This window comes from Triturus cristatus, chromosome 3_2 (genome assembly GCF_964204655.1).
Source record: "Triturus cristatus chromosome 3_2, aTriCri1.1, whole genome shotgun sequence".
Taxonomy (NCBI): domain Eukaryota; kingdom Metazoa; phylum Chordata; class Amphibia; order Caudata; family Salamandridae; genus Triturus; species Triturus cristatus.
This window is the reverse complement of record NC_140584.1, coordinates 205,712,885-206,001,242: the sequence shown is the minus strand read 5'-3', so window position 1 is coordinate 206,001,242 and position 288,358 is coordinate 205,712,885. Positions and strand designations below refer to the sequence as shown.

The 288,358-nt window shown below is 46.6% G+C and overlaps 2 protein-coding genes across 3 annotated transcripts in view; one reads left to right on the top strand and one right to left on the bottom strand.

The window, feature by feature from the left end:
• The window catches only part of LCT (lactase), a 241,660-nt gene extending 221,586 nt beyond the window's left edge, over window positions 1–20,074 (top strand). Inside the window, exon 17 of the mRNA XM_085647530.1 lies at window positions 18,659–20,074. Coding sequence (XP_085503656.1) covers window positions 18,659–18,852 — 194 coding nt within the window. The 3' untranslated portion in view covers window positions 18,853–20,074. The remainder of the gene's footprint in view (window positions 1–18,658) is intronic.
• A 41,125-nt stretch (window positions 20,075–61,199) lies between these two features.
• On the bottom strand, window positions 61,200–286,716 carry UBXN4 (UBX domain protein 4). 2 transcript variants are annotated; one of them, XM_085647528.1, is made up of 14 exons: window positions 286,520–286,716; window positions 249,579–249,681; window positions 248,976–249,004; window positions 220,280–220,398; window positions 219,742–219,886; window positions 214,695–214,791; window positions 214,076–214,130; window positions 213,916–213,951; window positions 213,397–213,561; window positions 176,782–176,909; window positions 140,328–140,430; window positions 125,438–125,569; window positions 88,882–89,090; window positions 61,200–61,879 (listed from the first exon to the last, which is right to left on the bottom strand). In XM_085647528.1, the coding sequence occupies exons 1-14, from the start codon at window positions 286,599–286,601 to the stop codon at window positions 61,744–61,746; spliced, it is 1,539 nt and encodes a 512-aa protein (XP_085503654.1). In that variant the 5' UTR covers window positions 286,602–286,716; the 3' UTR covers window positions 61,200–61,743. The 2 variants fall into 2 exon arrangements, with proteins under 2 accessions (XP_085503654.1, XP_085503655.1); XM_085647529.1 differs by lacking the exon at window positions 213,916–213,951 and having other exon boundaries at window positions 286,520–286,708.
• Window positions 286,717–288,358: the final 1,642 nt, after the last annotated feature.

The window sequence follows — 288,358 nt, the reverse complement described above, 5'->3', positions numbered from 1 at the left end:
CCCCCCTCCCCCAAGTTTTTTCGTTCCACTTAAAGCCCTGCCCCCGGGCCTCAGGTCCCTGCCCTTGCAGCTCAGTACGTTTCATATATTAACAAGCTGCAATTTTACTGTGAAACACCGCGCTCTCCTGGACAGAAACACGTCTGCAAACTGATGCTGTAAAACACGGTTAACTGTACAAGCCTGTTAGCATTCTAGAAAACCACGTACCAAAAAATAAAACCATGCATGAAAGGCCTCCATGTGAGTCCTAAAATACCCACACAGCAGACAGAACGAAGGACAAACAACATCGGCTGTGAGTGTCACCGAATCAGAATGAAATATCACTCAAACATCAGGCCCTCATTTGCAGAGGCAGCACCTGCTAGAGTAAAGCCACCTTAATCCGTCCAGGCTGCAGGAGTGAGCTTAATTTGTAGAGGCAGCACCTGCAAGGGCCTACAAGAACCAACTTAAACCTGCCAGGCTGCAGGAGTGAGTGTCACCCCTCCTGGCTCGCAGGCATATATCCCTCACCCTTCGGGGTTACCAAGAGCTCATACTAACCCATGCAGCACATCCGGCTCACCACGTGTGCGTTCAGTCGCCCATCCCGGCAGTAGAGGAGCCACATGGCCCCTGCCGTCTCTCCAAGAGGTGCCTGTGAGGTCACACTGACCCATGCGTGCACCGCCATGGCCTCATCGTCCTGGGGCTTCCAGCAGGGCCCCTGCTCACGCGGCGTTCAGCATCTCGGTCGGGCTCCAGTCAGTGTCTGACAGGGCAGCTTCACTCTCTTCCTATTTATTTATTTATTTATTTATTATTTTATGCGTTATTATATAGCGCAGACTTTACCCGAAGGTGTCAGAGCGCTTCACAATAGGAACAGTAATGATACATGAGGCGAAAATTACAAGTGAGCATGTTACAAAAGCAAACGTTACGTTACATGAGGTAATAGTGACAATTGTGCAAGTATCGAGAACAAACAGAGTACAAGAGGTAGCAAACGATACGTTACAAAAGGAAAAAGTGACGTGTGCAGGTTACAAAAGCATACAAAGTGCAAGTAGAGGTAAAATCCTGCAATAAATGGCAGACACTCAAAACACTAAAACAAACGTTACGTTACATGAGGCAATGGTGGCAATTGTGCATGTATCAAAAGCAAACAAAATACAAGAGGTAGCAAACAATACGTTACAAAAGGAAAGGCGACGTGTGCATGTTACAAAAGAGTACAAAGTACAAGCAGAGGTATAATACTGCACTAAACGGCAGACACTCAAAACACAAAAACACACTGGGAAGGCACTTCTATAGGCATGGAAGAACTTCCTTCAGATAATAGAGAGCGTGAATTAAATTTGGAAGTGTCTTTGAAGGAGGAGAGCTTTGAGGTCAGTTTTGAAGGCCTGGGAAGAGGTGGTGGTCCGGAGCTGAGGCGGAAGTGAGTTCCAGATTCTCACCGCGTTGCCTGAAAAGGAGTGGGCCATCGATCTTTCCTTCTTGAAAGTGGGAGGTTCAAGCAATACATTTTCTGCAATACGTGATGGTCTGGAGCCTCCAGAAAGTTTCAGTTTATTCGCCAGGTAGCGAGGGGAGGAGGAGTGCAAGGCTTTGTGGGTGATACAGGCAGTCTTGTAGATAGATCTTGCCTCGATGGGAAGCCAACAGAGGGTGGATAAAATAGGTGTGATGTGGTCGCTTCTTTTGTCCCCATATATGAAACGAGCTGCTGAATGGGAAACAGACTTAAGAGGAGACAGGTGGGATTTGGGGAGGCCAGTAAGAAGAGAATTGCAGTAGTCCAATCTGGAGAGAACCAGCGATTGGACCGTTGGTATCGAGCAGACTTTGCAATGGAATCGATGTGGGAGAGTAGATTGAGTTTTTTGTCGAGTATGACACCAAGGGATTTTGCGCTGTCGACAATGATGGGTTTATTGTTAAGTAGATTTATCTGGTCCATCCATGATTGAACCGGGGAGGAGAAAGTGAGGAGGAGAGGAGGAGGAATTCAGTTTTGGAGGGATTCAGAATCAGCTGATGAGTTAACATCCAGTTTTGAATGGAGTCGAGAGTAGAGCTTAGGATGGAGAGATCGTGAGTGGAGGTCACCTTAAGGTTAGATTTGAGTGTCATCAGCATAGAGATGATAGTGGATCCCGGATTTACTAAGGAGATTTCCCAATGTTTCTAAATAGAGATTGAACAATGTGGGTGCAAGTATAGAGCATTGAGGAACACCTTGACCGACCGCCAAAGGAGATGAAAGACTCTTCGCTATTTTGATCATTTGGGATCTATCAGAGAGGAAGGAGGCAAACCATTTAAGCACAGTGCCCTCCATGCCCATTCTCTGTTGAAGAGTGTTAAGGAGAGTGTTGTGATTGACAGTGTCAAAGGCTGCAGAAAGGTCAAGGAGAATTAGAAGACAAGACTCTCCCAAATCGAGTATCCGCAGCGCGTCATCAATCACTTGCAGCAGGGCTGTTTCAGTGCTGCAGTTTTGAATGAAGCCGGACTGGAAATTGTCAAGAAGATCATTGTCCTTGATATGACGAGAGAGTTTTTTCGCTACACATCTTTCTGTGATTTTCGTAAGAAAAGGTAGGTTGGTGATGGGGCGGTAGTTGTTGAGGTCGTTCGCATCAGCGGTGGGTTTTTTAAGCAGAGGGGTGACCTGCCCAGTTTTGAAGGAAACAGGAAGGGAGCCTTGCCAGAGGGAGAGGTTGACCAGAGTGGTCAAATAGGAAAGAGAAAGGGTATAGAAGTCAAAGGCAATGGCACTAGGGATGGGGTCAGGAGAATGGTTGGAGGGCTTTGTTTCGAGGATGCATTTGAGGTGGGCATCTTCAGAGATGGGGTCAAAGTTCTGCCAAATGGTTAAGGATTTGTGCTCCTCTGTAGGGGTAGGATGGATGACCTGATCTACAAGTGATTTCACTTTTTCGTCAAAGAATATAGCGAAATCCGCTGCTTTCTTAGTAGAACCCTCCAACTTGGAGGTTGGGGGAGAGCAGTTTGGGTTCTTGATGAGGTCGAATAGTTTTTTGGGTCTATTTTTGGCTGAGTCGAGGAGGGATCTGAAGTGCGACGCTTTTCCAAGGAAGATGTGCTTGTGGTACTTGGATCTTGCTGAACGAAGCGTGGCCAAATTATCGGTGGAGGGCGCTTGTCTCCATTGTTTCTCAAGGACTCTTAGGTACCTCCTTTCTTCATAGAGGGATTTGTTGAACCAAGGTGCTGAGGGAGTAGGCCTTTTCTTTTTGCTGTGGAGAGGAGCGACATTATTGATTTCGGCTGCAAGGACTGTGAGGCATTGGGAGGTGAGTTCGTTAACATCTAGGTTCGGGTCTAGCCTTGGAAGTGATAGCAAAGCAGAATCACAGAGGGTACCGAGGTCAATATTTTTAGTGTCCCGGAACCAGGAAGTAGCCCTCTTAGGTTGGCCAAGAAGTATAGAGTGTGATAGGTGAAGAGAGAATGGGATGAGGAGGTGGTCAGACCAGTCTACATGAACAGGGGTAGCGATAGTCAGCAAGCCTGCTTTAGAAATAACAAGGTCCAGGATTGAGCCCTTATAGTGTGTGATGCTTCTGTGCAGTGTAAGATAAGATCGTTTGCAGAGAGGAAGGTTGCCAGCAAATTCGCAGAGGTGTCTTGAGGCAAGCCCCAGTGGACATACAAGTCACCCACGAACATCTGGTTGTCACTTTGCGAGTATTGGTCGCTGATGAAGTCAGTGAGTTCCTCCATAAACGAAGGGCTGCTACCAGGCGGGTGGTAAGTAGCATGGAATCTGAGAGGTGAGCGGTGGTGCAATTGAAGCTCAAGAGATAGGCATTCAAAAGTGCGGAAGGAGCTGTTAGGAAAAGCCTTAAGTTGAAGGGAGTTTCTAAAGATGACTGCAACACCTCCCCCAACTTTGTCAATTCTGTCATTTCTCAATATAGAATAGCCTGTGGGTAATAGGAGATCAAACATAGAGTGAGAGGTATCGTTGAACCAGGTCTCTGTGAGGAAGAGCATGTCAATATTGTGCAGGATGATGGTATCGGAGATTTCAAGTTTGTGTTTTATTGCTGATCTGCAGTTGTGGAGCATACAGCACAGCTCTGTCGAGACTGTTTTGGTGACGGGGCACTTGGGCTATGAGGGGTGATGGGGATATTGTACTTATACGATGGTGCTCTGGAGGGTTTAGGTGGATGATTGGTTCTGACAGAGGAGATAGTCGGAATAGTGTAGATAGTAGGGTTACTTGGAGAAGAAAGTGGAAGAAGGGTGGCGTTCGAGGGCTTGTGTGAGTTTGCGATGTTTGCAGACGACAGGTTATGCTTGGCTATTATGGGGTGTGGGGGCGAGGTGCATCCCGTGGGAAGGTGAGTGCTTTCCAAAGGAATTGATGTGTATGGAAAAGTGGAAATCTTGGAGCTTAAAACTGAAATGGTAGCCTCAAGTTGGGAGATGGAGGTGATAAGAGAGCCTAGCTTATTTTCCAGAGAGAGTAAGGCAGAGCACGGCATGTTGGGTGGCTCGATGGAACGGAGGGGGTGCACTTGGCGGTGGAAGGCAGGGAGAGGTGGGGGAACGGGAGGGGAGTAGGGGTACAGGGTTCAGAGGTGGGGAAAGGTGGTGGATGAGAGCAGGCGTTGGTGCACCAGAGGTGGAAGGAGAGTTGTCTTTGTTGGCGTTGCAAGAAGGATAGGAATTAAGGGGAGATAGGAGAGGAGCGAGGCGGTGGGGCGGAAGGAGAGGGGACGAATGTGTGGAGTCATAGGGATGAAGGAGGTTTGGGAGGAAAAGAGGGGAGGGGGTTGGGGAGGTCCTGTCAGCTAGGTGAGGTGGCTGTGAGGGAGCGGGCATCTGGCAGAGTGAGGGGGGGTTGGGAGATGGGGAAGTTGAAGAAAGGAAGTGGTTCTGCTAGGCCCGAGGGAGGGAAAGGGTTACCAAGGGGGGAAAGGGGGTAGCAGAGCATTGCTGGAGGAGTGGGGGGAAGGAAAGAGATGCAATGGGTTTGTGAAGAAATCAGGGTACATAGCGAGGGGAGGAGGGGTAGAAAAGCGGAGCGGAGGAGGGAATAAGGGGAACGAAAGGAAAGTTAACTAGGGGAGAAGGCTGGAGGAGAGGCGAATTAAAAAGGGGGGTGGCAGGTAGGGATAGGGGGGAGGAGTACCGGGACGGTGCAGATTGGACGAGGAGCGTGTTAGCTAGAGGTAAGGCTAAAGTGATGAGGGGGGGCATACTGTGAGGGGGGAAGAATGGGTGGGGAAGGCACAGGGGAGGGGGAGCGAAGAGGGTCGACCTGTGCCTTCCGAGGGTGCAGCCTATTGGAGAGTGGGGGGGTCAGGGGAGGAGACAGGGAGTAATTGGTGGAGCTGGATGAAGAGTCAAGGGATGAGCCGGTCGCAGGGGAGGGGAGTAGGGAAGGGAAGAGGTGGTCAAAGAGAGAGAGACGGCGCTGTGGTGGGCACTGCATGCCCCTCTTGTGGTCCTCAGGCGGGAGCTGTCACACCGCAGGGTCTGGTTCGAGTAGAAGTGGAAGGAGTGAGAGCTCATAACTCAGGAGTCTGAAAGCAACTGGTACTATGATGAGTTCTGGTGAGAGACGTGCATGAAGTGACTGGCACCGCAGAGCTCAGACGAGAGAGAGGTATGGAGTGAGGGGCAACACAGAGCTCAGACGAGAGAGAGAGGAGTGGAGTGAGTGGCACCGCAGAGTTCTGGCGAGAGACGTGCATGAAGTGAGCGGCAACAGAGAGCTCTGATAAGGGGCCGGACTGAAGTGAGTGGCCATGATAACAATATTCCCTATTTGATATTCACGACCTAGATTTGTCAACAACATGAACTGTTTTACTAGGATGGGAATATGGTGCCAACAATTTACTTGTAATTCATTACAATAGGTTGATTATTAAACTGAACTATGCTGCCTGGGCGGAGAGTTTAACATGAGATATATAGGTTTGGCCACTGGAAATATGCGATGCTATGGCTGCTCTGATTCCAGATAATTACACATATACTTACGATTGCCTCAAATTCCAACGTCTGTTTGAGTTTACTGATTTCAATAGCAAATGCTGATTTAATCTCATGACTCAAAAGGTACTTCTATTTTGCCCAGACCCTAATTATGTGTGCTAAAATAACAAAATATTGAAATATTACTGGCACACAGTGTGCCTTGTAACACTGCATACTTTGTCTTTTGTTGCCGTTTAATTCCAGTAGCCATGTGCATAGGTGCCCGACAAGCGCTTACAGTTTATAACAGGCAGATTAGATGAGGTCCTTTACTGCGGATGGAAACTGCCACTTTCAGATTATTTACCTATCTCGGCAGTTTAGTCACTGAACTATTGTGCCGGAATTCAAATCTTTCATCTTCAGGTTAAATGCGTAGGCCAATGCAGCAGGTACATTAACCCAGTGTGCTGTCTTACTGGCTGCCGTTTTAATACCGTCATGGAATAAGTTCCCTCTGTAATGGAAGTCTATTCCTCAACACTCGAACAGCATCCACAACCTATGCAGACAGCCTGGAATCTTATATGAGAAGCAGACCAGATAGAACCTTCAAAACACAAGATTACTTTTTACACTAGGAGTTCTGGACATTTCATTTTTATTGCCTTGGAAACGTTTCCACTTCCAGGAAACCAAAGATGCCGAGCTAAAATCAAAAAATTTTGACTACAGTTTTGGGAATATGTCCGCGTCAGTTTTTTTTCCCGTATAATTGTTTTACTTTCTTCTTTCTCTGCTATTTGGTGCGCAGCAGGCGGGCAACTAGGGACAAATTTCGGGGGGGGGGGCTGAAAAAGATTTCGGGTGGTGGGGCTAATTCTTCCAGAGGCAGAGTGGCTCTAAGAAGGGGTGAAAATACAAAATAGCCTCATTAACACGTAGTGGTCTTTTAAAGACCTGTGAAGTACTCGGATGCAGCTGCAATAAGACGGTCGCCAGCCCGTGAAGCTGTCTCAGCCCAGGCTGACACGCACGACGGGTTGGGTGTTGTGCGCCTGGTGCGCAGTGTGATGGGTTGAAGATTCCTATTGCCGCTGTCAAGCGTGAGGTGACCGCCCATGCCCCTTTGCTTTTGTCAGGCTGTTTAATCTGCCTGCTGGGCTTGTGGGACTGACACTCTGCAGCCTCATCAAAAGGCGATTAATAAAACTCCCAAAACAAGTTACCTGGCCAATGCAGTCTACCAAAGGGCCGAATCAAAGAATACTTTGCAGGCTCACTACAGACTTTAGTTTGATAAAATCTTAATGTAGGAATGCATGAATGCATGAACTTAAAGGGAACAAGGGTAGGCGTGTTAGTTACGGAATTGAGTTCTGTACACGTTATTATTTACGCAACCCGTGTACGTTGAAGAGCCGTAAGTTCGAAATGGGTTACAAAGGCGTGGAAGTGACTTTTGAGTATGTTTAGAAGCGCAGCATAGGAGGTGAGAAGCCGGGGTCTGTTGCCAGCGGGCAATGCTAATTTGCTGAAAGGCGCAGGCTTTTGCCCTCCTTCACTACTCTCTCGGCCCTCATTTGTTAACCTGACCTGGTGACCCTGGGCTCATGCCGGCAGCTAACAGCTTTGTTCCTTTGTGGCACTCCCGCTTTAGCTGTGAACATCGTAAACTAAAGCACAGGTGCCGCAATTGCTTAAAATGTAAAGAAGGAGAAAAAAAATGTGTTTCTATTTTTTTACTTTTTAAGCAATCACGGCACTCGCGCTTTAGCTTACGATGTTTATAGCTAAAGCACGGGTGCCGCGATTGTAACAAAAGTGCTTGTGCTGGACTCTGCCTTGCGGGAGCGAACAACGACCAATTAGCACGCGCGCTGCTGCACGCTCCTGCAAGGTGGATGCCAGCACAAGCACGAGTGTGCTTGAAAAGGAGCAGACCGATGGCTAAAGGCCCTCTTAGAGCAACGCATGCGAGCTGCCTAGGCGAGACCTAAATAGAGCAATTTTCCTTCTGAATCACAATCTTGTGATACTATCTGTACTTTACAAAAAAAGGATTAAAATGCCATTCTTTTTACTAAAGGTAGGAGAATAGAAAACTGAACAAACTGATGAACAGATGAACTTAGCAGATTTTAACCTTTTGTCTTCTGGGGTCCCCTGTTGAATCGCTACTGAAAGTGAGGAGCTGACCTAAGCAATTTATATGCTTTGAACCTCAAATCAATGGACAAAAATATAGAATACATCAACAAATAAATAATGTATATTTCGATTTAGTTAACAAGCAAAAATATACAGAATTTGAAATGTATGTTTCAATGGGAATTTTGAAGCTATCGAATTTTTTTGTTTATTTGTAAAGATAACGAAATATTCTGCAGTCCAGCATATCACTGTGTATTTATCTTTCTTTTTTTTGCTTCTAATGTATTCTTTGTTTTTTCTGTGCATGCCAGTGCTGCGATTGGTGCCACTAATCACCCACACTAGATTCTGGTTGCTGTACTTGTGCTGCTCCCTAAAATCAAGCTAAAGATGCCAACTTCATTTTTTGCCCCCAATTTCAAATTCCTTCACGTCTACTTAGTATTTTACATTTCTTAAATTTTAGATATTGCTTTTTATGTATACCTATTTACTAATCTGCTAATATTATTTAATTTCTAAACAATGGAGGACCCCGTGAGTAGACATTGTGGACCCCCAGGGGACTGCAGCCCCCAGGTTAAAACCACCAGTTTAACTTAATAGGTAAGTTTGTTTCCTGAAGAAGAGTTATCTGACAACTTAATCTAGATGAGTGGACAATGCTCTTTTATGCTTAATAGGATTATTATAGCCTTGACATTCCAGGTGATTATTCCAATCATAACTATTAAAATAAGTCAACAATGCTAGTTCAATGGGAAAGGACCATACACAAATAGAACATCTAAACAAAAGACAGAAAGAATAGGAAGTTAAGAAAAGTAAAAATGAAAGAATAAAAATACCTTAAACAATACACAGTGAACCATAAATAGGTGAAGTCTGAAACACATACCTAGGAGGAAAACTTTGAAGTAGGGAATGTTGTTCATCATGAATAGCAGAAAACACAGACATCAACTGATCAAGACTAAGGCAACAACAACCACAATGATAAAAACACACAACACCTTAAAAAGGAATGTAACTGAAAATAAAACTTAACACTGAAAGATATTCCGCTCTTTTTACTGAAGATGAAGCGATTACTTCTTTCTCACCACCATTCATGATGTTTGTGGAGGATGAGGCAACTGATGATTATAGTATTGTGTAGAGGTCAGGAGAAAATGATTCCATGGTAAGCTTGAGGTTATTATAAAGATACAACTTCTCTTTTGTCACAGAAGGGTGCTTACTTGTGATTGGACTTGCCTTTTCTAAGTCTTCATATTAAGCATAGATGGGCCTTGGCATACAACCACAGTGATACTCTGACAAAGAATACGCTTCATGAGAAATCCTAAAGTGTGCAATCGAAGGTCAATGATCAATTAAGCAATACTTAATTTAGAAGATTTACTTCCTATAACCATTTGATACACAAAAAGAAGAGGCACCACGTTCCAAAGAGAATCCAGAGAAACTGGAAAACAGTCAATGGTATGATAGATAATTGTTCTTTTGAAAAACACAACATTGAAAGCATCTGATATTAAAAAAAGAAAAACAATGTTGTTGAATGTAATAGAGGGCTCAAGCACCTATACGATGTACTGTAAAATAGACTGAGGGCAACATTCATAAAGTTTTTATATTGCTCTTGCGCCACGAAAGGCAACGCAGGGCGATGTCAAACCTAGAATTAGATTTACCAAGTTACTCAGGCCCACCTAGTTTGGCCCTGTGTGACTTGGTAAATATCGAGTAACGCGAGGCAATGCACGTGACTGCCTTGCATTACTCTGCCCTGTGAAGGTGTTCCATGGGTGGAGTGTGGGTGTTCCCATACACCCATCCATGGATTTTGGCACATTCCCAGATTTACCAAGACTGGTAAATATGGGAATGCATCAAAAAGCTACGCTTTCCCAGGGCCAACATCACGAGGAGAAATATTTTTTATTTCTCTTTGTTGTTTCCTCTTACTAAGAGTGCTGCATTATGCAGCACATTAAGAAAGAGCACAAAGCCTCAGAGGATTGTTTCTGTGCAGGAAGGTGCACCTTCCTGCACAAAAACAATCCTGCATACAATGCAGGCACCCTTGCACCATGAAGCAAGAGTGCCTGCGTTGGTGCAAGGTAGTACAGCGAAAGGAGAGGACAGAAATGCGCCAATAATGTTAAATATGGCACATTCCTGCCGTCTTCCTTCAATGCAGTGTAGTGCAGTAAGGTGTCTTACTGCATTTTGTTGTGTGAAAGTACAATAAATCTGGCCACTAGTACTGAAGGAACCAGTGGCGGCTCCTCCACTAAGGCGGAGGAGCGTTGCCCACTGCTTTTAAGCAGTGTAAATAAAGGAAAAATAAAATGATAATAACTCAATATTATCATTTTAATTTTGCCTGCTCCAGCAGTGCGGCAGCTTGGCGGGGCAGGGTGGGTGGGCTGCTCTGAGCAGGGGAGGAGTAGTGGGCACTCTGTAAGGTCCGCATGAATGCTTGGCCAGCCCTATCGCGCTGGCCAAACATTCATGCACACTTTGCATGTTCTCCACCCAGGATGAAGAACATGCCCAGGTCCCCAGTCCACGGCCCTCAGACCAATAACAATGCTGCATTGCAGTTATGTGATTGGTTCAGGGGAGCCTGGGTGCTTCCTGTTCCGGCAGAAGGAGGGATGAGGAAGCGAGAAGCGGCAAAGAGGTAAGTGGCATTTACTTTTTATTTCCCGTTTTAGCCCCCCCCCCACCAGACCCCCCCAGCCTGCCACTCCCAATCTGTGCCTGCCACCGCTGGAAGGAACTTCATGCAAATAAATTAGGAAGGGTCAAGAGGACAAAAAATGTCCACTGCAACTGTCACTCTCTCTCTCTGGAGTATGTTGTTTGAACAAATTCTTCTCCACAGCATTGTAAAAGAAGATTTGACAAACCCTCCAAACCTTCCAATGGCTCTTACCCCTGCACATCCTCTAAACCTTTCATCGTTTTAAGGCCAACTTCTGATCAGTCCTTAGAAACAAGGCAAATTATGAAGTGCACTATATAAATGAATGTATTACATTGGGTGTGAAAGTATTGTATCATTTTTGTATATTGTATGTAAATTGTGGTGGTCAAGCATAGCATGTTTGTGAAATGTACTTCAAGGAGGTCCAAAACATTTCCAGACCAATGGGTTAACAAGGTAATTTTTAATACAGTTTTTCTTTTACAGCGGGGGGGGAGGGGGGGCAAGCAGGGCCTTTACAGTAAAACAAAGTAGAATTACAAATAAGCAGTTGCAAAGGCAATAGGTTGTAAGTGTGCAACCCACTGCCTCTTCCAATGCTTTTTCCCATCTAACTATCTTGGGAAGTAACTTATTAAAACATTACCAAATGCATTAAAGGATGGCCGCCACAGATACATGCACATCCACAGTGGCCATCTTTGAGTGCATTGTTTTATTTTAACAACTCCTGTTCTGTGATGGCCCCATGCATACATATGCTTCTGCGGTGGGCATCTTTTAGTCGAAAGTATTAAAAAAATAAAAGAGGCCTTCTGTGCATGAGTATGTATGCACACTTATCAGAGGACATCTTGGAATGGTTAAAAATATTTAAGCTGGCTACCTTCAAAGAGCAGAGTGCAGAGAGAAAACTGAGCAAAGGGCTGAATGGCAAGAGAAGGCTGCATGGGAAAGGGGGCTTAAAGAGAGGGTTTGCTGGAGGAGAGAAAGCAGGTGTAGAAAAAATGAGAAACAATCGTCTCTCCAACACACTTCAAAGAAAGGACTGTTGTTTCCCGAGTGTGAAAAGCAAGACGTCAGAAGCAGTTAGGTAAGATCAACAACTAAGACATGCAATCAGCAGCGTGGAGGGAGTTCCGTGGGGTGGAAAGGCAGGGGAGGGGCAGGGTGCGGGGTACTAAACACCGGAACATGGATAATTGGAGGTAAGTAAACAATTAAATAAATAAAACAAACTTCGTAGAGCGCCCTGCATCACAAAATGCGGTGCAGCGCGCGCTACAAAATTTGTTTTATTTATTTATTTTTTTACTTACCTCCAATTATCCATGTTCCGTGGTTTAGTACCCCCACCCTGCCCCTCCCCCACCCCGCCTTTCCGCCCCAAGGAACTCCCTCCACGGACCGCTGCTGCATGCAATAATGAGCAAATGGTTGACTCAAAGCCCATTCTAAGTATATGTAATATATTTTAAACAATAAGGAGCAGATTTACAATAAACTAACGCAGCGCGGTGCAGCAAGTCATTTTGCTATGCTGCGTTCGTTTGGAATCACAGCGATGCAACATATTTACAACAATATGTTGCATCTTTTGTGCTTCCCCCTGCGCTGGCGCACATATGCTGCCAGGCACCGACGCAGGCACCCTTACTCCATGGTGCAAGAATGCCTGCGTCCTGGGGAGATTGATTATGTGCAGGAAGGGTTCCCTTCCTGCACATAAACAATCAGAAATGGCATTTTACAACTTTCATGTGTGCTGCATTAGCACACATGGAACTTGTAAAATGTATTTAGTTAAAAGATTGTTTATGTGAAGGAAGAGACACCTTCCTGCACATAAACAATTTGTCCGCATGATATTTTGGACTCTATATTTTGTGCAAACACCTCTAGAGCATGACCCTAACACTTAGGGAGACTCACTGTGACAACCAAAAAGTGATGCTTGGAAATACTTGAGCCACGACTTCTTTACCAATAGTAATTCCTTAGGTTCTTCAGCTTGTCTGGGCTACTAGGGAAGCTGTCCTACCACATGCAGATTAGTCATAACCTCATCTGTAAGAGGCAACACAACCTGAACTACTAGGCCACACCTGCCCTGCATGGATGTACAAACAACCCAGGATTTCATTCATATAGGCTTCAATAACGAGGTGCGGGACAAGTCCTTAAGTGCCGCCGTCTATGGACCGACGTCAGAGTATACACCTTCCCCTTATGAAACTCAATGAGTCAGCTGAAACTGGAGGGTTTAAAAAGCAATGTAAACAACACAACCCCAAAAGATATCTTTCGACAAATTCATAGTTGCAGCACAAACATCTTTGGAGTGTCTAAGCTGTATTAATTTCAGATGAGCAAAAGGCTGGCTGAAAAACCACATATATTTTTGGAAATATCCTAAAATGGATTGAATAGTTGAGGACCTTCTGAATTAGTTGTTAACCCTACCCTTATGTGATGTTGAAGACCTTTAAGCAAAGTTTGTAGGAGAATTGTATTAATTAATTTTTGGCTGCGTATGCCAATGTTGCTTGAGGTGTTTTTTATGTAATTCTCTAAAAGAAAAAGTACCCCCAAGAAATATAATTTCAGGTTCGGGAAAGGGGTAACAACAACAGTAAATAGAAACACTTCCCGCTTAACATATCTACATTTATCAGTGGAATTAATCCAATGTCGAGATACCTAGAATTTTTTGGGACATTTTTATTTCATTTTGTATGATTTGTTTTATAGCAGTGTTTTTCATTCTCATATATTTCCTTTTTACATACAGTTTTTATTTCTATAAATACAGTGCTTAAAATTCAGGCGTTAGTTTCACATACAACACTGCAAAGAATATAAGATCAAAACGACATAGTACTTCACGATACGATTTTATAATCACTCCTCTCGCCGATCACTACTACTCACTCATACACCACTCCCATTACGCTCCCAGACACTGCATATATACAAGTTCTTTGCACTCCCAGAACATAAATCTTTAACAGGCCACCATGGAGACCATTCTTTTTTAGACTTCCATTGATGCGTCTTGAACTGGGTATTTCCAAAAGGTTGGTCAATGCATTTTTCGGTAGAGTACGATTCTTTGAACTACCTTAATCAGTACCTATTGTTCTTTAATTTCTTAATTTGTAGTTCAATCCAACAGTGGGGGATCTAGTCATACATGTCTTATATCTTATAGAATGCGGCCACATTCCTATATTTCCAATTCATTTATTATGTAGAGCTTCACAGTTGGGACACGCAATAAATCCTGCATATGGCCCATCTTCCAAATCATATATAACTTTTATCCATGCAGTTAGCTGAAACACAGGCTGCAGATGCACCTTTCTTGGAGCTTATCAAATGATAACCTTAAAGATGCCTGATTTCCACGTCTTAGCGCTGCATCCTACAAATCTGCAAGCAGCGACAGACATCATCAAAGTCGGAGAGATATGCAATGGTTTCTAGTTCATCAGCTATTGTGGCCTTACGAAATCAAAAAAAGATTTAAAGTTGTACTTTCTAATCTTTTGTCCAAAATGCATGGCATGGTCTTTTGGATTAATCACACACACTAGCCCTAGTTGTTAACTAGGGATGGGAACTAGAGGCACAGGGCCTCGGGACCAGCCAGCCTCCAATACGACATGTAAACACAAATGGGGCTGTCCCTAGTTGGGATTCCTACAGGATTGCTAGAGATGCGTATTCAGTGGGGGTATCTCATAAAAAGTGAAGGACTGGCCTCACACACCACCTGGTGTCATGCTTCATCATAGGCCATCTTCGCCCTCTAAAAACTTTGTTTGATAGAGGGCGGGCATACACCTGGAGACAGGGATGCACTTCTAAACTAAGTGGTGGCCCGTGAGTTTGTGAAAAGTGATCTAAAAACCATTACAGTTGTCGATAAACTATTTTAATTACAGGAACAACTGCATTGTATAAAAAGAAATGGGCGGTGATTTGGGAACCGCCCATGCAGTTGTTCCTCTAATTACAATAGTTTATCGACAACTGTAATGGTTTTTAGATCACTTTTCACAAACTCACAGGCCACCACTTAGTTTAGAAATGCATCCCTGTCTCCAGGTGTATGCCCACCCGCTATCAAACGAAGTTTTTAGAGGGCGAGGACGGCCTCTGATGAAGCAGGACACCAGGTGGTGTGTGAGGCCAGTCCTTCACTTTTTGTGAGACTGGATACGCATCTCCAGAAATCCTGTAGGAATCCCAACTAGGGACAGCCCCATTTGTGTTTACATGGGCTTTTGGATTCCCAGTAATCTCTTTAGCAGGTGCCTCACAAGCTCAAATAAACGTAGGGTACATAGTTCAGCTTGATGAGGAAATAGGCCTTGAAAGAATTAACAAGGTTCTGATTCGAGGAAAGCAGTATTTAGTATGAGACAGTGGTTTCTGGTGGACACTACAGCACTTATTGCAGGGGGCTGGGGCACAGTTGTCCCTCGGGCCCGACTCTCAAACTTTACAAGTAAACAGAAATGGTAAATATGTTTTTTATGGTAGATTTACAAACTGCAGCCTGTCGAGCACAAGGTGAAGGATTAACCGTTCAGCTTTCATAGGAAACTTCATCTACTGTGACTGAAATAGTATTGCATTTGATTGTAATAAGTGCCCTAAAGTCAACCACAAATAAACACTTCAGTCACAATATATGGCATGATTATTTTGAATTAACAGCCCACAACAGTGGTGGAAGTGGGTAGCAGGTCACCTCAGAGATGCAATGGTAAATAGGTTCCATATAGAGTGTCAGGCTGCCTTTTGGCTGCTTCACTTGATCCCTGCACACCTATGCTGATAGGCTCAACTAGGTTTGAAAGATGATGCTATATTACTGTGTAGCCCTACTACTAGTAGGCATTTTGACACAGAATGATTTTGAGCTTTAGCCTAAAGAGGAGTGGATCCTGTTCCAGTCTCATCTATAGTGATAAGGAATGCCTCAGAGTATCTGTCCCTGGCTCCAGTCAAACAGCAACTTTCCTAGTGCTCAAGCAGATCTTGTATGATATGATTCAGCAGTGGGAAAGATTGTGTCCCCTCCTAAGTACTAATGTATTACAGACCTTTGCATGAGTATATCCTATAAAAAATACAATTGTCTTCATGATGTGTTTTTTTTTTTTTTAAATTCATGGTCAGGTTGTATTTACATTTCTGGGTGTTTTGCCCTTCAATTCACAATCTGCTGGAATTCTTTGTACAATGTTAAGTATTTATTCCTGGAAACCCAAGTCTTGGAGTATTGCAGTATTATCCGGTCTTCTCATGGAAAACATCAACATTCACCAGTATATAATGATACACAACTTTACGTGAAAGTCTCCTTTACTCCAGACATTCAGTGCCACAAACACTGCCTGCACCTAACCCAGGCCTAGATATCAAGCGCTGCCTAAAGCGCAACCCAACAAAGACAGAATTCCTGTTATTTGTCAAGAACAACAAGGAAGAGGTAGCACAAACCTGGCTTGATGGCTACAAACCCAAATTTCCACCGAATGCCAAGTCACTTGGTTTCCTCCTGGACAGCAACCTCACCCTCAAGGAACATATTGCAAAAAACACAAAGATGGCCTGGTACCAGCTCTCTTACCTAGGGAAGCTGAAACGGATTCTTCCAGAAAGTGACTTCAGAATTGCTCTCATACTCTTTCATCCGGATGTTGATAAGCCCTGCTCCATGCCTTCCCAGACAAATACATCATATATGCTGCACCCTGTGTCAACCAGGGCCTGGTAAAATATGCTGACATCATCCCCATCCTGTTGGAACGCCATTGGCTCTGCTTGCAGCCTGTGCCATCTTCAAAACCAGATGCATCATTTACAAAGCCATCACAATCAACAACCTCACACATCTTGCAGACAAGCTCACACTTTCAGGTGGCTCTTAGCACATGTGCAGCCAGGAAACTATCCTACTGGAGATTATAAGAAGTATAAAAAAAAGAAAAGAAAAAAACAAAATAGTAAGCATTTTCCATTTATGCACCCAAGATCTAGGACAACATTCCTGTTACCATAAGGACAGCCCCAGCAAAACTACAATTTAGAAAATAGTTGAAGACCACCTCTTTAATGCAGACTATACAACAATACACTTCTGCTTCCTCCATCATTTCTCAACTGTATGCTTTTCTTTGACCCTGTACAGCACGCCACTGGCTTATGGCTAGGTGTGCATTATACAAGTACCAGATACATCCATACATATTTGATAAGCCCTTTGGATGAAATGAGAACCCTTTGTTTTACTGGAAGCCAGTCAAGACACAGCTCTTTCTCAGAGCTATGTTTTGAACGCTCTCTAGCCTCCACATTAAGGGGCATATTGAGTAACATTTAACATAAAGCAGCGCAGCAAATGAAGTTGCTGCGCTGCATTGCATGAACAAGAGAGAGCAGAACTGCAACAGGTTTTCAAAGATAAGGCACAGTTCTGGTCTCTCCTGGCGTGCTTGTGGCTGCCTGGTGCCAATGCAGGCACCCTTGCATGTTGCCAGGGTGCCTGGGTTGTGATCAGGATAATTTTTGTGCAGAAAGGGATATGGCAAGGATTTCACATGACCTGGAACAAATGGCAGAAACTTGTGGAACACCTACAAAGCTCCCCCAAGCCCATCAAATGGAGACAATTGTCCAATGAGGTTCTGGCTGAATAAAGGGAATGTCCTGGGAAGGAGATTAGCAGATCATAGGATGAGAAGACAGTACTTAGCAGTATTTGATTTAAAACTGTTCAGCATCCTTGAGTAAGTTTAGGTGCATGCAGTGCTGGTTTTTGGAGCTTGGTAATGTTAGATATCATGTCCTAAAGTATGTAGACAAGTGCAGTGATAGGGAGCCAGGGCAAGAGTTTAAATGTTTCAGGTAATTGGTTGAGTTTCTGTCAACCCGCAGAGACAGGCTGTAAAGTGGAGCAATGCCTTCTAGGGTGCAGAGAAACAGTCAGTAACGGATGGAGTTACCAAAGTACAAGTGAAGGGAGGCCTTCTTGATGAAGGAGTCCTACCCTACAAAGTGCAACTTGCGCTGTTGAACTTTGTGAGCTTCCGCGGTGCTGTGGAAATCCTTCACAGGGGCAGTGAGTGCCCACCAGCATGAAACAGGAGTGGGATCCAAGATGTATATAAGCTGGGAGTGGACCAGGTCCACCATTTTCCATCGGCATGTCCATGATGTTTGGTTTTGCTTTGTGGCAACATCCTTCCATCCCAGGGACCCCGGACAATTGTAAGGGTCATGACGGTCATTTTATGTCTGTTTTTTTTGTATTTTTAGGCATCCTGAGTCACTTTAATGTCTTTTAATATGCTGACATTTGCACTTTCTCTTTTTGATTTTTTCATTTTAGACTGCTCTGCACCCCCCGTGTAAATCAGATCTTAGGCTCCGACTGATCTAATTAAAAGTATTTTGAAATAAGGTTTGAAGGACTCTTTTGCTAGTTTGTTTTTAGTATATTGTACATAAATATACAGTGCACTTTATGGTAAATTACATTATGCAGGAGACCTCTTCTGTAACTACACTAGAAATAAGGAGTTGAAAATAACGTCATGTTTGCCAATGCTTCTTCGACGGGAAAGAACTTGTAAATGAAACCAAAAGGGGTGTGAGGCGGCCACACTGCAGCCAGCATTCAGCCTTGCTTACACCATAGAATAAGTCGCCTTGCTTTGTGGAAACATCACCGTGAGATCAGCCTTCTGAATTTAAGACAATTGTTCTAGTTCCGTTTTAGTGAAATGCTTTTGCTTTGTTTTTCCGTAGGTACTACACCTGTGGCGCCTACATCGCTCCCTACTGCAGAACCCTCCGCCGCAGTCCACTTTCTGGGGCTCAGCGTTTCTACTTCAGACGCCGCCATTGCACTAAACGTGCTGTTTTCTCTGTCCATCATTGCTGTAGTAGTTGTGGCTACGCTTTCATATTTTTACAGCAAGGCTTCTAAAAAGAATAAATAAAGACATGCTGCAGTGATTTCCAGTGCTTAATTTGTGCTGGTAGTTGCACAAAAACAGCAGCTTATTACCTCAATTTACATTTACCATGACTAATATCTACCTCCCAAGCCATTCTTATAGTTTTGGGGGGGGGGGGGGGGATAGAATAGTCTGAATTGTCACATTTTTAAGAGTGTGATGGTTAGTAGCAGTATTTGTACTGTCATTGACAGCTTGCAGGGCAATGGGTGGTGCAAGCTGCATTGGCCTCCGACTAGAGCCCCGGCACTTATCCTTTTACAAATTAAGCACTGGTGATTTCAGAAAATTAGTGTCGCTGTACTTCAATTAAACGGAAAACAGAAAACCTGTCAAATCTCGTTCATGTAACACGTTTTATCCATTAACATTTTTAATTCGCCTTATTTGACAAAAAAGTTTTTTGTATTTGAGCAAAACAGCACTTACTGTTTCAAATTAAAAGAGAAGCTTCTCCTAGATTTACACTAAGAAATGTGTAAATGTCTCCCTTGAAGGCAGTTTGGAGGTGTGTGGATACTGGTCTAGACAACTAGAGGTATTAAAATGTTAGATTTAAACAGAACCAACACCACGCTCAAGTTCTTTCTCAAAGTTTAGCAAAATAATAAATGTGTGTACCTGCTGCATATTGAAGCTTAAGTTGGTTCACTTCCCTCCTTTGAGGACCATATTCATTTTCCAACAGAATAATCAGTCCATTGAAATAGCCAACAAGGACACGGGAAGGAGAGATCAACTCACTGAGTACCTGCTTTCGCCATATGGAACCTCTAGTCCTGAGAACTTCGCTTTAATAAGGCACTAAAATATGTCTGTTTACCAGTCGAGTCCCTTTCTAAGTTGTGATGAGGACAATTTCCATTTTCCTACCTATCTACTGCAAGAAACCTTTTTAGGCGAACATATATGCGTTGTAAGTGATCATATATGAAAATCACAAAACATAAACAAATTGGTATTTTCTATATATAATTGCAGTTCTTAGGTAATGTTTCATTCGTACAGCGAATTATCTTTAAAAGTTTAAAAAAAAAGTTTCACTTGATTTGCTGTGTGCCTACCAATGTATCTCTAAAAAACAGAAGGTCTTATTTCGAAGTTACTGAGGTAATAGTTTTAGTTGGAGTATTACTCATTAAAAAGTAATTATGATCATAAGGAAGCATGCCTAATAAAGTGATTAATATTATTGACATATCCATACAATATTGACGGATTATTTGATATATTGTTTGCTTAGAATATGTTTATATATGGATCAGTTGTTGTAATACACCAACATCCTTCTAAAAATTATAAAAGGAAAATGATTTCCCCTCCTTTAGGGGGCAATTTTTTTAACAGATATTTATTTATAGGCGCCAGACGTATGTTCATATTTACACGTGTTGGAACCCTCAAATTTGTAGCTTATTGGTCAGTGACAGTGTCATCCAGAAGTCCTTTCCAAAGACATTGCAATTTACTCCATCCCCAGCAACTCCTATATGTGATGCAAAAGGTTATGAAGCTGCAGACTTTATCCTTCCACCACAGAACTGTAATTGCTCGACTTGTGGCACAGAAAGACACTAATATATGTACACCTTCATGGATTGTAAGAGAAAGGTCCGTGGACTCAGTAGACCCATAAAAGTATAAATAGGATGTGATTCTGGGGATAGAACTCTGAAAGATGGAATCTGTAGTGTTCAAAACCTCAGTAGAGTATCTCTGTAGCTGAGGGAAGCGGCATGGTAAATGCTGTCCCCTCTTGTTACCCTCCAGCAATCTCTCAGTCATCTTCTGTCGCTCGCATACAATGTGGCTCTCGTGTAGCACCAGTAGAGCTAGTTCAGCCATTGCCTCCCATCCCTCTGTGCTCCTAACTGAGTTACATACCCAGATGTAGATGTTGCAACATGTATCCTCTTAAGGGAGCTGAATGTTTTGATGTCTTTCCCTTCAGTCAGATCCCCCAATCTAATACAACCATGGGCAGTCCATTCCTTATGGGAGCACTCTTAAAGTCGGCATGAAACAAGGTGCCTCTGAGGGCGAGACTGTCACAGTGAATACATGCCCCAGCTCGGTGGTTTCTCTCTTGCCAAGGAACCTTCCAGAGAGATTTCTCAATAATACTTTGGTCTGTGGAACACTATTGTGTCTTTGTCTCCGACCTTTTCCATTCAACCAGAAATCAGAGCTGCAACATTTGGTGATAATTGGCAATGGTGGCGATTCGTAATCCATAGGAGCTAATAACCTTGCCATTTTTTAGGTCTCGCCTGACCCAGCGCATGCGCTGGTCTGGCGAGACTTATTGAGAGGGCTCCAAAAAGTGTTACCAGGCCAGCCTAGAGCTACAGTGCATGTGCGCGGGCGCGCGCGCCGCGCTTTACCGAGATTACTTTCACTTTCACGGCCGCACGGCCGCTTTGATGTTTGATCGTGATCGCGATCACTTTCACTTTTGCATAGCCAATAGGTCTCGCTTTTGGGACCTTATAAGTATTTAGTTATGCAACTGTTGCATGGCTAAACACTTATAAGGTCCCAAAGGCGAGACCTATTGGCTATGCCAATGCTTGTGTTTTTCTGCCAGCCGTATAAAATTTTGTCTCACTGCTGAAATAGTAGAGTGGGCATTGCCAATGGTGAAGATTGAAAGATAAACAGTACCTTGGGCACTAATCCTATTTTTAGGTGTCGCCTAGGCATGCTGTATTCAGGTGTGGACTTTAAGCTCTCCCGATTTTCCGCCCATCTTTTAAATTGGCTCCTGTTACTGTCCTTTGTAAATGGTGGCTTTTGATTCGTCAGTATGCTTAGTAGTCCCTCCTGAGTGCCTTCTCTTCTCCTGTTGTTACCTCCCATGAGGACTGCTCCTGTTACACGTGGTGTTACTCTAGGCAGTAGATTTACTAAGATTTTGTGCCGTGTTTGCATCACAAAATGAGGCAAGTTGGCGCAAAATCTTTTTTTTCCAATTTACTTTCCAGCACTGAACTTGTTTAGCACTGGAAATAACAGAAAAGCAATGCTAAGCAGCGCATAGTGCTGTTTTGCATTACTGTGCGCCATGGGGGCGTACCAAGAGTGGTGCATGGGCGTTCCCATGCAACCACCCAAGGTTTCTCACGCTAAACCCAGTTTACTAAATAAAGTAGATTGGGTTCAGAGTGAGCAAACTGCACCCTTTTCAAGTAGGCACAAGGTAGGAGAAATGCTTTCATTCCTCCATCCTTTTCCGACTTTACATGTGTGCTGCACTTAACAGCACATACAAAGTGAGAAAGTGGTTAAAGTGAGTCTGCGCATAGTATTTTGTACTGGAAGGATTCCTTCCAGTACAAAACTTATGCTAGACTCCCAAAACACCCTTACACCATGGCGCAAAGGTGTCTCCGGGGCGCACGGCAGCCGATTTCAGCACCAGCGCTAGTGAGAGAGGAGAAGAGTGCCTTATTTTTGTAAATAGGGCTTTCTCCTCCTCTCTCCTTTTCACGTAGTGCAGAGCAGAATTTGTGGCTGCTGCAGTGCACTACGTGAAAAAATAGTAAATCTGCCCCTTCATGTTTTAATTACAGCCTGTGAGCACTATTTTCTTAAATCACTTACACTTTTTTTTGTTTAACTAGCACTGCACACTTCAGCTGCAATAATGGCAACCACGCCTTTCTTTACCTATTTGCAGCTCGCTGAACTCTATTTTGCCACTGCACACATTATATATATATTTTTTTTTAAAGCAGCAGGCCGCACTTCTTCTTAGACAATGACGCGCGGGTGCAGCAATTGCTTCAAAAATGTGAAAAAATGTGGCCACACTTTTTGTTCTATTTCTTTACTTTTGTTACAATTGTGACACGCCCTGCTTTAACTTTAAACATCTTAAGCGCGGGTGACAACTAAATACATACTTTTTTTTAACACGGCCACACAGCTTCTTTTTTTCTATTTCTTTACTCTTGTTACAATCACGATACATCCAGCTTTAGCTTTATACATCTTAAGGTAAAATGCAGGTGCTGCGATTGCTTCAAAAGTAAATAAATAGACAAACAAGCATTTGTAATGCAATAGGCCTCACATTACTGAAAATGTGAGCTATTGGCGTTGCATTATTAGCAACGTCAACAGCTCAAACATTCAGTAATGCGAGACCTATTTCATGGCAAATGCTTGTTTGAACAACAGTTCCTCCCAACCATCACCAGCCTTTTTTGTGCCAGGTTTGTAATTCCCTTTTCATTTCCCAGAGCAGTGAGCTATGGAACCGCTTTAAAAGTCCCCAAATTGTATTTACATGTCCACTTTCATTTAGATAGTCAGACAATGCTCCCATTTACTGAACGTGAATTTTACAAGAGGCATTAGAAATATGCAGGCACCATGTAACGTATACATCAGCCACAGTCATGTGTGCATAACCTTTAAGTCATCATTCCAGATTGGGTCCAAAACGAGAATGGATCTTATGGATTTACTAGGTGAATCTCTGAAATCATAAGGGAAGAAGTACATGTCCTCATTTGGAACCGGAAGTTGAAATCATTGCAACACCCTTTCTGTTAAAGAATGGAAGTTCGCATTATCACCCAATGGCAAATCAACAGGCAGAGAAGTGGACGAATGAGAAACTAGTGCCACACAGTTATCCCGTTCAGCAACTATTGGATGCAGGATATCATTATTTTATGTCTCTGTTCTCACGCATGTTGTAGCCTTCATGCAAGGGAAGAGTGGCTGGCCTGGGCACCATAGGTTGACAAGGTTGGGGCTCTTCAAAAGGTTGTTGTGCTAGCAATTGTGGTTGTGATACATGTTGTTGTCTTGGCAAAGGTTGTGGCGGCAACTGAGGTTGCAGTGGTAGCTGTACCATAGATGGACCATTCGGCGGGTCTGAGAACCTTGCATGATAATCCATCCTCATTTGCTGAAGGTCTTTGACCAAAGATTCAGGAACCACTACCACGGTTGTCTTGTGATACTTCCTTTATTGTATGCAAACTAAAGGCAATTGCTGAGAAAGTCATAATGCCATCTTCCTTCATCAAAAAAGGTCCTTCTTTGGGTGGTAGGAAGTGTGATAGTCTCTCCTGTCATTCTTTTCATCTGTATCTGCCAATAGGAGAAGAGCCTTCTGTTCATCAATGTTCTGGTATTTTACTTTTAAATGTGATAAGCTGAATGTGGTACCTTTGGGACCATCATTCTCTGATTCTTCTGAGGGTAGAAGCTAGGGCAGAGGCTGCAGCATCACTTAGTGACGTGTGTACCGGCAGTAGCATTGGTAGAATGTCCCAGTCTAAAATAAAGGAAACTGCAGGTAAATTGGAAGTTTGCTTTGTTGATGGTGTTTTCACCGTCAATGGTTTCATCCTCATGTTTTCTTCGAAGGTGCTCTGAATGAGGGTGTCCTTGTTGGTAGTGTTTTTATCACCAATGGCGTTGTCAGGAATAAAAGATAAGATGGTAAAAAGAATAATTTAAGCTTCCCTGATGATGAAGTGATATTGTAGGGCTCGGAGTTGCTAGTTCAGATGTTTAAGGCATTGAATGTTGCCTGGACTTCTTGAGCACGACTAGAAGGTCAGTAGATGGACTGCTGCATTTAGCAGTCTTTCTTCAATTTGCTTAGGTGGTTCCTTAAATGTTAACAGTGCCTCATCACCAGAAACAGTTTTGGATGCAATAGCATGCTCTCACTTTTGAGCTTTTTTGGCACTTGTTGAGCATTACCCAACTCATACCCTGAGGACTGGGCATCTGTTGCTTTGGTCTTTGCCTTTATAGGTTAGGAATAGGCGCTAAATGCATCTTTATGAGGATCCTCCATATGGAGGCTTAATTTCCCACAGGAACCACATGGGGTGTGTGTATATATATTACTTACTGGCGGTCGCTCCCACCCTGCCATATCAAACACCGCTTTGCTTCATGGAAGAGAGAGCAGGAAACCTCTCGCTTCCATGAAGCAAAGCAGATTGCCTTTGGACAAAGGGAGCTGCATGTCAGCAGCTCCCCTTGTCCAAAAGCAATGCTGGCTCCCGCAAGAGGCGGGGAGCCGGCTGGGCCCGCGGGGGCATTGGGGCTCCCCCTGTGGTCCCAAACGTGAGGCCAGGCCCCGATGGATGGGGTCCCCGTGGCCCCCCTCCCTTTATTAAAAAAAAAAAAAAAATGACTGGCTGGGCCCCCGCCACTTTAAAAACAAAAAAAATAAAGGTCTAGCCCCGGGCCCGTAATTGGCCTCAGGAGGGGGGCGCACGGCGCCCTTCCTTTTCATAAAAAATGAAAAGAAAAAATATCTCAGGCCCCGGGGTTGGGGTTCCAGGGGCCCAAAAAGGTTAAGGGAAGGGGGGCCACAAAGCCACTCCAACGAAAAAACAACAAACATAAAGAAACCAGCAACTCGCCGAAGGCCCCGCCCCCTCCCTGCACCACTCTGCAAAGGTGCCTCCTGGCACGTTCTGGGTTGTGGGATTAAGTCCCCATCCATCCTAAGGGTCCTTAGGGGCCAACTAGCCCACCAGGTACCGTCAGTAAGCCCCACACAGTGGGATTGCTGAGAGGTGGTCCGAGGCCACGCGTCTCTTTTTGCACCACTCTGCAAACATGCCTCTTGGAGCACTGCTGGTGGGGCGATGAGGTCTCCTTGAGTCCTGAGGACTTCAAGACTAAAGTGGGCTTCATCCCCCAAGCAGTGCGCCAGGAGCTGAGTTTGCAAAGTGGTGTAAAAAAGGGGCGTGGCCTCTGACCACTCTCTGCAATCCAGCTGTGTGGGGCTTGCTGGATGTAACAGGAGGGCTAGTTGGCCCCCAGGGACCCTCAGGAGGCAAGGAGACTTCCTACCCCAACAGAGAACGCACCAGGAGGCGCGTTTGCAGAGTGGTGCAGAAAGGGGGCTTGGCCTGTATCCACCTCTCAGCAATCCCACTATCTGGGGCTTACTGGAGGTATCAGGTAGGCTAGTTGGCCCCTAAGGACCCCCAGCAGCGAAGGGGACTTCATTCCCCATCCAAGAGTGCGCAGGGGAGCGCGTTTGCAGACTGATGGGCAAAGGAGGCGTAGCCTGCTTTGAGAACTTACCAATGCTGCTGTGTGGGACTTACGAGGTAATAGGAGGGGTAGTTGCCCCCCAACATTGTCCTTGGGGGCCAACTACCCCTCCTGTTACCTCCAGTAAGTCCCACACAGTAGTATTGGTAAGACGTCTTCAGAGGCCACAACGCCCTTTCTCCACCGCTCTGCAAACTCACCTCCTGGCGCACTACAGGTTGGGGGATGAAGTCCACTTTGCTCCTGAGGGACTTTGGGGACCAAGAAGCCCTCCTGGTACCGCCTGTAAATCCTACGCAGCAGAATTCCCGAGTGCTGGCCAGAGGCCCAGCCCCCTTTCTGCTTCACTCAGCTACCATGACTACTACGTTATAGTTAGAAATTGGCATTTAAAAAACCTTAGAAATTCCTTGAAAACCATAGGTTTCAGGGGCATTATAGTTAGTAATTAGCATTAAAAACACCTTTGAAATTTACTGAAAAAAACATAGGTTTCAGGGACATTCTAGTTAGTTGGACATTTCACTCGTACAAAACCAGAGAAAAACAGCCATTATAGTTAGTTGAGCTAACTATAACTCGTGCCCCCGCAATGCATTGCTGATGACATCACATATTACATTACTCATGACATGGTCAGTGACATCACTGATGACATCACTGATGAATTTGACATGGAATAGCCACACACCTGAGCCAGCTGACTGGGTTGAGAAGGCTGCCTCAAAGGGAAAAGAAGAAAAGATGATAAAGAAAAAGACATCTGAAGAAATTTGAACAGAGATCACAGGGACTTCACAAATGAAATGCAGAATAAATAGTATGGTGCCCTCCGGGAAAAGTAGTGTTGACTGTGCTTTTTCCTCATTGGCTGATGTTTGAGTCTTTTTCAAAGAGGTAAACGAGCTGCTAAGGTGACAATATTTATGGCCTATTAGGCTATGTTTAACATTGGCACTGCTATTTTAAGTTACGGTGTACCTCTTAGCTTCACAGGGAATGATTCATGCTTGTGAATCTGAGAACGTTGTACTGCTGGAGATAAAAGCTCTCTGATCTGTTGCATTTTATCTTTTGGTGCAAATTTCTCTTATTTATTTAAAGTTTTGTATAGTGCGAACATGACCCAAGTGGGTATCGGAGCGCTTTACATACGGTTGAGGAAGACATAGAAAAACAGCTAGGGGAGAAAGATTGAGAAAGTGGGAAAATATACAAGAGCAAGATGACCTTAAGGTGGGCATAGGAAGCAGGCTGCGTAAGACTGACAAGTAGGACAATATATAAGAAGAGCAAACAAGATAAAATGGCAGGCGACAATGGGTCACAACAAATGATATGTATTCCGTAACAAGACAATATGGCCACGACAATGGGTCGCAACATATGCAATGAATTCAGTAAGCTAGAGGCAAGAGGAGAAAGGCATCCTCTCTCACCTGTAAACCCAATAGGTACAAAGCTTCTGGCTCCTGGTATAGTTCTGAATGCAGGATTAGAAAGAAAAACCTTATAACCGCTGTTAAATAGCAAGTACAAATTGCTAGATCAGATTATAGAAAGGCTGTGGCTAAAGCTAAGTGTGCCTGGGAGGAAACTCACTGGTCGGCCTTGAAAGCTGCTAGCTTAGCTAGAGACGGGACTGCATTTTGGAATCTCTGTAGAAATTCAAAAGGTTCCGACCCCGATATAATTTTAAATCACATTACAAACCAGGAATGGTTTGTCCATTTCTCAAAACTCTATTCTGGTGAGGATATTCAAAGCTCTCGGGCCTTTTCTTACACCGCTTTGGCCGATCTTACTTCTGAGAGATATGACCCTTTTTTGGAGGAGGAGGTCACGATTGCTATTAACAAAATAGTCCCAGCCAAGGCCCCTGGCCCGATGGCCTTCCTGGTGATCTGTTCCGATCAGACCCCAAACACTGGGCAGGATATTTTACCATCCTGCTCAATGCATTTAAGGGATCGCCTATTCCTGAGTCATGGAAAGGCGCTGAGGTGATCCCAATATTCAAAAAGGGTTCTAGGGAGGACCCTGCCAACTACCGACCAATAAGTCTTATTGACGTTAGCCAGAAGGTGGTTGGCAGGGTCCTGCTGAAGCGTATCCTATTGTGGGCCAATGAGAATAACATCTTGTCCCACTATCAGGCAGGATTCAGACCAAACACGAGCACGATCGACCAGGTCTTTAGGCTGCTTCTACTATACTGGAAGGTGGTCCTGATCGGCAGGGGCAGTCTTCATTTGGCTTTTATAGATCTGAAGACTGCCTTTGACCTGGTCCCTCGTGATCGCCTTTGGTTGGTCTTGAAGGACATGGGTGCACCTCCCCCTGTCCTCGACCTTTTGGTCCGTCTCCACGAGGGCAACTATGCACAGGTGAGGTGGGGAACCCAGGCCCAGAAAACAGCAAAGATCCCAGTTAACAGAGGAGTTCGCCAGGGATGTGTATTGGCACCCACCCTCTTCTCCTTATTTGTGAATGGGGTGGTGAAGTATTTGCAAGATATTCCAGCTGATGCCCCTGCCCTGGCGGGCGAAAGAGTCCCCACCCTCCTTTTTGCAGACGACACCCTATTAATATCCAAAACACCAGTAGGGTTACAAAAGCTCCTGGATAGATTCCACTTGTTCTGCAAACTGAGAGGATTGACCATTAACACCCTAAAGACCAAGCTTCTCTCTTTTAAATCGCGTAGATCACCTAACGTTGCCATCACGTTCGATTGAGCCCCTTTGGAGCACGTAAAATTATTTGATTATCTCGGTATCAGAATTTCCGACAGTTTAAGCTGGAGACCCCATATTGATAAGATGCTGCTAAACCATAAACGGGCCACGGGGGCTATTGAAAAAGAACATCGCTCCTCGCAGAGCAAGCCAATCGCTCCCGCGCTAGTGATCTACCAGGCCAAAGCAGTTGGTTCGGCACTGTATGGAGCCAAACTTTGGGGCTATGATAATCTCGATGAAATTTCCAGGTCCGATAATAAATGTTTGAGAGAACTGGTTTCACTTCCAAGGGGTACTCCACTAAAACCCCTATTAAGCGACCTGGGTAGGTGCTCGATTAAGGACATGGCAAGGCTACGCCCTCTGCTATTTTGGGCTCACCTTTGGCGCACTTCGGAGCTAGCAAAATATGCCGAGGGCCTAAGAGAAGTAATGAACTCTCTGGGCTCACATAGAGTAAGTTGGCTCTGCAACATCAAGAAGTCTCTTAATCTGCTAGGTTTTAGAGAAGCTTGGGAGCACGGGGCACCCCTGAGTAAGGTAGACCTTAAAAGAGCCTATTGGGCATGGATCGACCGTCAGGAGCTTAGTAACACCAACATGGGTAGATTAACCAAAGCTTTTTACACTCACAAACAAGCTGTTAGTTTCGAGTCCTACCTAGACTTTGTACTGAAACCAAGGGATAGGTCATTGTATCTTCAATTTAGACTTGAGACACTTCCAACCCGAGAGTTTACTAGCCTCCCCACCAGACCCCGGATACTTGCCCGAGTTGCAGGGGGAAGGTGGAAAGCACGGCACACATTATGTTTGAATGCCCAGCATACAAAAATCCAAGAAGTAGATGGCTAGGCCCCGTTTGCCGAATGCTGGGCACATCAAACTACCGTGTGGCACTAAGAATATTACGATCTGATACTAGCCTAGTGCTGGTCTGTGGTGTGGCTAAATTTCTGGGGTGGTCATGGAACATAAGAAGTAAACTCCTCCGTCTCATTACATGATCCTGTTCAATTTTTTTTTAACCTTGATTTTACTGTACAAAAGCTTTTGGGATATCTTTAGTTCTTTTTTTAAAATGATTTATAATGATCATATTTTAAATCTATTACTAATGGAAGTCCCTAACACTGCAACTTATTTTAGGCTGGTGTAAAGCAATCAGATGGTTAGTCCACCCCCAGATATTAATACTTGTTTTATATGCTTCTTTTTCGATAAATTGTACCTTTTATGTTTGTTTGTCAATGCTTTTATGATACAATTTTTATCGAAATAAAGCTTTTTTGACTTGACTTGACTTGACTTGAGAAAGGTATCTAGTTCGGTGCATTGTTCAATAATAGAGTTTTAACTTCCCTTTTGAAGGCAAGAGTAGGGGGAATCAGTCTTGTTTCCACTAGAAGGGAGTTCCAGATTCTCGGGTGATGCCAGAAAATGTACGATTGAAGGATTTATACTTATTACATTTCGTTGGCTTGAGCAGCAGTGTGCCAGTGCTCCAAGTGGACCTGGAGCCGCCAGATAGTTCTTGCTTGCTTGTCAGGTAGAGTGGGGTGTTGAAGTGTGGTGCTCTATGGGTCATACAAGCAATCTTTAGTTGGATCCTTGCCTCAAAAGGGAGCCAATTGAGCGATTTCAGGTCCAGCGAGATGTGGTTGGTCTTCTTAGAAACCGTGATGAGTCTAGTAGCAGCATTTAGAGATGCTGTGATGGGGGATAAACTGAGTTTAGGCAGTCCGCATAAAGTAGCGCTGCAGTATTCGAATCTATAGATGACACGTGCTTGGACCGCCGATTTAAAGTCATCTTGGGTAAGGTAGGGTTTGAGTTTTCTTAGGATACAAAGTTGGAAGTTTGCTCCTTTGGTCGATAATCTGATGTGATCTTGCAGATTTAGGTTTTTGTCTAGCACAACGCCCAGTAATTTAGTGGAGTCGATGATGTGTGGTGAGCAATTGATGACTGTGAGATTACAGAGATATTTCACAACAGTGGGGGTTTGCCTTCTGCACTAAACAATAGATGTGGCTTCTATGCAATGGGGGCGGAGGTGGGGGTTTCCTTCATTATAAAGAATGTACATATCCTGAAGTGCTTAGGACGACACTAATCACTAAGGCCCAGATTTACGAGCAAGTCACCCAATGCAGCCAGACATCTTGTTGCGCTGTGTAGCATTGCATGGCAGAGAGAGGGCATGAATGCGCCAGATCTACTAAAATATGGTGCATACCTTCTCTCTCCCTGCACTGGCGCATCGAAACAATCTAGCGCCAACGCAGATACCCTTGCAGCATTGTGCAAGGGTGCCTGCATTACAGGCAGGATTGTTATTGTGCAGGAAGGGACACTTTCCTGCACAAAAACAATCCTCTGAGGGTTTTTGCTCTTTCTATGTGTGCTGCAGAGTTGTCGAGTTTGTAAAGAATCCCTTCAAATAGAAGTGTACACTTGAGATATTACAGTGATTAAATCCACTTTTTCTGCAGGGCTACTGTGCCTAAACTCTGTTTAATCGCCAAGAGCAGCTTTGTTTTTTTTGTTCCATAGAATAATCTTAGAAGCTCTCTCTTAATTCTCAATCAACTGCATGTCAAGATAGATGGCAGGAGAAGCACTGTTTCTTTTCCATTGGTTTCAAAACCTTCAGGCTTACAGTTCTAGCTGGCGTGCCTTATACAATGGAGGGCTGAAGTGGCCTATAGGGCAATCGGGCATTGCCCGATGGGCTGGTGTGACAGGTCAATGTGTGGGCTGGGTTTTTTGGGCTTTTGGTGGGATTGTTTTATGGTCTACTGGGCCAGAATTTACTGCTGATTTCCCCGACATCAAAACAATAGGCCTACACCAAGCACACATGCATGCAGTTTACCAACATATCTTGCAAAACACTTCTACAGTGTGTCTTCACAGGTTCAAATCTTGAGCTATGAGAAACACATTAAGCAGGGGAAGTACATTATAAGGTTACTATATGCCAGCCCCGATTTAGAGCCATGTACCAACTATGATGTCATTTTTAACTAGTAGGAATAGAAACACTTTGGAGGAAAACGGGATAACTTTCACATTCCAAAGGAGTGAATTAATGTACTAAAAAGATATTGCAACCCTAAAAATTATTATCTTGACTTTTCAGATTTGAAACCCTTTAGCAGGTTTACATTTTGATCTGCATGCCATGAGCAGACACTCTGACATCAACCTCTGATGGCAAGTGAAAGGAGCTCAATTGTTCCCACTCTTTCTCCAGGCATGAAGATAAAAGCTCTGGACATTGGGTGCAGGACCTGCCCCTCCAACTGGAAGAGGTCTTCTCTAAGAGGCAGTTGAAGCAGGAGGCACAGAGAGAGTCGCAGCTGGTCTGCATACCATGCCCTCCTTGGATCTCCCAGGGTAACCCGAATGGTTTGGGCTCAGTCCTGGCATCTTCAATACTAGAAGAACTAAGGCTATTGGGTGGAATAGCATAGTGAAGCGTAGAATTCCACATCAACCGAAACACATTTTCCAAGGCTCATTGCAATAGAAACTGTAGAGCACAGAACTGTGGGCAATTCATGTTCTCGTAAGTGACGAAGAGGTCCACTTGTGGGGTACCCTACTGGGCAAAGGTCTACCATTTATGGATGGAGATGGAACTGGAACTCATGGTCAGCAATAGGACTATGTCAGCCCTGATGTTCAGCGAGCCTGCTAAATGGCTGGCAACCAGCCAGATCCAATTCATGTATTTATCCCAGAGTCACAAAGCTACTCAATAGAGATGAGACCACACACCTCCCTGCTTAGTCCCATACCACATCACAGTGGTGTCTGTGAAGATCTGTACCTATAGACTGAGAAGGGAGGGCATGAATGCCTTCAGAGCCAGATGAATTGCCTGAAGCTTGAGCACATCAATGTGCTGAACCTGCTTTCTGGAGACTAAAAGCACCTGATGAACAAGTTACTTACCTTCGGTAACACTTTTTCTGGTGGATACAGTAGCTGCCTGTGGATACCTCCCCTTGTGAATATCCCCTGCGCCAGCAACATTCAGAAACTTTTGTAGCACTCCACGGCGATAAGGTCGAAGACGACGTCACAGAGGCACGGCTCCACTCGCGACTCCGCTGACGTCACTGGATCCATAAGAAGATCTCGTCGGCGTGATGATGTAAGTTCCGCCCTTTTTTCCGTGCCTTCGAGGCACACAGATGAACTGACAGCAATATATATAAAGTATACACAGTACATAATATACAAAGCAACACACACAGTGTGGAGATAACATAGGCAGGCAAAATAAATAACACACTGCCTTTAACAGTAACAAATACATTTTGAAACACCATCATTAGAATTGTAGGTATACAAGGGTGGACAACGGGGAGGCGGGTGGGTCAGTGAGGAATCCACAGGCAGATACTGTATCCACCAGAAAAAGCATTACCGAAGGTAAGTAACTTGTCCACCCTTCTATACCAGAAAGTCCTTAAGGACGGAACAAGCATAGTGTCCGTCCCTCCTCACCTCGGAATCCAAGCAATAATGCTTCGCGAAAGTGTGGAGGGATGCCCAAGTTGCCGCCCTACAAATGTCCTCCACAGGAACACCTCTAGACAAGGCAGAAGTAGAAGACTTCGCCCTAGTAGAATGAGCCCTTATACCCTCTGGAGGTTCCTTACCGGCCAAAGAGTAACATATCTTGATGCACAAGATAATCCATCTGGAAAGGGTGCGCTTGTGCACTGCTCTGCCTTTCCTGCAGCCAACAAAGCCCACGAAGAGCTGGTCGTCCACTCGAAAGTCTTTAGTCCTATCGAGGTAGAAGCTCACCGCCCTCTTAGGGTCCAAGCGGTGAAGCCGCTCTTCCTCCTTGCAAGGGTGAGGGGGAGGATAGAAGGTAGGAAGGGTAATGGATTGCCCCAGATGGAAAGGAGTTATCACCTTTGGCAGAAAAGCAGCCCTGGTCCTGAGTACCATTCTTTCAGGATGAATGGTCAAGAACGGGGGTTTTGAACTCAGAGCTTGAAACTCACTTACCCTCCTTGCTGAGGTAAAAGCAATGAGAAAGACGGTTTTGAAAGACAACAGTCTCAAGGGACACTTGTGCAAGGGCTCAAAGGGAGAACCCATCAAGTAAGTTAAGACAAGATTTAAGTCCCATTGAGGCACAATAAAAGGAGTAGGTGGAAACTTATTGGTAAGGCCCTTAAGAAATCGTACAACAATAGGTGATTTAAACAATGACCGCTGACACGGCAAGCAAAGGAAAGCCGACAAAGCCGATAGATATCCCTTCACAGTGGCTACAGCAAAGCCTTGCTGAGCAAGAGAAAGAGCAAACTGAAGGATGTTGGATAAACGAGCCCTCAAAGGGTCAATAGATTTCTCTCCGCACCAAAGTACACATTTCGACCACCTATAAGAATAGATAGATTTGGTGGAATGAAGTCTGGCAGACAAAATTACATCTACCACATCAGGCGGGAGAGAAAAATAATTCAGGTTGCCCCATTCAATCTCCAGGCATGAAGGTGTAAGCTCTGGAGGTGGGGGTGTAGAACCTGCCCCTGCGACTGCGAGAGGAGGTCTGCCCTGAGAGGGAGACGGAATGGAGGGCAAGAGGACAGGTGGAGAAGATCTGTATACCACACCCTTCTTGGCCAATCCGGGACGATCAATATGACTTGGGCCCGGTCTTGGCGAATCTTCCTCAGAAAACGAGGAATCAAGGGTATGGGAGGAAACGCGTAAAGGAGATGAGAGTCCCATCTCAACTGAAACGCATCCCCCAAAGATCCCTGCCTCGGATACTGGAGACTACAGAATGACGGACAGTGAGCGTTCTCGTGGGTGGCAAACAGGTCCACTCGAGAAGTTCCCCATGTCCGAAAGACGTGACGAACCACCTCCGGATGGAGCCTCCACTCGTGGTCGGCGGAGAACTGAGACTGCACGCACCTTCAGAACCCCGGCCAGATGATTTGCCATCAGACAAATCCGATAATACTGAACCCAGGACCAGAGACGCAGAGCCTCTCTGCAGAGACAATGCGACACCACTCCTCCCTTCTTGTTGACATACCACATCGCGGTAGTGTTGTCCGCCAGGACCTGAACCGACTGACCGCGTAGGGAAGGAAGGAAGGCCTTGAGCGTCAAACGTATCGCCCGCAATTCCAGAAGGTTGATGTGAAGCAACCTCTCCTCTGGAGACCAAAGACCCTTGATCTCCAGATCCCCCAGATGCGCACCCCACCCTAAAGTGGATGCATCCGTTATCACTGTGGCCACCAATGGAGGTAGATGGAAGGGCTTTCCTTGAGGCAGATTGCCCTCCACGCTCCACCAAGACAGATCCGCCGCAGTTTCTCTGGAGATCCTCACAGACTCCCTGAGATCTCCTTTGTGCTGATACCACTGCCTGTGGAGACACCACTGGAGCGCCCTCATGCGCCAGCGTGCATGGTTGACCAACAGAATACAGGAAGCAAACAGACCGAGCATACGAAGGACCTTCAGGATTGGAACGACCGCGCCATTGAAAAACAAGGGAATCATTTCCTGAATGTCGAGAATCCTTTGTGGAGGTAGGAATACTCGACACACAGTAGTGTCCAGTACCGCCCCTATGAACAGGTTGCGCTGAGAGGGCACCAGGTGAGATTTGGGCACGTTTATCGAGAAACCCAATTTGTACAACAACTGAGTTGTATCCTGCAGATGATAAAGCACCTTCTCTGGCGACTCCGCTTTGATCAGCCAGTCGTCCAGATAGGGGAAAACTGGAATCCCCGACTGTTGGAAACGGGTAGTGTGGTGCAGAGCGGGTGGGCCAAACTCTGGAGGAAATGTGCAAAGCATCCACGCAGTACACACAGGCGACACACAAGGCACACTACAAAAAGAGACGCTACACCAGTTTGTGTAAGAATAACTTTTGTATTGTCAAAACACAAGGTATCATTAGCAATCTCTATTCTGCGCCAACCGGCGCCAAGGCAATGTGTACAGGGGGGGGGTAATTATATACATGGCAGGGCCAATCGGGCCACTGCCGGAACCATTGCGACATTCAGATAGAATAGATGTACGAGAGGAATAACGATACAGTCCTTCGGCCTCAATCCTGCAATAAAATACATCAGGGCATAACATTAGGCGATAGTCCGGAACACCTGTAATAAAACAACATGACATCACCATCTGCATCACCAATAGGAGTGACCCCTGAGCCCGAGACAGAAATCAGAGTAGGCAGGACACCAACAATAAACGTGTAACCGCCAGCAGTCGCTGACGAGGCCATGCACTGAGCGTAAATCAGCATTACCAGTGGGCAAAAACAACATTAGCAGTACACTTTAGGTAAACGCACCTAGGCATGGAGGCATCAACATTGACCTATAACCGCATTAACATGGGGCAGAAACCCATTACACTCGGCATACGAACATGGGCATAGGTCACATGGGGCATGGACACCTATGCATGAATCATGAGGCTCCTCCCTAGGCATACATGCCCACCATCAGCCTGGCAACCCTGTGGGGAAAACATTAGGTAACCTTATGGGCATAAGGCATTACCAGATGCATCGTATCACGTTACCACTGCCCACTGTCCAGTGGGGCTGTGGGGTATAGCTAGTCCAGGTCGGCCACTGTCCAGTGGAGAGCCCCTCCTCTGGGGCGTACAAATCAGGAATGCCCCTTCGTTGCAGCTGCCGCTTCAGCGATGCAACTGTGTCAGGCCCAAGAAAGAACTGTCCCCCACCAAGTAGGGCCCCACGGGGCCCTTTGTGCAGGTACCGGGGGCCGCCGTCGACTGTGTACCCCCGACACACCCTCCAAGTGCGCCCCACACGGTCCCCAAGACGTGCCACTGCCCCTTCCTACGCGGGGCAGCGGGGAAGCCCACACGACCACTTTGGTCCTTTTAGAAGGATCGCCGGGGAGGGCACCGATAATGTGCCCCGTTGCCCCCTCCACGCCACTGGTTCCCCCAATGCCCCACTCACCGGCTCTTGGGGCTACAGGCGTCTCGGCGGCCTCCCGGCAGCAGGCTTTCGCTCTCTCCGGCTGCAGGCGCAGCCACACGCAGTCGGGGTGGGCTCCCGCCAGGCCCAGGCTTTCCTCTTCTCCAGCTACGCTCTCGTCCTCCCTCTGCCTCCCCGGGGGGGGGGGGGGGGGGGAACATGCGGGGCTCTCCCCAGGCACCCGGGAGCCCCGCCAACGGCAGCACGTCTCCTGGGTTCACCCGGGCCCCCTCCTGGGACCCGGGACTTCAGTGAAGAGCCCGCGAGGCTCCGGACGGCTGACTCGGCCGGCCCCGCCCACTGTCAGGCGCCGGTCTTCCGGTTCCAGCGGCGTTCCTCCTCGACCGCGGGGGCACCAACCGGTGGGGTGGGCTCCCGCTCCGGTCTCTTCCGGCTTCACCCGGGCCCCCTCCTGGGACCCAGGACTTCTAGTCCTCGGCTGGGGGTGGCGGGGTAGGCTCCCGTCCTCCTTCCAGACTTGCTCCGGCAGCCGATCCTGGCGCAGCTTCCCGGGGGCGCAGCCAATGACGCGGCCGGCGCCCCGGTTGCTGAGTAACGCTTGCTCACGCGTTCCAGGCCTCAGACGGCCCGCGCTGAAGGCGCGGCGGCCCTCCCTTGTCCTCGGGGGCTGCGGCGGCGCGCTGGGCACAGCGCTTCCTTTCTCCTCCAGCGCCTAGCGCGCGGCGATCCGGGCTAGCGGCGGGGAGTACCCGCAGCTCCTCTGCCCCACAATGAGGGGTGGGCTTCCTCAGACGGTACAGCACACACGCGGGGTGGGCTCCCACTCGGATTTAGATCTCCAAGGTGCCAGAACCAAGGGGTGGGCTCCCGATGGCGTTGATCTACCAACAATATTGCTACAGCACAGGGGAGTGGAAAGGCAGCGCCCTCCAGCAGAACACAGTCAATTCAAATATAGCGCTCACCGAATATAGCACTCTCCTTCCACAGGCAGCTTGAATATAGCACTCTCTCTCTGCAGGCAGCTTGAACCTAGCGCTCTCTTTCCGCCGGGACTGCAGTCAGGGTCCCACAGGGCGCTTGCTGGTTCCTGCGCCCTTCGTTGAGGGTTTCTTGAGGGGGGGGGGGGGGGGGGTTGAGTTGGTGGCTGAAGGCGGACTAATTAGTCTCTGTAGGTCGTCCCTGGGTTCTCCTCCCACCGGGCCAGATCAGTGGGTTAGTTCAGGATCCCTCACTCAACTTAAAAGGCAGCACCTAAGCCCTGTCACTTCCAGCGGCATAGGTCCCTGACTAGGCCCTACCGCCTACTACTCCTGTGTAGGTTCATCCAGGTTAGCCTTGCCCCAACCATAGTTTCCCCTCGCCCTGTGGACAGTAGGGGGGGTGTAGGTAAGCTCAGGGCCCAGCACACAGGCCCATGTGGCGGTAACCCCTGGCAGCAGGTCCCCTCTCTCTCAGGTCCACCCTCTGACTGAGCACATGGCAGCCCAGCTCCGCCCTTTATACGCCCCTCACCCCACCTACCAGACAGTGCCAGAAGCTTCTAGAAGAGTCTGGGGAAACAGGTTCTAACTGGCCTAGGGGGAGGGGTAGAGCACCCTGGGTGCCAGGCTTCCCTCCAAAAGCTGGGGTTGCTGGGAAATAACGACTAGACTGTTAACCCAGCTCAGTCAGACGGCACAACCACACAGCCATGGCATCCATTTTAAAAGTTACATGTTTTAAAATGGGGAAACTCAGTCTGCATACACCTTCGCACAGCATTCAATATTTGCATTTACATAACATGTGGTTCCCCCATAAAAGCGAAAAATTCAGGGAAAAGGGCCAAGTCCAACACCGACCTTCTGAGATGGGCTGCCACCACTGCCATCACCTTGGTGAAGACTCGAGGTGCAGTAGTAAGACCAGACGGAAGGACCGCAAACTGATAATGTTGCGACCCTACCGTAAACCGGTGATACTTCCTGTGTGACTTTAGGATGGGGATGTGGAAATACGCATCCTGCAAGTTGATAGACACCATCCAATCCGCCTGTTGCAGCGCTTTAAGAACCTGCGCAAGGGTGAGCATCTTGAACTTCTCGTGCTTCAGAAAAAGATCCAAGATCCTGAGGTCCATGTTTGGACGCAGCCTGTCATCCTTCTTTGGAATCAGGAAATACCGGGAGTAGCATCCCTGACCCCTTTCCTGCTCTGGAACCACCTCTATCGCACCTTTTTTTTTAGCAACGTTAGGACCTCCTCCTGGAGGAGAAGAAGATGGTCCTCCGAGCAAGCACCTTGGGAAGGAGGGTAATTTGGAGGGAATTCCCGAAAGGGAAGGGCGTACTCATTTTCTACAAGATCTAGAACCCAAAGGTCCGTAGTAACCAATTCCCAATCTTGTAGAAAATGGGTAAGCCGGCCCCCCACAGGACCAGCATGATCCAGAATGGTGGATCTAGGGCTGCTTTGCAGTGGTGGAGGGACGGAGGAAGAGGAAGAGGAGGAGGAGAGCTGCCGACCTCGAGCACGACCTCTGATTCTGCCCCTGTAGCTCTTATACAGGGTGTGCTGCTGCTGTTGTTGCTGCTGTTGGGGCTGCCTGTAAGTACGAAAGGACGATCTTCCAAAGCCCCTGTACCTCCTAAACGAACCCCTAGGCTGAGTCTGCAGACCCAGAGATTTGGCCGTGGCTTTGCTTTCTTTAAACATTTCCAGTGCAGCATCAGCCTTTTTACCAAAAAGCCCAGAACCGTCAAAAGGCAAGTCCAGAAGAGTTGCCTGCACATCTGGGTTTTCCCCTGAAGACTTCAGCCAGGCACTCCTCCTTGTGGCAACCAAAGAGCCCATGATTCTAGCGACAGAGTCTGCAGTATACAGGCCGCTCTGGATTACTTGACGTGCAGCCGTGTGAGTGTCCGATAGCACCTCATTAAAGTTCTGTCTATCCCCCTCTGACAATTTAGGGGCCAGTTGTTTCGCTGAATCCATTAGAGCATGGATATATCGGCCCAAAAGACAGGTGGCATTTGTCGATTTTAAAGCCATACTGGCAGAAGAGAAGACTTTCTTGGCTGACTGGTCTAGTTTTTTAGCATCCTGGTCACTAGGGACTTGGGGAAAGGCACCTGAAGATCTTTAAGAACAAGCAGCCTGAACCACCAGCCTCTCCGGAGAAGGATGGGAAGTCAGAAAGTCTGGGTCCCCTGGAGACGCCCTATATCTTCTTGCAACAACCTTAGAGACCGCAGGAGCAGAGAAGGGCTTACGCCATACTTCCATGACCGGTTCAATAATGGCGTCATTAAATGGAAGCAAGTGTTCCGATACAGAGGAAGGAGAATGTAAAACCTCTGTGAGGATGTTCGGCTTAAACTCAGCATATGGTAACTGCAGATGCAAAAGCTCTGCCGCTTTTTTAATAACAGAGTGATAGGGAGCGACATCTTTTGAAGGAGTATCAGCCAGAAGAGTAATCTCCCACTCAGGTGACAAGTCCAGGCCACTAGCCTCTTTCAACTCCTCAAACAGATCATCAGACTCCAGGAGCTCACCTTCTTCCATCTCCTCCATCTGATACCTTTGTTCTTCTAGTACCCTTTGAGCTTCCCTCCTTGATCTGATTGTCACAAAAGGAGTCGGCGGTGCCGTAACCGAATCCGATGGCGCCGGAGCCGGCGTCGAACCCGGATCCAGAGGAGCAGCCGGAGTCGAACGAGGTCGAGCCGGAGCCGGTGAAGATGGAAGCGGCGTCGATGTCTTGGGCTCAGGTAAATGCAAAGACGGCGTCGCCGGGAAAAATGGCATAAAGAGAGCTTGAGGGTAAGCTTGAGGAACTCCCAAGTTGAAAGCCATTGGACCCATGGGACCCGAAGGCGCTCCAGAGGGGTACAAAGTTCTAGTAAAGACCCCATACATCGCATTTAAATAATGCGTCGGATCTTGACCCGGGCCTGGAAAGGAAGGTTATGGCTCAGGCTGAGGCATAACCGGACTCGGGCCAATCGGCGCCGACAGTGGAACCAGCGGAGTCGAAGACTCGTCCGGAGCCAGAACTTCCTCAACTGGAACCGGAGATGGAGCCGGCGTCGGAGATGGAGCCGGAGCCAGAGAATGCTCCAGTGAAGCTGCAGGCGAGGTCAGGCCAACAGGAGAAGCAGGAACAGAGACAGGAGAAGGAGACACAAAGTAGTTACGACGTCGAGAAGGTGAGGTCGATCTCTGAGCCGCAGCCCTGTCCGAACGATGTCGAGAACCATACCTCTTCTTTTTCTTATGCTTCTTGGATTTTGAAGCATGCCCCGACGTCGACTTCGACGCCGATCTCGACCTTGATCTTCTTCGACCTCTCTTCTCCTTTTTCATTCTGGCAATGAATAACTTGGCCTCCCTTTCCTTCAGAGCCTTTGTGCTCATCTTGCAGCAGCAAGAACATCCCTCGACATCATAATCCGATGAAAGGCACCAGACACAGTCCTCGTGCGGATCCGTAATCGACATGTACTTACCGCACTCCCTGCAAGGCTTAAACCCGGACTTCTTAGTCGACATTTTCCAACTGCAAACAAGAAGAAAGAGAAATACCAGCAGGAAAACAAAGTAACCAGCTAAAGCTACAGAGAGAGTCCCCGAAAACAGTTAGCGTCGACGGCGCGGAAAAAAGGGAACGGACGACATCACGCAGACGAGGTCTTCTTATGGATCCAGTGACGTCAGCGGAGTCTTCGACCTCATCGGTGTGGAGTGCTACAAAAGTTTCTGAATGTTGCTGGCTCAGGGGATAGTCACAAGGTGAGGAATCCACTGGCAGATGTATCCATCAGAACTCCAGTTTCTCCAGATGCGCATCCCACCCCATTGAGAACAAGTCAGATACCACTGTGACCACTGATGGTGGTGGGCAAAATAACTTTCTGTGTGTCAGGTTCTCCTCTACCCACCACAAGAATAAGTCTGTTGCAGTGGCGACTCTGATGATGTTCTGTAAAATCCCTTATGCTGGAACTACTGAAGATGAAAGCACCACTAGAAAGTCCTTATGTGCCAGCAAGCGTTTGTGACCAGTTCAGTAGGATGCAAGAAGCCAGCAGACCTAGCAGGCGAAAAAGAAAATCGGAACTAGACCTTGAGCTCCTACTCAAAACATCATAAATTCTGAATCTTCTGGAACCTGTAAGGAGTAGGAAAAACTCTCAAAATATCAGTGGTTGGCCTAACGGCTAGGGCGGTCAACCGCGAATCTAGGGAACTGGGTTTGAGTCTCGGCAATGACCCTGAACATCCTGTGATTCTGGGCAAATCACTTAATCTCCCCTTGCCTAACGAAAATAAATGGGAGTCCTCATGTAACATAACTGGTGATATGTAAAGTGCTCTGATACCCGATTCGGGGAAAGTTTGCGCTATATAAAACTCTGCAAAAATGTTCTAAAAAACCCACCTGTGAATGAGAGGCACTGAAATGACTAGTGAGACTTGGGCTGAGTTATGGAAAATCCTAGATTGAACAGTAGGGGTGCTGTGGCCTTTAGATGGACCAACATTAGAAGCAGCAACACACCACGAGCAGCCAATCAGCGAGGTACAGGATTACGGTCATTCTGAACCCTCGCAGATATGCCTCAACCACTGCCATCACTTTCCTGAAAACTCGAGGAGCCAAGATCAGCCCTTATGGGAGAACCATGACCTAGTAATGGTAACACCTACCAGAAATTACAGGAAGCTCTTGTGCAACCAAGAGCGGACCTTGCAGGCAAGAGCAGTGGGTAGGGAGGGCGAGGTGGGGATTTGACAGATGATGATGAGGTAAAATAAAAGGTGAGCGCAAAGTAAGTGGTTTTCTTTTTTGTTTTTTTAATTCCATCATTTATTTACTACAACCTTGTTGCATTCGTCGACTCCAGCCGCACCCCGTCCCACCGCTCATACCTGCACTGGCCCTTCCTTCATGCAACTGCAGGACTGGAATGTGAAAATATGTGTCCTGCAAGTCAAAGCAAGTCTTGCACTTTCAGCCCCAAATGTACCCAGGCCAAGGACTTCATCTTGAACTTTTCCTAGCTAAGGTAAAAGTTCAAGAGCCTCCGGTCTAAGATTGAGTACAGACTGACCTCCTTATTTGGAACCAGGCAGTACAGTTAGTATCACCTCCGCCCAATTTCCTGCTCTGCTCCTTATGCAGCAGGACCACCATCTCCTGCTGCAGGATCCAAAAGTAATCGCACAATTGATGGAACTTAAGGAAGGAGAGGCTGGTTCTGGGGAGGTGCCTGTTGGAAAGGTAGAGTATACCCCCTTTCTATGGCCTTTCTGTAGGCCTAGAAGGCCATTATGTCAGACCCACTGGTCTGACATAATGGCCTTCTAGGCTTACAGAAAGGAAGACATCCTACCTGTGTTCCCTTTAGTGGAAACTCAAGCAACTTTCCAGGTGATGCTGGGATTGAGGAAGTAGAGGCATGCCTTTTCCTGTGCTCTACCCTTGTACTTCTGCAGAAATTATTCAGCTGCTGGGAGGGCTGAAGCTGGCAAAAGGAAAAAACTTTGAGAAGCCTCGACATTTCTTGAACTGGCTGTAATCTTTAGCTGGAGATTCTAGTCACAATGATCTGGAAGAAGCTCTTCCTACCTTCAACCTCTAAACAAACAGGATCTGTCAATGCCAGAGCCTTAGTGCCTCGCAGCAGATAACTTGAGACCCTACACCTCCCTGCTTGTTGATATACCACATCACTGTTTTATTGTTGGTCAAGATCTGGACCGATTGACTGCAAAGGGATGGAAGGAAGACTTCGAGCACCAGCTGAATATACCTGAGTTTGAGTAGATTGATGTGCAATTTCTGCTCCTCTGGTTACCAGAGTTCTCTGATCTCTAGCTCCCCCAGATGCGCTCCTCACACAAAGGCGGATTTGTAAATCACGATCGTGGTCACTGCCAGAGAGGGGTCTGCTGCCTGCCTGTCCAATTGCAGTCGAATAGCCAGAACTGAAGATCGTTTGCAGTCTCCCCTGATACCTGGATGAGTCCAAAAGGATCCCTTTGTGTCAACTCCACTAAGACTTCAGATGCCACTGCTGAGCCCCATGTGCCACCTGACATAGTCCACAAGCAGGATACCATGAGGCCAAGAAGCCTTAAAGTCTCTCTCACCAAGACCCAGGTCAAAGATTGAAATAATAGGATTGTAGTCAGAATGCCCTTCCCTTGTTGAGGCAAAGGGAAGGCTCAGAAGAGCACCAGAGCAGGGTATCCAGGGTGGCCCAGAAGGGGAGCCATTGTGAAGGAATCAGGCATGACTTCGGCACGTTGATGGAAAAACCCAACATTGACAACAAGTCAGCTGTGGTTTGGAGATGGTTTGCAACTGCTTGAGGTGAGCCCGCGTTCAAGAGCCAGTCGTCGAAATATGGGACGACAGGTATTCCCAACATTCACCTATGGCCTGTGACCACCATCACCTTTGTGAACACCCGAGGTGTACTGGTAATGCCAAAGGTAAGCACAGAGAACTGAAAGTGCCCTTGGTCTACCTGAAACAACAGATAACATCTGTAGGACTGCGATGTGGAAATATGTGTCCTGCAAGTTCAATGTCACCATCCAGTCTCCATGACCCAGACCAGATAGAACCTGGGCCTGCGTGAGCATCTTGAATATGTCCTTTTGGAGGAAGAAGTTCAGAGGGCAAAGATCAAGGATGGGCAGAAGGCCTCTATCCATTTTACGCACCAGGAAATAACAATTAGCAGCCAGTTCTGATCTCTGATCTCTGATGATGGCGCCCTCTCTATGGCTCCCTTGATCAAAAGAGCTTGGACTTCTGAGAATGGACAAGTAGTTCTCCGGCAGGTGTTGTGGTGTGAGTTGCATTTGCTGGGGATGTGACAGGAAGGGTAGGGAATCCATTTTTTCCAAAATTTGGAACACCTATTGGTCGGAGGTGATGCTCCGCCACCCGGGGAGGTGCAAGGTGATGCAACCTCTCACAAGGCAATTGTGCACTGTCCTGAGCAACTTAAAGCAGTTTTGCTGCAGTTGCTGGGGGAGGAGTTGGGGTCTGGGTAGATTGTTACACCTGGGGGCCTGGATGCTGGCATGCTGATCCCCTGCCTCTACCTCAAAACTAAAACTTACCTGATCCCGGTCACGCACCGCCTCTGCTCCTGGGCCGGTCCTGAACAGGAACAGGCATGCTCCCTCCTCTCCTGTGGCCAATCACAACGCTGCAATGGCAGCATTGTGATTTGTGCGGAGTCCCGGTCAGCGCCCAGCCAGACAGCTGTTGGTAGGCCATTTTCTCTATGTAGGCTGCATGCAGTCAGGGTACTCAGAGTGGTGCAAGCCACTCCACCCACCCGCCCGGCCCCAACCAGGCATATCCTCCCACCCGCCCCCAACCAGGCAAAACTCTGCCTTCTGCTTTTTCGCAGCACGAGAGGCAGAAAATAAAATGGAATTTAAAATACCATTTTATTTTCTGCCTCTCGCACTGCGTGAAAGCAGTGGGGCGGCGCTCCTACGTCCCTAATGGAGGAGCCGCCTCTGTCACCAAGACCTGAGCATATGAAGTGTTTTGCTATTAGTCTTGTTTGAGGTGTTCGAGGGCGGGCTGAATTCTGTCTCACTACGCATGCAAGTACTTCCCCACAAGGCAACAGGAATTGACTGCTCTGAAGGCGATACTGGCAGGCAACATGTGCTTAGCAAACATTTCCATGCACTTTGACTGCCTGTCACCTGTGGGGTGGTCAGGAACGCGTTTGTGGTTAAGTCTAAATGATGCATGTGCGCCATTACATAGGCCTGTCTAATTGATTGTGGTATTTCTGGATAGGGAGGGGCTCTTAAAGTGTTACCCTCATAGTGGTGAAAGGCTACTGCCTTTACCAGGAGTTAAGTAGCACAAGGGCGATGGTTGCAGCATACCATGTAGTGATCAGTAGGCGTGAACAGGCTATTTAACCTGCTTTACTGAAGGGAGACCTACAGGCTCATTCATTTAAAGTTCTGCTGCCGCGTGCTTAACTCACCTTTGGCCTTCATCAGGTTTGGTGTGGAGTGCTGGGAAGTGCATGTGTGTTACACATGTGCTGGGGGTATGTGTGCCTGTGTGTGGTACAATACAGGGATAATGCAATGCTCTGCAGTGCATGTATATTATATGTATGTATGCCTGTGAAAGGTACAATACATGAAGAATGCAGTGCTCTGCACTGTGAGTATGCTATATGCATGTGCTGGTTGTATGTGTGCCTGTGGAAGGGCACAATACATGGAAGGCCCCGGAGACTGGAGGAACATTAGGTGAGGAGGTAGAGGAATCATCCCGGACAGATTTGTGTATTGCTGCATTACTGTAAGCTGGGTGGGACACAACGGAGGAAGGGGGAGCCAGGCTCTTCCGTACAGTTGAAAGGGAGCTTTTTGATTCAGAGAGAGGTCACTGGGAAGGGCCTGGGCATATCTCAGGAAGGAGATGGGGCTGATAAGAGAATCATAAAATGTAGGGCTGAGTCCTTGAGGCAACCTTTTGATACACGCATCACTGTGGCTGGCATTGGGAAATGAACTTCTAGTCAATGCTATGGCCTGAGTTGGGGGGGGGGGGGGGCTATCAAATTTGGAGTCGCTCCTGCTTTGGCAAACTACGTTGTTCAGGAAGAGCAGGGCACAGGAGAGGGCACTTCAAAAGGTAGAAGACCCCAACATAAACGTCAAAGACCCAGACGCTAAATCACATTTGGTGTCTGGAAATGGACTCTAAGAAGGGGATCTGGTGGCCCCAAAAATTGCTTGTCAAGTCCAGCTGTGCAAGGAGAAGAAGCTCTGCAAGACTTCTGCCTGTGACTAGGACTGGGGGCCTGACTGCTTGACATGCGCTGCCACAGATAGTCAAGGGGTACTTGGCCCACTTGCTATGGATCCATAGTAGGCCGGGCCCCAGAAACTCAAGAGTAAAAGCTCTCAACCACCACAGTTAGGCCAGTGAAAAGGGTAGGCTGGCTGTTGGAGCAGCTCCGATGGTTGGTTTTGGAGGTTGGCAAGGCTCTTTGACGATTCACAGAATTTTCAATACTGCTGTGAAGTGCTGGCAGGTGAGGAAGAACAGTCCCAGAGGTCAGTTCATAACTCTGCTATGAAGCACAATAGCACAGATTCTGCATTCTCACTAAACAGCCTGACCCCATCAAGGAGTATATCCTTTAGAGAAGCTTGGATGTGACACAGAAACCCAGTGGCACGCATCCAAGCATGAAGTCAAACAAAAAGCTACAGTACAAACCTGGCTCAATGCCATGAACCTTGATGGCTTCAAACTTCAACTTTCACCACATGCCAAGACATTTAGATTTACTCTGGACACCAACCGCACCCTCAAGGGAACACATTGCCAAATAACACAAAGACCATATGGTACCAGCTCTCTCTTTTAAAGAAGGTCAAGCTGCTTCTTCCAGAGAGCGACTTTAAAACTGCTATTAAAGTCCTCATGCTTTACATCTAGATGTGGTAATGCCCTACTCCGTGGCCTACCACACCCCACACTGGCACTTCTTAGGGGCATCCTACATCCTTTTCCAGGGCCTGACAAAATATGAGATCATCACTATCCTGATGTAACTCCATTAGTTCTCCTTGACAGCCTGCACCATCTTCAAAACCAGCTGCCTCATTTACATGGCATCACGACCAGCATCCCTGCTCATCTCGCAAAGAAGCTTTCTAATCATGGTGGTTATCAGCCCACCTGCAGCCAGGACACCATCAGACTGCAAACTAAGAAGAGTAAAAAAGAAAAAACAGGACAGCAGGCCTTTTCAGTCTATGCACTGAGGATCTGGAATAACAAACCAGTATCCATCAAGACCATCCCAACACTGATCGAATTTAGGAGAGTTGAAGACTCACCGCTTTAAATACCACTGCATCACATTGCATTAACTGTCCACACCCCAGATTCCTCTCCTACTACTTGTTGGCGTTACACTTGTCTTTGACAATGTACAGTGCTTCGCTGCCTTAACACCATTTACATACATGCATAGTTATAAGAGTGTGCCAATAGCCAAGGCAACACAGTCTGTAATGCCCAGGCTGGATCTCAAAATGTGTCTCACTGCTTCCTGGCCATCCAAAATATTCTGGGCAAAGGAATGACAGAAATCCTCCAATAGGGCGGGCACAATCTCACTCGCCATATCCCAGAAGTCACAGGTTTAGCAACCCAGGAGGCTAGAGTACCAGGCTAGCTAAAAGAATACTTTTTTGCCCAAAGTCACTTTTCTTGAATTCCCCTGTCTGATGGTGAAGTGGAAATGCAATAGGTATAGCATTACTGAGCGCGGCAATACAAAAACACTGGAGAAAGGGGCTGGAGGAGCCCTCTGTGGCACTAACCTGCCAGTACGTGGCAATGGCGGCGGGCACGATTAAGGCGGTGACATGCCTACAGGCTAGACTGCTGCAGGAGGGGTTGGAGCCGCTTGCGGCATTGAAGGAGCGGTGGGAGGAAAGCATAGGCAAACCCATTCCGGACACGATCTGGAGCCACATCATGCGGAGGACATGGAAGGGTAGCGGGAATGCCCGCTTTCAGCAGGTGCACTTCTTCATCGTTCACAGGGCGTATTTGACCCCGGGAAAGATTAGCCGGCACTTTAAGGTGCAGGAGGCCGCTTGCCTGCGCTGCCTCACACTGGGAGCTGAACTAGAGCATATGCTGTGGGGGTGCCCGAAGCTCGGGTCGTACTGGACTGAGGTGGGAGAGATCTTGAATACTGCGACGGACAGGGAGGTCGAGTTTGATATGGGGGCGTGCCTGCTGCTCTGGTTCCCTCACACAGCAAAGACAAAAGTGACGAGTAAATTTATTGACTTGGGGCTTATGTTGGCTCAGAGAGAGATTACGTGGCACTGGAAGTCCCGGGAGGGCCCATCAATCGGGCGGTGGATCTCCGAGTTATTAAAATGGTCTAGATGTGAGAGTGAAGTCAGACGGCGCCAAGCGATTAAGGCGGACAATGAAAAGGGGTTAGAGTGGGTAAGGGCATGGGAGCAGATCGAGCAGGCCCTGCAGGATTGCCGGCTCGAGCGGGCGGAACGGGAGCGTGAGGAGAACGGAGTTCCTTGAGGCTGAGGACAATAGATGTACCCCTGATGGATGGCACGACTTAGAGTTAGGGACCACTGGAGGGGCCCGCAACAGCAGCAGTTGGGGGGTGGGATGGGAGGGGGGGGGGAGTTCCTGAGGTGGGAGGGTAATGCTATATTGAGTTGGATGAGGAATGTAGCTGTTGGGACAGAAAAGCAGAGGCTCCCATGGGGCATGATCCAGGCACCGCTGTGAGGCGATAGTTGTGTTACATTGCTTAACTGTCTATATATGCCGCCCGGCCCCCGGGATGTGGGCTGAATGGCTGTGTGCATTGCTAAACCGAAGAATATGACCGGAGATTGTAGGGGGTGCCGGTTGCCCCGATGGTTATGTTGCTGAAAATGTTGCAATAAAAAACATGTTTTAAAAAAAAAAAAAAAAAATAGGTATAGCATTACTGGTAGAGGCTCAAAAAATAACGCTCTTGGGAGCTTGATGCTATGTGAAAAAAAAGTCGCATCACCAGAAGCAGACATATGTCACTGAACAATTTGGAGATTTACTGGTGCGAAGATCAAGGTCTGGAACAGGCCATGTCGGACCGTTGAATGAAAGCAAGACTCCAAACATTAAGAGGCAGAAGGCAGAACAGACTAAGGGAGAATAGGATGAGGCAAAATGGGGTCAGTCGTCACCAGGGAAAGGACCCAACGGTGGAAGATTAGCTGGAACCAGAGCGGCAGACAGGCAAGAAGTTGTGTTTGGTGTTCTTATTGTTGCACTTGGACTTGCCCTTTGAGTTAATCCTGGGCTGGCCTGAGAACATCAACAGGGACCAGCACCAGGAATGACCTTGGAGTTTGCAACAGGAACAGCAACAGTGTTTGGCATCCCGCACCCTCAGGGCCATTAGGTCTATCAGTACTCTTGTCACAGGACCTGGAATTGTGTTTCGTGCTGAGACAAGAGGTAGATGTCACTCGAGTCTGCTTACCACAAGTATAGCACACATAGAACAATGTTCCACTAGGAATCATTCAATTTTGAATTGCTATAAGGCGGAAAGATAAACACTTCACACAGGAATAAACACAAATGATGATTAATGCTCTGCATTCAGGGATACAAATAAGATGAAAGTGTAATCAATGTACTCAATAACAAATGCAGGTGCTCCAAGTGACGACAGTGCAAGTGCAATTAGGCGAGCCATACAATAACAAACATATTTACACTGACAGTATATTTACACAATGTACAAAGGGTCCCCACCCTTAGGACATAGATTTAATTCCAAAAACCAATTGATACAAGTGTGTGAGTTCCAATAGTGCGCCATTCAATTGTATCGGTGGACCCCTTTTAGTCGATGTTTCAACCCCTTAAAACAAATTACACTGGGCTTCATCAGGTTAACAAAGATGTAGCAACCTGAGCAAAAGAATCTGACAAATCTTCATGCACGTCATGTATTTAGAACAGTGGTAAATCTGTATTAAATCAAGGCAATAAGTCCAGGCTCACTACACTGTGCCTGAATGCAGCTCCAGACAACACGGGACCACAAGTATAGCATGGTTTAAAACACGTCGAGCTAGGGGAAAGACTTTCCTGTATGTTTTTAGAGCCTGTAAAAACTCAGTAAAAATAACCAAAATCCCTGATAAAAGGCATGAGGGGAGTCCGTGTGCAGAGGTGGTAGCTCTATTTGGACCCATTGGCGCTGTCTACAGGCAAGCAGAAGTAGTCACAGAAAGATTTCTGGTGCAATCTGGCAGCATGGGAGATTCATAATGCAAGTCATCTGCAGTTAGAAGTTTCCATCAGAGTAACTATTCACTGTCTTTTGCAAAAGCTTCATAAACCTCCACTTCCTTAGTGACACCACTTTAAGGATAGGAAATATGAATTTGCTTCAACAGAATGGATTTGTTGTTTTTCACTTCTAGTTTCAAACTAATGACCAGCAACAGTCTTCCCAGATAGGGATTTTTCGCTCACAAATAGTTGATTGACATTTTCCCATTTGTGCAAAAAATAAAAACCAGCTGCACTTGTGCATAAATGTTGAGGATAAATGGGTGCGTTTTTTACCCGGCCTGCAACCTGTTATGTGCATGCACAGTGGGCAACTAGTATGTTCACATGTATGATAACTGGGGTGGGCTCACAAGAGCAGAGGCTGGTGCGCAACACCCAAGGGGCTTAAAGGGCTTCAACCCGCTCCCAACTCACACCCCCCCTTCAAGTTGTGTGTCTTAGCCCAGGCTGCTGATGCTTCCAGCACACAGACAGTTCTTTAGCTGATGTGTGCTGGGCTGCACTGGAGATGGGGCCTCACTAACAACCTCATTCAAAGCATTTTCCCAGCTAGCAAGAGTTTGATGTGCAATAAAGAAATATGGGAATTGTGATTCTGAGTGCAATGGAAGTAGGGCCAGACCCCTGGCTAAAAAAAGAACCTTTCACCTTCAGGTATATGTATGTATGTGAATGCACATCTATTCACTCAAAAAAACAAAGGTTACAGGGACGTTATAGTTAGGTTCAGCTTTTACACACACAAAACCAAATAATTTCAGCACTTATACCTTCTCGAGAAACTATAACTCGTGCCTTATGGTAACTATAACTTTAAGCCCCCCGCCATGCACAATTGTCTCATAAATAATTTTATTGCAAATACTGCACTGATATTTTCAACAATGTCACAGAAGATGCCAGGACTGATGTAATATGTGGGGTAATTACCAGTGCACGCAGATGGCGTGAGCTATAGTTATTTTAGGGCAGGAGTTATAGTTTCTTGAGATAAGTAGAACTATACCTGCTGAATTTGTATGGTTTTGTGCATGTAAAATCTGAACCTAACTATACCGTCCCTGTAACCTTTGATTTTTTAGTGAATTTGTAAGTTTAAAAAAAATTGTATTTTCTAACTATAACGACCCTGTAACCTTTGTTTTCTTTCAGTGAATTTCTAGTTTTTTTGTTTAACGTGGAGTACTATTTAATTACCTTATATTAATCCAACCCCAGTAGCGCACGGTCTTTGGCTGTGCACGGCGTGGGGTTGGCCGCAGCCAATCTCCCACATGCAGGCAACCTGGAGGGGGGGCATGTAGCCCTCCTCCCTGGGCTGATTACGGACCCGGGGACTCCATCTCCCCATATAGTAAATGGGAAGAGGTGTACGCAGCAAACGTCTTCGGTCTGATTTTGGCCAGAGGACCCTGTTTCAAGGGCCCAGACATATTTTAAATGGAGGGGTGCGGGGGGGGACACGCAGCCACTCTACCCGTCCCAATTTTGGCACAGGGAACGCCATCTACCGAGACCCAGCCATCAACAATGAGTTGGAGTGGAACATGTGGCCCACCATCCCCAGGACAATTTGGCTCAGGGGAACCAATTCCCTGGGGCTCTGTAACTTTTTTAATTGGTAGGGGAGCTCGCTGTACCCCTTGTGGGGCCAATTTCAGCCCTGGGGACCCCATCCCCTGGGACCTGGCCAATTAACCATGGGGGGGGGGGTGAGGAAGGGCTAGTCCACCCCCTACCAGGCCAATTACAGCCCTGGGGACCCCATCCCCTGGGGCCCAGCCAATTACTGCGAGGTGCCAGCCAAAGGAACCATGTTTTAGGAAAAGAGCACATGCTTTTTGCACTGGTTAGCACAATGTGCCCAGAGTCATAAAGCCAACAAAAACAAGTTCAGCAAAAAAGAGCAGGAGGAAGGGAAAAGTTTTGGGGATGCAGAAAGGACCAGGTCCTATGAATCGCATCACATAAAACTTTTGAAAGTGGCACTATATTCAACAACATTTAATGGTTTGGTTGAGATGATGAATACGTTTTAAAGGTTTCAATCAGAGTTGGCCATGACCGTTCCTGTAGAGGAGCTTTTAAAACTAAAATGATGGTCATATTTGATTACTATACACAACACAACACAACAGGCATCTCCACATTTTGCTTTTTGCGGAAAGGAGACCCTAGGTCAAAGTTTTGTCCAGACTGGTGTGAGAGTTTGAACTCGAAGGGTGATTGTTGTCAGTGTACAGACAATTAAAAAGTTCACTAAAGAGTTGGTTTGCAACAGTCTCTTAAAAAAATAAATTTTGACAGCTAACACATGGTTATGGATCAGAATTTTGGAGTGGAGGATTGGGTAATGATCAAAAGCCCAGTCAAAGTGAAAAGTGAATCAGTCTTTTCTTCTCTACTACATGTCATTAAAGTCTTGAAAGGTCCTCTTCTGTTACATAGGAAGGGATGGTGGAGCAGAAGACATTTAGTCAAAATAGTCTCAGAACAAGCTAGAAGAATTATGGAATGCAAGGAAAGATTTGTTGACAATTCACTTCATTCTTCCTCTTAGTTTCCAGAAAGTCTAAATGACAAAGAGGTGAATGTTTCAGACGCCGTCTTCTCAAACTCACCCAATAATGATTCTAGGAGTCTTAGTAGTTCAAGTTGGCATGATGAAGAGTCATCCTTGTCAGTACCTAGTCCATCTGTGACTGTTTACATAATGCTACAGATGGATTACAGTCTGACTGGACAGGGGTTCAAAGAGTGCAAATACCTTTATTTGAACAAATGAACCATGCAGTTAAAATGCAAAATGTTAAGGCATTTTGTCATGTTACGATACTATTCAAATAAACAAGGATTTTTCTCTTCATTAATACTAGTGTTGGTATTGCATCTACTCTGTTCTTTAGTTTTTTTTAAGTGGGATAATGAGATAGTGTATTTACTTTAGACCTTTATTTGTGTAATGTTTAGCTAATGGCCTATTCATACTTACCTAACTATGGAATTGTTTGTGCTTGACCATGTTCCATATTCTGGCATCTCGCTCTGAGAGTTCCTCAGCGGACTGCTAGGCAGTTGCAGTTGGGAGTCGGAGGAAGAGAAACTGCTGGACGTGGGATCCTTGTATTTACTAATAAACTACATGTTTTAGTATCCAAAGTCTCCTGATTGATCTGTCTTAACACAGATCCATTGATGCACACAATGTGCGGGCCCCTAAAAATCATGCTAGTTACTAGCCCAATTTTTCATGCACTCTTTGGGGCAATTGACCTTCTTTACGAACCCCACTGGATCTTCTTATTATCATAATATATATAACATGGGTGGCTCTTGTTATTAGTATAACTGAAAAATACACTCTGCGGGTGTCGCTTATGGTCATTATCTGGCCCATTAATGCAGGCTTGCTGCCGGCCCACTGTTGCTTCTTTCTAAACCCATTGATGTATGTACTGTGCATGGCCGCCTGTGATAGTTACTAACCCAATCGAAGCATGTCCTCCATGGCGCAACTGCCACATAAGTCCATTGATGGATGAACTTAATCGAGCCAGTGATTCTAATTACTGGGACCACTGATGTACATACTATGTCGACCCACTGATGCTTTATAGTAGACTCATTTAAAGATGTAGTGTTTGGGAACACCGACACAATTTAACAAGCATTTACAATGTAATGGTCTCGGCAATATTATAGGTAGAGCTATTGGTATTGCTCATTATTTTTTTTATCATTATTGTATCTCTAAATAAATGGCATTGTCATTTCTATTGGCATTAGCTTTTTTTTGTTGCATATGTGATACCTATTGCATTAGCAGAGAGAGAGTGAGGTAGTGAGATAGAGAGATTGAGGTATTGAAATAGAGAGTGAGGTAGTGAGAGAGTGAGGTAGATAGAGAGTGAGGTAGTGAGATAGAGAGTGAGGTAGTGAGATAGAGAGAGTGAGGTAGTGAAAGAGTGAGGTAGTGAGGGAGAGGGATGTTGTGAGGTAGTGATATATAAACATAGAGTGATGTTGTGATGTAGTGAGAGAGAGAGGTAGTGAAAGAGAGAGTGAAAGTGAGTTAGTGAGATAGAAAGAGTGAGGTAGTGAGATAGAGAGTGATTGAGGTAGTGTGTGAGAGAGAGTGAAGTTGTGAGGTTGTGAGCTAGAGAGTGAGGTAGTGATGTTTTGAGAGAGAGAAGTTGTGAGATAGTGAGGTAGTGAGATAGAGTGGAGTAGTGAGGTAGAGAGAGTTATGTAGTGAGAGAGTGAGGAAGTGAAACAGTGATGTAGTGAGGGAGAGGGATGTTGTGAGGTAGTGAGATGTAAGCAGAGTGGTGTTGTGATGTAGTGAGATAGAGAGAGGTAGTGAAAGAGACAGTGAAAGTGAGTTAGTGAGATAGAAAGAGTGAGGTAGAGAGATAGAGAGTGAGCGATGTAGTGAGTTAGAGTGAAGTTGTGATATAGAGTGAGGTAGTGAGAGAGTGAGGTAGTGATCTTTTTAGAGAGAAGTAGTGAGATAGTGATATAGAGGGGAGTAGTGATGTATAGAGAGTTATGTAGTGAGAGAGTGAGGTAGATAGAGAGTGAGGTAGTGAAAGAGTGAGTTAGAGGTATTTTCTGACGTAGTGAGATAGAAACAGTGAGTGATGTTGTGAGATAGAGAAAGATTGAGGTAGTGAAAGAGAGAGTGAGGTAGTGAGGGATGTTGTGAGGTATTAAGATAGAAACAGAGTGATGTAGTGAAGTAGTGAGATAGAGTGAGGTAGTGAAAGAGTGAGTGTAAGTGACTTAGTGTATTTGAGAGAGAGAGAGTGAGGTAGTGAGATAGAGAGAGAGAATTAGTGAGTTAGAAAGAGAGTGAAGTTGTGAGGTAGTGAGAGAGTGATGTAGTGAAGTTTTGAGTCTGTTGTGATATAGTGAGGTAGTGAGAGTGAGATAGAAATAGATAGTGATGTAGTGATAGAGAGTGAGGTAGTGAGATAGAGAGAGAGTGAAGTTTTTAAGTAGTGTGTTAGAGTGAGAGATAGTTACTGTGGTAACTATGGAACTGTGGAAAACAACACTGCGACAAAAAGATGTACTTACTACAAGACAGGCCCACTAGAGAATATAGCTGTGAGTTTGAGGTCAAAGAGAGTGTGCCTGCCTCCGCTGTGAGAAGAGTAGGTGATGGCGTAGTGGCGCTGGAGATCACCTGTTGCCGAGTTTGAGGCATGCATGCCTCCATAGGAAGCCATTCCCCTAGCCCCTTTGTTTTTGTGTGGGATGGGCCAGTGCTTGTTGTCCTGTCTTTGTCCTCAACCCGAAGCGAACCTGGGAGCCAGGCTGCTTCAGCTTGTGCCCTCACCCCAGCGGCCACTTTCCGAAAGGATAGTAAGTCAACTGGAGAAATGGAGCGCACAGGACTAACAGGGAAACAAGAGAGCACACCGCGCTGAGAGGGGAGCAAGAGAGCACACAGAGCTGAGAGGGGAGCAAGAGAGCACACCGGGCTGAGAGGGGAGCAAGAGAGCACACCGGGCTGAGAGGGGAGCAAGAGAGCACACAGAGCTGAGAGGGGAGCAAGAGAGCACACATGACTGACAGGGAAACAAGAGAGCACACCGCGCTGAGAGGGGAGCAAGAGAGCACACAGAGCTGAGAGGGGAGCAAGAGAGCACACCGGGCTGAGAGGGGAGCAAGAGAGCACACCGGGCTGAGAGGGGAGCAAGAGAGCACACATGACTGACAGGGAAACAAGAGAGCACACCGCGCTGAGAGGGGAGCAAGAGAGCACACATGACTGACAGGGAAACAAGAGAGCACACCGCGCTGAGAGGGTAGCAAGAGAGCACACATGACTGACAGGGAAACAAGAGAGCACACCGCGCTGAGAGGGGAGCAAGAGAGCACACAGAGCTGAGAGGGGAGCAAGAGAGCACACCGGGCTGAGAGGGGAGCAAGAGAGCACACGGGGCTGAGAGGGGAGCAAGAGAGCACACATGACTGACAGGGAAACAAGAGAGCACACCGGGCTGAGAGGGGAGCAGGAGAGCACACGGGTCTGAGAGGGGAGCAAGAGAGCACATGGGGCTGAGAGGGCAGCAAGAGAGCGTACAGTACTGACAGGGTACGCAAGAGATCGCACATGTCAGAGGGGTGCAAGACTGCACATAGGTCTGAGAGGGAAGGAAGAGAGCACAGAGGACTGACAGAGAAGCAAGAGAGTGCACAGGTCTGAGAGGGGTGCAAAGGAGCGCACAGGTCTGAGAGGGGAGCAAGAGAGTGCACGGGTCGGACAGGGGAGCAAGAGCGCCTTGGACTGGCAGTGGAGCAAGAGATCGCAGGGTTGGATGGGGAGCATTGGAGAGCGCACAGGTCTGTCAGGGGACCAAGAGAGCACACCGGACTGACATGAGCAAGAGAGCACACGGGGCTGGCAGTGGAGCAAGAGAGCACACGGGTCGGACAGGGGAGCAAGAGAGCACACGGGTCGGACAGGGGAGCAAGAGAGCACACGGGTCGGACAGAGGAGCACGAGAGCACACGGGTCAGACAGAGGAGTACAAGAGCACACGGGTCAGACAGAGGAGCACGAGAGCACACAAGGCTGGCAGTGGAGCAAGAGAGATGTAATGAGAAAAGGGTCTCCCTGTTTGAATTAAGGCCCTAGAGGAGGGAGAAAACACAAAAATATCTAGTACGAACCTCTAAACCGGCCTGTATGCTTCTTCAATAGATCTCTAAAGATTCTGCATTTCCCAATCAAAAATGTCAAAGATACATTCTATTTCATATTATCACACTATTTTTATAGATGCCAATCCACTAAAGTTTTATAAACAAAAAATGTTTTTTATTCATTTTTTTCAGTCCAGGTACTCCTCTTTCTATTATTGCTAAGGCAAATGCTATTCATTTATTTTAGATAGGTGCATCCTATCACGGCATAACGCTGAGTTCGCCGTAAAGCCGTGGAGCATCCGTAGCCAGCAGTCTGAACCTACTCATAAACTCCAAAATTATTTCTGAAAAGGAAACTAAACACGAGATTCACAGCAGTCGCTCTTTTGAAAATTATCGGAAGCTGTCCATATAAATTTCTGAGTGTGAACATACGCTCATATTCCGACCTACCAAGAAAAATCTATCAGTTGTTTTCATGACACAGATGATTTTCGTGGCTGGAGACTTACATATTACCTGATGAATTTATAGACACCCAGACATATTTTATATCTATCTCATTCGTTAATACTTGGCAGTTGGTCCTGAAGAAGGTGGTTTCCCACTGAAACGCGCGTTGACCGCGAGATTGCTAACATCAGAGACATTGAAAGTTAACATCCTTTCAATTTTGTCAACTGGAGAAATCTGACAAATTTAAAGTTTTAGCTTCCCTTTTACCTTTAAACTATCCTCTTCATTTCTTTTTGTTTGAATGCAAGTATGAATGAATAGCAAATGCTTTTTTATACCGTAGATGTCTAGGATGTCTTTTTTCACTTATATTCAATTTGTAATAATGTCTGTATCTCAAATCACAAGTGTAAAACCTGACAAATGTTATTTCTTGCTTTAAATTATGTGTAAATCTTAAACACAAAAAGGAAAAAAATGAATAAAAAAAATTTTTTGTTTATAAAACTTTAGTGGATTGGCATCTATAAAAATAGTGTGATAATATGAAATAGAATGTATCTTTGACATTTTTGATTGGGAAATGCAGAATCTTTAGAGATCTATTGAAGAAGCATACAGGCCGGTTTAGAGGTTCGTACTAGATATTTTAGTGGAGCAAGAGAGCGCACAGGGCTGTCAGGGGAGCAAGAGAGCACACGGGACTGACATGAACAAGAGAGCACACAGGGCTGACAGGTGAGCAAGAGAGCACACGGGGCTGACAGGTGAGCAAGGGAGCACATAGGTTTGACAGGGGAGAAAGACAGCGCACAGAACTGAAGTAAATAGAAGACACACAGGACTGTCTGGGGATCACAGAAGCACACGGGACGTGCAGGTGAACAATGGAGCACACAGGACTGGCAGAAGAACAAGGGAGCACGCATAGCTGGCAGGGGGAACAAGGAAGCACTTAAGACTGGCGGGGGGGAATGGAAGCACGGAGAACTGGCACGGGTCAAGGGAGCACGCGGAACATGAATGGAAATCTTGCAAGCGAGAACGGGCAGTGGAGCAAAATAGCACGTGTTGCACGTGAACGCCGGTTCTGTGGCACCTCCTGTCGCATCTAAAAGGGGTGTCCCACTGTACCTCGTCTCCCAACTCAGTGACGTGGGCGGAAATGATTTGTAGTGTCTGCCTTGCTTCCCAAGTACACCACTGAAACGCAGCGGCGGTATCAAGTGCAAAATAGAGTGCCATATAAACAAGGGGTTGCTGCCTCTGCCTCACATTTGAAAACAGTGATTTAACCGGTAATAACCTAAACAGCACTCTGGCAGTCCGATCGGACACACATACAGAGGAAAAAGCAAGCCGCCCCTTGCACCAAGAAGTCGGATAGAAAGAACACACTGCAACATGTAAGACTTGGAGAAGGAACATTAAAAACCCAAAGAATGCAGCCCAGTCACCCTCCCTCTGGGCCTAGAGTTAGGAACAGCGGATAAGAGCCAAGGCTAAGCTAAGATGGTGCGTGGCTGGCAAGTAAATGAGACGAGAAGTTTCACCCCCTCCCACGCCGCTGAGAACTCGAGTGCGGAGCAGCCGAGAACTCCCAAAGTGCGCCTACGAGTCCCAGCGCTTTACTCGAGTGTAAACTTTCGACTGACCTGCCCGCCGCCGGCTCCTCTGGAGGCACGGAGTAGAGACACCCCATGGCCTGCAAGTATAGACCCGAGTATGTGAGTGTCCCGGGCCTGGACTCGCTGCTCCGCAGAACAGCTTTCTGTAACTTTAGCTGTACGGAAACGTGCCCCAGGCCTTTCCATTCTTCGGCGCTCACTGCTCGGCGCACAACTCATTAGCTTCCTTCCTTTTGTGAGGGGAAGAGGCGTCTGCGAGCCAAGACCCTGGACCAAGTCATAAGAGCAGCTGCAGTGGCAATGGGGACGGAGGCTCGGTCCTGCGGGGCTCCCACGTTCTCACACCGACCGAAGCACTGGCGGAAAGACGGGCGTGCACAGAGGCACGTGCGCACGTACACGGAGATTAACAGAAAGTCAAGCTTGTACAGTCAGATACACTCAGAGACAGACACCAGCACAACAACACGGCGCCGAACGGATAGATCGTCACAGGCAGACGACAGTAAAAAAATGGCGGGTCGAAGCTTCGAAACTTTTTCGGATTCGGGGGCGTGTTCCTGCTGTTCTAAAAGGGAGTGGCTAAAAAGTGGAAAGAACAGCAAGGAACACGCCCCTGAATCTGAAAAAGACGGAGCCTATTTGGAGGGACGGCTCTCTCCTCCAATGGCTGGCCTCCGTTTAGGAAGCCAGCCAATGGAGGAGAAGCAAAAAGAGAGGCGGGCTAAATAGCCACTCTAGAAAACATTAAATCTTCCGACTTCCGGTTCTGCCTTCGGCAGACCGGTAGTCCTCGACCTAAAAAGGCAATTGATTATGCACTGAATGGGCCCACTAAAGCCCGTTCCCTTTTATGCAAGCACTATGTTAGACCACTGTTGCTTGTCACTTAAGCCATTAACGTAAGTACTGTCTGAGACCACAAAAGCACTAACCGTGCAATGTTGCTTAAAGCCCTGATTGCAGTGTGTAAAATCATTTGCTTTATAGGTCTGGCTGACACTAGACTCCTTTTAAGGTCAAGCTACAGGCAGCTTTAGCTGTCTGACAGAGAATGACAACAGTTGGCAGGGAGATGCAATAGATCAGCCGCCCTTTGCCATCAGTTGTTTCTAAGCATCATTCACATTTTCAGAAGCCCACATTAAAGCCATTGGTTGATTTAACTTCATTACTCGTAGAGCATTTCCTCTTTAGAGGCCCACATTAAGAGTATAGATTTGCCTTCCACAACAACGCGTTGGTGGTGAAGTGCCAATGTGCTATAACGGAGGACTATCTGAAGGCAGCACAGAAGCCATGGGACTTCTTGGCAGCTTCCTTGATAGGTGCAACTTAAGAGCCCTACATAAGGCTGGGTAGTGAAGCATCTATTATTGCAAGGTTATTACTGCATGCGACAGTCCCAGCAAAATTTCTGAAGCATTTATAAGGCCATATGAGAAGATTTGTATGGGTATACATTTAAGTGAGAGTATAAACTAAAACGATATTGTCATTTTGTGCTACTGGTTTGCGAGCAAAGTAAATCATATTTTTACATTTTCACTGTCTGTGCCACTTGAAGAGCTACAAAAATATATCCTAACATTCAACTTATCTGCAAGTATGTGACCCTAGATCGCTACCTATGATGGAAAAAAAATATTTTCCACATTCTAGAATTAAATATTTCAGAACAGTCCAACACTCGATCTTATAACAAAGGGCATGTTTAGTCTCAAGTCTTTGGAAACATAACATTGCAATAAGAAGAGTTACTCCATCATGGTCATATCCAACGTAAACAGCTGCATAACAGAAAATGGGATGTTGCTCCCTTATTAATATTACACTAGTGTGAACGTTTGTTGAATTGCCCTGGAAATAGGATAAAACAATGCCAGCAAATCAAACACCCACTGTTTGCTGAAAAAATGTTTTATTCGGAGATTCAATTTAAGACCATTGGAGGCAAATCTACAAGTTCTCCACAGCTGCTGCAAATGCAATAAAAAGAAAAAGATTAAATATAAATTAGTTTCTCCAATTTTCTGAGCACTTTGCTTCTGGCCATGATTAAAAAACGCAATCACTGGTTGGCCTGAACACAACGTCATGTCATGTGTATTTCTTACATTCGTAAAGCAGAACGTTTAAATAGTTTAAAAAAATTGTAATACAGTGGCCACAGGGCTAGTAAGTCTGAATAAACTATATCGCCTTGCTGTGGCATAGGCCCTCAGTTCATACCATTAGAATCTACTGCAGCAGTATGTCATCATACAGCAAGCTGAAGTAGTCCAAATTAATATACAGTGTTATCTTTTGGAGACAGACACTTTTATTCCATGCACAAAGGCAGGAATAAATGACATTACAGAGCAGTGAGTAAAACAGCCCCATATGTCCTGCAAACGTTTAACGAAATGAAATAAAATAATTATTGCTCTTCTATTATGAGAGAAACTACATTTGCTGAGTTGAGTTTCCATTCCAAGTGTTGTTTTCATCGTCATCATCCTGAGTCTTTAACCTATATACTTTGCCTTCTTTTTTGAACTCTTCACCACGCTTGTCCAGCACTCTTTTTCTGACTGATTCTCTACAACAAAATGAACACAATAAAAATGTAAATAAAAAGTATACTTCATTCTTATCTTATGCAGGAAAATGTTTCTTTCTCTTAATTCAGAGGATTTCGTAAAGTGAACTGTCACAGTCATTGTGAAACAAAAGACTGTAGGATGTTCGTTTTTTCTAACACAATATTTAAATAGCTTGTAAATGAAAAGTACAGACATTTCAAAACATCAGGAAATAAGAAATCATTTTTTTTTTAATTTACAAGTAATGTAAACATCTAAATCGGAACAAAACAAATCAGAACCCTTTCCTTGGTGATGTGCAAATGACAAATATTTGCAGAAACTCTATTTTCAAACAATTGCTTGCACACTACATAGTTTTTATGAGTAAAACTACAAGTAAGTGGCCTTTTCAATGGAAAATGTGGTTATTGCAAATGATAGTGTGCTACCACTTCATGCTTTAGTTATACATTCATTAGTTGATAGTTTTTAAACCTGATTCGAGAAACATTCCAGCCCGCCCATATGACAATGCTGGTAATGAACTAAGAGGCAAGTCAGGGGTCATGTGTATCTTATATGTGGCTAGATTTGTATTCTATATTGAGCAAAAGTTTAGTCTATTAAATCATACAAAAGAGTTTTTGTTGTACAGCAAACATGCTGAACTCACATACTGAAAGGGGTTCTCATATGTGATAATAAAGAAATTGACGGCTCAGTGAATTAAAATATTTGCCCTGGATCACATAATTCGAAACCAGTTTATGGGTATACAGCATTACAGTTAGGTCGAGTAGATTATTTAAGTCACTAGACCTGTAGGTCTGGTGCACAAGTTACTTGTGTAACAATATATCTGTAAGAGACATTAGTTAGTGATAGATTCCTTACCTTAGAATATCCCCAGGCGTCAGACTGGATCGGTAAAGTTTTTCGTTGGCAGTACCCCTGCACGTCGGTAGGCATCATCGTACGGCTCCGTGTATGTTGCTGGCGTCGTAGTGGCCGAGATGACGCCGCTGGAGCTAGTTCGACGCGCCCGCACGCGCTGACGTCAGTTCTGTACACGACTGCCCGCGCCAGAAACGCAGGGCCATGCAAGATACTGACCACTGGTGCATTGAAACTAGGCCCCTAAAAAGGAATGACCTTAACCCTAGAAATCAGTTTGCAGAACGGGGAGGATGGGAGGGGCGGTAAGAAATCTATCACTAACAAATGTCTCTTACAGTTATATCGTTACACAAGTAACTTGTGCATCTGAAAGAGACACGTTAGTGATAGATTATTACCTTAGAATAGATACCCCAGCAATACCAACCCCGGTGGTGGGTCTGCGAACAAAGATCACACCAGAAAGTCACGGAGAACAGAACAGCCAAAGAAGCCATCTCTCCGGACTGGACTGTCATGGCACTAATGCTTAGTAAAGGTGTGCAGCAAGGCCCATGTGGCTGCCTGACAGATGTCTTGCAAGGGGACACCACATCCTAATGCAGTAGTAGCTGCTGTCGCCCTGGTAGAATGGGTGCGCAACCCCACCGGTGGTTCCTTTTTAGCCAGAGAATAACAGGCTTTGATACACAAGACAGCCCAGTGGGAGATAGTCATCTTGTGTGCAGCCCGGCCATCTAGGCGCCCACGTAGCCAACAAAGAGCTGGTCATCCACCCGGAACTGTTGTGTGCGATTTAAGTAAAAAGAAAGCACACGTTTTGGGTCCAGACGGAAGAGCCCTCTTCCTCTCTGGAAGGGTGCGGAGGCGGAAAGAAATTGGGCAAGGTGATAGTTTGCCCAATGTGAAAAGCAGTGACGTTTGGCAAGAAGGAAGGATGAAAGTAAGCACAACCTTGTCCGGATGGATAGACAGAAAAGGAGGCTTACAGGAAAGTCTGGAGCTCACTCACTAGCCTAGCGGAGGTGATGGCAACCAGGAAAGCAGTCTTCAAAAGTTAACAAAAGAAGAGGACAGTTGTGAAGCGGCTCAAAAGGAGCGCACATCAAGAAAATAAGTACCAGATTCAAGTCCCACTGCGGCATCACAAACGGAATAGGAGGGAAAAGGTGAGTAATGCCTTTGAGAAATCTATTAACAGGGGACTTGAAAAGAGAGGGCTGATCAGGAAGCCTGAGAAAGGCCGAGATTGCAGAAAGGTAGCCCTTGATAGTGCCCAGAGGAGAGCCCTACCTGGCCAAAGAAAGAAGGAACAAAAGGACCTCTGAAAGAGGGACCGAAAAGGGATCCACAGTCTTTGCTGTGCACCATGCCACAAATTTGTTCCACCTGCAGGCGTATGCTGATTTGTTCCACCTGCAGGGATACCTGGCTGCCAGAATGACATCACAGACTTCAGGAAGCAAGTCAAACGGAATCCATGGTCGCCGCTCAATCTCCACGCATGTAGGTGGAGGCTGGATAGGTTCAGGTGGAGGACCCTCCCCTGCTGCTGCAACAGAAGATCCTCCCGAAGAGGCAGTCGGATCGGGGATCCATGCTTATACTGAGTAGCTCGGGATACCAAACTCTTCAAGCCCAGTCCGGGGTCACAAGAATGACTTGGGCCAGGTCACGGATGATCTTCTTCAGCACTCTGGGTAGAAATGGTATAGGCGGAAAGGCGTACAATAGACCACAGCTCCACTTGTGACGAAAAGCGCCGCCGAGCGAGTGCCGCCTTGGAAATGTCCAGAGACGCAAAGTCTCCTAAAATAGGGTCCACGACCCCACCCCGCCTTGCTTGTTGCAGTAACACATGGCGGTGGTGTTGTCTGTGAACACCTGCACTACTCTCCCCTTGACAGTGGGCAAGAATGCCTTCAGTACAAGTAAGATCGCCCGGAGCTCCAGAAGGTTGATATGGAGCCTGGACTCCGCCGGAGACCAGAGGCCTCTGATCTCCGCCTCTCCCATGTGACCGCCCCATCCCAGGAGGGACGCATCGGCCACCACTATGTGCTCCGGTTGAGGAAGGGAAAGTGATCTGCCGCTGACTGCCACCACTGCAACTGTTGTGCAGGACGTACTCTGACAGGTTGCCCTGATGCTGCGCCCACTGGAACTTCAGGTCCCACTGCAGAGCCTGCATTTGCCATCTGGCATGATTTGTCAGCAGGATGCAGGAGGCCATGAGGCCTAGCAGCCTCAAGGTCATCCTGACTGAAACCCAGGACAAGGGCCGAAACATCGGAATCATAGCCCGAATGTCCCAGGCTCGCTGTTCGGGAGGATAAACCCGAAACTGCAACGTGTTTAGAACTGCTCCGATGAAGAGGAGCCTCTGAGAGGGAATCAGGTGCGACTTCGGCATGTTGATGGAGAACCCCAGCAAATGCAGAAGGTCGGCCGTAGTCTGGATGTGGGAAACGACTGCCTGGGGCGAGCCCGCCTTCAACAACCAGTCGTCGAGATAGGGGGAAGACTGAAACCCCCTGGTCTGTGCAGATGAGCTGCGACCACCGCCATCACTTTTGTGAACACCTGAGGGGCGCTGGTAGGGCCAAAAGGGAGCACGGTGAACTGAAAGTGCTCGTGGCCTACCGTGAACCGCAGGTTACGCCGGTGGTAAGCGTCCTGCAAGTCCAACGCTACCATCCAGTCTTGCGGGTCTAGGGCAGATAAGACCAGAGCAAGTGTGAGCATCTTGAACTTCTCCTTCTGGAGGATGCGATTGACGTTCCGAAGGTCTAAGATAGGACGTAGGCCCTTGTCCTTCTTGGGAATAACAACCACAATCTACTTCTGGCATTGGAACGTGCTTGATGGCCCCCTTGGCCAAGAGGGCCGCAACTTCCGGATGGAGAAGTGCCCAGTGATCCCCTGACATGCGGTGGTACTGAGGTGGCATGGCTGGAGGTGTAACTCGAAGGGGAGGGAGTAGCCCCTTCGGACTATCTGCAAAACCCACCTGTCCGAAGTGATGGTGCGCCAGTGGGGGAGGTGATGGTGAATCCTGCGGCTCACTGGCATTTGGTGGGCCTGAAAGATCGGACTAGGAAGGTTTGGAGGCAGTGGTGGTAGGGGAGGTGGTGGACTGACCCACCCACTGGTCCCACGTCCGCGGCTGCGCAGGCCTGTGGCTCTGAAACGAACATGTGGGGGAGCCCCTTCCTTGACCACGAAAGGAGCGAAAGGCAGAAGCCAAAGGAGTGAGTGTAGCAGACAGGGCTAAGGACTTCGCCGTAGCTCGCGAGTCGTTAAAGCGCTCCAACGCACTATCCACCTTGTCGCCAAAAAGGCGAGTGCCATCAAAGGGCATGTCCATCAGAGTGTTCTGGACATGCCCTGAAAAGTCAGTTGTTCTCAGCCAGGCGTGACGGCGTAGCGCCACTGTCGTGGAAATCGCTTGGCCCAGCGAGTCGGCAGTGTCAAGGCCACAACAAATCGTGAACTTGGCTGCATCTCTCCCCTCAGCAATAGCTCCGGACACTGAGGCAGCACCTGCACCACCGTATCCCACACAGAGAGGGAATAACGGCCCAAGAGGCATGCGGTGTTCACAGACCGCAACCCAGAACTGGCGGAAGAGAAAATCTTCCCAAATTGCTCCAGTTTCTTGGACTCCCTGTACGGAGGTGCGGAAGGGAATGCCCTGGGGGACGCAGAGGCTTGGACAACCAACCTCTCAGGGGTAGGGTGTGGGGAGAGGTAAATGGGGTCGCCCGGGCCGGGCGATGGCGTCGGGCCACGTTCCTATCCACAGAAGCCCCTGTGTTGGGCCTGGACCATGTGCCCAAAAGAACGTCAGAAAGTGCGTCACTGAAGGGCAGCCTGCGGCTCTGCAGAGTAAGACGCTGGTCGAAGCACCTCAGTCAGGAGGTTAGTCCTGACGGCCACTGTAGGGAGCTCTAGGTGAAGAGCCTCGGCCGCCCTACGCAACACCTCTGAATAAGTACCACCCTCCTCCGTAGCCACGGTAGAAGGGAACAGTGCGCCAGGTTCTGGAGAAAAATCCAGTCCACCTGCGTCCTCCAAATCCTCTTCCCAGTCCGGCTCTAACTCGCATTGGGCTGCGAGAGGGTCTTCAGACCCCTCCCCGTCCTCTGTAAACTGCGGAGTGAGAAAGAAGGTGGGTGGATAAAGGGTTAGAAATTCCCCATGGGCGTCGGCAGGGGGGAAGCCGGGGACGGCGTCAGCCGGGGGCCGGCTGGCGCCGGAGTAGGCGTCTATGTCGGTGGAGGTCGTATGAGGCCAACCGGCATCGGCTGTGATCCAAACCTGGATCCACGGGAGTCTCGCAGCGCCGAGGCCGGAGCAGTCGATGATGTCGGCGCCGGAGACGAAGGAAGGTAAGGACCTCCACTTGGGACCACGGGGCCCGTAGGCACGCCGGCAGGGCCAGACGGGCCAAATAGCTGGCCATAGCAGACAGGAATTCCTGCAGCTGAGCCGGAGTTGCCGACGGACCCGGGAAAGGCGGGTAGGCCGTCAACAACTGCCTAGGCTCCTCCGGAGCCACGGGCGTGGCACCACCCGCACCCTCAGCCACTGCTGACGAAAACTTTCCAGAACTGACACCTGGGGATATTCTAGGTAAGGAATCTATCACTAACGTGTCTCTTTCAGATACACTGGTTTGTGAACAATCGTTTGGTCAGCTTGAATGGCCGTTTTAATAATGATATGCCAGCAGCCGCATCATTTCGGCAGGCCCAATTAACTAAATGTTTACTCCCGCCTGGCATGTTGGTCTCTTTACAGATTTTAAAGTAGCAAAATGTAAGGACAGTGATCATTGGTCGATCTCGGCTGTTCTCAGTCTTCATGAGCCAGTGGCTTTTGAGAGGCTACTCCCTTAGGAGGTATCCCACCCACAAACAACTTGCTTAGATTCTGCCCAGGTTGAGGTTCTAGCTGCTTATCAATTGTCAGAAAATACTGAGGTTTAGTGCTTGGGGTACTTTAGGAATTGAGATTATTACTATAATTCTGGTGCTTGGATCAGGTCATAGTCAGGTCATGCAGACTCCATTGAGCTATAATATCCCCATGAGATATATATAGCCTGTCCTTTTGCAATCAGTGACTTGACTTCTGGTTTGAAGGATTGAACTCATACGACCATTTGCACATCCATATAGGTATATGTAGGACACTGTTGGTTCGTATAGAATATGATATGTAAAAGCATTTTATGCAATGGACCTCGTGAAATATTGTCATGTGTTGTCAAGGATTGTGATGTTGTAATACACAGGCAATTGTGGGAATTGTACAATGAAAAATGTAATATGTTGCATGATGTTGGGACAGTGCAATGTAGAGAATATGGTGCCAATGGTATGCAGTTATACTGAAATCAGCCTTTTTAGGTCTCGGCTAGCGAAGGCTGCGCTTGCGCAGTCTCGCTCGCGAGAATTAATGACTTTGAGAAGAGGGGCTTGCACCCGCCCCTCTTCTCCCCTGTTCTCCATTGGCTGGCCTCTTGAATGCTGGCCAGCCACTGGAGAAGAGGTCAGTCACTCCATTTAGGCCCCGTCCTTTTCGGATCGGGGGGCGTGTTTTTTGTGAAAAGTCTCAAGGAGGAGACAACAGCAAAACACGCACCCGAATCCGAAAACGACGCTGCCTTTCTCCGAGGCATTTCTGTTTTGCCTCGGAGAAAGGCGGTGGTGTCATCCGGTGCCCTAGCTCGTAAACAGACTCCGTGTCACTGAAAGCCTGTAGTGTTCTGTCCTTTTTTTTAAAGATTCTACATTATACATATCCCCCATTTGAGCATTTAAAGCGTTTGGAGCTTTGGCGCCATTACATACTTCAAGGGGATTGAGGGATTCAGATGTAGCCGTCCCTCCTGCGGCATTCGATACACTGTTGCTAACAATGTTGCTAGCCATATCTGTAACTCTCTCCCCCGTTGAAGATTTACTTGGAATCTTGTCTTAACAGGCTAAACCCCTGTCTTCCGCTTACCCTGTTCACCGAAAACATCCCGGGCACCGTCTGTGTCCTAGACTTCGTAGCACCATCCGCAAGACGCCATTCGCCGCTGGTAGTTCCATTTTTACTCTCCGCCCGCTCCTGGGTAGGTGTGCGAGCAGCTTCTGATTCCTTAGGGGTAGCCTGCTTCTTAGGCGCTGTTAAGGTCTTAGCGCCGGTCGCTCCTTCCTTCAGAGCGAGTCTCCGTGGCGCCATCCCACCTAGCCGTGAACTCCACCGCCGGCTCCCAGCAAGCAGCGCCGGCAACAGGTATGACCGGTTTCTCAGGTGCAGAGCGCCGATAACAAACACCTCCGATGCGCGTTGTAATTGTTTGTATAAATATTGCTGAAAAATCATCCGGGCTCAGGTTCAGCTTTTTTTCACCACCGTGGCTCAGCTGGGCATTGGATTTCACCAAAAATTACCATAAAGCAGAGCAGCGGTCAGGGAGTGACTCTCGCACGGGTCACGCAGCCGCCGTCTTGCCGCCAGATTTCAGTTTTCAATGTTGTTTGTTCTGACTTCAGGGAGGCAGGGGAGAGGACTCCTTGATTAATTTACATAATTGGTTCATTTTAGCAAGTACGAGCATTTCTCCCCTTCATATTGACCATTTGCATTTCGGAGAAACGTAGGATACGTTTAAGGGAAGGGAGATCGTGGATACAATTTTACTACTTCTAGAAGAAGAACTCGTGAGTTTGATGTCCAATCGAGAAACGTCCTACTTTTTCAGGGAGCTACCTGTTGCGTTTGTTTTTAAAATGTTTATTCCTCAACGCACAGCTCCTTTTGGGCGTTCATAAATTCTTCAATACCTATATTCGTTTGGGGGAGACACCATCTTTTATAACCAAAATAATGTAAATTATTTTTGTGCGTGAGGTGCTTTGCGAAATACTCCCGTTCTGGAATTTTACAATCTGAGAGCAAACTGAAATGGCGACCAGTCGACACATAGGAGCGCCAGTCCGGACAAGAGGAGTGCGGTGAATCACGCGGAGTAGACAATATCTGTTTTATCAAACACGTTTGCAAGTGTTCAATACTACCTCACATTTTATTCCACGGGTTGTTTGAGATATTGAAAGCTGACAAGAAAGCATGTTACAAACTTCGAAGGGCACAAAACAGAGCCAACCTCCCTCCGCAAGGATTTAAACACGTTATGCTGGAGCAAGCGCATTATCCCACCGAACTACCTTTGGCTAGAGTTATGTCGGCAAGTCTCGCAGCCGGATACGACCAACTCCGAATTCCACGCGCTGCGTCCTCTTCCAGCTTTTCCTCTCAGCCCAGCCTCTTGACTGCTGGCTTAGATCACCTGTGGAACAGCCCCCTCGCCCCCCTCCCCTGATCTACACAACTAAAGAGGAACCTCATTTTATCAGCTAATTGGCCACTTGGCTGGTGTTAAGAGGTCAGCTGCTCCCCCGGGACTCTCCGCTGTGCTGAATGCACATTTCGGCCTTGCACGCTGTGTGAGAGAAAAGGAATGCAGATTTCAACGGCCACCTTCCCACAGACTGGATGTGCAGGCATTGTGGGCTGATTGGCAGCCTGCAGGGGGAGGAAATGAGAGCTCGAAGCCCCCTCCTCGGGCATACTCATAGCTCGAGCCAGGGAACACGGGGCCTGCCCTGGGGCATGCATCCTGGTTGCTTAGGGGTAGCGCGTGTTTGTTACCAATATACTTTTAAAATAAAATGAAGCGAGTTACTAACTCGGAGGCATCGGAGCGCTGTGCTTCTTTTATTGGGAGACGAGAGACCAGCTAAAATCGTTTTAATCTACAGGGGAATTCACCCCATTCAGTTGCATTTCACACATTAACAATTGCATTGCCGCAAAGGGAGAATACATGATCTGCCTACGATCACACGTTTTCAGGCATGTCCTCTGACCTGGCACGCGTGTTCTCTAAATACAGCTGACTGGCTCTCACGCATGCCTTTATATAGCACCTAAGCCTTTCAGAATAAAAGCGATGTAAATGCAGGTTTATTATTCATGCAATATAATTAGTGCTAATTCTGCCCATTTCGGAGGATTACATACTTTGAACTCATAATAATTCAGAGCCGCAGCTTGTAAATTACACACGGATCCGAACAGCCGATGGTGCTTAACCCCAAGAGCTATCCTACTCATCTTCCATATTCCCGCACGGAGTGATCTTTGATAGTTTGGTGTGGGTTGCATCTTTGAATACTTCTACGCTGTAAAACTAACTCGGAAGCATCGGAGCGCTGTGCTTCTTTCATTGGGGGACAAGAGACCTGCTAAAATCGTTTAAATCTGCAGGGGAATTCACCCCATTCAGTTGCATTTCACACATTAACAATTGCATTGACAAACAGGGAGAATACATGATCTGCCTACGATCACACGTTTTCAGGCAGTGGAGGAGCCAGGGTGCGAATCCTGGTCCTCGGGTTGTATAAATCCGCATGTGAGCCCCTGGACCGCATGTCCTCTGACAGCCGACGCTGCACCCTGTCTTTTCACCAAAGGAAACTTACATGGAGAAGAGCGGGTTTACTCTCAGAATATCTCAATTTTAATGTCCTGTTGCCTAATCACGGCCACAGCATTGCTTCCATAATCCTGTGCAGGTTCGTACATGGAGGTGCGTATAGCTTTACCAGTCTTCACTCCACAGAGAAGTACCCTGACCATGTGTGTCAAAAGAGCCTGTGCTCCTTCGTTCAGATCATCCTTTCAAGCCCTGAGCCTCAAAGGGCTGATTCCTTGCAACGTCTGCAAATGCTATAGGCCATGTTCCACTGTATAAGACTTGTGTATACACCAAAGATTTTCCATTCCTGTTGCGTCACTGAGGGGCCATTTCTGTTTTACATTTACAAAAAAGCCCAAACTTCAACACACGGTTGATTACAGATGTACAAGGAGCAGAGTCTCCTGGTGAGAGGAGGCCACAGCGAAGGCACGGCAGACTGAAGCAAGGATCCCAGGCATGGCCGTCTCTACGACGTTCCTACCAATGCTGCTGCTGCTGAGTGAGGTGACTGCCGGTGAGTTAAACCATACAGTGCCGATCACACCCTACCCGCCTGCTCTGTGTTCATATGTCACCATCCCTGCTCTGTATGCAGTTCATATATATCGATGTACCTGTTCCTCGCTTGTCTTCTGTGTTATCTACGTTAAATCCTGCCGGCCCTCCTTGTCTCCTTTATTTTCCCGTATCTTACTTGCTAGAAGCCCTCCCTGCCTGTTCTGTGTCTGCTCCGTCTTACTCTTTTAAGTGTGCTTCTGGCCATATCACTCGGTTTCCTTATATCTTGTTCATTTTATGTAATTATGCCCTTTCCTGCTTGCTTTATGTGCCTGCCCCCCGCCTGCTCTCTGGTCAGCTGCCATCACTGTCTAGTCACTCGATAACTCCATGCCCACCGGGATACCTGTTTTCTACCCCCGAACTTTAATTTAACACTCTATAAATAAAGACCTAGGTCCGTTCCTTTGAATCAATGGGCTTAACACAATGGAAACAATGTTTTGTTAAAGTCGATCCCAGGCTGGAGAAGTTTCGTCCAAGTGACTTGAAGCTATGACCCTAGTCCTTGTGGACTCATGCCATACCTTCCCCTCAGTGTCTGTGTCCACTGCACGCTTGAACCCTGGCTGTCTGATGTCCCTCTACCCAACTTGTCCCCTGCCAGACATTTGAACCTTTGACCTGCCCGTCTTATATTCCAATGCACCGCCTACTGTGTTTTGTGTTATGCCTACTCTGCCCTGGCTTTCCATTGTGCATGTGCACAACCTGCCCTGTTGGCTTCGCCCTTGTCTTGTTAGGTTCACTTGTTTTGAAGGATCCACTGGGCCCCGCGCAGGGCATGTTGGGGGCGCCAGTTGCAGCTCAGATTCAGGGTGGTCCGGATTGACTTGTCCTTCAGATAAAGCTAAGAATGCTGCATGTCCACGGCGAGATAACAGCCAATAAAAGCATCGAGACCGATTTAGGAGGGAAACCCGGCTTCTGTAGCTAAACACTGAAACCGACAAGCACTAGCAACAAGCATTTACAATGCAATGGTCTCGGCATTGGTAAAGTTAGAGCTATTGGCATTGCTCATGACAATGCCGTTTCTTTAAATGTTTTAAAAACAAAAACATAAACAAAAATAATGTCATGAGCAATGCCAATAGCTCCAACTTTACCAATGCCGAGACCATTGCATTGTAAATGCTTGTTCAGTATGCGAGGTCTGGGGGCACTGCAATAAAAGAGGGACTGTTTCCAAACTAACAGAGGTGACAGATTACAGGTAGCCCAGTTGAAGGCATAATCCGAAATGAATAGACGACCTGTTCTTGGTTTGGTGCATTTCATGAACTAAATAAAGAGGATTTACCTACTTTGCGGAGTCCGGCGTCTCAAAGCAGTGATTTCCTGATTGTGGTGCTGGTTTTACAGGTGAAAGAGGATCACTGACATTGTCAATATATATCTACACACACACGCACACGCACACACACACAAAAAACTACAGACCAATAGCTACTGGATAGCGATTCAAAAACATTAGCTCACATTCTCCTCTCTGAACTGGAGGACTGACTTGATCAGTCTCAAATATCATCTGTACAACAAATAGGTTTTAGAAAGAGATAGGAGACACTAGAAAACATTATGGCCATCAATGTAATGCCTCAGAAAGCAATTGCTAGCGGGACACCATTATTTATGTTATTTCGACTTCAGTGCTACTTTTGATAAATAGAGTAAATAGAGCATAACTCTGGGGAAAATTAACAACATGGGTATATCCTGGACCCTACTAACAGCAATTGATCTCTTGTATACCAACACTTGGGTCAGAATAAAATTAGGGAACAGAACATCAGTTAGCAGGAAAAACTGCTAATCACAGATTAAATCAGGGGCGTGTTTAACCTGCATATAGCGGATACAATCTGACCATCAATTATGATTGCCAGAGCTTTTTTCCTAAATTAAGTGGTACACAAATAACTGAGTTGCAATTTGTTGATGATACAGTGCTTTTATACTACACCTCCATTGGTGTTCAATGCTCACTTGTTGCCTGAAGGAGTATAACCTCAATAAAAACTCAAATTAAATGTGGAAAAAACTAAGATTCTGATATGAGGGAAAAAGCAACATACAAATATCTTGAAGATTGGAGGGGAAATCATCAACCAAACAGACACCTATCAATACCAGGGTATTTGGCAAACTAGTAACATGAGTCATAGTGGTCAACTTCAGACCTTGAGCTACAGGACTAGGCACTTGCAATATTAACTTTGGCATTTGTATACTAAATTAAATAGCCCAAAAGTAACATTTATTCTGGAGGTACTCAAAGCCAAATTCCTTCCAACCATTACATATGGATCACTGACCGATGGGGTCAAACTGCATAAGGATTTGGGACAGCTAGTTACTCCTACTGTAAGGCGTATTTTTGGCCTTCTAAACAGCTCCCTCAAATGGTCTTTCAAACCTGAATAGAATCTTTAACAACTTAGGTCTGACTAAGACTGGAAAAATAATCTGAACTACAGCTCATTTAAAATCAGGGCTAAAGAAGCTGTGATTGCCCACTACTTCGGTAATAACATTGAGCAGCTAATTAAAGTAAAAAGGGCAAGACCCAACACCCTCCTTTACTTCCCCTTCACCTCATAAATACCTGATAATTAATCTCAAAGCATCAATCCGAAACAAATCTATGAGATTCAGGTTTCAGCCTCTAGCATTAGCGGAAATAAGAGTTGGTTGGAAACCTTCAGACAGGTAAATGCCGCAGAGGCAGAGATCATACATCTAAGGTTTTGGCACATATCTGTTGATGTCAAGCCTTATTGGAGCTCGACAGAAGATGACATGAATTTACAAGAAATATTAGTTTTAGAACACTTTATATAGTCCCACAGAAACTAGAAAGGCCTTAATGATAAGTGCATCAAGACAGATTTGTTTTATAATGCTGATAGGCTTGCTGTGCATTTGTATTTATGATCTGAAAGTGCAAAAAGTATATATTAACATGTACTTTTGTACAGTTTTTGAATGGTTTTATTAAGCACACAATAAATGAAATATTAAAATGAAGAGGACGGCCCTGCCCCATTTGATCTTTCTACAGCCTTCTCATAATTCTATCCTTACAAAATGCCTCTTTGAAAATGCCAATTGTATGTGAGTCATATGCTGGTTTAGCTCCTTATCCAATAGGTTGCAGTCTACACTCTCCCGTTTCCACTTCGACCTAGCTTCCCCCCCCCCCCCCCCCCCCCCGCCCGTCTGCCTTAATTAGATTTCTTGAAATTATCTCCTATGCAGGTAGTGCCCAAATTGTGGAATGAATTTCAGATAGCTTATCATTTACTCAGGAACGTTTTGTGCCTGCATGTCTGCAGTGGTCACCTGGATGAACAAAAGCTTAAACTGCACATTGATAAGATGGAAATTCTCCTGTTTGGCACTCAATTGTCTAGCTAGTTCTCTGCCATGGTGACCTTTGTACTTCAAACCACTCGGGCCCCAGCCACCTGTACACAAAAACACAAGTCTTCTTTTTTTATTATTACCACTTGTTTTCCTCCTGGATCGATCTAGTTGCAGCTACCTGCCTTTCTGATGCTTAGAATGCGAATGAAGGCAATTACTCTTCTACCATATGGTCTTGCGAAAAAGTTACACAAACGCTCATTGCTTTATGCCTTACCCTTGGACTACCAGGATGTCTTGCTCAATGTTTACAGGTGGTAAAAACATGTTAACATGTAAATATACAATTTTCATACTCATTAGTCCGGTTCATATGGCCTTTCATAATTCTGGCGCTATACACCTCAGATGCAAAATTCTTCCATATCATCCCTCCCACACCCTATGGTCTGCCAGTATGCTCCAGGTGCAGTGTAGTCATATAGTGCTTAATTTAAGACAGTGGTTTTCGGTGCTTGGCACCAGCACTTATGACAGTCTGCCACATGATGGATCAGATTGTTTATTAATTAAATTTACATTAAGATCTGGCCCTATATACCTCAGATGCACAATTCTTCCACATCACCCCTCCCACTCCCCATGGTCTGCCAATACCAGTCTGCTCCAGGATCCCTGTTTTTAAGTGTAGTCATAAGTGGCCCAGTGCTTGATTTGAACCAGTGGTTTCTGGTGCTCGGCACCGGCACTTATGACAGTCTGCCACATGATGGTTCAGGCTGTCTAATTTATAGAGAAGCCCAACAACAGCTGTTTATTAATTCAATTTACATTAAAAATGACGGCTACCTGCCATCCAAGCTACTCTTATAACTTTGGGGGCGTGGAATAGTCTGACTGCCGCAACTGTGGAAGTGTGATGGTTAATAGTTGTGTTGGTAATGTAACTGGCAGCGCTTGCAGTGGCAATGGGTGGTGCACGCTGCAGTAGCCTATTATATATATTTTTCTTTTTTACAAATTAAGCACGGAGGTGGCCATTTGTTTTCTTACTTAGAAGCCACACTGTGGAATTCTCTACCGTTTCTGATTAGAAGCATTTTCATTTTTAGCCTTTTCAGGAAAAAGTTAAGGATGTGGCTATACCAGCACAAATAGTCTTCAACCCTATCAGCATAACTAGTCTTTCAATCCTCAATGGCTTAAATCCTGTAGGCACCAGAACACCCTTTTGCATAGCGCTACACTTTATTATCGTTATTCATTAATTAATTTTGTAAGTCCAAATAAAAGCGAGCATGGAATTATAATGAGGAAGGAGGTTTTCAGACTTCAAATCAGCATCGTTTGTTAGGCAAAGTTTTTAACTGTTACTGCAATGACTCCCGAATCAGAGCCGAGAATGTCCATCCTGGCTAATCTCGGAGCCCCCTAGAACACAATTAAACTTATCCTTAACTTTCTCCTTCGCAACAAGGTTAATTTCCATCATATGTTGGTGTTTTCACAAATGGTGCCATAATCGATGTGGGTGGTGTCTCTGTCAGCACCGAAGTGGACTCCCACTGAACAGGGGACATCACCATGAAAGACTTAATTTTCTTATGTGCTGGAGCCCAACAAGGTTTGGCATCAAGAGGTATAGTTGCCAAGCCTTCAGAAATGTGCTCCCACTGGGGGAGCGGCCCAGAGGGTGCAGGAGACATCCTAAACAGATTCAGCACAGCACGCTGGAAACCCTCAACATATGCATAGTCTGCATATCAAACCATAAACTCCAGTCCCATTTTTCAACATCAGGATCTTCGAGCAGCGAATAAGAATTCAGTGTTGGCGAACAGCACCAAGACTCTTAATGGTCCCGGGAGCAGGAATGTTCCTAGGAAGAAAACTTCTCCTTCCTATGGTACGTTCTATGTATTTAATTGAGAAAACCATTAAAATGTCGTCCCCTTACAGGTTTCTTCGCTGTGACTGAAGGATCACTTAAACGTGTAGCTGTGGGCACTAGCCAGAAACGTATCTTTCTCTAATCGCTTTCAGGTGCATTGACGAACAAGTTACTTATCTTCAGTAATGCTCTTTCTGATTGATACTCTATGTAGTCACAGATTCTTCACCTTAGAATGCTCCTCACACATCAGACTGAATCTGGAATCTTTTTCCACTATGATCCTGTGCTTCTATGTGGCATTGTACGGTTCCAAGCTGGCTCTGCACTGCTGCAGAAGTGAAAGAGTAGAGCCGCATGTATCACTCCTGCACAATGAAGTCAGCTTCTTGTGTATCTCTTTCAGCACCCTTCGATTCAGAGGTTGAGTAATTATTGGCACCAGTGTGTAAACTCCTAACTTGAGACGGGAGGAAATGAGGCCACTACATAGAACAGTGGAGGTGGGAGGACAATGAGGAATCTAGGTTTAGGTGGAGTATCCACCAGAACGAGTGTAACTGATGTTAAGCAAGTTGTTCTTCTGCTGAATACGTTGTACCACGGATTCCTCACCTTGGAATAAATACTAAAGCAGTACCTCCTTAGATGAAACCTTGGGGAGTGGACTTAGACCACAAAATTCGGAAGGACCGATCAGCCGAAATATCCATGCTGCCATACCCGGCTATCAAGGGAGTAGTCCTTCCTGAATGTGAACATTTGCGTCCAAGTCATAGCCATGAAGCTATCAACGACACTCTGCTTTCCAATGCAGTAGTAGCAGCCTTAGCTCTGATGGAACAAGCTTTCAGACCTTATGGAGGCTACCTTTTGGCCTTTGGCTAGCAAAATCGTAATGCAGAGGACAATCCACCCCAACAGGGACCTCTTCTGCACATCCTCTTTTGCTTCCGAAAGCCCCACAACAAGCTGCTCTTCCACATGGTATTCCTGACCTGCTAAATGCCTGAGAAACCCTGGTCTCAAACTTCAAAAGCACTGGAGTGACTGCTGCAGTGGTTGGGGGAGACTGTTCCTGTCTATTCACCATCCCCCTGGAGTAGCCCCTGAATACTCTGAACTGATGTGGGAACTGCTTAGTGCAAGTTTTGAGACCCTGTGATCACACCGTGGCCCTAGCGTCCTTAAAACGCTCCACGGCACCAACAGCTTTTTCACCAAAAAGACTGAAGCTGTCAAAGGGCATTTCCATTAAAGAGACTTGTACACCTCCAGAAAATCCTGTGGCATGTATCCACGTGTGGCAGCAGAGCACAATGCTGGTGTGGACCACCCTTGCAAAAATAACAGTTGATGGACAGAATGTAGAACAATGTCATACATTCACCCAGTACAGAGATCTGGGCCTAAATCCATCGTTGTTTTGCTCACCATGCCATTCCAGTTTGAACCCAGCCATATGCAAATCAGTCTTGACCCTGTGCCTCATGGGAACAGGCCAGCCCGAACTGCCAAGCCAGGTCCTCCCTGGACTGGAACCATGCATCCTAGGACCGGTTTCGGGGTTTCACCCTTACCAAGCAACCAGCAGTATAGTGGCAAGCACAAATCACATATCTGCCAGCATCCTGATCATCATGAAATATTTGAGCCGTCAGTCGGTCTCCCTGGAAAGCCAGCACAATACTGCTGACCATGTCCCAAAGGGCATGTGTGTAGCAACCTAACCAATTCATTACAATGACAGGCTAGCAGAGAGGAACATGTGTTTCCCAAATGCCTGAATCCTCTTGAACCCCCTATCCAGAGTTATCATGGGGAATGAATTAGGGCTCACTTAGCTGGTTGAAGCATGAACCACTAGGGGGTACATTGTTTAGTGAGAGTCTTAGGATCGCCAGGCGCTGGTCTGTCACGCCAGGCCACCTCTCTATTCATTGCTGGACAAGACTAGGGCTTGGCGTAAGTGCCCAAGGTATCAAGAAAGCAAGAATAGGACTTGATCTAAGTGTCCACAGTATCAACAAGTGCCTCGTTAAAAGGAAGCAAGGTCTGAGATGAGGCTGGCCCAAGATGCAAGTTTCCCATATGGACAGTAGCATTGGTCTCAACAGCAATTCCAGAACCTCAGCTGCCCGCCTGACTAATAGTGAAAATGATGCACTCTCTCTTTGGTGGTCCATGAGACAAATCTAGCCATGAATCAGGGGAAGTCTCAATCCCATAGGACTCTTTAAAGTCCACGTATAAACTGTCAATTTGATAATTGGGGGGATGGGGTGGGGGGGGCGTTCATCACCTCCTTCCCCACCATCATCACCTACCTCTGGTGGTGTTCCCTCTTCAGAGTAAGATCAAGAGACATAAAATTGAGCCTCTGCTGTCTACCTACCTTCGTACACCAAGATTGTATGATGTCTGGTTGGACTTTAGTAATTTCATAGTGCAACAACGATCGAGATCAGGCTGAAGTCAGTTTAGGGTCAGGCAAAGAAATCAGCACAGGATCCTCTTCCAGTGCCGTTCGTACAGACATTGATAAAGAAAGTCATGGTGCAGGTCCTGGAGCCGAAGGAAAAGTATGTACCAGAAACGGAACAGGGCCCATAAAGAGTCCCATGAGGTCAGACAGTGCTGAGGAAGGATTCACCAGCAAAAACCAGACTGGAGCTCCTGCGGTACCTTAAGCCTGGAACATGCGCCAGAGGAAACTGGAAGCGTACTGAAAAATCTGCAGGAGAACTTCTTTGAAGGCTCGATGTGCTGTCGCGCTAGCAATGGCAGGGAAACCTTAGGCTAACTGGGAATTATTTGAACCAACTTAGATTTTTCGTGTTAGCTTTTGGTCTGAGATTTGTACTCACAGGAGAACTTAAATCATGAGGTATACTTCTAAAGGGGAAGAAACGCGTTACTTACCTGTAACAGCAGTTATCCAGTATTGGTGTCTTTCATAGATTCACATGCCTGAATCATTCCCCGTCGTCGAGACGGGAGCCTCCGGTACATAAAAAAGTAATGTCCTATAGACATACATAGAGAAAAATAGGCCTAAGGGCCTCCCCTTAGTAGCCTATCCTAGTCCTTATGTAAAAAGGACCAAACTCTTAGAGCCAGTCAATCAGCTGTCGCCTCCCTCTAGAACCTTCCTGGCAGGAGCCTCAGTCCCTCAGATTTTCGTACGCACCAAGCTAGGTAGGCGTAATATAGTTAGAGGGAGACGTGAGTCCTTCCAGGGGAGGCGGGAGGGTTGCATGTGAATCTATGAAAGACACCAATACTGGATAACTGCTGTTACAGGTAAGTAACGCGTTTCTTATCCAGTATTAGGGGTGTCTTTCATAGATTCACATGCCTGAATCAGAGTAGTTAGCAATACATTATGCACATTTCTGATGCAACATGCCATATAGTTATTTTAGATAATACACATATTACCATATCAGTTTGAAACATTGGCATACGTCAAAACAGTAAATTAGCAAAGAATGTGCATACCAGGATGGCGGGATGATGGAAGGCTCACCTCACAGGAATAGATGGCGAAGCACCGCCTGGCCCACTGCCGCATCCTTCATAAGTTCGGCATCTAGACAGTAGTGTCTGGAGAAGGTGTGCGGTGACTTCCACGTCGCCGCTCTACAGATGTCCAAAATCGGCACTCCAGCGAACAGCGCTGCTGATGTGGACATCGCTCTGGTGGAGTGCGCTCCCACCCTGTCTCTTAAAGGCCGTCCGGCCCCGTCATGGCAGAATGCTATCGCTGAGGAGATCCACAGTGAGATGCTCTGTTTTGTTAGAGGCATACCCAGCCTTGGCCTACTGTAGGCCACAAATAGCTGTGATGACTTCCTGAAGCTCTTTGTTTTGTCTATGTAAAACTTAAGACACCTTTTGAGGTCCAGAGAGTGGAGCGTCCTTTCTGCTGCCGTGGTAGGGTTTGCAAAGAAGGAACGTAAAACCACCGGCTCGTTGAGGTGAAAGTCTGAAGGTACTTTCGGTATGAACTTGGGATTTGTCCTCAGCACCACTCTGTCCTGTTTGAACTGCATGAAGGGTTCCTGAATGGAGAGAGCTTGTAGCTCGCTGACTCTCCTGGCCGATGTTAGAGCGAGCAACAGAGCCGTTTTCCATGAGATGTACTTGATGGAAGCTCGATGAATGGGCTCAAAAGGGTGCTTCATGAGTTGGTTAAGGACCAAGTTGAGGTGCCACGTTGGTGGGACCCGTCTAGGTCTTGGGAAGGATCTATATAGTCCCTTGAGGAACTGTTTGATAAGCCTACTGGACCAGAGAGACGGGCCTTTGTAAGTCCTGGTAAAACGTGAAATGGCCGCCAGATGCACCTTTATGGATGCGTGTGCCAATCCCGACTGTGCCAAGTGTAGTAGATATGGCAATATCTGTTCCGGTGTGATATGGAGTGGTCTCAGGCCCTTCTCTAAACACCATACGCAGAAGCGTTTCCATTTGAGAGAGTAGGTTTTGTTGGTACTGTCCGCCCTCGCTTTTGCTAGCACGTCCCTGCAGTCCTGCGGGATGTTTAAATGACAGAATTCTCTGTGCTCAGGAGCCAGGCCGATAACCTGAGCGATTGCAGGTTCGGGTATTGCACCTGCCCGTTGGACATTGTCAGCAGGTTCGGATGCTGTTTCAGACGAATCGGTGTCCTGATGGAGAGGCGATGAAGATCCGAGAACCAATGCTGCCTCGGCCAGAACGGGGCAATTAGGATCAGGGTACAAGGCTCCGCCTTAATCTTCCTGAGGACCCTGGAAATCATCAGGAACGGCGGAAAAGCGTACGCAAATACGCTGAACCAGCCTATGGAAAAGGCATTTCCTAGCGACCTTGGTTGGGGATGCCAGCTTGCGTAGCTTGGGCATTTGGCGTTCTCCCTGATGGCAAACAGGTCGATTCCTGAGACTCCCCATTCTGAGAAAACATGCGTTAGCGAATTCTCGTAGAGCTCCCATTCGTGGGAGAGGGATTTCTGCCTGCTTAGGGCGTCTGCAATGGTGTTGTCGTTGCCCGGAACATAGTCCGCTCTGAGAGTGATCCCATGGAGAACAAGCCAGTTCCAGATCTTTTGCGATTCGCGTGATAGAGTGAGCGAACGCGTTCCTCCCTGTTTGTTTAGATAGTGCATCGTCGTGGTGTTGTCCGTTCTGACGAGCACCTGGGAGTTCTGGACGCGTGGTAAAAAGGCTTGCAACGCCAGATACACAGCCCTCAACTCCAGAAGATTGATATGGAGATGTTGCTCCTGATCTGACTATTTGCCACTCACTCGGAGGTCCTGAAGGACAGCTCCCCAGCCCGCCAGAGATGCATCGGTGGTGATCACCAGTTGTGCTGCTGGAAGTAGGAAGGGCAGTCCGATAGACAGATTCCTGTAATCTTTCCACCATTCGAGGCTCTTGGATATTCGCGGTGTTATCCTCACAATGTCTTCGAACGAACCCGTACTCTGAGTCCACTGGTTCTAGAGGGCTTCTTGCAATGGACGCATCCGAAGCCTGCAGTGAGGGATGAGGAGTATACAAGAAGACATCATTCCTAGGAGAGATTTGAAGGTGCGAACTCTTAGGGACTTCCTTGATGCCACCGCCGTGGCCAGAGATATTATCTTGGTTTTTCTTTCTTCTGAAGGAAATGCCCTCGCGCATTCCGTATTCAAGGTCGCCCCGAGGAAGGTGATGCTTCTTGTTGGGGACATATAGGATTTCTGAAGATTGAGAGTCAATCCTAGATGTTGGGAAAGATTGGTACAGGCGTTGGAGGATTTGGTTGCGCCTGCAGCTGTGGGTGCCTTTACCAGCCAGTCGTCGAGGTAGGGGAAGACTTGGTGACCCATTTGACGCAGGAAAGCTGCCACAGGAGAAAGGCACTTGGTGAAAATCCGCGGAGCGGATTTGAGGCCAAACGGCAGGACCTTGAATTGGTAGTGCTGTCCTGCCACCTCGAAACGTAGATATTTTCTGTGCCCCCTGAGTATCGGGATGTGATAGTAGGCATCCTGAAGATCCAAGGATGTCATGAAATCCCCTTTTTCTAGAATGCCTAGTATTTCTTGGAGCGTCACCATCCTGAACGACTGACTCTTCAGGAAAGAGTTGAGTGCCCTGAGATCTAGAATGGGCCTCCACTTCTTTTCTTTCTTGCGTATCAGAAAGAAGCGGGAATAGAATCCTTTCTCCTTCTGAGCCGATGGAACCCGCTCGATCGCTCCTTTCTTCAACATCTCCGATATTTCCCGGAGTAGCAGTCGTAGATGCTTGTGTGGGAACCTGCGGGGAGGGGTTGCAGGTGGGATGGTGGTAAATTCTAGAGAATGGCCGAATCTTAGTAGTTGGAGTACCCAGCGATCCGTGGTGATGAGGTGCCAATTTTCCAGGAAATGGGTCAATTTTCCTCCAATCTTTGATGAGGGAGATAGTAGCTGGACTGGCTGGAGTAACTGGTCACTGGCGTCCGCCGGTGCCCCTTTTCTGGTTCTTACCCCTGAAGTGAGATCTTCCATAAGAAGACTGCCGACCTTGTTGCTGCTTCTGCTGGTACTGGGTCTTATTCTGGAAGGAGTACGAGGATCTATTCTGGTAGGATCCTCTGTAGGAGGACTGGCCTCTAGATTTGTTGCCCCGAAAGGACTGATTCCTTGCCTGCAAGGTTCCAAGCGCTCTAGCCGTGTCAGTGTCCTTCTTTATAGCTTGTAGCGCCTCGTCAATTTTATCTCCAAAAAGATGTTGTCCATCGAAGGGCATGTCCAGCACCTTCGTCTGCACTTCCTGCCTGAACGATGTTGCCTTCAGCCATCCCTGGCGGCGCAGGACTGCAGCCCCAGCCAGTTGACGAAAGCCTGTCATGGCCACATCTATGGCACAATCAATGATCTCGGCCGCCGAGGTTTGGCCCTCAGAAAGTAGTGCCTTGACCTCCTCCTGGACTGCGCTTGGCAGGTCCGCTAAATATGGGGCTATATCCTCCCAAAGTTGGCGGTTATAACGCCCTAACAGGGCTATGGAGTTGGCCACCTTGATGGTCATTGCCGAAGTGGTCGAAAACCTTTTGCCAATTGTGTCCAATTTTCTGCCCTCCTTGTCCGGTGGGGCTGACAGAGGAGAGGAAGGGTTACGAGAATTTTTCTGGGCCGCTTGTGTCACGACCGAATCCGGTTTCGGGTGTCCAATAAGGCAAGCTGGCGCCGTGGATGGAGCCTTGTACTTCTTATCCAGGCGTGGAACGACCGCAGGTACGGAAGCTAGTTTCTTTCCCTGGTCCCAGAGAAAGTCAATAATTGGGATTGACTTCGTGGTCTTCTTCGTCTGCTCCTTGAAGTCATGCAAGAAGCACTCAGTGTCCGTCGATTCCATGACCATATGAAACCGCGTAGCTGCTCGTTCAACTATCTTATGAAAACCGCCAATATCCACTGGCGGTGAATCAGCTTGGCGCGGTTGTGGGGAAGCTGGAGAGGATGCCACATACTCCTCCTCCTCATCCTGGTATGTCTGGTCTTCCTGGACCTCCCCCTCTTCCATCTCCTCCGCCTCCTCATCCGATGACTATCACCTGAGGTGGGAGACCTGAGTAGCTGGTCGTGGTTGCTTTGGGGCTGTCGTTGGTGGAACTGTAGTAGGCACTGGGCCCCCTGTGTCCAGTGCTGGCGATTCCGGGAAACGTTGCTTGTAGTCCCGGATAAGGTATTTGAGGTCATTAACGATCGACAGGGGAAGGCATACCATCGGGGTGACCTCCGTGCGAATCTGTTCCCGGATGGGGCGTTCCTGCCCACTCATGTCCTCCTGTTCCTCGTCCGTGCTTTGACATTTGACGTACAGCTCAGAAGGGGAAGTAGCCTGATCAAAGAGCTCTTCTTCCAACTCCTCACTCTGAAGAATCTCCATAGGCAAATTGGTTTGCACCTTACTTGGAGAGGTCGTTTCCGGTGTAATTTGTGTTCTGGTCAGCTTGCCAGATCCAGAACCCTGTACAGGAACCCCTGCTGTCTTCCGTGCTGTTGTTAACGGTGGTAGGGCCATAGATGACATTCCTACTTGCCCTGGCTCAGAAATACTCATGGACGACGACGACGTTCCCGTCGTCGACGGCATGGTCTTCGCCGACGGTGTCCCCGTCGACGATATTTTCCTAGTCGTCGACGCCTTCGTCGTCGACTAGGAAACTCTTCCGTCGACGGGGGGCTCCTCATCGACGATGACATGGTCGGGACAATCTTCGTCGTCGACGATGACTTAGACGTCGACGACAGTTTTAGCAGTATAACAGACGAAATAGGGGTACCTTCTGACGATGATGAAGGTGTGGTAGTCGTCGACGAGAAGACTGACGACGCTGTCGTTGTGGACACGGTCGTCGTCGCTGTGGAGACATGACCTGGTGCCCTTTTTTGCGCTGAGGAAGGTGTCGCAATTTTGCTGGCTGACAGGGTAGGCTTCTTAAAAGTCAGAGAGTCCTTGTCAGACACTGAAGATTTTGAAGATCTTGCCTCTGAAGACTTCTTGTGTGTCTTCATAGGAGGAGCGTCTGAGGGGCCAGGAGACGTCACCCTCGGCCTCTTCAGGGAGACTTCAGAGGTTCCGGAAAAGCTCGCCTCGGAGGATACCACACTCTCCCTGTCCTTGAGCCTGTCCAGCCAGATAAGCAGACGACCCTCTCTGTCTCTCAAGGTCTTGTGAGGGAAAGACCTACATATTTTACAGTCCTTTGGCACGTGGTCCGGGTAAAGACAATATAGGCAGAGGTCATGCTTGTCCTCAACATGTAACCTCTTCTTCCCACATGAAGAGCAGGCCCTGAAAAGGGCTTTCTTCTGGGATTCAGACATGCCAGGAGTTGTAGAGAAATAAACACTCACTGCAGTAATAAGAGGCCTGAAGTGGTCTGCGTTCAAGTCCTTGAAGAAGAAAGTCACCAAAAAAAAGTGAACAACCTGGTTTGAAAGAAATCCTGAGGAGAACTCAGGCTGGAGACTCCCTAGCACAACGTGCGGTAGAAAATCTGAGGGACTGAGGCTCCTGCCAGGAAGGTTCTAGAGGGAGGCGACAGCTGTTTGGCTGGCTCTAAGAGTTTGGTCCTTTTTACATAAGGACTAGGATAGGCTACTAAGGGGAGGCCCTAAGGCCTATTTTTCTCTATGTATGTCTATAGGACATTACTTTTTTATGTACCGGAGGCTCCCGTCTCGACGACGGGGAATGATTCAGGCATGTGAATCTATGAAAGACACCCCTAATACTGGATAAGGCCCAGAGAACCTACCCCGCAACCTGAAGCAAGAATTCCACGAAGACGTACAACATAGCATCTTGATCCCATAATGCCTTTGGGTGGATGACAACACACTTATCCCACAATTTCGAGTGGAGTCCCATCAGAGACACACCTTGTGCGGGTCTGTGTCTGACAGCTATCTACCATAGTCACAGTACGGTTTGAAAACTGTAGTTCTGCGAGGGGACATCATTATTTAGTACACTGGATTTTATTTTGTGAGTGGTTGGAAGGCAACAAATTTGGGAGCGGAGCTTCGGAATCCCCATCAGATGGTTCAGAAAGAAACAAACTAAGGTCAGGTTGCAGGGATGGGCTTATATTCAATTTCCCTCAGCCACTTCCATGGTAGTGCCGAGCCAGCGTGGAGCCATAAAGTGCCAACTAGCGGCATGGGGGAGCATCACTTTAAACAGTTTCCACATCCAGTGTGGCATCTGGGGAGTATTCTCAAGGTGAAGAACCTGCGGTTAGATGTATCCATCAGAAACACACAAATCCCAGGCCACAGCGGTGTGCTCTGATCAGCGCCACCACATACAGCTGTCATGTGGATCTGAAAGGGCCATCTTCTAGCTGTGACTGAACAAAGCTTGAAACGTGAACGATTTGGTGGAGACACGTGACCTAGTAGCAGTCTATATATACCGAAGAATTTCACTGGTGTTTGCATGTGCTTTTAAACTCTGTAGGCACACTATCACTGCAGCCCTACGTGGAAGTTCTAGCACGTACACACGACTAAGCAGACTTAAGCATACCACTGGCTATGTCTTCCTATTTTTGCATTCATTGTTACACTGTCGTCTAGGGTTGGTGTGTACAAAAGTAAAAGATCGGTTAAGTATGTACCTTGGCCAAAGTTACTGAGCAGAGCATCCCGAAACACAATTTTAAAAGATTTTTACTTGAAAACATGGTTACAAGAGGCAACATAGAATTTCTCCTTAATTTATTTAGTTTAAAAAAAATAAATCAAATTAGCCACATTAAAAATCAATACATATGGCCGAAACCACTTCTGAACTACCCCTTCTTAAAACTTACAAATCTAGAGAAAATGTAGCCAATAATATTTTTTTTGCTGAAAACCTGCTATGCAGTGGGCTTCATTTGCCTTCTTTGGACGTTTTCAACTTTCTGAAGCTTTTTTCCTCCGAGCTGTTTCTATTGACACTTTCTCTAAACATCATGCCAAGCTTTCTTTGGTAGATGCCCCTTTATTGCGTTAAGAAGTCCTGGAAGGATTAAAACGATGTTGATGTCACCTGACTCCTTAATTCTCATTACATAAAGAGATGTAGAATCTGCCTGGAGATGCCGTACAGGTGTCTCATGGATAGGAAGGAAGTTTTCCTCAGGACAAATAGGCCGCTCTCCCTCACCTTGCACTGAGATTTTCAAATGTTTATGGCTGTCAGAGAGTGTTTCATGCAGAACCATCATTTAGTTCAGGCACTCATATTTTTCATCATAGGATAGCATTCATCGTACACACAGATCTTGTCCTTAGGCTGTCCCCCTAGATCTTGGTTTTGAGGTAGGCCAGGAATAAGTCTAATGACAACTGAAAGTAGAATCTTAAGGAAGATCCTGTCCAAGAAGCCCATCACTAGTCAGAGCAGGCGATGATGCTGATAACAGCAGTACCTGGACATTTTTCGTCGCTGGGGCTCTGAGGAAGAGAGAATGGCACACTTCACTTAGGAATCCGTGGAACACTTGAAAGGAAAATCCCTTTACTATCCCACTCACTTCATCTGCCACTTCAGAACAAATATGGCACTACTGCATTGTGGTACTCTAGGAGACTATCAATGCAACATGCCTGATCATCTTTAAGGATGTTTTCACTTGGCAGAAAGGACATTAGGGAAATGCAGGGGTCCGCACTGAAGCTCAGAGAAACGTTTAGGCAGTGGCAATAGGTAAATAACTTTCCGTCCACCAAAAAGTGTTGAAATGAAAGTAGAAAACCACAATCTTTCAGTTAAGCCAAAAATACTTCAAAATATGTTTCCAGAAAGAATCTTGCTTCATAAAGGCAAACATGCAGTAAAAATGTGGTATTAATGCAGTCTGTAATCATGCTCTGTGTGATAATACCTGCCATAAGTAAATAGTTACAATATCTCTATAGGTGGGTTCGACCTATCCGAATTTTCCCTCCTTTCTTTGAGTTTTTTTTGTAAGCAAAGGTATAATAAAGGGCAAACATCTAAGATGCTTAGAGCACAGTTTTAATTCCTATTGGTTTAAATAAAAAAAGATACCAATTCTTTAGGAAACTGCACAATTTTCTTAACCGCATTCTAGTATACTGCACAGACCGAATTATACTTTGTTTTACCATTAATTAGGAGTGTACCGTAGAACCAAATGTCTGTTTTGAAACATAATTCAGAATATAACTATTATATACAGTAAACAATCACTAGCTTATCTAATCTTCAGGTTACCTCTTTGGCTCTGTACTGCTGGAAGTTGAAGGATTAGAACGTTCTTGTTCATATGTTGATCTGGTTGAGGCTTGAGAGGAAGGTGGACTGCTTAGTAAGAAATTGCTAAGAAACCGCCAGACTGCTATAAGAGGGTACAATATTGTACCAAAGAAAGTCCAAAGACCTCCCTCAGAGGACTGTACAACGGCTGTTGAAGGTCTTCCTGCCTAGTAAATAAAAACAACACAAATACAGTCAAAATAGGCAATATAAATAATAACCTATAGATAATCACACAGAATTATACATGATGGGCCACCCATGGAGGGTTGGGTGTAGGCCGGGTTAATGGTCATGAGCAGTTTGGGTTGGCCATAGGCTACAGCATGCACAGGAGGAAGTGGCTGCCCCCAGAGCATTGGGTGCACGGTGTGGTCAAACCTCGCTGCGCACAGCCAAATATAGGGTATACTTTCATTGGTGCCGGATATGGTATAGGATTGGAAAAAAAACTGAAATTCACAGGAAAAAACAAGGTTAAAGTGAAGTTAAGCTTTGCTTTGATTATAACACCTTAACGAACGTTTAAAAACAAGTCACTCCAAAAAAAAAGAAACAACCACAGGTAGAATACCATAAAAACATTGAAATTCTGATGTTTTGGTTAACTCTTTGTAAGAAACCAGGCCTTTTTGCAGATGCCCCCCACTTTTTGTCCCCACTTGGACTACTAGATGCTGGTTTTTGACTGACAGTGCACTGAATCCTGCTAACCAAGCCCCAGTGCCAGCGCTCTCTACCTAAAACTTATATCTGTCAATTAATAACCAACTGGCAAAGGACTTTAACCCCCTTATAAGTCCCAAGTATTTGGTACCAGTGGTACCCAGAGCAGGGGTGTTAAAGAGGTCAACAGGGCCTGAAGCACAGTTTGTGCCACACTTACTGACCCAAACTAACTACTGACAGCAGGCCTGACATTGCAGACTGCAGGAGCAGTACAAAGTTCTCGAACTCGACCTTGCCCTCACCATGTGTGGCAAAGCCAATGCACTATTTTTAATCTATGCTAGTCACCCCTAACGTAGGCCTCCTGAGCCCAGGATGCATAATATTAAAGTTGTGGACATGTAAGTACATTGTTATTTCCCTATAGTGGCCATCACCAATAAAGGACACTATAAGTGATAGACAATCCATAAGATAACATGGTCTGGAACCCGGACAAACCCAAGGTTGACATATCCATTATGGCAACACCTAAACCGGTCGGGTTTCACCGCCAGGGATATGCAACCAGTCTGCCTCCCAAAGGAAAGAACAGCCCTTCCCCTTGCCCCACGCACATTTGCACGCGGGCAGGCAGGGAAATTAGTTATTTAGGGGGTATAGACCCCCAGAAAGCTAGCCACACCTCTAGGGTGGGCTATCTGGTTTGTACAGCTAAGAAAGACTTCTGCTATTTTTAAAAGTAGTGGAATAGTGGGTGTGGTCACCACAGGGGTGAATTGGCAGATGGGACTAGGAGCCCCTTGGTCACCGGCACCCACACCCCTAACAGTGCTAGCTCTAGAATTTAAGGGCTAGCCCTGACACCAGAACCTTAGTTCTCATGTGACTTGCAACAAGGACAAATGAAGAAACCCAGGTCTGCAACAACAGAAGCTGCACAAACCAAAGACGTGATACTCTGCACCTGCAGTAACCTTCCTGGAAGTGCATAAATGCGGCTTAGTTCCCCCAGACAGAGGGACCCCTTTAAGAGCCAAAGGCATCAACAGACTCTCCTGGCTTTATTTTTATCAATTGGAGTCAGATTTCTTTAGAGTTGTGTCAATTACTTATGGTCCTTGTTGGTACTCAGAAATGCTTAACACATGTTTCTCTAGTAAAGCCGGACTGCTCTTTGCCCTTCTACCAGGACTGAGCTAAGGATTTATAATTGTGAATCCAAGGATCATCTTTGGGGTATTGTGAGAGCATTGCATGGTGAAGCCTAACCAGCATACCCACATAAAACTCCACCTTTCTACACTCTACAATCCCTAAATAACACACTAAATACAGCCATGGCAGTCAAAGCAGAACACCTAGCATTGTAAGATTATCAAGAAAGCGGAAGACTTTGCCAGACCTTTTGTCAAAAGAATTCCAGTATGCGCAGCAAGATAAAACTATCCCAAAGTAGTACAGTCCTCAATATTTTTAAAAGATCCAACACTACTTGTTCGTCTTTCATTCCTCTAGACCTTAGCTCGCCAACCAAGATCATCTCCTCAATTAACTCCTATACCCATTCCTGATCAAAACATTTGCAAGAAACTTTGCCCCTCAGTTCATTAACATAATCAGCTCTACTCTGGAAGAAGGCACTTTCCTCAAAACACTGAAATCTGGCCAAATATCTTTCTTACAAAAGTAAACCCAAATAGCCTTGAAAATGCATTTTTGACCCATCACCAAGATACTATTCTTAGGAAAAAATAATTGTTAAAGTAGTTGGTAGCCGACTACTTTAGCACATTTGAAAAAGCCTCCCAACAAATTCTAGATGATATGCTAAAAGCATGTGCCTGCTAATACCTTTAGACCTCTCTGCAGTGCTTAACACCATCAATCACAGCACACCTCTAACCATTTTAGCATCTCTATTGGGCATAGAGACAAAGTACTAAACTGGCTCAAATCATTCCTATGAGCAAGAACACAGTTTGACACATTAAACTCTTCCAGATCTTCCTCCTACCCACTTAAACATCGAATACCCCAAGGCTCGATCCTTTCATCGCATCCCTTCAATGTCTACATAGAGCTAGTTAGCACAATGGCCTATGAGAAATAAGTTACTTACCTTTGGTAACACCTCATGTGGTAGAGACTATTTAGCCACATATTCCTTACCTTTGAATATCCCCAGTCGTCAGACTGGATCTGGAAATCTTTCAAGCAGTACCCCTCTGCGCCTGTCGGTGGCATCGCTCCGGTCCATGTCGTCCATGCCAGAAGTGACTTGTGCGGTAACTATATAGGTGCCACTTCAGCAAGCGGACGCCTGTTACTGTAGCAACTTAACACACCAGGAGCCGGAACCATGATGAAAAATGACCACTGGTGTGGAAAAGACTAAGTGCCAGATGTACGACCATTTTATTATGTGCCTCGCAATTTGCGACTAATTGCGAAGCGCAAAATAAAATGTACAACAGTGTGTTCAACACTGTTTGCGATTCCCAATGGGGTCGCAAAAATTGCAAGGCTCATTAATATTAAATGAGCCTCTCGCAATTTGCGAGCACATTGGGAATGACAGGCTCTCCCAGGGATGGTGGCCAGATGGGCTCAGCAGACCACCATGTCTGGGACTGCTTTTAAATAAAGCAGCTTAAAAAAAAAAATGCGGCCCGTTTTCCTTAAAGGAAAATGGGACGCATTTAAAAAAAAAATAAAAAAAACATTTTAGTTTCATTTTTTAAGGGCAGGCAAAATATTTACGCATGCATTTGCAAAGGGGAAGGGGTCCTCTGGGGACCCCTTCCCCTTTGCAAATGCATTAACAACTACTTGATGTAGGTGGTAATTGAGAGTGTTTTGCGACTGCAATTGCGGTCACAAAACATTAGTACATGGTTTTGAGACTCGCTGTTTGGAAGGGAGCCCCCCCTTCTAAATAGCGAGTCACAAAACCTATTTAGGGAGTCGCAAATAAATTGCTCCTGATGTTTTTGCATGTGCAAACGGGTCGTACATCTGGCCCTAAGGCCCTGAAAGTGGGTGTCCCTCATACCTAAACCAGTTCACAGAGCAGGGAGGATCGAAGGGTCAGTAAAGAATGTGTGGCTAGACAGAGTCTCTACCAGATAAGGTGCTACCAAAGGAAAGTACGTTTTTCATCTGAGAGACTTCTAGCCGCAGATTCCTTACCTGTGAATAGAGACACAAGCAATGCCTCCCCAGAGGTGGGTCTGCGAAACAGATTAGACAAAAAAGTCCTGCAGGACCGAACGGGAGAAGTGCCTATCACAACAGACCTGACTGTGCAGGCAGTAATGTTTTGTGAACGTGTGGAGGGATGCCCATGTTGCTGCCTGACAGATGTCCAGGAGAGGAGCGCCACGTGCTCGCAGCCTTGGTTCTGGTAGAGTGCGCCCACAAGTCCTCAGGGGGCTGTTTCATGGACAATGTGTAGCAGATCTCAATATAAATGGCAATCCATCAAGAGAAGGCTCTTTTCTGTACAGCTTTCCCCCTTTTTGCTCCCACATAACCCACGAACAGTTTATTGTCCACCCATAACTCTTTTGTGTAGTCAAGGTAGAGCCACTCTCTTTTTGGGCCCAGGCAGTGGACTCCCCTCTTCTTTGGATGGATGAGGAGGAGAAAAAGAAGGTAGGCAGGGTGATGTTCTGGCCTACATGGAAAGGAGTGACAACCCTAGTCAGGAAAGAGGCACGTATCAGGAAGACCAGTTTGTCTGGGTAAAAGGTGGTTAAGGAGTGTGTGTCGAGAGAGCTTGGAGTTCGCGGACCCTCCTGGACAATGGTATGTCCACTAAAAAGGAAAATTTTAAGGTCAACAGCCTCAAAGGACAATTATGTAGAATCTCAAAGAGGGCGCACACGAGAATGGTAAGGATCAGGTTGAGGTCCCACTGAGGAATAATAAAGTGCTTAAGTGGAAACATAAGCTGTAAGCCTTTAAGGAACCTAGACACAACCAGTGACTTGGAGAGAAGATTAGTCACAGAGATGGTAGACCGATAATTCATAACTGTGCCCTACGCAGAGCCCTGCTGGTCCAAAAATAGTGCAAACAAAATAATTCATAATAGAGTGCAGACAAGGGGTCGACATTGTGAGGAGCACACCATGAGACCAATTTTTCCTAATGGCTGGTGTATAGTCTTGGTGGAGGGACACCTGCTGCCAGAATTACATTACAAACTTTGGGAGGAAGATTGAAGGCTGTCAACTGTCGCCGCTCAATCTCCATGCATTAAGGTGGAGGGTGCGCAGGACTGGGTGTAGGATTCCTGCCCTGTTGCTCCGTCAGAATATCCTCCCAAAGAACAGCTCAGGATAGCAGACTCTCCGTGCCCAATCTGGAGCCACAAGTATGACTTAGGCTCGGTCATTTCTGAACTTCTTGAGAACTATGGGCAGGAAGGGTATTGGCAGAAAGGCTTACAGGATGTTGGAGCTCCATTTGAGATGAAAAGCGTCTCCAAGTGAGAGGTGCCTTGGAAACTCCCGTGCGCAGAACTGCTGACACTGTTCATTCTCGACAGTGGCAAACAGATCTAACTAAGGCTCTCCTACTGCTGAAAGGGACCCTAGGCCACATTAGGGTGGAGATGCCTTTCATGATACGCTAGGCTTTGCTGAGTTTAGACATCAGTCTTACTGCTACTCTTCAGTCTGGTATATTTAAAGCGAATAGTAAGGGGGAAGGATTCCCTGTTTTTAACAACCAGGCCAGGAGTCTCCCTAATCTACCCCCCTCTTTATGCTGTTGTTGTCTATATTCTGTCCGGGAAACCTGTCAAGAGCACCTCAGGACTTCTCTACATCCTTTCTGGCCACAAGCAGATGCAATGCATGTTTTGGATATCTGGATTCCTCTGCCCGAAGCTAGGCTACTCTCCCTTCCTCTTAAGTTTGTCTGTGCTGCAAGTGTTGTTTTGTAGTATAGAGTTCACTCAGATTCTCCACTTACCACTGCCTTTGGGACATCCAGTTCAAGTGCTTTTATGTCTGTTGGCCCCCAGTTATTTTTCAGGAAAGTTTCTAATGTTACACGTATATCTAACTGAAATGCTACAATCCATGGGGCTGCCAGATTTACCGCCAAGACAGGATCAAGAGCGCTGCCGGTCTCCATCAAATTCCATAATAAGTGGTGAGGGGGATGAGTGAAATCGGTTTAAAAACTGTGCCTGCTGTATTTGTATGCTTAAGTTTAGTGATACCAGAATACGGTCCATCTTGCTGTGTGTGCCATGCGTTACTGAAGGATACAAGTATTGTCTCTGTGTTTAGTATAGAGTCATCAAATACATGTTAACCTATCAATGACACCTGATATTGCTCCAGCCACTGCTGGCTTCGTGTGGAGCTTAGAAAGGTTCCTGTCCAAGTTATTGAGGCATTTCATACATCAGGTCTTCTAAGGCAAGTGTGTGCTTTATACCTCTTCACAAAAACATTAAGGCCCTGTACATTCCACATGGGCTTTTTGTTGTTGTTTCTGTTCTGGTTCTTTCCTGCCATCTTAGAGTCCTCCATCTATCTGTAGATTCCTTACCTTAGAATACTCCCAGACGTTTGACTGGATATGGAATGTTTTGTGCAATCCCCCTTGGGCGCCGGTAGGAGGCTAAGTTTGGCTCCACGGGAGGTCAATGGCATCGTCCACACCGGAAGTGACATGGGCGGTGACTAGATGGGCACCACCCCAGCATGCTGAGTTCTTGACTATTTTTTCCGTACCAGAAGCACAGAGATAAGCAGAGGAAAAATAACTGGTGCGCCAAAAGTGAAGTCCAAAAGGATCTCTGAATTTAAGAAGGCAGTCCACAGAATGGGGGGGGGGGGGGGGGGGTGGGAGGGGTCGGTAAGAAATTTGGGCTAGATGGGAGTCTCTACCAGATAAAGCGTTACCAAAGGTAGCTTGTTTATCTGATAGAAACGTCTAGCTACCTATTCCTTACCTTAGAATAGATACCAAAGCAATATCTGTCCGGGCAAAGTGCCCATCTCGCTAGACCAGACTGTCAAGGCAGTACAAATTTGGCAAATGTGTGCAGCGATTGCCACATAGGTGCCTGACAGATGTCCAAGACTTGGACTCCTCTAGCTAATGCAGTGGCCGCAGCTGCAGCTTTGGAGGATGGAGTTCTTAAGCCCTTAGGGGGCCGTTTCTTGGCCACTGGGTAGCAGATCTTAATACAGAGATTGATCCATAAATTGCCTATCCCTTTTTAGTCCCTGCAAATCCAACAAAGAGTAGATCATTCATCTGGAAATCCTTGGTATAATCAATATAGAACGATAACACTCTTTTTTTAGATCCTTGCGGTGGAGTCTCTCCTCTTCTTTTGAAGGATGAGCAGGGGGGAAAAAGGTAGGCAAGGTGATATTTTGCCTTATGTAACAAGGAAGCTTGAGTTCTTAGAACTAATTTATCTGAGAAAAATCTAGTATAAGGAGGGTCAATGAAAAGTGCTTGTAACTTGCTAACCCTCCTGGCAGATCTTATTCCCACAACAAAGACATTTTTTATAGTTCAGAACCGTAGAGTTCTATGCAGCTATGCATCGGCTCAAAGGGGGAACACATGAGGAAAGCAAGAACCAAATTCAAGTCCCATTGGGTCATTATGAAGGGGTGAGAGAATAGATATGCTGTAAGCCTTAAAAGAATTTAGTCACAATAGGTGACTTAAACAGGGAAGGTTGATCCAGCAAACAGAGAAACATTTATCCTTTCACTGTGCCCGGAAAAAAATCTTTGCAGGGCCAGGGATGATAAGAATTAGACAACCTCAGACATGGGTGCAGACAGTGTACCTACTGACTTAGATGCACACCACACCACAAACTTGTCCCACAGGAGGAGTAGATGGGTTTGGTTGAAGAACATAGCAAACAAATCTTGCTCGCTGTGCCGCTGGATTCAAGCTAGCCTGGCTGATGAGGGGTGATAACCAAAGCTAGCCCCAGGATGTTTTTTTCCAGTCCGGGGAGGACCTGGCCTAGCAGTTTGGACTGGACTGTTCCCACGGGGAGCCGGGTCCAGACTGATTTGCATGTGGCTGGGTCCAAACTGGAGTGGCATGGTGAGCAAAAGAACGAAGGATTTAACCAAGATCTCTTGACTGGGGGGGGTGAGTGTTTGAAAGTTTCAGCGTCTATCATCTTGTGACGTTTGCTTTAGTAGAAGAACGCCTGGTTGCTAAATTGACATCACACACTTTGTGAGCGAGGTAAGACACCCTCAACTGTCACTGCTCAATCTCCAAGCATGAAGGTGGAGAGTGGAAAGGTTTGGGTGCAGTAACCTGCTCTGCAGCTGCGACAGAAGATCCTACCGAATGGGCAGCCTTCCGGGAGGATATATGCCCAAACTCAGGAGTTCGGCATACAACACTCTCCCAGCCCAGCCCAGCCACCTAGAGCCACTAAGATGACTTGGACCCAGTCGCTCTTGAACGTCTTGAGAACTCTGGACAGGAATGGCATCATCAGAAAGGCATACAGGAGTTCCGAGATCCACTTGAGATGCAATGAGTCTCTGAGCGAGAGTCACTTGGGAAACTCCAGCACTTAGAAGTGCTGACTATGCACATCCTTGGAGGTCACGAATAGATCTAAACAAGTCTCTCCCCAATCTCGGAACAGACTTTGCACTACCTCTGGATGAAGACGCCATTCATGATCTGCGAGGCATCGATGGCTGAGTTTGTTCGCTCGTGTTCAAAGAATCCATTGAGTGTTGAACCACCAGGGAAATGCCCTGACATTCCAGCCATGTCCAACCGTGTAAGAACTCCTGACAAAGGGTCCATGACAGCCACCCCCACCCTGTTTGTTGAATTGCCACATGGCAATGTTGACTGTGAAGAAAACAAGTTACTTACCTGGAACTGCAGTTATCCAGTATTGTTATCTTTCATAGATTCACATGCCTGATTCATTCCCCGTCGCAGAGGCGGGAGTCCCACCGTAAATTACAAAAGTGGTGCCATAAGTAAATAACAGTAGTAGGCTAAAAGAAAAAGGCCTCAGGCCTAAATCTTAGAAGCCTATCTACATCATTATAGTAAAAGAACCAAAAGTTTGCTCCAACCAATCAGCTACCAGCACCCTCTAGAACACTCTCAGCAGAGTCAGTTCTCCTCATATTTTCTTAGCACAAGTGGGAAGTAAGATTCCCCAATAATAAAGAAATGACTCGCCTGGGAGGAGGGGGGGGGGGTGCATGTGAATCTATGAAAGATACCAATACTGGATACCTGTAGTTACAGGTATGTAACTTGTTTTCTTATCCAGTATTGGGGTATCTTTCATAGGTGCACATGCCTGAATCAGAGTAGCAAGCAGTAAGCCAAATGTATTGTTGTTTGCGGATGGTGGGAGACAGTGTTCATAAACTCCTAAATTGCATCCACAATGTCTGAGAAATATTAAAATAAGCAAGCCTTTAAGAAATCAAATCCATATTAAAAGACATTATTGAAATAAAACATTAATTCATCAATATCAACATACAGATATATCTATATATTCAGATCTTTAAACATATAAACATGCAAGTTACATGAAACATGGTAGCATATAAAAGGAAAAAGTACCTGAATCTGACCTCAATGAAAGAGATGGCGTACGACCGCCTGTCCAACAGCTGCATCATCTTGTTGTGCAGATTGAAGACCGTAATGCTTCGTGAACGTGTGGACATTTTTCCATGTCGCAGCACAACAGATATTTTCTAGAGTCACTCCAGCAAACAATGCTGTAGAAGCTGCTACAGTCCTTGTAGAATGAGCTTTGGCTTTTCTCTGCAAAGGTTTGTTGGCCTTGTCATGACAGAATGAATCGTAGAAGCCAGCCATCTGGCTATTGTTGCCTTTGTTACTGCAGTCCCAAGTATCGCTTGACCATAGGCCACGAACAGCTGGTTAGATCGTCTGATGTCTTTGGTTTTTTGTAGGTAAAAGTTTAAACAGCGTTTAACATCCAGAGAGTGTAATGCTCTTTCAGCTGGAGTGGATGGATCCGGAAAGAAAGTTCTCAACCTTACCGATTCATTCAAATTAAATTGAGACGGTACTTTAGGGATTAATCTAGGATTTGTTCGAAGGGTTACATAATCCTTAATGAAATGTAAAAAGGGTTCTGTGATAGTTAAGGCTTGGATTTCACTAACTCTTCTTGCAGAGGTAAGAACCAGGAAAATGGCCACCTTCCACGTGAGGAATTTGAGATCAGCTTTGTGGATCAGCTCAAATGGTCGCTTCATTAATTGCACCAGCACTGTATTGAGTTCCCACTCTGGAGGGGGTGCTCGCACGTGAGGGAAAGCTCGGAAAAGCCCTTTCAAAAATTGTTTGACAAGTGAAGATGAACAGAGCGAAGGAAGCTTGGCGCATTTTCTGAATCTGGAAAGAGCAGCAAGATGGACCTTGACCGATGAAAAGGAAAGCCCAGACTTTGCTAGAGAAAGCAAATAAGGAAGAATTTGTTCCGCAGGAGCTTGAACTGGGTGAATACTATTTGCCTCACACCAACAACAAAATAGTTTCCATTTTAAGCGATAGTTTTTGATTGTGCTCTGGGCACTGGATTTGGCCAGAATCTCACGACAGTCCTGAGAGATGTTGAGGTCTTTGAACTCTAAGAAATGAGGAACCATGCATGCAAGTGCAAGGACTTAGGGTCCGGATGAACCACTTGGCCTCTGTCCCTTGACACCATCGTGAGCGTCGGAGAAAGGCGAATAGGTTTGTCCTGAGACAGCAGAAGTAGCTCCTGGAACCAATACGGTCTTGGCCAATGGGGAGCAACTAGAATCAGACGGCAACCCTCCAGCTTCACCTTGCGGAGAACCTTCGGGATCAAAGGTATCGGGGGAGGGGGGGGGATGAAGCGTATGCACAAATCCCTGACCATCGCATGGACAGGGCATTCGCCCTTGATCCCTGTTGAGGGAACCTGCTGGCATAGTATCGGCATTTCTTGTTCTCCCTCGTTGCGGATAGATCCTTGCTGGTTTGCCCCGAGCTCGGGAAATTCTGTTCACCTGCTTCTCTTCTAGTTCCCACTTGTGACAGTCCGATTGAGATCTGCTCAGTGTGTACGCCAGAGTATTGTGGAGACCCCGCACGTGTTCTGCTCTTAGTTATCTTATGGAAAGTGACCCACTCCCACTATTCCTGAGCTTCCTGCGAGAGCGTAGCTGACTTTGTTCCTCCTTGTTTGTTGATGTAATACATGCTGGTCGTATTGTCGGTACAGACCAGCACTGAGGAACCTGGAATTCTGGGGAGGAACACTTGCAATGACAGAAAGATAACGTGGAGCTCCAGTCTGTTGATTTGTTGTTGTTTGTGTACTTGAGACCATTTTTCTTGAATTTGTAAATCTTGCAGATAACCTCCCCATCCTTCCATGAAGGCATCGTTTGTTAAAACAGAGTCTGGAATGGTTGGTAGGAATGTGAGACCCTGGGCCAAATTCGTTGTCTGAGACCACCAATACAGAGCGTCGATCATGCGCGACGTGACCCTGATGGAATCGTCGAACGAGCCCACGGCGTGTTCCCATTAAAGATGTAATTCCTCCTGAAGAGGTCATATTTTGAGCCGTGCCAAGGGTATGAGACTTATCGCAGAGGAGCACGCGCATCTCTAGAAGTGAAGCAAACATCCGGACAGAAACGGACCTTCTTTTTGAGATTCAAATTGCTAATTTTTGGAGACACATTTGACAATCGTTTGACACGAAGTATTTGCACTGGACCGTGTCTAGCATTGCTCCGAGAAAAGGAATGACTTGCAGTGGACGCAACTGTGATTTGCTCTCATTGAGAGTCAGCCCCAGAGAAGAGATGGAGGCATGCTTTTGTGGCCTCCTTGGTTGCTTGTTCCAAAGGGCCTTTGAGCAGCCAATCATCGAGATAAGGGAACACCTGTATTCCTTGAGATCTCAAGGTCGCTGCCACTGGTGCCAAGCACTTCGTGAAGATTCTTGGTGCCGATTTCAGCCCAAATGGGAGCACCTTGAACTGATAATGGGCGCCATCCACTGTGAAGCAAAGGTATTTTCGATGTTTGAGGTGAATGGGGATGTGGAAATACGCATCTACCATATCCAGAGCAGCCATAAAATCTCCTTCACTGAGACAGCTCAAGATGTCGGAAAGCGTGACCATCCGGAAACTTTGCTTTTTGAGGAATTTGTTGAGCTTGCGGAGGTCCAGAATCGGTCTCCGTTCCACTGACTTCTTCTTGATGAGGAAGAAACGAGAATAGAAACCGGTTCCTCTTTGAGATGATGGAACCTTCTCTATTGCATTCTTGAGGAGCATTGTTAAGGCTTCTTTGAACAATAAGTGAAGACTAGGGGAGGGGGACCCCTGGGCGGAGTAGTAGGTGGTCGTTTGATAAATTCCAGGGTGTGACCGTTGGTTACTAGGTCTAAAACCCATCGGTCTGAGGTAATTTCTTGCCACTTGTGAACAAAAGCTGACATTTTCACACCAATGGGTAGGGAAGGTATTATGGTTGGCGCCCTGCATAGATCATTGCTTCCTGTTGGAATCTCGACCTGGATTCTGTGATCATTTACGACCACCCCACGGGAGAAACTAGTCAAAGAGGATTGGCGGTACGATAACTGATCAGAAGGCTGTCTATACTGCTATTGGTATTGCCGGTTTTGGTATACTCCTCTAGAAGCAAAACCACGTCCTCTTGCACCTCTAAAAAAAAGATCCGCGCCTGTATTGAAGGGTGCCTAACGATCTAGCAGTATCTGTATCAGTCTTGATAGCAAGGAGGGCCTCATCAATGTGTTTTCCAAATAAAAACTCTACGTCATATGCCAAATTTTGGTTTTCACATCCGGCCTGAAAGTTGTGACTTTAAGCCATCCCTGGCATCTAAGCACTGCAGCACTGGCAAGCTGATGAAAGTTGGTGTTTGTAATGTCCAGAGCGCAATCTATGATTTCGGATGCTACTCATTCTCCTTCCAGCAGAATCTTCCTAGCGACTTGCCTCCGGTCCTCAGGAATGAGGTCAATAAACTCAGACATATCTGACCACATTTGACGGTCATAGCGACAAATTATTGCAAGAGAATTTGCAGCTTTAATAGAAGCCGCCTCCATCGTTGAAAACTTTTTACCTATAAGGTCTAGCCTCCTTCCTCATCAGGCGGTGTAGTTATAGGCGTCGCAGGATTTTTGGATCGTTTTTGGGCGGCTTGAGAAATTACCGAATCTGGTCGTGGATGACCCACCAGACAAGATGGACTATTAGCAGGAGCACAGTACTTTTTCTCAATGCGAGGAAGTACAGCCGGAACAGATGCCGGCGTCTTCATGATCTTAACCCCTTCATTCCTGATATAATCAATGATCGGAACAGCTCTGGTGATCTTCCTAGACTCCTTGAAATCAAGCAAAAAGCATTCAGTTTGCTCTACTGTAACGGGCAACTGGAATCTAGATGCTGCTCGCTGCATCAAATTAGGAAATCCCCCGATGTCCTCAGGGGGAGAATCAGAAGGAAGAGGAAGGGGTGGGGAAGGCATCGGTATAACATAATCGTCCCATTGATCCGTAACATTAGTATTGTCGGGTAACTCACCCTCTTCAACCTCCTCTTCAGAGAATGTATCATCATGGTGCACATGCTCAGATGGAACTGAAGGCTGAGCTGGCGAAACAGGAACCTCAGACTGAGGCAATGGATCAGGATTCCCCGTTGGTGGAGGTGGATTATCTGGAACAGTCTGCTGTGGGGGAAACCTTTGACGGTAATCCGCCAGCATGGCTTGAAGATTCTGAATGAGCGTAGGAGGAAGGCGACTCATTTCCTTCTGGCACGACTCCCTTCGATGCACTCTATGGTATGGAACCATAAGTTCATCTTGATAATACTGCTCTTGGTATTAGTCGTCATCATCATCATCATCATCTTGACACTTGATGTTTAGCTCCAAAGGATGGTGAGCTGTGCCAAATGGTCCCTCATCGTCCTCATCCTCATAGTCGACATAAGTTTACAAAAGGTGAGACGGCAAAAGTGGAGATATTTTACTGTAATCTTGTTTTTGAAAAGTCTAATGTTGAAAGATGCAGATGTTATTGGTGTTGATTGTGAAGGCAAAAGCACCATTGTTGATATCTGAGATTGCGCTAGTAAAGTAGTCACCGACTAGCTCTTCGTCGACGGAATCGTCGTCGAGATAGTCGTCGACGGGCTCTTCGTCGTCGACGGGATCGTCATCGACGGGCTCAACGTCGACGGGATCTTCGCTGATACAGTCGTCGACGATGACCTCGTCGACGACGTAGACTTCACAGACAACAACACCTTCGACGACGGTGGAAGCTTCGTCGACGGGCTCGACGTCGACACGGTCATCAACGGAGACTTCGTCGATGACTTCCTCATCGACGAGTCTTTCTGGACAGGCTACTTAAAAGTGATAGAAATCTTAGTAGACACAATAGGCGAAGTTATGGCCGTCGTCGAGACAGTGACAGTCGACGATGGGGCAGAAGAAGTCACAGAAATCGTCGACGCCGGAGTCAAAATTGAGAGATTTAAACTGGCTTTTACTCACGGTTTTTGAAGTAGACAGCATCTTAGATTCCTTGACTGAAGTAGAGGGTGGAGACAGCGTTGACCCAGAAGAAAGTTTAGGTGACCTCTGTGAAGGGTCAGATACATCTGGGAAGTTTTGTGATGTTTTCTTCCCTCACTTGAAGTGCTGTCATGGGATCTAGCTCTTTTGCTAGAAGTTGAGGCCCTGTCATACTCCTCAGCCGAGGAAGATTTAACCCATAAAATCAGCCTTGCCTCTCTATTCCTAAGAATCTTAGTATGGAAAGTACGGCAAATCCTACAATCCTTTGCAACATGCTTAGGATAAAGGCAGTAAATGCAGTCCTTATGTTGGTCATCAACATGGACCCTCTTCTTATCACAGGTCCTGCAGGGTTTAAAGAGAGCTTTTTTGTCAGACATCCTGAAGAGATGAAGTGTAGAACTGAGTAGGCACTCCGGGAGACTCCCTTCCACACGACGTGCGGTGAAAATCTGAGGAGAGCTGACTCTGCTGAGAGTGTTCTAGAGGGTGCTGGTAGCTGCTAGGTTGGAGCGAACTTTTGGTTCTTTTACTATAATGATGTAGATAGGCTTCCAAGTTTTAGGCCTGAGGCCTTTTTCTTTTAGCCTACTACTGTTATTTACTTATGGCACTACTTTTGTAATTTACCGTGGGACTCCCGCCTTGGCGACCGGGAAGGATTCAGGCATGTGAATCTATGAAATATACCCCAATACTGGATAACAATTGAATAGCCTTTCCTTGATGGAAGGAAGAAAGGCTTTCAATGACAGTTGCATCGCTCTCAGTTCCAACAGACTGATGTGAAGCTGAGACTCTGCCGGAGACCGGAGCCCTCTGATCTCCTCTTCTCAGAGGGCGGTGGACAGGGCAGACCTCTGGCTTTGGACCCCACGAGGCTTGAGGGAGCCAAGTCCACGGCCACAAAAGAACAGCACTTGCTGACCATGGTAGCTACATGGTGGGAAAGGACGTGGCAGATAGCCCCTAAAGTATCTACAAAAGGGGCGTTAGGTGCAATATGGCTGTCGGAGGACTACAGAGAGCCTCAATGACCTAGCAGTGGCCCCATTATCATTCAAACTCTCCAAGGCCGAATCCGCCATGTCCCTGAAGAAACAGGTTCCATCGAAGGACATATCCATGAGCGAGGTTTACCATCCCCTGAAAAGCCAGTATTCCTCAACAGGCATGACGTCTAAGCACCACAGAAGAAGCAATGGCTCTGCCTAGTGAGTCAGTCGTATCCTACCCTCATCAGATCATGACTCTGCCCCCATCACGTCTATCAGCAATGGCTTGGGAGAGTATGGCCCGAGCCTCATTCAGGACCACAGGCAGCAACCGCGCATTCGTACTTCACACACTATGGGAATTAATTGCTTAATACGCACGTGGTGTTCACAGACTGCAGCCAGATTGGCGGAAGAAAAATCCTCTTTCCGAAGATATCCAGTCTCTTGGATTCCGGATCCAGTGGTGTGGTAGGGAATGTGCCAGGATTAATTCTGGGAGTCGAGGTCTGGACTACCAGACTCTCCGGGGTGGGTTGATGGGAGAGGAAGGCTGGGTCCCCGGGAGCGGGGTGAATGGCAAGAAATGGCCCTGTTCACAGGAGTGACCTACAGGGCTTGGCCCAGACCCTAAACAGAACATTAGTGGGGGCTTTGTTGAAGGGTAGTAAGAGCTCTGATGCAGATACCTCCAGTTGAAGGTCCTCCATCAAAACATTTGTTTTTACCATGAGCCGTGGGCGATGTAGTTCCGGGACCTCAGCTGCCCTCCAGACCACCATCGCAAACAAAGCCTCTTCCTCCATAGCCACTGTGGGACGAGACAAGAGAGGAGAACAGAGTCTAGAGAGGTATCCAGACCATTGGAGTCAGCCAGGTCCTTATACCAGTATTCATCAGCTATGGACCCTGCTAGGGGGTCAGTGTAAGCATAGGGATACTCCAGTACCCCAAATTCATTTTTCTCAGGAAGCCCTTCCGTAAATCAGGACTCTGTGTCCAATTCAGGCCGTGGGGGCTTGGTTGACACTAGCTCGGCTCCGCATTGGAGGCTGGAATCACAATGGGTTCGGAACCGCCTTGAACGGTGCCACTGGAACAGACCCTAGAGGAGGTCAAAAAGTTGCTACCCAGGTCAATCCAGATTCACAAATGGATCCTAAGGGGGTCGACTGACACCGACGGCAAACCAGCCAGCGGCGGTACAGTTGAAGACCATTCAGAAGAACAAGTTACTTACCTTCGGTAACGATTTTTCTGGTGGATACAGTATCTGCCTGTGGATTCCTCACCTTGTGAATATCCCCTGCGCCAGCATTCCACGGAACTTTTCTTCCCCAGCATTCCACGTCGACGTGGGCGACGTCACAATACATCGGCTCCGCACGCGACTCCGTACGACGTCATCGGAGCCATAAGAAGCCCACGTCGGCGTGGTGACGTCAGTTCCACCCATTTTTTCCGTGCCTTCGAGGCGAACAGGTGAACCAACGACAAACCCAAGTATACACAGTATATAGAAAACCAATACATATACATAGCATACAAAACAAGGGAATGCTAATCAAACAAGCATTACCTACAAATGTACAAGAGAAAATATAAGCATTTCAAACAAGACTAATTTCATGGTATACAAAAGGTGGACAACGGGGAGGCGGGTGGGTTGGTGAGGAATCCACAGGCAGATACTGTATCCACCAGAAAAATCGTTACCGAAGGTAAGTAACTTGTTCTTCTGATGGATACATCTGCCAGTGGATTCCTCACCTTGTGAATAGATTCCCACAGCAGTCCCCACTCCCGGAGGAGGGTGTCCACCTTTCTATACCAGAAAGTCCTGCAAGACAGAGCGCGCGAAGTGGCCCTCCCTCCTCATCTCAGAGTCCAAGCAATAATGCTTTGCGAAAGTATGGAGGGAGGCCCAAGTCGCGGCCTTACAAATATCTGCCACAGGAACACCCCGGGCCAGAGCAGATGTTGAAGACTTAGCTCTAGTAGAGTGAGCACGAATACCCTCAGGAGGAGTCTTACCAGCCAGGGCGTAGCAGATCTTGATGGTCAGTATTATCCATCTTGACAGCGTGCGCTTGTGCACCGCTTTACCTTTAGAACGACCAACGTAGCCAATAAAAAGCTGGTCATCAACACGAAAGTCCTTGGTCCTGTCCAAATAAAAACTCATAGCCCTCTTCGGGTCAAGGCGATGGAGTCTTTCTTCCTCTTTGGAAGGATGAGGGGGTGGATAAAAAACAGGGAGGGTAATAGACTGCCCCAAATGGAAAGGAGTAACAACTTTTGGCAGGAAAGCAGCCCTGGTCCTGAGAACCATCCTTTCAGCATGTAAGGTAAGAAAAGGAGGTTTGGAACTAAGAGCTTGAAGCTCACTTACCCTCCTTGCCGAGGTTATGGCTACAAGAAAAACCACCTTAAAGGACAACAGCCTCAAAGGACAATTATGAAGAGGCTCAAATGGGGACCCCATTAAAAAGGTTAAGACAAGATTAAGGTCCCACTGAGGCATTACAAATGGAGTAGGAGGAAACATGTTTGTAAGGCCCTTGATGAACCTCAGAACAACCGGAGATTTAAATAACGAAGGTTGATCTGGAAGGCACAGAAATGCCGATAAGGCCGAAAGGTAGCCCTTGACCGTGGCCACAGCACAGCCCTGCTGAGCCAAGGAAAGAGCAAACTGAAGCACATCAGAAAGATGAGCCTTTAAAGGGTCAATGGATCTCTCTCCACACCACTTTACAAACTTAGACCACCTGTAGGAGTATATGGACTTGGTGGAGTGTCGCCTGGCCGATAAAATAACGTCCACCACATCAGGTGGGAGAGAGAAGGAACTCAGGTTGCCCCGTTCAATCTCCAGGCATGAAGGTGTAAGCTCTGGAGGTGGGGGTGTAGAACCTGCCCCTCCGACTGCGAGAGGAGGTCTGCCCTCAGAGGGAGACGGAGCGGAGGGCACGAGGAGAGGTGGAGAAGATCTGTGTACCACACCCTTCTTGGCCAGTCCGGGGCGACCAAAATGACTTGGGCCCGGTCTTGGCGAATTTTCCTCAGAACCCGAGGAATCAAGGGTATGGGAGGAAACGCGTAAAGGAGTCGTGAACCCCAACTCAACTGAAACGCGTCCCCCAACGCCCCCTGCATCGGAAACTGGAGACTGCAGAATGACGGGCAGTGCGCGTTCTCTCGGGTGGCAAACAGGTCCACCCGAGGAGTCCCCCACGTCCGAAAGACGTGACGAACCACCTCCGGATGGAGCCTCCACTCGTGGTCGGCGGAGAACTGCCGACTGAGACTGTCCGCACGCACATTCAGCACCCCGGCCAGATGATTTGCCATCAGACAAATCTGATGGTCCTGAGCCCAGGACCACAGCCGCAGGGCCTCTCTGCAGAGACAAAGAGACCCTACTCCTCCCTGTTTGTTTATATACCACATCGCGGTCGTGTTGTCCGTCAGAACTTGAACTGACCGACCGCGAAGGGAAGGGAGAAAGGCCTTGAGTGCCAAACGAATCGCCCGCAACTCCAGAAGGTTGATATGAAACAACCTTTCCTCTGGAGACCAAAGACCCTTGATCTCCAGATCCCCCAGATGAGCTCCCCACCCTAGGGTGGAGGCATCCGTTATCACTGTGGCCACCGATGGAGGTAGATGGAAAGGCTTTCCTTGGGACAGATTGCCCTCCACGCTCCACCAAGACAGATCCGCTGCAGCTTCTCCGGAGATCTTGATCGACTCCCCGAGATCCCCGTTGTGCTGATACCACTGCTTGCGGAGGCACCACTGGAGCGCCCTCATGTGCCAGCGTGCATGGTTGACCAACAGAATGCAGGAAGCGAACAGACCGAGCAGGCGAAGGACCTTCAGAACTGGAACAACCGCTCCACTGTGGAATAAAGGGACCATCTCCTGAATGTCGAGAATCCTTTGAGGAGGAGGGAATGCCCGACACACAGTAGTGTCCAGTACTGCCCCTATAAACAGGTTGCGTTGAGAGGGCACCAGGTGAGACTTGGGCACATTGATCGAAAAACCCAAGTCGAATAACAGCTGAGTTGTCACCTGCAGATGACGCTGCACCATCTCCGGGGACTCTGCCTTCAGAAGCCAGTCGTCCAGGTAGGGGAAAACCGGAATCCCCGACCTCCTGAGATGAGCAGCCACCACTGCCATCACCTTTGTGAAGACTCGAGGTGCAGTAGTAAGACCAAACGGGAGGACCGCAAACTGATAATGTTGCGACCCAACCGTAAAACGGAGATACTTCCTGTGCGACTTCAGGATTGGGACATGGAAGTACGCGTCCTGCAAGTCGAGCGACACCATCCAGTCTCCTTGCTGCAACGCTTGAAGAACCTGCGCAAGGGTCAGCATCTTGAACTTCTCCTGTTTCAGGTAAAAATTCAAGATTCTGAGGTCCAGAATCGGACGCAATCTGCCGTCCTTCTTGGGGATCAGGAAATACCGGGAGTAGCATCCCTGACCCCTTTCCTGCTCCGGAACCACCTCTATTGCGCCCTTCTGAAACAAGGCCAGAACTTCTTTCTGCAGGAGAAGCAGGTGGTCCTCCGAGCAATAACCTTGGCAAGGAGGGTAAGGGGGAGGAAACTCCCGAAAGGGAAGGGCGTACCCAGTCTCTACGAGGTTCAAAACCCAAAGGTCGGTTGTAACAGATTTCCAACCCCGTAGAAAGTAGGACACCCGACCCCCCACAGGTCTTACATGATCCGGGATGGGGGATCTAGGGCTGCTTCCCTGAAGCCTCATTTGGAGCAGAGGAGGAGGAGGAAGAAGAGGGGTTACGACCAGAACCTCTCCGACCCCTTTGCTTCCCTCTATAGGAGCGATAGAGGGGATTCTGCTGCTGTTGTTGCTGCTGTTGTTGTGGCTGTCGGAAGGAGCGAAAGGATGACCTTCCGAATCCCCTAACCTTACGGAAAGTTGAACCTCTCACAGGAACCTGCAGACCCAAGGACTTCGCCGTTAACCTACTGTCCTTAAAACGTTGAAGAGCAGAATCTGCCTTCTCCCCAAACAACTTTTGTCCATCAAAGGGCAGATCCACCAGCGTGGCCTGGACATCCGCAGAAAACCCTGAGGAACGGAGCCAAGCTTGTCTCCTTGCGGCAATGGACGACCCCATAATTCTCGCCACAGAGTCCGCCGTATCCAGCCCAGACTGGATCACCTGCCTGGCAGCTGCCTGAGTGTCCGCCACAACCTCCATGAAGGACGACTTATCCCCCTCAGGTAACTTAGGGGCCAGAGTCTTTATAGAGTCCATCAGGGCATGAACATAACGCCCCAGCAAGCACGTAGCATTTGATGACTTCAATGCCATACTTCCTGAGGAGAAAGACTTTTTGGCCGCCTGATCAACTTTCTTCGACTCCCTATCAGCAGGAGATTGGGGGAAAGCACCCGAAGCATGTTTAGAACATGAAGCCTGCACCACTAGGCTCTCCGGAGAAGGATGCGTGGATAAAAAATCCGGGTCTCCTGGCGCAACCCTGTATCTCCTTGCCACCTGCCTGCAAACTGCTGGAGCTGACAGAGGCTTCTTCCACACCTCCAATACTGGTTCCAAGAGAGCCTCATTGAAAGGTAGCAAAGGCTCAGAAGCCGACGTCGGGGAGTGCAACACCTCTGTGAGCAGATTGGACTTGTATTCCACAGAGGGCAGCTGCAGATCTAACAACTCCGCGGCCTTCTTGATCACAACATGGTAGGGCGCCAATTCCTGTGGTGGAGAAGACCTTGCAGAAGCATGCCCCCACTCCGGGGTGGTATCCAAACCACTTGCCACCTCTATACCTCCAAACTCGTCCGAAGAAGAGTCGACCTCACCTTCTTCCACCTCAGCACGAAATCTTTCCTCCTCCAAAACCCTTTGGGCTTCACGCCTCGATCGATTCCGGGGAGCCGGCGTCGTCGACGTCGTACGCGGCGTCGGTGGAGCCAAAGGCATCGGCGTCGGAGGCGCTACAGGTGGAGTCGGCGGCGCCGGATGCGGCGTCGAAGGAGTCGGCCTCGGCGTCAAAGAAGGCTCCGAAGATTGACCATCCATCCGAGGTCGAGCCGGATTCCCAACCGGCGCCGGAAACTGCCAAGAAGGCGCCATCGGCATAAAAGGCATAAAAGGAGCCTGAGCATATTGCTGCGGCACTCCCAGAGAAAACGCCATCGGACCCACGGGACCTGCTGGTGCTCCGGATGGGAAGGATGCTCTCTGAAAAATGCCATACATGGCATTCAGAAATCCCGAAGGATCCGTACCTGGAGCCGGGAACTGGGGATAAGGAACTGCCCCTGTATCCTCCTGTGGAGCCACCGGCGTCGGCTCCTCCGAATCCTCCACCGGAACCACGGAGTCATCAGGCACCGGGACAGACTCTTCCTGCTCCTGCTCCACATCAGATTCCACCCGACCAGGAGTCGAAGCCTTGGACGGCGCCGGAGACGGCGTCGGGGAACGAGCCGGAGTCCGCTTCGGAGAGGGAGACTTCGAAGACTTATCCGGAGAAGGCGAAGGAGACAAGATCTTGCTCTGACGTCGACGAGGCGAAGCCGACCTCGACCTCTTAGACTTCGAGGACCGACGCCGAGAAGAATGCTTCCTCTTCTTATGGTGCTTCTTCGACTTCGACGACCTCGAAGTCGAAGACTCCCGCCTGGACTTCTCCTTTTTCCTCCCTCTCTTCTCCTCACCGATCTTCTTCATGAAGAGTTTGGTCTTCCTCTCCTTCAGTGCTTTAGGATTCATGCTCCTACAGCACCCGCACTCATCCACATCATGATCAGAAGAGAGACACCATAAACAATTCTGATGCGGATCCGTCATGGACATCAGGCCTCCGCACTCCCTACAGGGCTTAAAGCCCGACTTCCTCGTCGAAGACATTCCGATTTTAACAAGAATACACCACTAGATTACAAAGTATCTAGAGAGCACTGGGAAAAAACCGTTGCGCGTCGACGGCGCGGAAAAAAGGGAACTGACGTCACCACGCCGACGTGGGCTTCTTATGGCTCCGATGACGTCGTACGGAGTCGCGTGCGGAGCCGATGTATTGTGACGTCGCCCACGTCGACGTGGAATGCTGGGGAAGAAAAGTTCCGTGGAATGCTGGCGCAGGGGATATTCACAAGGTGAGGAATCCACTGGCAGATGTATCCATCAGAACCTGTTGTACTCGAAGGTGCTCCAGAGGGGTTCGACCTCCCAACGAGGCTCATGGCCTCACAACTCTAGAAGCAGGCCGAGGGTCACTCTGGCTCAAGGAAATCCAGGGAAGCACAGAGCGGACTCAGTTTATAACATAGGCTGCACAGGGACCATGGGGTGAGCCGGGATTTGTGGCCTCGTTCCCTTGCGTTGTCCGAATAATGGCAGTGACGAGGAGAAACCAAAGAGCAATTTGACTTTTTGGACTTCTTCTTGTGGGGCTTACTAGGAGAAGTCCCGAAATGAGAGAAGGAACAGCGCAAGCATCTCCACAAGCGGTCCCGAGACCTGCCATGGGATCTGGAGCGGTGCGGAGTCATGCGACAAGCAGCCAAAAGCTTTATGGCTTGCTCTCGGATGGCCTTCGAGTTAATCATCCTGCACTCCACACATGACATGGAGCCGAGGTCCTCCTAAAGGCACCACAAACAGATAAAGTGTAGGCATGTCACGGACATCTGTCAATGGCAAGCTTGACAAGGTTTGAACCCAGTGGCTTTCTTCATGGATATATTTAAAAAAAAAAATCTTGAAAAAGGGACACGAGTCTTCAGCAAAAAGGTCAAAGTCAGTCAAAAAAATGACTGAGGGGTGCTTAATCTGGAAGGAACTTCGGTCAGTGATTCGGGTTGCGCTTATATAGGCACCATGCATGTCACTACCAGCGTGAACGAAGCCATCGACACGACGTGAAGTTGATCAACGCTCCTACTGGCACGCATTGCTAAAAAATGTCCGGATCCAGTCTAAAGCTTGGGAATATTCTAAGGTAAGGAATCTGCAGCTAGGAGTCTCTATCAGGTTATAAGAACATAAAGTGCCCTGTCTGGGTTTTGTATCCAGTGTGTATGGATTCCGATCAGTCCCTTCTTGTGTAGACGATGTGTCTGTTGTGTAGTGATGTTACTTACCTTTGGTAATGCTCTTTCTGATGGATACTCTATTTAACTGCAGATTCTTCACCTTAGAATACTCCCCACGCGCCAGACTGGATCTAGAAAGCTTTCACCAGCAATTGCCCTGTGCACTGCAGGTGGCGCTGTGCTGCTCCGTGTTGACTCCATTCCTCCCTAGTAGTAAGTGAGCGGCGCCGCATACATGCACCACCACCTGTGCACCAATGCAAGTTGGCTGCTTCCTCGCTTTTATAAATTGTAATTTTACCTCTGTGTGCTCGTCACGCCGCTCCTAGCCCGGTCCACCACGGGCTTGCCCGATTGTTGTGGAGGGTAGGGCGGCCAATCACCACGCGGGGAGGGTGGAGCCAGGGGTCAGCGCATCAGCCATTTAAGGCAAGGCTGCAGTCTGTTTGCTGTGGGCACGCGCTAGTTACTCAGTGCGCTAGCAGTTACAGGTGTGCCGCTGATACTCTGTTTTAACCATTAGCTTTTAACCTATGTTTTTAGCTTCCTCGCTTTTATAAATTATCATTTTACCTCTGTGTGTGCTTGTCACGCCGCTCCTACCCCGGTCCACCACGGGCTTGCCCGATTGTTGTGGAGGGTAGGGCGGCCAATCACCACGCAGGGAGGGTGGAGCCAGGGGTCAGCGCGTCAGCCATTTAAGGCAAGGCTGCAGTCTGTTTGCTGTGGGCACGCGCTAGTTACTCAGTGCGCTAGCAGTTACAGGTGTGCCGCTGATACTCTGTTTTAACCATTAGCTTTTAACCTATGTTTTTAGCTTCCTCGCTTTTATAAATTATCATTTTACCTCTGTGTGTGCTCGTCACGCCGCTCCTACCCCGGTCCACCACGGGCTTGCCCGATTGTTATGGAGGGTAGGGCGGCCAATCACCACGCGGGGAGGGTGGAGCCAGGGGTCAGCGCGTCAGACATTTAAGGAGATGCACTTCCGAACGCGCAGCGGACGCGCGCAGCGGGCGCGCCAAAGGCAAGCCTGTCTGCGCCCGTCCGCGCCTGTGCCGCGACCAGCGCCGGGAAGAATACCGGTTGCCCCTCTACTAGGCGTATTTGCTTGTCAAGCTCGCAACTGTCTGCATTGAGACCATCGCCCTGTCATGACAATATCAAATGCAACCCTTCACTATTACTCACGAAGCACTTTTCTTGCCAGAATTGCCCTTTTTCGATTGCCTCTGTATCCAACGGTTCGCGAGCTCACAGTTCAGTGAAACCCCATCTAGTCCCTCCCAGGAAATTAAAAGCCTGCCTTCTCAACTGCCGTTCGCTCCCAAAACACGCGAGCGATATTTGGTTATCCCTTACTTCTCACTGTTGGGACCTGATGTTTCTGAGACCTGGCTCAAAGATACTTCCAACCCTGATATCACCCTAGCAATTCCACCGGACTATCACTTTACAGGACTCAGTAGGCCAGGTACCAAAGTAGGTGGGGGGATCGCCATAATACTGCGTAAAGAGTGGAACGTTACATCTAGGAAACTAGCTACTTCTGGCCCCACTGAAGCCATGTACTTTAGCATTTCAGACGATATACATCTGATCCTGGCAGGAGCCTTGATCTACAACCCCCCTGACACACAACCATCTCATCTCTCGGAGCTTCTAGCGACCCTAGCCGACCTATCCCTGAAACACCCCCACTTTACTGTTTTAGGCGATTTCAACATACATGTTGACGATATGTCCTGCGAGATCCCTATTAGAAACTCTTGAGGGTATAAACCTAGACCAGAGAATCCATGGTCCCACGCATAAAGCAGGTCACACCCTAGACCTTCTATTTACGAACCTACCGGCCCTCGTAACCCTGCAGCCACTTCCCGTGACTTGGTCAGACCACTTTCTTATCCCTTTTTATTTGTCTCCCAACCCCCGCCGTCCAACAACAGTATAAAGGAGGCCTTGGGAAGAAAATGGTTTAAAGTCACATGTAACGAAATCAAGCCCTTACTAGACAACCAGAAATGGCGTACATCGGCGGATCCTAACTCCGATATTGAGAAGTTTAATGGATACCTCTCCGCAGCAGTGGACACTATCGCCCCTCTACAACCCCTCTCCTCGGCTCGGTCCTCACCCTCTGCCCCTTGGTTCTCCCCAAAGCTTCGTTAGGAAAAAAGCAAATGCAAAAAGCTTGAACGCCGTTGGCGTCGAACCTATGACCCCTCTGCCAAGGTTATCTATAGAGCGGCGGTGAAAAAATTCCACTCGCTAAATAAGTCCACTATGGAAGATTATTTTGCTGATAAAATTACTACTGCATAAAACTCAACCAAGACATTATATCAAATTGTAAAAAGCTTTACTAAACCTTCTGCCCTGACCTACCCTACAAAACCCAGCCAAGATCTCTGCGATGGTCTCTCCGACTTCTTTCATATTAAAATCATTGATATATTCTCCGCCTTCACTCCTTCGGATAGGGAAGCGGAGGGTACTTACCCTCACGATCCCATACCTTCTAATGCGATATTCTTTCATGCCTTCAAAGAAATCACACTTGACACTGCCTTAGGAAAAATACAACAGTGCAAATCAGGCTCACCTCTCGACCCGGTCCCGGCCCAAGTGTTCTCAACCCTTGCCCCCGTCATTGCTCAACCTCTTATTCCTATCTGGAATTCCTCTCTCTCCACCGGCCAATTCCCCATAACTTGGAAACAGGCCATGCTGATCCCTATTTTAAAAAAGGCAGAAGCTGATCCAACAGTCTACTCTAACTATCGTCCAATATCACTGCTCCCCAAACCAGCCAAAATACTAGAAAAAAATCATACAAGAGCAACTGGCCGACTATTTAGAGACCCAAAATCTCCTCCATGACTCACAATCCGGTTTTAGATCCGGCTACAGCACGGAGACAGCTCTCTTGGAGGTCTCTGAAACTATTAGGGAAAGCGTGGACTGCCATGTTGGTACTCCTCGATCTGTCCGCTGCTTTCGACACCGTGTCTCACTCCATACTGTTAGACAGACTCTACAAAATAGGGATTCGGGACACACCTCTGGCCTGGATCAAATCCTTTCTTACGGACAGAACGCAACAGGTGTGGTGTCACCCCTATTTTTTAACATCTATCTGTCACCATTGGCTAGTGTGGTGGAGGCTTCTCGTGTCAGAGTGGTCTCGTATGCTGATGATACTCAGCTTATCTTCTCCTTTAAAGACCACTCCAACACCCTGAAGCTAAACACCGACAAAACCGAGGTGCTTTTTTTTTTAAACCAAAAAACTCCTTTACCTCCATCATCTTGGTGGCCGTCGGAACTCAAACCCCCCCCCCTCTGTACCGGTCAAGACGGCCCGTAATTTGGGCATCCAAATTGACAACGAACTGCTAGGTAAAACCCAAATTCTTTAAGTCACTTCTGCCTGTTTTGACAAACTGCGCATGATAACAAAAGATCTCCCCCTATCTGCCCACCGATTCCTTGAAAACTATTGTACATGCTCTCATCACATCCCACCTGGACTATTGTAATAGCCTCTATGTGGGTACACCTACTTATCTCCTTCATCGACTTCAAATGGTACAAAACGCAGCGGCCAGACTGATCTGTAACATCCCCTACCGCCATTCGATCTCCCCCCATTTGAAAAACCTTCACTGGCTTCCTATTTCTTCCCGCATTCAGTTTAAAGCCTTGGTCCTGACATTCAGGGCCTTGAATGGCAAGGGGCCAGGCTATCTCAGACAAAGGCTGAAGCAAGTCCATTCCTGCTGCATGCTCAGATCTAATCACCTCCGCCTCCTGTGCCCCCCCAGATACTACAGATCTAGAAAAGGTGGCAGAGCATTTGCAGTGATCACGGCAAAACTTTGGAATGCTCCCCCACTCTACATCCGTATGATCGACTCTGAGTCTCATTTCAGACGTAAACTGAAGACCTGGTTATGCTAGTCTCTCTGTCCTCTACTGTCGCTGTCCACAGCGCCGGGACACCCCCGTTGGGGGTAGCTGTGCGCTTAATAAATTTCATTATAATAATACTAATAATCTTACGGTGTTCTTAGACGCAGAGCAGAACAACTGGCAGTACAGAGTTATGAAGAGGTCACTCCATGAAACGGGCGGGGGGGGGGGGGGTGAGAGCAGTGATAAATCTGAGGTTACACAGAGCATCCACCCAATAGAGTGTTATCGAAGGTAAGTCACTTGTTCTTCTGACAGATACATCTAACAGCAGATTAATCACCTTAGAATAGATACCAAAGCAATACCTCATCAAATGGAGGGTCTGCGGAGTGAACTCAGACCAAAACGTCTTGTAGGACCTTCTGGGTAAAACGTCCTTCCCAATAGACCTGGCTGTCAAGGCATTAGTGCCTCACGAACGTATGCACTGACACCCACGTCTCAGTCTGCCGTGTCAAGGACAGCCACCTCATGTGCCAAAGCAGTGATAGCAGCCTTGGTCCAATATGAATGGGTTCTCAGGTGCTCTGGTGGCTGCTGCTTGACCAGTGTATAGCATATCTTAATGCAGAGGACTAGCCACCTCAGCAGGGTATCCTGCACAGCTTTCCCTTTTTTTTCTATCCCGAGAACACCACAAAAAGCGGATCCTCCACACAGTTGTTGGTACAATCGAAATAAAAACTTTCAGTCCTTTTGGGGTCCAGCTGATTAACCCACCTCTTTCGAGAGGTAAGGAGGTGCAAAGAACGCTGGTACGGCGGTGGGCTGTGCAACATGGAAGGGATTCACGACTTAAGGCAAGAAGGCCAACTGAGTCCTTGGCACCAGTTTGTCTGGAAAAAAAGTGATGTATGGCATTTGCACTGACTGTGCCTGGAGTTCACTTGTGCAATGAGCAGAAAAGATCACAAGTAGGAAGACCGTCTATAGAGTCAGAAGAGGTAACAAGCCACTGTGCATCGACTTGAAGGCCGTACACATGAGAAATGTCAAAACCATGTTATGGTCCCAATGTCACATGACAGACTGTTTGAGAGGAAACACGTGTCAAACCTTTACTGAACCACAAAACAACAGGTGATGTGAAGAAGGACAGTTGGTCTTACAAAAGTAGAAAGGGTAAAAGGGCCAACAAATAACCTTAATAAATAATGCCCACTGCAAAGTCCTGCTGAGCTACAGCCAAAAGAAACAGAAGAACATCTGACAGTTTGGCTTGTAAAGTGTCTGTCTTTCAAACTCCATATCAGGCCACAAATTTGTCCCAGCGTCCAGCATAAATGGACTTCGTCGAAGGGAGTCTAGAGGCAAGGATGACATCCACCGCTTCCAGCGGTAGATCCAATGCAATCAACTGCCACCGTTTAAACTCCATGTATGAAGCTGTAGATTTTGGTGGTGGATGCTGCCTACTTTCTGAGATGGGAGATCTTTTTGCTCATGCTCAGAAGCTCCAGGTACCAGACTTCACCCTGGTTGAATGGACCCGCAAGCCCTCCAACAGGCAGTAGCCCAAGTGAAGAACCTCTTGGCTCCATGGTACTCACAGGTGCAACAAAGGGTGTCAGCAAGGATCCCAAGAGTCAGAGCAGCATATCTGCTTAGGCGTGGCGGACTACACCGAAAACTCAGGTTGTGACAGAACAAGTTGCGGGACTGTATCCGAAGTTAACCGACTTGACATGTATGGTGCTGCCCCCGCTCCTTCTCAGGAGAGTGACAGTAAGGAGCAGAGCCCAAATTAGATTTCAGGTTTTTTTTTTTTTTACTTACCCAAATATTTGGATTGAAAGGAAGACCGACCCCTGGTGTGAATTCGGCGACTCCTAGATCTCAAACAAGACCAAACTTTTGACTTGGACCAGCCTCCTTGCGGAGTCTCCAACAGCTTGACGATGTAGAGTTTCACCTACAGAATTGTATGGCTTTCGAGTTCATCGACCTACAGTCACTGCAGGCCTTAGCCACCACAGGCAAATTTGGTGAGGAACTGTCACAGACATTTGTTTGTGACAGTCCTCACATGGTTTAAAACCTCCTGTTTCAGAAGGTAATATGTCCCTTGCACATTGTAAAAAAAGATTAATCAAGAGAATGGTCTCAAAGAGACGATAGGTAGCACCAGATCAGCGTCTGGTGACGCTGAAAGAAAGGAACTGATGTCAATACGTATGAGTGGCGCCTACATAGGCTCTTCGCATCATTTCAGGAGCGGAACGGCATCTGGCAAGCAGAGGTACAGCTGAAAAGTTTCTGAATCCAGTCTGACCCCAGAGGAATATTCAAAAGGTGAGAAATCTGAGGCCAGAAGTCTCTTTCACAAATTTATAGAGGTTGGGTACAAGTGGCTCCGCTTTCTTGAATCACTCAGCAGGAAGAAAACAACAATTTCGAACACAGTCTAACACCTGTGGAAACAGCTAAACACGATGAAACTTGGAAATTATATTGTTTGTCCAGTCTAAGACTTGGTTCTTCCCGGCTAGAAACAGTATCTGGAAGAACCTGGAATTACAAGGAGTGCAGGAATATCATATCCCTCACAATCCCTTCAGCCATTTCATCAGCTGAAGAGTATAATTATTGGAGCAGACTAGACTGAAAAATGGGAAATAGCTACAGAAATTAAATATTGAGCTCAGCATGCAATTCCCCATTATTGAGGTGGTCCTGGAGCGAAAAGTCAGAATACTGTGGTATTCACACAGTCAAAATTACTGATACCTCTGGTATCGGGTGCAGGAATACTGATGCTCTATTTCCGTGAGAATGTAGAACCAATTGTAAAGTTAACAAGTGCATGTCTCTGGCTTTCTTTAGTTTATTTTTTTTCAAAATGCTTAATACAGGTTAATTTATTATTTTGGCAAGAACTATAAATGTGTACATAACCACTAAAATAAAGCTACCGTTCGATGTAAAAACACTTTTGTTAAGATCCGAAAGATTTTACTCCCAAAAAGAACACTCGACACATTTTAGGAATTACATACCCAAGCATTTTCAGAATCAACTATACCCTTGGCAACCACTGCATTTAAAAAATATTTTTCAACGCATATAAGGAATATGCTACTTACCAGTATGCATCTGTTCTTGGCATGTAGAGCTGCAGAGTCACACACTGAGGATAAGATCGCCATCTGGTGTTGGGCTCGGATGATTGCAGGTTGTTGTTGTCTTCGGAAGAAGCCTTTGGTCACGAGGTTGGTGACTCCTCCCCTGGACAACAGTGCGCATGGGCATCCACTCCATCGTCAGATTGTTTTTCGCCATGATGGGAAAAGATGGAGTGTATAGAAAAGAAAGAAAGGATGTCCATGTGTAATGTCTAAGTAAGACGGATGCTGGAACAGATACAGGTCCCGGGGAGGCGGGCGGGCGTGTGTGACTCTGCAGCTCTACATGCCAAGAACAGATGCATACTGGTAAGTAGCATATTCCGTTCGAGGCATATGAGCTGCAGATCACACACTGAGGATAGATTATAGAGCAGTGCTCCCCTTAGCGGTGGTCGCCTGTATCCGTTGCAGCAGCTTGAAATAAAGTTTTTAGGACAGCCTGGCCCACGGAGGCCTGTTGTTTGGCCTGCACGTCAACACAATAGTGTTTAGTGAAGGTATGCGTGGTAGACCATGTGGCTGCCTTGCAAATGTCTTCTAAGGGAATATTGCCTAAGAAGGCCATAGAAGCCCCTATTTTACGCGTGGAGTGCGCCCTAGGGGGAACTGTAAGTGTACGTTTAGCCTTGAGGTAGCATATTTGGATGCATTTAACTATCCACCGGGCTATTCCTGATTTGGAGATCGGGTTGCCTTTGTGTGGTGGCGCGAAAGCAACAAAGAGTTGTTTTGTCTTTCGAAAAGGTTTTGTCCTGTCGATGTAATAAAGCAAGGCTCTTTTGACATCTAAGGTATGTAGGGCCCTTTCAGCTACCGAGTCTGGATTTGGGAAAAAGACCGGTAGTTCTACTGATTGGTTAAGGTGGAAAGGGGAAATCACTTTTGGAAGAAATTTAGGGTTTGTCCTAAGAACCACTTTGTTACGGTGTAGTTGTAAGAAAGGTTCCTCAAGTGTAAGGGCTTGTATTTCACTTACTCTGCGCAGGGAAGTGATTGCGATAAGGAAAGCTACCTTCCATGTTAGGAATTGCAATTCACATTTGTGCATAGGTTCAAATGGGGGACCCATGAGTCTTGTTAGAACCACATTGAGATTCCACACTGGTGCAGGTGGCAATCTTGGGGGAAGAATTCTTTTGAGACCTTCCATAAACGCTTTGATGGCTGGTACCTTAAAAAGGGACAGGTGTTGCCTATTTTGCAAGTAGGCTGCCAAGGCTGCTAGGTGTAAACGTATAGAGGAATACGCTAGATTGCACCTTTGTAAGTGTAGTAGATAGCAAATGATGTTTTGGATGGAAGCATCCAATGGATGTATGTCATTATTAGCGCAGTAGATGGCAAATCGTTTCCATTTAGCGGCATAACACGCTCTAGTAGTAGGGCGTCTGGCTTCTTTTATGATATTCATACAGTCTGGAGGGAGATTGAGGTAACCGAACTCTAAGACCTCAGGAGCCAGATCGCTAGGTTCAGTGTTTGAGGATCTGGGTGTCTGATTTCTCCATGGTTCTGGGTTAACAGATCCGGGGAGAGGCGTAGCTTTTGATGTGGAACTAAAGATAGTTCCAGAAGTGTGGTGAACCACGGTTGACGTGCCCAAGTGGGAGCCACTAGTATTAGTGTTAGTGACTGTTGTTTCAGTTTGCGTACCACAAATGGAACTAGTGGGAGAGGCGGAAAGGCGTACGCAAATCTGTCTGACCAGTTCATCCATAGGGCATTGCCCTTCGACTGTGGGTGTGGAAACCTGGCGGCGAAGGTTGGGCATTTTGTGTTTTCGGGAGTGGCGAACAGGTCTATGTCTGGTTGTCCCCACTTTTGGAAGAAGGGGAGTAGAACCTTGGGGTGTAGTTCCCATTCGTGGATCTGTTGTGTGTGGCGACTTAGGAGGTCGGCCACTTGATTGTGGATCCCTGGGAGATGTTCTGCTAACAGGTAGATGTTTTGGGGAATTGCCCATCTCCAGATTTGCTGTGCCAGTTGGGACAGTTGGAGAGAGTGTGTCCCTCCCTGTTTCTGTATATAATACATTGTCGTCATGTTGTCTGTGCGTATGAGGACAGTTTTGTTCTTTAGGTGAATTTGAAAGGATTTTAGTGCTAGGAACACTGCTAAGAGTTCCAGGTGGTTGATGTGGAGCAGTTTTTGTTGACTGGTCCATCTGCCCTGAGTGGTATGGTGAAGGAGGTGGGCTCCCCACCCCGTGAGAGATGCGTCTGTAGTTAGCACAACTTGTGGAAGAGGCTCTAAGAACGGTCTCCCTTTGGACAGGTTGATGGTGTTCCACCATTTCAGTGAGCGAAGTGAGCGACTGTCCACCAACACCAGATCGGTAAGTTGTCCGTGAGCTTGGTTCCACTGTTGTGCTAAGCATTCCTGTAAGGGACGCATTTGAAGTCGTGCGTGTGGGACTATGGAGATGCATGACGCCATCATGCCTAGGAGCTGCATGAACACTCTTGCTGGAAGAGATGGATGAGTTTGAAATTGAGAGATGAGATTTTGTATACTGGCTATCCTGGCAGTGCTGGGATAGGCAATGGCTTTGGATGTATCTATGGTTGCTCCTAGATACTGATGTAAGTGGGAAGGTTGTAGGTGGGATTTGGGGTAGTTGATAGTGAATCCCAAATCGTGGAGAGTTTGAATCGTGCGATGAGTGTGGAGAACGCATTTTTGGTATGTATTGGCTTTTATGAGCCAATCGTCCAGATAGGGGAAGACATGGATCTGTTGTCTTCTGAGATGCGCTGCCACGACTGCTAGGCACTTGGTGAACACTCTGGGTGCCGTTGTTACTCCGAATGGGAGAACTGTAAATTGATAGTGTTGCCCATCTACCACAAAGCGTAGATATTTTCTGTGAGCGGGATGCATAGGGATGTGAAAGTATGCGTCCTTGAGGTCCAATGTGGCGAGGAAGTCTCCCTGTTGTAAAAGTGGGAGGACTTGTTGGAGAGTGGTCATATGAAAATGATCCGAATGTATATACTGGTTTAGTAGTCTGAGATCCAGTATGGGCCTTAGTGTTTTGTCCTTTTTGGGAATGAGGAAGTATAGAGAATATACCCCTTTTCCCTGATGTTGAAGGGGGACTGGTTCTATCGCATGTTTTTGTAACAGGGATTGAACTTCTTGTTTGAGGAGAGAGAGATGATGCGAGGACATTGGACGTTGTTTGGGCGGTATGTTTGGGGGGGATTGTATGAGTTCGAGGCAGTAGCCAGACTGGATAATTTGTCTTACCCACCTGTCTGTGGTGATGGAAGTCCAGACAGGTAGGAATTGTTGGAGTCGCCCCCCGACCGGAGTGGAATGGTCTGGGGGGAGTGGTGGCAAGTCACTGTTTGGTGGCTGGTGAGGTGCGGGTGTTGTTGTTGTTGCCCCGCCCTCGACCTTTTTTATTGTTTCCCCTATAACCTCCCCGGAAATAACCTCTGTTAGGGGATGTTTGTCCAGAATTTTTAAAGGTGGACGTGGTCTCAGTTGATGTGTTTTTGGAGCCTCCTCTATAAAAGGAGCGACGAAAGGAACCCCGGTTTTGATGAGACTGCAGTGCTCCCATAGACTTGGCAGTTTCATTATCCTTTTTCATTTTTTCTAATGCAGTATCCACTGCAGGGCCAAATAGCTGCTCTTGGTTGAAAGGTTGAGCTAGAATTGCGGTTTGAACCTCCGGTTTAAAACCGGAAATACGGAGCCAGGCATGTCGTCTGAGTAAGACGCTAGTATTGACCGCTCTAGAAGCAGTGTCTGCTGCATCTAAGGCGCATTTAATGGAGGCATTAGATATTAATTTGCCTTCTTGGATGAGGTCAGAGGCCTGGGACTTAAAGGGTTCAGGCAGATGTTGCATAAGGTCCTCAAGTTGGTCATAATGCGCTCTATCATACCTGGCTAACAGGGCCTGGGTATTCGCAATACGCCAATGGTTAGCCGCCTGCGCGGCGACCCGTTTGCCTGAGGCTTCTAAAAGCTTAGACTCTTTGTCTGGGGGGAGGCGTTTCTCCAGTTGTCTGTGAGTTAGCGCGCTTCCTGGCATTTGATACGACTAAGGAGTCTAAAGGGAGCTGGGCCTTAATGTATGCAGGGTCTTGCGGGGCTGGTCGGTACTTTTTTTCGATGCGTGGGTTGAGAACCCTAGCTCGAACAGGGTCCTTAAAGACTTCAGTAGCATGCTTTATAACCCCTTTGATCATGGGCAGTATGTGAACAGTCTTTTGTGACTGCTCAAAGGTATCAAGGAGAAAGTCCTCTTCAAGGGCGTCTGTGTGCATTGTGACGCCGTGGAATGTTGCTGCCCTATTTATAAGTTGGCCGAACCCTAGGTGGTCATCAGGAGGGGAGGGCTTGGAGGGGTAGGTAGTGGGGTCAGGCATGTCAGGTATAGGATAAGACCAGTCATCCATGGGTGCTGGGTCTGGGAACGTAAAAGGGTCGTTTGGATCAACAGGATCATTAAATAAATCAGGGTCCGCCCCTCCCCCTAAATCATCATTATCATCCTGTGGAGGAGGTGAATGATAGGGAGATGGTAAAGGTAAAGGTAAAGGAGAATCAGGAGGAGGAGGGGGGGACGGGTTAGGAGGTAAAACAGGAGAGGAAGGACGAAGTGGTGAAGTAGCACAGTCCTTTTTCCGTATGGGAGCTGGGGGAGGTGTAGTGTCCAGCTTCCGCTTTTTATATGGGATGGCAGTCACATGTCCCGTGTTAGGATTGATGTAGATCCGCTTTTGAGTAGGATCTGGTCGAAAAAGTTCATCTGGCTCCGAAGGTGGTGGCTGCGGTGTCCGCTTCGGGTCTTTATGAGCTTTTTTCGGCGGGGACGCAGTTTTCGGCGCCGATGATTTTTTCGGGTCCGATGGATTTTTCGGAACCGACTGAGTTTTCGGTGCCGATTGAGTTTTCGGTGCCGACTGAGTTTTCGGTGCCGACTGAGTTTTCGGTGCCGACTGAGTTTTCGGTGCCGACTGAGTTTTCGGTGCCGACTGAGTTTTCGGTGCCGATGGACTTTCAGGCATCGATGTTGAAGAACGTTTCGGTGCCAGTGGAGACTTCGGTGCCGAGGAACGTTTCTGTGCCGAAGGAGATTTCGGTCTTGGAGCCTGTTTCGGTGCCAACAGTGGGTTTTTGGGTGCTGAGGGTGTTAAAGGCACAATCAGGTGAGGTTTGCTCGAGCCCGAGCCACCCACAGGCTTAGATGTCTTCGGAGCCGGGCCCGAGGGCGGGGCTTCTGAAGAGGATTTCCGGTCGCGACTGGGCCCAGCTGGCGGAGTCTTGACCAATGCTTTTTTGGATGGGGCAGGGGCAGGGGGGGTGGTACTCACACGCTGCCCTGGAGTGATGAGGTCATCGGAATCGTCGGCCTCGGACACGATCTCGAGATCTTCGGTGTCGTCTTCGGGAACATCTTGAGCAAAGATGTCCTCCGGTTCTGGAGCTGGTTTGGCCATAATATGGCGTCGAGCTCTTCGGTCCCGGAGGGTCTTCTTCGAACGGAAAGCGGAACAAGCTGGACAGGTGGACTCGTTGTGTTCCGGCGACAGGCAGAGGTTACAAACCTCGTGGTGGTCACTGTGGGGGAACTTCGCTCCACACTGGGGGCATTTTTTGAAGGGTGTCCTGTCCATCAGCCGCTTGCGGAACCGGTCCGAGTTGAGTTCGACGTCGATGGAATGAAGATTAAGTATTTAAAATGATTGCTAGAAGTTTTCTGCTGGAGCGGAAAAAAGTTCATCCGAACCCAATGGCGGAAAAAAACAATCTGACGATGGAGTGGATGCCCATGCGCACTGTTGTCCAGGGGAGGAGTCACCAACCTCGTGACCAAAGGCTTCTTCCGAAGACAACAACAACCTGCAATCATCCGAGCCCAACACCAGATGGCGATCTTATCCTCAGTGTGTGATCTGCAGCTCATATGCCTCGAACATAAGGTTATTAATGTTAAGTTGTCTTTGGCAAAGTCTGTAATATGACAGAACATGTACATACTGGCAGAAGTACGACTGAAGCACTCGGTGCAAGATCCAAAGCCAATAATGTGCTCCCGTAGTCCTCTCTGGTAAACTCCCTCCTGGGAAACATTGTAGCCAACGAAAAGTTGCCATAGGTATTGCCAACTCTCTGCAGAAATACAAAACAACATGTCATATGTTTATACAAATAACATAACTGATTTGAACAGAACTATGAAGTATTATAACGCTTTTATGTGGAGAGTTTAAATTTTCTTCGCACATTTCATTACAGGAGATGCAAGGCTGCCTTGGCGTACCATTTAAGATACATAGGCAATCGATATTTGTTGGAATTACCCACTTGATATGCATTCGGACAATAAATCACATTTGAATGTAGAGGTGAGGAAGGAATGCTTTCAGCGCTAGATGAACAGCTAGCAGCTATAGGTGGCGGATATGGAGATGAGATTGTCTGGGTGTCCAATGACCCTGCACAGTCAATCCTTAAGAGTGCGCTCCCAATCTGTGAGTGATGCGTCCATTGTTATGGTCCTCTGCGGAACTGGGCCTATTAAAGGACAACGTTTTAGAACATTGTTGGTATTCCACCACTGCAGAGAGTGGCAAACTTGATAGCTGACCAACACTACATCTACCAGTTGACCGTCCAAGTGAGTCCACTGATGCCCTAAGCTGTTGCAATAGGCAGATATTAAGTCTGGCATGAGGGACTAAGGCTATGCATGACACCGTGGTGCCTAGGAAGAGGATGGCTGTTCTCACTGTTATCGGCTGAAGAGGCTGAAACTGTGGAATAAGTGTTTGGAAGGATTGAATCCTTGCAGCATTTGAGTACGCCATCCACGTTTGTGAGTGAGGGTGGCTCCTAGGAAAGGTTGTATTTGAAGCGGTTGAAGGTGGGACTTGACTGCATTGACTGTGAAATCTATTTGGTGAAGTAAGTTTATGGTAGCCAGAGTGTGTTGAAAACTGCTCTAAATATTTCTGCTCTTGATGAGACAGTCATCCAAATAGGAGAAAATATTTATCTTTTGCCTGCATAAATGAGCTGCTACTACAGCTAGGCAGTAGGTAAACACTCTGGGGGCTGTACTGACCCCGAATGAAAGTACTTTGACTTGAAAGTGTTGTTTATTGAACATGAAGGTGAGATATTGGTGATGTGCTGGATGAACTGAAATGAAAGCAGACGTCCTTTAGATCCAATGCGGCCATGAAGGCACCTTTTAGTAGCAGCGGACTGACATCTTGAAGACTGTCCATGTGGAAGTGCTCTGCTAGAATGTACCCGTTTAGAGATCTGCGGTCTAAGATTGGCCTTAGAGAACCGTTCTTTTTGGAAATAAGGAAGTAAAGTGAATAGACCCCCGCGCCCGGTTGGTGTAATGGCACAAGTTCTATAGCTCCGTTTTGTAGAAGAACTTGGATTTCCTGTGTGAGTAGCTGTTGATGGTCAATTGACAGCCTGTGGCTGCAAGAAGTAATGTTTGCTGGTGTGGAAGTGAGCCGCAGGCAATAACCATGTTAGATAATATCGAACACCCACTGGTCAGAGGTGATATTCAGCCATGCAGGAAAGACCTATTGAAGTTTTTCCCGACAGGTGTAGAGTGATAAGGGGGAATGGTAGGTAAAAGAAGGTTTTGTGTTTGTGGCAGATGGTTTAGGCAATCTGCCCTAACCTCTACCCTTAGAGTTATTATCTCTGTAGGATTCTCAATAGAATCCACTAGGCGATGTGGCTTGCGATTGGGGACGCAGATAGGATGTGGAGGTGTCTGTATATGTGGATTTAGCAGCTCCACTATAGGGGGGGGGGTGAAGGAAAGTACCTCATTGCACTGGTCTGCAATGTCTCCATAACTATAGCCGTTTCGTTATCCTTTTTTATCTTTTCAAGTAGAGTATCTACTTGACGCCAAGGATGCTTTCTCCATCAAAAGGAATTGCAAGTATATTTTACAGCACTTCAGGGTTAAAACCTGAAACCTTAAGCCAGGTATGGCATGTAAGTAGACCACTTGAGTTGATACCTCTTGCAGCTGTATCAACTCTATAGAGAGTGCAGTAAATAGAGGTATTTGCAATTAGTTTGCCTTCTGAGGCAATATCATATGCCTGCTTTTTATATTGGTCCGGGAGATGTTGGAGGAGCCCCTCCATTTCATCTTAGTGCGTACTGTCATCTGTAACTGTGGAGGAATACTTTTAGGACTGCTTTTCTGAAGTAAATGATCTTCCCCTGGAGTGTGAAGTGAATATGGAGATGGTTAAGGAGCCTCTTCTGGTTTATGGTCTCTTGGTGATGGCAGCATTTCTAGATTAGGAGACTTAGATGTCTAGTAAACTTAACCTTTGGTGTTGGTAGAGGCAAATGGTTCAGTGGCCTAAAAGGGATCTGAAGAGTTTCTCATTGTGAAATAACAAAAGAAACCAGCTGCATAGGAGCTGGAGAGCCTACAGCAGAAAGTGAGAGACAATCTTTTCAGTGGATCTACCTCTGTGGGAGACATTTGGAGTCACATGCAGTGTTAAAAGGGCTGCACCTCATTAGTACCAGTTTACACTCATGCAATGAATAACAGAAAGGTGACCTGTCAACCTTTGCACAGGGCCTTCCACTGTGCAGTAACGTATGTCCCTCTGTTTTTAGAAACATTTGAACCATTTGAGCTAGAAACAAATTTCTTTTGTTAACATTTACAGATTATGCAGCAGACGATGGATGATGCAGCAAAAACCCTACAGCCGTACAATCACATAATTCTAATTGCCCTGGTATTAAATGATGAAGTACTTAATAACATCTTCTTGGAATGGACCTTCCCAAGTATAGATCTGTGTGCAACAACACAAAACATCAAATGCCCAAGATTTTTATCTAGGAAATGGGAACCAGGTTATCTGGGCAGAGCCCTTTTGATCACAATGTCACAGACAATATGGTCACTTGAATTTACCTAAATAGATCCTTGTGTCTTTAAATGAAAAAGACTTTTCCTGTGGTCCCAAAATAGAATAACTACAATCTCATGGTATGCCAAGAATACGTAATCCAGAGGGCCAAATTCAAGCTGCAATATTCCTCAACTGAAGTATGCCAGGCGGCAGTAACTACTTATAGGAATGATCATATTACCGAACTTTCAACAAAGTTCTATTAGTTAAGTACTTTATTGGAGGTTTAAAGAAAGTTTATCCTCTAGTAAGAGTACCTTAGTCTCCATGGGGGATCAATTTAATGCTTTAATAGTTAATGGATACTATATTTGAATGCATCCAAAGGCTTCACTGCAACATCTAAACTGGAAGGCAACTTTTTGGTTAGTGATCACTTCTGCCCAAAGAGTTTGAGATAAAGGTTCCATCTGCAGGAGAAACCTATACAGTTTTTAACTCCAATAGGGTGATAATAAGTACACTCCCTTTGTTTATACCAAGGGCAGTTTCAGAATTCCATACAAATTAAACTATTACTGTCCCTGTATTTTTCGCTAAACCGACTTCATGTATATGCTTTCTGCAACCTTTACATGTCAGGAGAATTTTAGGTTTTTATCTAGAGAACTCTAAATCAATTACGAAGCGTAAGCAGATTTAATTACCTTTAGTCCAGTTCATGGAAACGTAGTGACCTCAAAACTGTTAGTCTCTTGATGAATTGTTGGTTACATCTCTTTATGTAACCAACTGGCAAACTAAACTCCGCAAACAAGGCTGAGAGACTAGGAGTGAGTGAGAGTGGAGTGAGTGTGTGTTTTTTTAAGGGGAGGAAGGGACTAAGGTGTAAGAGGTGATGGGAATTGCTACTACTGGAAATATGAACAGTAATGTGGAGGAATGAATAAATTAAATTTCCTAGAGGAGTAAAATAAATTGACCCCTCAAATAGACCATAATTTATGTCCACTTATTTGTTATAGCTAAACAACCAACACCAAAATTGTAGTCCAATAGAATTTTTATATTTGAATAAGACAATACATGAATTATATATAACAAATTCCTTACTACCCATACTTATATTGCAGATGCTAATGAATAAACAAACAATAGCTACAAATCGCAATCCGTAAAGGAAGGAAATCACATGATTTTTCCAAACATGGAAGATGCCACCATGCCATTGCGAGCTGATATTTACAGACACCGTATCGGAGGTTTCCTATTAGTTTAGATGTCTACAGAGTCTTACTTGTCGCGACTGGGAATACTCATCCATTAACGCCCACAATATCCTACTTTATTCTATTCTGTAGGTTCAAGCTTTATTACACGTTGACGCTCGTGCACTACGAAAGTGAGCCATATGTGGATAGTCCATCTCTAGACATCTATCTCTAAGTCTTATAACAAAATCGTTGCACATTCTCCTCTAGGAAGAGGCCCGGTTCTCCAAATGCAGTCGCGTATGAGGGCTATTGCTGAGTGCAGCTTCAACAGGACTCTACTCTAGAGCACCGCTGCTGGTTTTGGCTTGCCCGGACCCCGCTGAGCGGCTTCCGACTGAGGGAGGTGATGGATGTATGAACCTACCTGGGACAGTTCCAGCTACGCGAGCCTGGGGCTTGGCTCCACCCACAAGGCCGCAGAAGATGGCGCAGCTATACTGAGCCGATGGGAGCGGACTTTGGCTGCGAATCCGCCTGAATGAAAGTTCGCCGATATGCGACGGGATGCGGTCGGGGACAATGCTGTGTCGTCCACCCGATTCCGACTGTGAGGCCCTAAACTACCCGCTGACTGCTGCGACACGGGAGGTGGACCGTGAATGACGACACCGCCCGGATCACCTACATAGCCGTTGCCATCACGGCGCGGCCGAGGTGGATGAATCCCACCCGACGGAGGAGAGCTGCGGGTGTTCGCTCCGATGCAGTGTCAATGCCAGTCGATGTGAGGCGGGGTACGATCAGAGCCCCTATGAAACTGCCCGCACGGATCTGGAGTCTACTCTCCCTTGGCCCGGCTGCTGCCCGGAGAAGAGCGGCGGCGGAGGACGCAGCTTGGGCCGTCTGTGCTGCCGCTGCTCACGCGGTGCGATTGTGGTAGCTGGGCCCCCTGCCAAAACGAGAACTGCAGCTGTCTACCCCCCGCCGCCCCTACATGCACTCGCCGATGTGGGACAGGGCGCGGCTGGGGCCCCTGTTGCGCCGCCGGTGGGCTGCGGCGGAGTGCGTCTTCACCGACCTGGCCGCTGGCTGCCGTGGTGAAGGGAAGAAGATTGGATGCGACGGCGCCGCCCGAAATCGGTCCTAGGATGCTTGTTTGCAGTCCAGGGAGGACCTGGCCTGGCAGTTCGGGCTGGATTGTTCCCATTGGGCAGAGGGTCAAGACTGATTTGCATATAGCTGGGTCCAAACTGGAATGGCACGGTGAGCAAAAAACGATGGATTTAGGCCCAGATCTCTGTACTGGGGTGAATGTATGACATTGTTCTGCATTCTGTCCATCAACAGTTCTTTTTGCATTTGTCACCCCGAGTGGGATGGGTATGCTCAGACGTGAGTCCCGTGCTCTCCATGCCATTGGAATCAAGCTATCCTGGCTGAAGAGGGGTGAAACCCCGAAACCGGTCCTAGGATGCTTGTTTGCAGTCCTGGGAGGACCTGACCTGGCAGTTCGGGCTGGACTGTTCCCATTTGGCACAGGGTCAAGACTGATTTGCATATGGCTGGGTCCAAACTGGAATGGCATGGTGAGCAAAAAAACGATGGATTTAGGCCCAGATCTCTGTACTGGGGTGAATGTATGACATTGTTCTGCATTCTGTCCATCAACAGTTCTTTTGGCTTTTTGATTTGGTCAGGCAGACCGAAAACACAATATCAGTGGTTCCCATGAGGCAAAAATGTATCAGCCTAAAAAAGGAAGCGACATTAGCTGTAGGGATGGGCCAAACAGCAGGAAGCAAAACATTTTGTGACCCAGGTATCAAGGTCCTTGGATAGCATATCTGAGGGGAGCTGGAAGAAATTCATTGTGACTCTGCTCTGATAACACTGTTAGAACACCTAGACTCTCCACTGATGGGTGGGAAGACAAAATGTGTAGTTCATCCTGAGTGGATCTATGGTGTCTGGCAATTTGGCTGTGACTGCCAGGAGAGAAAAGGATTTCTCCAATGTAGCATGATAGGGTCAAGGAGGGCCTTTAAACTGAAGCAAAAGACCTGTTGTTGCCGTGGAAAAGCCATAGGTTTTTTGTCAGGGTGTTAGATATTACTTTCACAGAAGGTAAAGGAAATTTTAAGTCTACTGTCACCTGTCAAACAACTGTCATAAAAAAGGAGTACTCTGATGAAGCAAGGCCTTAGAAGATGGGCATGTCATGTCACTTTCAAGTGGAGTATTTAGTCCACTGGCATACTGTAGTTCCAAGTAGAGGCCAACATCCATGTTGCAATGTGGGATGAGATAAGTAGACTTGGAGCCATCATGCGCCATCCGGCCATAGTCCTTAGCCTCTACCGCCAAGGTATCTGGAGCTGAACCAAAGATATCCTTCAAATTGGCATAAATTTGAGCCCTGAGAAGATGTTTACAATTGGGCTCATTGTTGAAATTATCTCCAACCTCCTTCTTTGCCACAAAAGTTATGCTTCCCACAAAAGACTCTTTAGCAGTGCTGGCGTCTGCTTCATCAGCAATGTTGCCTTCTGGTTAGAAATAGACACTGGAGGACGAGAGCAAATTCGGGATGGCTCTATAGCGGATTTGAACATTACAATAGGTGACAGCACCAAAGCTTGTGGAGGCATGATGTCAAAAGGCATCCTAGTCAGAGCAGCCAGAGTAACCAAGCTCATAAGAACAAACTTCCTACTACCCCATGCTGAGCTGTGCTGAAAAGATCCAACATTGCCAGCTAGAACACCTCCAACTGCATGGGGACTGGTAACCTCCAGTCTCATCTACTTAGTCACTGGTGGGTATCCGCCAAGGTACAGGAAGGGTGCTTTCTGTGGTAATATCTCTTATTTTTATTTATTTATTGATAAAGCGCCCAAATCACCCCATCAGGGTGTCTCCACGCTAAGACTGCCATAATCAGCTAAGAAGGGACAAATCAGAACAGTGTAGTTTTCAGCAACTTTCTGAACGCCAGGTAGTCAGTGCATTGCCGTAAGAGGATGGGAAGTTGATTCCAGTAGCGTGGGTCAGGTGGAAAAAGGCTTTGCCGCCCAAACGGTTTTTTTTGACGCGCGGAACTTGAAGTGCTTTAGTTCCAGAACAGAGGGGCCTAGAAGGCAGATAACTGATGAATTTGTTGTTTAGGTAACTGGGGCATAAGTTGTTCATAGATTTATAAACAATAGAACAGATCTTAAATTTGATTCTCTTCCGTACTGGTAACCAGTGCAATTTTTGTAGAAGGGGGAAAGATGTGGTTCTGGTTGGGGGTGGGGGGGGGGGGGGGGGGGGGGGGGGACACACACACCAGGCAGGCCACAGTGTTCTGGACTACCTGCAATTTGTTTATGGAGATTTAATTCGCTGAAATCAGCAAAGCGTTGCAGTAATCCAGACGACTTAGTACTAAGGCATGAATCAAGGTTTTCCTGTGTGGAAAGAGGTAAGAAAGGGAAGACTCTTCAGAGAAGACTAAGGCTTGCAGTAGAGGTGGTATGCTCCCCCAATGTGAGTTTGTGTTCTATTCGGAAACCAAGGTTTTTTACTACCCGTTTCGGACTTGGGGCGGAACCCAGTTCCTCTGGCCACCAGCTAGGGGACCACTTTACCGTCGCTTCTCCAAACAGCATTATCTCTGCATTGAGCTGAAGAAAGTTATCTTTCATCCAGTCCGCAATGATTTTCTTACCCTCCGAAAAGGTTGTCTGAAAGCTGGAATTGGCTTCGTCGATGGAGAGTAGGAGTTGGGTGTCATCAGCGTAGGATATAGGAATAAAGCCTAACTTCCTTGCGAGGGGAGTAACATAAATGTTGAATAAAGTAGGGCTCAAACATGAGCCCTGTGGTACTCCCTTGGTCACCCTGGTGGTCTGCAAGCGAAAGGGGCCCAGGTTAATGGTCTGAGTTCTGTCAGACAGATAGTTAGCCATCCACTTCAAGGCGTTCTCTTTAAGGCCTATGTCCGCCAGTCTCCTAAGTAGAGTCTCATGGGAGATGGTGTTGAATGCTGCGGACAGATCAAGCAGCACCAAAAGTACCGCTTGACGATTATCCAGCAGCAATCTGATGTTGTCAGTGACTGCCACCAACGCAGACTCTGTACTATGTCTGGGTCGAAATCCGGATTGAGAGGAATCCAGACAGTTCGAGGATTCAACGAATTCGGAGAGGTGCTTGTTGATATGCTTTTCCAGTATATTCCCAGGAAGGGTGAGAGCCCGCTTTGAAGTCTCCTTGCCAAAATTTAACTTGGCCTCCCCCTCTCCCAGATGACCACAGGGTGCCCTGAGGCACATGAGTTGCAGGCTGCAGCATCATGTCCCAACCCTAGATGCTAAATACAGTCATCACGGGCTCCAAGAGACATTTTTTTGGGGGGTTTTTTTGTTAACAGGGCTTCAACCCTGAGACCATTTGTGGAGACATTTGACTTATTTGCTGTTGAAAGCTGAGGAATCTTTTTCTCAAAGAGGGACCATCACAAACGTGCTCAATGGGAGCAGACAAACAGGAACTTGCTTTAGTCCACAGATTGCGCCCAATTTTACAACCAGAAGCAGAGTTGCAGTTGGAGCACCATGCGGGACCTGGTGGAGCTGGAGAGCTATTGCTGGGTGTAAAGCTTTGCAGACCAGCCTGAAGCATGGAGAGTATTCACAAAGTGAGGAATCTGCGGGAAGATTTATCCATAAGAAACTGATACTACCTCCTTCTTGCAGAATAACATATTGCCATGATGCACACACAACAAACTGTTCAGCGCAGGCTATTGCAAATGTTGTTACACATGCTCTTCACAAAATGGTTGTGTGTAAAAAAAAAGGTGGCAGAAAGTTGCATTGAATATAGGAAGTTATTTTAAATACCGAAATGTGTTTTCTGTGTATTTGTACGTATAAAACGTATATTTCCTTTTTTCAAAAATATTATTGCGCACTCCTTAAAGCACTTATCAATTACTTTCATTCAGGAGGAAACATTCCCCCATACCTCAAGGTTGCAACCTACATTCCTGATGTCCAGTCACCCCACCTCTTTCCTCATTTCACTAGGTTTTTGTAGGCGAGCAGGTGGGTCCTGTAAAAAAGGGTCGATTGTTGCCCTTATGTTACATTTAATTTCCGATCTGACTCACTTTATTTATATTTTAATCCATTCCTCATTTGTTTTTTTATAAATGGAGATGTTCTCCATACTCTGTTGGTCATGACAAGTACATGATTTTACTGTGCTACGCAATTATGAAAGACATTTTTGCAACCATCCACAATAAGGAGCATAAGAGGGAATTACAAAACAGGTCGCCCGCCACTCATAACATCAACATATCAAACAGGACCGGATTGTACACGGACACGTAACCTTTCCAAGGGTCCCAAGGGCAGGGTAATAAACTCTCCGCTCAAAAACTGGCTTCTAAAGAATGCCGCTAGCAGCTGGACCTTGATATTCAAATTTAAATGTTTGTCAATCCAACCCGCTTCTATCCCCATATGTTAGTGCATATGAAGAAAATGTGTGAAAGGTCTGAAAGTACCTCACGTAAGCACCACCAATGAAGCTGCTGGTAGGTACTCCAGTCTGCTTACATTTTTTCATCATTGGTGACTTTCAAGACCGTGAAAACATGAGATCAGTGTCAAATGTAAGTTTGAGGAGGTGTTAAAAAAAAAAAAAAAAAGGAAGAACAGATAGTGATATTTGAAAGGATGCACAATAAGTGCTTATCGTGAGCTATCCCACTAAGACCCCGTAGTGAGAAAAAAGGTAAACTCGCTTCTCCAAGCTAAAATGAGTTGTAACTCACTCGCAAAGATGCCAACTTTATTGGATGCCATGAGTCCACTCAGGTTAAAAAAGAAAACAATGTTGGAGACCACTTCAATTAGGGAAGGCCAACATGTTTCATTGCCAAATACCTTGCGGCAATTTTATCAGGGCTCGAGGTCAGTCTTCACCTCACTAGTATTTCTTTCTGGGCCAGGTGATTGTCATCGGTGTTCATACCGGCAACCCAGCTCCCGGGGGGGGGTTCTCCAATCGTTAGTCACACCACCTCTGCCCGTGGAGCGAAGCCAGACTCGCATCTCTACACGATTGACAGGCAGCAACCGTGCTTATGTACAGGGGTGGCGCTGACTAACGATTGGAGAGCAACAGAAAATAGTGTATTATATTGAAATAATATCAGAAAGCCTGTCGTACTGATTGTGACAGAAAAACTTGCTAAAATACAAACAGTACCAAACTTGTCTGCAGCACAATAGAAACTAAAACATTAATATCATGTTCGAGCCTTGGTAAAGTAGTCAGGCTATGAAATAGTTTCACCATCCCAGTCCCAATGGCAGTTAATAATATAGGAAATGTCTGCCCACAGAGTCAGTTGGCGAGTAAATTGAACACAAATGCTCTCCACATGACAGCCCCAGCTCCATACATTTCATCAATTTTTTGTTGAGAAAGGATAAAATGGCTATACAGAAGAAAGCCTATGGCCTTGGTCATGTCAGGTACAGGTCCAAATGGTTTTGAAAACGTGTAGCTAGTCATTAAGTTTGCATTTCAAGCGTGTGTGAAAGGCCATCCCTGCCATGGCCTCACACCAATCTTCAATGGTCAGAGGCGTGAGCGATTTCCGTGGGCAGAGTATACATAGTTTTCCCTTGACCAAGGCTCAGGCAAGCAGCTTTCATGATGGTAAGGCTGGATTGGAAATGGAAAGTAAAAGCCAGCTCAACAATGGGGTGGAGGTACGGATAGCTAGTCTGGATCAATGACTCCCACATCTTGTACCAGAAATCCTTCCTGGATGACTTTGCATGACCACAGTATGTGAATAGTAATAACTCCTGGTTTGGGACATCTCCAGCAAGCATCAGTTGTTGCCAATCGGGCACGGAACAGCTTGTGAGGCTCTCCAATGCTATCTGGAGAACTTTAAAGTAACTGAATTTTAGTCCAGACTCTCAAAGGTGCTTGTCTTGTGCTGCTTGGATAATGGTCCATGTCTTGTCCGTCAGCGGACATGTATGAACATCAGTGAGTTTGCAGTGCTGGAGGTGTCGGTGTCGGTGTCAAATAAAGGGTGGTTATCAACAATCCTTAGAGTACCAAAATTAACTTTCCGTATGCCCTCCTTTTCTGCAGATACATGTGCAAAACTGGGTCGTGTATCTCATCTCGCTTTCAATGGAGAGAAGCCGTTATACAACTGTGCTTTTGGTGGTACTGCACAAGTGTGGATCTCTCCAAGTGGCACTGTCCTTGTAGCTCACGGAAAGGCTTTACCCGTTCCGCTGTTAGGACCTGTGAAAGCACCAGTATACCTTTCTGCTTCCATTTGGTCCAGCTGAAAGAACAGCCCTCAATCAGCAGACCTGCATTTACTCAGATGGGAGCCTGAAGATGGATAAGGCTATCCAACTTTTATCTCTTTTCAATTATGCCAATTAAAAAAAAAAAACAGTTTTTGGTGACCAAGCTAAGCCTGTATGCCCATATTTTGTTAGTAGTTGTAAACTGATTAACTTTTGGGACCCAGAGATATCTAGAAACTGTGAGAATAAAAAACACAATCCATTTTGAGAAACTAATTGTGTCAAACATGAAAGATTTAAGACCAAATTGCCCCAAACATTGCAAGATGGAACAAACTGGGCCTGAGACGCTGGCTAAGATTAAAAGAGTGAAAATAAACGTCTTGGCAAGAATTTTTATGTATTATTCAAAACTGGAAATGTTACTTCCTCTCTAAGCATCTGTTCGTAGCCTGTAGTGCTGTAGATTTACGTGATTTGCACGCTCCTGCCATCTAGTGTTGGACTGACATTTGCAGGTTGTTTATCTTCAAAACGTCTTTCATATTACAAGGTGCACTTTGATTCACCACTTAATAGACATCGTTCATGGACACAGAATCCATGCTAAACATTCTTTTTCGCTCAGCAGATATGAATATGTATGGAGTGGCGAGTGAGAATAGCATGGTGCACCATGTGCATTTTGAGGATTAAAAAGGTAATATTAAAAGTGCTGCAACAAGCACAGGCTCCGCGGAGGAGGGTGGATGCATGTGGACATACAGCATTACACATTACGAACAGGTGCTTACAAGTAAGTAACATTATCCATCTGTAGCATGTGTGGCTGTAGAGACATATGCTCTGCATAGACTATAAAGCAGTACCCTCTATAAGCAGTAGATGTATCAGAATCCAAGCAGACGTCCTCAAATGGATCGCCTCATACCCCACCAGAAAAACCCAGAGAATCAGTCTTCCACCATTCACCTCAGAACCCAAGAAAATTATCTGCAGCATCCCCCAAGGATTGTAACTCAGCCCCACCCTCTTCAACACATACATGACCCCCCCACCCCGGCCAACATTGTCAGAGGGCACGGACTCAAATAGTCTCCTACGCCAATGAAGCCTAGCTCATCCTTTCGTTGTCAGAAGACCTCTCCACCATCAGAGCCATCTTCTGCAAAGGCATGATTAACGTTTCTGAGTGCATGATGGCCTACTGAACTCGACCGATCACCCGCCCCAACAGCCCATTCTCACACCGCAACCTTAGCATGTTGGACAGCAAGTTATCTATGAAATACACAGGTCAACGCAGTCTCATCCGCCTGACCCCCCCCTCCTCCCCGGATCCGGCAACGCAACAGTGGGGAAGCTCCTTCGAACATCTGGCGGCCAAAGCTTGTAACAACCTTCCCCTAAATCTTAGGACTGCCTCATCGCTCGAGCTACTTAGGGTAGGACTCAAGACCTGGCTGTTCAAATGAACAGATCACCATGAAGCAGCCAGCTACTCCAGCACCTTGAGACCCTCACGGGTGATTTGTAGCACTTTACAAACCCTCTTGATGATGATGAAACAAAGTTCTCAATACTGGCCAGTCAAACATTACCTGGCAGGTGGGCTAAGGTGGCCACAAAATAGTGCTTTATAAAAAATGTGTGGGGTTGACTTAGTGGCCACTGTACATGGGTCAGCTAGCGGGATATTGCCCAAAAAGCCCACGGTTGCCCCTTGAGTACGGCTGGCGTGTGCCCTGGGGGGAAAGAGGAAGGGTCTTAGCTTTGTGGTAGCGAGTCTAGATACAATGTTCTATCCACCCATCTATGCCCGCCTTTGAGATGGGCTCGCCCTTGTGAGGGTTTGCAAAAGCTACTAAGAGCTGGTCAGACTTGCAGAAGTACTTAATCCTGGCTGTACAGTATATGAGAGCAAGGTTAACATCTAGGGTATGGAGGGCTCTAACTACTATAGAGTCTGGCTGTGGAAAGAAGACGGGAACCTTATAGTCTGACTGAGGTAGAAAGAGGATACGACCTTATGGAGGAACTTCAGATTTGTTTTGAGAACCACCCTGTACCTGTGGACCACTGTAAAAGGCTCTGACAGGTTAAGTGCCTGCAACTCGGCGATGCTTTTTAGGGATGTTAAGCTACGAAGAAAGTTACTTTCCGCAAGAGGAACTCCAAAGGACAAGAGTGGACGGGATCAAAGGGGGGGGGGGGGAGGGAGGGTGATGAGCCTGGTGAGGACTACATTATGGTTTTATGCAGGGGCCCCCTGTATGGTATGATTCTTTTGAGGCCCTCCAGGAATGCTTTGAGGCAGGAATCCTAAATAAGAATAATCCCAGTTGCATGTAGCCATATAGCAGTGTACGGGAGTCCTACAGGTGCAAGAGATTACAAATGAGGTCCTTGACACTCTGCCACATAGCAGGCAGGCATAATAGGTAGGTTTACTGCAACAAAGTCATGCACTCCTGCAAGTGATGGAGCAGATGGTAGCAAAACTCTAAGACTTAAGGTGCCACAATGCCAAGTTGAGCTGTCAGTGTGCCTGATCCAGCCTTGTCACTGTATGAGAAGGCCAGGCCAGTTTGGGAGCTTCTCAAGGGAGCTGATGGATACCTGGAAGAGCATCAAGTACCAAGAATGCTTGGCCCAAGTGGGGGCCATGAGGATGTGTGAGGAACGTTTGTGCATCTTCCTTACCATGTTTGGAAGAGTGAAAAAGGAGAAAAAGAGCAAGCAAATATCCCTGAACAATTAATCCATGAAGCATTGCTTATATTTTAGGGAAATCTGGAGACAACTTTGGGCATTTTGCATAGTTGGGGTTGGAGAACAGGTCTATCACGGACTTGTTGATAAATCCTACTGAGCAGAAGGGTATATATAATCCGGAGGGGAGGTGAAGATGGGGAGAATTGTAGATGGAGTTGAATTTTAAAAAAATCAACCATCTCATAGAAATGAATATCACTACAAAGCATGTTGACAATAAGACTAAAATAGTAACGGAGACATGTTAGAAAGATGAAGGTGGACAGCCTGTATAAGTGGCAAGCTTGAGAGATTTACTGAGGAGGAGGGTAATTACTCGTACTTCTCTTTTGCAAGTAGAACAGGGAAAGTGTATGAATGAGGCATTTTTTGTATTGAGTGCAGGGGGTGTATACCTACTATTTAGCTCCACCAGTTGGTTTCTCTTTACATACATCATTTTAAGAAAGCAAATTTTGAGAATATGCATAACACACTACAACATATTGTTTCAGAAATATCTCTATGGTATTAGCATTGATACTAAAAAAAACAAGACAAAACAATGATATAACTTTGAAATGGATATAGTGTTTATTCATAAACGGCTTCACAAGTAAACTAAATAAAAAAAGTTTAAAAAAATAACTACATCTCTCATGAATTAAACAATCTGTTTAAAATCAAAACATACCTGTGCAGCAAACTGCCATGCTTCTTGTAGAGGACTTTCGGATGGAAATTGGTTGGTGAAGGAAGAACCATCTGGAAGGCGGAACTGTATTCTTGTTACAGCACTAAAGAAGTAAGAGTTCACTTTATTTTACTACATTTTTAATGACTCATCAGGAAGACAAGAACTAGTTTGAGGAAATTCTGAAAAAGTTTAATTAAGTTCCTGACATAAAACCAGTTACTTCCCTGTACACTGTGGTTCTCCAGTATAGAGATCTTTCATAGATTCACATGCTTGAATCTTTCATGTTGTCATGGTGGGAGACCCACAGTAATAAATTAAGCAGTACTATTAGAAGTACATTAGAAATCTTTGCGAAAGATAATACATTTGTAAACCAATCTACATCATTAGAATATACCCTAAATCAACCAATCAGACAAGCCTCAGACCCCATCTCCCCTGCAGAGCCACCATACCTCAGATTTCGAGCACAAATGTGACTAAGAGAATAGAAGCAGGAGGTATAATGTGTCAAGCCTAAAATGGGGTGATGGGCAGGCCGCATGTGAATCTATGAAAGATCTCATTACTGGAGAACCAAAGTGTACAGGTAAGTAACTTGTTTTTTCTCCAGTATTGAATCTTTCATAGTTCCGATGCTTGAATCAGACTAGCTAGCAGTAATAAAGTTAAATTTAAAGATTTAAAGCGATTAGGCGAAGACACTGCTTAACGATACACATTTTTAAGGAAAAAAAACAAGTTATGTAAAAAAACCTTTTCACAATATAGAATCAATATTGAAAATATATGCATTTATATATATACAGAAACAAAGGTTTGCCTTCTAGATGAAGACGCACTCAGCGGCAAAATCTATCATTTATTAGATTGCAATGAACTGCTGAAGGCCAAAGACAAAATCAGGCCAAACATGTTTCGGGCTTCCCTGCCCTTGATCACTGGCCAACAATGTCAGGCAGCAGAAAGACTTCACCATTCTCCAATCATTGTGTTTAAATAAACATGTCCGCCCCAAGTGGGCTCAGGTGAGTTTCAAGTGCATGCTAGTAAGTGAAGTCCAATATTGATATCCAAGTGGATTCGCTGCTAAAAAATGTAAAATGTCACATATTATTACCCCAGTGGGTTTGTTTGAGTTCCATCCAGCTAGCTCACTGCAGAACTTTTAACCGCTCTGCCACTTCCACTCGTGGCTTAATCCATGCCACGGCAGACCTGCTCAGTTCTCGCAGCGGTGCACTCTTCACGGCTGGGCCGGCCGTTTAAATGCAGAAACAAAGGTTTGCCCTCTAGATGAAGACGCACTCAGCGGCAGATTCCATTATTCATTAGACTGCAACGGACTGCTCAAGGCCAAAAACAAAATCAGGCCAAACGTGTTTCGGGCTTCCCTGCCCTTGATCACTGATCAACAATGTCAGGCAGCAGAAAGACTTCACCATAATCCAATCATTGTGTTTAAATAAACATTATATATACACAAGACAAAAGATTTGAAAACAGCAATGCTAAGGGCTAATAGCCGCAGCAGAGATGAGTGTTTACAGGCATCTACCATCAACACCATCGCTACCCATTCTGATACCCCACACAATATATCTGAACCTATGAACTCAGTCAGACTGATAACTACTTACAGTCGCCAGGAGAAGCAGATAAGGAAGATTATTTACAAGAATTGGCCTATAGTTTTATCAGACATGACACTATCTCAAACTTTGCCAGAACTTCCTACTCTAACCTTTAGATGTGCTCCCTCGATGAGGGATGCACTTGTTAAAACAAGCCCAGAGGTTAGTGCCTCTAGCACTTGGTTATCAAAAAGGACAGGATTTTTCAAATGCAGCTCGTGTCGAGCCTGTAAATTTGGAAAGAACACTAAGAGTATACCACTGCATTTGAGTCTAAACCCATTAAGATCCAGGGACATTATACCTGTAGAACCGAGTTTGCGGTCTACGTATTAGAGTGCACATGCCATCTGCAATATGTTGGTAGTACAAAGTTACAGATTTTTAATAGGATGCTCCAACATCTGCGTGCAGTGGTTAACTCAGACCCTAATTATCCGGTTGCACGACATTTGAAATTAGTCCATAACAATAATCTAAATGAATTGAGTTACTTTATAATAGGTTCAGTACCCAAGTCAATCAGGGATGGTGACCGGGAGAAGAAACCCCACCAGTTAGAGTCCCAGTTCATCCTGTTATTACATACTAGGATGCCCAATGACCTTAATACTGGAGAGGACCTGCACAATTTCTTATAGGCTGGGTATGCAGTGGTTCTATGGTGTTCTACATATTTCTGTTTTAGGCCGGTTTTTCACTTGGTTTTAACCTAGTTTTAACCTGGTTTTAAACTGGTTTTAAACTGGTTTTAGCCCCTCCTTTTTATGGTACTGTACCCTGTTGAGCCTCAACATGAAGTAAGGATGATATCAATTGATTTGCATTAGCCATATGTTGTGCACTTGCACTTTATTTCTATATGAATGATACTAGTACTGTAACTCAATTGTGTTAAATTTGCCTAACGCTTTTTTGCACCCAGTCGTGAGTTTACCGTGCACTTGCACTTTATCTGCATATGAAATGGGCTTGCCTCAGGCTTTATGATTTTACTGTGGCCAACTATTACGAAGCATAGTTGGCATTATTTGACGTTTTGCACATTTTTGCACTTGCACTTTACTTTTAAACACTTTTCCTTTGAGTAAGTAATAGTGACATCAATACTGTTAAGGGGATGTTGTAAGATCATTTCTATTAACTGAAGCTGTAGATATGTTTCAGGCACTTTCATTCTGCCAGTGTTTGTGGATTCCGGTATGCCTAGAATTCGTAGGTTGTTTCTGCCTGACCTCGATTCCAGGTCTTCATTTTTAGCTGCAATAACTTTTAAGAGGCGCTCCATTTAAGAAGTTGTTCCTTGCGCCTAGTGAATGTGTCCTCCAGGTCAGAGATTCGCTGTTCTTTTTGATGCGCTCATCGGGTTGATCAAAATTGTGCATGATATTGTCCATGCATGTGTACATAGCGTCCATTTTAGTCTCTATGGAGGTGAGGCTACTTTTCACAGTGAGTAGGAGTTCTTTATGGTCCTCTGTTTAGGTTTGATTACCCGTGTTTGGCGCCTCCGCCATTGTGAATTCAGGCTCTCCTTGTATTCGGGTAGGTTTACAAGTCTCAAACTGTAGTTTGGTTTGTTTCCCGTCAGCCTTTCCCATGCTGCTATCCCTTTGCCCCTCTGCATATGTCTCCTCCCTGTGGCCAGTTGGGGGGTAGTGTTCTGGGTCTAGTATGTGTGCTCCTTATACCACTATTACTATTATCTTCACCTCTGCATGGGTACAACGGGTCCTGGGTGGCGTGCTTTGTTATTCATGCAGGATTTATGTTGGTTAACAAGGTTGCCTCTACACTGGCCTGGCATATGTGTCTATGCGGCTATGACGGCACTGTCTTTCTATGCCCCTAGTTAGGGTGGCTGCCTCGGTCTCTGGGCCTCATGGGTTGAGCCCACCGCGTCAGTCTCTTTTCCCTCGTTGTGTGTGCCAGTCGTCACTTTTTGCGGTTTCAGTGACCGTGACTAGGCCTGATATTGTTGCAGCCGAATCCTTTGGGCTCTCAGACTGCCCCACCGGCGAGGGAAGGGAAGCACTCTCCCAACAGCGGTTGTATGGGGCTTCGTGTGTTTCTCTCTGCCCACGTGAGGTCTCACTTGGTAGCACCTTATGCCCCCATCCAGTTTGTTTCTAGCTCCTCACAGGTGTTTTGGCTCCTAGGTGGTCTTCCTGTTGTTCACTCAGGCCTTGTGCTGTTCTGTGAGGTCGCCTCCACACTGGTCTGGTGTCTTTGCTTTTGGGGGCTCTAACGGCGCGATCTCTCCTTGTGCCCAGTAAGAGTGACTGCCGTTCTCCCAGGGACCCAGGTGTTGGGCTCACCAAGTCGGCCTCTCTTCTCACGGATTGCGTATTGGCCGCCGCTTTGCGTTTTGTTATTAATGCGCCTGCCCGACTTGGGCCTTCAGTCTGTCCCTCTTCGGGCAAGGAAAGGGGAGTGCTCTCTCAGCTTCAACTTTGTGGGGTTGTGTGTGCCCTTCTCCGCCCGGCGGTGCTCTTTACATCGGGGCTGCCTTTGGCGTCGCAAGCGGGGGGGATGTGTCGGCCGTCACCACCACAGCTCACGGCCCCTTACTCACTGTTTGGTTGCTGTCGGGGGTAGTGGGCCTCCGCATCTGGTTCCCCCGGCCACCGAGTCTTCCTTTCAACTTGGGGGTTGCTCTGTTTATCACAGCGCGGCGGTTTGTCGGACTCCTTTCGCAGCAGTCGATCTTGTCCTTGCTGCTGCGCCTCTCAGCCCACCGCGGCGGTGGTAGCAGTCGGGGTCATGTCGCAGCCACCATCTTGGGATCGGACCCAAGCTCGGCGCTTCGGGCGATTTACTCCCTGTTATGGCTGCCTCTGTCGGTTCTTTTACCCTCCTGGGTTGCCACCGATGTTCCGATGGCTGCCGCCGCGTCAGTTTCGCTATTTCTCCGGCATTTGGACAGGATGCTAGCGATTATGATTCCTGAGCTGCAAGAGCCTCACACAAGTGCGGCCATCTTGCTCGTGCGCCCTTTAGCGCCCCTTATATTTGTTGTTTTGTCTGAATTCACTGTGTCTAACTGATATTAAGAGCACATAATTCCTCAGAATAAACTCCAAACGGGGTTAGACCTGTCCAACACAAGCCCTTAGTGACCGGTCATATAAAGGTCGAAAGATGTTGACAGAGTACATCTTATCTTCCCTGCACTCTGCTCTACTTTACCACACCCTGGTAATACACGTTTTTAACAATTCCCATCACATCTATAATAAAGAGAAACTAGGTGTTCCCAAGGTATTTTATTATGAATACACCTTATGTTACTATCCGAAAGTGCTCACTAGAACATAGTTGAATCCATCCTAGTTTATAGACTAGGTCATGAGACCTGATGATGAAGCATTCTCACACTCACACACTCACACTCTCTCTCCATATGCCTAGGTCCAGGCTATGCTGCTGCTCCTCTTCCTAACAAAAATTGGGGAGCAAAAGAAGAAAGAAAAGTGATAAACTGGGCCACGTGAAAAGCAGATACCACTTTTGTAAGAAAGGACGGGCAGCATACATATAAATGGCAGCCATATTGTAAGGACCCGAAGTTCTCTGAACCTATAAGCCGAGGTTGTTGCCACCAAGAGAACAGTCTTCAGAGTGAGAAGTCAAACCGGGTAACTGTGCATTGGCTGTTAGACCTTAGGGTGTGCTTAGCCCAAACCTTTAGTCTTACTCCTCCATTTTATTTCTGCCCTCGTTTTTGCTGGCCTCTGGACTCAGTGAATTAAATGCTACTAGATGACAAGCAGCTCTGATTATGCCACCCACTTAAGTAGCCTTTTAAACATGTTTCAGGCTGCCACTGCAGAGCCTGTGTGTGCAGTTTGTTTTTTTCACAACATATTTTATTGTTGACATCCAATACATTACAAGGGCCTCGTAGAGCGCCCACTGCAAAGACAGAGGGTAGCACATCTATGCATGAACATTTTCAGTAATAGAGAATTGGTTCCACAAAAAATACAATGCAGAAAAGGCTAAGGACATAACAGAAGGAGAAAAGAAAAAGAAAAAGAAAGCACACAACTGTGCCACATTACCTCCATTCACAAAATATATGAGCCTTGTATAGAGAGAAAGCCTCTGCCGGGCTTGGAGCGCGACCAAAATGGCCGCAAGCTTGTAGAGCTCCGGCGCATCGGTGCCCTCATCCTACAATTTACCCTGTATGGGACCCCCATAGCGGTTGAACACAACGGCGGAGATGGCTCGCTCACCCCCCGCTGCAGCGGTATGCTGAGCGGAGCGCGAGGTTGCGGAGTGGCGGCTTGGGATCGCCTGAGGAGAGAGACCGACGGCTGGGGGGGGGCGCTGGAGCTCTGCGGCCGGCTGCACACGCTACTGTGCACCGCGGCTTGCTGCGTGACCCCTGGGCCGCGACCGTTGGAGCGCTGGCTGTGGTGGCCTGGTGGTGCGGCGGAGATCGGACTTCGAGGGAATACTGTGTGTTCGTCAGAGGCCCGCACCGGGAGTACATGCAGTGGAGCAGCGACGTCTGGCAGGTCAGCGGAGCGGCCAAAGGTGCGGGCGCCGGAGGCGGCTGGTTCCCGGGCGGGGGGCCTCTTGACTGACCACCGCTGGGGGCGGGACGCGCCCGGAGCCTTGACGGAGGTGAGCCCCGCGGCCCGGGGCCCGCCGGAACCCAGTAGCCCGGAGGGGGCTGCGGAGGGGACACGCCCCCTGCAGCGGTGATCGCTTGGCTGACCCGGGGAGGAGACAAGCGACAAGGGAGGCGGCGCGGCCCCGGTGGGACCTGCAACCCGGGAGACTCGGCCCTTGAGGAGGTGGCAGACGAGGGATCAGGGCGCCTGGCGCTCGACGCGCTACGAGACACCCACAGACGGCAGGCACTTTCTGGCTCCCCACACTGTGGCGCTTGGATCGTGACGGTGACCACTGGGCCGGGACGGGAGGCCGCTTGGAGGTATTCGGCCGCTCCTCGGCAGGCGGCGGGGTTGGGGCACCGGCTGCGCCTTGGGTTGAGGAGTGGCGCTGACTGAGCCGGAGACATTGGGTGTGAGGACTCGAGCGTGGAGGGGTGGCCCCGAGGAGGACTTCTGAGACGCCTGGTGGACGGTCTCTGGGGATCACGGTGGTCTCGAGCCCGAAGTACGCCGAGAGGAGCGTCGCTTGCTCCGGGACTGCCTGGGGCCCCCTGTTGGACTTGGCCAGTTTTGCTTTCCCCCCCCCCCTCTCTCCTCCGCGTCCTTCTTCGGTGCAGTGCACTGGTGAGTGCGGTGGGGCCCTGACACGGCGGCTGGTTCCGGGGAGGAGAGGCCTGCTGCGGCTGGACCGGGCCTATCTACTGGTGGACTGGACTGCGGGCGGATGCCCGCTGCACAACAGTTGGTCATGGGCCGGCTGCGCAATGCCCAGAGAGACAGCCGGGCCCCGGTGGCCGGACTGGGCCCTGTCCCAGCGCCTGGAGATCCTGATGCGGCCCCACCCACTGCTCTACTGGCCGCTAAACTGGACTCGGTGCTGGCGGCGGTGGAGCGGATCGGCTCCTCGCTTGAACAGACTAGGTCGTCGCTGGAAGCCCGCATCGACAAAGTCACGGTTGACTTCACGCTGCTCCACCGCCAGTTGGCTGACAAGGTAGTGCAGCAGGAGCAAACTCTCCAGGAGGTGCGACCAGTTGTGTCTACTCATACAGCCGCCCTCCAGGATCTCATTGACCGAGTCCATGCATTGGAGGACCGCGCAGACGACGCAGAAGGGCGCTTTCGGCGCAACAATGTGCGCGTGGTGGGCCTGCCGGAGGGCGAGGAGGGGAGACAGCCGGAGCAATATGTGGAAGCGTGGCTACGCAACCTGATCGGATCGGAGATGCTTTCCCCGCACTTCGTGGTGGAACGTGCCCACAGGATCCCTACACAGAGGCCCGCCCCGGGGTCTCGACCGCGACCCTTCCTCTTCAAACTCCTCAACTATCGGGACAGAGATGTGGTGCTCCGCGAGACCAGGAGCATAGGCGACATCACTGTTGGCGGCGGACGGGTGCACTTCTTCCCGGACTACACCGCCCTGGTGCAGAGACGCCGCAGCAACTACCTGGCGGTGAAGCGTCGCCTACGAGAACTGGGGATGTCATATACTCTCTTGTTTCCCTCCCGCCTGCGGGTGATCACCACAGATGGTGCCCGCTTCTTCGACACGCCATCTGAGGTCTGGGACTGGCTGGAGGACACGGGGCGCGGTGATGGCCGGCGGCCGCGGAGCCAAGAGGCCACCACGCCGCGCCGCAGGAGATCTCGCCAAAGGCAGGGGAAGAGGCAACGGCGCGCGGAGGGACGAGGTCTGGGGGTGGCTCCCAGCCCGGAGAAGAGCAGACTGGAGAGACAAGATGCGCTGGCAGCGGTGACCACTCTCGGGTCGCCGGACGGCGGGAGTGGAGACACTGTCCAAGAGCGGGGTGATGCGTTGACCAGCGGCTCATCCTCTCCATCAACTGTGATCTCAGACGACCAGCCGTTGCCGCTGGTCACTCTGCAGACATCAGACCAAGTGATGTAATATGAACAAATTTTGGGAGATCTGGGGTCGTTGCTGGATGTACTCCTTGGATCTGGGTCCTGCAGCCCTCAGACTGACGCTTGGTGACTCCTGACCGTGCAGTGGGAGGAGGCCTGAGCTGCGGGTGGGAGAGTCCTTGCTGCTGGAACTCTGGGGACTGGCGGACCAGGTGCGCTGGGGTGGATGCTGGACTTCTGCCCCCCTGCGGTGGGGCGGCCACCCGAGCTGAAGTTCACCTGCCTTTGTGTGTGGCGTGGGTGAGGGGTGGGGGGGGGGGGGGGGGACGGGGGGGAATCCTTCCCTCCCGGGGCCGGCGCTGCGCTCTGATTCTGGGGGTCCCTTCACATCACATATACACAGGCACCTTTGCAGAGGTGCACCCGCGCGTAGGGATTCTCACTCGCCTACCCCCTAGCCACAATTGGGCTTAGCTCTGCTTAGTGAGCATTGTTACATGGTTTGGACGACTGCCCGTAGAGGGGTTTGCCCTAACAGTTCAGTTGGCCTGTTTGGCCCGGTTTTGCACACGGCTTTATGGTGGTGCGTAGTTGTGTTGAGGTGTTTATGTTGCAGCTTTCTACATAGTCAGGCGAAGGCCCGCCGCTCCCCGCCCTGGAAGGGCGTCCCTACTCCCCTGCCACAGGCTTACCCTTAGTTTTTTCTGCACGGCTGCTACAAATGTAATTACGTGGAATGTCAGGGGCATGCATACACCGGCGCGGCGATACTCAGTTTATGCATACATGCAGCGACATGCAGTGGCAATCGCTCTCCTGCAGGAGACGCACATGACAGCTGGGGAGCTGGGTAGGCTGCGTGCGCGCTGGAGGGGGCAGGTACATGGCACCACGTGCTCGGCGCACGCTAGAGGCACACTGATATGGATAAGGGCGGGCACCCCGTTTGTCTGTCTGCAGGTGTTGGTGGATCCTGGTGGGTGGTACACCTTAGTTCATGGGAGACTAGATGGACAGCAGGTAATACTGGGGTCCCTTTACGCGCCGAATGTGGAGCAGCCATCCTACCTGGCCAGCCTGTCGTCGTTATTGGAGCTGTTTGCCGGCCTCCCCTGGCTCTTGGGGGGAGACTTTAACTCCGTGCTGGATGTGCACATGGACCGGTCCTTTCCGCCCCTGCGGGGCACACAGGTGGGATCGAACGCCAGGGCCCTCACCGCCTGGTTGTCCCACTGGACGCTCACCGACCTGTGGCGGAATGCCCATCCGGGCGACCGCGTGTATTCCTATTACTCTGCGGTTCACGGCCTCCATGTTCGGTTGGATAGGGTGGTGGGCACCCATTCGGTGCTTCCGTGGGTGACCCGAGCGGAATACATGGGTCGGACGCACTCAGACCACAATCCCCTTATATTGGGACTTCGCTGGCGGCCCGATAGGCCCCCGGTGCCGACATGGTGCCTCCAGACAGCGGCGTTGGAGGATCCGGAATTTCGGGACTCCCTGGGCACTGCGGTCGACCAGTATTTTGATCTTAATGAGGGCTCCACGGATAGTGAGCTGATAGAATGGGACGCGCATAAGGTGTGTATCAGGGGCCACTGCCTGGGTGCGACCTAGAATATTCGGAAGCAGCTGGCGGGGGCTCTCGCCTCCGTGGAATCTCGCCTCCTCTCGTGTGAGGTACGTGGTGAGGGGGGGACGCGAGTCACCTATCTGACCTCAGGGCACAACATGCCGACCTCCTTGAGAGGCTCCGTTGCCTCAATTATGCGGCTCACTCGGCCCGGGTACACGCTACGTCGGACAGGGCAGGGCGACTCCTGGCCTGGCTCATCCGGCAGGAGACGGCCCGTACCCCCGTGGGTGCGATCACGGGACCTGATGGAGTGCTGGTCCACACGCAGTGGGAAATCCACCAGGCATTCACGGCCCATTACACCTCTCTGTACCGGTCAACGGGAAGGAGGAGTGCGTGTGATCTGGATGAGTTCCTGGAAGCGGTGGAATTGCCTGTGGTTCCGGAGGAGTACCATGAGACCCTGGAATGCCCCCCTAGGATGGAGGAGATAGGGGACGCTATTGCCTCTTTAGCTTCAGGGAAAGCGCCGGGACCGGACGGACTCCCGGCGGAATACTACAAAACTCACCGTGAGTCCCTGATCCCTAAACTTCACAGTCTCTACTTGGCTGCCCTGGAGGACGGCACATTGCCAGCATCGCTGATGGAGGCTTACCTGATTCCCCTGCTTAAGCCGGGGCGGGACGCCTCGCAGCTGGGGTCCTATCGCCCGCTCGCCCTGCTTAACACGGACTATAAAATATTGGCGAAGGTGCTGGCGGAGAGATTGGCGCCGGTGGTGCCCAAACTAGTGCACAGCGATCAAAATGGTTTTGTGCCCAAACGCAGCACTTCGCTTAATTTACGGCAGTTCTTTCGGGTGATGGGGGAGAGCACCCGACAATGGCCCAGGGCGGGCTGTCTGGTCCTGGACCTCGAGAAAGCCTTTGATTGCCTGGAATGGGGATACCTGGTGTCGGCGCCGTCGCGGTTCGGATTGGGGCTGGGCTTCCTACAACTTGCGGCTCTGCTGTACAAAGGACCCACGGTACGAGTGCGCACGGGCCCATATGTTTCGGACTCCATCGTAGTCGGCCGGGGCACTAGGCAGGGGTGTCCGCTGTCACCCCTCCTGTTTGCGCTTGCAATGGAGCCGTTGGCGGCGACGCTCCGTGGGGAACTTGCGGATGGAATCCCGCTGGGGGACGCCACTCACCAGGTGTCCCTTTATGCGGACGACCTCCTAGTATATGTCAGGGACGTGTCTTCCATCCCTGCGGGGCTGGACCGCATCCTACACACCTTTGAACAGCTCTCAGGCCTCCGAGTGAACGTGGCCAAATCCTGCCTGTACGCCTTCGGGGACGACGTCCGGGACCCCGGCTACTGCCTTGGTGGAGTGCGGGTACAGTGGCAGCCGGACACCTTTCGCTATCTGGGTGTCCAGATATATCGCCGCCCGGCGGATTTAGTGGAGGGTAACCTAGGGCGCGCTGTGACCGCGATCCGGGCTCAGATGGCATTTTGGAGCACGCTTACCATTTCGGTGACCGGCCGAATAGCGCTTGTTAAAATGGTTGTACTGCCCAGTCTGCTATACTATTTTGCCAACTTGCCGGTGTACCTACCGGTGTCCTTCTTTGCGCCCCTCACACGCTCCATCCGCGACTTTATATGGGGAACGGCGCGCCACAGGGTTGCGCTGCCGAAACTGTGCCTTCCCGTGGGCCAGGGCGGGCTCGGGATGCCCTGCCTGGAGCATTACTATCTGGCAGCACAGCTGCAATGGGTGGCCCGCTGGCTGACAGGTGTCGAGAGGATACGGCGACAGTGGAGAATCCGCCGCTGTCATTAACTGAGCTCCTCAGGATTTTTCATCCGACGACGGGAGCACTGAAGCCTGAACCGTTGTTGTTAGTGGTGGCCTGTAAAAGCTATCGCAGAAGTCTCCGGCTGACGCGGGCCACGCTCCCATACGCCCCGGCCATCCCACTGGAGGGTTCCCCTTGCGGGCGAGACACGCTGGGAGCTGCGGGATTGGCACGCGGTGGATATTCACACAATGGAGGACCTATACCACGAGGGGGGCCTCTTGTCGTTCGCGACCCTAGCAGAAGAGACGGGGCTGGCACAGGGCCAGTTTCTCCGTCACCGGGCCCTGATAGAGACACTGGTGGGTCACTGGGGGGCTTGCGGGTAGAACCGGAGCAGCATTTAGTACTGCAATATCTCCATGTCATGGGCCGAGGAGGGCATCTGATCAAATGGTTTGCTGGGGACTTGCGGATCCATGCGGCGCCGAGTCTGGGGGCACTGCGTGAGAAGTGGGAGGAGGATCTTGCCCGCCCTATGGTAGACAGGGAGTGGGAGGGAGCGCTGAGGGGGCCGAGGAGGGTGCCTCGAAATATGAGATTCCGTCAAATACAGTTTTTTGTCCTACACAGGGCCTACCTCACGCCGGCCACCATTAATAAGTATTTTCACCGAGCAGATGCGTGCTGCCCCCGTTGTACGGCGGTTGACGCCGACCTGATCCACATGCTGTGGGGCTGCCCAACGCTGCAGATATATTGGCAGGCGATACATGGGGAGCTCCGCAGGTGTACGGGCCGGGAGATTCCATCTGAGTGGCCCACCTACTTGCTACATCTCTTTCACCGACCGCCCCCGGCTAAGGTGGCCTCTCGTTTCCTCGATCTAGGGATAATAGTGGCTAAGCGACTCATCACCAAGCGCTGGAAGGCAGATACTGCACCGCATGTGCGAGCGTGGCGTAGCTCTTTTATGGTGTGGGCGAAGGCAGAGGAGGTGGCGCTTCGGCGGGAAGAGACACTGGGCCTTAGAGCGACGCCCATCGCAACCCAGTGGGGGGAAATGAGGCAGACCCTGTTGCAATCGGAGGAGGTGGCCCGGGGGGGGGGGGCAACGATGCGCTGTAGGAGCTGCATTAGGCGACGGGGCGCTGTTCCCCTGGTCGAGATGCCGCGCTGGTGGGAGCGACTGGCTTAATGGCGAGGATAGTGCGAGCCGCAGATTGGAGATCAACGCCTGACCCATTTTGGGTGGTGGGGGCCGGGGAGGGTGGAACCTGATGGGAGAGGGGTCACGGAGTGGGGCCGACTAGACTAGAAGATATGAGCTGCCGTTGTAAATTGTTTTAGTTGTTAGACTGTTGGAGGGACAGCTACCCAGTTGCAGAATGGGGAGTATAGCACTGTTTGTATAATTATTTGGGGAAGCACTGAGAATAGCACGCAATTGGCACCAAAGGTGGTGCGCGGATGCTCTCCACTAGGGATGGGGCCATAACATCACGAATGGAGGCGGGCTTACTTATGACCTCGCAGGTTATACTTTGGGACACAACCACTTACCGTCCATCTAGTGTAACGCAACATGATTGTATCAGTTGTACATCGGATCCTGGCTAAATGATTTATGTAACAATGCTATTTGATGAAGTATGGTGTAATGTGTGGTTTTACCTGCAAAAAACCTTTAATAAACAGATTTCTAAATAAATAGAGAGAAAGCCTCTGCCATCTATGGTCGAATTGAATACCAGCCTTACGTAAATATAGGTCAATTACAGTAAAAGTATAGGTTCCTCAGCATCGGTGTGGGGGGGTCTAAATATAGTCCCCTATAATCAGCCCACCTCTTCCAAATTTTGTAGTGTTTGCGGGGGCACCCTCTGGCCTCACAGGTTTTCGGAACCGGCATCGGATTATTTGTAAGACTGTTTACAGCACAGCCAGTAAGTGTAAAGGAAAGTAGGATGACCATGCAAGAGGGTATTTGGAAAGAACTTAAGTAAAGGATGCAGATCTGCAACAACCAAAAGCTTTCAGAGAGGAGGGAAGGTGCATGTGAATCTAAAGCACTACATGCTATGAACAGATGGTTAGAAAATATGTCACATATTCTGTTCATACCATGTGTAGTAGTAGATACATATGCTCTGCATAGACTGTAAAACAGTCCTGCTCCATTTGGGGGTTAGCTGAAGCGTGTTGAAGAGGACTAAAAGAGTTCTTAGGACAGCATAGCAATCTCTAGCCTGTTGGTGTGCTAAAATATCCACACAATGTTTCCTAAATGTGTGTGAAGTGGACCGTGAATGTGTGTGAAGGGGACCAGGAAGCCGCCTTGAAGAGGTCAGCCAAGGATATGTTGTTGAGGAAAGCTTTTTCTGCTCCTTTTTAGGTCGAGCCTAGAACAGCGTATGCGCTGCTTGCTCGACTTTTAGTAAAGGGGTAAAAAAAAAAGTGCTACCAGATGCTGCTATGGCTGGCCTAGAGCTTGAGTGCATGTGCGCAGGCACACGTTTTGCGTGCCTCTCTCCGCGCTTCAATTCCCTCCCCCTCCCCAGATCTCGTCACTCTGCTGGCCTCATTAAGTGCAATTAGTCTGGTTGCACGCGCCTCTGCACTTTTCAAGCACTCGTGCTTCTTTTGTGATTCTTCCTGTGTCTGGCTACCAGGTAAGGACCGGCAAAAAAGTTCCCCGTGCTCTTAACCGATACTGCAAGTTAAACTTATTCTTTTGTTTCTTTCATTTTATGATTCAACTTGTTTACAAGACTCACATTTTCTTTCCATCTGCTTTCTAAAAAAACATCTTTTGAATTGCTGGGTCAATTGAAAGTTTACCTATGATAAAAGCGTTCCGAAAGAAGTCTTTACTTTCTTTCTAAATATTTCATTGCACACAAATTGGTCAAGATGCAGTGAATGATTTATGAAGTGGGAACTGCCAAGACTTAAGTCTATCTCCTCCTTTTAAACATTTGTTTCTGATAATTCGGTTCCTGACGCTTCAGAAGATAATGCGAATATTTTGCACCCTTCTTTCTATGCAAGGAATGAGCCCCCACCCCAAATCAATCTGCGTATTACTTGAGCTATGGGCGAAATCTATGCTTTGGTGAGCCAAATTCATTCTCGAAAAGAAAACTTAGCTTCTTTACACAGTGGGGTCTATTCCCTAAGGCATTTTGGAGTATATGAAAATTCACTCCTGTAGCACTATTTTATGTACTCTTGCATGCGTTTTGGAATTGGCCCCAAAACTTCCAACTACCTATTGTTAAAAGTGTGAAGAGGGCACAGTACATTATATCTGTACTATGGTTATTCCCTTAAAATTACCATTTTATTCTCATTTAGATGTTTTTGGGGTAATTCAAAAAGAATCCAAGAGTGCGTAAAATAGTATTACAGGAGTATGTTTTTACATACTCCAAAATTCCCTTGAGAATAATTGGTCCCAATGTGTTTACTCCAGAAATACCACCAATTAATATCAGAGTCAATCTTATCACTAAGTCGTCCATAAAAAAAGTTAGACCTCAATAGCTTGCTGGCTTGGACAACGACCCATCTGCCAGTGTCCCGGTTCTCTTGTCTCATTCACAGTTGAGGTTATTGATGTGTTTTCAAAGGTGAACTTTACCTATAAACAACCACTAGCTTGCATGATGCCAGAAGGTGCGTCCTGTTATGGCAGACCTTTCAATAATAGCATACGAGCTGTGGATTCCATAATAAGAAAACTCCCTCCAGCCCCCATTAACAGTCCTGCAGAATGCACTTTTGGAGCAAGCTTTTTTTCCCCTTCTACACTGACTCAGTTCAAAAACAGATATCTTCTTTAAACACTTCAGAAGGCAAGGGCAGCCTCTGAAGTGTATAACATTATCCCACTGGGACGAAGAGGGCTCTCTTTACATCAAACACCACTTTGGAGTTCTAAGTCTAGACAGTGCTAAAGAAAGAAAGTCTATGCTCCTTGTCTGAATGTGAAACAACTGGAAATTACTGCAGCCATTACATCCTCCAAAATTCTATGTAATCTCGACGAGAGTCCAACCCTAGAAACAGGTCCTATGCTCTGACAAATACAAACAAGCATTGGCTTAGACAATAGGTCTCGCCTTTGGGACTGTATAAGTGTTTAGCCATGCAACAGTTGATGTTGTTGTACCAAGGATATTATGCTGCATAACTAAATACTTATAAGGTCCCAAAGGCGAGACCTATTGGCTATGCCAATGCTGGTTTGAAATGAGGATGGGGAGTGGAGGCAAAGTCCTTTTAGCCTTAATGTGGCAAGTATGGATATACCGGACGAACCATCTACATAATCTAGCCTTTGAAAGAGTATATCCTGAGTGTTGCTTGGTGAGAGCGACAAAAGAAATGCAGAGTTTTACAAAAGGAATTGGTCCCATCAATAAAATACATGAAGGAATGCTTGACACAAGGGTGTACACAATGGCATTCTCTGCCACAGAGTCTGGCTGTGGGAAGAAAGCAGAGAGCTCAATTGTTTGAGATGGACAAGGAAGGAATTGTGGAAGGAATGTGGGGTTAGTGCCAAGAACAATTCTGCCATTATGAACCTGAAATAAAGGCTCTTCAAGGGAAAGAGCCTGCAAGTCGCTAACAGTTCTTAAAGAGGAGATAGAGACAAGGAAAGGAATTGTAATGCCCACTAATGTAGGGCTTAATAAGAAGAGCCCAGGAGTCTGGTAGGGATATTAATGTTCTAGACAGAAGCAATGAGCACCTTGGGCAGACTAACCCACTTGATGCCAGAGTCGAAGTGCACAAAATTCTTAATAACTGGGATTTTGAATGAGAAAAGTGTTACTCTGTTTGCTTATAAGCCTCAACAGTGGCTAAGTGAGGGCATATGGAAATATAGACTAGGCCAGATTTCTTTAGATGAAGGCGGTAGCAGATGATATCCTGAACTGCAGGTTGAAACTTTCTATGTGCTTAGATATGCAGTATAGCTTGGGATAGCTGTGGTGAGTTTGCAACGCTTTGCTTTGGGAGATACATGGCTGTCATGTTGTCTCTCTTTATCAACAAAACTTTGTGCTGAACCAGGTGAAAAAAGGCCCAGAGAGCTACCTGAAAGGCCAGGAGCTCGAGGTAATTGACGTGGAGGCCCCTTTGTTAGGGTGACAAAATGTCCTGAATAGTCAGCTGCTGAAGATGAGGTCCCCACCCCTAGAGGGAGGCATCTGTGGCGATAGTCACCTACAGAACTCGGTCCGTGATGGGCCGGCCCTGCAACAAGTTATTTTGCCACTGCAGAGAGCAATAGGTGCTAGTCAGCACCAACACTATATACTCCCAGTGTTGCTCTGCTTGAGACCATTGTGTGGACAGGCATTGCTGCCGCATGTGAAGCCTGGAGTGGGGAGCTATGGCTATGGAGGAGGAAATCATTCCAATAAGGAACCTAACTGTTCTGACTGTCAAGTGACAATTTGGCTAAAAAAAGGCAGCAGGTGGTAGAATGCGTGCACTCTTGACAGGCTCAGGTAAGCCTTGGCGGTGTCGGAGGTGAGGACGGCTCAAAGAAAGGGTTGAAACTGAAAAGACGGAAAGTGAGATTTGATAATATTTATCATGAAGTTGAGACTGTGGAGGAGTGATACACTGGTGTGAGTGTGATGGAGGCACTGCTGTTTTCTGGCACTCTTGATCAGCCAATCATCCAAGTACAGAATACGTGAATGCTGTTCCTTCTGAGATGGGCGGCAACCATGGCAAGACATTTTGTGAGTACTCAGGGGTGAGCTTGAATGCCATCACTTTAAATTGATAATGCTGACAACTTACCACAGAGTAAGTGTCCTTCATATCGAGAGCCGTCATGATGTCACCTTGCTGCAGCAGGGGGAAGACATCCTCCAAAGTGATCCACGTAGGAATGTTCTGAGAGGGTGTACCTCGAGTGACCTGAGGTAGAGTACTGGCTTAAGAGATCCATCATTCTTGGGATGCCAAAGTTCAGGGAGTACACCCCATTGTCACAATGCTGCATTGGTACTGTTGCTATTACTAATTTGAGAATAAGCTCCTTAACCCCTTTTTAAATAAGCCACTCGTGTTCTGCGGGCATGGTGTGTTTGCAGGGTTGTAGCTTAGTGATGGCTCTTCTGTGCCCACCTTGGTTCTCCCTTTTAGGTTGCTTCTGCAAGCACATCCGCACATAACACTTTTGTTTTTGTGATATTTTAGAAATCGCTGTACATGTTTTGTTATTCTGTGACGCCACCTGGGATTTCTTTTGCACATTTCGTACAAGGACGTTTAGATTACATAACACCATGTTGTTTTCTGCTCAGTCAGCGACAGCGCATAATGTTTTAACACGGGAGCCCAGCTGCAGCTTTGCAACACAATAGTTTTTTCATATAACTGTGTTTTGTCCCTTTGTGGGCAGAGAGGAGAATTCCGGCAGAGAGACCTGTTCTGAAACGAACACACGCCAACTATGGGGTCAATCAATCAGGGATTTGTAAAGCGCACTACTCGCCCGTGAGGATCTCAAGGCACTGAGGGGAGGGTGGAATTTGGGCAGCTTCGCTCATATGAAGAGCCAGGTCTTGAGGCTCTTCCTGAATGCTTGCAGGGTGGTGTTTCGTCTGATGCTGAGGGGGAGTTTGGCCGCCATGTAGGAGAAGGATCTTCCTCCTGTTCTGGTTCTGCGGATGCGTGAGATTTCGGCCAGGGCAAGGTCGGCGGAGCGGAGGTTCCTCATGGGGGCGTAGAGGAGATTAGTTTGTTGAGGTATTGGGGGCCGGTGTTGTGGAGGGCTTTGTAGGTGTGTGTGTGAGCAGCTTGAAAGTCACTCTTTTCGATGGGGAGCCAGTAGAGGACTACTAGGTGCTGGGTTCTTGTCGTGGGATGCAGACGATGAGTCTGGCTGTGGCGTTTTGGACGGTCTGGAGTTTGTGGAGCAGAGATTTGTTGATTCCAGCATAGAGGGTGTTCCAGTTGTCCAGTCTGCTGGTTATGAGTGCGTAGGTGATGGTCTTTCTAGATTCAGGGGGCGGGGGGATCCATTTGAAGTCCTTGCAGGGTATGCGGAGGGTGTTGAAGCACGTGGAAGATGCAGCGTTGATCTGTCAGTTTATGGTGAGGGCGGAGTAGAGTATGATGCCGAGGTTGCCGGTGTGGTCCAGGGGTGTGGGAGGGTGCCAAGGGCAGAGGCCACCAGGTGTCGTCCCATGCAGAGGGGGTGGATCAAAGGACAAGGACTTCCATTTTCTCCGAGTTGAGCTTCAGGCAGCTGCTGCTCATCCAGGAGGAGACATCCTTCATTCCTACTATGAGCTAGCCCAGATTTACGTTGCCAGGTACTGATGAGGTAGAGAGACATAGTCCCTCCATTGTGACATCGTAAGGCACAGTTCTGTTTACCACCAAAATCCCTGCAACAGTTGTTTGGTGGTAATGCAGTGAGCTTCAGGTCGTAACTGTGCTGAATAATAGAGATGACCCACTGATCGTAAGGGTACCCTTAGCAGTGTCAGTGTCCTTTTTCAGCTTTGAGCATCTGATGGACCTGCAATCCAAACAAATGTTTTCCATCAAATGGTGGGTTTAGGAGATGCTGTTGTACTTCTTGCTTAAAGCCAGAGACATGGACCAAGGCATGATGCCTGACCAAGATGCTGGTGTTAATATCCCTGACAGCAGTGTCCACTGCGTCAAGAGTGCAGCGGATGGTGGTGTTTGAGATAGTTTTGTCTTCGGCCATGATCTGTTGCCCAAGCAGTTTATATTGGTAAGGAAGATGTTGGAGGAGTTACTCTATTTCATCTCAATACGCCCCTGTTGCATCGGGAGAGTAGACCAGTAGAGTTTGCATTCAGTCAGTGTGTGGCTGATTGTACTGCAACTCTTTTGCCCACTGCATCGATCATCATTCTTTTCTTATCAGGAGGTGGCGAATCCCCTGTACCCTGACAGTTGCCACATTTCTGTGCCATGTAGAGCATGAGGGAGACTGGTGGAATGTGGGTGGGTGAGGGTTTCTACTTTTTATCAACCCTTGGTGTGATAACCTAAGCCTTGGCCTGCTCTTTGAAGGTTTGGGGTCTTGAGCATCCTCTTGAACATGGAAAAGAACTGTAGGGTGAGCTGTGTTTTTTTTTTAGGTTTTCCACCAGGTAGTAAGCGCCCTCCTAGATTATCTGCATGTCTACTTTATGAAAAGCAGCAGTCCTCTGTATAACTTTGTGGTACAAGTTGGTGTCATTAGGTGGGGAAGATTTCGCTGGGTGCAGATCAGGGTCTGGGACACCTGGGGGATCAACATCATAGTCGTCCCTATGTTCTGATTAACAGGGAGCTTCATAGGATTCCTGTAGATACCGTGGACTGCCCCCTCACTGCATGAGTGACGTGACCTCGCTAGTGAAGCAGTAGGAGGTGGCACTTATGGTGTTGGCAATGAAGGCGATGTAAGAGGTTGGGCAGGAAGGGGGCTGGTGCTCCTATCCATATGTTTTTTGTGCTTTGCAGAAGGCATGGGTTCCAAGGCAATTTGCTCCTCGAAGGGCAGAGATAGACAGACACATAGACAGACACATAGACACATAGACAGACAGACACATAGACACATAGACAGATAGACAGACACAGACACATAGACAGACAGACACATAGACAGACAGACACATAGACAGACAGACACATAGACAGACAGACAGACAGACAGATAGACAGACAGACACATAGACAGATAGACAGACACATAGACAGACAGACAGACACATAGACAGACAGACACATAGACAGAGAGATAGACAGACAGATAGACAGACAGACAGACAGACAGATAGACACACAGACACACAGACAGACATAGAGATAGATAGAGATAGATAGATAGAGACAGAGACAGATATAGAGATAGATAGAGATAGAGAGATAGAGAGATAGACAGACAGATAGACAGATAGACAGATAGATAGGATATTCCACCACAGGTTCTTCATCATAACAGGCCTTAAGCGTCTACTTAGCCACTTATAGGATTTCTAGCGACTCTGAAGACTTCAAAGATAGCACCAAGGTGGGTCTGATGACAAAGGATGAGTAGGCATCGCAGATGGTACTGACCGATAGGGTATGGTAACTTGGAGAGAACCAATAACTTCTTACATACCGGAGTCTCTGGTGGGGTGGAGACAGGTGATGGCGCTCAGAATAGCCAAACCAGAGAAGTAGACTCAACATTGGGATGTGGTTCAGAGGGTACTACAGCCTTCTATGAACACATCTAGCATAACCAGATAGCAGATGTAAACCTTTGCTAGATCAGCTGATAGAGCAAGAAATTCCAGCATCACTGCACCACTAATAGCTACGCTCCGGGCTCAAGAGGCAGAGGTTTCAAAAAGGGCTCTTTAATGGTTTCGATCAAGGACTCGCTAAAGGGAAACAGGGGTTCACTGGCAGACGAAGCCATCTGCAAAATAACTGAAGAGTTGCAAAGAGGCCATTTCATGAAGCACAGCACCTGGAGAAGGATGTACATCAATGTCTGAGGAGGTACCAGAGACCACTTCCCTCTTGAAGTGCCAAGATATCTGAAGATGGGCTGTCATCATAAAACTGATCATCGTAATTCACAGTCATATGAAAGGGCTGCCAGGACTGTTCTTCCTACAGTCTGATCTCTTCAAGAAGGGAGAAGACCACTCTTTTACAGCACTTCCTTTGGACTCCCGGTAGGGTCTCCAATTCAGGTCATGGCACCTCCAAACACTTTGGAGGTGCAGAATCACCTGGTATCGACTATAGAACCACAGTCACTTAACTTAAGGCAGCAATGGCACAAGATCAAAAGGTCAGCCGATCTGTCCGATGGGGCCAGCTGGCATAACAAAGGGGACACTTGTTTTCCCAAACACATCCATTATAGCTTGAATGAAGCCAGCCAGGAAGGCTGGGTAGGTGCTGGCTGTGGTAGAGAAGGGGGGCTTGGAGTCTGTGGTGGAGGACACAGCACCAGATTCACCAAAGATATCTCCACCAACTCTGGCTTCGGGATAGATGAAGCCAGGTGTGTCTTACCTTCACTCTTGGAACACCAAGGGGAACAAGATAAATACTTCATCATCTTGTGATGACATTGTTTGTCCCTCGACAACTTGACTGAGGGAGACAACATCAAAGGTGGCTTTGACCATACTTATGTCCTCAATCGTGACCTGGTTCGATGACTGTGCATACAAATTTCTTCAGAGGCATAAAAAGTTTGGCTTGGCACTTCTTGATGGCATTAGGGTGCATTTGTTGATCGAGCTCACACAATAAAGTGCCATACCTCGATCTGAGGGACCAAGGAGAGTCAATTTGCATATCTATGATGGACATATATCCATCACTTCATCAACAAGACTTAAAGCCGGAGCGTTTTGTTGCGGAATTTGCCCCTACTGCACCAAAAAGGAAAAACATTTGTGTAAGAGAAAATCTCTGAAAAGAGGAGAGCAAAGAACAAGTTACTTACCTTCGGTAACGATATATCTGTAAGAAACATTAGTTAGATTCCTCACCTTAGAATATCCCCAGGCGTCAGGCTGGATCCGGAAAGATTTTTTGTCAGCAATACCCTTGCGCGTCGCTAGGCGTCGTCTGCAGCTCCGCGTCCGTCGTCGGCGTCGTGATCGCCAAGATGATGTCGGAGTACTTAGACGCCGCCCTCGCGCGCTGACATCAGTTCTTGTACATAGCTTTCCGCGCCAGGACCGCAGAACCATGCAAGAGACCGACACTGGTGCCAAAAAAGTCTAGGGCCCTGAAAGGGATGACCTCAACCCTAGATATCGGTTTACAGAACGGGGAGGATGGGTGGGTCGGTGAGGAATCTAACTAACTAATGTTTCTTACAGATATATCGTTACCAAAGGTAAGTAACTTGTTCATCTGAAAGAAACACGTTAGTTAGATTCCTCACCTTAGAATAGATACCCCAGCAATACCAACCCCGGTGGTGGGTCTGCAAACCAAGATCACACCAGAAAGTCCTGGAGAACAGAACGGCCAAAGAAGCCGTCTCTCCGGACTTGGCTGTCCAGGCAATAATGTTTGGCAAACGTGTGCAGCGAGGCCCACGTTGCTGCCTGACAAATGTCCTGCAAGGGAACTCCCCGCCCCAGGGCAGTGGTCGCTGCTGTAGCTAGAGTAGAATGGGCCCTCAGCCCTATAGGATGATCCTTATTAGCTAAGGAGTAACACGCCTTGATACACAAAACAACCCACCGAGAGATGGTTCGTTTGTGCACCGCCCGCCCCTTCTTGGCGCCCACGTAGCCGACAAAGAGTTGGTCGTCCACCCGGAACTGCTTGGTGCAGTCCAGATAGAAGGACAGCGCCTGTTTTGGGTCCAGACGGTGGAGCCACTCTTCCTCTTTCGAGGGATGCGGAGGCGGAAAGAAGGTGGGCAGCGTGACAGACTGCCCGATGTGAAAGGCAGTCACCACCTTAGGAAGAAAGGAAGGACGAGTCCTGAGAACAACTTTGTCCGGATGGACAGAAAGGAAAGGAGGCTTAGAAGAGAGAGCCTGGAGCTCACTCACCCTTCTACCAGAGGAGATGGCCACCAGGAAAGCAGTCATAAGCATCAACAGACGAAGGGGACAATTATGAAGTGGCTCAAAGGGAGCGCATATCAGATACGTCGATACCAGATTCAAATCCCACTGAGGCATTACGAAAGGGACAGGAGGAAACATGTGAGGAATGCCCTTAAAGAAGCGAGAAACAACAGAGGATTTGAAAAGAGAAGGCTGATCAGGAAGCCGTAAGAAAGCAGAGATGGCTGAAAGATAACCTTTAAGAGTGCCCAGAGCAGAGCCCTGCTGGGCCATGGAAAGAAGAAAGAGGAGAACCTCAAAAAGAGGGGCGGAAAGGGGATCCACAGCCTTTGCTGTGCACCATGCCACAAATTTGTTCCACCTGCAGGAGTATACCGATTTCGTGGAGGGACGCCTGGCTGCCAGAATAACATCACAGACTTCAGGAGGCAAGTCAAATGGCATCAACTGTCGCCGCTCAATCTCCACGCATGGAGGTGGAGGCTGGACAGGTTCGGGTGGAGGACCGTCCCCTGCTGCTGTGACAGAAGGTCCTCCTGAAGAGGCAGTCGTATCGGGGGATCCATCGACAGACTGAGTAGCTCGGGATACCAGTACCTTCTTGCCCAATCCGGAGCCACCAAAATGACTTGATCTTCAGCACTCTGGGCAGATGTGGTATAGGCGGAAAGGCGTACAACAGACCGCAACTCCACTCGCGACGAAAGGCTTCCCCGAGCGAGAGCCGCCTTGGAAACTTCAACGCGCAGAACTGCTGACATTGCGCGTTCTCTTCGGTGGCGAATAGATCTAACCAAGTCTCTCCCCACTGCCGAAAGAGGCCTTGCACCACGTCAGAGTTTAGATGCCATTCGTGATCCATCATGCACCGGCGGCTGAGTTCGTCTGCTCTGGCGTTGAGAGAGCCTGCCAGATGTTGAACCACCAGGGTGATGCCCTGATGTTCCAGCCATGTCCAGAGGCGCAGAGCCTCCTGACAAAGGGTCCACGACCCCACCCTGTTTGTTGCAATACCACATGGCGGTGGTGTTGTCCGTGAACACCTGCACTACACTTCCCCGGACAGAGGGAAGGAATGCCTTCAGTGCAAGTCGGATCGCTCTCAGCTCCAGAAGGTTGATATGGAGCCGAGACTCCGCCGGAGAGCAGAGGCCTCTGATCTCTGCCTCTCCCATGTGGCCCCCCCATCCCAGGAGGGACGCATCCGTCACTACTACGTGCTCCGGTTGGGGTAGGGAGAGGGATCTGCCATTGACCCAATCGCAGTCCGTCAGCCACCACTGCAACTGCCTTGCAGTGCCCTCCGAGATCAAGACATGGTCGGACAGGTTGCCCAGATGCTGGGCCCACTGAAACTTCAGGTCCCACTGCAGAGCCCGCATTCGCCATCTGGCGTGATGCACCAACAGGATGCAGGAGGCCATCAACCCCAGAAGCCGCAGCACCAACCTGACCGAAATGCGGGATAGAGGCCGAAAGATGGGAATCAGAGCCTGAATATCCCGGACCCACTGTTCCGGAGGATAGGCCCGGAACTGCGCCGAGTCCAGAACCGCTCCGATGAAGAGGAGCTTCTGGGAGGGACTCAGATGCGACTTTGGCACATTGATGGAGAACCCCAGCAAATGCAAGAGGTCGGCCGTAGTCTGGAGGTGGGAGACGACTGCCTGGGGCGAGCCCGCCTTCAACAACCAGTCGTCGAGATAGGGGAAGACTGGAACCCCTAATCTGCGCAGATGAGCTGCGACCCCCGCCATCACTTTCGTGAACACCCGAGGGGCACTGGTGAGGTCGAAGGAGAGCACGATAAACTGAAAATGCTCCTGGCCCACCGTGAACCGCAGGTAACACCGGTGGGCCGGCAGGACGGGGATGTGGAAATAAGCGTCCTGCAAGTCCAACGCTACCATCCAGTATCCAGGGTCTAGGGCAGCCAGAACCTGAGCTAAGGTGAGCATCTTGAACTTCTCCTTCTGGAGGAAGGCGTTGACGCTCCTGAGGTCCAAGATAGGGCGTAGATCCCCTTTGCCCTTCTTGGGAACCAGAAAGCAGTGGGAATAACAACCACAACCTACTTCTGGACCAGGAACGCGCTCGATGGCCCCCTTGGCTAAAAGGGCCGTAACTTCCTCCTGTAGAATGTTCAAGTGATCCCCCGACATGCAGTGGTACTGCGGTGGCATGGCTGGAGGGGTCACCTCGAAGGGGAGGGAGTAGCCCCTTCGGACGATTTGCAGCACCCACCTGTCCGACGTGATGGAACGCCAGTGGAGCAGGTGATGACGAACTCTGCCTCCCACTGGCGTGGAATGGGCCTGAAAGCACGGACTAGGAGGGCTTTGAGGCGGATGCTGGCAGGGTAGATGTGGACGGACCGGCACGTTGTCCCCCTGTACCGCCTCGGCGGAATCCACGTCCGCATGGAGGTTGGTTCTGCAGCCTGTGACTAGGCGGACGTGAGGGGGCGCCCCTTCCTTGGCCACGAAAGGTGCGAAAAGCAGAAGTTTGCGGGCGCGGGCCGAGAGGCCCAAGGACTTGGCCGTAGCCCTGGAGTCCTTAAAGCGCTCCAGCGCACTATCCGCTTTGTCGCCAAAAAGGCGACTGCCATCCAAGGGCATGTCCATGAGGGTGTTCTGGACATCCCCAGAAAAACTCGTGGACCGCAGCCAGGCGTGGCGCCGAAGCGCCACCGTGGTCGACATTGCCCTACCCAGCGAGCCCGTAGTGTCCAGTCCACATCGGATTGCATGCCGCGCTGCATCCCGCCCCTCGGCAAGAGCCTGGGCGAGCCGAGTCCGGGCCTCCTCCGGACACTGGGGCAGCACGTCCTCCACCGTATCCCACAGGGAGTGGGAGTAACGGTCCAAAAGACAAGCGTTGTTAATAGACCGCAATCCCATACTAAGGGAAGAGAACAGCTTCTTACCAAACTGTTCTAGTCTCTTGGATTCCCGATCCGGGGGAGCGGACGGGAAGGAGGTCTGGGAGGTAGAGACCTGGATTACCAGGCTCTTGGGCGTGGGGTGCATGGACAGAAAACTGGGGTTGCCTGGTGCAGGGCGGTGGCGCCGGGCCACGTTCCGGTCCACAGGAGGTACTGTGGAGTGCTTGGACCAGGTGCCCTTCAGAACGTCCACTAGTGCTTCATTAAACTGCAGCAGATGCTCCGAGGAGCTTGCTGGCGGTTGAAGCACTTCAGTGAGGAGGTTAGTCCTCACAGCCACAGCAGGGAGCTCCAGCCCAAGGGCTCGGCCGCCTTGCGCAGCACCACAGAAAATGCAGCACCTTCTTCCGAAGCCACGGTCGGAGGAGAGATGAAGCCAGTGTCAGGGGAGGTATCAAGACCACTGGCATCCCCCAGTTCGTCTGCCCAGTCCTGAGATAACTGGCCCTGCCGGGCCAGAGGGTCCTTAGACCCCACCCAGTCGTCGCCTTCATCCGATTCCTGGTAGACAGGTGGAATGATTGGAGCCGGGCGGAAGATGAAATTGCCACCCATCGGCGTCAGGTGCAGCGCCGGACGACGCCGCTCCGATGCCGGGCCCGAACCGGGACTAAACTGGGGAACGGCGTCGTCCGAGGGCATCGCAGAGGGTGGAACCAGAGTCAGCGCCGGCGGAGGGGTCGTGAGGTCGACCGGTGCCGACTGGGATCCAGGCCTGGATCCCGCGGGGGCCTGCGGCGTTGGGACCGGAGTAGACAACAGCGCCGGGGCCGGAGCCGGCGGCTCGCTAGGCCTCCCAGTCGAGCCCACAGGGCACGAAGGCGCGCCAGCAGGCGTCAACGGTGGAGCCAGGCTCCTCATGGCCATGAGGAAGGCACTGACCTCCGCCGGAGTCGCGTCAGTCCCAGGGACCGGAGGGTATGGGGACGGGCGGAACTCCTCGGAGCCGCGTGGGTGGTGCCATCCGAACCCTCAGCCGAGTCGCGCAACCGGCGAGGGGAGCCCGAAGAGCGATGTCGCCTCTTGGACTTCTTGCTACGCTTCGACTTACCCGAAGACTTGGAACCCGACGAGTGGTGGTGATGGCTGCCGGAGCTCGAGTAGCTTGTGGGACCGCTCCCGCCTAGCCTTCTAAGTCAAGGCCCGGCAGTCGGGGCACGACTCGGCATCGTGGTCGGCCCCAAGGCAATAGAGGCACCGGCGGTGGTGGTCCGTGACCGACATCAGTCGGTGACAGGAGTCACAAGCTTTAAAGCCAGGCATCCCTACCGGCACCAGAGTCGAGTCGACGAGAATATAACCCAAAGAGTTCAAAAAAGTTTAGTAAAAAAGTGACTAAAAGGGTATGCTCCTGGTATGACGGTGGCATCGCGCTCCCGGACATCAGGAGCTATTATTGGGCCTCCCAGTTGTCCGCCATCAACCATGCTACGTATGTACCCGGTCCGAATCCGGCTTTTGAGATGGATAAATATCAGTTGCCTGGTGGCAACTTCAACAGAGCGCTCTACTCTCGGACGGCGGGGAGGAACCTAACGGGACCCACTAAGATTGCAGTACGTGTGTGGAAGGATGCCAATGTGGCTGTGGGATGGAATGATCGCCTGACACGAGCGACCCCCTTGTTTGCATCGGACAGATTGGGATGCCTCTGGACAACGAAAGGTTTTGATAACTGGGATATGATTGGCATCAGTAGAGTGGGTGTTCTCTGGGTGAAAGGTGCGGTCAAATCCTTTGCGGTGCTTCAGAGTGAGTATGAGTTGAGTGAGAGGGAGTTCTTCAGATATGCACAGGTCCGCCACGCTTTGCTGTCGGTCTTCGAGGCCGGTACCACAGTCCCTGCATCTTCACCACTCAAGGACCGTATACTTGATGGTCATCTGCCCGATAGTACAATTTCCTTGATTTATAAGAAATTAATCAACAATCGGGCAGACCTTCTCGTGCGTCTTAGGGAGGCCTGGACCGGAGACGGGTTGGAGTTGGATGACGAAGACTGGCAGTCCGCACTGTCCTCCCCGAAAGAGGATGCCATTCCTGCCCGTCTCCGTCTCGTCCAGCTCAAAATTCTTCATCGTGTTTATGTGACGGGTCCTCGTTTGGTTGTGATGGGTTTTTCTTCGGATGGGTTGTGTAAGCGCGGCTGTGGAATGAGCGCCACCTTCCTTCATATCCTCTGGGAGTGCCGCGAGGTTGCAGCATATTGGCACCGTGTGCATGCTGTAATGGAGTGTGTTACTGGGGTCGCTCTGTTGCCTGAGGCTCGTCGATGTTTGTTGAATGTATGGGAGCTGAATGATTACAACGTCGCCCAGGCCCGGTGGGCGGCACTGGGGAACATGATTGCAAAGCGGGATATTGCGCAGCTTTGGGGTTCCCGACGGCCTCCCACTGTGTCAGTGTGGAAGGAGAACATGGACTGGTGCATGTTCAGAGAGAAGACGGTATATCTGGTTCGGGGCAAGCCTGGGGCGTGGGGTAGAGTTTGGGGTCAGTGGAACACCTACCGAGGTAACATCTGTACGCCCCCTTTTGTAGATACTCCGGACACTTCTCTGTCTCCCTGATCCTGAGGTTCCTGGAATAACTGTACCTTTTGACTGATTGTTCTGACTTCCCCGCTGCTTCCCCCCCCCCCGGTCATCTTTATTGTCCTCCTGATTCTCTACCTGGTGTGGTGGGATCCCCCCCGTCGGAGCTCGACACCATCTAGACTGTTTCTCGCCTTGAGTTTTGTTTCATTGTTTCTTTGTTTGTTCCTTTCTTTTTCTTTTTCAAAAATTAAAAATATCTGTGTCCTGCCTAGCTTCTGAGATGCTTAGAATATCTCCTGTAACCCTGCTTCGCCTCTGTGGATCAGTCGCTGCTTCGTGACATTCAGCAATTGATATGCATATACTAGCGGCCGGCCCTGGTGGTTGTAGGCCCATATTTGTAACGATGCTATTTTGCACAATAAAGTTTTTCAAAAAAAGAAGAAAATAAAAGGGTATGCTCTTCCCGGATCGGCGCTGTCTGGTGCGGAAAAAAGAAGAACTGACGTCAGCGCGCGAGGGCGGCGTCTAAGTACTCCGACGACATCATCCCGGCGATCACGACGACGGACGCGGAGCCGCAGACGACGCCTAGCGACGCGCAAGGCTATTGCTGACGAAAAATCTTTCCAGATCCAGCCTGATGCCTTGGGATATTCTAAGGTGAGGAATCTAACTAACATGTTTCTTTCAGATACTAAAATCAATGCCACTTACCGATGCAGGAGAGATATTGCAGAGTTTTAAAGAGGGCCTGGAATATTCAATGACAAGCAATCTGCAGGTAGAGGTATCCATCAAAAACCCGAATTCTCATGAGAAGAAATTTGACCCATTCCCAGTTGAAAAGCTAAGGAATGTATTTGATAGAGCACCGAAAGACATCTAGACAGAACGTATAAGAGGTGAAAAACATAGGAATAGAGGTTAAAGAACAATTGTTGGGAAAAAAGTTTCCAGATCCAGTCTGATATCTAGAGAATATTTATAAGGTGAAGGATCTGTAGAAAGATGCATCTTTCAGAAAGTATACTCTGCTGGCACTACATAAATTTTGAAACGGTAAATCAGATTGCTATTTAGGAGGGGGGGGGGGGTATGGCTAGGCCTTTTCCTAATGGTTAATTGCCATTAACCGTGACAATTAATACAGTTTACAACTTTTAACCAATAGGGTCCTCGGACTACAATACTGCGTTAATCATAGTGAATGACAAAATACACCCTTTTAAAATGTGATTCTTCACAGGCAATCTGGACATGCAGTGAAGGCCTACTTGCAAAACATCTCTTCCTTAACAGTTTGCGATGAAAAGACATTAACAAGTGACATGATGCCTTCGACGCAGCAAGGCCACAGTGACTGAGTACTTTAGGTAAACAGGCACCACCACAGCTAATAAAAGTAGGTGCACATTTCACATATAGTAAGCAGGTGCACATGCATAACGATAGAGTATCAGTGCATCCTCGTTGAAATACCCACTCTCAACAACTGAACAGGAAGGGGAAAGAAGGAGAACGAACGGAAAGCATGCACTGTTCAAGAAGCGGATCGTTCTATGTCAGAAACAGTCCTTCAATAGAGTCTCACGTCCCTGGAGGAGCCAGGGGTGGGATATAAGGGGGATGATTGGGAAAGGCGAGGGGACCAGAATTAAACTAAAGGGCAAGGCTTAGACAAATAGCTGGAGAGCTTTAAGCCTAGTTGGCGTAAGGTGGTATAAATATTGTAGGAGAGGTTGCCAAGTACAGTTAAACTTCCCCTCTGTGTTGGCTATTCTGTGGGAGAGCGATTCCATTGCCAGGACTTGCCACAGCCGTGTGAACCACTAGGTTGGTGGGGGGAGGCAGTGGGGTGGAATGCAATACGTTCCTTAGCCACTCCCAACATGAGAGATGAAATGGCACTTCGCATGCGCTATGTCCTGCAGATGTTGGGGACGAATACCAAGCAATACGGCAGGGTATGAAATTGGGATCGGGTAGCCTATAGTCCCCCGTAATGTGGCTAAGTATCTATTCCCAGAAGGTGGTAATGCTGGGACATGACCACCATATGTGTAGAAAGCCTCCTGGCACCGAGGTACATCACCAACAGAAGGGAGAGTTTGAAGGAAAGAAAGTGTTTAGTCGGTGAGGAGTGGAGTGAGGTACCAGCGCGTCATGACCTTGTACACAGTCTCTCGTTGGGGTATGCTTTTCAAGATTAACAGGATATTGCACCATAGGCATTCCCATTGCTTTGTTGGCAGCTCATCTCCAATGTCGGTATGCCACTGTGATGGGTAGGGATGTGGGTGGATGAGGTGGAGTGTTGGAGGACGTGAAAAGTACACGAGATGAGCTCATGGGACCCGTTGACGGACTGTACTGCTCGATTTTCCCGGCCCTCTTGTGCTGAAGGGTGATTAGTGTGACTTCAGTCTCTTACCATTTAAGGGTTAGAGTAGTGAATGGAGCCTATTTACTAGACACTCTGACATGATCCTGTGCTCTTCCCCATAGATCAGGGCTTGCACACATAGCCTAGGGGATAGATTCGTTAGTATTAGGGATAATCTGTCCTGTAGTGAGGGTATTTCATGGAGCTGTGCTGAATTCAGGCCTGGTAGGCCTCAAACGGGAGAGACTCCATCTTTCTTTCTGCTCCGGCAGCTTGGGATGCTTCTAGGTCAAATGTAATGTTTTAGTTATGAGGTGTTATTCGCTTGGAGAGAACCGGTTCAGGCCGGCCCTTATCGAAGGAGTGTATTTTTCCCCTGCCGAAGACACTACATCAGGCCGGCCGGCCGGCTGGGAACGTGTCCTTGGCACGGGGAGGTACAGGAATTTGGTGGGCGGCAGGTTTCGAGCTGGAAATTTCCATGAGAGAATGCACCTCTATATTAGTGAAAGTCTGAGTTAGATATGGGCGCTTGCTTCTAGACCATAGGCGGCATCTGGCCGTTAGCAGAAAAGCTACTACTTATTCCAGGGAAGACAGATGACGAACTTGAATCTAAAGAGGAGAGAGTAGCCGATGAGGGAGAGGTTCCAGTGACTCGGAGAGGGAGAAGGGAGTAGATCCGCGACTGCGGAGGTGTGACTTCCAGGCGAAGCCGAGGCACAGACGAGAAGGGAACCTAGATGACCATTGAGCACAGGCTACATACGACTAAGGTGATGTCGACCCCTTTTTCTTTGAAGTGTATAACTTAACCTTTTACTTTCCTTGCAGGTTGTATATATGATGTATTCTGCGAATGTGCATGTGGCATTTAAATAAAGTATTTAGCTTGTCGTGAGTTAGCATGTGTTGTGTATTTTTGTATAGGAGGATAGCCTATTCTTTTAGTCAGAGTTAACTCGACATGAACAGAGGTTAATCCTGGTCAGGTAAGTGGTAACTGGATGAGGGGGAAACGAGCCCCTCGAACTAGAGAACAGGTTGTGCTCAACTAATAGTCTTTGTGTGATCTGATATATAGTAATCCCGATTCCCCTGTCGTGTACTACGGTAATAATAGGATGAGCTCGTGCTAAGGCTGCCGTCTGGTAGGAGATTCTGGGTCTGCCTGAGGCCGCGAGACTATGTGTGTCGCTGCCGTCTGGGTAGGAGATTCTGGGTCTGCCTGAGGCCGCGAGACTGTGTGTAGCTACCGTCTGGTAGGAGATTCTGGGTCTGCCTGAGGCCGCGAGACTATGTGTGTTGCTGCCGTCTGGGTAGGAGATTCTGGGTCTGCCTGAGGCCGCGAGACTGTGTGTTGCTACCGTCTGGGTAGGAGATTCTGGGTCTGCCTGAGGCCGCGAGACTGTGTGTAGCTACCGTCTGGTAGGAGATTCTGGGTCTGCCTGAGGCCGCGAGACTATGTGTGTTGCTGCCGTCTGGTAGGAGATTCTGGGTCTGCCTGAGGCCGCGAGACTGTGTGTTGCTACCGTCTGGGTAGGAGATTCTGGGTCTGCCTGAGGCCGCGAGACTGTGTGTTGCTACCGTCTGGGTAGGAGATTCTGGGTCTGCCTGAGGCCGCGAGACTATGTGTGTTGCTGCCGTCTGGTAGGAGATTCTGGGTCTGCCTGAGGCCGCGAGACTGTGTGTTGCTACCGTCTGGGTAGGAGATTCTGGGTCTGCCTGAGGCCGCGAGACTGTGTGTTGCTACCGTCTGGTAGGAGATTCTGGGTCTGCCTGAGGCCGCGAGACTATGTGTGTTGCTGTCGTCTGGGCAGGAGATTCTGGGTCTGCCTGAGACCGCGAGACTGTGGGTGCTGAGATCGCGAGGCTGTGAGGTCTTGATATATATATATAATAGGAATTCCCTGTCCTTAGGTGGTACATATATATGTGGTTATTTAGGTGTAAAAAGGCCCTAGGGAGGGGGTAACGTTCTGGTTTGGGTCAGAAGGGCTTTGTAGAGCGGGTTCCACCCGATCCGAAAACCCAAGCAGAACACGGACCTAACCAGTGTTTCGAAAGCCAACAGTTGACAGGTGGCCCCCTGCATATTTGATGGAGTTAGGGCTCAGTGGAGGAGAGCTAGTAATATTGAAGTCTTGTGGACTCAGGAAGACGGAACTTCTGGTGACATTTTCCAATGGCCTAACAGATTCCCCCATCAAAGAGGTCCTTAAGAGTGCAGCTGTAGCCCTCCAATGGCTATAAGAATGAGGCTGTGGTGCTGGGGTAGAATCAGGGTTACGCGTCAGGGGAATGTTCGGCGAGAGAAAGGTAATAAGGCCCCGTCTCACCACAACTTTGTCCCATATTTCTAGGACCTTTTTTGTGGGAATGCCTATGTAGGCACCTCTGGGCCTTGCTTGCCTGGGGAGGCACACACCAGGTCCCAAAGGTGGTGACAGGTCACGGCACGATCCATTTGGAACCAATGCTGGACACGTTCATGTACCACACACTCTGTGATGGAGCAAAGATGGGAGGTCCAATAGTATTAAAGAGGTTACGACATTCCAACCCTCCCCGGTCCCGAGGGAGCATCAGCACTGTATTGGAGAAGCAGCTCCTCCCCTCAAAATAAGGGAGCGGATGTGTCCTGTTGCAGGCGTAGGATCTCTTCTTGAAGGATCGGCATAGGTAATTTGCATTTAAATTACCCACCCATGAGCCCTGAAGGCGTTTCCACTGGCGGACATCTTCTAGAATGGATTTCCAACACTCAGGCCAGGTGGCCATCGACCAGGTAGCTACGGTTATGGTGAGACGAAGTCCTAGGTATTGGATAGATCTAGGGGTCTATTGGAATGGTGTGAGGGATTGAACCGCCGGAAGGTCTGCTGGGGGGAGTTACGTTCAGAGCTTGGGACTTGGCCAGATGGATGTTGAAGCTAGAGACGACCATAAAAATCTAGAGAATGTGTACCAACCGCAGGAGAGATCTCTCGGTCTGGGCGAGAGTCAGAAGGAGGTCATCAGCAAATAAGGCGACCATGTGGGCACAACCCCCAAAGAGTATCCCTAAGACATCCTCCAATTGTTGAATGGCGGCCGCCAGGGGTTCTACCTCCAGGGCAAACAGGAGGGGCGAGAGAGGGCAGCCCTGTCTAGTGCCACTCTGGAGATGGATAGCCTGGGGCAGCCCTCAGTTGACAAGAATTCTCGCAGTCGGGGGGAATTAACAGGCCATGATCCTATTGATCATCACAGGGCCTAACTCTATCTTTTGGAGTACGGCCTTTAAGGAGGGACAACTGACCCTATCAAATGCCTTCTCTGTATCGAGCGAGACAAGGCAGGCGATGAGATTTCTCCACTAGGTTGGCCAGGCGATGGATGCTGTCCCCTCCCTGCCTGTTGTGGCTGAAGCAGTCCTGATCTTGGTTAATAAGAACCACGGAGGTACAGCTCGAGCCTGTTAGCTAAGATTTTAGCATATAATTATGCGTCGGGAATCAGAAGTGCTATAGAATGGTATGTGGCACATGATAAGGGGTCCTTGCCCAGTTACGGGATGAAAGAGATCTCCGCCTCAGACATAGTGGGGGTGAGCCCAAAACTGCTGTGAAGGTGTTAAAAAGAGCCAGCAATTGGTCTTGCAGGTGCGGGAGGAACTTTCAGTAAAAAGCTACAGGCAGGCCATTTGGACCTGGGGTTTTACCAAGATGAAAATCTTCACTGGGCTCGCTGGAGCTCTTTCAAAGAGATGGGTGCTGCAAGTAGTTCCAACTGGGAGGCGCCAAGATGGGCTCATCAAAACCCTGCGAGATAGCCATCAATGGCGCTGGGAGGCCCTCCTCACACTGGTATAGGGCCAGACAGACATTGCGCAGGGCCCGTTTAGCCCTGTTGAAAGTGACCCAGGCTCCCGGCGCCATCTGGATCCCTGAGATATGGGCATGGTCTTCTTGTTGCCGAAGCCTTCACACCAAACGGGCCCCTACTTTATTAGCCCCCTAAACGTACTTTTGTTTGAGCGCAAGGAGAGTACGCTTCACCTTGAACGAGCGATACGTCCGCAGTTGACCCTACAAGAGTGCTAGTTGACATTTAGTGCGCTTGGAGGGGACGGCATGGTCCTGCTGTTCCAAGTCTTTGATCTCCACAGTGAGTCCTGCCTCAACCAACCTAGCTTCCCTCACCTAGAGAAGGAGATGGAGATAGACGTAATCTGCGCTGTATTGTAAGTTTCAAGAAGCGACACTCCCCATTCCCAACCACCTGCAGGGTCTTAGAGCAGAAAGAGGCCTTACAAAAATCTCAACTCCAAATGCCAAGTGACGAATCAGATATTTGGGGTGTGCTATATGCAGAGTATCTTGTTGGAGGAGATGAGTCTCCTGCAAGAAACTCACTTCTGCATCCTGCTGGAGGAGACCTCATCACACCAGGTTCCTTTTATTAGGTGAGTTGAGCCCTCGCACATTGAGAGTCAGGAATTTAACCCCAGTGACTTGGACATTAGAGAGGGCTAAAGGTTAGGACGAGGTGCCCCGTGCAAGTAGGTGGCCTGAAATAAGTGCAGGAGTGGAGGGGAGAGGGGAGTAAGACAGAGCTGCGCGTGATGGTTGAGCTCAAACCCCGGCTCATGAAGAAAAAGTCAAAGGATGACTAAATGATACATACACCAAAATGTATTTTTTAAAGGAGCAAAGTCGGTGGTGAAAACGATTCTGGAAGTAACTGAACCAGAAGGTAAAAGAGACTATTCACTTTAGAAAGATTCTTATTTTGTAATATGACGTCCTGGAGCAAGAGAACCTGTGCGTGGTCTGCGCTGAAATTTTTCACCTTGCAACAAATTGGCTTCATAACTGGAAGCCTGTTTACAAAGTAATTCATAGCCACTAAAGAAACTCCACATAAGCCAATATATACATAGTTGGGATGTATTTGCCAGGCATGTGGAGGAGATGTAATGGTAATACCATCTTTAAGTCATGGCTCTCCTGAATTTAGGCAAATGTTCTATAAGGTTATACTCTGTATGGCAAATGGGCTGAAGGAGGTCTATTAATCACTCAAAAGAGAATTATGATGATGATAAAATATTTCCTCTTATTGACCTACTAGATTTCCTCATCTGAGAAGCACAGCGTTTCTGCAATAGAGACACCCATGGAACTTGAGGGTCCTGTGAAAAGCTTGTAAGTATGCTCCTCTATACCCATTTGTCAACCCCCTATACTCACCTCTAGAGCCAATGTTCTCACTGCTCTCAGCTGCTGTTCTTCATCTATTTTACCAATTGTTTCGAAAAAAACGAAATGGCGATAGCATGCGCACATAATATGTTTTTATTTTCTTTAGGCATAATGTTTTAAAGTTATAAGCAACAGATATAAATGCTGAAGGTTTGCAGTAATGTCAATAAGACAAACATAAAAGTGGGTGATGCTAAAACAATAATCGGATGGTTGGGCCAAATAATACCTTTTTTCTTTATGAGCAGCGTCCTTCTTTGCTTCCATCTCTTCCTGTCGAGCCAGCAAAGCTGCTGCCTTCACTGCGTCAATTTCTTCCTTAGTTTTGGCAAAACGTGCTGCTCGGTCAGCTCGATCCTTGAATGGGAAATCACAAAGGACAAATTAACTGATAATATTACCAGTATGCATTGACCAACATGGTATATATCATGATAAACCAAGCCAATTTGATCACGGAATTGGATGAACAGTGCAATTATCTACAATTTGAGTAGTTATTGAGCACAGCAGTGCAAAAATGGTGTATCCACCCTCAAATCTAAGTCACCATATCAAGGCCTGGATTTCATGAACCCTCCTCTTTTTGGAGATGAGGAGTAAGACAATTCATTTCAATAGCTCACACAGAGTTGCTGGTGAAATTTGTGTTGGGGCATAAAATGAAATCACTTATTTTTTATGAATGATGGAGTGTAACTTTTTTGACAGGATTTGTCTAGTAACAATTGAGGGTTGCATTTGTATAATTACTCACCATTCTAGGAAAATTATGTGAAATTACAAATAATTAGGCAAAATGCAAATTTTGCATTATGCGTGATATGCTTTTGCGTCAATTTTGGATGTGATGACCCATTTTATTCCAAAAAAGAAAGTTCCTAAAAAAGATGTGCTGCGCTCAACAGAAGTTCACATTCTGTTCGTTCACATTGTTACTGTGGTATAATTTTTCCATGAATGCAATATAATAATGCAGCGTAACTGAAATTTTGCCCAGGCCTAGTAACATTGGTGCAGTCTAAAATCATTTGTTTTAATAAACAGAACAGAATAAGCCAAAGACGTTTAGGGCTTATTGTCCTTTTTAGGCCATGTTTTTAGATCTGTCAGCACATCCAGAGAAACAGGATACAGAAAAAAGAATATGGTTTTAAAGTGGGGGGCTGCACTGTTTTTGAATCATACTAAAAGAGATTGTCACTTCATGAGAGACATGTTTTGTAGTGTTCTTGTTTCTGGCTCTACAGTGAGATGTAGTGAGGTTAAAGTGCAAAGGATCAATTGGGAAGGACGTTCCCAAGTTTTTTTTATATTTTACAAAAAACAGTTCCCATACTTTTTGTTGGAAAACCACCCTTCCTGAACAGTTAATGCCAACCTTGCTTTTCCCTTTGGATTTATTATTCTTGATAAACAGGGAGTTGTCAGCTGAGTTCTGGAGTGCTTCCTTCTATTGGAAAAACCGGTTTGCCCTAGCGAACAAGTTACTTACCTTCGGTAACGATGTATCTGTAAGAAACATTAGTTAGTTAGATTCCTCACCTTAGAATATCCCCAGGCGTCAGACTGGATCCGGAACAATTTTCGTCAGCAATACCCCTGCGCGTCGCTAGGCGTCGTCTGCGGCTCCGCGTCCGTCGTCGGCGTCGTGCACCGGAATGACGTCGGAGTACTTAGATGCCGCCCTCGCGCGCTGACGTCAGTTCTTGTACATAGCCTTCCGCGCCAGGAACGCAGAGCCATGCAAGAGACCGACACTGGTGACCAAAAATTCTAGGACCCTGAAAGGGATAGCCTTAACCCTAGATGTCAGTTCGCAGAACGGGGAGGATGGGTGGGTCGGTGAGGAATCTAACTAACTAATGTTTCTTACAGATACATTGTTACCGAAGGTAAGTAACTTGTTCATCTGAAAGAAACACGTTAGATAGATTCCTCACCTTAGAATAGATACCCAAGCAATACCAACCCCGGTGGTGGGTCTGCGAACCAAGATCACACCAGAAAGTCCTGGAGGACAGAACGGCCAAAGAAGCCATCCCTCCGGACTTGGCTGTCTAGGCAATAATGCCTGGCAAACGTGTGCAGCGAAGCCCACGTTGCCGCCTGACAGATGTCCTGCAAAGGGACTCCCCATCCCAAAGCAGTAGTAGCCGCTGTGGCCCGAGTAGAATGGGCGCGCAGCCCAACAGGCAGTGCCTTTTTTGCCAAGGAATAACAGATTTTTATACACAAAACGAACCACCGGGAGATGGTCCGTTTGTGCACAGCTTTTCCCTTCTTTGCACCCACGTAGCCAACGAAAAGCTGGTCGTCCACTCGGAACTGTTTAGTGCGGTCCAAATAAAAGGAGAGCGCACGTTTTGGGTCCAGACGGTGGAGCCGCTCTTCCTCTTTGGAAGGATGCGGAGGCGGAAAGAAGGTGGGCAAGGTGACAGATTGCCCAAGATGAAAGGGGGTCACCACTCGGTAGAAAGGAAGGACGAAGCCGAAGGACAACCTTGTCCGGATGAACAGATAGAAAAGGAGGCTTGGACGATAGAGCCTGGAGCTCACTCACCCGTCTAGCCGAGGTGATGGCTACCAGGAAAGCAGTCTTAAGAGTTAGAAGACGAAGAGGACAATTGTGAAGAGGCTCAAAGGGAGCGCACATCAGGAATGTCAAGACAAGATTCAAGTCCCACTGAGGCATTACGAAAGGGACAGGAGGGAACGTGTGAGTAATGCCTTTAAGAAAGCGTGACACTACAGGAGACTTGAAAAGAGAGGGCTGATCTGGAAGCCGTAAGAAGGCAGAGAGAGCAGCAAGATAACCTTTCAAGGTGCCCAGGGCAGAGCCCTGCCGGGCCAAAGAAAGAAGAAAGAGGAGAACCTCAGAAAGAGGGGCGGAAAGGGGATCCACAGCCTTTGATGTGCACCATGCCACAAATTTGTTCCACCGGCAGGCGTATACCGTCTTTGTGGAGGGACGCCTGGCTGCCAGAATGACATCACAGACTTCAGGAGGCAAGTCAAATGGCAGCAACTGCCGCCGCTCAATCTCCACGCATGGAGGTGGAGGCTGGACAGGTTCGGGTGGAGGACCATCCCCTGCTGCTGCGACAGAAGATCCTCCCGAAGGGGCAGACGTATCGGAGGATCGGTCAACATACTGAGTAGCTCGGGATACCAGTACCTTCGTGCCCAATCCGGAGCCACCAAGATGACTTGGGCCCGGTCGCGCTTGATCTTCTTCAGCACTCTGGGCAGAAGTGGTATAGGCGGAAAGGCGTACAACAGACCGCAACTCCACTCGCGACGAAAAGCGTCGCCAAGCAAGTGCCGCCTTGGAAATTCCAACGCGCAGAACTGCTGACATTGCGCGTTCTCGTCGGTGGCGAATAGATCTAACCATGGCTCTCCCCACTGCTGAAAGAGACCTTGCGCCACCTCAGAGTTCAGACGCCATTCGTGATCCATCATGCACCGGCGGCTGAGCTCGTCCGCTCTGGCGTTCAGAGAGCCCGCCAGATGTTGAACCACCAGGGTGATGCCCTGGTGTTCCAGCCATGTCCAGAGGCGCAGAGCCTCCTGACAAAGGGTCCACGACCCCACCCCGCCCTGTTTGTTGCAATACCACATGGCGGTGGTGTTGTCCGTGAACACCTGCACGACACTTCCCCGGACAGAGGGAAGGAAGGCTTTCAGTGCAAGACGGATCGCTCTCAGCTCCAACAAGTTGATGTGGAGGCGAGACTCCGCCGGAGACCAGAGGCCTCTGATCTCCGCCTCTCCCATATGGCCACCCCATCCCAGGAGGGACGCATCCGTCACTACGACATGCTCCGGTAGGGGTAGGGAGAGGCTTTTGCCCGTGACCCAATCGCGGTCCGTGAGCCACCACTGCAACTGCTGTGCAATGCCCTCCGAGATCAAGACATGGTCGGACAGGTTGCCGCGATGCTGGGCCCACTGAAACTTCAGGTCCCACTGCAGAGCCCGCATGCGCCGCCTGGCGTGATGCACTAGTAGGATGCAGGAGGCCATCAGCCCCAGAAGCCGCAACACTAGCCTGACCGAAACCCAGGATAGAGGCCGAAAGATGGGAATCAGGGCCTGTATATCCCGGACCCGCTGCTCTGGGGGATGGACCCGGAACTGCGCCGAATCTAGAACCGCTCCGATGAAGAGGAGCTTCTGAGAGGGGCTCAGGTGTGACTTCGGCACGTTGATGGAAAACCCCAGCAACTGCAGGAGATCCGCCGTAGTCTGGAGGTGGGAGACGACTGTCTGGGGCGAGCCCGCCTTCAACAACCAGTCGTCGAGATAGGGGAAGACTGGAACCCCTGATCTGCGCAGATGAGCTGCGACCACCGCCATCACTTTCGTGAACACCCGAGGGGCACTGGTAAGGCCGAAGGGGAGCACGGTGAACTGAAAGTGCTCCTGACCCACCGTGAACCGCAGGTAACGCCAGTGGGCCGGCAGGACGGGGATGTGGAAATATGCGTCCTGCAAGTCCAACGCTACCATCCAGTCTCCAGGGTCTAGGGCAGCTAGAACCTGAGCCAAAGTCAACATTTTGAACCGTTCCTTCCGGAGGAAGGCATTGACGTTCCGGAGGTCCAAGATGGGGCGTAGGCCCCCTTTGCCCTTCTTGGGAACCAGAAAGTAGTGGGAATAACAACCACGACCTACTTCTGGGCTCGGAACGCGCTCAACGGCCCCCTTGGCCAAGAGGGCTGAAACTTCCTCGTGGAGAAGATTCAAATGATCCCCCGAGATACGGTGGTGCTGCGGTGGCATGGCTGGAGGGGTCGTCTGGAAGGGGAGGGAGTAGCCCCTTCGGACGATTTGCAGCACCCACCTGTCCGACGTGATGGAACGCCAGTGGAGCAGGTGATGGCGAACTCTGCCGCCCACTGGCGTGGAATGGGCCTGAAAGTTCGGACTAGGAAGGCTTTGAGGCGGATGCTGCCGGGGTGAATGTGGACTGACCGCGTCGTCCTCCGGTACCGCCTCGGCGGAAACCACGTCCGCGTGCAGGCTGGTTCTGCGGCCGGTGGCTAGGCGGACGTGAGGAGGTGCCCCTTCCTTGGCCACGAAAGGAGCGAAAAGCGGAAGTTTGTGGCCGCGGGGCCGAGAGGCCCAAGGACGTGGCCGTAGCCCGGGAGTCCTTGAAGCGAGCCAGCGCACTGTCCGCTTTGTCACCAAAAAGGCGAGCGCCATCAAAAGGCATGTCCATGAGGGTGCTCTGGACATCCCCTGAAAAAGATGTGGACCGCAGCCAGGCGTGACGTCGAAGCGCCACCGTGGTAGAAAGCGCCCTACCCAGCGAGTCCGTAGTGTCGAGTCCACATCGGATTGCATGGCGCGCTGCATCTCTCCCATCGGCCAGGGCCGAGGAAAGCCGCGCCCGGGCCTCCTCCGGGCACAGTGGCAGCACGTCCTCCACCGCATCACACAGAGAGTGGGAATAACGGTCCAAGAGACAGGCGGTGTTCAAAGACCGCAGGCCCAAACTGAGCGAAGAGAACAGCTCCTTACCAAACTGTTCCAGTCTCTTGGAATCCCGGTCCGGAGGAGCGGACGGGAAGGAGGATTGGGAGGTAGAGGCCTGGATAACCAGACTCTCGGGGGTGGGGTGTTGGGACAGAAAACTGGGGTCGCCCGGAGCAGGGCGGTGGCGCCTGGCAACGTTCCTATCCACAGGAGGGACTGTGGAGGGCTTGGACCAGGTGCCCTGCAGAACGTCAGTGAGGGCCTCATTGAATGGCAGCAGAGGCTCAGTGGAGCATGCGGCAGACTGAAGCACCTCAGTGAGGATGTTAGTCCTCACAGCCACGGCAGGCAGCTCAAGCCCAAGGGCTTCGGCCGTCTTGCGCAGCACCACAGAAAAAGCTGCACCCTCCTCCGAAGCCAAAGTCGGAGGAGATCTGAATCCAGTGTCCGGTGAGGTATCCAACCCACTGGCCTCCCCCAGTTCATCTGCCCAGTCCTGTGCAAGTTGGCTCTGAAGGGCCATAGGGTCGTCCGACCCCTCCCAGTCGCCCCCGTCATCCGATTCCTGGTAAACAGGAGGAATGATCGGAGCCGGTCGATAGACAATATGTGTCTCTAGCGGCGTCGGATGCGGCGTCGGGCGGCGCCGCATCGGCGTTGGGACCGGACAGGAGCTGAACCGGGGATCGACGTCGACCGGAGCCGGCGTCGGGGGTGGTATCAGTGTCAGCGCCGGCGGAGGAGGCGTAACGAGGTCGACCGGCGTCGACGGGGGCCCAGGCTCGGGCCCCTCGGGGACCTGCGGCATCGGGCCAGAGCCTCCAACGGCGCCGGAGCCGCCGGCATGCGAGGTCGCTCAGTCGAGTCCGCGGGGCCCGAAGGCGCGCCAGCGGGCGTCGACGGCGGGGCCAGGCTCCTCATGGCAGAGAGGAAGGCACTGACCTCCGCCGGCGTCGCGTCAGTCCCAGGGACCGTCGGGTATGGGGACTTGCGCGGCTCCTGCGGAGCCGCGGGGGTGGAACCACCCGGACCCTCGGCCGAGTCGCGCGACCGGCGAGGGGAGTCCGAAGAGCGGTGTCGCTTCTTGGAGTGCCTCGACTTACCCGAAGACTTCGAGCCAGACGAGTGACGATGTCGAGTGCGGCATAGCGACCGATCCTTGGACCTCCTCCTGGACCGGGATCGAGAGCGACGCGGAGCCGAGTGGCGAAGCTCGAGAAGCTTGCGGGACCGCTCCCGCCTAGCTTTCGAGGTCAGGGCCATACAATCGGAGCACGACGCCGCGTCGTGGTCGAGGCCCAAGCAGTACAGGCACCGGCGGTGATGATCGGTCACCGACATCAGTCGGTGACAGTCGTCGCAGGCCTTGAAACCAGGCATCCTACCGGCACCAGAGTCGATAATTGACCAAAAGGAGTCAAAAAAGTTAGTCATAAATTGACTAAAGGGGAGCTCTCCCGGATCTGCGCTTACTGGCGCGGAAAAAAGAAGAACTGACGTCAGCGCGCGAGGGCGGCGTCTAAGTACTGCGACGACGTCATTCCGGCGCCCGACGACGGACGCGGAGCCGCAGACGACGCCTAGCGACGCGCAAGGGGTATTGCTGACGAAAAATCTTCCGGATCCAGTCTGACGCCTGGGGATATTCTAAGGTGAGGAATCTAACTAACGTGTTTCTTTCAGATACCACGTACAGTGTGATTGTGAGTTTCTAAAAATAAATTTTTTGAAACTTCTCAATTTACCTTACTCGGGGAATCAGAACTATCCCTTAGGTTACACAGATTTTTCAAGCCACTTCCATTAAGGAGAACAGCTGTAGTAGCTCAGGTTTCACAACTTACAAGCTCAGGCCGCTGACAGCAGGGTGTTGTGATGTGTGCTCAGAAGATTGGAATGTCATGGACATACCACGGAGGTGCTTGGCAGCCAAAATGTGTTACGGGGAGAATTCTAGGTATGTCGGTTGGACTTTGGTGCCCGAGGTGTAGGCTGCTCTTTTCGGTTGGTGTGACCACCAACAAATAAACTCTTCTCAACGCCTACCACCAGTTGATCTCTAGTAATGAGCTGCCTGGGAGGAGATGGCATTTTATATTCACCAACCTCTCCTGAACGCTAATGCTTCAAGAAATTGTCGACTCCTTGATCGCCCTCATCTGCACTCTAAGTTACCTGGCAGATTGGTGTTAATGGTATCTTGATGATGGAGCAGCTTCCACATATTTTCGCGCTGTACTGTGGCCATGCAGTAGAACGCGACAGAGCAGTTAACCAGGTACCGCCATTTTACATTGGGGTCACGTGTCGTTTACATGATCATGTGAATGCTACATCAGGAATTGTGTTATGAAGTAAGCGCAATTTGATCAGCTATCTTGAATTGGAAACTGCGTTCTGTGTGATGCGCAACTTTAGGATACTAGTCAGTCCATAATCACAGTGGCGTTAAACGCTCGCCTCCATCTTATTAATATCTGCAGCTTGCTGCAATTTGGGATAGCGTCTCTGGTGACGTGCAACGTTTGCCACCAGCTTCTTGGGAGTATCAAGTGGAATGACAAGAACTATGTTGTGCATGTGATGTAGATGTTGGGCTAATTGCTTTGCCAGAGTGCTTTGTTATACTTGATGGCACTGAGATAATGGCTATGGCAGATTCAGGATCAACTTATACGAAGGCAGGGGTAAAACAAAATGGGAAAATCTTTTTTTCAGTAAAAACATATCTCTGCTTCTTCCAGATATAAATCCAGTGAGTTATGGTGGATCTAAAATTGACGTACTGGCCTATACCTTTGTGAGGATAGAGTTCATGAGCAAAGAGGCAGTAGGGAAAATATATGTTGCCAGACGCAGTGACAACTTGTTAGGGTGGCATCTCCGGCGAGACATGGGGATGCCACTTAACCAAAATACATTAAAACAAGTCAGGTCTGTGTCAGGGGATGAAGAACATAAGGATATACTAACACAGTTTCCAAGTCTGCTCAATAGAAACTTAGGTCTCCTGAAAAATGTTGAGGATAAAAATAATTTTAAAAAGTAAAGCTGTTCAGCGTGTGCATAAAGTCAGAAAGGTTACAAATCTCATGCTGAAGCCTTTGAGGAATGAGAATCAGCGGTTGTTAACTTAGGCTATAATGAAAGAAAATGAACCTTCAGAGGGGCTCGCTACGGTGGCATTGGAGCCCAAAGAGCGTAGCATACAAATCAGAATACGTGTGGACCTCAGGGACTAAAGGATGCATATTTGGGTTGACCATCATCCTCTCCCTAACATCTCAGAAGCGTTGACTATGCTTGGTGGTTTTTATCTGTGATGAATTCAGTTTGTAGTTAGAACTGACAACTGGTACACATCTTTTCTACCAGGGAGGAGGTTGAAGCCACTCTGTATTAAGAAGTGGATGGAAGCATTGGAGTACAATTTTCTGGTCAAACAACTTCCTGGCGTAAAAAAACCAGCCGCTGTTTGTCCAGATTGCACAAAGATTTCGTGGATGAGTTGTCAGATGAGAGCCAGATAAACTGGATTTGTGAAACTGCTATTCCAGAGGATGAATGGAAGTTGGCGAAAGCGGAGCACAGTAAAGCCAAAGATCTCAAGGAATTTATTGTGAAGGGGTGACCAGTGTATAAAATGCTTCCGGTAAAATTGAGATGTTTTTGGAATGCGAGGGATGAGTTGAATTGGACGGGTTATGAATTGTTCAGGGGTGCAAGGGAAATTTCTCCTATATACCTGAGAGACATAAAGCAGGAGGGTTATCTTGGAAGAAGTTTCCCCAAAGACGGTGTAAGGAAGCTACACTGGTGGCCGGAAATTGATCGTGAAGTTGTAGGAGTGGTCAAAGATTGCGCTTTGTGTGCTCGAAATGACAAAGCAAATGGATATTGACTGTTCCATTGTCACCTGTTGAGACATTAGGTCTAATTTTGCTGGGCCTCTATCTTTTGCTTCCGAACGAGCATTGTGTTTCGGATTGTTGACTACATGTTGAAATGGGTAGTTACGAAATGTGTAAGTTCTATTGATACTGGAGTAGTGATAAGTTTCTTAAATGAGGAGTTTGCGCGAGAAGGGTTTTCCAATTACCTTGTTATGGACACTGGGGTACAGTTAATTAAACAGGGAATGCAACAGAATTTGAAGAGCTTTTCTACTGTCTATCAAAAGACAGCACTATATAATCACAACAGGCAAATGGACTGTATGGGCGTATGACTAGATTGGTCAAGTCAAGTGTCCAAAGGGCAACTGATTTGAAGGTACCCCTGTCTGGGATATTGAGTGAATTGTGGTGAGCATACTGGAACACTACAAATTCTGTAACCTGGAGGTCACCTTTGCTCTGGATGAGAGGGAAGGGTAGTAAATAGTAAATGGAATCCTGCATGAATGAATGTGGGTAAATTGTATTTCAGCGCATTATTGTATTGCATTTGTTCATTATTGTAGGAGAGGGAGATGTGTTGAGATTTATGCTAAGGAGATTGAAATGATGAGGACATTCTATTGGGGTGCGAAGCAGGCCAGGAATGTGTTGTGGAAAGAATTCGAGCTGTGTTGGTTGGAATTTGGTGCCTGAGGTGGAGTTTGCTCTTTTCATTTGGTGTGACCTACAGCAAGTAAACCCTTCAACACTTACCGCATGCTGTGTCCTTCTCAGAGGATTTATCTGTCATCTTGCACAGACATAACACTCCCAGCTCGTGCTGATCTCCTATACGGTCTCATTATTGTGACCAATTAAATATACTAGATCAAACAACTAAAATGGCCATGATCACTCCAAGTTGTTAACTCCTCACAAAGTCCCACGCCCGAGTGGTATGTCTGCTCCCCAACCCACCGGTTCTCTGATGCTGCATTAGGAATTTCAGAGCTCATCTGTGTGTTCATTTTGTTGACCTAGATAATAGTTTGGACTTCACATGGTAGGTGATTTGAAAGCCGCCAATGACACAGCCACATGGGCCATGCCAAACCCACCAACATTCACACACTGAAGCTCACTAACCTCCCCATGAGAGAAAATGGAAGAGGAGAGAAGTAACACTTCTGCATTTCTGCAGTTCTGACTTAGCCTTTGCAATTCTAAAAGTGGATTTTCAGACAATGGCAGTCAATGGGATAAATGATTCCTCCATGCTCCTGCATTGTCACATGCTAACAGTAGGAAACTGTAAGCTATACACAACAATGTTGGTTTAAATGTACAGACGTTTTAATTGAAGAATACCAGGACTCTTCTATTGGCAATGTCTGCACATTTAATGCACTGCACACCGTCTGCCCCAAATCTCCCATTTACCATCACACATCCGCTTCACAATCAGAATAAAACAGATACTTTCACTTGTCCACGCCTGCCTCCACTGGTCTAAAAGTTCCCCATCAATTACCAAGAGTATCCCGGAAGTATATTTCTGCTCTTTGAAGATTAAGAGATTAACCCCCTCTACCACCCCCATTACTCAGCAATGAGTGTGGTTACTAGAGACTGAGATGCTGTACGAGTTAATTTGATTCAAATCATCTAGTAGTGACTAGATGTTACTGGTGCCAGTATTATTGAGTGCAAGTAGAAGTACAGGAGTTAATGCTAGAGCAAGTGTCATGGCCGGGGTGAGTGAGCTTAATGATGCAGGTGTCACTGCGGGTATGAGCTAAAGCGCCAGTACAGGTGCAAGTGACAGTAAAGGTTTGAGCAAGGTGAGATGAGCCTACCGGTGCAAGTTCCAGTACATGCATGAATGAGATGCAAGTAAACCTAATGTGCAACTTCCTTTGCCAGTTACTAGTGCAAGTGGCAGTAAGGTGTGAGTGAGCTTACTGGTGTAAGTAAGTAAGTACCAGTGGTTTTATGAGTGAGTGTGAGAGCGAGTTTACTGATGAGTGCCAGAGCAAGCGGGAATGATGGTCTAAGTGGGTTTATTGATGAAAGTGCCAGAGCAAGTGTGAATGCAGGTATGTCTGCGCGTGACAGAGCAGGACTAACTTCTGATGTAATTGTAAGGGTCTGTGCTTTAGCACTGCTATGTGTTGCATGTTTAGATACAGATTGAAGATACCACGCACTCCTTTTGTGCTAGAATAAACAATTTAAACAAGATGATGGCGTGCTGAAGAGGAGGCGTCCTCTAAACCAAGGCGGAAAATGTAGTCAATAGATGCACTGCCCAACACTGGGCAGTGTCCCTCTTATAGCACAGCAATGGGCGACAAAGTCGCTGGAGATCAAAATGATAATGCGCCAGGTGATTCAAGAATGCTTTATTAAGCAAGAATATCCAATGTTCTCTTGGAAATGACAAATCAAATGCTGAATAAATTCCAAACTACTTTTAGAAGAAACCAAAGGAAAATCCCCGATGCATTTCGGGTAAATGACCCTTCGTCAGGAGGAATCCTAAACAATGAAAAGGTAGGAGTAAATATCGCAGCCCCCACTGTAATAAACATGTATAAGCATTGACAGAGTGTGTAACATGCGTAAGTGTAAGTTAATCGTGGAATTTAAAATATCGTGGCATTGAAAAAATCGTGGCATTGAAGAAAACAAACTGATATGACATGGTACGCGAACCAAGTGACACGAAAGAGGGAGAATGCTCGAAAAATTATATACAAAGAACCAACACCGGTGGTGAAGATTCGAGGTGATGTGTTTAATGTGCACCAGGTAAAAAGATATAGTGACACCAAAGCTAACGGCAAGAAAATACCAAGTGAAAAAGAAACGAGAGTACAACGGGCATATATAACACCCGCTATAAACGTGGAAACTAGCGGAAATATGGCAGCGTGAAGTGGTGTGTAACCGCGTTTAAAGTTGTGCAATACAGGTAATTAAAATATAGTCCCAACCGGGAAAATGCGCAAATGATCAAAACCCAACAGCATGCGATGTGAAGTTACCTCGGTTTGTTCAAAAACGGACATCAAATGAGTGCTCGCGTGAACTCTATTGTGTGCTACCACCGAGTTTGTGTCTTATACGTGCTAAACATTGAAAACGGACACCTAAACGGCGGCCATCTTGAAGTAGGCAAATCAATAGTTAGCAAAATTTGACGCCGCTATACGAATGCGGTGAGATAACCCGCTCATGTCGAGTCTAGTGTAATTTGCTGGGGAAAATAAACATGGTGCAACCAGTAGTGGAAATTAGACGAAAAATGAAAGGAAATAAATAAATGGATTACGTGGCTTAAACAGGATCAATAAAGTTAAATGAAAAAGAAAAAAGATAAAGAAGACATACGGAAATAATTAAGTAAAATAATAGGAAAAAGGAACAAGAGAAAGAAAGAAAAACTAGTGAAAAATAACCACGAGAATACGAGAGAATCGAGCGTAATTATTTCCGTATGTCTTCTTTCAATTTTATTATCTTATAAATAACCTCGTACATTTTATATTTGTTCTCGTAGGTTCTCTCTCAATTCTACATGTTTCTCTTATTAACTTTCTTCCATCAACTCCCTTTTTTCCTCTTTATCTTTTTTCTTTTTCATTTAACTTTATTGATCCTGTTTAAGCCACGTAATCCATTTATTTTTTAAGACACAAACACGGTGGTAGCACACAATAGAGTTCACGCGAGCACTCATTTGATGTCCGTTTTTGAACAAACCGAGGTAACTTCACATCGCATGCTGTTGGGTTTTGACCATTTGCGCATTTTCCCGGTTGGGACTATATTTTAATTACCTGTATTGCACAACTTTAAACGCGGTTACACACCACTTCACGCTGCGATATTTCCGCTAGTTTTGACGTTTATAGCGGGTGTTATATATGCCCGTTGTACTCTCGTTTGTTTTTCACTAGGCATTTTCTTGCCGTTAGCTTTAGTGTCACTATATCTTTTTACCTGGTGCACATTAAACACATCACCTCGAATCTTCACTACCGGTGTTGGTTCTTTGTATATAATTTTTCGAGCATTCTCCCTCTTTCGTGTCACTTGGTTCGCTTACCATGTCATATCAGTTCGTTTTCTTCAATGCCACGATTTTTTCAATGCCACGGTTTTTTTAAATTCCACGATTAACTTACACTTACGCATGTTACACACTCTGTCAATGCTTATACATGTTTATTACAGTGGGGGCTGCGATATTTACTCCTACCTTTTCATTGTTTAGGATTCCTCCTGACAAAGGGTCATTTACCCGAAATGCATTGGGGATTTTCCTTTGGTTTCTTCTAAAAGCAGTTTGGAATTTATTCAGCATTTGATTTGTCATTTCCAAGAGAACATTGGATATTCTTGCTTAATAAAGCATTCTTGAATCACCTGGCGCATTATTATTTTGATCTCCAGCGACTTCGTCGCCCATTGCTGTGCTATAAGAGGGACACTGCCCAGTGTTGGGCAGTGCATCTATTGACTGCATGTTTAGATACTACATCCTGCCTCTGAAGGCTGCATCAGAAGAAGCTGTAAAAATAGCACGTCTTATTCTCACTTTACGACTTGTGGGAGTTCAAAAACCTTATAGAAGCTTGGCACACAATGAGAATTCTCGTTCAAATATGCAACCAAAACATACAACTAAATAAACAACAAGTTAGTGGTACAGAAGAAGCACAACTATTATCATTCACACTGGACAGAACCACAAGCTACCTGGACAATAAAATGATGGACAGAATGATGAATTGGCTACAAATCTTACGCTTAAGGAATCTAGCTGCACATTTGTTTATATAACAATCGTTTCCTTGTATTTCTATACTTTCTCAATGGCACTCATTTTTTAACATTAAACTGCTGTGAGTTATTATCAATGATGAAGGTTTGTTAAATATTCAGTGAAGCATTTACTTTCCACTAATTGCACACTGAATGGATATGGACTTCATCCCTTCTGTCTCTCTGCATCTGGAATTGCTGTTTCAACTGCTACAGAAGGAAATTGCAACACAGACAGCGGCGAGCGACGCCGTAACCTGCACCGAAGCCGTGGGCACCGCTCGTGAAGAGCACAACGCACCGCCCCGACTTGCACCGTAGGCCCGACGCCTGCTGACGCCGTGCCGCATCGACTTCGGAGCCGCCATTTAGGCCGCTGCCTGCACCGAAGCAGAGGACACCACTTGTGACGTACAATACGCACCTTCCCGACATGCACCGCAGCTCCGAAGTCAGCGACGCCAGTGCTTCATCTACGCGGAGCAGATACTCGACGTGGGCGACTCTCAAATTCATCGACATCGCACTGCCGTAAGGAACCAACGTCTCACCTCACCTGGGCTGCAGTAAGGAACAGAGGCATCATCTCCCCTGGGGTCGTAAGGAACAGACGCCACAGGCGCCAACGAAGCCTCACCTCCCTGACGCCGTGCACCGTCTTTGCTTTCATCAATTCCAAGGTACTGTTCTTTGTGATTCTGCTGGACTCTGGGCCAGACGCCGCGCACCTAAATGGTCGGCGCAGTTCTTTGGGATTTTCATCTGTCACAACGTCGTAATAACTCCAGGTGGAGTTATTTATTGCTACAAGCTTTATTTGAGTGAATAACCTATTTTTGAGGATATCTTGATACCTGTATTGTGGATTTTTGTCGTTTGGTCTTGTTTTGGTTTAGATAAAGATTACTTATTTTTCTCAACTGGTGTGGTGTCCATTTGTAGTGTTTTCACTGTATTACTGTATGTGTTCACAAACATTTTACACACTGCCTCTGAGATAAGCCAGTCTGCTCGTGCCAAGCTACCAAGGGGGTGAGCAGGGGTTATTTTAGGAGTGTATCCCCCTTACCCTGACTAGAAGCAAGGGCCCCTATTTGGATAAAAGGTACCTATCTCTTCCAACTAGAGACCCCCATGTCTAACAAGCCTCTAATGGATTACCTTCAGCAGGCTTGCCCTCAGAGCCAGTTGGGCCCCAAGGATCCAGTGAGGGATCCGTAACAACTCCGGTCGAGTGATTTTGACGCTCCCCTGCGACCACTTCAGTGCGGACTCTCCCGCTGATGCCCAGCAGTGTCGCTGCTCCAATCTTCATTCCAGACGCCAACATGAAGCTATAAGGGCATCATCTGACGCCAGTTCCGGCACCAACTGGATGCAGGCTCCTGATTTTAGAGCTAGTGCCTTAGTCCTACGACAGGCCCAGATTGAGAGATGATTGGAAGGAGTCTGCAGAGCCTTATGCATCCCAGTCACTAGAAGGTCCTAAGGACACCTAGTATGAGGATCTGGCGGATGCCAGTGAAATTGTCTCCTCCCCAGACACTGGCCTTATCTCTCCCGCTATTGTGGCTACGGAGGAAGTTACAATGATTGTGCAGAGGGTGGCTGAAGTTCTGGACCTTACACTACCTTCAGTGGCAGTCAAGATAAACGTCTTGGTTTAGCCAGGAGTTGCCCTGACCAAACCATTAGTCCCATTTAATGAAGTCCTTACTCATATCCTGCTCAGGGCCTGGTCCAAACCCACACAAGGGGTGCCTGTACATAGGACAACTGTCTGCCATCGCCCTGCCCCAGGGGACCCCAATTTCATCACATTGCATCCCGCCCCAAAAACGTTTGGTGGTCCAGGCCTTCACCTTCAAAATCAACCCCAACGCATTTCCTACCACTCCACCTGATAGGCAATCCAAAAGGCTGCATACATTCGGGAAGAGGATGCTCTCTTTTGCCAGCCTCGCTCTGCGGTCGGTGACCCCCTTGTGCCTCTGGGTTGATACTCCCATAGTATCTGAGACTCAGTTGCACAAATGCTGCCCATGGTCTCGAAGGACGCCCAAGCCATACTTTATCAAGCAATTGCTAATGGGAGAGATGCAGCCAAATTTGCCATAAGATGTGGTCTGGGCACGACAGATTCGCTGGGCAGAGAAATGTAACCTCCGGTGGCACTTAGGCGCCACATCTAGTTGAGAACCACCTGCTTTCAGGTGATGTCCAGGCCTCACTCATGGACATACCCTTTGATGGATCCCGTATGTTTGGAGAGAAGGCGAATCACTTTAAGAGCAGCAGGACTATGGCCAGTTCCTTGGGCCTTTCTACGACCCCTCGCCAATCCCCAGTCCACCTCAGAAGGGGATTTCAACTGTGTCTCTATCCACCCAGCCATCATGGGCAGCAAGTTTCCCAATCTTTTTGTGGATGGGGTTGCTGTGCCCACAGACTACGTGGGACAAGTAGCCTAAAGTCACACCAGTCCACCCGCCACCCCCTGCAGACTCAAACCATAATGGGCATCAATGGAGGTCAGGAATATCCGATAGTTGGGTTTACAGCTCATCCAAAGGGGCTACTCCCACCGCTAGTGACCGCCCCTCCACCCATGCCGCCCACTTACAACATGCTGGTAGAGGATAACCACTCATTGCTCCGTCTGGTAAGTGCTGGCGCAGCCACTGAGAGGGTGCCGCCATCAGAAATAGGTTGTGGTTGCTATTCCCGCTACTTCCTGGTGCCCAAGGACGGAAGGATCCATCCTATTCTAGACCTGTGTCTTCTCAATCTCTTCTTGAAAAGGGTGAAATTAAAAATCCTCATGCTCGCGCAAGTCCTGTGTGCCCTGGAACTGGGAGACTGAATGGTAGTGCTGGACTTGCAGGATGCATATTTCCACATCCCCGTCCTTCCTGCCCACAGAAGTTATCTTCGTTCATGGTGGGCCAAGAGCACTTTCAGGTTTGCAGTGCTCGCCTTACCAGCGCCCCTCGGCTGTTCACAAAAGTGATGCGGTGGTCGCAGCTCATCTGAGGAGGTTAGGGGTTTCAGTCTTCCCCTTCCTACTACACGACTGGAAGTTGAAGGTGACCTTGCCCCACGCCGTTGTCACCCACCTCCAGACTACAGTGAACTCTCTGCCTTCGCTGGGGTTCACTATCAACGACCCGAAGGCACACCTGACTCCTTCTCAGACGCTCCCCTTCATCAGAGCTGTTCTGGAGATGGTGCAGTTTTGGGCCTATCCTCCAGAGCGGTGAGTCGAGGATAGTCAGGGTATGATGCTGATGTTGCAGCCTCCATCCTGGATTTCCGTGATGCTGACTGAGGTTGCTGGGCCTCATGGCCTCCTTCTTGGGACTGTTGGAATATGCAGGCTCTGCAGTGGAGCCTGAAGTTTCAGTGGGTACGGCATAGGGGAATCTCTCAGACATGCCAAAGAAGTTTCTTTGCTAAACAATATAATTAATTGCTTAGAGGTAATAACTCAAAGACTAAGCCAATAATCCAAGGGTAAATGCACTCCACTTCAACGTGCGTTCATTGGAGCAGTGAGCACCTTTTTCATCTCGACTCGGAGCTGACTATTCATTGGCAGTCTCAAAATTATATATATTCTTTTCTATACGGCAGAGAGTGGCATGATTTGTTAATTGTTTGTGTTAATTCTTTTGGATTTTATAAGATTTTTAACTTTTTCCTCAATTATACCGCTTTAAGTATCATGATGTCTTACCAGCAAAGTTTGCAGTTCTTTGGTTTGTGATCTACTCTAGATTAAGGTATTAAAGATATGTTTTATGGGGATTATTAGTAACCCTAATTTTGTATGAGTCAGATACCTTGAAAAGATTCTGTTGTACTCTGTACATTAAGACACTGGTAACCATGTTGTAAGTTTCTAAGTCTTCTTTATTGGTTCCAGTTCCAAATGATAGCAGTCTTAGTTCAGCCATGTACCAGCTCCTACACCAGCCCCACCAAGAGCAGCCTGCCTGGCTCCTCAGCCCATCTCCAACTGTCACCACTCACCCACACAGGCACCTAGACATTCCACGCATCACAGTCACACCAACATTCCGTTACCATCTCTCACTCTGGCTGAGCAGCTAGGAAGACCTCGGCTGATAACAATTAAATGTAATACTCAGGATATAACATTATCCCTTTCCTTTTAAAATGAAAACAAAGATTACAATACTAAAGCAGAGAACTATACACAAAAGAAGAAGTAATGTTCGTAACTCAAGGATGCAACTAAAAGTAAAAGCATAGCAAAAGAGAGAACAATGCAAATAAAGAAAAGATGGGCAAAATACGACATATAAAAACATGCATCAAAATCCCCCATGCTCCCTCATGAAGATTATCAAGTCATATAGTTATTAAATCACAAACCATGTTAAAACGCAGAAAAGAAAACTAACAGCGTACTATTGGGAAAACACCAATCTCATCTCAGTACAAACTAGCAATAACCCCATCCTTCCCCATGAACATTTGAAAATAAAGTAGTGAAGGGTGCACACACCCCACGACAAACACCCAAGGCCAGAAACAGACAAGGGTGAACCAACACTACCGATACACGTGTACCACAATATGGACCATATAGAGGGTACACACAGTGAAGCGCAGAGCGACTTACACACGACCCCATCTAAAGCGCGGGGCGACTTACACAGGACAACACGTGATGCGCAGGGCGACTTACACACAACAACATCTGAAATGCAGGGCGACTTACACAGGACAACACGTGACGCGCAGGGCAGGGCGACTTACACACAACAACATCTGAAGCGCAGGGTGACTTACACAGGACACCACGTGAGGCGCAGGGCGACTTACACACATACAAACAGACAAGACGTGCAGCGCAAGGCGACTTACACACATTGATCACGACACAAAACCACATATGTGACGTGATCCCAGTACATAGAGATGGGAAACCACCTACCAAGACCAGAACCACACTCATCTAAGGAGTAACAAGTGATGTCCACCCACCAGGAGACTAGGACGTCCCAATCAATAAAACAACTTAAACTGGGGCATCACGAAATTTGAAATATTAGATATTACTAATACCTTTCCACATACTGTAGAACACTATAGATCTGTGTCCCATACCGGGGAGCGATTTCTCACCCGAGTAGACGTGGCAATTGTATTAATAAACACAATAGAATGTTAACCCACATTGCAATGTACATGAAAACACAATATTAGTCTTAAACAGAGAACCCAGAGCAATATCACACGATAAATACCATGAGTAATAGGTAAACGTCACAGGGCATACCAGAATCCATAGTGTAACAAGTAAAATCATTTCATTTGTGTACACAAGTAAATGGATCTTCAGCAAAATGAACCTAAACTTGTTGGTCAAACATTACTCATGGTCATTATGACATGTGCGGTCTTAATAGAGGTGAAAACCAAGTACAGGAAACAGAATAGCCATATTCAATGCTTATCTCTTGCCACCCCTGCTCAAACCTCCTCCAGCATCTGCAAGAATTCCTGATGAGAAGGTGAACTTTCACCTATCCAGCGGCTGTAAGAGTCATCCAGAAAATGTTAAAGAGCCTTAATGACCTTCCACTGGAAGAAACATTGCATTGTGCTATGAGCCCGGACACTGAAGAAACGTGGTTGGCAAAAAAACAACCACTAACAAAATCGAGAATGCAGAAGGATACAATCCCAAAATGGCAGCACGTAATCGGCGTTACGCCGGGTGGCTCCAGGCGCGAAGGTGCTCCGAGAACATCCAGTGTAGACAGCATACGCAATAGAGAATCCCACGACGAACAGTGCATCATGAAGAAACCCACGAAGAAACTTCAGGTGACAGCGCGCGCTGTTTGAGACTCGCGCCTACGATGTTTGTGACTTGCGCCGGCGTGCTGTTTGTGACTCGCGCCTCCGCTGTTTTTAAACAACAAATACAGTGGTTTAACTGTCATAGCCAAGGAATAGGCCTCACGCGACGATTAAGATAATTGACAAAAAAAATGGTCTCACCAAAATTACTAGCTCTGTGCGCTGACACCTGGGCAGAACTGTAACTGTGCCAAAGCGGTACACACATTTTTGCCAGTACACACATTTTTGCCAGAGAATCAAAAAGCACTCCACTGGGAAGGATGGAAAAAGCCACAATTACTTCACAGGAACCACTGCTCCTAGGTGGCCTCTAGGACATACTCACGAACGAAAGTCAAACACGATAATTCCCTTCCTGGGCATCCACTCCAAGGAATTATAAGAGACCTCTTGATCCAGGGCAGTAGCAAAGGATGAAGGAGACTTATCAGCAGGCTAGACATACGTAATTGTTAATCCTCCACTAGATGACTACATCTCGCACTGCGCTTGTGGATTTCACAGGGTCATATAATAATATTCTGATGTGAACAGATCCCCAGGCACATTACTTCCACAGTGTTCACTGACAAAACTAGAACTTCCTATGTGCCAACAAAACACCAATCTCAGAAGAACTACACCGCTCCTGTGAAAACATTTACTGAGTTAGACCATAACTCATAACTTGAACAGCCACAATTCCTTTGCGCAGTGGATACATCCAAACGACAGATTCAAAAGGAAGTGGTAGGGTGAAAGTCAGTCCATTCATACCCTAACATACAGACCATACCTGTGGTCAAGATCATGGAGCAAGATAAGGCAGGACACAGGTTGGGGCCGTCCGATGACAGGACACTGGTGGGGCTGGCTAGCCTTTTACTCCATTCTGCTTCAGGTATTTTTCTTTCTTTTTTTCTTTGTAGTTGCGCTGGTTACAATGGTTTCTTTGTAGTCTCTGGGTTACTGTTCAGTCCATAAGTACGCTTGTGTCCAGGTCCGCTCGTCGCCAAAATTATGTTGTACTCTGTACATGAAGACACTGGTAGCCATGTTGTAAGTTTCTAAGTCTTCTTTATTGGTTCCAGTTCCAAATAATATCAGTCTTAGTTAAGCCATGTACCAGCTCCTACAACAGCCCCACCAGGAGCAGCCTGCCTAGCTGCTCAGCCTATCTCCAACTGTCACCACTCATCCACACAGGCACCCAGACATTCCACGCATCACAGTCACACCAACATTCCGTTACCATCTCTCACTTTGGCTGAGTGAGCTAGGAAGACCTAGGCTGATTACAATTAAATGAAATATTCAGGATATAACAGATTCCTTTTTCGATTACTTTTCCAAGAAAAAAATATGTTTATTAACCTATTTCAGAGGTAGTGGTGGAAGGACACAGAACACACACTACCTAAGGAAAAGCATGATATCAAGGTTTTGAAAAAAAGTTCAGAGACAGAGACACAGACACAGAGACACAGAGAGAGAGAGAGAGAGAGAGAGAGAGAGAGAGAGAGAGAGAGAGAGACAGAGACAGAGACACAGAGACACAGAGAAGTTTCTCGATACAAGAATGGCAGAAAATAACCAGAAAAGAGACTCCGGAGGAACCACTGATGTTACGCTATCCTCTGCCATTGGTGAAAAACAATACAACCGACCTGACCCGTGTCATCAATTTGGGCCCTCTAACAAATGGCGTTCTGGTGCATCTGGAAGGAGCGTGGCCAACTGCCGAAGATGGCAGTCACATAACTGAAGAGCTCCCAGGCCGGGCTTTCCGGTGGCATCCACAACCTCAGCAGCCCATCCACCCAGTTCTCTTAGCGGGGGCACTCCAGGCATTAGGGCTTGCTCCGACCCTGCGCCATATCACCCCGATGCAGTTCCCAGCTCCCTCTGACTCGACTCAAAATGGCAGACCTCCGGACCCACGAGGCTCACCACTGCCCCACATGTCCAAGTGGTGGATGCAATGTCGGATCATGAGATCCTAGAGGCTGCCCCTGGTCCTGCCGAAAATCACAGAGGGTGACCCCAGGATGGGCCCAGGCTGGCAATGCTGCGGACTGCGTGTTGCTGAGTACTGCTGGGCCTGTGCGGCAGCACCCGGATCTGGGGCTGCGCAGACGGCGGCCCATGCCAAAGCCTGCAGATTCATGGCGGAGCCTAGCGTCAGTACAGAGGAGAGGACCGGCGAGCTGCTGTGTGACCTATCTTGACCAGCCCTCCTGGGGACAGTGATAGCGGCCCGGGGTCGGCTCGGTGGCCCCTACAGCTGTACTGCAGTCTGCGCAGGGGTTGCCTGCTCTTGCTCCCACTACACTCAAAACACAGACTCAGCGAGAGCTCCTGCATACCTCGCCACGAGGCGGAATCAACAGCCACAGATACTGTGATAACAATGTGGAGGGAGGACCGGCCCTTGCCGATGCAGCACAGCAAGCATAGCGAGCCCCTGAGGTCTTGGTCATAGCACACTTAACACCCCAGCGTTGTGGACAACCTCTCCTTTTCCTCATCCTTTTTCTGCAGTGAATTGGGCCGGCGGATACGTGAACAGGCGTTGCTGGGGAGAGCAGGGTCGGAGCTGCATGTGCAGTGCTGGCTGTACAGTGCATGGCTCTGGTGAGCGTGGCCTGGTCCTAGTCGTGATCTGGCCTGCCCAGCTTATATGAACACCGGTGTTCCTGCAGACGCAACAGCGCCTTACAGAGTGGTTAGCGCCGGTGTGAAGAGTACGCGCTGCTCGATAATCCTTTTATGTATGGCTGCAGACCTAATCCTGTGACCCCGGTTGGCGCGAAGATTTGTTAACATTGATGGTACTGGTAGATGCCCTGCAAAGCCCATCTAGGGGGTGCAAGAACAGGGGTGTTAAGAATGTGATTTTTTTGCATCAGAAACACACCTCATATCAAAGAGCATGCTTCGGCCTCCCGAACCCCCCGCTTGCGACGTCATGGGGCGAACTAAAGGGTGGCAAATTGATGTGAGGGACCCCGAGAGGACACTGCACACTGACGCGCGCAGTTTTCCCATGAGCACTGAAGAGGATTGGATATCCCCCCCCCCCACCGCTCTGAGCCCTCCTCAAGATAAACTAAACATCATACTAAAAGAAATCAGGGAGTCTTGCACAGTGTTAGAACCACCATTAGGGTCCCTTGCCACCTAGGTTACCCTACTCAGAAAGGATAACAAAAAGCTTGCAGGTAAAGTAAATACTAAACACAGCAACACTACATGATCTGGTCCCTTGGCATAAGGAACAATCAGAAATGGTGTCATGGCTCCAGCATCAGGTCTCCATGCTGCAGGACAGGGTGGAGGATGCCAAAGGGCGCCCGTGCTGGAACTTCTGCTTCATTGGGCTGCTGGAGAACAGTGAAGGCCCAAATGCAACTCAACACATAAGAGACCTGGTTGCGCACAGTGGTGGCCCAGAAGGGGTTCTCAGAACTGTTCTGTACGGAGCGGGTGCACAGGGTCCCTGCCTGGACGAGAGCACCAATGGCCCCCCCTCGCCCTATAGTAGACTGAATACTCAACTTCAGAAACACTATTCTCCACAATGTGTGTGAAAAGGCACTTATCCTGAATGACAACACATGTGTCTCCTTGTTTCCTGACTACACCTTACATGTTCAAAAGCAACGTGCCTCATACCACGGAATCAAGCAACACCTAAAATCCCTGAATTTAAAATATGCCCTACAGTACCCTGCCCGGCTCAAAATTATCCACAAACAAAAAAGCAACTTCTTTGACACTCCTGCCGAGGCATGGGAATGGCTTGAACGTACCTTCCCTGACCTCCCAATTGCGGAGGCCTCAGGTGTCCAGCTACACAGGTCGCAAGGAGACCGCAGACGAAGTCTCAGCGCAGGAAACTGGGATGCTGCAAAGAGGACCTATTGCCCAACCCTGAACAGATGTTGGAGGGTCAACACGCAGCTAAACCATCTACAACGACACTTCGGGAAGATCATCAACTTACAGATGAAGAATCATAATCAGGCGACACAATTCACTCGGAAACGGACAATAGCCAACCGCTCTTCCCCTCTATGAAACCACAGATGGCAAATGACTTGCTGGTGTGAGGGGTTGCAGGATGAATGCTATGCAGGGGTACCAAATAGTATTGCAATTTACTCACTCTTCTGTGCTACAGCACTGGTGCCTTGACAGAGGTACGAGCCTGGACACAATCCCTTGCTGAGTGTACTTACGTAATACATCTGAGCAGGTAGGTTACGTCGATAAACTGTAGGCGAATGCATGTTACTACCGACACATTACTTGTTGTTGGTGCACGGGTTGGACAGGCCTCGGGCCTGGAAGCAATGTCCTTCTGGACAAGCACGCTAGGACTTACTTGGTGTCTACGTTACTGTTGCGCCTACATGCCCCTTTGGCAGCTCGACATTACGGGCACATAGTCTTTTTACTGGAGACCCATCTGTCGCCTTGGAGGCGGCTAAATTTCAAAAGATATGGAGAGGACAGCTATTTCGTACAGCATATTCAGCATTTGCACGGGGAGCTGCGATCTGGATCAGGGCAGTTTGTCCCTTTTATCGCACAAGATATGCGTATAGACACCAATGGTAAATACACCCTGGTTCGGGGTATGCTGGATGGCATACCAGTGATGTTTGGGAGCCTCTACACCCTGAAGATGGAGCAAGACACTTTTCTTACCCAGGTGGGGGCAGCGCTTGCAGATTGGATCACATACCCCTGGATAGTGGGTGGAAACTTTAATGCAGTCTTGAACATCAACTTGGATCGGTCCCACCCCTCCACTGCCAGGTGTGACCTCAATACGGCAGGCCCTACCGATGTGATCTCAGGAATGGACAATGAGGGATGCATGGCGAATTCGAAACATAGGTATGCGCAAATATTCTTACTACTTAATATGGATAGACGCATATTCTGGATACCGTCATTACAGACACAACCAACATTGGTAAAACACTTTTAGATCATAATTCACTGGAAGCAACGTTTTCATGAGGGTGAGTTCCCACTCCAATCCCCACTTGGAGACTTTATCCCCACTTTCTAGAAGATGGAGTTTTTCGTGATACAATGTCTTCGACCATTGATACCCACTTCAAAAATAATACTGATACAGCCTCCTCTACAATGGTAGAATCGGAAGCATTTAAAGTAGATATATGTGGGACAGCCATTGGCTCTGTGGTAGGAGCACGCCAAACTGTTAGCCAAGACCTGAAACGGGTGCACTGGAGCGCGAGGCGGCTCAGACTGCAGACAGGGCAAAAGTACTTTAGGATTCCCGTATAAAATATGCAGAACTTTTTTAGCAGGTGCGGGTCATAGATTTTCGTACATATACACAGAAAGTACACACTGAGGTGGACAGACCGGACACTCTGTTAGCGCGTTTGATTAGGAATGCTCCCCACCTACACCAATACTTGAGATAGTCGCCCCAACGCTAACCTGTGTAACCACCGAGAACAAAATTAATGAGGCCTTCTTTGATTATTAGAAGTCTCTTTATTTGGCCCACACCAGGTGAACTTGATTGCGATTGACGGCTTCCTGGACACACGCAACGGTGGACGACAAGGTGTAGCTCATAGCGCCTAAAACACTTGCCGAAATCCGCACTGCCATTAGGCAACTCCCTAAAAACAAGGCCCCAGGCCCATATGGCCTCCCGCTAGAATGTTAAGCTACTTTCACCTCCTAGCTCGCTCCTCGGCTGGAACGGCAAAACCGGGAATCTCTAAGAGCAAGATCACTACTTCCCACCACAATGCAGGCCCTGGTGACCTCGCTGCCAAAACCTGTCAGAGACAACACTGACATTTTTGCATATAGACCACTCATTGCTTAATACAGAATACAAAATACTTAGCAAAATACTTGCCAGCTGCCTCCTCCCACAATTACCGAGATTAATACACTTTGATCAATGTGGTTTTGTTCCAGCGTGCAGTACCTCACTAAATATATGCAAGCTCTACCATGTCATGTCCGCCTATCTGGAGATTCTCACTGGTGTGGGACCTTCGCCAGGCCTTGGATACACTGGGTTGGGATTACATGTTGGTCACTCTTTGGAGGTTTGGGATCCCCTCCATTTTCATTCATTGGATTAAACTGTTGTACACTTCCCCCTACTGCCCGGGTGCGCACTGGGGCACATATATTGCAGGCCTATGAAATACAAAGGGGCAGGAGACGGGAGGTCCACTCTCACCTATGTTGTTTGTGCTCACACTTGAACCCCTCGCATGTTGTTTACGCACCGACTCAATAGACTGAGGTATTCCTATTAACCATATGGTCCACACATTGTTACTGTAAGCGGACGACATAGGGATATACTCTAAATGTCTGCGGAAAAACTTGTATATGGTTGCTCACACCTTTGCCCAGTTTGATTCCCTCATAGGGCTTGCTAAAATTTCAGGAAATCACATGAATTCCCCTTTAGGGACGATCTCCATCTACAAGCCATATCCTTTGGTGAACATGAGATAGCTGTGGCCCCTACTACTTTCTGGTATCTAGGGATACTGCTATATAGAGATCCAAATGACCTACTGGATGGGAATCTAAAGAAGGCAGTTGTCTCGCTGCATTCTCAGGTTGCTTTCTGGACATCGCTCCCACTTATGGTTGCAGGCCGACTGCCAATTTCCAAGATAGTGATGCTTCTGTGAATCCTTTACTTCTTTACAAATCTACCAGTAGTGATTCTTAGCTCAACTTTCCGCACACTAAACACGCTTCTGGTTGAATTATTATGAGGCGCAGGTCGTCGTCGTATTAGTCTAGTGAAGCTGCAACTCCCATCTGATGCTGGAGGGATGGGGGCACCTGACTTTTGTGCATACTGCTTGGCGGGGCAACTACAATGGCTCTCATACTGGTTGGAGGGATGAAACCGGCAAGAAATTGCTTACACACACCAGATGATAGACCAGGGGAAACTTCAGACTTATGTCCAGGGATACCAGTCCTAATATCGGCCCCGTTGCTACTCAAGACTGCACCTACTTACTAGAAACAAGCCCTGAAGTACATTGCAAACACCACCACATACACTAAGAATATACCGCTCCTCGGCCTTCCCACTCCCATGGGCACACTAACGAGACGCAGGCTGTCTCCATGGGCACGGGCGGGCGGGCCAGAAGTGGGAGCACTATTCAGAGATGGAACATTACTCACACAGACTTTATACCCAAGCAAGGGCTCACGGAGGTACTCTTTACGGTACATGCCAGTCTGGTGCGATACATCCAGCAACATTGGATGAGATTGAACTGGACACCAATGAACTAGTTCATTAACTACACTTGATGGGGACTAGCAGACACTTGAGTTGCTGGTTGTATTGTAGTATCCGCTCACACCACCCTCACCTCTTTTACCAGTATAGCACAACTAGGAGAGAGATATTAATAGAACACTCCTAGACAGTGAGTGGAAGACTATATTAGAATACCTCAAGTGTGTATCCCACAACTCGTGTCTCAAATTTATGCAATATATGATAATACAGCGCTCATATCACATATCAGATAGATTACACTCCATTTTTTCCCAAACACTACAGCGGCGTGTACCAGGTGCCCCATAACAAGATGCCAATTTGCTTCACAGCCATGCTCCCATACTGGCGCACATCATGGCACACAGTGGAAAGTTGCCTCCTAGGTCTCTACCCAGAGAAAGGTTTACGGAGTCCATGTCAAATTTGCAGATCTAGCGCTTACTTTGGCCAAACGCAGGCATCACCAGGCTGTGTAAATCTGCTACCCCTCCCAGGGTATTGGCATGGAAAGAAGAAGTAGAGCACTGGGGACTAGCAGAGAGTGGTGTTCTTTGTAAGGAAAAGCGCTGGGGCCTACAGAAAAGACCTGTAGCGATGAGCTGGGAACTCTTACTAGAGGCTTTTAAGGCTTCAGACAGCATTAACACCTAGTGACATGCCATTATTACACCTGCACGGCTCTGGACCAAGTTGGTTGTGTATTGGTTAGTTCTTGCTGGCATGCCCACCTTGCCCTCCTCACTACTACACAAGAAGTTATAAACATGATGGGTTCCAATAACTTCTTCTCGATGTCTGCCAGCCCACGAACTCCAACCGATGAGTACCTAAGAGACACGCCCTCCTACACCCCCACTACTAAACACTATTTCCTAAGCAGGTCTTTCATGAAATCAGAGTCTACTGGTCGCACCTGCCCCTAGGAGGGAGGGGCGGTTGTATGTAGTATTGGGCTAAGTAAATTGGTATGTTCCTAAAGCCGGGGTGAACTATTACAGGTAACCACAACTGTATGAACACAGTACCTGTCACTATGTATTCACAGCTGTAGAAGACGCAGACTCTCACTCATTCCACAATACGTTGTTACCAAATGTGACCCACAGTACTCACTGATATTGTATATGTATGTTATCACATGGAATGATGCGGTTTGAGAAACCCAATAACATGTATTTAAAAAAAAAAAAAAAAAGTGATGCATCTGGAAACAAAGTAAGCAAGAACGGGTGTCTTCAACGCTCCCAAAACAAAGACAAACAGAGTGTGAAACTCTTACCAACGTAGGTCGGTTAAAGGCCGCAGAAGACCTAAAGCTCAATGACTATGTAGATGGAATACCCTGAATTTTAACTAATGTCATAAAAAGGGCCTACCAACCCTTGGCAGCTCTGGATCCTACATCTAAGGAGGTGCAGAAAAAAATATTCTGTTGTCACCAAAACTCAAATGACTAATATTTTGGATATCTTTGTATATATCTCCTATATGCCAATTCTGCTTTCAGTTGTGAGACATCGATCATGTAGTTGGAAGATGCCGCTTGGTAATATTAAGGGAACATTACTATTTAAAAACTTTTCTAGCATTTCGGAAGGGGTTCAACTAAGAAATCTGATCACTGGATTGCCATCAGAACAACTATTACTTGTCTCAAAATACATCAATTCTCCTTAGATGGGACATTTACTGAATGTATACTTGCACATCTAATATATTCTCATGATAAAACTGATGGTTTGTCGAGACTTATTTGAACCCAGCCAATGGGTCCGATTATACTCCATACTATCTGCGCAAAAGGCATAAGCATATTGTATATATTGTTAATCATGGGAAAAAAAGAGTGATATGCCAAAATATGCATTGTATATTTTAATACTCATGAATATTTTCAAACAGCTGTCTGTAGATTGCCTTGATTATAGTTACTTTTGTAACTTTTAAGTGATACCCCAACTTATCCTATTTACGTTCGTAAATATTGGATGTCTAAATAACACCACCTAGCTAAAAATGTTCCCTAAATATTCAGTTTGTAAAGCATTCCGATATCAGCCTCACCCAAGTCTGCCTATAGAAAACCATGAATAAATAAATAGATCTGCGTTAAAGAAGATATCCTGTTTGCAGTACTGCAGATTAGCAAGGAACCTCAAGCCAGAGCATAAAAACTACGATTAGACCATATTTTTAGCGGAAGAAGTTGCTTGTTTGCAGAGGACAAATAAAACCTCTTTGAAGGATCAGTGATTGCGATACAGGCCTCGTAACTGATAAAATATAATGGCGACAAAAGATATGTTGTTAAGTCCAAAGATGAGTTTGTTTTTCTATAGCCCATATCCAAGGTTTAGCAATCCTGCTAAATAGCTGTTAACAGGAGTTTTTTGGAGAAGTAGTTATTCTATCATTTATTTGGTGCCACACTATTGTGGGCCAGTGTGGTGCCTTCCTAAATCTCCTCAGAATACCAGCTCAGCGGCAGCTGCATAATGAAGCAACAACAGGGTTGTGTGAATAAAGAAACTGCTTTGGAATGGGTTAAAGAATAGTGAAGAGTGCTGCTAGGGCCACAGATGGTTGGACTAAGGTGCAGAAACTGTATTTGATGTTGAAGTTTATATATAAATGGTCGAACTAAGTTGGTGGTCCCCAATTGCGAAGTTAGTGTTTAGGGAGACATGGATGTTGAGAGGGACATCAACAAGGTGTAGCACACGTTACAACTAGTTTGCATTTGGATGCGCGTTGGTTGCTTTCTGAGTAGGTTTTTTGGTTTATTGGGATAAGCAAAGGCTGTCCATATCAGAGAGTGCTTCTTGGACACGCAAGAAGGAGGGATCATCTTGGCACATATAACAAAAAGCTAAAATGGCTTCCAGTTAGTTGAACTTTCTGAAAGCACTCTACCCCAGCAATGCTAGCAATTTAAAGGGATGAGCCCTTTTTAGAACACGGGGACTTCTAGGAATCTGTTTTTAGGTTGAACCTAGGCAGCGCATGCGCTGCTCTGCAAGCCATGCTGCATTGGAGTATGTACTTGAAGAACAAGTTACTTACCTTCGGTAACGATGTATCTGTAAGAAACATTAGTTAGTTAGATTCCTCACCTTAGAATATCCCCAGGCGTCAGACTGGATCCGGAAGATTTTTCGTCAGCAATACCCCTTGCGCGTCGCTAGGCGTCGTCTGCTGCTCCGCGTCCGTCGTCGGCGTCGTGCGCCGGAATGACGTCGGAGTACTTAGACGCCGCCCTCGCGCGCTGACGTCAGTTCTTGAACATAACTTTCCGCGCCAGGAAAGCAGAGCCATGCAAGAGACCGACACTGGTGCCAAAAAATTCTAGGGCCCTGAAAGAGATAGCCTTAACCCTAGATGTCAGTTCGCAGAACGGGGAGGATGGGTGGGTCGGTGAGGAATCTAACTAACTAATGTTTCTTACAGATACATCGTTACCGAAGGTAAGTAACTTGTTCATCTGAAAGAAACACGTTAGTTAGATTCCTCACCTTAGAATAGATACCCAAGCAATACCAACCCCGGTGGTGGGTCTGCGAACCAAGATCACACCAGAAAGTCCTGGAGGACAGAACGGCCAAAGAAGCCATCCCTCCGGACTTGGCTGTCTAGGCAATAATGCCTGGCAAACGTGTGCAGCGAAGCCCACGTTGCCGCCTGACAGATGTCCTGCAAAGGGACTCCCCGTCCCAAAGCAGTAGTAGCCGCTGTGGCCAGAGTAGAATGGGCGCGCAGCCCAACAGGCGGGTCCTTTTTTGCCAAGGAATAACAGATTTTTATACACAAAACGACCCACCGGGAGATGGTCCGTTTGTGCACAGCTTTGTCCTTCTTTGCACCCACGTAGCCAACGAAAAGCTGGTCGTCCACTCGGAACTGTTTTGTGCAGTCCAAATAGAAGGAGAGCGCACGTTTTGGGTCCAGACGGTGGAGCCGCTCTTCCTCTTTAAAAGAATGCGGAGGCATAAAGAAGGTGGGCAAGGTGACAGATTGTCCAAGATGAAAGGGGGTCACCACTCGGTAGAAAGGAAGGACGAGGCCGAAGGACAACCTTGTCCGGATGAACAGATAGAAAAGGAGGCTTGGACGATAGAGCCTGGAGCTCACTCACCCGTCTAGCCGAGGTGATGGCTACCAGGAAAGCAGTCTTAAGAGTTAGAAGACGAAGAGGACAATTGTGAAGAGGCTCAAAGGGAGCGCACATCAGGAATGTTAAGACAAGATTCAAGTCCCACTGAGGCATTACGAAAGGGACAGGAGGGAACGTGTGAGTAAGGCCTTTAAGAAGGCGTGACACTACAGGGTACTTGAAAAGAGAGGGCTGATCAGGAAGCCGTAAGAAGGCAGAGAGGGCAGCAAGATAACCTTTCAAGGTGCCCAGGGCAGAGCCCTGCCGGGCCAAAGAAAGAAGAAAGAGGAGAACCTCAGAAAGAGGGGCGGAAAGGGGATCCACCGCCTTTGCTGTGCACCATGCCACAAATTTGTTCCACCGGCAGGCGTATACCGTCTTTGTGGAGGGACGCCTGGCTGCCAGAATGATATCACAGACTTCAGGAGGCAAGTCAAATGGCATCAACTGCCGCCGCTCAATCTCCACGCATGGAGGTGGAGGCTGGACAGGTTCGGGTGGAGGACCGTCCCCTGCTGCTGCGACAGAAGATCCTCACGAAGGGGCAGACGTATCGGAGGATCGGTCAACATACTGAGTAGCTCGGGATACCAGTACCTTCGTGCCCAATCCGGAGCCACCAAGATGACTTGGGCCCGGTCGCGCCTGATCTTCTTCAGCACTCTAGGCAGAAGTGGTATAGGCGGAAAGGCGTACAACAGACCGACGAAAAGCGTCGCCGAGCGAGTGCCGCCTTGGAAATTCCAACGCGCAGAACTGCTGACATTGCGCGTTCTCGTCGGTGGCGAATAGATCTAACCAAGGCTCTCCCCACTGCTGAAAGAGACCTTGCGCCACCTCGGAGTTCAGACGCCATTCGTGATCCATCATGCACCGGCGGCTGAGTTCGTCTGCTCTGGCGTTCAGAGAGCCCGCCAGATGTTGAACCACCAGGGTGATGCCCTGGTGTTCCAGCCATGTCCAGAGGCGCAGAGCCTCCTGACAAAGGGTCCACGACCCCACCCCGCCCTGTTTGTTGCAATACCACATGGCGGTGGTGTTGTCCGTGAACACCTGCACGACACTTCCCCGGACAGAGGGAAGGAAGGCTTTCAGTGCAAGTCGGATCGCTCTCAGCTCAAACAAGTTGATGTGGAGGCGAGACTCCGCCGGAGACCAGAGGCCTCTGATCTCCGCCTCTCCCATATGGCCACCCCATCCCAGGAGGGACGCATCCATCACTACGACATGCTCCGGTTGGGGTAGGGAGAGGCTTTTGCCCGTGACCCAATCGCGGTCCGTGAGCCACCACTGCAACTGGTGTGCAGTGCCCTCCGAGATCAAGACATGGTCGGACAGGTTGCCGTGATGCTGGGCCCACTGAAACTTCAGGTCCCACTGCAGAGCCCGCATGCGCCGCCTGGCGTGATGCACTAGTAGGATGCAGGAGGCCATCAGCCCCAGAAGCCGCAACACTAGCCTGACCGAAACCCAGGATAGAGGCCGAAAGATGGGAATCAGGGCCTGTATATCCCGGACCCGCTGTTCCGGGGAAAGGAACCCGGAACTGCGCCGAATCGAGAACCGCTCCGATGAAAAGGAGCTTCTGAGAGGGGCTCAGGTGTGACTTCGGCACGTTGATGGAAAACCCCAGCAAATGCAGGAGATCCGCTGTAATCTGGAGGTGGGAGACGACTTTCGTGAACACCCGAGGGGCACTGGCAAGGCCGAAGGGGAGCACGGTGAACTGAAAGTGCTCCTGACCCACCGTGAACCGCAGGTAACGCCGGTGGGCCGGCAGGACGGGGATGTGGAAATATGCGTCCTGCAAGTCCAACGCTACCATCCAGTCTCCAGGGTCGAGGGCAGACAGAACCTGAGCCAAAGTTAACATTTTGAACCGTTCCTTCCGGAGGAAGGCATTGACGTTCCGGAGGTCCAAGATAGGGCGTAGGCCCCCTTTGCCCTTCTTGGGAACCAGAAAGTAGTGGGAATAACAACCACGACCTACTTCTGGGCTCGGAACGCGCTCAACGGCCCCCTTGGCCAAGAGGGCTGAAACTTCCTCGTGGAGAAGATTCAAATGATCCCCCGAGATACGGTGGTGCTGCGGTGGCATGGCTGGAGGGGTCGTCTCGAAGGGGAGGGAGTAGCCCCTTCGGACGATTTGCAGCACCCACCTGTCCGACGTGATGGAACGCCAGTGGAGCAGGTGATGGCGAACTCTGCCGCCCACTGGCGTGGAATGGGCCTGAAAGCTCGGACTAGGAAGGATTTGAGGCGGATGCTGCCGGGGTGGATGTGGACTGACCGCTCGTCCTCCAGTACCGCCTCGGCGGAAACCATGTCCACGACCGCGTGCAGGCTGGTTCTGCGGCCGGTGGACGTGAGGAGGTGCCCCTTCCTTGGCCATGAAAGGAGCGAAAAGCGGAAGTTTGTGGCCGCGGGGCCGAGAGGCCCAAGGACGTGGCCGTAGCCCGGGAGTCCTTGAAGCAAGCCAGCGCATTGTCCGCTTTCTCACCAAAAAGGCGAGCGCCATCAAAAGGCATGTCCATGAGGGTGCTCTGGACATCCCCTGAAAAGGACGTGGACCGCAGCCAGGCGTGACGTCGAAGCGCCACCGTGGTAGAAATCGCCCTACCCAGTGAGTCCGTAGTGTCGAGTCCACATCGGATTGCATGGCGCGCTTCATCTCTCCCATCGGCCAGGGCCGAGGAAAGCTGCGCCCGGGCCTCCTCCGGGCACAGTGGCAGCACGTCCTCCACCGCATCCCACAGAGAGTGGGAATAGCGGTCCAAGAGACAGGCGGTGTTCAAAGACCGCAGGCCCAAACTGAGCGAGGAGAACAGCTTCTTACCAAACTGTTCCAGTCTCTTGGAATCCCGGTCCGGAGGAGCGGACGGGAAGGAGAATTGGGAGGTAGAGGCCTGTATAATCAGACTCTCGGGGGTGTGGTGTTGGGACAGAAAACTGGGGTCGCCCGGAGCAGGGCGGTGGCGCCTGGCAACGTTCCTATCCACAGGAGGGACTGTGGAAGGCTTGGACCAGGTGCCCTGCAGAAAGTCAGTGAGGGCCTAATTGAATGGCAGCAGAGGCTCAGTGGAGCATGCGGCAGACTGAAGCACCTCAGGGAGGATGTTAGTCCTCACAGCCACGGCAGGCAGCTCAAGCCCAAGGGCTTCGGCCGCCTTGTGCAGCACCACAGAAAAAGCTGCACCCTCCTCCGAAGCCACAGTCGGAGGAGAGATGAATCCAGTGTCCGGTGAGGTATCCAACCCACTGGCCTCCCCCAGTTCATCTGCCCAGTCCTGTGCAAGTTGGCTCTGAAGGGCCATAGGGTCGTCCGACCCCTCCCAGTCGCCCCCGTCATCCGATTCCTGGTAAACAGGAGGAATGATCGGAGCCGGTCGATAGACAATATGTGTCTCTAGCGGCGTCGGATGCGGCGTCGGATGCGGCGTCGGGACCGGACAGGGGCTGAACCGGGGATCGACGTCGACCGGAGCCGGCGTCGGGGGTGGTATCGGCGTCGACGGGGGCCCAGGCTCGGGCCCCTCGGGGACCTGCGGCGTCGGGGCCGGAGCCTCCAACGGCGCCGGAGCCGGAGCCGCCGGCACGCGAGGTCGCCCAGTCGAGTCCGCGTGGCCCGAAGGCGCGCCAGCGGGCGTCGACAGCGGGGCCAGGCTCCTCATGGCCAAGAGGAAGGCACTGACCTCCGCCGGCGTCGCGTCAGTCCCAGGGACCGTCGGGTATGGGGACATGCGCGGCTCCTGCGGAGCCGCGGGGGTGGAACCACCCGGACCCTCGGCCGAGTAGCGCGACCGGCGAGGGGAGTCCGAAGAGCGCTGTCGCCTCTTGGACTTCTTGGAATGCCTCGACTTACCCGAAGACTTCGAGCCAGACGAGTGACTATGTCGAGTGCGGCTCCGCGACCGATCCTTGGACCTCCTCCTGGACCGGGATCGAGAGCGGCGCGGAGCCGAGTGGCGAAGCTCGAGAAGCTTGCGGGACCGCTCCCGCCTAGCTTTCGAGGTCAGGGCCATACAATCGGAGCACGACGCCGCGTCGTGGTCGAGGCCCAAGCAGTACAGGCACCGGCGGTGATGATCGGTCACCGACATCAGTCGGTGACAGTCGTCGCAGGCCTTGAAACCAGGCATCCTACCGGCACCAGAGTTGAGAAATGACCAAAAAGAGTCAAAAAAGTTAGTCAAAAATTGACTAAAGGGGTAGCTCTCCCGGATCGGCGCTTACTGGCGCAGAAAAAAGAAGAACTGACGTTAGCGCGCGAGGGCGGCGTCTAAGTACTCCGATGACGTCATTCCGGCGCACGACGACGGACGCGGAGCCGCAGACGACGCCTAGCGACGCGCAAGGGGTATTGCGGACGAAAAATCTTCCGGATCCAGTCTGACGCCTGGGGATATTCTAAGGTGAGGAATCTAACTAACGTGTTTCTTTCAGATGCCCCATCCATTCTCCACCCATATTTGTCATTGGCTTGTGTCATTGTCCTTTATAAACGCTGGCTTCTGATTCATTATTAGGCTTGCGAGTCCATCCTTAGTACTGCCTTGTCTTCATTTGCAACCTCCCATGAGGACTGGCCCTTTTACTTCTGTTGTTACACGGTACGTCTTCTTTAGTCTGTAAGCACTTTTTTCTTTCATGAGTTTCTCTGACTGCAGGGGGATCTCTCATGGGCAGTTGTGACCACCGGATTGTTTAACTATGAGCAAATAGGGAGTTCTTCAGGGGCCATGGGAGACAGAAGGGGGCAACTCAGCGATGCCTTCAAGCATTTGGAATGCAATAGGTCTTGCATTTGCAAGAGTTTAAACTACTGGCATTGTAAATGACAATTTTTTTATTTATGTTTTAAAAACCAAAACATAAATAAAAAGGCATTGTCATTTACAATGTCAATAGCTCAAACTTGCGTAAATGCAAGACCTATTGCATTGCAGATGCTAGTTATTAAATAGGGAATGGTGTAAAATATGGCAGAAATCTGTATATCAAATGCAAAACTGTGCACCAAGGAAAAATAAAAGCAGCACTGAATTTAGAAAAGAGGAAGTCATGAAATTTTTTTCAGTTAGTCAACTTGGGTTAGTTTTGACCCAAGGAGCTTAATAATGATTATATACCCTTTAGCCATAAGTAAACTATTTGTGTAGACTACAATAGCAATGCCGGGTACATGCAGCATTGGGCTAATAAACATCTGAATTACATTTCATAATAAACAGTTTTCCAATTTGAGATAAACTTTGACCCTTAAACTGTTTTAATAGCCCAAGCAATCCATACCAATGCAATCTGCTGTTTGATACGCTCTCTGGCAGCTTTTTCTTCAGCCTTCTCTTTAGTACGCTCCTCCAATAATCTTTTAGCCAAGTCTTCTTCATGTCTTCTTTTAAACTCCAAGACTTCTTTCCCAGATTTTCTTCTTTCTACTTCCTTTTTTATTTCATTCTAGGTGGAAAGAAATCATAACTGGAGTGAAATTACAGAGAACTCCAATTATACTCAATCAAATGCATATTCCTTCATTCAACTACAGAACTCCATGTTTATTCGGAACTTGACAACTATGAACAGGAGGCTGGCTTTAATAATCTTAAATACATTTTTTGACAATGGTACTAAAAAAGTACAAACTTCAACCAAGCAAAAAGGCACTCAGATAGTGGTGGTAAGATAATTCTGAACTATTTAATGGTGGAAAATAAATATTCTAGGTCGTGCATTATAAGTGAAGGGGAAGTGGTAAAAGCTTCATCTCCTAACACTGGAAAAGAAGCAAGCTATCCTTGGAGTGATACTCACAGGGGCATTCTCATTCAGGCCTCTGCAGTTGAGGACCTGGTGTAAATTGGAAAGAGGAGAAGAAGGGAAACAAAAATATGGATAAAGTATTGACCCTCGTGAGGAGGAGGAACAAATGGAGCAGGCAAATACAAGTGGCATGTTTAGTTTTCAACATTACCTGTTCCTCGTCTTTCTGCTTTTGTTCTCGTCTTTCTTCTAGTTTTTTGGTAATTCTAAACAGAACATAGTACACTTTAGATGAGGTTTCATTTAAAATATCCTAGCTTACATGTAAACATTTAACACAATGTAACATCTGATATAAAAGTCAAAAACTGAAAAGTGAAGTAAATCTAAGTTGGAATCAAGAAAAGAAATGCCTCTCACAAACAAATGTTCAAATGCCAGAATTCAATTATGTGTTCTCTTGCATTCCCAAACCAAGAACATCACGGTTTTTCTTTACTTTCCATTAATTTTAATTAGCCAAAACCTTTGAAACCAGAAAGGTCTTTTGTGGCCAAGAAGTGAAACACCTGAATTAGTGTTCAAGTGTGCAAGAGATACATGTACTGAGAGACTTTATGGCTCTTAAATGCCGCAAAAGATGTACAGCATGAGACTCTCTAGCCACCATGACTTGCCAAGGATTAATTAACTGTGATTTAAGCAAAAGGACCACTATTCTTGCCCTCTGCCATTTCAAATACAAATGGAAAGTAAATAATAAATATTTTCAGCTAACACAACTCCTTAAGAATGCTATAAAACAAAGCACTTAACATATAGAAACAAACCTTTCAATTTTCTCTGAAATCTCCTCTGCAGAACCAGATGCCTCTGTAGAACCAGAAGCAGCTTCTTGAGAAGGGTTAACTTCTATGGGATCTTGTACTGGTTTAAAAATATTCAGTAATAAAAAAATATAAGCAACTCAGGAATTACATCTGATGAACAAATGGTAATGTGAGAATAGGTAATATGTTACTATTCTACAGCAGTATAAATACAAATAGTAAGGCGAGATTGGGTAATGTGTTACTGCTCTACAGAAGCATACACAACACTTTAACAGAGACAAACAAACAAAAAGTAAAAAAAAAAAAAAAAAAAAAAAAAAAGTTATTCATGGAATAAAAAAATTTACAAAAACACACATATAGTCCTCTCCTTTACTGCGAAGAAATACTCAAGCCCAAATCCATTTCACACAGATTATTTATTTCATAAGCAAGTTGTAAGCCAAATGCCTGATGCATTTAATGAGGTCTCGCGCCCTCACTCAAGCCCGCCGCCCTTTTTTCATAGCATTCTGCATTTATAGGGGCACCAAGATGTAAAATCTGTTCAATATGAACCATTTACCATTATCTGGGGACATGTCTGGCAGCCATACTCATGCTGTCTCTTCTACTGAGGCCAACTGCTCTAGGACTGGGTTCTTCTCATTTGGGTTGGAATTATCATAGCATTCTATGTGTTACCTGTATTTTATAAGCACTGTCAGTGGATAGTGTGTACATTTCACACCACTGTGCTTTTCATACCTTATAGAAGATTAATTGAGCACTTCATGACAATAATCACATAAATCTACTCCATGCTAGGAAATCGATTGCCATTTCAGAAAGTGTTGGTTCTAACACCGGCACCAAATTTGCGCCATTGATAGACCACTATTATATTAATATTCCATATCCCTCACTTGAAACGCGTGATGGACACTGTCTAGTTCCCATACTAGCTCAGGGTGAATGCATTATTCCAAGTCACCCTAACATGAAGTGACTATTCTTAGAACTGAAAAGAAATTAATTCATTTTACAAGCCTTGAGTACAAGAGTTTTCTTTAAACCAATATCTGTTGTAGTATCTGTTATTGTTTTCTCAATCAGTATGTGAGGTTTGTTACATTGGTCACACTTAAAACCGTCGATCATTACAAGGCTTGATGTTACAAGAAGTATTTGGTCTTAAAACTAAAAGACAGAATTATGAAAAGTGCATTTGGTAAGAATTAATAGACAAGAAACAGATCATCATTCATATTAACACATTAGTTGGCCATGGGTTGGAGAATAGTGTTGCTTAACATTTCACAAGTCAGTTAAGCAGATAACATTTCATCCATCTTACAAATTTACAGTGTACTTTGACGACACATGTGAATGGTCACCTCACAATAGATCTTCATTTTTTATTTTTAAAGGCAAACAAGAACAATTTCCTTACTGTAACAAAACAATCATTTGTAAATTACAGGGTCCACGTGGACATATGGCAACACTGCTGCAGGCACCTTCAATTTCAGAAGTAATGAATAAAAACAATCTCACTTTTAACCCCTTCGGTGCTCATGACGGAATGGTTCCGTCATGACCCACGGTTGAGCTGTGCTCATGACGGAACCATTCCGTCATGACCACACCCGCGCAAGATTCCGTCAGCACAGCGGCGGAATCTGCGCAGCATCGAAGGGGTTAAAAAAAAACCATCAAACTCAATTCTCATATGACAGCCTCAAGTCTAGATATGGCTTGCAGTTTCATTTATTTTTTTCTGTATGTAGCCAACATGGGTCCGTTAATAATTTCTTCAAAATAGGCCATCGTGCTTTTACTGCTGCAGAATAATTCTAAAGTCTTGTTTCTGATTACATCACTCACAAAGAAGTAGCAACAATGATGTAATGGTCGGGTTTTGTTTTCTCCAGGGATGACAATACTGGTAATAGTATTACGCCATTCTGGCTAAGCGTGCAAAGTATACAGTTTCTCCATTTTAAAACTAATTGTTACTAGTCCTATTTCAAGAAGGATAGGCCAAAGTCCTTGCATCATAGAAAATCAACTGTTCAGCCAATCTACTATTGCCAGATGTAGTCTAAACCCCCTGGTGGGGCTACATTCAGAATGCTGTCCTATCAGAATGGCCATTAGTGAGAGCTAATAAAGGTTAACGAGTGAAGATTTAGAGGTGTAAGGCCGATCCTTGACCACAGCAATTCATTAGTGCCTAATTTGAAGGCAACCAACAAATCTACAAATGCATCAAACATTCCACTTTGCGCTATATATGTATATATGTCCTGCAGGTTATTAAGTGCAGAAGTAGGTCCAATAATGAGCATTTCTCAAAACTAAGTGGGTGTAGTCTAGTCTCCAACATCTAATTCTGAAGGTGCACAGGTAACAGTGTACTGGCAAGACATGTCAGTATGATAAGGGAGAACACTATCTCCTTCCTCAAATACTAGAACAACATTACCCCCAGACCAAGAGCAAGAAATAACAGCAAAAAGTACACTTCAGTTGGACAACAAAAGCATGATAAGTCAAGAAAACTAAACTAAACAAGAGACATAGGTGGGGATTCATCCAGAGAAGAATGCATCACGATTGAAAGTCTGCTAGCTACTTTGCAAATGCTACCTAAGCCAAAACATCCCAGAGTCCCAATAATCACAGGAGCAAAAACTGCATATCTAGGCTCCCTGAAAGTGGTTTACAAAATATCTCCATTAGGAATAAAAGAAAGCTATACCTCAAACATGTGACCTCGGTCTGAAACCCAGAGTCAACTCCGAAATTCCCAGGGATCTTTAGAACCAACGTTGTATTATTTTTTTGCATAATTGCTCCACAAGCTATGTCGCCATCCACTAATGTTGTCTATGATTCCCTAATTTCTATACACTCTGCCGTAAAATGTGGCATTTTGGTTCTTCACCTTACAAGCAGATCTGCAAGTGGAAGTAAAATACCTGTATGCAGGAAACATCCACTGTTTAATATTTTACTAATGCAGTAGTCAATAAATGTTACATTTCTAAATGTTTTTTCTTTTGAGAAACTGCTAATTTTAACTTAGAAATGACAAATATATGCTTTTTATGTTCTGATGCTTTTACCTTGTATTTAAAAAAAAAAATACAGCAAACCCTAGCAGTTTATTCTAGTGCTTACTAGTATTTATTGCAAGTTTGCTCATTTGTTTTCACAGTATTTACTCATTTATAAGGTATCATTTCTGGTAAGTGCTTTACGTAGATTAACTCTTTGGAAAAATCCCAATTGTTGTCTGCACATCACATATTGTGCTATCTTGGATTAAAGGCTTTATAATAGACATGATCTAACAATAAAGCTTTCAAAAATACCTCTGCCAATAACAAGCAAAAGACACACAGTTGATTGATGGAATGCAGAACAAATCAAAACATTCACCCCCTGTCAAAAGCTCTGGGTTAAATCCATCATTCTTTTGCTCACCCCCCCCCCCCCCTCCTGTTTAACCTGGCCATATGCAAATCAGTCTGGACCCTGTGCCTCATGGGAACAGTCCAATCCAAACTGCCAAGCCAAGTCCTCCCTGGACCGGAAACAAGCATCCTAGGGCCGGTTTCGAGGTATCACCCCATATCAGCCAGGATAGCTGAAATCCAATGGCACAGTGAGCCCGGGACCCACGCCTGGGCATACCTGGCACACTTATAATGAGAAAGCAAAAGACACACCGTTGATGGGACGGAATGCAGAACAAATTAAAACATTCACCCCATTGGCAGTCCGGTCTGGACTGTTCCTATGAGGCACAGGGTCAAGACTGATTTGCATATGGCTGGGTCCAAACTGGGGTGGCGTAGTGGGCAAAAGAACAATGGATTTAACCCAGATCTCTTGACTGGGGGAGAATGTTTGATTCATTCAGCATTCCGTCCATCATTTGTTGCAGTTACACTTTTCACCCTAAGTGGCGGGGTATGTCCAGACGTGGGTCCCTTGCTCACTGTGCCACTGGATTCAAGCAAGCCTGGCTGATGAAGGGTGACATACCCCAAAATCGGTCCCAGGATGCTTATTTTCGGTGCAGGAGGACCTGGCTTGGCAGTTCGGTCTGGACTGTTCCCATGAGGCACAGAGTCAAGATTGATTTGCATATGGCTGGGTCCAAACTGGGGTGGCGTAATGGGCAAAAGAACGATGGATTTAACCCAGATCTCTTGACTGGGAGAGAATGTTTGAATCTTCCAGCATTCCGCCCATCATTTGTTGCAGTTACACTATGCCAATAACAAGGCAGACTGAATGATGTGTTCAAATAAAGCTGACTGTCTAGCCTAAATTCAACAATTCTATTATATTCTTCAGTTATATTTGTTGCTTATTACGAAACGTTTTGCAAAATACAATCTGCGTAATCAGATAGAAGTTACAAATGCGCCATTTGTCATTTTACTTTTAATCCATATACTTCAGATAACATTATTTAACCTCAAAGCTAATTAAAACATATATACACATCTATCTTCTGGTACGTGTAACCAACTTCGTTTATCTATAGCCTGTGTTTTAGAACTCAGTGATCTAAGAGTAGTAGGAGTAAGCACTAATACTATCACCACAACAGTGAACTCAGAGGAAGCACAAGACAACTATTTATAACCAAAAAACCACATACTTTGGTTGTTGCATTTCACCTTCATCCTAAGATTGTCAGAAAATCCCCAAGTCGAGTCCGGTATACACACAGAAATCTACGGTTTTCATTGGCTTTCAGGCACATTACAAGAAATGTTTATGGAATTGTGAAATTAATATTTTTTTAAGAATATCAGGCCCATATATTCATGCTCTCTTTCTGATGAGTGGAAAACATTCATCTTTGTACTTTGTTGCTATTGACAGCACCTAAAATGTTGACTAGGCTGCCATAATAGTCTTGAGATATGCATATGTCCATTCACAATGCTGTACTTTAACGCCAGAGAACTAAAACTTTCTATATGAAATAAATAAAAAAGTAGTTGTGGTTACTCATGCTTCTGCACTTCTCATATCACACCTTTAGAAGAGATGTTATTCATCTCTGGAGGGGCAGGGTCACAGCTCTCTGCTTGGTTGGAGGCTTCAGAAGGACTCCTTAATGCAGCTGAACATGCAGAATGGCTCTCACTGCCAGTTGCCACATCATTTTTTACCGTGTGCATCTAAGGAGTCAGAATATGCGCATTAGTATCCATTATCACAGGCCACTGCTTTTCTAACTATTATTGGTTTAACACATTTTAGCTCTATACAATTATTGGAAGATGATAAAGGGTAGGGACATAAAATAGTGATAAAAAAAATTCTGACTTGCTTTTTGCCCTTTGTTTAAGCATTGTACACAGACGTTTTACCTAATTTAGTAGTACTCAATGTATTTGATATCAAGAGGGCGAAAGACTAGTCGGTTGGGCTGGGATATCAATTTGTTACCTTCAGATGTCAACAGATGCTAGCAGTGAACATCTGTCTCAGAGAGCTCCTGTACAGGGAATAAAAAATGGAATTTATGTTCAAGTTCCATCTTTAATGAGAGTGGGTCTAAGTATATTTACCTGCTTCACTTTGTCAATCCTGTTCACAAGCTCTTCTGTAGACACGCTCCCAGCAATTACTTCCAAAGGAACTCCATTATCCCCAATGAAAAAACTAGATGGTATGCATACGACAGGATCTAGACAATCAATAATTAAGGAACAGAAACTCCAATTTTGTGACAAACTATTTTCAAAACTTGGTTAATGGTAGATAATAAAAACATAATCCATGAGTTTATGATCCCACCATACAGCCACTACATCATACTGTGGGAACAGCTGCACCAAAAGCCTATTCAGTTTGGTTCAACTCTGCCTGTGAATAGACATCTCTAGACTGCTTTGCATTTCCTTTATGTTGCAGTATGGTGAGGGAATAAAGATTTTCCCACGTCTACATTAACTTAATGCTACATTGAAAGTTCTGTATTGAAGATAAATTCATAGGAGTTGTTTTAAACTACAGATATTAGTACTCAAATATTGTACATTTTACCATGTTGAGCTACCATATACACTGCAATTTAAAAAGCTATGTAATACCTTCATGCAACAATAGATTGCCCCTGTGCAGTTCATGCCAAAGAAGAAGTTGCCTACATTAAATTATTAGTTGAAGAATTGAGAGATATAAAAACATGGATGTATATAATGGAAATCTAATTACTTGTAATCCTAGTTCTGCATCGTAGGGATCTTCGTTGCAGTCCTAAACATTAGACTCCACCCCACCAGAGAGTGGGGGAGAGAGATTTATAGTGGATTGAAACACACAAAAAGGGCTATTAGTAACATAGCGATCACTATGGACCATCAGCTGGTCAATTTACCAAAATTTCAAATGTTTCTGCACTGCATTTATTTATAGTATTGAAACCAAGGGGAAAACTCTCCTGTAAAAGAAAGGCAGACCTCTTTGCAGAGTAACGTCTACATGTTGAACTAACACAGCTGAAAAACATGTAGAAATGCAGGGAAACTTAAGCAGAGAGCAGATCTTTAGAATTAAATATTAGAGAGACTACAGTTTTAAGAATCCAGCAACCTTCCTTATCCCATCATGCCTTGTACTCATAGTTGTTGACGGGCAATAGTTTGGGTGGAACTCATATTGATATTTATCTATAACAACAAAAAACGATTCATAGTAATTCTTATGCAAGACAGAGAGAAGGAAGGATTGTTTAAGACTTCCATGAAGATACCTTCAAGGCAGAACTAGGATTACAATCAAGTAACTTTCCCATCTGCATCGTAGGATCTTCATCAATAGTCATAAACATTACACTAGAATAGCAAGCTTATCCCTTACCCAAGCGTCTTGAATAAATGGGATACCAAACAGTCTCGTCAGTAAGGCTCTAACCAACTGCCAACCAACAGTTAAGCAAAAAGTGTTTTAGTGCAGCCTGACCAACAGTTGCATCTAGTCTAGCATCTAAATCTAAGCAATAGTGCTTGGTAAATGCATGCATGTTTCCCCGGTTTAAACAACTTCACGTGCCCATGTTGGATGTATTAAAGAGCATGCTGCAACGTTCAAGACCTTAATGGAATACTCATTCCTCGAATTTGGCTTGCTTGGGAGCCTCCTGTGAGGTGCTTTGGAGAGGTGAAATAGATCACCACTGTCTTGCCCAGTCTGGAGCAATAAAGATTATCCTAGCGCTTGACTGGATTAGAGAAGCATAAATGGGATAAGAGAAACTGGGTGAATGTTTACTGACAAAGGAGACAGACTCAAATACCTAGCCCAAATTTCCAACAGGGGATGTTCATTTAAACAAAAAGGTTCAAAACCTGCTGGTTGGGAAGAGAAACCCTATCTGGATAGATGTCAAGCGCAAGCCACTTATTTGGCAAAAGGAAGAAAAGATATAAAACATCTGTAGAGAGAACATATATATTTTTTTTAAAACATCTGTGGCCACCTCTTGAAAATGCAAACATAAAAGAGACTGCTAAAAACCATCTAGAGGAGGTGAAAAACCAAGACACTGGGACATTGCAAGAGGGGATACATGACCTGATGTGAAGTGGAACTAATAATTCCAACAAAAAAACAAAATGGTCTAGGGATGGAAGAGAATGTCGAAAAGATACTGAACAGAGAACTGAATGAACAAACAACCAGGGCTACCAAGTGTAAAACACCATGCAGTAACAAGAACTGACAAAGCCAATAGGTCTCGCCCAAGCAAGCTATGGCCTTTGTCAATTGTTTTAGCCACGTTGCACGGCAGAATAGCTGCTGTGCAGCATGGCTAAAAAATATATATATATATATATATATATATATATATATATATATTTTTTCACTGAAAAAACCATAGGTTTCACACACGTTATAGTTAGGAATTAGCATTTAAAAAACGTTGCAAATTCACTGAAAAAACCATAGGTTTCACACATGTTATAGTTAGCTGGTCATTTTACTGATAAAAAACCAATGAAATTCCCCCGTTATAGTTACTGTAGGCAACTATAACTCACGCGACCGTAATCCTCTGCTGATGCTAATACTCTATTTAGACACTTATTTGCCCATGTCGTCTTCCATTAAATTTTAGCTATACATATATTACAAATATTTTTTTTTCATAAAGACACATATGTCATCAGCAGAGGATTACGGTCGCGTGAGTTATAGTTGCCTACAGTAACTATAACGGGGGAATTTCATTGGTTTTTTATCAGTAAAATGTCCAGCTAACTATAACATGTGTGAAACCTATGGTTTTTTCAGTGAATTTGCAACGTTTTTTAAATGCTAATTCCTAACTATAACGTGTGTGAAACCTATGGTTTTTTCAGTGAATTTGTACGGTTTTTTAAATGCTAAGTTACTTTACGCCATTCGTGGCGTGCGCGCCCACTTAACGCAGTTCGTTCCGTGCGCGCACGGTGCGCTTCGCGCACCGCGCGCCCACTTTACGCAGTTAGTGCCGTGGATGGGCCATGTACGCACGATGCGCTTCGCGCACCGTGCGCACATGGAGGACATATTATGCGCTTCGCTGTAAAAGGTAATTTTTTACATTTACAACTTGATTTATAGACCATGCACAAGTGCACAAATACATTTGCACACGGGGTGGGGAGAGTTTGGATATTTTTTTTTTTTTTTATTTTTTGTTACCGTACGCGTACGCTAAGCGTAATCGGCGATTTTTCGTAAAAAAAATAATATGAATTTTTGACCTTGGGGTAATTGTGGGGACCCATTAGTCATGGCTAGATGGTAAAGAGCTGTCTAAACAGTCCCTTTAAATGTTTTTTGCCTTTGTTTTTCCTCTACGCTTAAGAGTGCGAGAGAGAAAATGGCGGCCGCCGCTTCCTGGTTTCGGACGATTCGAATGTTTACTAAGAACTAACAGCCAATCAGAATGGCGCTCGCGCACGTCACCGTACGCGTACGGTAAGCGCACCGTAAGCGCACCGTAAGATGGCTCAGATATATATATTGATTTAAAGGCTATTTTCTCAGAATCTACTGAACAGATTTACACCAAACCTACAAAAGGCACTTCCTTGACCTGAGGACTACCTCTCTGCCAAATTTCAAGTAACTCTGTTCAGCCGTTCGGGCTGTAGCTGTGTCTAAAGGTCCTATGGAAAAATGCATGGGAAAAACGCGTTTTGGGACCCCCCTTTTATCTCAGTCCCCGCTTGACGAATCCCCCCGAGACTTTCAGGGTAGGAGCGGAGCGCAGCGCCCCACCTATTTTGAAAATTTGGCGATGATTCGTCGACCGGCGCCAAAGTTATTCAAAATAGAATGTTGCGGTTTTCCTATGGAAACAGGGTCCTAACTATAACTACCTACTGGCGACCGCCAGTAGGTAATGTAATATATATATATATATATATATATATATATATATATATATATATATTTTTTTTTTTTTTTTTTAAAGGCAGCTCTATGGCGCAGCCAGCACTGGCCATGCCATAGTGACTTTTTTTTATTGCTGGTGGGAGGGAGGGGTGGGAGTAATCTAAACTATCTGTGTTGCAAACCCTCCCTCAGAGATGCCTACTACCCCGCCCTCCCGTAAGCAATTTTTTAAAAAACCATGTGGATTGTTTCTGACTTCGAGGTGGCAGAGCTTGGAGTAAATAATGTAATCAGAAAAACTGTGAGGGCCAAGGATGCTTCTTGTGAGGTCACACAAAGACTTTCTTTTATATCACGTTGAACTTTGCTAATTTTTAGCAAACGATGATGTACAACACTTCTGGAGGAGGATTCTAGAGGGTCTTCTATTTTAACAGGCGCGTTGGGGGTGTTGGGTGGTGAAACACTCATTCATTTCGGTCTCCTCACATTCCTGCCGCAGCACTGTTTTTTCAGCCATTTACCAACATTGTCCTTATCGTCTGGCTATGAAATTGTTTTATAAAGACCGTGCAAGCCTGAAGAAACAATGCCTTATCAAAGTTACCAAGGTCTGCCTGCGGCGCCAACTATGCAGCTCACTGGAAGCACAGACCCAACCTACCTTAGTGAAGGGTCGCCAGTCATGAGCCACAATAGCCAACACTCATCACAGAATGGTTACACTGGAATGGTTGTGAGCGGACAGGTCAGAATGCTGAAGCATGCGGGTAGAGCCAAAAATTCACAAAGAGGGCTCTGCTACAGAGCACTGGTGTACAGTGTGAAGAGACTGTCACCTCACTGAACCCCCCGGTACTATCAGGGAACAAAGGGCTCTACCAATGGAACAGTTCTAACAAAGAGTTCTGTTCTCAGCAACTGTGTAACTGTTTAATATGTATCCAGACAAATGTACTGCCTCTGCTTAAAAAACATGGAGCGAGAGTCAGTAAGCATCCTCCTAAACAAGCAACAGCCATTCTGCTTTGAATTTGTATTTGTACCTCAGAGTGGGTACACCTTCCAAACATAACAGCTGAAATATTACCCACTGTAATCTTACTTGTCCGAATTGGTTTACTAAAAAGAATCTGAAATATAAAATATCCAAGACTCTTTGCTGAAGTTTCATATGCAAAGCAGTGTGCATGAAATGCCCCTATTTTTAACTTGTAGATAATGACAAGCATAAGCAGGGCCTGCTGTCCAAAGCGCTTGATCTGCGCTTCTCACAGATGGTCTCGCCTGTGAAACTGTTTCAGTTAACAACAAGCAAAGGGGCGGGAGGGGGATGGATTGAGGCAACAAGCAACAGGATGGGAGGGACAACCGCAACAAGAGACGTGACGGGAGGGGGGCTAGAGGAAGGAAAAACAAACATACCTCAATTGAAGCATAACCAGCAGAAGGACACCTATTAAGAAATCCATCAATACTTGATCCATGCTTCAGCGAAGGGACATGCACATGAAGAAAACAAAGTGAAACAAGGATTTGTTTACCAATGAGACGGAAAGAAAAAGAGACTGACAATAAAGCCAACCAATGTTAGGTAATGGGCTATCTCTAAGCCCCCTGTAAAAAATGTTTTTCTTTTTAAACTAAATAACCTCACAAGCAACAGCGCATGCCCTGTCTCAGGTGAGACATAAAAAGCAATAGAAAGAAGCAAACCACATGGCGCGCCCATTTAAAACAAATAGATCTATCCCTGGTCCTAGAAGAAAGATAACAAAAACTAAGGAATTCAAGAAATATAATGATCACAAATAACTGTAATGCACACCCAACACAGGATATGAATCCCTCAAAAAACAAGAAATTGGATTTTTGACTAACAGACTAAGTGAATGAGTGGTCAAAAAGTAAACCCTAAACACCCAGAAACCCAGTGTCAGAGGCCGCTAACACAGAGGAACATTTAAGCATAAAACTATTGAAATCTACTTTTATCTCGTCATACACAAATGTTGAAACTTGTAATGGGAGATGCACAGGGGAATCAAGATTGCTACCTCGCTTACAAGTTTAAAAACCAAAATGGAGGCCAAAGCAAAATATGAAAACCCAACAAGGGTGGCAACAAAGCTCTAAAAACCCTTACTAAAATCTTTGAGAAAAAACAAGAATGGCATAGCCATCAGTACACCACCGGACAATATACTAAACAAAAGGAAAAAGGGCTCAACAATAATTTAACATGAAACACAGAAAAGAAAGGAGAACAGAGTTGGAAATAAGAAGGACTCAGAATTAAAACGTTTTTCCTTTGTCACAAATTTTGTTTAAATATTTTGTATTGTTTAATGTCTTGTTACAGTTTCAGTTCATTAACGAGACCTAATACACACACAATGGCGCCACTACCGTGAATTTCGATTGGATAGGAAGTTGTCTTTTGGTGAGGGAGGCCGGAAAGGCTAGCTCTCCACCACCGGAGTAGAGTCCTAGTGGGCATGCAGAACATGGAGGTTTGTGAGACCCCTCCAATTGCAGGTTAAAAATCTTGAAGAGACATGTAGTAGTTATATAACAATAGTTATTGTTACAATACACTGAATGGGTGGGAAGTAAGATCTCCCTTGTAGAATGGGGAAACATCAAGATCACATGGTTCAAGTTGTTTACCCTGGGAGAAAAGGGACAAGTTTTTAGAATTTGGTGTTGATTCTTTACATTTATCAAGCAGTGATGGAAAAATATAAGTAAAGGAGCAACTTTTATCACCCTATGATATCGATTATGGGACTAACAACAACAACATGGTACAATGGGTAGAACTGATGTGGGGGGTCCACACTGCATCCCCACACAAGCCATAGATTTTAGCAAGTAGGAACAGTCAGGTATAGTGAAATGTAAAGATAATATCCTGGATCAACAGAGGTCTACATGAAAACATCAAGCGTTACAGAGTTAACGCCTGCCTTAAACAGTATAAAGTGGGAATAGAAACGTGCAGTGGATGCAGAAGCTGACAAATTAAAGTCAAAATGGACAAAGTAGTTATACTCAACAACTTACTGATTCTATGAGCGGGGAATGGGCTTTTGGGTGGTTCCTGGGATACGGTTACATTTTTGAGGGGTACATGGAGATGTAGAGGGTAGATTCATCTCAATATATGGCTTACTAGATGGGATGGGGATATGCTTGATGGGGACCTGGATAGGTTTCCTCCAAGACACAGCACAAAACTAGGAATGACAGGCGGTGGTCGTGTCCTGGGTGGACTGTATACATACTTGAAAGTCGTTCTAACCTACACAAAAATAAATCAAATTTTTCACCCCCATGCACATGTACTGCTGGCTAGATAGGATTCTAATATGTTTGTTGGGGCTAAACATACACAATCTGAAACGTCTACTCTAGGCAGGTTCTTCTCAGATCATGCCCCACAATTGCTCACTTACACTTGGGCCCGATGTAATCAGACTATCCCCCACTTGGCATCTTAGTCCTGAAGCGGTCAACGATCCTGTTTTCGTGCATAGAAGAAGTAGCAGAGGGATATTTTGAGAAGAACTGGAGAACAACCAAAACCAGGGAAAAACAATGGGACGTGCTGAAGGTCGTTGCATGGGGGAATGCCTTAATAAAATATATGGTATAAAATGTTAATTGCAAAAGTACTTGCAATGAAAGGAAGAGCGGTTGGCCCATCTGCAGAGGAAAGACCAAAGAGACCTATATACAAATAGAGACATAGTGGAGGTGAAACAAAATAGCTGACCTACAGGATAAGTTAAATAGATTAACCCTATGGCAGTATATGAAGATATTAAAAATAGGAAAGGGAACAGGCTAGGGAGGCTTATAGCTTGGACCTGAAATACAAAACTCCCACAGCTACGGTCATGGTCATTGAGGGAAGAGGGTGTGTGATTGTGGTAACTCCACCTGCAGTTAACAATGCTTTGCAGCTTTATTTAGTTAAATTGCACAAGAGCCAGCGCAGCATCAAGAAACAGAATTTGTAGAGCTCCTAAATGGGATAGAACTTTTGAGGCTTAACAAGAGACCAGAATAGGGATATGGAGGACAGTGTTTTGAAAGAGGAATTGATAGGGGGCTTCAGAGACATGCCCAGGAGTAAGATGCAAGGAACCGATAAGCTCCTGCAGGAATTGTATCAGTTAAAATTACATTACTCTTTGATCAGCTATCAAAAGGCTAAAATACTAGGTAACTTATTTCAAACCATACAAGAAAAAATCATAGTGATGTTGCCAAAACTTGATAGGGATCGCACACAGTTTAGCTCCTATTGAGTGTTATCTATGATCAACATAGATGTCAAGGTATTATCAAAAAACAATTGCTAATAGATTCCAAACGGTGACGGACATTTTAACTCACAAAGATCAATGCGGTTTCATAATAACGAAAAGCATCCTCATGAATAAGTAGGCTTATACACATTATGCATACTTTACAGGGCTCACAAATAGAAGGAGATCGCTTTGAATACTGAAAAGGCTATTGACTATTGTATGGGACTATATGTAGGCAGTAATGACAAAAATGGGATTTGGTCCTCATTTTCTGGTTTGGATCTCCTTGATATATTCAAGTCCAACAAACAGGGTCAGATCTGGAGGGTATATCTCAGATAGAGGGCATCATACCGAGAGGGGAATCCAGGTGGTGTGCCTCCTTTTACCTCTGGTATTCACTCTAGCAATGGAGCCACTGGCTGCTCATATGCAAACTAGGAGGCAATGGAGCATTTGGATGGGAGGTACAGAACGTGTTGTAACACTGTATGCAAATGACGCTCATATTTGCAGCAGCCACTGACTTTTGTATCACCACTTGTTGGCCGAGACACTGAGGTTTGGACGTGCCTCTGGCCACCATATCAATAAAGAGAAGTTTTTGGTGTTTCCTTTGGCAGGTTTGAAGGGATGATCACTGGAGATGCTGCTAAACCAGGTACTGAGAAGAGAGCGCGAGAAATTATGCTATTTGAGGATACAAATGGCACAGAGATCCAACAAACAATAGGATTACAATGTGCGCAGGGTACTGATAGGCCTGATGGCCTCTATTAGATCTTTGAATAAACTACTGCTGACAGTTGCCAGTAGGCCTGCAATAGTAAAAATGGCATTTCTCACTCAATGGTTACATGTCTTACAAAATTGCCAGTGCCTGATGCTTAGGAGCATGTTGAGGGAAATTGATAGCCTGTTGATGTCTTTGACATGGGCAGCTAAAAGGAGTAAAATCGGATGGGGAATGCTAAAACTGGAAACAACAGAGGGTGGGGGGGGGGGGGGGAGACAACAGTCAAGCTTATAATGTGCAAACCCATCCTCTCCCCAAAAGCTACAAATTTGGTTTCTAAGAATTAGCTATAGCATGTCCATAACCCAGTGGAGGGAGGATGTGAGACGCTGAGAGACTTGTAACTAGGAGATAGTTGCAACACATTAGTAAAGCACTGGAGAGGTTTGCGATAGGAACAGAAATTCTTACAGTTTGCTAAACTGACCCTGACAGCAAAAGACAGACATGCTTTCCAAATGCACCACAGGGTATGCTCAGACTGGAGGTCATATTAGACAAGGGATCCTCCAGACAACTGGTCTCCAGTTTATGCAAGGCCCTAAAGAAGAACAGAGTTAAAATAATGCCAATAAAATCTAAATGGAAAGAAGGTCTTCCAGAGCCATTGATAGAGAAAGTTTGAAAAACAGCAAGCGCATTGGTTCTAAAGGTGTCTGGAAATTCTCAATTTGAGCACGCTCATTTTTATGTGGTGCATCTTACCCGTCTCTTACAAGACTACAAAGAATTCACCTGCCCAGGTCAGACCGGTGTCCAAGATGCAGTATAGAATATGCAGATATTTTAGACTTTATCGGAGTTGCATCAAGGTGAAGCAATGATGGAGAGAAATACTCCAACGCCTAAAAGAGGTACTGAGTATCAGACTGCAGGCTTCAATACAGTCTGTTTTCTTGATGTTATCCGACGCCCTATGGACACTGCAGATTTGCGCTGTTAGGGTTATTAGAAAAAAGAAGGATCACCTTCCGATGACGGTCCAGTACCAGACCAAATCTGAAGGCATGGAGCAGGCACACTGCATGATATGGGCCGAACTGTTACAGGAACTGGCAACCCCCAAGACAATAGCTTCCACCACAGGGCACTAAAGTATGTAAATCTACACTTGGGACATTTAAAGAAGGTCATACACATTATAAAGATTAAATCATGCTTGGAACTAAACATGGAGGTTGACATTTATTTTTTATTTTTTTTTAAATAGTGTGGATACTGAGCACAAAGATTGAACGCTCTTTTACACATAACGCTGGGAGAAGTGGATCGTCACAGAAATTAAGGAGGAGAGCCCAGCATTCAATGTATTTTCAAATATGCGCAGGGTTATTGACTGTAGTATTGTAAACCATTTTGCATAGATCCTGTTGCTCGATATGAACGGTGAGCTTGTCTAGCCCATTTTGTCTTTATTCATTGTTGAAAAAATAAGATTAAACAAAATCAGTGAAATTCAGCAGTTATATTTACTTAAGCTAACTATAACTTGCGCTCCCGCAATGCACTGCTTATGACCTCACTGATGACATGGTCAGTGACATCACGGATAACATCCACAGAACCACTCACACACCCACTCACACGCCCCATACAACCTCTCATATGCCCACTCACACAACCACTCACATACCCATTCATGAACCCTTACAAGTCCTTAGACAACCACTCAGTCAGTCAGTATTTCTTTATTCGATGATTAAAAAACATCATAAAAGCACAAATATACAAACAGTTAAAATACAATTAAATCATTATCAAAACCCTGACTGTTACTACACATATTGTGGAAAGGGAGACTAAACAGTACATTTCATTTAAAATAATGACAATCAAACTGGCTCCCTAGTTGCCCTCAATCGTACCGCAACTCTAATAAAATTCATGATGCTACAAGGTGTCAAGGGATCAACCGCTTTTTGCAAAAAGATTAATGCATCTTTGGCGTGTGCTAGTTTGACTTGCTTTAGGATTCCTACCAGAAATCTGCGCCTAGGCAATGAACAAAAAGGACACAAAAGTACAAAATGAAGGGTATCCTGCGGAGACCTATTGTCGCAGCCACAGGCACCCTTCTGCTCAATCGAAGATATAAAACCTGGTGGATCAGCCGGTAAATAGGGTAAAAGATTGAGCCTAAAACGGGACATTAAAAATCTATCCTGTGCATTATGCATGAGATACAAATACGGCTCCATCCCCTCCGTGTTTTTTACCAAACTATAGGCGCTCACGGTACATTTAATCCCTTCAGTCTCTGCTCTACTTGTGGTTCTCTGGGCCAAGAATGATCTCTTAATAAACAACTTATCTTGAGATACAATTCTCGTTGGTTTTAAAAATAGATCCTTTCGGCCAAGGTTTTCCAAACTAGTCAATACATATTTCAGCCATGGTATACTCATGCTTCTATCCCTTCCCATGCAATCACTTATAATCTGTCTACTTAAAGTCGCCTCAGGGTTTGACCAAATTCTTAGCCATGCCAAAATGGGTCCGAGTTAAACCCGATCTTCTAAATATGGCCTCCCTAATTCTCTATGGGCTATTACAGCTGGGGTACTCTGCGGTATCTTCAAAATCGAGCGTAAAATTTTATTTTCCTCACGCTGTAACTGCTGGATGTTTACAAAGCCCCACACTTCTGCACCATAGGTAGCCTTGGAGCAGCAAATAGAGCCATAAAGAATAATTGATTGCTCGGGAGACCATCGACCAACTCTCCGCCCATAGCCTGCGATAGCACCATTGGAGGCTATTAATTTACAGCAGCGTTCCTCCACCAGGGGCTTAAATTGCAGAGAACCATCAAATAGTAGGCCCAGATACGAAAAGGCCTGTACCTTTTCTAATGTATGGCTACCTATTTTATAAGAGAAGTTGGTACAGGGTTTATTACCTGCCAACATCACGTATGATTTGCCCAAATTAACCGACAAGTCTAAGGTTTCCATGAACTTTACAAATCCGTCTATTAGTAGCTGTAAGCTCTTAGGGGTGCGTGCAAGTAGGACCGCGTCGTCCGCGTATAAAAGAACCGGGATAGGACGCGATCCTACGCTTGGGCAATCAGTTTTTAAATTGATCAGGAACTTCTCCAAGTTATTAATATAGAGTGAGAATAAAAAGGGGGCCAAAATACAACCTTGCCTCACCCCGCTAGTACATGGGAAAGATTCAGTCAGCCCCCCCTCAATGTTATAGCGTACCCTTGCAGAAGTATCCCTGTGTAGTTCCCTCAAAATGTTAATCAGTCCCAAGTCTATCCCCAAGTGTATCATCATAGACCAGAGTTTGTCCCGGTTCACGTGGTCAAAGGCGGCAGCCAGGTCCATAAACCCCAGGTAGATAGCTTCATTGCTGGCTTTAGTGTATTTCGCTACCAGCATATACAGGTTCAAGCATTGATCACTTGTAGATCTCCCTATTCTAAAGCCGTACTGAGTGTCCGAGATAATATTATTCTCCTCGGTCCACTCGGTCAGGCGATTTAGAATTACCCGGCCCAAAGTTTTAGCTGACACATCAATCAATGAGATTGGTCGGTAGCATTGTGGGTTGTCCCTATTTCCCTTTTTAAAAATCGGGACAATTGTGGCCGTGGACCAAGTTCGAGGTAGGCCAAACCTACTAGCGGCATTTATCACTCTGGTGAGTATTGGGGCCCATAACTCAATATTACTTAGGAACAAATCTGGTGGTGTCCCATCGGGGCCAGGGGCCTTGTTTTTTGTCAGACCCTCTATTCCCACAATAATTTCTTTGAGAATGAAATATACTTCCTGTCCCTGCTTTGTTGTCCCCCCCTCCTCTGGGGTGGGTACTGTTCTATGATTATACAGGCCCTTGAAGTGTGTAAGCCACTGATCCGGGAGAATATTTGTCCCAATCACTGGGGCATTGCTGTCCTGGAAACAGGGTTTATTGATTATTCTCCAGAACTTTGTAATGTCACTCTTCTCTGCCGCCTCTCTTAAGTCAGCCCATGCTTCGCCCTGTAGGGTTACTTTCCTTCTCTGAATCTCCTTCTTATACGTGAATCTGCATTGAGCTACTTTTTGTTTGTCCCTTGGCCTTTCCTTAAGACTACATTTGAGTTCCCTTAAGGCACGTGAGCAGTCCTTGTCAAACCATCTCGGGGAATCAGTTTTCCTTATTGGGGCACTTGTTTTTAGAAGCCCATCAACCAAGTTAGTTATTTGCCCAAATGCTTCAAGCAACGATAACCCCTCCACTGTAGGATCAAGGCACTCATCAATAGGAATTTTCCCTATATCCATAAGGGATTTGTAGAAGTTTTCCCCATCTATTTTTGACCACCTGAGGCGCCTCCCCTGATCTGTTGCTCTCAGATTGGTGCTACCCAACTGTTCCCTCCTATACTGGGGCCAATAAAAGAGCTCCAAAACCACGGGATTGTGGTCACTAAAAGGACTCCATTCAATCCCTACGGATATGATCCTATGTTTTAGGGAGCTAGATAGAACAATATAATCAATAAATGACGAGCAACCTTGACCCTTAAAAGTGGGGGGAAGCATCCCATCTTTGTCCAGAACCATCATGTTCAACGTATGCATCAAATCATAATTATCTAAAAATTTTGTGAAGGCCAAACCTTCTTGTGTATGGCCAAAATGGGGTCCATTCTTGACTGGGCAGTATGACCAATCAGCATCAGTGCGAAGTAAGGCTGGGCAAAGGTGGCAATTAAAGTCGCCCATGACTAAAATAGTGGGAGCTGGTACCCCCTTGCTAGCTTCTATCTCTTGGTTCAATCTACAGTCCAGTTCCTGGGGGAATGGATTATTCTCCCCTGGAATCCCATTGTTATAAACATTAAACAGGACCAGCCTTAGCCCTTGTACCACACGGCCTGGAGATTCTGCGAAGACCAGGTCGTGCCTGTCCATATACCCTGAAGGTTTAGATCTACGTATATGGACAGGCCCCCCCCTAGCTCTGCCTAATCTTGATTTTTGGGCTGGGACAAAAAAACATTTATACCCAGGCATTTGAAAGAGACTATTGTCAACCACCCAAGTCTCCTGGAGACTAATTATCTGATACCGATTTATGTATTGCCACTCACTTATCCATAGAGCCATTCACACACTCAGTCTGATCATACAACCAGTGATGAAAATGTGTGAGGATGCAGGTGAGCCCATGAGGCTGCAGGTGAACTCACAAGGCTGCAGTGAGGAATCTGTTAATAAAGACAACTCCAACCACTGGGTTGGTAAAAGGTCACTTTTACAAATGCTTCGAATTTTGTCATCATTGATGTTGCTGTTCACATTACTGTAATCCTTTAGCACACCCATTAAACTGGTTCCACTAAAAGTTAAATGCTCATTAAAGGCAATAGTGCATATGGGACACAAAAGACACAAGACGCCTGAAGACTCAAGAGTCTTATCTGGACATTACTATGGACCCAGATTCTTCTTGAATAAAACAATACAGCTCTGGAATACTAGTCACTACTGCTTAATATCCTGAACTGCCCCAATATAATTGAAGAACTGCGTTGGGAACATAACAGATTTTTTCCAGCTAACCAATAAGTTCACCTTGTACAGAAGCATGAAAGATTCTTGATCCTAGAAGCAGCAGTATTTCTCACTAGCCAATTACCTACATAAGAATTCAATGTTACAGAGGACATTTTGGCAGGAACAGCTGCCACTGCCTTCACGTTCGTGAAAACTCATCATGCAGACGAAAAAACAAATGGTAGAACTCATAATTTAAAGTGTTGTTTCCCATTGTGAATCTGAGGGATTGTGGAATTGAATTGGAACAATAGATGTCGTGAAGGTCCACAGACTATATTCAATACAGCTACTGCAGTGCTCCTAAACCTTGATGCAGGATCAGTATCCTGAAGTTAGTTTTTATGCAAAAAATGGTTTATGAATCAAAGGTCTACGATTGTACAGAAACCTCCCTATTTCTTCAGAATGAGGAAATACCATCTTTGACTCCCTGAAGAGGGACTACTTCTACAGCAGCGTTCATCCACAACGATGCAACCCCCATCATCAAGTTGTGGCAGATGAAATGTACAAGGACAGCATTACTACACCCAGACTGGGTTCCCAACATCAGGACATTCAGGAGAACATCGATAACAATTTTTTTTTAACCACACTGCAATGGGTTTGCAGTGTAGCATAAAAGCTTTAAAATGGTGAAAATGCTTAAATCAAATTAAATGATAATAAAACTAGCTTGTGTTCTGGTTTTCAGGTAAAGATATTGTAATTTAGTCCAGCTGCAAATTGGAGAGGTTTTAGGGGAAATATCAAATTAAACTATTATGTGATGTCAAATAAAGTGCAATGCTCATTTAAGGCAATTTAGCTTTTATGAATGTCAAGGTAAATTTGTTAATATATAGGTTTAAATGGCTTTACAATATCCTGCACTTCCCTGACTTCTAATTAATTTGGTCAGTCATCTTGGCTGAGGTGATGTCATTCTTTGAACACGAGTTAGTAGCATTGCACAGCAAGGTTATCAACATGGATAGATTTAATTTAATGTACAGACTTTAGATTAATGTTCAGACTCTAGCAACCTAGCCCTCAGTGTCAGATTATAATTGAATCAGCAGATAATAATCATATAAATTAATGTCACAATTTCTATCCTTCTGCTATACTCCTCATTTTTTAACCTGAAACAATAAAACATCTCATGGGGCATGAATTTCAAAGGAACACAATTCCAGATTCGGTGGGCAACCTACATGAAGGACTGTGTATCCAATGCGGATCTTGCAGGAATCTGGCATGCTCACATCTTTTACCAAGAGACAGCTACACCAGAGAATAGATTTGTAAATTATTTATGGATGCCAGTATGAAAGGAAACAAAGGAGACATTTTTTAAATGTGTTTTTATGACTTCTAATTTAAAATGCAAAATAATGATACTTGTACAAAACTTTCTCAAAACAATGACTCTGTCCAAACATTTTATTGGCAGAGACATCCTTTTAAAGAAAAGGTTTGGGTGTGGTCCTCTCTTCAGGCACACGTGGATATGCTTTTAGTGATTTCCTTTTGTAGCCTTGATGTCACTGAGATGTGTTTTTATCCCTATTCTGATGATGCATATGTGGCTCTGAATGGTGCTGTTTGTTATTACATACAAAACTCAATAAAGTTGGTTGTCAAAAAAAAAGAAAAGGTTTGAAGATACTGTCTACAAACTAAAAATGTGGGTTGAGCAGAATGCTTGCATTGTGAAATGTATGGCATGTGTATGCTTATAGTGGTCTCCCTGCAGCACTTACTCATTAGAAACTGTAACAGCCAAACAAGCAACTATGATTTTAGTTCCCATTTATTTGATGGCCTGTGCACTGAAGACTTGTTTTTATGCTTAATTGTAAAGTTTTCAAGCAATCAAAAATAAATACTGAACTGAAGATGTCTGAGTGCTTGTGCCAAGTTGCCATAAAGTCACGGCAAAACAAATTGGGGGGAAGGAATCCTACAACAACTTTGGCATGGCATTGAGGCAACAACAAAAAAAAAGAAAATCTCCTACAAGGGACTGTGTCTGTGATTGCATTCATACACACAAGGAGCTGAATTCAAACCACATCTCTGGCCCCCATTTAACTAACTGCCACTCTGTTCTGAATTCTTAAAAATATCAGTGTCTGCATTTAAAGACAACATTAGGTCCAGATACACCCACTACTGTATTATACTAATGATCAACATCACTGCAATTTCGATTAAAGTACCTTTTCCAAATGATGCAAACATTGCCCAACCAGAATCCATTGCAAGGTGGGTGTGAGAAATTACCTTTTTTGCGTGGTTACTCCATTTTGTACGGGGTGATGCTGCTGATTTTATTAGTGTGCACTGTGACACTGCTGACCTGGCCCAATTTTAACATTTAAAAGGGAGGTGTACTCCTGTCAAAATGGTTTATTTTGACAGGTTGGTTGCAGTTTTAAAACTGCAGATGCCAGGCTACAGTATTAGGCCTGATGTCATGTTTGCTTTGTGACGCTAGTAGATGGCACAGATTTGCTTTAATGTTCCATGCCATGAAAATGTGATGTAATTAGGCACCATATACTGGGACCGTATAGTATAGTTTAATGTTAATTAGGGCTTTAGCCAATTTCAACATGTTGTGCTCTGGCCCCTAAAACATGCTGAAATAACTGCAGTTTTAAAACTGCAACCCAACCTGTCAAAATAAATAATTTTGACAGGAGAAAACCGCTCTTAAACATTTATAGGACAGCCTTAGGTAAGCTTGTAGCCTACAAGGGCCCTGCTTTTTAATTAGCAGTCAGGCAGGGACCAAACCCAATGGGGGGATAAGCGGCCCCCAGAACTGGTTTGGAGTGCCCAATGAGGAGGGGACCGTTGGGTGGGCATGCAGGCTATGCACAAGGGGAGAAGGGTTTCTCAATCTTGAATTTAGTGAGGGGCACTGTATGACTGTTTGCAGTACCACATACATGAACTGCTGCAAAAGTAGGTAGGGTTACCCCTGGGAAACCTTTAGCCTATTGATAGGGAGGGGCCAGGAGCCAAGACCACCCACAGGTAGGCTGCCAGGCGTAAATGTCGCACCCAACGACACCTCATTCAGAACACTATTGGACCTGTGGAAGAACTGAAGAACTGCATCTGTGAGGAGACGCGAGGACTGGACTTGCTCCTACTTGTACCCCCAGACAAAGAAGTTAACTCTAATGGTCAGCTGAACCACTCAAACTTTCTGCGGAACCGCAAATTAGATTCAGCGGGGCCTTGCTGTAAAGGTGTCCAGTGTCATGGAACACTCCTCAGATACACCACAGAGCGCTGTCCGGGTGGAAGATTCTAAGGTCTGAAAAAAGAGACTAAGTCCAAAGGTAAAAATCGTGACGGGGTAAAGATACCAAAAGCATCCAACAAGTGAGAGAACTTCCCTGGTCAAAAAATGTACATTTTTACCACCGAAACCAACTGATTCACTGAGACCTCGTCCAACGTATATCCAGTGTTGTCGAGTCCTCCTCAGATACAACCTGCCGCCTTATCAAGTTCAAGTTTATTTTATTTACATAGTTACGTTAAGCAATTGCAATAACACCAGCAATAAAACATTGAATACACATGTAATACTGTGTTACACAGATGTTAAGATAAAATCTCTCATATAGTAGGATAAAAACTTTCTCATATGCTAGACCCAGTTAAAATTACTTTAAAAAGTACTGTAGTATTTATGCTAGAATTAACCATAAAATGACAATATTAAATCACAGTTTGCACGTGCACCAAATAGACGTAGCAGTAGGAGAGTAGAGGAGGAGTCAAGTAAGCCCTTAAGGAAGGGGGAGTAGGTACGAAGGTTTTGAAGCAGAAAGTGCTGTGTGCAAAAGCGGAGACTGAAGGTCAGGGGAACCAGGTTGGAGGCAGCTTTATTTATTTATTTATTTATAACACATTTATAGAGCGCCTGGTTACACCACAAACGGTGTGTCCCCGCGCTGTGACACAGGAGAAAGAAGATAGCAGTGAGGAGATGATAATCAGAACTCTAATAGTTCTTTTTTCCATAGAGCCATGTTTTGAGTTGTTTGCGGAAACGTATTTCAGACGTCTCTGTTCTTAAGGTTATTGGAAGAGTGTTCCAGGTCTTTGCTGCTAGATATCTGAAGGACCGTGCTCCCTGCCTGGCTCTGTGTATCCTGGGTATTTTAGCCAATGCCTTGTCCGATGAACGTAAAGTTCTGTCAGGTTTGTATTCCTCAAGGAGTGAGTGCAGATACTTAGGGCCGGATTTCATGAGGATGCGGTGCCCATAGCATAACGCCTTGAAAATGACCCTCTTACCTACTGGCAACCAGTGGAGTTTCTTCAGTGCCTTCTCTGCGTTAGCTCTTCTGGGTAAGCCAAGTACCAAACGAGCAGCAGCGTTCTGTGCCCTCTGTAATTTGGCAAGTCCTCCCTTGGTAGTTCCAAGATATAGAACATTGCCATAGTCCAACTGTGAAGTTATTGTTGCATGGACAATGGTTTTCCTAGCATTGGAGGGCATGAGGTTCAGAATTTCTCAGAACCTTGATCGCTCCATAACATTTACCCACAACCCTATGTATTTGGTTGATGAAATTCAGCTCTGCGTCAAAAAAGATACCTAGATTTTTGACTTCCATTTTAGGGTTGGGTAATGGGCCTAAAGAAGCTGGCCACCAGGCAGATGACCAAATGGTAGGTGATTTCCCCACAATCATTACCTCCGTTTTATTCCCATTTAATTTAAGACAGTGGTTTGACATCCATTTCGCAACCTCTGATAGGCAGTTAGAGAAACGGGTGGCTGCTAGTTCATCTGTTTGAGGCACATAAAATATGAACCAGAAACCCTTGCCTGACTTGGGATCAATACCCATGTGCAAGAAGTGCAGGAGATTAGATAGTGCTATGTGCACAAAGACGGATTAGGAACTGGGCAGGTCTCCGCCTGGAGTGGTAACCAAAGAACCTTTCTCAGGGTTTCTGCTCCAAGCCCATGTACAAAAGGTGCTGAGTGCTGACAGTACCAGTAAGTCCCTGGATGCAAGGTACCAAGAGAAAAAGTGTCTTCTAAGTTCATCGTATCCTTTGGCAATTTCCTACGCACCAATGCGAGGAATTTTATCAATTGACAGTTAAGCTGTGGATAGTCTGGGGCTATGCAGGCCAACACAGCACTCCATGAGCGGATACCTCTTTGGTTAAACAGAGCTATCAATATTTGTCTTTCCTCCAACAGCTTTTCACAGCTGCATAGCCAGTGTAGTATGTCCTCAGTGTCAGTAACGCACAAGCTTCAGATGTTTGTTATGGATTCCCTCAGCCAATGGGGAAAATGGGATATGCATGATAGCAAGCCCAGACAGCATTTCAAGAATTCGTTTTTGATGGTCACAGGAAAACCACAGCTGTAGTTTTTCTGGGGTGCTGGTTCAGTGTAGGTGTTTAATGACATCCAGGTGTGTGCTCTGGCTGAGAATTATGCCTGGTCTTCTACCAAAGAGATAAGTTTAACTGATTTTCTTACAGATTTTTTCTAAAAACAGGATGGGTGGTTGGTGTTTCCCATAACAGGGTCAACCCGATCCGGGTCCTTCGTATATATTATGGCAGGCGATGAGCCCCTCTGTTGGAGTTCCTGCCAAAGGTAGTGGTTAAGAGTAAAGGGGGCCGCTTTCCTGATTTTGTCCCAGAGGTTGATGAATGCTTCTCGCCAGGGACTTCTTTTTTAGGCCAAACTTCAGCCTGACTTGTGCTGGTGAGGTGTACTTAGTTATACAGATCATCATCCTGTAAGCTTTCAATTGTGTGCTGCCTAAGAATTTAGTATCCCTACCACTTTCCAGCTCACTGCTATATGTTATAGTTGGCATTAATTTGGCGTGCACCACCAGGAGAAGAGGGGCGAATGATGACCAGTTTAATTTTAAACTCCATAGTGACCCTGCTAGTACCAGGCCATTCCTTTTTATAGCGTCCATTTGTTGCACAAAGTTGTCAGCTTTGTCAATGATCACCCCTAGGTATTTGTAGTCAGTAGCTGACTGAATTTGCTTCTTTCCCCATAGCCATGCTGGGTGATTTGATCTGTTGCTGCCAATCATCATAGTACACGTTTTGTGAAATTGACGGTTAATCCATTTTTATCTGAATATTCCTGTGTTGTGTTGAGATTGGAAGGCACTGTAAGCCTACCTTAGTATGACTGACTAGAAATACGTTGTCAGAGTACATGAGACTCGACAGCGCCAAGCCCGCTAGCATCAGGGCATAGGAGTTGCAGAAGTGGAGTGCCAGCATCAGGTCAGTTAAGAACAGATTGAACAAAGGGGGAGCCAGGACGCACCCTTGCTTTAGCCATTTGCTTGCTGGAATTCCCCTTGAGGTGCTTTCCTCCTCCCAGTTTCACCTGCACCCATGTGTTCGTGTAAAGAGTGATTAGCAGCTCCAGGAGAGTCTGGAAAATGCCCCATCATACCAATTTCCTCCAGTGCTTTGTCCTGTCCACATGGTCAAATGCTGCCCTGTAATCGATGAAACATAGAAGTGGTTGTTTTGAGGCTTTTGCCTAGTCTACGAGCAGTGATATGGCTGTGATGTTGTCCTACCCAAGGTTTTAGAAAACCCAGTTTGGTTTAGTGGTATTATTCCTTTGTCAAATGCCCACATTGAGAGTTCCTCTAGTAAGGTCCCCACTAAATATTTTGCTTCATTGCCAATGAGGACAATTAGGCACTAGTTTATTGCATGGTCCTATCACAGTTTTTGTTTTATTGGAGATATTAGCGACCCTGTCCAAAAGCTTGGAATTATGCTGCTGAGATGGATATCGAGGAAGCGAGGCTCTAATGCTCCTGCCCAGAAATCCATATTATGCTTAAAGATTGCAGAGGGAGTAACGTTAGGCCCCGGAGCCCCTTCTCTCCTACCTTTGCTGGTTTGACTCATGATTGAGTGAACTTGGGGAGTGGGTTTCTTCGTTGGGTAACAGAGGAGAAAGTCTCCAAAGGGGTGTTTGACTGAGTGCTTGCTGGTGTGAGGCTGGCTTTCAAAACTGTTGTGTCTGGAGGGCAGTGCTGATTAAAGTGGTCCCCCAAGGTACGCTGCCCAGGCATCTTCTGCTATGTGAGAGGCGATTACCCCGTCTGAAGAATATACGAGTTTGATTGTACCCCAGAATTGCATACTGTGATTATGCTTGAAGTCTGCAAATACCCTTGCCCAGACCTCATCCTCTTGTTATCTGTTGATGGTCCACTTCAGCTTTTTCAGAGTTATTTTTTGCTGTTGTAGGGCACTTTGCATTGCGAGGTCCTCTGGGTTGCGTGGAAGGGACCTTAAAATGCTGTTTATAGATCTTTTGAGCTGCTGCGCTGAATCCTTTGGCCCTTTGGAATGCACCCAATCATGTTGGATACCTGGGAGTGATTTTTTGAGCAGTACAGTGAGTTTCCCCCAGCTTGGTGGTAAAGGATTTCGCTGTCTGCTGAACCCATGTTCACGGAGTAATGCCATTGCGGACTGAGAGAAGTGCTCTATGAATGCCGGAGCGAACTTAATTTTCTTATAACCGAATGTGAAGGCAGAGTTGGAATGTTCCTTCACCCTGTTGACTATTGGCATGGTTAATAGGGTTGTCTCTTGCGGGCGACGGACGCTGTCGCCTCTCTCACCTAGGTGGTAAGAAATAACCAGTTGGAACAGTGGGAGAGAGATGAAGGTGTCACTGATCGTCATGCAGGTGGATGAAGAGTAGTAGGTGGCCGCTGGTGGATTGTCTTCCTGAAACCTGCCATTAACAGCTCTTAGATTCAGGTATTCCAGGTCGGTCAATTAGTCTGCTCCAATCTTGATTGGGCAGCCCTGGTTTCTTCTTCCTTGCACCGGGATATCCCAGATTGAGGTTTGAGCTACCACAGTTTAATCTGGAGAGGCCCCAAGCAGGTATAATTTGAAGTCCCCGGTGAGAATAACGTTAAACGTATCAACCTTGCTTATTTGCTCCACAAGCTGATCAACCAACTGCTTGGCAGCTTTGGCTTTGTGTTTTGGGTGGATATGTGCATGCATTGACGATTATTGTCTCAGTAGCCTCGTTCTGAGGTGAGGTGGTGATTCTGACAGCATTAATGAATGGCAAGGTGGTGTGCAGAGGGCTAGCTGAGGTGATTTGGGGTATTGAAACGTACGTTGCCAAGCCTACCTGTAAGTGGCCGTACCTTGCCCTTTTAATTGCAGGCATAGAAAAGTACATATATCTCTGCAAGTGAAGGGGCTCTGACAGCCAGGTTTCCTGCATCAGAATAATGCCAACATTTCTGGCGTAGTAAAGAAAGTCCCGGTCTGGGAGTTTGCCTGCGAGACTGTTGATGTTCCATGTGCACAGCCGAAGGGCATCTTTGCAGGGCATAGAATCTGCTGCGGATTCCAGTGCCTGTCACTGGTTGCTGTGTTGACGGTGGATTGTTCTGGAGATCCACCTACGTTCAGTGACCAAATAGTTTGCTCAATTGTATTTCGACGACTCCTGTGTGCATCCAGGGGGGTCCTCATACTCCTCGGTGAGTGCCCCTGGACTCCTTTTACAACCGAACAGGTTTGATTGCTTGGTCCAGGTTGCTCACTGGCCTGATCCGATGGTACCAAAGGAGAGGGGTAGCCAGGTTTGCAGTATGGGGAGAGGTTTATACCCAAATTCTCAAAAGCAGTGTTTTTTGCAAGAATGTTCTGTGCAACTGAGATAGTTCTCCAGCTTGACTTGGTTACTTCCTCAGAGGAGCCTCTTTTGCAGGTCAGGTTCGTGCGATGGCTGGGAGTATAGTGGTGATGTGGGTTATGGCTGTGATCTCTGCATTGTTCTTTACAGGGCCTTGGCAGTGGGGGACCTCTTCAGTCGAAGATCCCTCAGGGTCCCCCGACGATTTCCCTGGGAGCTCTGCCATCCAGTTGTGTTATTCTGTTGTTGTGTCCATTTTTTGTTCTATTATAGGCTTGAAGATTGGGTAGATGTCTGCTAGGTATGGATAGATGTTGTTTTCTGGCCTTTCCTCCTTTGAACCGGCCTTTGCCTTGCATTTGTTTTTTATAGTGTTTTAGCTTCCGGGGCGTCTACTGGGGGTAGTAGATCTCCTTCAACAGTACTGTCTGGACACTTCCTTAGGGCTGAAGGTGCCGTGGCAGTTGGGTGTCCCATTTGCAGGTCTAGGCCTTTTGCGCTTCTGTCTACTATTATCTTGTTGGGGATTTGTACTTTGCAAGTAGTTGGAGAAGTTTGAGCAGAGACCTGTTCTTCGCTCAGGTGAGTGTCTAGGATTTTTGTTAAGCAGAATGTGGTTACTCGTGGCCTACTTTTATAGGTTCTTACAAAGACTGCTGAGCAAAGAAGGTTGGGAGGATAATTTAGCTACAATTGGACCACAACTGCAACTGAGTTGTGTAGCAACAAATCGGACTGTGCCGGTTTGAAGATTAAATTCAAATCCCCTAATTTCCCAATCAATGCCTGCAACAAAAACTGCTTAGGTGTTACGTACAGTCAGCTGAACATACATTTTGTCTGACTGATATTGGACAGCACCCACCAGTAGTTGCATGGTATGCAGCAGAGAGGCCCGGGCACTTTCCGTACTTGTTTGGGCGGTGCTTGGTCGGTCCTCTTTGCCTGGTTTAACCTTTTTGCCTTCGGCTGTGCTGGAGGCCGCTGAACCACCTAGGGCCAAGGGCGAGTCCTGTGAGAAGGCTGTTAAAATGTCCTCCCATTCTTTCGTGCTGAGGTATGATAGTGAACCATGCTCTTCTACTGGATTTTCTTTAATTTCCTCCTAATGCGCAGAGGATGACTGGTATAGTTTGTCACCATTTGGCAGAGGAGAGAGATGCAAAATTGATCGTGAGCGCAGAACCTTGGCTTTTGTAGGAGATGGGTTGTCCTCCTGCGTTATGGTTAAGGTCTCGTTTAATTGGCAGTTCTGCAGTCTTATGCTGTGCCTTTTGCCTTTGTGTGCATCATGTCCTTCTGTGATCCTTTTTTGGGTTCTAGGCGTGAGGGGGACTGGGTCCCATGCGGTTATGTTGGGGCGATGTCCTGCAGGGTGAGTGTTCCCGGGACGGCTGCAAGAACATCTGCCAGGACCGTTGGCCCTATTTCTCTTGATGTCAACGAGGCCGGACCATTGTTTGGTGGACTTGTGGCAGTGGTAGGGCTGGGACCCAACCCTCCTTCCGCCTTAGTGTTGGATGACTGAAGGGTCCGGGTCCTTATCGTGGGCTGCAAGAACATCCGCCAGGAGCGATGGCCCTATTTCTCTTGATGCCAATGATGCCTGACCATTGTTTGGTGGACTTGTGGGAGTAGTTGGGCTGGGACCCAACCTCCTTCCACCTTAGAGTTGGATGACTGAAAGGTGCTTTCCCTCACTTGAGTGCTTGCTTCTATCAGTTAAAGGGGAGGCTGCAGGCCTTGGATGTTGCTGTTACTCGAGAAGAGGACTGAACCTGCGTCCTTCAAAAAGCAAAAGTACCGTTTTGGTTGTAATAATTTAGTGTTGCATTTCTTTTCGTTATTGTTTCCTCACCAGCATTGCTGCTTGTTGAGTCTTCTTTGTCTGGCTCAATTTCTATAAGTGAGAGGCCCGACTGCATTTGTGCATGCTTGGAACCAGTTGTGATTTGCTCTTCGCTTTCCTCCCACGGCCTCGCTGGGGAGGTGCCTCCTTACTTGTCCTGACCTCATTTGAAATGTGTTTTCTTGACTGCCGAGATCAGGCCTGGTGGTCAGTCAATGGCCACTTCTTCCGCTGGGCTTTGGCCAGGGCAGATTGAGTGCGTTGATTGACCTTTAGTTGGCCCTTTAGTTGGCTGTGTCGCCACCCAAAACCCCCCAGCCCCACCCTCGCTAGTTATTTCTTGTTGGCCAGGGAGGTGGGGGGGCTTGGTGGTTAAAGGGTGAGTCCGTGTAGGCGGGGAGAAGTGAAACGAGTATCGGAAAGTGGATGGGTGAACGGGTCTCGGGCAGCACCAAGACCTGGCTTGGCAGCTTCAGCTGGCCTGCCCCTCCCCTCCCGGGAGGAAACATTTTGCATAGTTTCAGTCATGCTGTGTTCCCGATACCCTCGGTCAGTTAACCAGTTGGCTGTCCTTTGATTAGATGGCACCGCCACACCCCTCCTACTGCTTAATTGTTGGGTGGGGGGGCACGAGCACGCACATCTAGGGGATTGAAGGCCAGTTCAGGCTGTTTGTGTTTTGTTTAAGGCATGGCTATAAAATTACAGTTACTGCTGCCATCGCCTTGCCCAAGTGCGTTTCCTGTACTTTTCTGTGCTCCCTCCCAAATTGTTCCAAAAAGGCCAAAGATTCCAGGGTTGCTGTATGGTGCAGTTGTACCGGTACACCTCAACTTGATGCAGTGTAGTGCCAGGGTCTGTGGGAGGGCTTGCTGAGAGCCATCTGGCATTTTTGGCAGTATTCTGTAGTCCCTTCTTCTGTCTTCATGTGCCCTTCCGTGCACCAATCTGGCTGGATGGACAGTTTGAGCAGTTTTTGGCAGGTGAGTTGTGAGCAGTAAGGGGGAGGCACAGGTTTCAGGCTGCATTTGGAGGCAGTAGGCTGGGAAGGAAGGAGCAAGCATCAAACAGGGAGACAGCAAGGTTTTATATACCCTGCTTCTGCGTGTCTCTAAGGGTGTTTGTGAAGGCCCAAGTGCCCGTCTGCACACACAACCGAGCGCAGCATAGCTGGCCGAGCTCAACCCCCATCTGTGTCGCACCACGGGCTGCTTACCTCAGGGCCTTCGTGTTCCGGGCATCTCGAGGCTTCAGGCTACGCACCTGGTCCACTTGTGCCTTTTCTTTCTCGATCCCTTGCCCCTTTTCCCTTCCCTGCTGCTCCCGGAGCCAGAAGTTTGAGATGCGAGCTTCCGAGCTCCCGGTGTTTGTTGCCACGCCCCCTCTGCGCCACTCAGCAAGAATACGCTGGTTGATTGGCTCTCTGCTGTCACCGTCCTGAATCAGTGGAGCAGGCCGCCTTAAGGCACTGAAGGAGTTTGACGTCCAGAAAAAAAAGACAAAGTTCCAAGGTATAATCTCAGATCCGGTCGAACCTGGTTGATGTATCCAACCAGAGCTCCATCATGGTCAGCCTGAAATCATGCCTAGATCCCATCTACGCAAAACCAAAGGTAATGATGGACAGAGTGTTGAACATTGCAAGCACTCACCCCCAGTCAACTGATCTGGGTTTAATCCATCACCGTTCTTTAGCCCACTCTGCCACCACAGTTCAGACATGGCCATAAGCAAATCAGTCTGACCCTGTGCCTCATGGGAACAGTCCAGACCGAACTGCCAAGCCATGTCTTCCCTGGACTGGAAACAAGCTTCCTTGGACCGGTTTCTGGCATTTCAGCCGTCTTCAGGCAGGCTTGCTTGAATCCAGTGGCAAAGTGAGCAAGGGACTCACGTCTGAGCATACACTGCCAACTTATGGCGAACAAAGCAAAACAAACCATTGATGCTCTGCAGAGCTATTATCACTGAAAACTTTAAAAAATCATATCTCTGGTTCCACTTATTGGATTGTCATTTTACTGTCACTTTGTTCATTACATTTTTCTTTGTGTATCTAAATTGCCATGAGATTTTTATTGTGTTATGTTTTCACATTTAACAGTGTTGGTAATTCTAAATAGTTTACATAATTTCTTAAGTTGAGCCTCTGTACCACTGCTATCAGGGGTTGAGTTCAGATTTAAATATAGGAACCTTTAACTGGACCTTACAGGATAGTGACCTTATTACTTCTGCTGGAAAACCATCCACTCCAATTAATAATTCACTTTCTCTCATTGTCTATTCATACTAAATGTATACATTAATAAAACTTCAAGGTCTACAATTTAACATTATATTGTGATGCTACTGTTATTCCTACTCCAGCTCTTCCTTCGCTTTGCACTCTTTTCATCTTTTGTATGGCCCTCCATTTCTCTTGTTCATATATATAACCTATTTTACATTGAGAGAAATATAACTGTTCTCATCCTTGCTCAGTGAAACTGCAGTATACAGTGGCCCAGCCGACCAATGGCTTCTCAAATGACGAAAGCCCAGTTTCCTTGGCACTCAACCTTCTGGGTACCATTTTAGCTAGTATTGTTGCAGCTGGAGAAGGTTGAACAGGATGTAAAGTCTGACCAAAATACATTTCTGCGGCTTACATCTCAGATGACACCGTCTTCTACAACTCAATGCTAATTGCATGTGCTGAATATTTTACAGATTCCTGCCACTAATTATAAAGCTTGGTTTACTGTAGGAGTTAAATGCAACTGAAGAGCTTACCGTAAATCATCATAGCATTCCTTAGTAAAACTAACAACAAAATACCCTAGTAGGTACATAAACACATAGAGCAAGCCTGGTCCAGCTCTACTACCTACACACCTCCTACCTCGCCCCCAGGCGCCTGCACAGAGCAGACCTTATTCCAAACCCGGCATGTCTGAGGTGCGGCTCAGATCTTGTGGATTTCTTTCACATAGTATGAACATGCCTGAGCATCGCCCCCTACTGGGTCGCCTTAGAAGCGGAACTCACGGAGATAATAGGATGGGAAGTTCCACACAACCCCCTGAACATATTGCTGGGCATCACTGACGGGTTAGATAGGTCCAGAGCAGAAAGACATTCCTGAGAACTGCTCTAGTGGTATCCAAGCGCGACACTGCGGCTGCGTGGAAGAATCCCACCCCGCCCACTATCGCTAAATGGCACTGGGGAGTGGACTGGTGCGCCACACAGGAACTCTCGTTGTACGATGTCAGAGGCTGCCCTGCCAGACACCGAAAAATCTGGGGCAAATGGCTGGCTATGCTAGACTGAGCGTCACCCCTAGGGGTCTGTGGGTCTGGTTCATTATGCCCTGGGGAGAGGGGGGGGGGGGGGGGTGGAGTAATTATACTGTACTTTGCTGTACCCGTACTGTGTGCCGAAGTACACGTTATGATGTTGCCTACAATGCTGTACTGTTTGCCTTTATTTCTTTTTCACTTCTTTGGAAAATCAATGAAATTAATCATCAAAAAAAACACAGAGCAAATAAAAACACAAATTCCAGCCATGGGTACTGACCTTGTGGCAACAGACGACTTAATTTTTTGTAGGAACCACACACAACCAATACAGCAACATTTTAATGCACGCATAAAGGATACATATTTGGGAAAACTGAAAGCATGTTTCACTATATGAGAAAAGAAAGTAAGTCAAATATTTAGTAAAAAGGCAACAAGTCTAAATTCATGAGTTTTTTGATGAGCATGTCTGGGTTTGACCAGCATAAAAAAACGTAACAAGTGTGTAGACATTTGGGTGCAAAAAAATCACATAACTGTCAATTATACTTCAGTGAAAAAGGCATCACAGCAAATCCATACAAGTAATCCTGAAAAACTAGTTGTGAATTCATAAGAAGGAAATATTACTGGTATGACAGGATCTCACGTCCTTTGAACGAACATTTTCAAAGGAATAATAATTTGAGATCCAAGTAAAGTGAAGAATTCTAAATTTAAAATGGTCAGAAGATAGCTAGCATAGGGGAAAAAAAGGACAATTGCTCATATTTAGGCAGACTCAAAATCTTTATAAAGGTTACATTAGAGATAACTGCTAGCTTACTGAATTCATTTTCATTAGTGTCAGGCTCCAGACTTTAGAAGGGATGCATTTCTTAACAGCGGCCAATGCAGATATAGACAACAAACATCGCATATTGTGAATGTCGCATAGTTAAAAATATTAACGTGCAATCAAACCTTTTGGAGTCTATCTTAATTGCAACAAATCCCTCGGCGGCTGTTTTTGCAACATTCTCACTCGCCCAGCTTTCAGCCATCTGCGTCGATTGCTCATCGTCACCTGCAAGAGGTAGCAGCTTATTGTCACACTCAGGAGGCTGAAGTGTATAATTACCAATAAGGATCATGCTTATTAAAATGAGTTTGCCTATGATTAGGTAGACTTGCTATTTTTACAGTGGAAAACAGAATTACACATGTTAACCATAAAGAATCAATGTGTAGCATACTGCTAGAGATTACAATAAAAACACTAAATGTCACAGAAAAGCTCCACTAAAGCACATACATTAAAAGATAAACAAATCTGCAAAACATATATAGATCCAAACTACATTATTGGAAACAGAATGCACCACTGTATCCTTGGATGTATGCGAAACATTTTAATAGTATGTGTGCTTGTGAATTAGAATCTCCCACTACGACGCTTTACGGTACTTCAAGGAAAAACAAATTGCCCTTGTTTTACATTCTAGCAAAGTGACGTCAAGACACGCTCTTTAGTGGTGCGTAATTACTCCGATATATCACATAGCCTCGCTTTGCCAAAGTGGTGCTTCGATTTCTTGAATGAGCGGTTAGCACTGATCGGGGTGAAGCAAGTGGAAGGATCTAATCAATGCAAATCATTGCTTTGACATACTGGAGCAGAATAAGGGGCATTTAGAAATACAAGGGATAAAACACTTCTTCATAGCCCGAAACCTAATTTAAGGACTGTGCTTGTAAGTTATGCTCTGACCAGCATAGAAGTAGGCATTGCAGGACACAGCTTGACAGGTGATGCTCTGCATGCTGGCCATGTTGGAAAAGGAGCAAACTAAATACCAGAGTCTGATCCCACGGAATGTCACATGTCATCCCAAACTGTTCAGTGACTTTGATTCACCCTGTAAACCAACCCTACCGAAACCAAAGATGTCTGGTGCCTTTACTGGAAAAAAGTAAGACTTCTTCTCAAAAAGAAACTTCAGAGCTGCTTTTCAAGCCCTCATACTCTCACAACTGTATGGTGGCAAAAACCTGCACCAAGGTATCCCACAATCCATTTTGCATATCTGGCTGACACGCTAACCAACTCCTGTGGCTTTTGGCGCACATCCAGACAGAACAACCTCAGACTGGAGGCAGAGAAGTGCAAACAAGCATTGAAAATGCAATAGGTCTCGCCTTTAATTAAGTTAAAGCCATTTGCTTTGCTATACAATACCATTAGGAAAGCAAATGGCTTTAACTTAATCAAAGGTGAGACCTATTGCATTTTCAATGCTTGTTATCTCTATGACTGTGGCCAAGTCACTAATTACATATTATTGGAAATCTCAAAGCACCCTGTTTCAAGATTGGCTAAACAAAATTATCAGGGTTATTAATGTATGCAATTCAGGACTGAACGGACGTTTCTTGAAATGCAGCGAACTTTTGTTAGAACCTTTTTTGGGGTGTCATTTAATGGGTTAAGTTTTAATCAATATATGTGAATTGAACTAAATGGCATTTTGCCACCTGTTCTGCAAGGGAAACAGCGTTTATAACGCTATCTTCACAACGCGGTACCATTACAACGTGGTCGTTACAATGACCGTGTTGTTACCACGCATACATTTGCATTGCAAGTCATTACTACGACTTGCTGTAGGGGGCGCACTGGTGTTGGATTTAGAATCCAACACCTTCCCTGCTGTTGCACAAACTGGAGTAGGGATAGTAAATAATACTATTCCTAAGTACAGGGCACCCCCTACAGCAAGTTGTAGTAATGACTTGCGAAGTAATTGTATAAGTGGTAACAACGCGGTCATTCTAACGACTGTGTTGTAATGGCATGCGATGTATCCACATGCGTAGTAACAGTATATATTCCTACTGCAGCGCTTAGGTATAGAATACCTGTAGACGTATTGAGGAGGGCAGCAGGGACATGGGGAGGGGGTTACAACTGTGGGTTCATTGACATTAGAAACTTCCCTTGAGTAGTAGAGAGTGAGTAGTAGAGTGAGTAGTAGAGAGCGAGTAGAGAGTGAGTCGTAGAGAGGGAATAGTAGAGAGTGAGTAGTAGAGAGTAGTAGTGAGTTGCAGAGAGTGAGTAGTAGAGAGAAGTAGGAGTAGTACAGAGTGAGTAGTACAGAGTAGTGAGTAGTACTGAGTAGTACAGAGTAGTGAGTAGTACAGAGTAGTGAGTAGTACAGAGTAGTGAGTAGTACAGAGTAGTGAGTAGTACAGAGTAGTGAGTGAGTAGTTGAGAGGCAGAGAGCACTAGGACCCTGCACTAGGGTGAAGGGAGGGGCCAGCCACCGGACACCACTTCCGGTCAGGGAAGGGGGACGGGGTAAGATTGGGGAGACAAAGGAAGAACCAGGACATGCCTGCGAGCACACGACAAGGAGTGCAAATAAAGTAGGAGGTGTACTTTTCCACCTTATGATCATTTCTGATTTCCCTTCTCTCTCTCTTCCAACTCCCTCTGAAAATGTACTATACAGAGATACAAATATGAATGAGACAATTGCCACAATACACTTGTCACTAAATAACCATGAACACTCGCGTACTATACGTAGAAGCATGACAGCTTCATGTGACATTACATAAAAATAATACGAAATTGTTTGGTACTATACCTTGATTTACAAACCCTCCAATGAATGATTACCCTGTAAATAACAGCAAAAACGGACTCTCTCATGTTAAAGTAGAACTATGTAATTTTAATGCACTACAACTCTCATAATGCCACATTAAGGCCACATGGGCGTATATATAGTGCAACAGAGAAAGGACTCACTGACCGTGAGCAAAGCCGTGAAGGCTGAAACGCGTTGGTTGAGCTGTGAATAAACAAATTTTTTAAATTTCCCTCCCAGAGTGCCGCGTCAATGGTTTTGAGAGGTGTTTCGTGGCCAGGATCCGGCCCGTACGCAGAGCACCCGCTGTGAGTGTGCACCAGAATTTGGGATCACTTTGCTGAAAATATTGGATGATCTGGGAGCACCCGAGAGTGAGCGTCTTCATGCTGAAAGCAAGAAACTCACCTTGGAGGTTGAGCGCCGTAGGACGGAGCCGTAGGACGCCGCCCGCACGGGAGTCTCCACCGAGGTGAGTGACATTTGCCTTCATAAACAAGCGTTACTCTCGAAGCGGCCATCGTTTGAAGTAGGACGAAACACACCAAGTTCGTATACATTACGGCTGGGGATTCCTCACAAACTGGCGGGAAAGGGAAACCATAATAGTAATATGCAATAATTCGTAAATCACAGCTCAAAGAGTTTCTGAACTGAAATACAGGATAATGGAGGCTCGAAAAGGCAAATGAGCAGTAACAGCGGCAACATTGTTTAAGGTTACTGAGGGAACGGAGGATACGAACGTCAGAGAAGCGACTCCACCAGCCGACTTAACGATCAAACAGCAATTTACCAAAATGGAGAGACTATACAAAAAGGAGATTAATAAAAGTTGGGAGGTACTCGCCCTTGAGAATTACATTGAAGTCAAAAGAGTCCCAAGAGGACTGCGTATTTTCACGATGCCTACACACCCAGATACAAAAATCTAATTGTTGGAAGAATGGGCAGAAAACAACGCCCAGTGCTCTTTGAACATGATGCGAATCTTGATTAAGCATGCAAATATCGACCTAACAGAACTAACAAGGCAACTAGAAGAAATGAGGCAATAACACAAGCTCATTCGAACCAAGAAGAAGTCACGAAATTACATAAAGAGATGGAAGTAAGGCTAGAAAAATACGAAATAGAAATTCAAGAACGGAAAAAACGGAAATTTACAAGAGACGAACAAGATTACCGGTATGGAAGAATTCTAACCTTTGCAAAGCGGTTTGAAACCCTAAAGAGAAATTTTCCTATGCGAACAACTGGCAGCACTACTGCAAGTGAATCGGATCTTAGTGAAGGGGAACTAAACAGTGGAACAATACCAGGACCAAAAACCAACTTTTTAGAGGAGATGCGCTTGATGCATGCAGACCAAACCCTGGCACGAGGAAGAGGCCGTGGAAGAAACCCGAATCGAGGACGAGGAAGGGGAGAAAATACCTCACAAGTACCAGAAAAACCCGACACGCAAAGCGGAAGAAAACAGTACCCGCTACGCAATCGGAAATGAATAATGTCAACCTGATCATTAACCTCTCAAAACATATACTTACACCAGAGGAAGAGTCTGCATTAAATAAAGGGCTAGCCTTTTGCCCAGAAAGTCACTTTGATCACACACAAGTAAGAATTGACTTTTACAAATATATCCGCAAACTTAAACTTGCAAATGTCCATGCAAATCGAACTTCTAAAGAAATCAAGAGTGCACAAATGCAAATCGATGATTCTGCCCCAAACTTGGAACCAACGCTCAGTATCGATCAAGTATCTGACCTGAAAAATATTTTCGATCTTCTATATGACTTGAATGAAAATGACATGACAGAAGAACAAGTCTTGGAGCATCTCTCAATAGAAACGGATAAAAGAGTAGATAGCGGATTAAAAAGGAAATCGAAATACTGCCCTGTGCTGCCACCTGGGAATCGTTTTGATCAATTCAGTGAGGCAGTAATTGAGGAACTTGATAAAATTGCGAACACCAGAAATGGTAAACAAAGAGAAAATCTGAGCAAAAAAGAACGGGAAGCAATTAAAAACCTAATGAAAGACAAAAACGTAACGATAAAGCCTGCGGATAAAGGTGGAAACACTGTACTTCTAAATACTGAAGACTATCTAAATGAAGCTTACAGACAGCTAAATGATACCTCAAATTATAACAGAGTTATCACCAATCCAATGAATAAAATGGTATGTGATCCGAGTGAAAAATTGATAAAATGGCACAATGAGAACTTGATCAGTGAAGATGAACTAAAATTCCTGACAAATGATTTTCCGGTAATTCCAACTATATATTTCTTGCCAAAAATTCATAAGACCCTCAATCACCCACCCGGCAGGCCTATCGTATCATCATGTGATTCTTTGTATGAAAAAATCTCGGAATATGTTGATCGTTTCCTTGCCCCAATAGCTCGGAGTATGAGCTCCTATATCAAAGACACTGGAGATTTCTTACGCATTTTAAATGGTATCTCTTGGAACAATCAATTCCTTTTGATTACTATAGATGTAGTATCACTTTATACATCAATACGACATGAAGTGGGCCTGAAAGCCTGCAGTTATTTTCTAAAACAAAGAAAAATCACAGAAATGAAACATACACAAATGCTACTGGCCATGATCGAAATGTGCCTCACGAATAACATCTTCTGTTTTAATAAAGAAATCTTTAGGCAGATGTGTGGAACAGCAATGGGCATTTCTTTTTCTGTGAACTATGCCAACATCACTATGGGGTGGTGGGAGAAGATGATGGCTTGGGACTCGGATAATCAAGATGAGTTGGATAAGATCATATTATGGGTCCGCTATATAGATGACCTGTTCCTAATATGGAATGGAACCGATGATGAATTTCTTAAATACTTCAATAAACTGAATAATAATGAAGTCGGCCTATCTTTCACATACAGTATGATTAGGTCAGAGATTCCGTTCCTTGACACCTTGATATATATCAAAAATGACCAGATCCACTCAACACTATACAGGAAAGAAACAGCCACTAATAGTATCCTGCATGGAACGAGTTTCCACCCTAAACCCCTAATAGACAGTATTCCCTATGGGGAGTTCATGCGTTTAAAACGCAACTGTTCACAGCCAGAAGATGCTGAAGAGAAAATTCAAGAATCTATGGAAAGATTGAAACAAAGAGGCTATACAGAGTCCACCTTGAAGAGAAACAAAAAGAGAATGGACCATAAGATCAGGGCGGACACTTTAACATCTAAACCCAAACATGCATGTAATGACGAGGAACAAGTCCCGAGGTTTATCACTACCTATAGCAAAGAGAGTGGCATTATAATGAGCAAAATCAGAAAACATTGGCATATGATTATAAAAGATCCAAACATAGGAAAACTGATCGGGTCAAAGCCAACTGTAACATACAGAAAAACTAAATCTCTAAAAGACATGCTCGTCAGCAGTCACTTCGTACAAAAAGAAGAAACGAACTGGCTAGCAGAACAACGAAATGGGTTCATCAAATGTAATTCATGCAAGGCGTGCAAAATTGGCAAAAATGTAAGAAATATCATAGAACCTAATGGAAACATAATAACACTAAAGAACAAAATAACCTGTAGTACGAAATTTGTAATCTATGTCATCGAATGTACCTGCGGCCAAAAATATGTTGGCAGCACCGTCTGCCCATTGAAAAAACGAATTCTCGAACACATCCGAGCAGTTAAGAACAAAGATATCTCATACGCCACTGCCAAACATATGATTTTATGTCAAAATGGAGACTGGCGAGCAATGTGCTATTATGGTATTGATACCATCACACCAAATGAACGAGGCGGAAACAGAACTAAGAAACTGCGCCAACTGGAATCCCGCTATATTATTAGATTGAAAACTAAGGCACCAAGAGGAATGAACAATGACGAAGAACTTTATGTGCATCTAGAATGAAAAAACATATATGGACCGAACAGAACATAGATACAGCCGTTTACTTTACATTTTAAATTTCAGATTAGGATTAAAAATGGAATTCTTTCTCCTTCCTCCCCCGCCTTTTTGCTCTCTCTCCTTTCTTCTTCTTTCTCCTCTTTGCTTCCCTAAGGTGTACTTTTCCACCTTATGATCATTTCTGATTTCCCTTCTCTCTCTCTTCCAACTCCCTCTGAAAATGTACTATACAGAGATACAAATATGAGACAATTGCCACAATACACTTGTCACTAAATACCCATGAACACTCGCGTACTATACGTAGAAGCATGACAGATTCATGTGACATTACATAAAAATAATACGAAAAGGTTTGGTACTATACCTTGATTTACAAACCCTCCAATGAATGATTACCCTGTAAATAACAGCAAAAACGGACTCTCTCATGTTAAAGTATAACTATGTAATTTTAAATCACTACAACTCCCATAATGCCACATTAAGGCCACTTGGGCGTATATATAGTGCAACAGAGAAAGGACTCACTGACCGTGAGCAAAGCCGTGAAGGCTGAAACGCGTTGGTTGAGCTGTGAATAAACACATTTTTGAAATTTCCCTCCCAGAGTGCCGCGTCAATGGTTTTGAGAGGTGTTTCGTGGCCAGGATCCGGCCCGTACGCAGAGCACCCGCTGTGAGTGTGCACCAGAATTTGGGATCACTTTGCTGAAAATATAATCTACTGGCGGTCGCCAGTAGTTAGTTATAGTTAGGACCGTGTTTCCATAGGAAATCTCAAAATTCTATTTTGAATAACTTTGGCGCCGGTTGACGAATCTTCGCAAAATTTTCAAAACTAATGGGGCGCTCCGCTCAGCTCCTACCCTGAAAGTCTCGGGGGGATTCGTCAAGCGGGGGCCGAGAAAAAAGGCGTTTTCCCCATGCATTTTCCCATAGGACCTTTAGTCGAAGGTACAGCCCGAACGGCTGAACAGAATTACTTGAAATTTGGCAGAGAGGTAGTCCTCAGGTCAGGGATGTGCCTTTTGCATATACAGAGTCAATCTGTTCAGTAGTTCCAGAGAAAATTGCAGTAAAAAGCACATCCATATTATAGCCGCGCACCCTAACGTGCGCGAGCGTAATTCTGATTGGTTGTTACATGTCAGTCAACGTTCGAATCGGTCGAAATCAGGAAGTGTCGTTCGCCATTTTGTTTGTTTTCAGTGCGAGAGTGGAAAAGGAAGGTGGCGAACGTGAAAAGGAGGCAGGGTAGAGAGTTCCTGACCCCCTAGCCTTTGTCAGGGGGTCCCTGAAGGACCCCGAAGGCAGAAAAAAACATTTACATTTTTTTTTTTACGCGGGGGTGCGCGCACGGTGAAAAAACATAAAAAAATAAAATTTTAATACGTAGTTTATTGAAAAATAAATATATAAAAAAAAATACATACATAATTTAGCATTTAAAAAACCATACAAATTCCCTGAAAAAACCATCGGTTTCACACACGTTATAGTTAGGAATTAGCATTTAAAAAATCTTGCAAATTCCCTTAAAAAACCATAGGTTTCACATATGTTATAGTTAGGTGGATATTTCACTCGTAAAAAACCAATGAAATTCCCCCGTTATAGTTGCTTCAGATAACTATAACTCGCGCGACCGCCACTCTATCACAAGGATGATGTCATGAGTGATGCCACTGACCATGTCATGAGTGATGTAATATGTGACGTCATGAGCAGAGGATTGCGGGCGCGCGAGTTATAGTTATCTGAAGTAACTATAACGGGGGAATTTCATTGTTTTTTTACGAGTGAAATATCCACCCAACTATAATATGTGTGAAACCTATGTTTTTTTAGTGAATATATATATATATATTTTCCGCAAAACGGCCCACTTTGGAATTCCAGGCGCTCTATGGCGGTGCGGATGAGGTACGGCAGGGCCAAGCCGTTTGTAATTTCACCTTCGTTTCCCCAAGGGGGATTCCCCACGCACTCACGGACAGAAGCCAAACTTAGCCAGTAAAGTTTTCAGTTGTATTCCATTTAATCCATTAATTCACAGCGTGCCAATTCAAGTAAAAGGACTCTACGCGTTTCACCTCCCCTGAGGCTTGTTCACGAGATTTACCAATGATACACAGGCTTTTTTTTCCTTTTAAATGCATGAAAAAAACATAAAAAAACGTGAAGTGACATCACATCCTGTTTTGGTGCAGCAAGGGATTATGGTCTTAGTAGTTTGTAATCCTATTTGTCACAAGTTTAACTAACAGTGTATCCACACAATTTATAAACAAAATTAACGCAAACAAATCGCAATTGAAGTTGATCAGGTTGACTTTGATTTAGTCATGCAGTCAATTGTTGGACTCTTAAGGTTTTAACAATAATTATAACCCTCCAGTGGGTCAATATAAATCAAAACCATGGATTATATTCACAATTGTTATATATGGGGCCCTCCAGTGTGCCTGACCTGAATCTGATATTTTGATATGTCGGAATGCAATTATGTGGCAATCGAACCTTGAATTCATTTTACGATGTGACGTGCTGCCTAGTGACACCCCAAATTAACAAAAACCAATTAAGTGAAAGTAATCATCAAAAAACCTAAAATATTAAAATACAGGAGGCCAAAGTTCATGTCCTTTATCATTCTATGACCTTATCCATGATAATGAAAGTTTATAGGTGATAATGGAGTTCTTCATCCTGATTTAACCCATGAGGAGTCAGAGTCCTGAAATTTAAGATGTGCTTCGACTCTTTCTGCCTGAGAGTTCTTTCACGGTCACCTCCTCTGGGATGCATTCCCACCGCTTCAACAGCGTAAAATTTAAGTTCTTTCCAGTTGCCATGATGTTCTTTTTCCATGTGCTTGGCCACCGCATTACTTCTGTCGTTGTTTATCGTGGCCCTCACATGCTCCAATATACGTTTTTTTAACTCGCACTTTGTGCTTCCCACGTACTTCAGAGAACAGGGACACTCAATGATGTAAACGACAAATTGACTTTTACAGTTAATCAATTGCTGGATTTTCCACATTCGTTTGTTTGCCATTTTGATTTCCTTCATATTTTGAGCAATTGTACAGACCTTGCAGCACGTGCATTTGAAAAAACCGATAGGTTTTAGCCAGTTCATCTGTTTTTTTTGGCCCAAAAAATGACTATGTACCAATTGGTCTTTGAGATTCTTTGACCGTCTGTATGTGATATTCGGGTGATCCCCCACAATACTTGAAGTTGTTTGATCCATTTTTAAAATGTGCCAGTTCTTACGCAGTATTTTAATCAATTGTGGGTTGTCAGTGGAATGAGTGGTTATAAATCTTATTTGATTTTCATCCTGTTTCTCTTTTTCTTTTTCTTTCAACAAATCAATTCTCTTGATGCTCATGGTTCTCTTTAAGGACTCCTGGATTGATTTCTCACTGTAATTTCTTTTCTTGAAGCGTGTGATTGCCTGGTTGCGATGTTTTAACCATTCTTCTTCCTTTGAGCATATTCTCTTAATTCTGAGAAACTCCCCGTAGGGGATGTTTTTGATCAAGCTCTTTTGATGGAATGATTCAGCATGTAGAACTGCATTCGTTGCAGTGTTTTTCCGATGTAATGTTGTGTGAATCATATTCTCAACAATGTAAATTTCAGTATCCAGAAAAACAACTTTTTCTTCACTGATGTGATATGTGAATTTTAAGTTGAATTCAGATGTGTTTAGAATCTCAAAGTATTCAGCAAATTCTTTTTCAGATCCCTCCCAGATAATAAACAAATCGTCTATGTATCTAAACCAAGCAATGGTTTTATTTACATAGACGTCATGTTCGCTGCTCCATGCCCAGCTCTGCTCCCATAGACCCATCGTTAGGCAAGCATATGATGGACTAAAGGAAAATCCCATTGCTGTCCCCTTTGTTTGACGAAAGATTTCCTCACCGAACATAAATGTGTTTTGTTCCAGACATGTCTGTATCATTTGTAATAACATCACATTATGATCAGAGAATTGGATGTTTCTTTCTGAGAGGAAGTGTTTACATGCTTTCAAACCAATGTCGTTTTGGATGTTCGAGTATAGTGATATAACATCCATTGTTATTAGTTTGTAGTTTGTTTGCCAAGGTGTGTCCTGTAAATGTCTCAATAGGTCCCCCGTGTCTTGCAAATAGGAACTCAAATTCTTTACATATGGCAACAAAAATACATCTAAGAAGTTAGCCATTGGTTCCAACAAAGCTCCTTTCGCCGAGATTATCGGTCTCCCTGGTGGTTGAAGTGGATTTTTATGTATCTTGGGAAGGAAATAAATGGTTGCCATTTTTGGATGTTCCATGGTCAGATATTTCACTTCATCATCATTCAACAAGTTTTGTTTATTCCAAATATTCAGCTTGACATCCAATTCTTCCTTCCATTTTTTTGTTGGGTTTGTTTTTAGTTTCTCATAGTATTCTCTGTTTAGTAATTGTGAGTATGCCTCTTTGATATAAGCATCTTTTTCTAGGATGATGATGTTACCCCCTTTATCAGCCATTTTTATTTCAATGGAGTCATCATTTTTGAGTCCAAGCAGGGCTTTACGTTCTTCCAATGAAAGATTGTCTTGTTTTCTCGAGTGGTTTATTTTATAAAGATCTTTTATGACACACTCGTGGAAAAGGTCAATTTTGTTCCCTTGTGGCAATTGTGGATAAAACTTGGATTTGGCTTTTTTGTAACTAGAACCAGCTCCCAACTGGTCGCAATATGATCGTAGCTCACTTTCCTGATGCTCTGGACCTTTATCCAGATCCATTAATGTGATAAATTGTGTCGTATCTTTTGCCTGTAGTCCCATTTCTGGTTTTTCAACAATTTTGTGGTGTGACGCCATTTTAGGATTTTCCGCAAACAGCTTAGCTAATTTGATTTTGCGAACATATTTATATAGGTCGATTCTTGTTTCAGCAAGATCAATGCCGGTGGTGGGGCAGAAATTTAAGCCACGTTGTAGCAGTTTTATTTCAGTGTCGGTTAAGATTTTTTTGGAGAGGTTTATGACTTGTAGCTCTTGATTGTCATTTGCGACCATTTCAATCTGATTGACTAATTCCATTTCTGTCGCATACTTCTCGTCGTTGTTCCCACTCGACTGAAAATAGGGTTTGCGCTGCCGCTTGCCTCTTCTTGTTGTTTTCTGCGGGCATTTCCACGTCCCCTGCCTCTTCCTCGGGTGTTTGATTGTGGCATTCCCATATTCTTCTCCCAGTTTTTTTGTTGCAACGCTAATCTCATCTCTCCTAAAAAAGAGCATTTAACTCTTGCGTCACTCTGATCACCTTCCAGATCACTTGCATCGGTTGATGTTAATGAAGATAGGCTACTGCTGTTTGTAGCCATGTCTAATTTATCCTGTTGTTTCAAACGGTCATATTTTCTCGCATAGGTAAAGATACGACCCTCCAAGTAATCCTCTTTGTCTCGTTGGAACTTCGATAATTTTCTAGCTTTAACACTTTCCTCGTGTTTCTCTATATACTGTTCCAATTCCTCTTTGAATTTTAATAAATCTGGGTTCATAACCACCGTTGCCAATTCCTTTTCCATTTCTCTTAGTTGTGTGGTTGTTTTCTCAAGGGCTATTTGGATATGTTTCACCAAAATTTCCATTAATCCTAATGAAGATTTAAGGATGTATTCACCCCATTCACTCAATAGTTCATTGCTAGTGTCTGTGTGATTTGGCATTAATCCAATACGAAGCCCACGTGGTACTCTTTTTACCTCTAAGTACTTTTTCAAGGAGGTTACTTCCCACCACTTATTTATTTCTTTTTTGGACAATTTCTCCCATATGCGCAGTCTATTTTTCACATCGGTTCTGTGTGTGCTGCTAGTCGTTTCATCGCCCGTATTTGCTGTTGTCTCTTGTTCAAAAAATGTGTCAATAAGGGCATTTCTATTGGCCTCCCTTTTATCCATTTTTGAACTGGCTCAAAAGAACACTTTGATTAGCGCTGTTGTTTTACGACCAAAACTTCTCCAGTCATTTGTGTTTTTCTTTTTATCCCATCCGTCTCTTGCATTACTAATTCCGCTTCCAATCTTAACAGAAATAGTTCTCCGAGTTATCTAACTCGTATCTTTTCGCGGGACAGTAAGCTTAGAAGAGACCAGCCGGCTTGTGTTCCCAACAGAGATACAGATTATCACACAAACACTTCCTCACGTTGTCCGCTTACCGGAAAAGCAGTCCAAGACTCCACGCCTCCCTCCGGATTCGCGTCTCCTGTTCCTGCTCCCAGTATTACTGCCGGACAGTTCGTGAAGTGTTGCTGTTTCTGTGCCGACGTTCACCCGATTCCAATTTCGTTTTCCGCAAAACGGCCCACTTTGGAATTCCAGGCGCTCTATGGCGGTGCGGATGAGGTACGGCAGGGCCAAGCCGTTTGTAATTTCACCTTCGTTTCCCCAAGGGGGATTCCCCACGCACTCACGGACAGAAGCCAAACTTAGCCAGTAAAGTTTTCAGTTGTATTCCATTTAATCCATTAATTCACAGCGTGCCAATTCAAGTAAAAGGACTCTACGCGTTTCACCTCCCCTGAGGCTTGTTCACGAGATTTACCAATGATACACAGGCTTTTTTTTCCTTTTAAATGCATGAAAAAAACATAAAAAAACGTGAAGTGACATCACATCCTGTTTTGGTGCAGCAAGGGATTATGGTCTTAGTAGTTTGTAATCCTATTTGTCACAAGTTTAACTAACAGTGTATCCACACAATTTATAAACAAAATTAACGCAAACAAATCGCAATTGAAGTTGATCAGGTTGACTTTGATTTAGTCATGCAGTCAATTGTTGGACTCTTAAGGTTTTAACAATAATTAATATAATCCATGGTTTTGATTTATATTGACCCACTGGAGGGTTATAATTATTGTTAAAACCTTAAGAGTCCAACAATTGACTGCATGACTAAATCAAAGTCAACCTGATCAACTTCAATTGCGATTTGTTTGCGTTAATTTTGTTTATAAATTGTGTGGATACACTGTTAGTTAAACTTGTGACAAATAGGATTACAAACTACTAAGACCATAATCCCTTGCTGCACCAAAACAGGATGTGATGTCACTTCACGTTTTTTTATGTTTTTTTCATGCATTTAAAAGGAAAAAAAAGCCTGTGTATCATTGGTAAATCTCGTGAACAAGCCTCAGGGGAGGTGAAACGCGTAGAGTCCTTTTACTTGAATTGGCACGCTGTGAATTAATGGATTAAATGGAATACAACTGAAAACTTTACTGGCTAAGTTTGGCTTCTGTCCGTGAGTGCGTGGGGAATCCCCCTTGGGGAAACGAAGGTGATATATATATATATATATATATATATATATATATATATATATATATATATATATAGAAGGTTTACCTGTGATTAACTGGCTGCCTGCCTTTGAATGTGTGGTGTTTTATTGATCTTTTGACCTGATCATGAGTGGGTCGGTATTTTCTGGTCGGAATTCCGTGTTGTGTGTGAACACTGGGTGCATTAAATTTTCTTCCCCAAAAACTCAGAATAGGCATCTGATAAATAGCGAACCTGGGGCATTGTTTTTTATGATGCGCCATAAACTCGGCCGATGAACTCAGAATCGGGGCCTTTGTATGCCGGGTGTCAATGTGAATACAGCAGTATTTGGATTCCTGGGACAGCTTACAAAAGTTCATTGAGTGAGCATTGTGTAGACACGCCTGTGCCTCCTCACTCCCGGAGTGAGTGCCTTCCTAGAGCAGCTACAAATAAAATGACGCAGACAAAGTCCGTGGAACACATTATAAAACAAAATCCATTCTCCTCTATGCGGGCGTGAGCTCGGGCCCACACAGCCGACGCTGCAGCAAAGAATCATGGAATTCAGGAAGCCAAACTATCTTTCTCTACAGGGTGGCTGACCCGGTATTAACCCCTTCAGCGCGGCGCGGATTTCCGCGCCACGCTGAAGATTCCGTGCGCGGGCGGGGCCATGACGGAACGGTTCCGTCATAAGCACAGCCCAACCGACGTGCATGACGGAACCGTTCCGTCAAGCGCGTCGAAGGGGTTAAAGATGGTTCTCGGGTTCAGCCCAGGCAGGTGAAGTGTGAGAGATCTCCCTCAGGGTCGATGCCCAGGGGCATCCCTTGGAGTCGGAACCCTCTGCCCTCTCCCAAGGGGGGTGCCTTCTGTGTATCGTGTCCCATGTGGCATCGCCCACTTGTCCCTGCATCTGCGTCGATAATGGGGCGCAAGAACAAAGGCTTTCCCTCATCTGCATTTCCAGCCAAGAATCATGCCCACCCCTCAAAACAAGGGCGCTCAGTTGTACTGCAAACTAACAGATTTGTGGGGCCTCAGCTCCTGCCCGGCCTGCTACAGCGCCATCTAATCTAAACACGAACCTGCGTAATTCTGCAGTGGTAAGGTGGGGGTCGTATGTGTACAGAAATTCCGAGCACGTGCTGGGGGGCTCGAAAGAAAAGACCCACAGGCCTGACTGTCCCACTAGCCTCGTTCTCACACAGAAATATTTGTGGCACTATCACAACAGCTCTCTGTCCCACCTTGGACAAAATGCGACCTTAGATTTACTTACCACCAGACATGGGATGTAATAGCACAACCACGTTTTGTTCGCAAAAAGGCCACATTTCAAGGACAGGAGATGAAACAGGTGGCATAGTTTATGAGTCGATCTTATCAGACAAAGGTTATTTATTCCATGTCCCTGGTCTTAATAAACACTTTCTAACAATCCTTCAGATTTACAACTCTGGTACCTGCAGGAAAAGCCCCTATTAGCACTGTGTTTTCATTTTCCAAAAGCAGGCCACTTTGAGGGGGCTGTTGTTGGACATCAAAAACATTGCCAATATATCATGAGGATCAGCGATGTGTTTACCGGTGGACAGCGTGCATTTAGGATGCCAGTCGACAGCAAGCTCTTGTTTATTCCGTGCTGTGCTATAACCTGCAGCTACTGCTGAAGTCCTCAATCATCGCATCATCCTTTTCAAAGGGGAGAGGATGTAGCCAAACGGCTAGAGCTGCCGATCTTAAAGCTGGGGAACAGGGTTCGAAACTTGGCGTCGGCACAGCAATCCTGTGATTCTGGGCAAATCACTTAATGTGGGGCATCCTGTACTGAGCTTTTTAATAGCACTTTCTTTTTTTGGCAATTGAAAGCTTGACTGTGTTCTTTTCAGTTTTCTTAATCTGTGTAAACATTGAAGGATAAATGATGGATCCAAATGGAGAGACAAAAATGTTCTGGGCTGAGCCAAGATGTGATAATGCCTCAGTCTAGTGGCTATAATCGCGGCACCAGCGCTTTACTTATAACATTAAAAAGTAAAGCACGGGTGCTGCAATTATACCAAAAGTAAAGAACAAAAAAAAGCACGGTCCGCCGATTTCTTGTCTTTATGGGGCCATGTGTTTCAAACACATGGCCCCATAAAGATAAGAACGCTTTTGCGACGCAAGGAAGGCAGACAAGCCAGTCCAAATGGGACGGCTCAAAAAGCCGTACAAATACGTCATGAACAGCTCTGGTCCAATGGCTGGCCACCGTTTAGCATAAACGGTGATGCCAGCCAATGGAAAAGAGGGGCGGGGCTTAAAGCCCTTTACAGAAAAGACCTCAAAACATTAAGTCTCACCAGCGAGACTGCGCATGTGCGCAGCCTACGCTAGCCGAGACCTACAAAGACAAATAAGGCAACCGGTCTTCTCTGTCTAAACACCTGGGACTTGAACTACATCTTGTATCCATCAGGGCCGCCCCATCCCTACTTAATTTAAGAAAGATTTGAAGATGCGCCTCCTTAAAAGAGCACTACATCATGATGAAATAGCAGTTCACTTCTCCTCCCACAACCCAACAGCCTCTTCAAAGGCAACTGAGCAGTGTTTGTATACGTAGCATGTGTTCAGCCACACCCTGATCCTTGTGAGGTCGATCTACCTACTGCAGTTCCCTTCGAGTTCTTACAAGAGTTCCAACCTCCTGCAAGACTTCGAACTCTTGACAACAATTGTGCCCTACACGCTATAAATATCATGTCCTCTTGTTTCAATGCTTCTCATCGAGAGCTCTTGGGGAGTGCTTAGGCAGATGGACGTGTGCACTCCTAAATCAAGGTGGTGCCTTCAAGCTTGGCTGAGTCTTCTTCAAGGACCAGGGACCAAACCAGCGGGAAGCCAGAGCAAGATTCTTGCATTTTTGGAATGTGCTCAACCTGTCCTGAACACAGATCAAAGACTAAATATGGTGTTTTAAATTCATGGGTCCTAATTTCCACCAGAGGATGTAACATAAAAAGACAAAAGTTCGTGTCTACAAGACTTGATAGACAACCAAGTCTGATTTCCATTTGCGTGTGTTCTGCTATGTATGCTTAAAAGGATCCCAGCTGAGATGCCAATTGCAGGTTAGAATTTGTGACATTTGCGACACAGTCAACAGATGTTGGTGCCAGAAAGACTCTTATAGTGATACTGTTAATAGTGCACTTGAACTGAAAAGTAGTGCACGTCTTGTGCAGTAGTCTTTCACATTTCATCTGTAACGAGATATGCCTTGCTTCGCAGTCTTTTATGTTACACAGACAGAACACAGTGGTATAGGTAAATTTTCCATAATTATATCCAATAGTCAACTGATTCACAAGTTAGATGAATCTAGGCACTCCAGAGTGAGCAAAACTGAAGCTGGACCCCAAAATACTCAGACAGGAAGGAGTTTCATCTGCGCTAATATTGTTGCATGACATTTTACCAACAGACGATTGAGGTCTAAGGTCTGACGCTTTTCTTACAGACCTCATTACAGTAGCCAGCATCCCAATATACCATAGCATTGGACAACACATGACAAAAAAAAGGTAGGCTCCTGGCATTTCCGGAGTGTTCAACATGGTTTCCGTTACAGCGTGGTAGAGTGGGATATTAACCTGCTTTCCTCTTTTCTAACAGCTGGTCTGCAAGTGGAAACACAACCCATTTCATTTTCATGTTGTCTTTAATATTTTAAGCCCAAATTCCTCCCCTTGGGGCATCAGATTGTCATGATAGTTGTAAATATCTGATGGCAGTCAGCTGGTCAGAGTTTTGTAGGGTTGATGCTCCCGCATCCACTGTGGGTATCCTTATTCTAACTGGGGTCGGCAGGGAACCAGAAACACACAACTCATTCACGCCCACTTCTGGGAGGAGACAAGCTGTTCGCAAGAGTAACCTATTTCAATCCAAGCAGGCGTGGAGATAGATGACCGAGGGGGCCACAGTCCGAGGTTCTCCACCACAAGCAAAGGTACTTGAAATCACTGGTGCCCCCGATGACAAGGCAGGTCCTTCTAAGCTTAAGAGACACTTTTGAATTATGAGGTAATATAGTACAGGTGCGCCACTCTACATAAAGGGGAGGAGGTAGGAGGGCAGCCACGGATGCAATTTTCAGTCACAGAGGCACGCATATGTTAATTGTTGATGGAGACATTGAGGCTAATCACTACCTGGGAACATTCAGACTCAATTCTGGGTACTGATATTGCCAGTCATTACTGGCTTCAACCACTGATGTTAATGACTGCTGCAGGTTACACAGGCTCATTAAGGGATAGGGTAATTAATGTTAAATACTTCATGGGAACATTAAAACTCCTTCCTGATTAGGCCACTCATGATTATATCAGCCAGTGTCTAAGGTTATAGTTAGTTGCTCAGTGGGGCCTCATTAGTGCCAAAGTCTATTGAGGTTGAATTCTGACAGACAACATTAATCATAATGAAGAACTGAGTTTACACAACAATCATCAGAATTCACAGGAAGAAATGTGTCAGTTAAGGCTGATACTGTCTATAATAAAACACCCAAAGAGACAGGAAATGTGCCTATTAAGTTAGTAGCTGTTGGACTTGGCCCTTTTTGCAGGGTCATCCCTGATCTTTTTGCCTTCCTCCTGTATTTTCTCTGACCTGTTTTTGTTGGTTTTATGACTCTGGGCACTTTACCACTGCTGATCAGTGCTAAAGTGCATATGCTCTCCCTATTGTAAACTGAGTATGGATTGGCTTATTTGTTTTACTGTCAGACCGTAGTATAGTTACCCTGTGTGCCCAGGGCCTGTAAATCAAATGCTGCTGGTGGGCTTGCAGCACTGGTTGTGCCACCCACAGAAACAGCCTGTAAAGTGTGTCTCAGGCCTGCCATTGCAGAGCCTGTGTGCAGTCTAGTACTGCCATGCTGACTGGATAAGTGCACCCACTTGCCAGTCCCTAAACCTTCCCTTTTCTTCATATCAGACACCCCTAAGGTAGGCCCAAGGGGAAGGTGCATTGTAAGTATAAGGTAGGACATGCTCTGGTGTGTGTGACATGTCCTAATAGTGAATTATAGCCATTTTCGTTTTTCACTATTGCAAGGCTACCAGTCCCCATAGGCCAGAATGGGAGGTTTGATTAGAACACCTTATAGTCCAAACTGACCCAGGAAACATGGTAGAAAATAGAGTTTAGTATGCCTGAACTCAGAATGATAAAATACATCTTGTAGTAAAGTTGGTTTTAACATTCTGTGCTTGAAAATACCACTTTTAGAAAGTATGTATTTTCTTACCCAACCATCCAGCCTGCCTCTGCTAGCTTGTGTATTGTGTGTCTGGTTTTGTGAGTGACAGGGGCTGGGGGATTCCAGGAGACAGGGTGAGTCAGCACAGGGCTGAAAAGACCTATCTGCATGTAGAGTGCTGGGAGGAGTAGCACCTGGGTCTGAATAGGGCTGTGCCTGCCTTCCACAATGCTGGCTCCACATCCTATGGTGCACCTGATGTCCCTAGCCCACACTGTCAAAGGAAAGAAGGAGTCTTGTAAAAAAAAAAGTGCTCCAGGACTGCACAGATCTGGTTTGGACTAGGTACAGGTCCCTCTGCTTTCAGAGGACAAAGGATTTAGTAGTATAAATATGGGGACCCCAACCCAAGACTTTAGATCACTTCTGGAACAACAAGACGAAACTCTGCCAAGGTGAAGAAACAAGGAAGCTGTAGGAGGAGTTGGACTGCCCCCCTGCCAGTGTGCTGGGCTGGCCTACAGTGGTGTCTTCAGTGCCAAGGAGTGCAGAGGAGAAGAAACTTTCTAAGAACTTTCATCATCTTGCAGAATATTAGTCCAAGGGCTTGAACTTGTGCTTGCCTCCTGCTGAAGTCTCAGGGACAAAAGACTTCACCACCAGCTCCCCTTTGAATTTCCTTGTTGGGAATTCTTTCTGCAGAAGCCTGCGTGTCGCTGGGAGCTGGAAGCGCGACTCAACAAGAAGAAGCATGTCACAGTCGCAGCTGCTGCCGTCGCATCGCCAGAGAAGCGTGTCGCCGCCGCAGAGGTTGCAGCCACATCACCAGAGAAGCGTGTCTTCGTCAAAGCTGTTACCCGACGCATCACCGGAGAAGCGTGTCACCGCTGCAGAGGTCGCATCACCGGAGAAGTGTGTCAAGGGCCTGTAGCGGCTCCAAAGTTACAGAGTTCGCCGCACGGCCTCCAGGCGTGCACGCATCGTCTTCAGGTCGTTGCATCAAGGGCGCCATCTTATCGCATCGCACCGGATTGTCGCATCTAGGCGCTATCTTGTCGCATCGTAACCGGAACGCAGTATGAGACTCAACGCATCTGCACATTTGGGGACCCCTCTAGAAATTGCACTTTCAGGCCAGGGAGAAGAGGGGGAAAGAAAAAAAAAAAAAAATCAAGAAACACCAGGGACACTCCCGTGTGGCCTATCTGTCTATTACACTAAGGACTCAATCACTACTGGGCTCAATAATACATTACAATCACTACTGGGCTCAATAATACATTAAATCACAACAGTGACACTTAACATTAGAAATTTAATTCTCATTTATTTTATTATTTCAATTCTTTATATACAATTTCATTTTTTACCTTCTTTTTTCATTATTTATTTATTTTTTTACTTTTTCTGAAAGTGTATACATCACAGAAAGTGAAATCAATCCTACGTTTACATTAAATAAACATAACACATTATTCAATTTACTTAACAAAAAAGAGAGACTCCTGGCAGAGAAACGTTGGGCATCCCGTGGATGTAGATCGAGCTTTTTGTGTAAGCGAGTAAGTTGCTCTGCATAATAAAATAACTACAAATTTTGGAAAAACGGAAAATCAAAATTTGGACGGCTGACTGATGAAGAAAAGTGAAATAAAGGTTTCTTTATATATTTTTGTGACGCACTATTCCGAATACTCCGTCCCTGTTGGGCACGAGTCTTTGAAGAGAAAAACATGAGTACATGGTGAATTGGGCATTACGAGAAGAATCTTTCCAGATAGAACGTCGTCACTCTAAAAAACAGACAAGTGTCTTAACTCGCAAGTGGAACGATTGGCTGGTACTGGCCCCTCATTTGTTTTCTCCCTTTTGTTGTCCCCTGGGTGCTGTGAGAATTATGTGGGTATCTGGAAAGGTCCTGATGAAGGTGGTCTAACTACTCTTCATACACCGCCGAAACGCGCGTCGACCCTCTGTTCAGTCCCGTTTTTTTAACATAAGATTCAATCTGGTCGTGGAGATTCATTTGTCACTCATAATCTCCCCCTTGTTCAGATGCAACTTGTATGGAGTTTTTGTGAGTTTGAATGTGTTTGAATGGTATTGTGAAATGTATGTATTTATATGATCTTTCTAGGGGTCTCTCTTTTTTGTTAAGTAAATTGATATATGAAAATATGTGTTATGTGTATTTAATGTAATCGCAGGATTGATTTCACTTTCTGTGATGTATACACTTTTTTTTAAAAGAAGGAGAAAAATGAAATTTTATAAAGTATATAAAGAAATGAAATAATAAAAGAAATGAGAATTAAATTTCAAATGTTAAGTGTCACTGTTGTGATTTAATGTATTATTGAGCCCAGTAGTGATTGAGTCCTTAGAGTAATAGACCAATAGGCCACGAGGGAGTGTCCCTAGTGTGTCGAGAATCAACGCATCACCTCTTCTCCGGTAAGGACCAAGAAGCATCCCCATCTCTGCTCAAGCATTGAGGCGCGACACATCGTCTCCCCCGAAGCAAGGAACCGACGCATCTCCATCCCTGCTAACCTTTTGTTTGTTTTGCGTTACGCATCAAGGTACTTTTGTGAGAACTTTGTCGCATTTATCATCACCTTGAATTAAGTGACTTCTACCATCTTTAATTCTATTTTAAGTACAGTATTGTGGATTTTTGTCGTTTGTGGTCTTGTGTTAAGTCTATATAAAGAATACTTATTTTTATAAAAAACCTGTGTGGTGTCCATCTGTAGTGTTTTCACTGTATGTTCACAAATGCTTAACACACTGCCTCTAAGATAAGAGTGTCTGCTCGTGCCAAGCTACCAAGGGGGTGAGCAGGGGTTATCCAGTAGTGTAATCCAATTTCCCTGACTTAGAAGCAAGGGTCCCTATTTGGTCAAAGGTACCTACCTCTGCCAACTAGAGACCCCCAGTTCTAACAGTAGCTTATTCTGATCTCCTTCCACCATACAGTAATTTTTTCATTTTATCATCTACAACATCATTAATGAGTTCAGTAAGATGGAATCCCACTCTGAAATACAAAACAGAGGAAGACCTCATGCAATACCGAACCACGGTCATCCAATATCATAAGGATTATTTAATGATACTGGATAACAGGTCATGAGAAACCTACAGATCAAGTCACACAAAGAAACAATTGTGAAATTGCAAATTCAATTCACGTCTCACTCCATAAACACAATGACTGAATCATCCAATATCTTCGTGCCCAGTGATATAATCCATGTCTTACTCATATTTTCCATTATTCAGAATAAGTAATGTTATAGGGATTAATTAAAACCATTAAGAATGGCAACAGTAAACTCATGAACGTATATAAATATATTGGAATTAATATCTAAAAATTAATTTGCAAGTTTAAAAAGGCTGAACTGGAGTGGAGAAGATTCTTTTAAAACAGATTGTAGTAATTTAGCATAGTTCAGTAATATCTTTTGTATTCAAACAGACCCTGGCTGCTTCCTTGCAGGTGGTTAGTGTAAGGAAATGCTTCTTTCTGCATGATCACCCCCAAAGTTTTGGGCTGATGCTGCAGAGTGCGTTAGGCCTGCTAACTAGAACTCAGTGCAGGTACTCTTACAAGTGTACATGTGATTGGCTTATTGCCAATCAGCATAAATTAACTTATTTATAAGTCCCTAGTATATGGTTTCAGGGGTAACTAGGGCCTGCAAGTTAAAATGTCCCTAATGGGCTGCAGCACTTATTAAGCCACCAGGAGTTTGACAAAGTAAAACATGTCTCCTACCCTGCCACTGCTGACTGGTAGAGCAGTTTTAAACTGCTAAGTGGACTTTGACATTTAAACTAATGACAGTGCTGACAACTCAGCTCTCCTAACTTCTAAATGGGACTACAAAGTTGGTACATCAAAGTATCAAAGAAATTGTTACACTTAACCCGATTTGATGCACAAGTACAATTTATTGAAGAATTATGAAAACTTGAAGAATAAAAATTGAGAAAATGTTGATGGAAATAAGATTAAATTGTGATAAACTGGTCAAAGATTATGAACTCATTTGATTCAAGTATTTATATGGCTGTGCAGCTTGATTGGGGACCCAACGAGGCTCCATTTCTTTCAACTTTAGAAATTTGCCATTCTGTTGCCCAAGTTTTCCAGGGGACATTTAGGTAGCTGGACACAAAACAGTCATCTTCCCTCCTGAGGAGAGGGGTGAACGACTCCCAGGAAAAGACAAAATGGAGGCCTGCTGTTTGAAGAGGCGTTACCTCTCCCTGGCAGAAGCCACACATGGTGCGAGACCCGAAGGTGGGCTTTAAAAGGGAAGCCGCCTTTGAAGGGCAAATGGTGGACACACACGAGAGGGGCTGCTGTTTTTTTCTGGAAGACAGGTTGGCATCAGGGACAGAGAAGGGAAAACAGCTGCCCAACCAGTTTTCCCGTGGGTGTGTAGCACTCAAGTAGCCACACCTCTAGGGTGGGCTATCAAGCTCTACACACAGAGACGTGCTCTGCCATATTGCCCTCTGGGATACCTAGATGCCACACATTGCGGAAAGTCTGCACAAGGCAAGAGGGGACGTGGTAGCCCATTGGTTAGTAGTCACCGCACCCCCTCCCCTGAAGCAAGTTGTAGGCATAAAAATGCACCACTGGCAACCAGACCTCAGATCACATGTATACTGGAGTGAGGACCGAAAAAGGACTGCCGTGCTGTTCCCTGGATCTGGCAAAGAGAAGCTGCACCAAAGACTTGACTGTACCTGCTGCTCATGGGATAGCATATGCCTGTGGTGCCCTGCTCGAGAAAAAGTTGTCCCCAAGCCCCAGACAGAAAAGGTGAATGCCAAGAGTCAGTTGGATGACTTCCTGTTATAGCTCCAGGGTCACAAAAGCTGAAGAAGGCAAGTTGGTAGTCACAATCGCTTTATGACGCTGACCCCCAAATCACAGGCCAAGAGACTGAGCCCCAACACACAAAGTTGCACCCAAGTCTGTTGGACCCAGGAGAGTTGTTGGAGTAAGGTGTCACCCAAGACCGAGACTAGCTATAGTTAAATGGAACTACTGGTTTGCTGTGACCGGAGACCAGTCGACCTATGGCAACTGTTTTTTGGCTGGACTTCAAATGACATCGACCTATATGGCCAAAGTCGCCACACCATGTTCATTAACTGAGGTGTGGCATCAGGGAGACCACAGTCAACTGGATAAGCAGACTCAGCATTTTCAGCATCCTCTATCATTTGCATCAGGACCAACGAGGACCACTGTATTGATGTCTATAGCAGTTTGCCCACAGAGCCAGGAACTGGACTAGAGTCTGCTTTGATTGAAATGTCTCTGTCCTGCTAAGACTTATTGGCCCCTCTGACTTGCTCCCTGCCAGAGCTGGACACCCACAGCAGGCTGGACGACCCAACCATACCTTTATAAAAAAGTTTTCAAAGTAACCGCAGCAGTTGCCAATGCTTTCATTTTCATTGAAAAACAGTGATTTGCTTAATAATTTATATCTCCCGAACCCTTTAGTGACTTTTGGTGTCTAAAAAGGTGTGTGTGTATATATATATATATATATATATATATATATATATATTGGATTTCTTTCATTGTCGCTCTTCCACCTTATTCAATTGTTTTGTTTTGTTCTAAATGCTTTGTAATTGTTCCTTTGTTAAAGACTGACTGCTAGAAGCCACAGCTACCCATGGTTTGAGCTAAGAGTTTACAAATGAGCCTGACTGGAACCAAGACCAGTTTTTGAGTTTATTACACAATGAGGTCACACAATGACACCATATAATAAACTGCATTTCCTCACAGTTGGGTTGACTGATGGCATGATCTATTTCAGACAGTGCTGCTCAGCCTGATGGAGTGTTTAAGAGTGGCAAAGTGTCTAGTCCTTTTTCAGAAATAAAGATATGCATCTGCTAGTTAATTGTACCCTCTACGGCCAACAATCTGTTAATCCTATATGAAGTTGTTGGACAGCAACCTCAATACACACCAGTTCATCTATAACCTACAAGTAGAAAGCTCCAAACCTACCCTAAACTCTAAAACTAACTGTCAAATCTAGGTCCAACATTGCATGCTGCTAACTGGATTTGTCTTACCAGCAGGAAGAATGAGATCATGTTTATAAGACATCAACCACTCAGGTCTTCCGCTCTCCTGGTTCACTCTTTCAGCTCCCTCCGACACCCATCCAGAAAGGGCGTGACATTGCTCTCCAAGTTACCACACTCACCAATAGCACTTTCTTTTACTTTCAACAACCATGTGGGGTACTGCCCAGCTAAAGTGTCATAAAACTCCCTTGAAGTGGTAATTTCCATACTGACATTGTGCAATACCATTTACACCTAATGCACAAACAACTGTTTCTCAAAAAGGACTTAAAAACACAACTGCTCCTTTTTTTTTTCTTCTAAGTTCAAGAAAAGGTTTATTGGAAAGATTATTATGATCATAAAAACAATACTTCATATATGCAGTTATTTGTTAATACATAAATACATGAAGGTGTAATAAAGAACAATAACGATATATAATATCCATTAAAATAGTAAAAGGATAATATAGAAGATGATATGAATACAAGCAAAGGTTCACAGAAATCGTAAATAACAGTACATGTCAAAAATACACAATTAAAATTTTTAAAAAAAATTATATATATATATATATATATATATATATATATATAATAGAAAATGATAAATTAAACATAATTATAAATAAACAATAGGAGGTCACGGAGGCTTGGTCACTTCTTGTTGTGAGGGAGCAGGTAAAGGAGTTTTCTTCACGATATCGTCTAGAAATTGTGTGAGTGGGCCCCAAAGGTGAGAACGTTTAGTAGCAAGAGAGATAGGATGAACAAGTGCTGTATCAAGGCGATGATTGTGACATACAGCATACCACCAAGCTAAAAAGGACAATTTAGAGGAATCTTTCCAGTTTGATATTTGCTGAAAAGCTACAGCTATTAACAAATCAATAAGTGGTAACTGAGATTGACTTGTTTTCCGGTCCGGTGTTAAACTACCTAGGAAAATGTTTGTAGGGGAGATTGGAATTGTGGTGTGAAATATAGTGTCGATTTGGTGCCAGACCTGTTTCCAAAATATAAAAACATGTGGACATGTGAAAAGCATATGATGGAGATCAGCGTGAACCTGGGAAAATGTCCAGCAAGTGTTGAGATTTGTGTTGTGTATTTTATGTAGGTATGTGGGAGTGAGAAACAATCTGTTGTAAATAAAGAAGAGTGCTTGTGTTGTGCTGGCCGCTCTGGATGATTTCCTAAGTTTTGTCCAAATTCTGTTCCAAAAAGAGATAGGCCAATTTGTTCCCAGATCGGATTCCCATGAGAGTTCCACTTTGCTTTTGTCTCGGATCTCAGGAGGTACCATTAAACGGAAATAAATGGTGGACGCTTTGGGCGTTATGTGCAAAAGGTTATGCCATGGGAAAAGGGGGTGGGAGGGTGAGGAAGGTGAAGATTTGAGTTTAGCATAAGTATCAAGTATTGCTTTCTGCAAGGTCAAAAATTTAGGTTTAAAGGAAGAAGGCAAATGATAAAGAGTTCGTAATTGCGTAAATTGAATGGGTGTGCCCTGATCTAAAAATTGATGAACCCAGAGTAGACCTTTATTTCTCCAAGCCTTCCAAAATATAGGTTTCCTATTGAGAAGGATTTGTTTATTGTGCCAAATTGTGGAATTGAGAAAAGTGTCTAAATTATGTACTAAGTGGGTTGCAGTGGATAGTAGTTTACAGGATTGCTTAATTAGGGGAGTAGAGAGCTTTTGTGGTTTGCGAGTAAAGGAGAGATATTCCTGAAATGAAAAGGGAGCTAAAAACGAGGTCTCAAGATCCACCCAGAGAGGTTTATCTTCAGATTGATTAGTGATCCAATTTGATACTTGTCGTAACTGAAAGGCTTTGTGATAATTGGAGAAATGGGGGAAATTGACACCGCCTTCAGATTTTGGTCTTGTTAATTTCTGTAACGCCATTCTTGGTTTTTTAGCATTCCATAAAAAAGAAGTCAAAATAGAATTAATCTTTTGAAAGAATTTAGATGGAATGGAAAGTGGAATGTTAGAAAGGATATACAAAACTATCGGAGTCAACATCATTTTGATTGTGTCCAGACGACCCCACCAAGAAAGATGAAGGGGATGCCATCTTGCGACCAAAGTTTTAAGTTTGGCAGAACATTTGTCTATGTTTAAAGAGGTAGATGTCTTTATAGAGGGAGAGAACCAGATACCAAGATATTTTATATGTTTAGGGCTCCAGGTAAAGTTGGAGATCTTAAAATCATCCTTAAAGGTGTATTTGGTTAAGGGTAATATCTCACATTTTCCTCTATTCAGTTTATAGACAGATACCAATCCATAGGCCTCCACCTCTCCCATGAAAGCTGTAAGTGAAGATTGTGGTTTGGAGAGAAAAACTAAAATATCGTCAGCATATGCTGCCAGCTTAATTTGTTGAGGATCCGAGACAAAACCTGTGATTGAGTTATTCTGGCGTATTCTTGAGAGAAAGGGTTCTAAGGCCAAATTGAAAAGAAAAGGGGACAAGGGGCATCCTTGGCGTACTCCTCGTTTAAGATTAAAGTAGGGGGAGATGAGGCTATTGGTAGATATGGCGGCCTTGGGCTCAGAGTAAAGTAGGGCTATTAAAGAAATGATTTTCGGTCCAAACCCAAACTACTTGAGAGCGTGGAAGATAAAAGGCCAGTAAACCCTATCAAAGGCCTTTTCTGCATCTAACGCAATTGCTGCCAAGGAGTCCGGATAATGTGATGATTTAGATAAAATGTCAAAGAATAAGCGTGTATTGTCAGTGATGTTGCGACCTTTGACAAAACCGGATTGTTCTTTTCCAAGCAGCATGGGAAGATATGGTTCTAATCTTAGGGCTAGAGCTTTCGAGAAAATTTTATAATCTACGTTAACTAAGGATATAGGTCTATAATTCTTACAGTAACGTAAATCCTTATCAGCCTTTGGTATTAGACAGATCAAGGCTTCGGAAAAAGAGCCAGTGGAATTACGGGAAGAGATAAAGGAAGAAAGAAGAGTGTGTAAGTGTGGGAGTAATAGATGAACGAAATGTAAATAAAATTCCACTGTGAAGACGTCTGGGCCTGGGGCCTTGTCTTTTTTAAGAGTTTTTAAAGCATTTAACAATTCTGTTTGTGTAAGTTCAGCTTCCAAAGAGGCTAAATCTAATTGGGGATTAATATGTTTTTGAATCGTGGAGAAATATTGGGATATGTCTGTATCTGAGGGTGTGTTTTCTGGTGTGTAAAGGGATTGATAGAAATGTACAAATTCTTGGAGTATTTCAGTGTCTTTGAATTTCGGTGCTTGGCTATCATCGATAATGGAATCAATATGAAGTTTCTGTTGTTTAATCTTTAGATAATTGGCTAGAAGTTTGCCTGATTTATTTTGGCCACCATAATACTTTGCTGAGGATTTCAGTAAGTATAGGGAGGCCTGTTCGGTAGTGGACTTGTTAAAAGCGATTTTTGCAGTGATGAGATCTTTAAGGGAGTCCTTCGACTTGGAGGTGTGGAAGGAGTGCTCAAGTTTTTTAATCTTAGCAAGAAGTGACAACTGCTCCTTTTAACTCTCCAACATTTCAGGAAAAGCTATACTGGTTTTTTATCAAGAAAAGCGCTCAAGGCACCGAATACCAACTTATCATCTGCCCAGTCAGTTTTAAAATATATCAAGGAAGATCCCTTCTTGTGCAGACCTCATCACTATGGGATACCCACCTGTGCATATAAGTCTAGAAGACGACTTCATGTTTTGCAGAGGACTGAAGATCCACTTCTTCCATACAGTCAATGCGTAGCTGGGACACTAGCTATTCCATGTCCTCTATGCTCTTGATCCATGGTCGTAGTCCAATTACGTCATCAATTAACATAGTTCAACAGTCAACTGCATGAGACATGCATTTCAAAAACAATTTGGTACTAAGATGTATGACTCTTTATCATCATTATGCGATCTAACACAACTCTACCTGTGTCTAAGCCACAACTTCATTACCCAACATTTGATGGAGGTGATGCAGCAAGAAAACCCCTGCGTTTAAAGGAATATCCACATATAACAGCTTAAGATCTCACAGATACACCAACGCTGTCTCCATTGAATCGATCCCCTACCTCAGACAGTGCGATGATGCAGAGATAACACGACAACAAAATCTAAATAAATAACACCAAATAAATAATCAAAATAACAGACAGAAGTGTGAACATGTAACTTAAGTACAGCAAAAAAGAGGCACAGAATTCAAGAACGTTCCTTAAATTATTCCGTCACTTTCACAATAGGTCTTTTACTATGAGATATATACATGTAGTGAAGAGCAACTTGTTCATTTGCAAACGTTCTGTAAAGCACCTGTCACAGCAGGCCACCGGATACCTTAACAAACAAGGCAATCTTTTTAGATGAAAACATTAAGCAATCCAAAGTATGCTAAACTTGAGATCTGGTTGCACTACATGGTTCTTCACTGTGTCACAGCAGTACGCTCACTAAAAGGGACGGTACAGATATGCAGTTTGGCATGAGAAGTTTCGGACTTAAGTGAAAAGCATCAGTGTAGAGAGCCAGCGAAAAGAGAATAGCAGCAACCTGAGATGATGCAAAACTATTTTTAGCGGGACTCAGACATCTAATTGGAAAAGAAAAGTCAGAGATCCACCACTATTAGAAGAAGCTAATAAGATGGGACTGCATAAAGCTAAAACTTGAGAAAAGTGAGCAGGCATATGGAAACAGAAAGAAGAAGACATGCCAGTATACTCACAGTGGGTAAGGAATGGGATACGAACAGACCACAGACGGTCATAGGAGGGTGGGCACCAGTCAACATGTGCGGCAGGAGAGATCCAGCAGACAGATGGGTGGAGGGCAGGGAATACGTTCAGTAGATAAATCAAGTGGCATGTACGTTAGATTGGGAAATCATCCTGCTACACTATATTGCCATATGCATGGAATGGTGCTAAAAAATTATGTGAAATTTTGAAGAAACTAAAGTAGAACAACGGATGTGGTGAAAAATAGGAGCATTATTCCCCCAAACGCGATTTAATTCATTGGAGACACCAACAAAGTTGTGATGACTGTCAAAGATATGTATTTAGATAAAACTTCAAAATGTCTAAGTAAATATACCTAGAATGGTACAAATTTCACAAAGCTCCTTTGCAACATATTAAATCAAGGCTCTGAACACTGGCTCAAGGGCTATGTTTTACGGTTGTGTGTTTTTTATGCTTGTGCTTCTGTGTGGCAAATGCTACAAGCCTGCACAACACACTCGGCTATGGAAAGCCACACTATTTGGGGGTGAGGTTGTGCTGACCTTCCTCTTGTGCAAAACTGACCGGCGCCAGTGTCTTTATTCATAGTTACAGGCTGTCCCTCAGACTGTGACTAAGAATGAAGAAGATAAGCCCTCCAGGTCCGCATGAGACCCAGGCGTTATTTGTGCCTCAGATGTCACAAGCTCAAGGAACACGAGTACAAACTCTATGTCCCCTCATTCTGCCACCTGTAGCTTTGCAGTTCCACAAGTGTGCCGGTCACCTAAATCATGTGTGACTGTGACTGCCAGCCTCCACTTCAGTTCCAAGTACAAGGACGATGCACTGTGTGGGTGCAGCGAATCTTAGCCCTTAACTGTTGCATTCCGGTGACGCAATGTGCCTGAAGCCCTATGTAGAAGAGAAGTGGATTTAAACATTTGTGTAATTCTTCTTGCACGTATGGAAACACGTCCAGCTGATGAATGAACTTATTCGGTTCACAGCAGGAACGTCAGTCAGGCCCACATGATGCCAAGTAAATGTTTGTGTGGCGGCTTCTAGAGGTAACTTTGGTTTTCATCACTTGGCAAGGGAAGCAGGAAGTTACTAGATTCACTCCTGTGAACGGAAAACAAAGTTCACAGTACTGCAATTCCATTTCGCAAACGATTCTAGTCAGGTGCGTTAGTTCAATGGAAGCAACTATTAAGCCTCCCAGAAAGCAGCAATATATTAAATAAAAGCCTAAGACTTGTAACATGAAGTTATGCTCTAGTTGGGCGATCAGGCAACTCTATTTTTCTTTCTAGCACAAATAATATGACGCAGAGGATTTTACCAACTTTAGTTGTGACGTCAAGCAATATAGCAGCAGACAGTAGCAGTTTCCAAACCATTACACCAACACCTGTCCTCATCTAACAAACAACTCCAGATTACAAACAGTGAAACTCTGGGTTATGATATGTTAAAAAATATTTGTAACGCGCGCTATCACCATAGGTTTCTTGGCGCTCAATTGACCGGTAGCGTGATCCAGGAGAGAGGGTTAGTCATACGCAGAACGAAAGAGCAAAGTTTTTAAAAGTCTGCGGAAGGAGTCATACTGAGGACAGAGACGGAGTGAGGGTGGCAGGGAGTTCCAGGTAGAGGAAGCCTGGACTGAAAAACTCAAGCCACCATGCTTTTTCCTTTTAAATTTGGGAACCTCAAGAAGATTGAAAGAAGCTGAGCGAAGAGCCCTAGAAGGAGTATAGCGAGTCAAGCACGAGGAGATGAACGCAGGGGCTGCATTCGAGAGGGCCTTAAGGCTGAAGTGACCGAGTTGATTTGCGATTTCATTGAGAGATCTTCCGAAATAATCACCCCAAGGCTTTTGACTGAGCGCACGGGAATGGGTGCCGCCCCCAGAGATGTTGGCCAGTAGGTGGAATTCCATGGGTGGTTAGGGCCTCCTACCAAGACAAGCTCGGTCTTGGTAGGGTTCAGTTTTAAGTGGCTGTGATACATCCACTCTGCAATGGTCAACATGGTGGTCTGGAAATTAACACAGGAGGAGGGAAGGGAATCTATAGGAAAAATTAACTGAAGGTCGTCCGCATAGTTAAAGATTGTGACCGGGGAGTTGCGAAGGGAGGCTAATAGGGGTTGGAGATACAAATTAAAGAGAAGCGGGGATAATGCCGAGCCCTGTGGGACTCCGCAGGAGAGGGATGTAAAGGGTGCGGACAAAGTGGAGAGATGAACGGACTGTGATCGCTGGTGGAGAAAAGATCTGAGCCAGTCGAGGACCACTCCCTGAATGCCGGCATTGTGGACACGGTCGATCAAGATGGTATGATCGACCGTGTCGAATGCCGCTGAGAGATCTAGTAGGACAAGGGCCTGAGAGATGTTATTGTCAGCGCCCTTCCTGAGGGTATCCAAGACTGCTACTGTGACCGCCTCGGTGGAATGGAGGGGTCTGAATCCCGCTTGTTGGGGATCCAAATAAGAGGATTTCTCTATAAAAGAGCTCAAGCAGCGGGTAACGTAGGTCTCCAGAATTTTTCCTAGGTAGGGGAGGAGGGAGATGGGTCTATAGTTGCTGAGTATAGTGGGATCAGCGTTGGATTTCTTCAGGATGGGTAGGATGGCAGCTTGCTTGAAGGAGAGAGGGACCTCCCCCTTTGCAAGAGAGTTGTTTAGTAGAGCTAGGGGGGGGCCTGGACAAGCAAGAAGGGCCTCTCTCAAAATCTGCGGGGGGCAACAATCATTGGGGGAACCTGACTTGACTTTGAGAAGGAGGGAAGCAAATTCTTGAAGAGAGATAGGTGGAAACCGACAAGATACTGGTGTTTCTGGGAGGGAGAGGGGGGGGGGGGGGGGGGGGACAGGAGATACCGGGTTAGGGATATTGTTCCTTATGATTGTTATTTTCTCTATAAAATAAGAATTTAGTGCGTTACAGAGGGTTTGGGTCGGCTGGGGCTGAGGGGTAACCCTATCCGGCAAGGAAAGCTCGTTTACAATCGAGAAGATGTCTTTCGATTTGTTGTTAGAGTCCAGGATTAATTGTGAAAAGTATGCCGTCTTGGCTGTTAAGATCGCTTGTTTATAGGTTTTTAAAGCCCCAGTATAAACAAGTTTTAGCTGTGGGTCATAATGATGACGCCAACGGCGTTCGGCTTGCCGCAAGGCAAGTTTATTTGCTTTGAGTTGGTCCGTAAACCATCGTTGTGCGTCGTGGGGGCGCTTAGTTTTGATCTTGTTTAGAGGGGCTACTTTGTCACTAGCCTGACGTATCCATTCATCGAGATTGACTGCCTGAACCTCAAGAGAGGTCAGAGATGCAGGAGCAGTAGAGGCTAGAATGTCATGGAATTCAGACAAGTTGGCTCTTTTCCAATTTCGGGCCATGAGATTCTTGATGCGGGGGGGGAGGACACAAAATATGCAAATGAAGGTAGAAAGAAATAAAACAGTGGTCCGACCAGGGGCAAGGAGAAACTAAAGGAGATGAAATGTCAAGGTCCGATGTCCAAACTTGGTCGAGGATATGACCTTTTTGATGAGTGGGGGTGTGAATGTGTTGGAGAAGATTCATGCCTTTTAGAAGGTCAATGAATTCGACCGACAGTTGGCTTTCGTGGGCATCTAAAGGCCAGTAATTAAAATCACCAATCACCACGAGGTTAGCGTGGTCAATTGCTAATTGGGCAATGGAATCGCTAAAGAGTTTGGGGAAAAGAGGCATGTAGTCGGGGGGTCGATTTACAAGAACACAAATGAAAGACGATTTAGGGGAAGTGAATTTCAGTGCCAGGAGATCAGTTTTAGGGATAGAAGTCGCCGTAACCTCGGAGAAGGTATGTGCCGAGCGAATGATGGCTGCCACTCCGCCACCAGTCTTCCCCGCAGGCCGGTTAGTGTGTATGATATAGTATCCCGAGGGGATTGCTGCAAGAATATCCGGAGCTGAGTCTTCAGTGATCCAGGTTTCTGCTAAAAGAAGGATATCTATGGTACTTTGATGCAGTAATTGAAAAATCTCAAGCTGATGGCAGATAAGGGAACGGGTATTGAGATAGTAGATCAATAAGGAGGCAGAGATCTGCGGTGGTGAAGGGGAAGGGTCATACAAAGAATCATGTGCCGAGAGGTAAGAAGGAATGAAAATGCCACATGCCTGGGCCGCTCTGACAGCACGGGCGGGGACGGGACCTGAGGATTTGAGTCTCGTAAGCTCAGAGGAGGAATAGGAGTAACAATGGGCATTACGGCAGGGCCCTGGGCCTGGTCGGCCGCGGACGGGCGCAGACGGGCTTGACTTGTGCGCGACTTCGGCGCGAAGTCGGCGCTCCCGCTGCGCTCGTCCGCTGCGCTTCCTCCATATTGCCATGAAGTACCTGAGGCGAGGGAACACTAGACCGCTAACCTGCAAAGATGGCGTGCAGGGCGGAAGTGGTGTCGCGAGCAGGGAGTGAGATTCCTCGAACTGACCCTCCGCACAAACGGCACAAAGCCGGGACGGAACGGGGTCACAAGGGAGTGAAAAGCAGGTCAGTACCAGAAGTGCAATATACTGTTTTAAAACAAAGCTTTTTAAACGTGCTCATTAAAATCAGCAGCAAAGTACAATTCCATAAGCAGAGTCCACATCAACATGCAACACGCAGCCTAGATCGCCGCGTTTAGTCAATGGGCTGAAAGCTGTAGCGAAGACTAAATACCCTTCACGTTCGGCAGCACTAGACCGCTAACCTGCAAACATGGCGTGCAGGGCGGAAGTGGTGTCGCGAGCAGGGAGTGAGATTCCTCGAACTGACCCTCCGCACAAACGGCACAAAGCCGGGACGGAACGGGGTCACGAGGGAGTGAAAAGCAGGTCAGTACCAGAAGTGCAATATACTGTTTTAAAACAAAGCTTTTTAAACGTGCTCATTAAAATCAGCAGCAAAGTACAATTCCATAAGCAGAGTCCACATCAACATGCAACACGCAGCCTAGAGCGCCGCGTTTAGTCAATGGGCTGAAAGCTGTAGCGAAGACTAAATACCCTTCAAGCTCGGCAGCACTAGACCGCTAACCTGCAAAGATGGCGTGCAGGGCGGAAGTGGTGTCGCGAGCAGGGAGTGAGATTCCTCGAACTGACCCTCCGCACAAACGGCACAAAGCCAGGACGGAACGGGGTCACGAGGGAGTGAAAAGCAGGTCAGTACCAGAAGTGCAATATACTGTTTTAAAACAAAGCTTTTTAAACGTGCTCATTAAAATCAGCAGCAAAGTACAATTCCATAAGCAGAGTCCACATCAACATGCAACACGCAGCCTAGATCGCCGCGTTTAGTCAATGGGCTGAAAGCTGTAGCGAAGACTAAATACCCTTCACGCTCGGCAGCACTAGACCGCTAACCTGCAAAGATGGCGTGCAGGGCGGAAGTGGTGTCGCGAACAGGGAGTGAAATTCCTCAAACTGACCCTCCGCACAAACGGCACAAAGCCGGGACGGAACGGGGTCACGAGGGAGTGAAAAGCAGGTCAGTACCAGAAGTGCAATATACTGTTTTAAAACAAAGCTTTTTAAACGTGCTCATTAAAATCAGCAGCAAAGTACAATTCCATAAGCAGAGTCCACATCAACATGCAACACGCAGCCTAGATCGCCGCGTTTAGTCAATGGGCTGAAAGCTGTAACGAAGACTAAATACCCTTCACGCTCGGCAGCACTGGGTTTGTGTGAACAGCCTGGCGTTGCCAGAAGAACATAAATAAATGCGTAACCACAGAGTTCCGGGTTGTTCCAGACTTTTTGAACCGATGCACCACATATTTGTCGTGATGCCTTTGTCAACACAAACTAAAATCAAAGACTATACATACACAAATCAAAGTCGAAAAACCAGCGACAGTAATTACAGGAATAATGGCATTCAAAAAGTCAAACAAAAATCGGTAGCCCCTAATGCATGTTTAGCACCAGTTCCTGAACACACACGGTAATCGGTTTAGGTTGAGAACTCAGATGTACCAATATAAGGAGGCGCATCACGGCACAGTGACTAACAGAGAAATGTATGAGTCCCTGGAAGGGTAAGCCTCTTTGAAGTGACACCGATTAAAACATTAATGTCCATTTCATACGCCACAGGCAATGATCCTACACTGAGAGAATTTTAGACATGTTCCTTTATACCAGCAACAGATGTTCAAGCAAAGTGGTGGGTGTGCTGGAAATTCAGCATTTTTTGGCAGTTTTAAACTCGACCGGGAGGTATTGGAGCTCTTTACACGACCACCAATTACGTTACACAATGACACAGTGATTTTTTTTTTTTTAATGGTGGGTGAGATTAAGGAATTTTCCCTAAATCGAAGGATGTTGAGCCGACACCGAGACTGAAACTTGATCCCCCAGTTTCAAAGTCGGCAACTCTGGCCTTTACGCCACATCCTTTCTCCAGAATTGGTAGAGAATGGTGCAACTCTGGGAGTGTGGTTGGAGAGGACTGCGGCATCAGGTGTGTGCGGGCCAAAAGTGGGGACTCCATTCGACTGACAGAAATACGTGCAAGAAATACAAATACATCCAGGGCACAGCCAGCAAACAGTCTTTTATGGGAGCTCATCATAACGATTTGCGTTCGTGAGGTGATGGCAGCCAGTGTGAGACTGACCCTGTAAACTGGCAGATGTTGGGTAAGGAGCGACAATACACCAACAGGTGTGGGAGGGGATTCAGCAAACTCTTGGGTGTCCTCTGGGAATAGTACCAGAGCGACAGCTGGGTCTCAACACAACAGTCGGAAGATAAGACAAGCCACGGAACGAGAGTGACAGGCCTCGCTCCTAGTGAGCCCTAGAAGGGTAGCCAGGCCTACCTGTTACGAAAACCACGAACACGGCGCTGCACTGCTTAGCCCGGGCAATGGCGTCCGGGATTGTGCCTTGAAACCACAGCATCCTCGCCTCTCCCAGTCCAGGACTCCTGACAGCAGCCTGTCACCTCGACTGCCTCGCACCACAACACCCAAACTGATGACTAACTGTTCCCGGCGGCAGTCTGCGCCTGCGCGTCGGCACAGTGGCATCACGGGAGATGTAGTCTTCTTATCCTTCCGCATTTCGTCGCTAACCACTGCACCACACCAAATTTGGTATCAAAGGCACCCCTGGGGCACCAAGGCAGACATAGTACCCCCTCCCTCATTGGTGCTCAGGTAAATGAAGCGTGGAGGTCTCCGCCGTCGCTCTTATTAATTCCCTAAGATTTCTGAGAAGCTGAGCCGCATCTTGTGATCGAGATCATCAAAGAGCATATTTTGTTTTTTCGTCGTGGCATGCTGCTGGAATTCATGATTTTTTAATCACGCAGAGTTTAGAATTTTGGCCAGTTATTTAAAATAGTTAACGTATTTTGAGTGTGGCATTATTACGTAAAAGCAACGTATAAAATAGTTTGTGCTTGCTTTTACGTATATTGGTTGTTTCTAATTTTGGACCCTGCATACATGACATTGGACCCGATTCAGGCGGGAGACTCCCAATTTTTCATCTCAACACTGGGTTTATTTTAGCTGTCTCGTACCTGAAATTGCTCTGCTTCAATATAAGTCAATGGTGAAAATATATTCCCCCAATTTTTCTCAAAATCTCAGCTTTCCTGTTCTAAAATGTTGGCATGTATGGACCCTGAGGGGCCCATCTACATTAAGGTTTCTCAATTTTTGATTTACTGACTACTGTTAGTGCTCTAATTAAATCTACACCACGCAATCTGGGTCCCAAAGTGGGATCCCCTCTGGAGGATCACGCATGTCAGAGGAGGTGGGTCTCTAGGGTTCTAGACTTCACAGGGCCATATAATAATCCGGTCCACTGACTGCCCCAAAGTTTCCATACATGTGGTTAACACCTCTCAGGCCCAGTCTGATGCTGACTCAGTGTTCCTAAGCCCCCAGCACATTCCGTGAGCACTCACAATGGTTGAACAGGCCTTACTACTTGCGTATCAGGGGCTGGGTGGACCACTGCCTACCACAATGGTGAGGGCCCCAGCAGAAACACTGGGCCCAGGTGTGGACTAATGAAGTTTGTAAAATAATATCCAGGGTTGCCCCAGACAGTGACCTACAATGTTGACTGGCCTGCCTGCCAGAGGCCATAGCCTCTTCCATCTGGCATCCGTTGTGAGATGGTGACTACTCTACACAGCAGGGTCGGGCCTGGAACTGTCGATGGAGCACCAGGACGGGTGCAGTGGGGGCCCCATTATGGATGGAGCCAGATATAGCCCTCATATATCACAAGAGATGTAAATCTGGCAGTGTACTTTGCTTGAAGGGACCATCCTGTGCCTGAGCTTTGACATTTCGACCTCCTGAGCACCACTGGCCTGCGTCAGTTTGCACCGATAACATCCAGAACCCAGCCATCACTCCCTCAGGCCAAGGAGGGGCACCTTTCATTGATCCCCTTGCTTTGACCACGAAATGGCTCGCCTATGTCGTACTCCCAAAGACCCTGTCTCCTGGCCCATACTCACATATAGCAAGGTACGCACATCTTATGGTGGTTAGAGCTGGGGTTGCTCATCCAGTACAGGAGTCCGAAATTCCACCACTCCTTGAGCAGCCCTGGGGCTGCAGTTGATTACACCAGTAGCGTTTTGAACATTTCCATCTCTTCAGGGGCTCCCTTCCACCCCCAAGAAGGGCCCC

Excerpts from the sequence above, each read along its gene's own strand:
- UBXN4 (XM_085647528.1), bottom strand. The coding sequence starts at position 286,601 with ATGCTGTGGTTTCAAGGCACAATCCCGGACGCCATTGCCCGGGCTAAG. Across the intron at positions 214,792-219,741 it reads GAATAACATCTCTTCTAAAG|TACAAGATCCCATAGAAGTT; the intron begins GTGTGATATGAG and ends TTTTTAAACCAG. Across the intron at positions 214,131-214,694 it reads ATTTCAGAGAAAATTGAAAG|AATTACCAAAAAACTAGAAG; the intron begins GTTTGTTTCTAT and ends TGTTCTGTTTAG.